This window comes from Homo sapiens, chromosome 17 (assembly GCF_000001405.40).
Source record: "Homo sapiens chromosome 17, GRCh38.p14 Primary Assembly".
In the NCBI taxonomy this organism is placed as follows: Eukaryota; Metazoa; Chordata; class Mammalia; order Primates; family Hominidae; genus Homo; species Homo sapiens.
Genome location: NC_000017.11, coordinates 52,388,421 through 52,676,778, shown reverse-complemented (window position 1 = coordinate 52,676,778; position 288,358 = coordinate 52,388,421). Strand labels below are relative to the sequence as shown.

General features: G+C 37.2%; 1 long non-coding RNA gene across 1 annotated transcript, besides 4 other annotated features; it reads right to left on the bottom strand.

The window, feature by feature from the left end:
* Positions 2,258 to 3,457: an enhancer, noted in NCBI's record as "P300/CBP strongly-dependent group 1 enhancer chr17:50750682-50751881 (GRCh37/hg19 assembly coordinates)". NCBI's record gives its function as "activates an origin of replication core promoter dependent on BRD2, BRD4, P300/CBP, MED14 and CDK7 cofactors, with strong dependence on P300/CBP, by STARR-seq in HCT116 cells {active_cell/tissue: HCT116}" and the evidence as "EXISTENCE:reporter gene assay evidence [ECO:0000049][PMID:35650434]".
* On the bottom strand, positions 141,078 to 286,257 carry LINC01982 (long intergenic non-protein coding RNA 1982). Its single transcript, NR_146898.1, has 4 exons — positions 286,189 to 286,257; positions 144,185 to 144,247; positions 141,955 to 142,046; positions 141,078 to 141,154 (listed from the first exon to the last, which is right to left on the bottom strand). It is a non-coding gene; the product is annotated as a long intergenic non-protein coding RNA 1982 (long non-coding RNA).
* Positions 224,764 to 225,613: an enhancer, noted in NCBI's record as "NANOG hESC enhancer chr17:50528526-50529375 (GRCh37/hg19 assembly coordinates)". NCBI's record gives its function as "activates a minimal SCP1, AML or CMV promoter by ChIP-STARR-seq in naive H9 embryonic stem cells {active_cell/tissue: H9 hESC(naive)}" and the evidence as "EXISTENCE:reporter gene assay evidence [ECO:0000049][PMID:30033119]".
* Positions 266,577 to 267,120: an enhancer, noted in NCBI's record as "NANOG-H3K27ac-H3K4me1 hESC enhancer chr17:50487019-50487562 (GRCh37/hg19 assembly coordinates)". NCBI's record gives its function as "activates a minimal SCP1, AML or CMV promoter by ChIP-STARR-seq in naive H9 embryonic stem cells {active_cell/tissue: H9 hESC(naive)}" and the evidence as "EXISTENCE:reporter gene assay evidence [ECO:0000049][PMID:30033119]".
* Positions 267,121 to 267,665: an enhancer, noted in NCBI's record as "NANOG-H3K27ac-H3K4me1 hESC enhancer chr17:50486474-50487018 (GRCh37/hg19 assembly coordinates)". NCBI's record gives its function as "activates a minimal SCP1, AML or CMV promoter by ChIP-STARR-seq in naive and primed H9 embryonic stem cells {active_cell/tissue: H9 hESC(naive and primed)}" and the evidence as "EXISTENCE:reporter gene assay evidence [ECO:0000049][PMID:30033119]".
* Positions 286,258 to 288,358: the final 2,101 nt, after the last annotated feature.

Genomic DNA, 288,358 nt, shown 5'->3' with positions numbered 1-288,358 from the left:
TATCTGTAGTCAGCCATCTTGCTGACATTACTGTCCCTTAATCAAGCTTTTATTAAACCCCTCAGTGCTTCTTACAAAGCATTCTCATCCCATTCCTGGAGTGGAGGCTACCTCTGTCTTCCCAAAGAGAGGAAAATAATACATGCCTGACTCTCTGCCAAACATTCTGTGGAATAGCACCCTGGCTTACTGCTGTCTTCTCTTTATCTGTGCTGTTTTACATATCCCTTGCTCCCTTCATAATCATGGTGATAGTGACAAGTATACTACAACCAGCATCTATAGTAAGTGATTTCAGGATACTTGGATAGGTGGTTTATATGCTTTACTTCTCAAATATGTAGGATATTAGTTTGATGTCTGTTTTACATGGGAGTAAATCTGAGCCTTACAGTTTAATTTGCACTTTTATATAGTTAGTATACTGCAGAGCTGAATCTCACATCTCAATCTGAAATCCAAGTCCATGTTCTTATTGTACTGTCATTTCTAGTCTTTTCCCCCATAATGTTGGCTTCTGAAAATCAGATACCCTAATTGATTGGGGTTGGAGTTAACAGTGAAGATAGGATGCCATCCTCAGAAAAGATAAGGATACGTTCTGGGACAATGGACAGAATTAGAAAAAGTAAATAATTAAAAGTCTTGTCTCTGTCAATGCAATCTTGAAAATCTCTCTCCCTCTGCTTTTTTTTTCTGAGCCATCCTGCTGTCATCTATAAATGTAGCTGATAACCTCTGTCCTACCTACCACAGAAGTTTGTTGAAAGAATCTAATAAGACGTTTTATATAAAAACTATTTAAAAAAAACTATACAACCGTATGCAATTTGGTGTCATTATTAAAATTAGATGTTTTTACATTTTAATCCTCCCTTTCCCTGGGATGGGACACTCTGCCATCCTCCACAGATTATATTGAATAGAAGTATGCCTTTGTTCTTGTTTCATTTTCAATCATAAGAAATCTATTTTGACCATGAAGCTAGAGGCCGTTATAAAAGGACTGAAAGGACTGTGGGGTTTTGTAGCTTGGCAAACTTAGGTTTGACAACTCCATCAGTTACTTGTACTTCACTGCTGCAAGTATGTATGTAATCGGTGTCTTATTCTCCTAGTTTCTGTAATGAGACTAACACTATTCCCTCTTTCATGAAATTTTTGTTAGAATTAATGTGATAACCTTGCAAAATACCCTGCCGTGTGCTCTTATGCAATAAGTGTTATTAGCTGTTGAGCCTCACTGTGGTGACCTGGGAAAACTGTGTACTAAACAGGAGGACAGCTTCCTTGATATTATAAAGGACTTCCATTGTCTAAATGCATGATTTAAGGAACTACGTCGAAACTAATGCAAGTCCAGTTGCATCAGATAACAGGTGGGGATTTTTTAAAAAAAGAATGCCCAGGCCCCACATGGGGATTCTGTTACTGCAGATCAGTGGTGATCCTCCATAATATGAATTTTAAATAGGCATCTAAGGCAATTCTTAAAGTAAACTTGAGAATAACCATGTTCTTCAATAATATGACTGATTTTTTGACATTGATGTTTGTAGTTCTGTTTAATATGTCTCATACTGATAAAACTTTAGGGAATAATAAATAAGTATGCCAATTAATGGCTTATAAATAACTGTAAGAAGATTTGGAACCTATAATGGAACTTATCAGTTTTGAGAATCAGTGAGAGTTAACATAAAACTTATTTTTACCTCGTGGTTTCTTGAGGTCTTAGAAGCCAATTTTATGAACAATTTCCCCTTCACCTCTTTGGTCTTGTTGGAAAAATGAAATTCCTTAAGACACAAGAGATCCTTGTTACTTCCGCAGTCAGCCCCTCACTTTTACATGCATGATGACTTATGAGGAACAGCGAAGGTTACTATGGAAACCATGACTCTTTTTTAGTTGATTGACAGTTTCCACTTACGTAGCTCCTTTGGTAGTGTGAGTTAAAGCAATAAAAATAGTGTAAAATAGGAATAAGGTTTTCCAAGCCTTAAAATTAAATGTGTCTCAAGTTGACATACTCAGTAAATGACAGCAAGGAAAAATTCACTTCAATTTCTCCTTACTCCTGCTTTATTCCTTACCTGTTCTTTACTTTTTCTTTGCAAAATAACAGTATTTAATGAAAGACATGGGTTTGCATCTTTTCATTGTGGGCTCCTGACCACCCTCATATCCTTGAGAGTCTAAAAGATAATTGGCAAGGCATGAAGTTTCTCTCAATATTTTCTTGTGTTAACCGAAATCTTTTTATAACTCCTCAGAAAAACTTCCCCTTTGCCCAGGATCCCAGTAAGTTAGTAGGATGACAAGGGTAGATGTATTCATTTCCTAGGGCTCATATTAACAAATTATCAAAAACTGATGACTAAAAAAATCCCATAAATTTATCCTCTCACAGTCCTGGAAACCAGAAGTCTGAGAGTGACATGTTAGCTAGGGTTTTTCTTTTCTTTTATTTTATTTTTCTGGATACTATAAGGGAGAATCCATTCCATGCCTTTCTGCTAGTTTCTTGCAACTATTGGCAATCCCTGGTGCCACTGGGCTTGTAGACACAGTCCCTGCCTCAGCTGTCACATCAACTGACACAGTGTATGTTTTCTTTCCTGCCCTTCTCCTATAAAGACACTTGTCACTGGAGCAAAGGCCCATACAAATCAAGTATGATCTCATCTAGATATTCTTAACCTAATAATATATGCAAAGGCTCTTTACCCAAATAAGGCCACATTCACAGGTTACAGGTAGACATACCATTTTGATGGTCTACCATCTGACTCAATACAGTGAGTCATCTGGAATTTCCTAGGATGCAGGGCTTAGGAGGACATGTGACATCAATGCAGGGGGTCGGGGGAGGCGGTAAAAGAACTGATGGAAAAAATAAAGTAGTACTAGGACAAAGCAGGGACTGAGAAACCAAGGAAGAAGAGGCACAAGAAATATCAGAATTATAAATGGAAGGTCTCAACAATTTCTTGACCATTAGCCAATATTGACTTCATACTCACATGCATTAATGAACTAGAATCTAACCTGGGCCTCTGTAAACGCACACATTAACACTTTCCTTTTTCTAACTTTTCATTGAGGGATAAAAACACCTTTAAAAAGGGAATTACAAGTAAATAAACAATGAAACATCTCTTTCATGTGCATTTTCCCTCTCACCTTTCCCTTCAACTCTATTTTTTTAGGAATTCAATGAGCTAACATAACAAATCACCCCAAGGTGCATATGTGAGTTCTCATAAGATCAACTTGGTTTCCAATATTAAGTCTCATGTCAGATCATGTTTCAGATCATAAATACAGTTTAACTTTGGGCTTAGAAAATAAGGTGACTGGTAGTATGTGACAGAAGAAATAGCACAGAGTTTGTCAGGGAAAACGAGCGCTCTTCTTGAAAGTGCTACCATTGGGGACTTGAATGTGCTATTTTGTATCTCTATCCCCTTAAATATAAATAAAAAACGTTGAATTAGATTTATTATTTTAATATTTAAAGATCTAACCCCCTTTTTTAAAGTACAGAAAAGAACGGCTAATAATAGAATACTCACTTTTGGAGCCAAATTAAAAATAATAACTATCCATTTATAGTTATTTCATGATATGTCAGAAATGGTTCATGTGTTTTGTTTATATTAACTAATTTAATCCTCACCAAAATTTCATTTAATCCAGATATAGAAACTGAAATACGGGGAGATTGAGTGCTACAGGTTGTAAATATAGCCTGGGATTTGGATCTGAAAAACTTGACTCTACAGTCTTTGAACTTCATCAGCTTGCTATGGTTCTTCACATATTTTAACATATTTGCTTCAGATATTTTTGTTTTAAAAATTAAATTTGAAGTTTCTGTTTCATTCTCCAGAGAAAAGAAATATCATGAATGTGGTATGTATTTCACTGATGGACATTTGAGCTTTTTTATTACAAATAATTTTATCAACATTTTTATATACTCCCTTCTGAATATGTACAAGGTATTTTCCTAGAAATGGAATTGCAGTGGCAAAGTATATTTATATCTTCATATTTATCAAATATCACCAAACAATTTTTCAAATGTTGATATTCTGCCAAAATCAAGGTATAAATGTCACTGTTTAATATCTGTAGCAATATTGAATAGTACTTAATTTTTAAAATATGTGTTATGTTTGCACTCCCAAATTATTGGTGACACTGTATATTTTTTCATAAGTTTATTGGCTATCTTTATTTTTATTTCTATGAGTTGTCCTTTCACAATCTTCCTGTTTTTCTTTGTAATTGTTTTCCTTTTCTTAAATATTTGTAAGTGTAATTCATACCTTGTTGGTTTTATGTTTTGCAAACATCTCTTAACAATCTGTATTTTGACTTTTAATTTTGTTTATTGTCTCATTCTTAATAGTAGTTTTATTTTTGTTGTGATCAAATTTTGTAAGGTTTTTCTTTATGCTTTCTGATTTTTGTGTTTTCTTTATACAATTCTTTTATGCCTCAAGATACTAACCATATTCCTATATATCTCTAATTTTTTTGTTTCTCACATTTGAATACATACATCTTCTGAGATACATGTTTTGTATAGTGTGTTATAGGGAGATTTAAGGCCAAGTGTACCAACAATACTAGTTATTGAGTAATCTTCAGTCTCTAAATTAAATTCTAATACCTCCTCCATTCTCAAAAAGTTCTCATATATGCTGTAATCTGTTTCTGAAACTCCTGTTCTGTCATCCTGGTCTATTTACTTATTCCTGTGACAAGACCACATTGTATTAACTAGTAAAGCTTCATAAATTTTCTTTCTCTGTGGTGAGACCAGCCCTCCTCCTCATTTCCTTCTTCAGAATTACTTCAGATACTGTTTTAACATTGTTCTTCCATAAGTTTTTTAAAATTAGTCTATTATATTTAATGAATAGTTTTCTTCAAATTTTGCTACAACTAGAATTAAATGTACGCATTAATTCAGAGACAACATCTATATATTTGCAATTGATGTATCAATCCATTACCTGGGGTTATCTCACTTTGCAATCAGGTTTTATTTCAGTTAAATAAAACACATTTTTATTATTCTACACATTATATTTATGCTATTATAGTTATTTGGGGATCATAAACCATTAAAGTATTTGCTACTTTTAATCTTTAGCATCCAAGGTTATTCTGGGCAGTGATATCTAGCTGACAGATGGAAGAAGAGACCAAGTAATGAGTGAAAGGATTTTATAGGCTAGATTCAGGAGTGGTGCACATTTGGCAGAACTCGATCACATGGCCTCACATAACTGCAATGAATGCTGGGAAATATCCACCTGGGTGCCCAGAAAGAAAAGACATGGGTTTGGTAGGCACAATTTATGCTTAGCCGCTTTAGGGAAGTTCCCTTCAATCCATATTTAACTAAGAATTACGATAATTTATTAGTCATTATTTCAAAAGCTTTTATCTTCGCCTATTGAGATAATGTTGTCTGTTTTCTCTTTTTATCTGTAAGGAGGTGAATTTCAATGACAGATTTTCTTCATTTTGACCCATTCTTAAAACACTCGTATGTGAAGTATTATTTCATCAATACATTGTTGGATTTCATTTCCTAATACTTTAAGATTTTTTATCTTGGTAGTGTCAATTTTTCTTTCCTTGAATAGTACTTGTTTGGATTTGTTAATGAGGCTTACCTCACAAAATACATGCTCTTATTCTGTTTGTTGAAACAATGTATATAAAACAATACATACTGTGAAATCAAGGTAAACCTTAACAGTTACTCACTAGGTAATCTCTTATGATGGAATATTTTATTATTACTACTGATTGAATTTATTTTATTTTTATTGATTTATTACAATATTTTTTACTCATTAATGTTGATTAAATTTTGTTTCTTATTTATTAGTTTCTGTTTTTATATTTCCTTCCTTTAGTCTCCTTTGAATTACTATTTCATACATGTATATTTTTTGAGTTGAAAGCTTAATTCATCTTTATAAAATTCTTGTTCTCAGTATTTTAAAGACTATAACATTCCCTGTAAGTATTGCTTTTGGTGTATGCTATACTTTTTAATGGCAATTTTTATTATCTGTCTTAAATTGTATACTTTTAATTATGATTTTGTTTTACCCATATGTTTTGTAAACCCAGTTTTGAAAACTGTAATGTGTTTTCTCTGTAATCAGAGAAAATTGGCTGTGGAATATATTTTGGTAGTTACTTGAAATTTTCCTTGAAATCTTCATAAATGTTTTTAAATTCTATGTATGGTTGAAAAATGTATGTTTTTATTGGTGTATTTTTTAAACTCAAGTACTATTTTGTCTGATATTAATTTCTCAAAACAGCTATTATTATTTAATATTAGTGTGACCTGTCTTTCTATGTGAATTTGTTCTGGATGTGGTTCTTACAAGTACACATTGATGAATTTTTTTATTCTTCTATTTGACATAATAAGTATTTGTCTCTAGAATAAAGTATGTTGATATATTAACAACAGTTCTAATGAAGTTATGTTGTTTGGCTTTCTCACATCATCTGTTTACTGTTTCTCAAAGCTTTTCCTAGTTTATTTTCTTTTTCTTCATTCTGCAGCATTCAGAAAATTTATATACTTGCCCTATCTCCTTTTACTCCTCAGTGTTTTAGAAAATATTCATTCTTATTTTTGTTTCATTAATGATTACACTTAACATTTTAATATCAACTATAAATATTCTTAAGTGTGAATATTAAGTAAGAATATTAACTATAAATATTCTTAAGTGTGAAACTAAGCAATAGCTTGTAATCTTCCTCCCTAAAAAAACTAAAACAAAATTAGTATGTATATTCAATATTCCTCTCTCGTTGCTTTATATGGTCAAAACTTTTAATTCTAAACTTTTACAACTTTGAAAAAATTAATTATTTAAAAGCTATTATTAATTAAATTCATCAGCATGTTTCATCAATTTATTATCCATTTTTTCTTCCCACTGCTCATGTTCCTTTGCTCATGCTTCTCCTGCTAAAATTTAATTGTGTTTTCATGAAGTTTTAGACTGACAAAATCCTCAAAAATTATTTTTATTTTGTCTTCTTTTTAGACAACATGATATTTTACTTGAGTTGGACATATATTGACAGGTTTTGTACTTTTATTCTCTCTCTCTCTCTGTCTGTCTCATTGATATTGGACAGTTTTATTCCATTGTGCCCTGATATTTATTGTTGCTGATGAGAAGTCAGCAATAGTTCTTATTGTCATGTCTTTGTAGATAATTGGGCTTGTCCTCTGATAGTTCTAAAGATTTTTCTCTTTTTATAAATTTTCATGTTACTAATTAGTGTTATTTTCTTTCAGCTTGAAATGCCCCCTTTAGCATTCTAGTGGTTATAAACTCCCTTAGCTTTTGTTTATCCAGAAATTTCTGTATTTTTCCTTTATTTCTGCTTTGCTCGGTATGCCTTTCTTGGTTGGCAGTGTTTTGGTTGTTGTTCTTGTTGTTTTATTTTGTTTTAGTACATTTAATATATCAACTCACTCTCACCTGCTCTGCCAGGTTTCTTTTGTGAGATTCTCTAATAGTCTTCTGAGAACTTCCTTGTATGTGAAAGTTAATTTTCTCTTGCCACTTTCAAAATTCTCTTTTTGTATTTGACTGTTGACAATTTAATTACAAGTTTCGTTGTAGACATTTTTGGGTTAAACCTATTTAGGATCTTTGAACCTCGTAAATATGAATGTCCATTTCTCTTCCCAAACTTGAGAAGCTTTCAGCAATCATTTCCTTAAATAGACTTTCTGTCCCTTTTCCCCTTTTTTCTTATCTGGTATTTTCAAAGTGATTATATTTTTCTTTTCATTGCGTCATCTAAGTTCAGTAAGATTTCTTCATTCTTTTTATTTTTTTTCTATTTGTTCTTCTGCCTGGGTAATTTTACATGATGTGTCTTTTAGTTTCCTGATTCTTGCTTCTGTTGATAAAGTCTTCTCTTGAAGCTCTCCATTGAACCCATTTTCTCAGGATGAATTTAATCAGTTTGCAGAAATTTGTGTAAATAACAAAGAGCTGAATGTCAACAGCCAAAACAATGGAGAAAATGTCTTCAGGCCATGTCAGAAGCCCTTTGAGGAAGCCCCTCCCATCACAGGTCCAGAGGCCCAGGAGGGAAAAGTGGTTTCATAGGCCAGGCCCAGGGCCTGGCTCCTCTGTGCAGCTTCAGGACTTGTACTGTGTATCGCAGCCACTGCAGCTCCAGCTGTCACTAAAAGGTGCCAAAGTACAGCTCGAGCCATTGCTTCAGAGGACGCAGGCCTCAAGCTTTGACGGCTTCCATGTGATATTGGGTCTGCAGATGCACAGAAGGCAAGGGTTGAGCTTTGTGAACCGCTGCCTGAATTTCAGGTATGTATGGAATGCCTGGATGTCCAGGCAGAATTCTGCTCCAGGGGTAGAGCCCTCATGGCGAACCTCAGCTAGGGCAGTGTGGAAGGGAAATGTGGGATTGGAGCCCCCACACAGATCCCCACTGAAGCACTGCCTAGTAGAGTTGTGAGAAGAAGGCCACCATCCTCCAGACCCCAGAAAGGTAGATCCACCAACAGCTTGCACCATGTGCTTGGAAAAGCCACAGGCACTCAACCCCAACCCATGAAGGCAACTGCAGAGCTGTACCCTGCAAAGCCACAAGGGTGGAGCTGCCCAAGACCATAGGAGCCCACCCCTTGCATCAGCATGCCCTGAATTTGAGACATGGAGTCAAAGGAAATTATTTCAAAGCTTTAAGATTTTATGACTTCCCAGCTGGGTTTTGGACTTGCCTGGGGCCTGTAGCCCCTTATATTTGGCTAATTTCTCCTATTTAAAATGGGAACATTCACTCGATGTCCATATCACCATTATATCTTGGATGTAACTAATGTCCGTACCACCATTGTATCTTGGATGTAACTAACTTATTTTTTATTTTACAGGCTCATAGGCAGAAGGAACTTGTCTGATATGAAACTTTGGACTTGGACTTTTGAGTTAATGCTGGAATGAGTTAAGAATTTGGTAGACTGTTGGGAAGGCATAATTGTGTTTTGAAATGTGAGGACATGAGATTTGAGAGGGGCCAGCAGTGGAATCATATGGTTTGGCTCTGTGTCCCCAACCAAATCTCATCTTGAATTGTAATCCAAATTGTAATCCTTAGGTATTGAGGGAAGGACCTAGTGAGAGGTGATTGGATCATGGGGCAGTTTCCCCCATGCTGTTTTCATGATAGTGAGTGAATTTTCTTGAGATCTGATGGTTTTATAAATGGCAGTTTCCCCTTCTTTTTCTCTTTCCTGCTGCCATCTGAAGAAGGTGCCTGCTTCCCCATTGGCTTCCACCATAATTTTAAGTTTCCTAAGGACTCCCCAGTCATGAGAAACTGTGAGTCAATTAAACCTCTTTCTTTTATAAATTGCTCAGTCTCAAGCATTAGCAATGTGAAGACGGACTAATACAGCAACGTAGCAAGACCTCATCTTTACTAAAAATAAAAAATACATATTAACCAGGCATGGTGCTGCACACTTTTAGTCACAGCTACTTGGGAGGCTGTGGTGGGAGAATCACTTGAGCTCAAGGGTTTCAGGCTAGAGTGAGCCATGATTGCACCATTGTACTCCAGCCTTGGCAACAGCATGAGACCCTGTCTCAAACAAATAAACAAAAATTTTAATTCCATTCATATGTTATTGTTCTAATTTTATTCATGTGCCTATCTGTGTATTATAGTTCATCAAACTTTCTTAAGAGGATTCTTTTGCATTGTTTGCCAGTACATTCAGTAGTCTTCATTTCTTTGGGGTCCATTATTGGAGCTTTGTTAGTTTTATTTGGTAGTGTCCTATTGGTTTCCTTTGATTGTTTTATATTTCTCTGATTTTTCATGATTCCGTATCCTTGCACCAGTCTGTGCCTTTGAGGAAGCACTCACCTCTTCTTGTCTTTATAGATTTGCTTCAGCAGAAATAGACAATCACCAGTTATTTCATCCTGGGTTTTGGATGAACCAGTTGACAGTGTTGGAATTTAGAAACTGTTAGCCTACAATGTAGTGCTTTGAAGGAGAGGCCTCATGGTCTCTATGACATTTTATCCTCCCTTATTTCCCAATTCTTTCTCCTAAAACACAGGATGAAGTTGTTCTCTAAAGTCCCCTTATCTGCCTAAAGTTCACACTCGCCAAAGCAAGAAACAATTGCCTGTAGTCCTTTCCATGAGTTTTCATTAACTGATCTCATTGCACAAGAAGAAAGACTGAAGTCTGTCAACACACCTGAATAGACTTCTTGTCACAAACTATTGCCTACTCTGTGGACTCAACAGACTTTGACCCAGGCTGTTGTATGTTTTTTAAGCCCATTAAATTCCCTTAAAACTCATTTACTACCCCCCTTTAAAATTATCCACATTTCTCAATCTCCCTCTCCCCCAAGAAGAAAGGTATAAACCACCTGTACTCAATTCATTGCACATTAGGATAATCATTCTGTACATTTCCCTTGTTTACACCAATAAATCTGTATGCCATTTCTCCTATTAATCTACCTTTCTTCAGTTGATTTTTCAGTGAACGCTCCAAGAGTAAATGGGAAGTTTCCCTTCACTGCTACAGTAGAGACCTAAGGAAGACAGGGCTTCATGTCAGGTTCTCTAGTTGGGCAGGACTGTCACCTCTGCTATGAGTTCAAGTGCAACTCTTGGTTTGCTTCTGCAGTCACTGAGACCAGTGTCTTGGTTCTGTGGTCATCCAGGGTCTCTGGCCCAGGCTGCTTAATGACTTCTGGTAGGGCTGAATCTTAGGCTGTGTTGCCTGGGCAGGTGCTGCTGCTAATTGGACTCTACAGTTGGGCAGGGCTGCCTTTAGGGTACACAACCACCCTTAGTCATGTGGGGTCTTAGGTTACACTCCCCAGTCAGATGGTATTGGTGGCTGGACTCCATGTTGAAGTGATACTCCCCAGTCAGATGGTATTGGTGACCTGTTCTTTCACTGTGACCTGTATTTAAGTGAGGTTGCAGATTAGGACCTGTGATGGGGCAGGGCCATGGGCTGTGCCCTGTGGTTGGGCTGCTAGTTTCACTCCATTGTCTTTTGGACCCAGATGTTTTGCCCTGCAAATATGTAAGATCACAGGTCTGCTTCTTTGCCCAGGCTGGGTCTTAGGCTGGGCTCTCAGCCTGGGAAGAGGTGCTTTTTGGTCTTCTAGTCAGGCAGGACCAAAGGCTATGATCTGCAGAAATGTAAGAGCACAGCATGCCTACCTGTTTGGGCAGAGTCTCAGGCTTGTCTCCAAAGGCTGGGTGGAGTGGCTAGCTAGGGACTGTAGCCAGGTAGAACAGCCAGCCATGTTTTTGGGGTTCACTAGCTAGGCTCTGTGGTTGAGCTATGCCATTGGCTATTCTCTCTGATTGGGCATCACTGCTGGCACAATAGACTTCTGTCTATTGTGTACAACTGCCAACATCTGTGCACTGGTTGCCGTGAGCCTTACCCCACTTGTTTCTAGATGACCACAGGTGGGCTAACCCTGCTGATTTCCTGAGTATTCCCCATGAAACAAGGTAGAACTAGGCCTCCTGGGAAGCACCTCCAATTACTGGAGAAACTGGATATCCACCTTGGGCTCTCTTTTTTAACCATTAGTGAAACTAAACCCAGGGGAATTCTCTCATTGGGGCATTGTGTAAGCTTGGGAGATTGGCAACACAGTCAGAGTAAAACTGATCCCGTTAACCTTCTAATGTGCTTTTTTTTTTCTTTTTTTGGTGTCCAGAAAGGTGTTTCAGCATCATCTCTGGGTTCTTGGATTTTCACAAGGTGTTATTATCTGTAGACAATTGCTAGTTTTACTTTCTGTGAGGGGGCTTAAAGCCAGAGACATCTTGCTGACATCCCATAGAAACTTTAAAAGCATGACCACAGTATCATTCAGATCACAATGACTGCAAATCTTTTTTTCTATCTTAAATATGGTTTCAAAACTCAATATTGTGCATATTTGGAAGTAAAACTGCTTTGAATTGAACTAAAGGCTGGAGAAACTGAATACACCCCAAGCAGCCCTGTGGTTGCTCCTGAAGCACCTTTGAGGAACCCTAAAGCATCCTACAAGATAATGTCAAAAACAATACACTGAGTTATAGATTCATTCATTAATTACTTCATTGATTCAAATAAATAGCTCTTTAGTGTTTCTTGTTTACCAGTTCGTAAAATAAATTATCCAATTAAGGATTCATTAAGCTTCAACATTTTTATTATGTAATTATTTTCAACTCATTTTTTAAAAACCTAGTCTTACCCAACTATTCAGAAATAGTCTATATTGGTCATTCACACCTTACAAAAAATTTAATGCAATGCATTCTCCTTTCAGTGAAATTGTAATGCTAAACATTTTCTTTCTTGGTATTTTTTTTTGTAATGGAAAAAACTAATTCATTAACTATTAATAATAAGATGGATTGTGAAATGAGGGATGGGAGCAGGCTTGATGTTTTTGAAATTACCCACCCTAATCTATCTACATGTATGTCCAATCCATTCAATATAAATGATGTGTTGGTCTCGTTTGGAGAAAGGCACAAAAAATTTTTGGAATATATAAAAACTACAGACAGGCTATATATCAATGGCTGTTTTCCATGGATCCCTGAAGTTCTACTACCATATTTCAAGAGTTTCTTTTACTTTTGATACAGATTTCATTTGATTGGCATGTTTTTAATATTTTACCTACTGTCGCTAACTACTGTGGTAAAAATTAGCATATATACTTATATGGTTAACAGTTTTTAACATGTAAGAGAGTAACAAAACCTCAATTGTGATGCCAAGCCACCTTAGAAAGGAGCTTTGCATAAAAGTTCTTTAACTATCTTTGTGCATGCATTAGAATTTTTTAAATGAAACACTGAAAAGGATGGCTATGAATCTGTTTTTTTTTTTAATTTAAGGCTTCCATATTTAGGAGAAAAAAGAAAATAATACCTACTATTTATTGTTTCTGTTATTTTTAACAAGTTTATATATCATCTTATACGTATTCACCCAATTGAAAAGGCAAAAAACTAATTCTTAAATTCTTCCAAAGTCCACTCTCAAATTCTTGGCTTTTGGCATACCCATACTCTAGCACAGGACATAATATTATACTAAATGAGTCTCTGTCTCCATTTTATCCTTTGTTGTACTACAAGAGAAGTGAAGACTATCTCAATAAAATGGAAAAAAATTGTGCACATGGAGATTTCTAATTGCTGATTTATTTCAAAAGATTCATTCTGGCAGTCACTAACTGGCATGATGTACCTCACATTGTTTGTTTGAAAAGGAAAGTGGTTTATCTCATACATTTTTCTCTTGGCTTTAGTACTTTCTGACAGCAGAGACAAAGATTACTGTAACCAATCAGTAGTCAAAAGCCAACTAGGCACCTCAGGAAAGAATTGTTAGGAAAAAAAAATGTGTAATCAAAATTTTAATATTAGTGATTTTAAATTCTGGCAGAACTATTTTGGTTTTTGTTGATGTTTAGGAATGCTATATTAGCAGTTGGTCAAATTGCTGCTCACTGGCTTTTCTTAGCTCCCATAATCCCATTTGCCAACTAACTTGCTGACTCTGACTTCTATCTGAGATAGGCACTACCTTGGATGATCGAAAATGTGGAAGAGAAGAGAATGTTCAATGTGTCCTTTCTTCTCTGCTAAGATAGTCTAACACTGAAAAACCACCTGCTGAGAAATGTTCCTCTGACTCACAATTTACATGTAAATTATGATAACTGACTTAGTCTTTTATGTAAGAGAGAAACAAAAACACATTATCTAGTATTTTTTTCTTGTATAAGATAAAAATGACCAAAATGGAAAGATGAATTTGGACTGTGGCATTTAAAAAAAATTCTGACCCTTTTAAAATATCACTCTTACAAATACGATTTGTGGGACCAGTGAATTTACTGACAATAATAAAGGAAGAATTATTTCCATGATTTATCAAATGTATTCCAAGAAAATATGTGGGAAAAAAATCTGATGAGGCATCCTCCAGCCTCAACATCAACATTTTCCCATATATTGTCATTTCTATGAAGTATTGATATCCTAATGTCCAGTGCAAAATTAAAAATATTATTTCAAAGCAAAACCTTCTAATAACATAAAATACTAATACTTCAAATTGCAATTTTCAAAGTGGGTTTATGTTGAATTACAACTTCAAGCCTCAATGGCCCATTAAATTTTGTTGCAACAGAGAACTCATGGGCCCAGCAGTCTGTAACACCAAGTTCTTCCTCGTCAACTCTATTTTATGCAGTATATCTGCTGATATACTTGGCTTTAAAACTAAACAAATCCTGCTCTGCATTAGAAAGATGTCTTCATACCATGCTGCATTGTATAATGCTAGCTCTATTGTCTTTTATCATAGGTCTCTAGAAAATGAGTCGTGTGTGTTTCTGTCTTTAATGGCTCTGAAGCTTCTTGGATGCTTGGCAATTATTGCAAGGCAGAGAAATACTAAGTACAGACGGAAAGTCATCCCCAGTTGTGGCATAGGCAGATGGTCTTTGGAATCTAATTCAGGGAGCTGTGAGACATGCATGAGAGCTTGTTGGCTGTGTAGCAGTTGCTGTTAAGGATGCAGAGCTGCTCATCAACACAACAATTATGTTAGGATGCTTCTGATTGACTTAGGTCTTCTTTAGTTCCTTAGGATTAGAGCCTATCTAATGTTACCTGGAAGAACACTGGGTAGAAAATAGCTTTATCCCTATCTTTGTAGTGACCATTCTTTCTGGAATCAAACTCTTAAACAAATAAAAAGAAAGGCCATTTTGTTACTGGAAGTGTGATCTGTGGACAAGGTGCACCGCCATTACCTAGAAACTTGCTAGAACTGCAGAAGTTCAAGCCCTACCCTAGACCTACTGAATTAAAAAATCACTTTTTAACAAGATCCCAAGGTTATCTTTATTCATGTAAAATTTGAGAAGCAATGCCCTAGAAATTATCTCATTGATGCTCTTCCTTTTTTTCAAAAGTAAAAAAAACCCAGTTATTTCACATGTCTAAAGTCACATAGGTCATCGGGTAATTGGCAGCAGAATGGAGACTAGAACTCTAGGGTAAGAGTGTAACCATTGACTTTGTAAACAAACAGGCCTTGTTCAAGTCAGAGGTGTGCCACATATTAACCTTATCATTGTAAGCATGACGTGTCCTGTGACACTGACAGCATTAGCTAGCTTCCTCTTCTCTGAAGTGAGAAAAACTTTAGGTAGCATACCGTAAACAACAATCCAAAAAGTCACAAAGTAAAGTCAAAGAAATGAGAAAATTGGAGAAAGGCGACTATTTGTGGCCTCATTTTGCAAAATCCACATTTTGCAAAGTGATCACGAAGATCACATGAGGTGATACATACGAGAGCTCACAGCACAATCCAGATGCTGACCTGACTGTCAGTCCAATGCACTTCCTTATACGTAGAACTTCCTTTCAACAGCCAAAACTTAGATGTAATCAGTGGCTCTTCATTCAGGGACATTGTTGGCAGTGCACACTCAAGAGTGAGATGATGAGAAATAGATGGAGGACTTCCAGTATTATTCTGACCTCCTGGAGAGAAAGAACAGATGTCAGAGGTTAGATTGTGTTTTTGCAGCTCCTTTTTATTTTAGGAACAAATGTTTCCAGGTATAGATCTTTGCAACCATCCCCAATATCCAAATGAGAGAAGAGCTACAAGATTCCACAGAAGTGAGAGGGAGCTCCTCTGCAATGAGGGATGCTGCCAAGCACTGTGACTTGTAGCATTGCCTAGACTTTCAGTTCAGTCCACACAGAGTTACACAATACCTGCTGCATGCCAGACACTGTGCTCACGACAACAACAGCTCATCATACGGAAGCAAAGAAAGCACAACAAAACAAAATTAAATGCCATTGTGCATAATTAAAGGCATGTACAAAGTGCTCTTGGAGCAGATGAGGATTTGGGATAGTTGATTAGGGCAAGTTTCTCAACACTATTATCTTTGATCAGAGGTTTGATGAAAACTTGTTCTTAATGAACATTGGTGTCATAGTAGAGAGCAGCACAAAAACTAGCTGCTGAAATGGCTAATTGTTCTCCTGGTTTTCCTTCTCCCCTTTAACACCTACCTCTTCCTTCTCCTTCTGCTCCTTCTCCTCATTGTAACTAGTACACTTAGAAATTTAATCCTAAAGAATTTTATGAAAGATAAGTCTATTGTATTTTTTATTAATAGCTGGTGGGGCTGAAGTCAGAAATCATGAGACGAAATAATAGGGGTAGTTTATTTCTATTTTTGGAGATAAAAAAATAAAAATAATCACCCTGCTTCAGCCAACTTTCAGAATTTAACTGAAACCATGTTCAGTTGTTTGAGCCAGAGCAGTAGGTGTGTGTCTGTCTTTGCCTTCAGCTCCTATGCAGCATAGAGACATTCATCCCCCACTCATGAAGTAGGCTTCAAAATCCCAAATTTTGTGCCAAACCTAAGATTCATTTTTAAATGATAGCCCAGAAGTTTCAATTCAGAGCAAAAGAAATCATTGACAAAGTTGCAAGCGTCAATTAATTAATTTTAAAAGTCTCTCTTTTGGGGGTCAAAAGTGAGACATTCTTCCATCATTACACAACCAAAAACCCCTGGAGGGAAACTGGAAATTCCATCAAGAGAATTACCATATGGTTTACCTTGAAACACTCTGGTTTATATTTATTTTAATCGGTGTGCAGTGATGCCTTCTGCTTTGTAATCAGATAGTCTATATAAATTAACATGTTATTCATTCTTTTTAAACATTGGTTTATAATATTTAAATATCTGTATGCATCATTAATGATCTTATTTGATATACATTGCCAACCAAAATTAAGCCTGTCGAGGGAGAAATAATTTGATACAGCATTATTAAAAGCTAAATGTGTGGATTGATCAGGAAAGACACACAAAGTTGGGCATGTTCCAGAATCTGCTACAAGTTGGAGGGGAAAGTTTACAATAAGGGAGAAGGACTCCTCACACTGCAGTTTCCTTTTAATTGGAGGGTTCACCACAGAAGTTATAATCATTGGCTACAGGTTGCAACATAACAGGCTGAAATATTCTAGGTGCAAGACTATCAGTAAAACTTTGTGATCCAGAAACAAATCAGCGTCATTTTCAATGTCAGTAGATGATGTATTAATCGGTACCTCAACAGTTTGGAGAATCCATGATAAGATTAGACTCAGGATAAGATTCTTTAATCAAGGACAGGATATAAGTCATAAATTGTAAGACCTCCCCTAGATGGGTTAATTTGGAAGCCTGCCAAATGTGACCTGTGAGTTATCAACATTAACTATTTTGTCAACAGCAACCAAAATACTATATAGAATTAAGTCTTCAATACCAATAATCTGGAATCCAATGAAAATATATCATGTTTTTATTTTGCCAATGGAATATATGTTCTGGCTTTGCCTTTCTCTTATGGGAATTCACACTATATATATATAATATATATATATATTATATATATATATATACTTTATTTTCTAGCTCTTGTAAGTTTTTCTATAAATACTGATAAAATATAGATAAGCAATGCTCATGTAAGTAAAACTATTTGGGCCATGAGCCAGTATTAATTGATTTGTTGAAACTCAGTTCAGTTCTTAGTGCTGTTTTTCATATTCTCTTGGGTTATGCATCCTTAAAAGGAATCTCATGAGTAACTTAAACATATGGTTATACCTTAGATGTCTCCTTTTTTAACATAAGATGTTACATCATTAACACAGCTCTACATTTCAAATATCTTATAGTAATACATCTAATACATTTTTTGTCACTTGGTAAAGATAACCTTTACATTTCCACTTATTTTACAATTTCAGAAAAATTGTGTCCAAGGGTAGCTGACAAAAAACAAGGCATATTTTAACTATATAAATTATTAATAAATATAATATAGAGGAAACATTCTGGTGAGTTTTCCCAGCCCTTAAAATTTTAATTAAAGGGAATGGACTGAAAGGTCATAATAATTTTATAATATCATTACTAACATTTGCTTTCAGAGAAGAGCAGTTGTACTTATACACCAAGTTGGGGAAAATCAAAGCAAAATATATAGATTGAAGTCGGTTCATCAGAGAACTAATTAGACATGAAGTCCTTGCCTGTGCCTATGTCCTGAATGGTAATGCCTAGGTTTTCTTCTAGGGTTTTTATGGTTTTAGGTCTAACGTTTAAGTCTTTAATCCATCTTGAATTAATTTTTGTAAAAGGTGTAAGGAAGGGATCCAGTTTCAGCTTTCTACATATGGCTAGCCAGTTTTCCCAGCACCATTTATTAAATAGGGAATCCTTTCCCCATTGCTTGTTTTTCTCAGGTTTGTCAAAGATCAGATAGTTGTAGATATGCGGCGTTATTTCTGAGGGCTCTGTTCTGTTCCATTGATCTATATCTCTGTTTTGGTACCAGTACCATGCTGTTTTGGTTACTGTAGCCTTGTAGTATAGTTTGAAGTCAGGTAGCGTGATGCCTCCAGCTTTGTTCTTTTGGCTTAGGATTGACTTGGCGATGCGGGCTCTTTTTTGGTTCCATATGAACTTTAAAGTAGTTTTTTCCAATTCTGTGAAGAAAGTCATTGGGAGCTTGATGGGGATGGCATTGAATCTATAAATTCCCTTGGGCAGTATGGCCATTTTCATGATATTGATTCTTCCTACCCATGAGCATGGAATGTTCTTCCATTTGTTTGTATCCTCTTTTATTTCATTGAGCAGTGGTTTGTAGTTCTCCTTGAAGAGGTCCTTCACGTCCCTTGTAAGTTGGATTCCTAGGTATTTTATTCTCTTTGAAGCAATTGTGAATGGGAATTCACTCATGATTTGGCTCTCTGTCTGTTATTGGTGTATAAGAATGCTTGTGATTTTTGTACATTGATTTTGTATCCTGAGACTTTGCTGAAGTTTCTTATCAGCTTAAGGAGATTTTGGGCTGAGACAATGGGGTTTTCTAGATATACAATCATGTCGTCTGCAAACAGGGACAATTTGACTTCCTCTTTTCCTAATTGAATACCCTTTATTTCCTTCTCCTGCCTAACTGCCCTGGCCAGAACTTCCAACACTATGTTGAATAGGAGTGGTGAGAGAGGGCATCCCTGTCTTGTGCCAGTTTTCAAAGGGAATGCTTCCTGTTTTTGCCCATTCAGTATGATATTGGCTGTGGGTTTGTCATAGATAGCTCTTATTATTTTGAGATACGTCCCATCAATACCTAATTTATTGAGAGTTTTTAGCATGAAGGTTGTTGAATTTTGTCAAAGGCCTTTTCTGCATCTATGGGGATAATCATGTGGTTTTTGTCTTTGGTTCTGTTTATATGCTGGATTACATTTATTGATTTGCGTATATTGAACCAGCCTTGCATCCCAGGGATGAAGCCCACTTGATCATGGTGGATAAGCTTTTTGATGTGCTGCTGGATTCGTTTTGCCAGTATTTTACTGAGGATTTTTGCATCAATGTTCATCAAGGATATTGGTCTAAAATTCTCTTTTTTGGTTGTGTCTCTGCCAGGCTTTGGAATCAGGATGATGCTGGCCTCATAAAATGAGTTAGGGAGGATTCCCTCTTTTTCTATTGATTGGAATAGTTTCAGAAGGAATGGTACCAGTTCCTCCTTGTACCTCTGGTAGAATTCGGCTGTGAATCCATCTGGTCCTGGACTCTTTTTGGTTGGTAAGCTGTTGATTATTGCCACAATTTCAGATCCTGTTATTGGTCTATTCAGAGATTTAACTTCTTCCTGGTTTAGTCTTGGGAGAGTGTATGTGTCGAGGAATTTATCCATTTCTTCTAGATTTTCTAGTTTATTAGCGTAGAGGTGTTTGTAGTATTCTCTGATGGTAGTTTGTATTTCTGTGGGATCGGTGGTGATATGCCCTTTATTATTTTTTATTGCGTCTATTTGATTTTTCTCTCTTTTTTTCTTTATTAGTCTTGCTAGCGGTCTATCAATTTTGTTGATCCTTTCAAAAAACCAGCTCCTGGATTCACTAATTTTTTGAAGGGATTTTTGTGTCTCTATTTCCTTCAGTTCTGCTCTGATTTTAGTTATTTCTTGCCTTCTGCTAGCTTTTGAATGTGTTTGCTCTTGCTTTTCTAGTTCTTTTAATTGTGCTGTTACGGTGTCAATTTTAGATGTTTTCTGCTTTCTCTTGTGGGCATTTAGTGCTATAAATTTCCCTCTACACACTGCTTTGAATGTGTCCCAGAGATTCTGGTATCTTGTGTCTTTGTTCTCGTTGGTTTCAAAGAACATCTTTATTTCTGCCTTCATTTCGTTATGTACCTGGTAGTCAATCAGGAGCAGGTTGTTCAGTTTCCGCGTTGTTGAGCAGTTTTGAGTGAGTTTCTTAATCCTGAGTTCTAGTTTGATTGCACTGTGGTCTGAGAGACAGTTTGTTATAATTTCTAAAACACCAAAAGCAATGGCAACAAAAGCCAAAATTGACAAATGGGATCTAATTAAACTAAAGAGCTTCTGCACAGCAAAAGAAACTACCATCATAGTGAACAGGCAACCTACAAAATGGGAGAAAATTTTCACAACATACTCATCTGACAAAGGGCTAATATCCAGAATCTACAATGAACTCAAACAAATTTACAAGAAAAAAACAAACAACCCCATCAAAAAGTGGGCAAAGGATATGAACAGACACTTCTCAAAAGAAGACATTTATGCAGCCAAAAGACACATGAAAAAATGCTCATCATCACTGGCCATCAGAGAAATGCAAATCAAAACCACAATGAGATACCATCTCACACCAGTTAGAATGGCAATCATCAAAAAGTCAGGAAACAACAGATGCTGGAGAGGATGTGGAGAAATAGGAACACTTTTACACTATTGGTGGGACTGTAAGCTAATTCAACCATTGTGGAAGTCAGTGTGGCGATTCCTCAGGGATCTAGAACTAGAAATACCATTTGACCCAGCAATCCCATTACTGGGTATATACCCAAAGGACTATAAATCATGCTGCTATAAAGACACAATGCACACGTATGTTTATTGCGGCACTATTCACAATAGCAAAGACTTGGAACCAACCCAAATGTCCAACAATGATAGACTGGATTAAGAAAATGTGGCACATATACACCATGGAATACTATGCAGCCACAAAAAATGATGAGTTCATGTCCTTTGTAGGGACATGGATGAAATTGGAAATCATCATTCTCAGTAAACTATCGCAAGAACAAAAAACCAAACACCGCATGTTCTCACTCATAGATGGGAATTGAACAATGAGAACACATGGACACAGGAAGGGAAACGTCACACTCTGGGGACTGTTGTGGGGTGGGGGAAGGTGGGAGGGATAGCATTAGGAGATATGCCTAATGCTAAATGACGAGTTAATGGGTGCAGCACACCAGCATGGCACATGTATACATATGTAACTAACCTGTACATTGTGCCCATGTACCCTAAAACTTAAAGTATAATAATAATAATAATAAATTAAATCCATAAAAAAAGAAAACTAATTAGAAATAAAGAAAAAACTGATTAAATCAGAGACTGTTAAGTACTCTGAGTCCATGTTAAATCAATTAGTAATCATATAATTAATACTTGCTACTCCATTCCTTTTGACCTATCATACATATTCATGAATAGTGAAATAACCCCATACTGTGATTAAAACCAAACCCCATTGTTATATACAAATGCACATGCTATAAATTTGAATTGGTATAAGATCTTAAATCAACAAGAATAAATTGGAAACATCTGAAATGGTGATAGTGATATTCTTATTTCTAGTAAATGACTGATTTCTCACCCAGAATGATTATTAATTGAAAAGCGAAATATCTAGAGTGATAGCTGAGGCCTGTGTCGAAAATCAAAAGCAAAAGAAAAGCAATACTGTAGGAAATTATTGGGTGGCAGCTTGGAACTTGATATTTATACATCATCAATTCCAATTGCATGCCAATACCACATGTAACACTGGCCGTTCTCTGCCATATCACTTCCCACTTTACTGTCCACTTCCTGGGTTAGCTATAAGGAGTGGACAACTAGTGGTTCTCTGAATAAAACAAACCTGTTTATATACCTCCACTTTTATGTTTGCTTTCCTTTAGACTAAGACACTCACCTCATACTTCCCCACTTCCTTATTATTGACTTCCTAGAAAACTCCTTCCCATTTGGTGATGGTCAGCTCAGGCATCATTTTCTCTAAAAGGTTTTCCTTTTATTTCTTTATATTTTGGCCCTCCACTGATGAGGCCTGATACAGGCAGAGAATACCATCTTCATTTATTTAATTGTCTTTCCCCATTTCCCTTTCTGTAAGCTGAATGGAAAGATTTTCCTGTCTCCTTGGCTCTACTCATCGTTTTTATCCCCATTATCTCAAAATTACTGAGTCATAGTCAGAAATCAACAAAAATTTGAACTTGAGCTTTGAATTAATCAATTCACTAAATACCAAGTCGTGTACCTATGTGTTAGTTAGGATATTTTTTTCCTACAAATAATAAATAACCCTATTTTAAACAACTTAAAGAATGAGGATAATATATAAACTTACATAACAAGGAAGTGGAGTAGGTAAACGCGTGTGGTAAAGCTTCCATCTTTAATGGTCAGTCTATAGGCTTTGTAAAGGCATTGCTGTTTAAAATAAATATTCTATGAAGTATTACACTTAGTAGTTAAAATTCTAAGAAATAACAGTCTTCCAACTTATATTTGATTCTCTTCTTGGGAACAAACTTGGCCATCACAACATTTTACAGTTTCTCTCAGAAAAATGTGGGATCAATTACTCTAACTGTGAAATCTAAGCTCACCTTGTGACATATTTTGACCACTAGAATGCAGCAAAAGTGCTGTTGTTTCAGCTTAAAGCCTGGATGTCCAAAAGCTTTGCAGTTTCTACTCTTGCTCATCTTGGAATTCAGCAATCATCAAACAAAGTGTTGAAAGACTACAGAAAAAGGTATCAGCCATCCTAGCTATCTGGGTAATGCCATCATAAACCAACCATCTCGGTCACCAAATGGTAACAGATGTATGAGCAAGCTCAACCAAATCAGCCAAGCTGAGCCTGACCAAAAGAAACACCAAACAAGCCCAGGCCTGATTGTTAACATGTAGAACCTCGTGCTACATAAATGGCTATCATTTTAAGAACCTATGCTCTGGGATTCGTTAATGCAGCAAAATTGCTGAATATAAATTCTACACAGCTCATTTTCCAACTTGTAATTTTCATTGTACTTATATAAGATAAATGTATCTTTATGATGTATTACATTTTTATTCATTTTTGTACATAGTGGCTGAATACAGAAGTTGAACACTTGAGTAATATATTTTTATTGATCCTCATTATAAAGGGAAAAAATAGAACTTCTTCTGAAGCTAGTCAGTGGATAATTTGTAATTGTGGATCAAATACTACTTCACTGTAAAAATTCCTCACAAAATTCTAAGCTCATAATGTTTCTTTTCTTCTTTTCTTTTCTCTCTTTTTCCCTCCCTCCCTCCCTTTCTCCTTTCTCTCTCTCTCTCCCTCCCTCTCTCTTTCTCTCTTTTCTTTCTTCTTGTGTTTGCACTCCATTCTTTCACGTCAATTTTTCTGAACATTGCTTAAAGCAGATGCATCTTTACAAAGCTCTTATTCTCTCCCTCAAGGATGCTGGGGAGCTTTATCTCTATAAAGAAAGACACTCAATGCCATCTGACTCATTTTTACATGTTTCTTTTTTCCCTCCTCTGATATCTGTTTGCAAAGTTTTAACCTGTAACATCTGATTAGGAGTATTTGCTCAGATTGTTTCATCAAATGATTTACTGCTTCTGAACTTTCTTGAAATTGAAGACATCTTTGGAAACGAAAAAGTTTTATTTTCATGTAAGTGCTCTCAGGTCTCCGTTTACACATATACACTGTAAAACTTTGCCTATAAGCATGTCCTAATTAGTATTTCAGTGTCACACTTGGTCTTAAAACTTTGATTTTCCTATCCCCCGCCTAAGCCAGCTTTTCATTACTAGGCTAAACTTTAGTTCTCAGTGACCTAACTGCTTTTACAATTACTTTATTGTTTATTTCAAATTTTCTTCATCATGTTATCAAAGTATTGCCTAAAGATACAGATTTTACCTTATTGTTTCTATGACTAAAATGGCCCATATTTAATCTTTTTTATGTTTTATAATCTGAATGTCTTAGCCACTCATTCTAGAAACACATATTGTGCTTCTGATTGCTTAGGATGTGTTGGGCTGTAAGTAAATAAACACATAGCAGTCACTTGTACTGTCATTATTAAATGGAAGTATTTAATGATCCACTGTAAAGCTTTCAGTTTTTCTTTTAATTTCTTTTCTTCATTCCATGATGACACTGAGGCCCTCCTTAAACTGTACCTACTGTGCCTAACCCCTCAATCATAAACTTATCTTTATTCTCCCAGCTCTTACATGTTAGTTTCTGGAATGCTGTTGTTTGATCATTTTCTCTCTTAATTTTGTGTATTTGTTCTGATAGATCCCAGCTACCCATACAACTTCTACCTCTTTAATCCAATGACTCACAGTTGTACTACTCAAGCCCAGTGTCCTCTTCTGAATTCAAGAATCTGCTGTCAATTGAACATCTCCAGTTGGAGAACTCATTGGTCTGTGAAACTCAGTATGATCATATAGAACACATCACCATCCTCCATCCCAAACTGCCTGTTTTCCCCTTTGCAATGAGTAGTCACCATCATCATCTCAGTGGGGACAGATACCCTTCCTCTTCTGCTGAATCCCAAAATTGAATTGCTTATTTAACTAATTAAATATACTTTTTATGGAGCCTATGCATCTATTCATTCCTTCATATAACTACTGCCCTGAAATAAGACCTCATTATTTTCCTTTGATTGGACCATTTTAACAACTGCCAGAATAGTCTCCTTATCGCTAGTCACACTCTACTTTGAAGCTTCCTCCACAGTTCTGTCACAATGCAACTCCTAAGCTGTAAACCTTGCAATATTACAGTTGTCTTCAAATTTTGAGGAACTCCTGAGAACTTCAGGAGAAATTCCAAAATTCTTAGGACATGTTGGATAGTTCATCCTTTTCCAGTCATGAGTTTCTGCCATAATCTCATGTGCAAGCATCTCTTGTCCCCATTCTCATGAAAGTATTTGCAATCCCTAGAACATAAGGATGTAGGAGTTAAGAAGAAATCGTTTAGGCAGATAGTAAGGATATGGGGGTCCTCAGTAAGGCTTTTCTCTTTAATGAAAAGCAGCCCCAAATCATTTTCTAACAAGCAGTAGCCTGTAAAGTCAAGCTGCAGACATAGACAAGCAAGCTGGGAGCTTGCAGGGGTGAATGCCAGCAGGAACTAAGAACTAGACATGTTCAAGATGGCGGCTCCATCTTCCCTTCTCTGCCAGCCACGTGTATTGTGAGGAGCAGATAAGATGGCACCGATCAGTTGGAAAACTCATTTGCATGAGATTAGGGTGGAGTGACTAGCTTTTCCCCTGCCCTATGTAAATGTCTTACCTGATTGAACCAATCTGTGAGCCCCATGTACATCCAGACACCACCTCCCCAAACTAGACTATAAAATCCAGTACTTTCGCCTCCAGCGGGTCTTTTCCTCTCAGAGACCCCATCCTCTATAGAAAAATCTGTTTCTCTTTCTCTTCTGCCTATTAAACCTCTGCTCCTAAACTCCTCGTGTGTGCCTGTGTCCTAAATTTTCCTTGCATGAGATGATGAACCCCGGGTTTATATCCCGGACAACATAGCCATTTCAATAGCATGATACTGGTGTTTCTGTGACTTATCAGGTGTTTTCTCTCTGTTTGGAAAACCATTCCCCACATGGTCTGCCTGAATAACTCATTGTGTTTGGAGAAAAAATAAAATGAAATAAAAAATAAAACTTTGAGTACGTTTATTCCTTTTATTTGTAGAATTTACTATTGATTGCATAATGGCACTAATGCTGATCTTCCAAATATTATTTGTATGTTATATATTATATAAACTGAAAGTTTCTCTGTGTTCTATAGATTATGCTACTAAATAATTATTACATATAGTTAGTCACAGCTAAATCTTTGGAGGTTAAAGACTTTCTAGGAGCCAATTTATGTCACTTACTAGTTTTTTGAAACTAATAAGTTATTAACAACTTAAACTTGTTTTTTCAGTTATTAATTGTGTAATATTATGGGTCCTGTTGGGAGTGGGGTTTCTGTTCCTCACTTCTCATATTTCTTTTGGGGAAGGAAATAAGACCTTCACTTTCAAGAGAGGGAAATATTGGAGAAACATTTCCAGCTACTCTCTGCCTCCTCACTGATTCTTTCTCACAGAGGAGAGTCTAATCTGATTAGCAAATTTGGAGAAGGAAATAAGCTTGCCCAGCTCAGTCCTTTCTTCTCTCTTTAGAGTCACCTTGTCTCCAGGAGGCACACATTCTGCTATGTTGTAAACATAATGGAGAAAACATTGCCACTTTTGGGAGAGCCCTCATATTGTCCAGTTCAACCGGTGACCACTAAACAGTAAACAGTAAACCAGTAAACAGTGATGAGTCTGTTTTCATTGAAGCAACACATTAACTATACCTTCTGGCTACAAATCGAAAGCTGCATTATACAATAAGCTTTATCAGTGATAAAAACAATATTTTGTTTTCCATTTGCCCTAGTCTTGTGTGCTGTATCTCAATTAATTCTGAACATGGACAGCGAAACATGGTATTGTTGATTAATACCCCCAGTAGTGCTGACTACAATACTGATTATGTAAGAAAATGTAGTTAAGATGCCTAGCATATGATATAGTAGTATATCCTAAGTGCTTAGTTAATGTTAGTTATTATTATTGAATCTAATTGGTCATTTTCACTACACATTTGTTAATAGCACAAAGCACCCCTAACATGATAATGGAGACCAATGGGAACACTATGTTTTCTTTAGCAATACCAAGACTCCTTTAAATAGGCATTGATTTCATTTGTGATGGCAGCCTGTATTTGAAACTAGCCAGACCCTAGGTGCTTGATGTCATATAGACAAAATATCAAGACAATAAGCTCAAGGGCTTATTGTCATGTGACTAAATTGGCATTGTGGAAGTGGCACAATCTATGAGAACTTACCTTTGGAATAGATTCTATTGGTTCATTTCCACCTAAAATCAATACTTCTCAATCAGAACCAGCTTTTTAGAGTTGCCTTTGCATTTTACTACCTCTTCATTTTGTCCTTCAATTTTTATTTATTTTTTCTGTTGTCCCAAACTTGGACTTAGTTTCTGTTATTCAATACTATGAACGTCAAGTACCTCTGGCAGTTATCACTTTGAAGCAGCCTTTCCTATAATCACCATCAGGAGCAGTAAACTCATAAAAGGTGTCAAGATGATGGATGACTCTCCTCAGCGGCCTTTGATGTCTCCAACATACTGGGCTGTGTAGAGACAGGAAATGAGGAATCTGCAGGTAAAGCAATCCGGAACAAGAGTGATGCAGACTCATTCTAACCAGAAACTGAAAAACTCTTTTGTTATAATAAGTAAATAAAAATGTTTTTAAAAAGCAAATGTGAACAATACAGGCCAATTCTAAGTAAACACTACTTGTAGAAAAAGGCCAAGGTAACACAAGAGAACTAAAGGAAGGACTGAAATGAACATTGTTATTGGCAGCCACTATGTGAAGGGCACCAAATACTTATTGTTTACTTATCACAATCATCCAAGATGCCTGTATTATCCCCTGTATTTCTTTTTAGTATCTGCTGATGCTGAAGTAAAGAAAATGTAAGCAACTTTACCAAAGTCCCCATCAAATAAGTGTCAAGAATAAGATTCAAAATCAAAATATCTCCTTCCCAGGGTGGTTATGAGGAATGAATTAGTTGACATTTGTAAAAACCCAAAACAATACCTGGCACATAGTCTGCGTTCACGAAGTTGTAGTTATTATCATTACTATACCTTTACCTGTAATATGTGACTGAGAATTCCTCCAATATTAGGATATATAACCACCAGGCTTAGCAAACAAGAAGTGCCTATTGGGTGCCAGAAAATTAGAATCTAATACAAGGTCCCTCCTCTCATGCAGTTTACAAACTATACAAGATTTATGTGCAAATGTATACATCCTACACCTGAACACTGTATAAAAATCATCTTTGGGATCCATCTTTGGCTTATATCTTCTTTAATATGCAAATACATTCATATTAGCATTGATTCTATATTCTTCCTGACCACACAGAACTATAAATCCCTGCCAAATTCTCTATCAAATATCTCCGAGAAGTCTCATGGGACAGTCACTAACATGCTTGAACAATATGAATTTGCTTGTTGTGGCTACTTTCCCATCAGGTTTCTATTATTTCTCTACCATATTCACTTGACATTTATTTAAACCACTGATAATACCGTTCTCATAGATCACCCATCACATGGGATATAGTCTCTCCAGGGGCTTCCAAAGCTGCAGAGCATTTTGTGACTGAAATGACACTGTGTTACTATGGTCCTAACTGAGCGTGAGATAAATGTCTGTTCTCCTCAGATACAGTGAACATTTGTCTTTTCTTCACAAAGACCTGCTATGGTCCCTGCAATTGAGCTGGGGACCCGAGTCATATCCTCCCTCTCTTTTCCTCCTTTATCCATCACTTAGGAGCTCTTGGCACTGCGATGTCCAGTTCTCACATATTGCCTAAGCCTGACCTAGAGTAGGCTTTGTAGTAAATATTCAGTGAATAAAAGTTCTGTGTTTAGAGAAAAAGTAGAAGGTAAGAAATAGAGACATATTTAGAACACTTAGAGCTGTGGATATAATTTCTGTCTTCAAATTCTTATGAAAGTCCAATTGCTGAGTGACAGTGAGGAAAAAGGTTGATTACCTAAAGCTCTCTTGGAGACTTCCACAGTAAAAAGATTGGATTGAATGATAAAAATGGAAATGTGGAGCTTCTTTATGGTTTTATAACCCCTAAAGCCATAGGGATATTTGAAAGGTTGTGACCTGCAATTGTAATTACGGTTGCCATCATCCTGTGAGAAGGAGGGTAGCCACTGTAAATACTTCATGGGCTGTAATGCTTTGGAAATGACTTTTAGAAGACCTATTCAAAGGAAAGGAAGTGGAATACTAATTTTTAAAAGTGAATATTTTTTAAAAGAATAAAGAATTGTTCCCATATTCTGATGTCTGTGCAATCTCAAACATTACACCATAATCATCTGCTGATTTCTAATGCTTTAAACTCAAACAGCACACCATTCCAAGGAACTCACCTTAGGTTTGAGACATGAGGGACTAAAAGAAATACTAAATTCTAAACTATAAGTCACGTTCTTTTCCTGGGCTTCAAATATTGCGGTGTGAAGTATAAAACTGTAAAACTCTCATACTACTTTATCAGCACTCCTCTTCTGGCAGTTAACATTTTCTATTTTGTATACTTTGTATATACTTCATCTCTTCTACTTAGCCACAGGCAACAGAGTATAGTAGAGAAGACAAAATAAGGGAGGCTTTTAGGAGTTAGCTCCTGGTTCCATGCCTACAAAATGTGCAAACTTGTATAAGTTAATAATTCAGTTCACTCATTTATCAAATTTTTAAAATATGATACCTCATCATAGTGTTGTGCAAATCAAATGAGTATATATGTGAAAACACAATACGTCTGCCTGGTTTGCAATTAGTATTTATAAATATTTGTCCCCTTTCTCTCACCTTTGTCCCCTGTAAGAAAATACCTGTATATAATTCATCGTGATAGCTATTGTTAATACCCACTCTTGTGATTTGGAAGTGTCTGGTACCCAACAATATTTATAGATTGAAAATAAATGAACAGACGACTTTCGAAAATCCAAAAAAAAAGGTTAAAGAGCAAGTTAAGGGCAGTATTATCTTCAGAATTCTCTGGGGTTGAAAGTTCAGCTTAGAGTTCATGAAATTTGAAAATTTTACTTCATGTAAACACTTTACATGAAAGCAATAGTTACAAATGTCAGAGAACTTAGTGCATAACTCTATTAAACAATTAAAAATTTCCCCCTAGTTTTCCTGCGTATTTTGTAGTGATTTATTGCCATTAGTTTAATGAAAAGAAAAAAGCAGCAAAAAGTGATGGCACGTTTTTTCCAAAACTCTCTGAACAAATTATAATAATCTATCTCACATCAAAATGAATTTAATATATGAATAACATAATTGGCGCAAGCTATACACCTAAACAGCTCAGAGCATCATAGTTTCTGGAAATACAATCTCTATATACACAGGGGATGCTGGTGAATTATATAGGTAAAACAATCATTCAAGTCAACTTGCAGTATATACAATTCAAATGTTACATTATCCGAAGTCTTACTATGAGTATGAATTATTCAATAGAGGTTATATGCATATTTTAACATTTCCTTGTAAACATTTTAAATGAATTGAAGATATTAACAGTTTTATTACCATAAGATATCTCCTAAAATCTAAACTATTAAAACGTAAATGTGTCCTTCATGTTTCTGTATATATGGAAAAGATTGTTGCATGCTAATACTATTATTTCTACTACAAATAACCATGAAGAAAAAATGAGAATCCATATCCTTTTGGAGATGATTCCATTTTTTTTCTACTTGTGAAACATACACTGTGGATAATAAGGGTGTCTCTGAATTCAAATTAATCCTTGAAAGTTGCTGTTTAATTAGCTTATCAGAAAGGCCAACATTCATGTATATGCATTTGATAATATAACCCCAACAAGGCAATTCTGGTATTTTACTGCTATTGTATTCAAGGATACAAAAATGCAGAGGCAAATTTTGAATTCTATGCTAAATGCCGAGAACATGAAATAAGATATAAACTCTGCTCTCAAGCATCTCACAAAACTGGTAATATATAGAATACACATTACAGCCAGCACACTTGACTATTAATTTTATAGAAATGAATGAAACTAATGAAGAATTGTAGTATGATTTAGAACAATATGTTGTTCAAATCATAACACTTCTGAAAAGGGTAATTTTTCCTTTACAAAGGTGCACTTTGATAAAATCAAAATAATTTTTCAAGCATCTATGTTAGTAGAGGGGAAAAGATGGGGAATTTGAAGTTTGCTCTTTCATGAGTATATACTGTTTGAGGAAAATGGAGAATCTAGTTTTCTGTTTTGTCTGCTGTGAATAGTTACAGTTATCTTGCCCAGCTTGTACTGGTAATAGGCTTCAAGCACAAATGTTGACTATTTAACAAAAAGGATAAAAACATTGAAAATGACTTTCAAACCTTTCCCAATCTGTGCTCCTTCCCTTCTGAAAGCTCTTAAAATTCTTGGTACTCATACCCATATGCCTTACAGAAGCCCCTTTGGTCAATGAAAGTCAAGTACAGAAAAACATATTGCAAGACATCTAATTATCTCTTTTTGTTCCCTTCCTCAAGTTTATTTCATTTAATACTTACACGACCTAACAAATGTATCTCTGGGATCACCCACATAAGGGAGACAAAAGATACCCTGCTCCCTCCCTAAGAGCCATAGGAATCAGGGATTGGCCACTGTGAATGAGAATCATTTGAATGGTGCAAACTGGCTCACAGCACATAGGTCGTTGAAAATTCCAGGAAAATGCCCCCTCCTCTTGACATTGGCTAAAAAAGAACATGATAAAATAGAAAAAAGTATTGAAAGTCAGACTCTCATTTTGCTAGACTTTCATTTTTGTGGTGTTTCACAGAGAATATGAAACCCTCCAGAGCAGAGAATATAGCCAAAAAGAAAGCAAAGTAAACTCCCCATCAGTACCCATCTCCTACAATGAACCCAGGTTTAAAGATTTCAACATCCTAATGGAAAGTAACTGCTTGCAGGTTGCAGGTAAAGCTGGTGTGAACAGGTGAAAAATTCTTTGTAAACATAGCTTTCTATGAGCTTTTGTAGAAATCATCTTCAGCAAAGACTGAATCAATAAAGAGTAGCTTGTTAAATTTAAATACTTGTTTGGAGTTGTTATGGTTATATTAGTGAAAAATAATTATAGCGAGTCTATCGTATATGACAATGAAGCAGTTTTGTCAGCAATTTGTTCTAAGCATGGAAAACAGGCAGTTTTCGCCATAATTACTATATTCTAGAATTGGTTTGCATAAATGAACAAGTATATATTCCTGAAATGTTCAACAGATATGCATACATATATATGGCTATGTATGCTAATCGCTGACATTTGTTGGATACTATGTACCAGCTGCTGTTCAGAGTTTTCATGGATTAAGTCATTTCAATCTGAGATTGGGATAAATTATTATCTTCATCTAGTAAATAGTAGAACCAAGAGTTTTATCCAGATAGGCTTGCTCTAGAATATACACAGACTTACAGATACAGAGTCAATCACACACACACACACACACACACACACACACACACACACACAGATTAAGTTCTCCAGAAGCAAATAATGATGAAGTTTGGTGTCTTGGGATTCTCTGTGTTTGTTAAGAATCAATATCTGTGAAGGGAAAGAATGTGTAGCAGGATTGAGCAAAGGAAAATTGTGACTCAGGCCCAAGAAATCCTCATCCAGTTTGGCAAAGAGCAATGGGACATGATAATGTCTTGCATCTGGCCAAAATGACTAGAATTTTATATCCACATTTCATTCAGTCCTTGGATCTGAGCTGCTTTGGGAAGATCATAACCTTGGGTGGTATGGAGGTCTGCAGTTGAGGTAGACCCTGAAGTGGCTGACCCCTGGAGGTTATCTGCTGACTGTACTCTCCATGAGTGGGCAACAAATTCTTCCTTAAAGAGGAATCTGAGAGACACATCTATATGTCTATGCCGTGCTCCCTTGACCCACATACACATACAGGGTGAATATTCATCTAGACATGTTGTACCATATTCAACTTATAAATGCACAAAACGTGGTAGTATTACATATATTTGGGGGTGGCCTGCCTAGCATTTTGTCCTGTGAAAAACCTTTTCAAAAAAAAAACTTTTCCCTAAATCCATGTAGTTGGTTTGAAATTATAAGTTGGAAGTAGATAGTTCCTATCAAACAATAATTTCAGTTGGCATTTGTCTAGATATTGAATTAAAAGTTCCTAGTGTACATTGTGTCAAGACCTAACAAAGCTTGTAACTAAAAGCACTAACTTACTTCTCTGTCTCTCTTTCTGATTTGATGTTGTAGCTCATTAGTATTTTGAGAACTCTCTACCCTCCATAATAACATCTACCTACCCTCTAGGATAATATACTTGCTGCCTCTCACTGCTGCCAGGTCTTGGTTAGTAACCTTCTGTCTAGTAGTTCCCCATAAATTCCAAATATCAGGGAGAACAGGTTGGTAGTATTAACATCTTCTCTCCCTGGAATCCTCATAAAATTGGACCAACCCCTTCTCATTGACCTCCTCTGGTCCACAATTATTTACTCTGTTGACTTGGCACAGAGTAGATCTACACTTACAAAAGAAAGGGGAACTAAATAACTGTTTGTGTTCCTTCATGTTAAGGCACACCACTAAACTATTTACTGGTTACTGGTGATTACTGCTTTCCCCTTCCCCACGTCGTCATCTAGAAATTGGTTGATTAAATTATAGAATGTTGTCCCTTCGTTAGTATAAGGAATGTGTTTTCTCTGCAACATTTATTAATATGACAGAATTCTATCAGGCAAAGCATCCATTTGAACATAATTAAAAGTGACCATTTATTGCAGAATATCAATATTTCAGACTCATTTATCACTATTTCAATAAATAATTATGTAAGTTATGCACTGAGGAAAAGCTGAATGATTTGCTGGCATCCATTATCACCACCTTCAAATAGCTCAACATTTTGTAATTGCTTAAGGTGACAGGTGAAGAACCCCTCCCCTTAATTTTGTTACAGTAACCTGTATGGTTTCTCCATTATGGTTTTATTTATTTCCTAAATACTACACCAATACAATACCTGTAATTATTCCAGTATATGTTTATGGAGTTGGTAAGATTTAATGTATCATCAGTTTAGAATTATGTAGCACAAGGTCATGTTTTACATGGTACATGTTAGTCTTGATTGACTCTTTAAAGTATAATCCTCACTACTCCCATCATTGTGCCTGCAAGAAGAACCAGGGAGAAAAGGATCTGTGATTGCCCCTTGCATAACATTCTTGTGTCTAAGGAATGGAACTAAAAAAAGAGAACATGGACTCCTCAGGTCACTTCCCTTATGCTGCCAGGATTGGCTTACAGCTAGAGGGTATCTCTATTAGGATACTTTAATATCGACATAATTGAAATCTAAGCCAACTCTGCTTAAAGATACAGGATTATCTCACTTATCTGCAAGTGCAGAGATGAGCGAATGTCAGGCATGTTTTGACCAAGACTACATTTCTCTCAAATTCTTATTGTTCTGCCCTTCACTTCTTTCATGGTCACAAAATTAATGCCAACAGCAACTTAGTAATGCCTTCCTTATTATGTTTCATAAAGCTTGTGATAAAGTGCTTATCTTTCCATTTGATTGGACCAAATTATATGATATATTTATCCCTGCTCCAATAACTTTCACCAAGAGATGGTTTTGTGCTAATTGACTTAAACCTGGATTTTTTTAAGACAAACAGTGTCAAGGGGAAGAGAATTAAAGGAATTAAATTAATTGGATTAGACTAATCAATGCCCTTTCCTGGGCATAGGGTTAAGTCTTAGGACCACATTGCTGTTTACAACCAGCCTTAACAAGGAGGGGATAGAATATATATTGGGACACTAACCACAATGTTCAAATGAGTGAATAACATCTTGTTAATATCTATCTCAGCATCTGAAATTCTGCCTGGATGTTCATCCCCATGAAGCTAATCACACCTCCAAGTGGAAGTTGACTAACCTTATATTTAGACTACTTAGGTGTCTTTATTTCTTCAATTTCTTATAAGACTGTGCTAATTCCGACCCAAGATAAGCTGATTATTAAAGGATGTGTTAACAAAATAATTATTTCTGAAAAAAATGTTGCAGTCTTGTGTTCATTGATTTATAATACCTTGTGAAATTACTATTAAAAGAGACAATAAGGAATTACCTGATAATATACAGTCTATTAAATCTCCTGGAAATTCTAAAGACTGACCTAATTATAACTAGAGGAAAAACAACCCTGCCTCATCTTAATGCCTATAAAGTGTTTAAGGATGACAGATGTTCCAGAATTCCAGAGCAGGAACAAAAGGAGTGTTTGCTTAAGGCAGAGTCTCTGCATTCATTTTCTTGGTAACATTATGTTTTCATTAACTGCAGTTTGTGTTTCATGCTTCTGCATTGTACAAGACAAGCACAGTAGCATGTCTAAATGCCCCTGGATTGTATTTCTTATCTATTCTCCCAATCTTTATCATCTGCACTTTTGTATTTTTTCTGAAATTATATTGCTGTGGTTTGAATGTGTCCCCCAAAGTTCATGTCATGGAAACAACTCCCAATGCAATGGTATTAAAAGGTGGGGCCTAATAAGAGGGGATCAGGTCATGAGGGCTCTGCCTCATGAATAGATTAATATCATTATCTTGGGAGTGGGTTAGCTATCATGAGAATGAGTTCCTTATAAAAGAGAATTTAGCCTCATCTTCTGCTCCCTCTCAAGTGTGCCATCTGGTCCTTCTGCTTTCCACCATGGGATGATGCAGCAAGAAGGTCTTCCAGATGTGGCCCCTTGATCTTAGACTTCCCATCCTCCAGAGCTGTAAAAACTAAATCTCTGTTCTTTATAAATTACCCACTCTCAGGTAACTCTCTCTGCTATAGCAATACAAAACAGAATGTGACATACATTGTCTGCATTTTGTTTCTAAGTTAATTCTACAAGTTGAATATCAATTAAAAGATTTTATTTTATTATGACTTTCCAATTATATTTTGCTACAGAGTTAAAGAGTATCTTGTAATGAAATTTTCTTTTTTATATAGCATTTAATTTTTATGTAGAAGTTTCTAACCATTGTTTTAAATCTAGCACTGTCTGCCTTTATCAAATTATTTCGTTATTTTAATGCCTTGGTAACATTTTCTAAACCATGTGATATGTTCTCTTTCTCTTTCTCTTTCTGTCTCTTCAGATACCCTATTCTCTGAATTATCTGTTCTATTTCCAACATTTACTAATTGTTATTTTTGCTACATTGTAGGTATTAAATTAAAACTTCACTTAATTTTTCTTTTCCTGGATCACTGGCTCCCATGTTCAATCTTCCTTGGTTTCTGCACGTATTTTGCTAGAATACATTCTCAGGGAAACTTTTTAGTTCAAATATGTCTCACAATAACTTTCTTTGACACTTCCACTATATCGATAATATCAGTAGGTTTAGAATTTTAAGTTGAAAATAATTTTCCTCAGAGCTTTAAAGGCATTGATCTAATGCTTTCTAGCATCAATATGTTAGTAAGATATATGGTGTTGATCTGATTCTTTTATCATATAAAGTATCTGTCCTAACATAATATTCTCTCTCCTCTTTTCTATCTTCCTTTCTCATCTCCTCCACCTCCTTCATATATAATATATATATGATTATATATAATATATATATAATCTGCATTCTGTCTCTAAGTTAATTCTACAAGTTGATTATCTATCATCTATATTTTTTGTAATCTCTACATCAATATTCTCTATTTCTTATGGCAAAACATCCCACAACCAAATACTTACCTTCTATGTACTTATATAATATATATATTTCAGAAACCATCTTTTTTTCATAATAGCACTTTATATTCTCTCCATACCCATTTTATTGTATTACTTTCCTATTTTATGGATATGTAAATATGTGTCTGTCAATATTACATAGGTTTTTGTTCAGTTATCTTCCTTAAAATTTCTCTTTTCAACTGAGACGAGAAGTCTAGTTTGCAGTTTGTTTTTCTTGGACTTTATCTTTATAATGCAGAAGCCTGATGATCCTTGTTTGCCTTTTTCTGTTTAGTGAACAATAGGATAGTGCAAATTAAAAGTGTAAGGGCAGAGCTGTTAACTTAACCAAACTTACTTTGGAAGGAGTCAAGAAGAAACTGACACAGAACTGTCAGACTCCCAAATGATAAAATGCAGAAGTCATTACTCGGAGGTGTCAATACCCCAGAATATTTGTGCTAGTTTTCCTCAAACTTATTTTTACAGAAGAATCTCATGCTGTTTATTCTGTCAGGACATGAGTACTTGGTTGTGGGATGTTTGCCTTAAGAAATAGAGAATATTGACATAGAGATTACTAAATGTCTGTTTATCCCATCCTCTACATTTCACTCTCTAATGTTCTTGAAGTTTCTGAGTTGAGAAATGTATTGAGAAATTCTATCCTCTGCCTCCTTTCTTGTAATTACTTCTTCATATATTCTAGGCTTTGTCTTCATGGCTTTTTCTCTTTAGTCACATCTCATTGATCTATTTTTGTCATCATAAATGTTAAAATTCATCATCTAATGTTGTTCCTGTTCTCATTCTATTCATCATTATGAATTTATGCATTTTTAGCCCATTACTGTTATTTAATTTGAGTCACACAGAAGCAGCATGTAAACATGTGTGCTCAATCCTCCCTCTTGAATGAGAGGTAGTCTTCACATAGTAAACAACTCAGTAAGTTGTTTTATTGTATGTTATCTCTATTAACAATTTTAAATCACATTTGGTACAAGATGTGTTATTCAGGAACATATAAAAAATTTGCACATATACATAAACATACATATACCCATATATGCTGAAGGGTTGTTTTCTGATGCCAGGGTTAAAATTCAAATCTATGTCTTTAGAATATGTTTCAAAGAGGAAGAACATTGGGTCCGAGTCTTCAGGGTAAGTTACTATAATAAGAAAGAGTAGCCCTGGATATTATTCTTTGTGTTGAAGGAAGGACTGTGGAAATTCAAAGGATTCAAAATTTAGAGAACAACCTAAGCACAATCAGTATTGAGGAAGAGGCTTACAGGTAAGAGAGGAGAGTAATTCTAGACATTATCAGTACTCAAAACCCAAAGATTTGAATTTTGATGCCAATAATCAAATTATGTAGGTGTGTGGCCTGGAGCAGAACATGTAACTCTCTGACCCTCAATTCTTTCTTTTGTTAAACAATGACGATACTTCAGAGTTGAGTATTAAATGAGATAAATAAAAACACAACACAAACCTGGAGGCAAAAATAGATGCTTAATTACAAGTTCAATTTCTTTCTTCTATTATTTTATTATAATTTGTTAATGTCTGGCATGGGACATTATGTCCCATGTTATCTTAGCCAGCTTTAATTCTCTTTAATAGCCCTTAAACTTTTTCTCTGTCACCTGGTTGTTAACAGCTTGATGGTGTGATCATTACTGAAACTATAGTATTTACTCCAAGTTCTACACAAAAACCAAGGACCCTCTTCTTTTCTCCTGAGTTTAAATGATCATTTAAGGTGTTTCTACAAATAAATTTAAATTATAATATTAATGTCATTTGCTAAGCAGTTATCAGTAGATTATTATAGAATCATGTTGAAGCATACACTAAACAGCACTGCCACACTATGCTTGGAGGCCATTTTAAACAACAAAGTCACTAACAAATTGCACAAAAGTACTAAAAAAAATGTGGCAGTAAATAGGCTGCAAAAAAAATACCTCTTTATTTAATTTTATATTTTCTTCATTTTTTTTTTTATTTATTTACTTCTTTTTTGAGACAGAGTCTCACTCTGTTGCCCAGGCTGGAGTGCAGTGGCACAATCTTGGCTCACCACAACCTCCGCCACCCGCATTTAAGTGATTCTCCTGCCTCAGCCTCCCAAGTAACTAGGATTATAGGCGCACACCACCACCCCTGACTAATTTTTGTATTTTTAGTAAAGACGGGGTTTCACTATGTTGATCAGGCTGGTCTCGAACTCCTGACCTCGTGATCCACCTGCCTTGGCCTCCCAAAGTGCTGGGATTACAGGTGTGAGCCACTGTGCCCAGCCTTCATTTTTATTTTTTAATTTTTTTGGTTACATAGTAGGTGTATATATTGATGGGGTATATTTTGATACAGGCACACAACGTATAATAATCACATGGGGGTAAAAGGGGTATCTGTCACGTAAACATTTTAACCTTTGTGTTAAGAACAATCCAGTTATACTCAGGTATTTGAAAATATATAATTAATTATTTGCTATTGTCACTCTGTTGTGCTATCAAGTGCTAGACCTTATTCATTCTTTAAAAAAATTTTTACCTTTTTTTTGAGGTTCGGGGTTACATGTGCAGGTTTCTTATACAGGTAAACTCATGACTCGGGGGTTTGGTGTACGGATTATTTCATCCGCCATGTACTAAGCATGGGACTTGATAGGTTTTTTTGTTATTGCTGTTGTTGTTATTCTGATCCTCTCCCTCCTCCCACCCTCCGCCCTCAAGTAGGCCCAAGGGTCTGTTGTGTCTGTTTCTCCTGCACTTTCTTTCAATGTGTGCTCATTATTTAGCTTCCACTTACAAGTGAGAACAGGAAGCATTTGGTTTTCTGTTCCAGTGTTAGTTTGTTAAGGATAATGACCTCCAGTTCCATATATATTCCTGTAAAAAACATGATCTAGCTCTTTTATGGCTGCATAGTATTCCATGGTGCATACATACCACACTTTTTTTTTTTTATCCAATCTACCATTGGCAGTTAGGTTGGTTTCATGTCTTTGCTATTGTGAATAGTTCTGCAGTAATCATATGTGTGCATGTCTCTTTATGGTGGAATGATTTCTATTCCTTTGGGTATATACCCAGTAGTGGATTGCTGGGTAGAATGGTAGTTCTTTTTTTTAATAATATGAAAGCTGAAACAAGATCAAGTATTTTCTTCAACCTATGCTGAGAATGTGCACAGCCACTAAAATTTTTTGACACTTTGCTTATGTCAGCAAATGGCTGAAAAAGTACTGCAAGTATTGATTTGGGGATACAAATAAATTTTAGCAAGTAAGCCAATTCACAAATAGACAATCTGGGAATGACGACGATTGACTACATCCTTGTAATAAAAACAATAGTGCACATTTATCCATCAGCACTGTTCTCTCTTCTAAGATAATAGATTTATCATGCATAAAATTGACTTAATAGCTATATAGTATTAAGAAGGACTAAATTGTTGGTGGGGCAGCAACAATGGAAGCTGGAAAAATATATTGAGAGTCTATTCTTAAGGCATGGCATCCCAAGCTTGGTCTTCTTTAACATAAGTTATCACTGGAAACACTATTACTTCTCTCTCCACAGAGCTATGTCTTTCTGTACTTACCCAGAAACATCTCAGTAGATACAGATAATTAATTTGGATTGTAGGCTAATTCAGAAATGTACTAAGCTCAAGTTTACATCTGCACAGTAGAAGACAATTGTAAAACAATCTATATATTTTTTGTCACAGCACTAGTTAACAAATTAAGGAAAAATCATGTTTCTAGCACTTTGAAACTTATGTACTAGCAGAAATATTTCTAATGAACTAAAACTTAGATGTCAATGCTCTACTCCAATTACAAAAAATAAGCAGCCTAAGGTTTCCACAGGGCAAAACTCTTTGTTACCATAGTCTGGAGTGTTACATCTTCCTAATAGCTAGAATCTTGAATTAACATAATTGCATATTTTCTGCCATTGCTCTTAGAACTTCTTTATGCAAACAGCTGGGATAAATGTGTCCTAGATTTGCTTGCACTCCACTCCAAAATATTACACTGATCTTAGGCATTGTATCTTTTAACTAATAGGTTTCCTATTTGATTGAAGAACTAGGAAGCACAAATTGATTTTAAGAGTATTTCACAATTGTAAAATATATTCTGTTACATAAATATTTTCTGATTTTTCTCACAGTTATTTTTTAATTTCTGCCTTGAATGTTTTCTTTTTACAATTTGGATTTTGTTCCTTCTGTTTTAAGTTGTATTTTTTTCTTATAATTTCAGCTTTTATTTTAGGCATGGGAGTACATGTGTAGATTTGGTACATGGGTGTATTGATCAATGCTGAGATTTGGGATATGGATTCTGTCACCCAGGTAGTAAGCATAGTATTCAAAAGGTAGTTTGTCAACCCATGGCCCCTCCCTCTCCCCTCTAGTAATCCACAGTGTCTATTGTTTTCATCTCTATGTCCATGTGTACTCAAGGTTGAGCTCCCGCTTTTAAGTGAGAACATGTGGTGTTTGGATTTCAGTTCTTGCATAAATTTGCTTAAGATAATGGCCTCCAGTTGCACCCATTTCCTGCAGAGGACATGATTTCATTCTTTTATTATGACTGCATAGTATTCCCTAGTGCATATTTTTTTTACTCAGTCTACCAGTGATGAGCACCTAGGTTGATTTAATGTCTTTGCTATTGGGAATACTGCTAAAATGAACATATGAGTGCATGCGTATTTTTGATAAAATGATTTATTTTCCTTTGGATGTAAAGCCAATAATGGGACTGCTGGTAGCTCTGTTTTAAGTTATTTAAGAAATCTCCAAATATATTTCCAATGTGGCTGAACCAGTTTGCATTCCCATCAACAGTATATAATTGTTCCCCCTCCTCCACAGCCTCAACACTTTCTATGGCTTCTTGAATTTTTAATAATCACCATTCTGACTGCTGTGAAATGTTATCTCATTGCGGATTTGATTTGCATTTCTCTGATAATTAGTGATGTTGAGCATTTTTTCATATTTTTGTTGGTTGCTTGTATGTCTTCTTTTTTGCCCACATTTTAATGAGGTTATTCATTTTTGCTTGTTGAATTCTTTAAGTTTCTTAAATATTTAATATATTAGACCTTTATTGGATGCATAGTTTGTGAATATTTTCTCCTATTCAGTAGGTTTTCTATTTAATTTGTTAATAGTTTCTTTTGCTGTGCAGAAACTCTTTAGTTTAATTAGGTCCCACTTGTCAATTTTCATTTTAGTTGCAATTGCTTTTGGGTACTTAGTCATAAATTACCTCACAAAGACTATGTACACTATGGTGTGTCCTAGATCTTCTTATATCTATAGCTTAAAGTATTATATTTAAATCTTTAATCCATTTAAGTTTTTTATATGGTAAAAGGTAGGAGTCCAGTTTTATTTTGCATATGGCTAGCTAGTTATTTCAGCAGCATTTATTGAATAGGGAGTCCTTTCCCCATTACTTGTTTCTGTCTGTTTTGTCAAAGATCAGACGATTGTAGGTGTGTGACTTTATTCCTGGGTTCTCTGCTCTCTTACCCTGGTGTATAGATCTGTTTTTGTACTAGTTCCATGCTGTTTTGGTTACTGTAGCATTATAACAGAGTTTGAAGTTGGGTAGTGTGATGCCTCCAGCTTTGTTCTTTTTGCTTAGGGTTGCTTTAGTTGTTCAGGATCTTTTTGGGTTCCACATGAATTTTAAAATAGTTTTTTTCTAATTCTGTGAAATATGATGTTGTTAGTTTGATAGGCATAGTGTTGAATCTGTACATTACTTAAGAAATATGGCCATTTTAATGACACTGATTCTTCAAATTCATGAGCATGGAATGTTTTCTCATTTATGTGTGTTGTCTCTGATTTAATTCAGCAGAGTTTTGTAGTTCTCCTTGTAGAGATCTTTAACCTCCTTGTTTAGCTGTGTTCCTAGGTTCCTGGGTTTTTTTTTTTTTTGTGGCTATTGTAAATGAGATTGTGTTCTTTATTTGACTCTCAACTTGATCATTGTATTTTGTTGGTGCAAAAGTAATTGTGGTTTTTGCCATTACTTTTAACTACTTTTGCACCAACTTAATATTTGTCCATTCTCATACTGCTATAAAGAAATACCTGAAACTGGGTAATTTATTATAAAAAAGGTTTAATTGACTCAAAGTTCTGCAGGCTATACAGGAGGCATGGCTGGGGAGGCCTCAGGAAACTTATAATAATGGTAGAAGGAAAAGGGGAAAGAAGGAGGCATGGTCGTCACATGAAAGGCAAAAGAGAGAGTGAAGGGGAAAGTGCTACACACTTTTAAACAAAGAGATCTCATGAGAACTCACTCACTATAATGAGGATAGCAATGGGGAAATCCACCCCCCTGATCCAGTCACCTCTCATTAGGGCCCTCCCCCAACACTGGGGATTACAGTTCAACATGAGATTTGGGTAGGGACACAGATCGAAACCCTATCATTCTGCCTCTGGCCCCTAAATATTCTCATGTCCTTCCTACATTCCAAAATCAATCATGCCTTCCCAGCAGTCCCCCAAAATCTTAACTAATTCCAGCATTAACTCAAAAGTCCAAGTCCAAAGTCTAATCTAAGATGATGCAAGTCCCTTTCGCCTATCAGTCTGTAAAATCAAAAACAAGTTAGTTACTTCCAAGATACAGTGGGGGTACTGGCATTGGGTAAATTGCCCTTTTGCAAAAGGAAGAATTTGGCCAAAACAAAGGGACTATAGGCCCCATGAAAGTCTGAAATTCAGCAGAAAGTAAAGCTCCCAAATAATCTTTGACCCCATGTCTCACATCCAGGGCACAGTGATGCAAGGTATGGCCCCCATGGTCTTGGACAGCTCTGTCCCTGTGGCTTTGCAGTATACAGTCCCTGTGGCTGCTCTCACAGGTTGGTGTTGAGTAACTGCAGCTTTTCCAGATGGACAGTGCAAGCTGTTGGTAGATCTACCATTCTAGGCTCTGGAAGATGGTGGCCCTCTTCTCACAGCTCCACTAGGCAGTGCCACAGTGGGGACTCTGTGGTGGCTCCAGCCTCACATTTCCCCTCCATAATACCCTAGTAGAGGTTCTCCATGAGGGTTCTCCCCACTACAGAAGTCTTCTGCCTGGAAATCCAGACATTTCCATATATCCTCTGAAATCTAGGTAGAAGCTCCCAAGCCTCAATTCTTGCCTTCTTTGCACCCACAGGCCCAACACCACATGGGAGCTACCAAGACTTGAGGCTTGCACCTTCTGAAGCAATGGCCTGAGCTGTACCTTCACCCCTTTTAGCCACAGCTGGAGTGGCTGGGACACAGGACACCAAGTCCCAGGCTGCACATAGCAGAGGGTCCCTGGACCTGGCCCCTGAAATCATTTTTCCCTCCTAGGCCTCCAGGTCTGTGATGGGAGGGGCTACCATGAAGGTCTCTGACAAGCCCTGAAGACATTTTCCCCATTGTCTTGGTGATTAACATTTGGGTCCTCATTACTTATGCAAATTTCTGCAACTGGCTTGAATTTCTCCCCAGGAAATTGTTTTTTCTTTTCTACCACATGGTCAGCCTGCAAATTTTCCAAACCTTTACGCTCTGCTTTCCTTGTAAACATAAGTTTTAATTTCTGACTCTCTCTCTCTCTGAAGTTCAAAGTTCCACAGATCTCTAGGGCAGAGGCAGAATGCTGCCAATCTCTTTGCTAAAGAATAGCAAGGGTCACCTTTATTCCAGTTCCCAAAAAGTTCGTCATCTCCATCTGAGACCACTTCAGCCTGGTCTTGATTTTCCATATCACTATCAGTATTTTGGTCAAAGCAATTCAACAAGTCTTTAGGAAGTTCCAAACTTTCTGACATCTGCCTGTCTTCGGAGCCCTCCAAGTCTCTAGGAAGTTCAAAACATTCCCACATTTTCCTGTCTTCTTCCGAGTCTTCCAAACTATTCCAACCTCTGCCTGTTACCCAGTTCCAAAGTCACGTCCACATTTTTGGGTATCTTTATAACAGCACCCCACACCTGGTACGAATTTACTGTATTAGTCTGTTCTCTCGCTGCTATGAAGAAATACCAGAGGCTGGGTAATTTATAAAGAAAAGAGGTTCAGTTGACTCATAATTCTGCATATATGGGGAGGACTCAGGAAACTTACAATCATGTGAGTAGGCACCTCTCCACACAGTGGCAGGAGAGAGAATGCATGCTGAGCAAAGGGGGAAACCCCTTATAAAACCATGAGACCTCTTGAGAGCTCACTCGCTATCATGAGATCAGCAAGGGGGAAACTGCTCCATGATTCAATGATCTCTGCCAGGTTCCTCCCATGACATGTGGGGATTATGGGATTACAATTTCAGGTAAGATTTGGGTAGGGACACAAAACCAAACCATATCAGGTGTATATATATTTTGATATTTAATCTTTTCATTGAATTTTTCCCTTATCATTGTGTCATGCCTCTCTTTGTCCTTCTTCTTTACTGTTGATTTGAAGTTCCTTTTGTCTACTGTAAGAATAATGACTCATACTCATTTTTTGTTTTCTGTTTGCATGCTAGATCTTTCTCCATTTCTTTTCTTTTGACCTGTGGGTGTCATTAAATGTGAGATGGGTCTCTTGAAGGCAGCAGACAGTTGGACAGTGTTTTTATTCCAGCTTGCTACTCTATGTCTTTTAAGTGGGGTATTTAGACCATTTACATTCAAAGTTACTATTAATACGTGAGATTTGGATCCTGTCATCATGTTGTTAGCTGGTTATTTTGTAGACTTGATTGTGTAGTTGCTTTATACTGTCTGTGCACTGTGCTTTAGTTTTTGTGGAAGCAGGTGTCATTATTTCATTTCCATGTTTAGCACTCCCTTGTAAGGCTAGTTTTAGTTGTAACAGATTCCCTTAGTGTATGATTGTCAAAAAAGGGTTTAATTTCTCCATTGCATATGATGCTTAGTTTTGCAGGATATGAAATTTTTGGTTTGAATGTCTTTTCTTTAAGGATATTGAAAATAGGTTCCCAATCTCTTCCGGCTTTTAAAGTTTCTTTTGAAAGGTCCGCTGCCAGCCAGATGGGGTTCCCTTTGTATGTGACCTGAGCCTTCTTGCTAACTGCCTTTAAGATTTTTTCTTTCACATTGACCTTGGTGAATCAATAACCATGTGGCTTGGAGACAAACATCTTGTATAGTATGTAGCAGGATTTTCCCGCATTCTTTTTTCTTTACTTTTCAGTTGATTTGTAGAACTGGTTATCAAGCTCTGAGATTCTGTCTTCAGCTTAGTTTATTCTGCTGTTAATACTTCTGGTGGTATTATGATGTTCTTGTAAATGTTTCAGTTTCAGAAGATCAGTTTAGTTCTTTCTTAAAATGGCTATTTCATTTTTCAGATCTTGAATCCTTTTACTGGATTACTTGGATTTCTTTGATTGGACTTCAACTTTCTCTTGAATCTTGATGAGCTTCCTTTCCATCCAGATTCTGAATTCTATGTCTGTCACTTAGTCATTTTAGTCTGCTTAAGAATCATTGCTGGGGAGCCAGTGGGCTCATTTGGATGTAAGGGGAGACTGGTGTTTTTAATTGCCAGAGTTCTTATGCTGATTCTTTTTCATCTAAGAGGGTTGGTGTTCCTTTTATTGTAATGTAAGTTGAGTATAGTCAATTGACTTCATTTTGAGTGCTTTCAAAGGGTCAAGTTTCTGAACAGGCTGTTAATTGGTGTCTGGATTCTTGCCATTGGTTTCACAGGGTTGTATACTGGAAGAATATTTTTGATAGTGTTGTTTGGGCTGTGATCCAGTGGGTGGCACCTAAAAGTAATGGCTGGCAGATAGGCTCTTAATCAGCCACATGGCTCTTTCATATTTCCTCATGTTTGCAGTCATGCTCTGTGGTGGTGGGGAGAGAGATGACCCTTGCACAAGGTCCACTCCTGGCCTTGAAGGAGCCCCCTCTAATCAATGGCATTATTCCCATGTTTGCTTTGTTAGCTGTTCTGGGCTATGGGACTCCCTCAGGCAGAGGCCATGGCAGGGAGATAGGCCACACCCTTCATAGACCAGCATTGTGGAGGAAGCTACACACTGCTTGCATGCCAACCCACAAACCCATGCATCTCACCCCTCTCAGTGTTCTGAAAGTAGAGGCACCCTCCCTTTCTGAAGTGTTGGCCGCAGAGCTTGGCTTGGCACTCTCAATTTGCAGAACATAGCCCTAGGGCATTGGGACCAGCCTGTGGCTTTTACTGCTGGATCTTTGGGATTGGGCTCCATCTGTGCTGGAGGATCTGAAGTGCTCCCAGCATGCTAGGAAGGTACTTAGGTGGAGCAAAGTGTCCAGACTGTGCGGTGTACATGTTCCTGCAGGGTGGCCAGGCTGGGGTTGTGGGAGGGGCTGAAGGACAGAAGTACCTGCAGAACATAGGTGCCCCAGTCTAGTGAGGAAGCTGGCCCCAGTTTGTCCTGGACCATTGGTCAGCTGAGGCTAGAGCTACTTAAAGGGAGATGGGGAACCCTTGGGGATGGGCACCTATGGCCATGCTCTGCTGCAGATGCCCTGCACACAAAAGTCCCTGGGCTCCACATCAGCTGAAGCCCTGTCTCTGCCTACTTTCCAGGTGGATTCTCCTGCCAGTTCAAATGTTCATGGGAGATATGGGATCCTCTGTAGCTAGGACCCCAGAGGTCTGCAGCAAGAGCGGGTTGTCCCTCTGTCCCTTCCCTCACCCGTTACCCAGGAGCTGTTCAGGACTGGAAACTATCCCTAGCATTTGAGTACCACTCACAGGGCTCCCACCTTTCTCTCTCTTCAGCCTTCATGTCTATGTCACTTCTCTATAGACTCTTGGTGTTTCATCTGCAAAGATATGCTCAAAGTGTGTTGGTTTTCTTAGTATTTTGGTCTCTGTCTGTGTGAGCGGCATTTCCTGGCTGCATCTAGTCAGCCATCTTGCCCCCTCTAACTTGAATGCATTCTAGTTTGTATTCTATTCTGTAATAAGCATGATAAACAGCCACAGCCATTTTTCTGAAATGAAGATGGACATCTTTAATTACTTTGATAATATTAATACCAATAAAGTGGTATTTATATTAAAATAGTCAATAAATAGCATATTTTAGTAATGTGTATTTTTATTATTATTAAAATAGTTATATTTTATTGTATATAGTTCTAAATTAGTATTTACAGAGTTGCATATAATCATAATTTGTCATCGAGAATTCATGAAAATGTTGTCCAACAAAGAAAGCCTTTGTTTACCATTAGAAAACCGTATTCCATGAGAAATATAGTTTTAAATCTTGGGCTCATGTTACCTAAGAAAATTGCTTCCTTCAGCAAATTTGTATGGAAACTGAGACTTATGGGAGAAATATCTGACTCACTGATCCCATCTGAAGAGGATTTGTGGACATAGGTTCATTGAGTCCAATAGCAGATAGAATTAAATTTTAATTTCCTCTCTCTCTTTGAATCAGTGTAAATTACACACACACACACACACACACACACACACACACACACACACGTTGAGTATCTCTTATCCAAAATACTTGGAACCAGAGTATTTTGGAGGTTGGATTTTTTTTCAGATTTAGGAATATTTGTATATACATAATAAGATATATTGGGGATAGGATCCAAGTCTAAATGCAAAATTTATTTGTATTTCATATATACCTTACACATATAACCTGGATGTAACTTTAAACTATATTTTTAATAATTTTGTGCATGAGTAAAAGTTGTGTTAAGTACTTATTTGTGGAATTTTTCACTTATGACATGATGGTAGGGCTCAAAATGTTTCAAATTTTGAAGCTTACCAGGTTTCAAATTCTTGAATTAAAGATGCTCAACCTGATATACATATTTAACTGAAATATACATTGGTGGAAGGGAAGGATTTTGTTGTGCTTTTAATCACTGATGTCCTCTAGTAGCTAGAACAATGCCTGTCACATAGTTGAGATTCACATTTTATTAAATGCATGGGTGCAACTCTATAGTATGTATAAAATAATGCCTACACAAAAGTGAATAAATTAATTTCCAGTCTCTTCTGCAAGAAGAAAATTGACTAGCCTATTTAAAATGTGTTTTTAATGGTTTAAACATGTTCAAAACCAAAGACACAAACCAGAATACATTAACCTGACAATATTAAAAGGTGCTACTTTTCATTTAGTTGTGTCTATCAAATATATAGTCAGAGAAATCACCTAAATGAACTCATCCTCATAGAGTTAGCCTTACACTTTCAGACAAACTTATTTAAAAAAACTTCATGATCTTGGGTCAAAGAGTTCTTCGACATGACACCATAAGAATGACTCAGAAAAGTAAAAAAAAAAAAAAGATGATAAATTGGACTGGGAAAAAATTTCTGCAAATCATATATCTGCCAAATGACTTGTATCAAGCATGCATAAAGAACTCAAAACTCAACAGAAATAAAACAAATTTTTAAAAAGTAGGTAAAATATTTTAATTAAAGAAGGTATATGAATGGCAAATAAGCACAAGAAAAAATGTTCAACATTGTTAACCATCAGGGAGAAGTAAATTAAAATCACAATGAGGTACAATGACAGACTTATAAGAATGGCCAAAAAAAAAAAAAAAGATAAAACAACACAAAGGTTGGCAAAGATGTAGAACTACTGAAAAAGCATGAAGTGTTAGTGAGAATGTAAAATGATTCAGATATTTTGGAGAATGATTTTGTCATGTTTCTCTTAAAGTTATAATATGCACCTATATATGACCTAGCAATCCCATTCCTAGGTATTTATTCTAGAAAAAAAAAACCCTTATGCTCACACAGAAACATGTACATGAATATTTATAGCAGCTCTATTAAAAATTGCAGAAACTGGAGACCACCGTAATGACCTCCAACGGGTGACTGTATAAACACACTGTGGTATGTCCATGAAAAGGAATTTTACTTGGTAATAAAAATGCAATAACTGGGATGAATCTCATTTTGTTGTGTAGAAGAAACCAGTCTCAGTGTCACATACTGTATGATTCACTTTAAATGACTTTGTTAAGAAGACAAAATGTAGTAATAGAGAGCATTAGTACTTGTCAAGGGATCGGGTGAAAAAGTGGTGTGATTAAGAAATACTAGCATGAGCATGTGTTTGGGAGTGATATAAATATTATGTATCTTTATTGTGGTGGTGGATACGCAAATCTATACATGTGCTAAAATTTACAGAGATATACACACCAAAAAGTCAAGTTGACTAATTTTGGGGATTTCAAAAAAACAACACACAAAGACTTAAAAAAAAAAAAAAAAAAAAAAAAAAAAAAAAAAAGGAAAAGTTTGGGCATCTTTGGAGAAGCAGGACTTGCCCTGGAATTAAAACTTAAGAGAAAGTTTCTCCCATGAAGTTTCTTTAAGAAAACACTGTGCTGAAGTTAACAACAGGCAAATAAATTCCTATTCAATTTATGTGGCTCAGCATTCGCCAAACCAGGAATATAGTACAATCAATTTATATTAATGAATCTTGGTAGCTCTAGGTCTCCTTCTGCTTCTATTGGAATTTTGGGTCCTGAAAAAATGTCTTTTTTCCTCAAATATTTATAATCATTCATCTTTTCATTTGGAAAGCTGTTCTAGTGGTTGCTCAGATTTGACACTAGCAAAGTCAGGCCTTGATCATGTGCTATACCAAGATGAGCTGCATGCATGAGCCTAATGGCAACTGTCTCAGTGATATTTCAGTCAATGTCCTGCTATCAAAGTAGCTAAGATTATGGGACAGTCAGTCAACAGGTGTCACATAAATGCCCTGGAGCACTGAGGTTCTGACTCACTCCTTTTATCTTTGTGACTCTTCAGGGGTACTGCCATCCCTCTGCAGCCTGGTTTCTGTTGCCTACCTAAACCCACACCATAATTTCACCAGATTTGGTTTCTTATTATTGAACCCCAACTACGATCAAATTTATCTCCTTTCTTTTTCTGAAGAGGCTTCTCAGGCACTGTGCAAATCATAGTGACAATTACTATGAATCATTGTGTGAAATGAGGAATGTCAGCTAATTCCAAGGGTAAGTTTTGTACAGCTCCTTTAATAACATTCCTCAATGCAAACTGAGATTGTACTTATTTTCATTTAATGTATAAGTTACATATTTAATGTAACTTATAAGTTACATTAAAATACAATGCAGAGCAATCAATCGAAAGAGATCACTCTCTAAGATCACAAGAGTTAATTCAGTGTACCAGTTTGTAGAACACTGAGAAGACTGAATGGATTTCACATCCTTTAGGTAATTCTCCTGAACTGTTTGTAACTGGGCTTTAGGTGAGGGTTGGGCAGCTGCAGTGGAGAATTTTAAATTATATGTTCTGGCAAGGACCAAGAGTGTACAATGACTATAGGGTCAATTACAGAAGTAGCTGTGCTTTGAGAAATAAACCAAAACAAAACTCTAGCAACTCCATCTCAATAGATGTGAGTGAAGAAAGACATAAAAGGCAACTTCGTGATATTTTTTAGAAATGTATTGCTGAGTCCCTCAAAAGCTGTATCAGAAGTAGCAAAAAGTGTTGTGGAATATTAGGAATCAGTACAGTGTGGTGATTGAGAAATCACCCTGAGGATTCAGCCAGAACTTAGTTGGAATCAGTCTCAGATGCTTGTTGGCTAAATTAATATGTTAATAGATTACCTTGGCAACTAGTTAATTATTTTATGTTTTACTTTCTCTATGTGAAAAGTGACAATAATAATAGTAACATCAGCCTACATTGGTTAAGACTTATTTGAAATATGCACATATAGCCCTTCATATAATGGTATGGATAAAATACGTGCTAAATAAATATTAGCAAATACCATTACAAACCCATACATCCAGAGTCTTGTGATCCAATTAACTTTGGAAATATTGGGGTAGATTAATTTTAGAAGGCTTTAAAAATATTTTTCAGGACCTTTTAAATGTGAATGTGCATTGTGAATCTGTGAGAAGGTGGAAGTGTGTAGCATTTCTCAAAATGAGTTGAACACAATACTTATTTCTCAGAGCATACCAAAAGAACTAGGGTGCCATGGAAGCTACTTTAATAAATACTATTGCTTTCTCTAGGAGTTTGCTATAAAATTTTATCAAAGTGGCCATTTTGACATAGCAATTTTGATATGATCATTTTAATAAAAAATATAAGGCTTGACATAATTGCATAAAAATGACTTTTGTTTTAATTACAATGTAATGTGCACAGACCATATTCCTGATCCTCCCCCATTACAATAGCCACCTTCTACTTTATTAATTTCCATGTAATTTTGAAATTTTTTAGTCTGTATTAGTTTTATACCCCAGAAAAATATGTTGTCTAGTTTTATTTAGGTTATGTTATCTCAGTTATCTTAAAACCATCATTTAAAGGTTCACTTATGGCATTGTATTTTTCTGAAACAGCTAAGGAAAACATTTAATTGAAGATTAACTATACAGTTGACAGCTGAATATAAGAAATCTTTTTATGGGCTGGATGCGGTGGCTCACGCCTGTAATCCCAACACTTTGGGAGGCAGAGATGGGCGGATCACCTGAGGTCAGGAGTTCAAGACTAGCCTGGCCAACATGACGAAACCCCATCTCTACCAAAAATACAAAAATTAGCTGGGCGTGGTGGCATGTGGCTGTAATCCCAGCTACTAGGGAGGCTAAGGCAGGAGAATCGCTTGAACCCAGGAGGCGAAGGTTGCAATGGGCTGAGATCACCCACTGTACTGCAGCCTGGGCCACAGAGTGAAACTCCATCTCAAAAAAAAAAAAAGAAAAAAGAAATATTTTTTATGGACACAAATTTTCCCTTCACCTTTTTAGTCCAGTGCCTAATATAGATTCAATCAAACAAAATTACCACAGTTAAGAAGTTTACATAAGCAGATTAATTTGTCCTGTAGATTTTTAAGTGGAAAGCAAAATAAATTCCATTAGTATTCTAAAATTATTATTGGAAAGTAAATAAGTATGACCATCATAATGTTTAAAGAGTAATTAGTGAGTATGAGAGGGAAAATCACTCAGAATAGCAAGTAATTGTTAGGAAATTAGCAAACATTGTGCTTTATATGATTGAAATTCATTTCTGAACTAAGCTGGTGTGGTGCACATGTCTTTGGTTTATACATTATTCGACACTGATGGTGCCAAACTACTACATCCTCCTTCACCCCATCTCTGAGCACATGTCCTTCCTGACCCCTACCAATATGTCTGAGACTCAGTCTAATCCTTATCTCTAACCGACACTATTCCCTCTCTCTAGCCATCTATGTAGCCCAACCTTACCTTCAGGACAACTTCAGGGTCAGGAGTGAGGTTCAGCAATGGAATGAGGTTCAGGAATTATTAAAAATATAAACTTAATATGTTTTTTGGGTTCTGTGACATCACATTCTCCTGTTTTTTCTTATATTTCTCTGATAGTTTCTTTTCAGATTTCCTTGCCACATCATCCGCTCTAATTTCCAATTATTAAGGTTTTTTAAAAAAAGTCCTATGTTCTAGCCTCAAGGACACAAGTATTCCCAATGCACAAGAAAAACAGAGAAAAATTCAAACTGCCATTGCAGCTTCCCACATCCTTTCTGCCTTACATTAGGACATATGGGACATACATAAACCCATATATAATATACATAAAATTTCACTTACGTACTTGTGCATACTTACCAAAAAATGAATCACAAACTTCTGATTTCATACTATGATAGTAATAGAGTTTATGTGATGTTCTCCATAGAGAACATCTTATAGATCAACAGATTTTAGGTTTATTATAAGCCATTCTAGGAATATTAGGTATGTCTCCTAAAATAATTATTATTACACCTAGTTTGGTGAAGAGGAGACTGAGGTATGGAGAGCTTGAGTAACTCGCTTATCATCACATCATCAGTAAGTGGATAAGAAGAAAAAGGTCAACAGCAGGTCTGCAATTTATTCTTTCCCTTTACTGGGGAACATCCCAGGGGAAAAAAAAAGAAAGGTAATATGATCAAATTCCTTGTAAATATGGTAACAATAGGCATGCTGGAAAGCACATGAGTAGTATTTTGTAATGAAAGAATCCTTACCTATGTAATAATAGGTTTTTATTAGGATTAATTAGTATAAGTTAAGCTTCAGAAAAATGCCCAGCACTTGGTGAGTGCTCTCTAAGTAGTAGATATTAAGACAGCTCCAGTCTAAATCTCCTTTCTTAGTTTCAGTTCCACACACCCAAATGTCTGCTTGACAACTTCAGTTAGATATTTTAAGGTAATTCCAAACTCATGCACAAAACTGAGTTCATAATCTCTTCTACCAGTCTCTCAACCCCACCACAGATTCTGCTTCTGCAACAATATTAGTGAGTAACACAGTCCAGTCATTCATCTAACAGCTCATGAAGGAAGCCTTGCAATCATTCAAGAATCCTTCTTTCATATACACCAATACTCAATTTCTGTAGATGGTTGATGCTCAAATATGCCTACTTTTCCCAGAATCCTTTGTCAACACTCAATCCAGACTCTCTTAGGCTCTTACCATAATTACTTAGAATTTCTCCCAATTTGTTTTCCAAATTCGTATGCTCTACCTTTCTCCCAAAGCACAGCTTCAATCATGTTACTTCTCTACTTAAAGTGGTCAATGGTTTCCCATTGCTTTTAGAATATAGACCAAAATCCTCAGTATAGAACTATATCCCTACATCATCTGGGTTCTGCTTCTCTAGGGAGACTCATTTGTGTTTCCTATTTTTTCCTTGCCTCAATTTTTTTTCAATGTCCTGAATGATCCTTTATTCCTAGTGCCTCAGATTTCTCACACATTATGTTCTGTATTTGGAATGATCTCACCAATCTTTGACATAGTTTACTACATTTCATTGTTTTGAGCACAGCATGGACATCACTTTTTCAATAAGCCTTTCCTTGACCCCCAAGAGAAATCGGGTATTTCTATTAGAAATCTGCATTTTCCCTTCATAGCCTGCATGACAGTGAAAATTAAATCATTATGTAATTTTTAGTATAGGTGTTTTTTCCTAGGAAAAGGTAAATTTCATAGAGAAAAAGACTTTGTTCACAACTGTATTTCTGAGGAACCTTAGTTTTTGGCTTTTGGTAAGATAGCATTTTTTTTTTCTTTCTATTTGACAATAGCAAAAATGACATGACTTGCTTTTAGTATTCATAAAACTATTTGTATATGAAAATCATATCAAGGAGGCTGCATGAAAATGTCCTGACTAGAGAAATGTCTTAATATTACATACAGGAATCATGCAATTATTTTGCAATGTAAATGCCTGGCGAATTATCTAGGAAATGTTGATTATATGTAACTGAATTAGTTAATACATTATGTAGAATTTTTGGAGCTAAGTTATATAAATAGTGAAATACAACTGCCCAAGGGATGATTTCTGTTTTCAAAGAGTTGGTCTGAACCACAGATTCTAAGTCATATTTAGTCATATTAAATTACCACCAGTATTTTTAAGTTAAGACAGTATAACTATCATCAGTTTGGATTATAAGTAATATCTTTCTGTCAGCATAGCAGTTGGTCCTGAATCTTGATCTGACAAATATGATTTTCTGTACCTAACATAACCAATATTCTTAAGAAGGCGACAAGATAAGCCATAAACATTTTATAAACCAGTGTCTCAAACGATGTAAATACTCAATTTGCTCATCAATAGTGACTGGCTCTTACAGTTTTAGTGAGGTTTATACTCTGTGGAAGTATCTTTACCCAGGAGCACATTTTGAGCTTATATCATTTGTTCCATCATTGGTTGCTGTACAGAGTCAAAAGCTGAGTAAAACACAGCAGCAAGATGAATACAGTCTAGAAACAATCCCATTATGTTCTTAACACGTTCCTCCATATGGTACTAATAACAGTACTAATCTATTTGCTTAAATTTTGCCTCTTTCTCAGTAATGTGCTGTCCTGAGAAACACAGATTAACAATTTTTTGTAAAGGAAACCAAAATACAATGTAAAGAGTATGTCCAGAAAACTGCTGAATTTATACTTTAGGAAAAATAGATATATCTTTTAGAAAGATTAGCCTCTTACCTGAGACTATACTTAAGTTCTTTATCAATAAAGATGTAAACTGGCAATACTTAAAACCTTTAACTTGAGTAGACACTGAACTATTTAGGTGACAAAAAGTCTCAATTGGACAATTCTTTAAAGTTGAGTTTTATAATCTGGTGTGGTATGATTGCTAGTACCACATCAAAAAGAAATGGAAAACAATACGATTCTGGGCCCCTTTCTTGAGTGTAAATCTGTAATACATGTACCTTTCAATTTCTACAATTTGTTGGAACTAACATGCATATTTTAATATTACAGTCTGTCCACTTATTATGGCAAAGAACAACCACAAATTTCAGGGACTGGAGTTATTCCAGACAGTGGTTTTCTGATTTCCTTAGAGAATTAATTCTGAATGTTTTCAAATGAGTCTCTGATGAGAAAACAAGCAAAAAACAAAAACAAAACAAAAAGGAAAACAACTGCACATACTTATTTCACATGTGTAGAAAGCAGATAACCTCCTCTTGGACAAAGTGTAAAATGAGGACACTCAAGTTTTTGTTTCTTTTGTTGTTGTTGTTGTTTGTTTTTTGAGATGGAGTCTTGCTCTGTTGCCCAGGCTGGAGTGCAATGGCACCATCTCAGCTCACTGCAACTTCCACCTCCCAGGTTCAAGCGATTCTCCTGCCTCAGCCTCCTGAGTAGGCTGGGATTACAGGCGTGTGCCACCATGGCTAATTTTTTGTATTTTTAGTAGAGACAGGGTTTCACCGTGTTAGCCAGGATGGTCTTCATCCCCTGACCTTGTGATCCACCCACCTCAGCCTCCCAAAGTGCTGGGATTACAGGCGTGAGCCACTGCACCCGGCCAAGGTTTTGTTTCTTAAGTGGAGCAGGCTATTTTGTAGAAGGTAGAGACAATGTCTTGGCAGTCAGTAAACTTCATGTACAAATCCAAGTGATCTTATTTGCAGAGTCCTTGAGTAGCATTTTAAATGTTCTTCAACCAAGAATTTACCCATGTTTCAAAGCCTCCTATGTGATCTCAAGATTTATTTTTCTTTGCTTCTCCAAGATGTTTTCAGTTACTTCTCCTTCCAAAATGATTTCCCTAGCTGGCTACTTTACAAGGGAGAAATTTACCTGCCACTCTGAATTAAATTCAAGGAAGACAGTTAAATACACAACCAATTGTTTATCAGACTGATGAAGCAACAGAATCAGCTAGCTCCGTTCTCAGAAGACTCCACATTTTTCATTAATACCAATGCTTGAGGGATAAAACAACAAAGTGATTGATTAAATTCTTCATTCACTTTGCATATGTAGACATTCTCAGTTTCTTACCTTCTCAGGATCAGATTTTGTTTGGTTGTTTTTTTAAAAAAAAATCTGTAACTAAATTATGCACTCTTTTAGGAGTAATCTGTTTTTGAAAAAAAAGTAAATATTTTTGGAGGTTGTGATTGCCATTTTAGGGTGTTCAAGATTGCTGCTTTCTGGCAGTAAATATCCACAGAAGAAGACAAACAAGTTCACATCATGAATCTTCTTGTAGTGTCATAGGACTTGAAAAGATGCTGGCATGTAATCTGTATATAAATTTACTACTTTTATTACTGATAATTATAGCCAAAAATCTTCACAAATCAGTAATGCTTATCACAGATGATGAGTACTATAATCTAACAGTATATTTGTGTGCCTTTATCTAAAAAAAAACAAACTAAACAAACAGACCCCAAAATTCCACAATATATTTCTCTCACATCTTTTTCTTCTATAGAATGAAGAAATAAATCTCTCAGACTACTTAGGAAGAAATTTTACAGGTAGACCATGTACTATGAATGAGAGACTTCTCTGTGGATTTTCTGGGTATGATAGAATCTGTTTTAACGCTTTACAGCTAAATCAGAATAGTTAATAATAAGACAGTGCTAAACCTGTGTCTTCAGGAAGATATAGAAGAAATTCACTCCTAAACCATGAGGGTATCAACACTATGTGGAATCACAAATGAGTCAGAACTTCTTGACCTCTTAGATTATAAAAAGATGAATGTTCTTAGTGGAATGAGGAATTTTGTAACAAAATCCACCCAAACATGTGATGTATATATTGATTTTGTTGATAAAATTCACCAGAGTCCAAATTATCTCCCAGGAAGTCCAAGTAGTGTGGACTTCTCAGTCTAAAGCCTTTGCTTGATTCTCTTATCTCCTATCCTATTGCCCAACTTGATACTGAAATCATGTAAGTGTAGACCTGAAAGAGCTCAAAGGCATTATGAAATCAAAATCTTCCATCCTTATGTTCTCCAATAGTGAAATTTTAGTGACTTTTTGACATAAAATTGATACCAGACCTTATGTCAAGACCATGTGCTCCTTGATTGTACAGTCATTGTCTTATTCATCTACCACTCAGCACCACACCATACACATTGTAGACACTCCATTATTTTTGAATGAACACAGTTAATTAATAAATAACTCCTGCTAGCCAAGTGTGGGGGTTAATATTGTCAACTTGATTGGATTGAAGATGGGAAGTACTGTTCCTGGGTGTGTCTGCGAGGGTGTTGCCAAAAGAGATTAACATTTGGGTCAGTGGACTGGGAAAGGCATATCCACCTTCAATCTGGATGGGCACAATTTAATCAGTTGCCAGGAAGGTTAGAACAAAAGCAGGCAGAAGAATGTGGAAAGACTAGATTGGGTTCCTGCCAGTGGGTTCATGGTATCACTGACTTCAAGAATGAAGCCGTGGACCTTCGCTGTGAGTCTTACAGCTCTTAAAGATGGCACGGACCCAAAGAATGAGCGGTAGCAAGGTTTATTGTGAAGAGCAAAAGGACAAAGCTTCCACAGCGTGGAAGGGGACGTGAGCAGGTTGCCACTGCTGGCTGGGGTGGCCAGCTTTTATTCCCTTATTGTCCCCACCCATGTTCCATTTCCATCCTATCACAGTGCCCTTTTTTCAATCCTCCCCGCGATTGGCTACTTTTAGAATCCTGCTGATTGGTGCGTTTTACAGAGTGTTGATTGGTACGTTTTACAGAGTGCTGATTGGTGCATTTTACAATCCTCTTGTAAGACATGAAAGTTTCTGATTGGTGCATTTTACAATCCTCTTGTAAGACAGGAAAGTTCCCCAAGTCCCCACTCAACCCAGGAAGTCCAGCTGGCCTCACCTCTCAAGACTTCACCTTGTGATTGCATGAGTCAGTACTCCTTAATAAACTCCCCTTTATATATACATCTATCCTATTAGTTCTATCCCTCTAGAGAAACCTGACTAATACACCAAGACAGATCTTGTTTTTTTTTTGTTTTTTTTTTTAAATTATACTTTAAGTTTTAGGGTACATGTGCACAATGTGCAGGTTAGTAACATATGTATACATGTGACATGCTGGTGCACTGCACCCACTAACTCGTCATCTAGTATTAGGTATATCTCCCAATGGTATCCCTCCCCCCTCCCCCCACCCCACAACAGTCCCCAGAGTGTGATGTTCCCCTTCCTGTGTCCATGTGTTCTCATTGTTCAATTCCCTCCTATGAGCGAGAATATGCGGTGTTTGGTTTTTTGTTCTTACGATAGTTTACTGAGAATGATGATTTCCAATTTCATCCATGTCCCTACAAAGGACATGAACTCATCCTTTTTTATGGCTGCATAGTATTCCATGGTGTATATGTGCCACATTTTCTTAATCCAGTCTATCATTGTTGGACATTTGGGTTGGTTCCAAGTCTTTGCTATTGTGAATAGTGCCTCAATAAACATACGTGTGCATGTGTCTTTATAGCAGCATGATTTATAGTCCTTTGGATATATACCCAGTAATGGGATTGCTGGGTCAAATGGTATTTCTAGTTCTAGATCCCTGAGGAATCGCCACACTGACTTCCACAATGGTTGAACTAGTTTACAGTCCCACCAACAGTGTAAAAGTGTTCCTATTTCTCCACATCCTCTCCAGTACCTGTTGTTTCCTGATTTTTTAATGATTGCCATTCTAACTGGTGTGAGATGATATCTCATTGTGGTTTTGATTTGCATTTCTGTGATGGCCAGTGATGGTGAACATTTTTTCATGTGTTTTTTGGCTGCATAAATAAATGTCTTCTTTTGAGAAGTGTCTGTTCATGTCCTTCGCCCACTTTTTGATGGGGTTGTTTGTTTTTTCTTGTAAATTTGTTTGAGTTCATTGTAGATTCTGGATATTAGCCCTTTGTCAGATGAGTAGGTTGGGAAAATTTTCTCCCATTTTGTGGGTTGCCTGTTCACTCTGATGGTAGTTTCTTTTGCTGTGCAGAAGCTCTTTAGTTTAATTAGATCCCATTTGTCAATTTTGTCTTTTGTTGCCATTGCTTTTGGTGTTTTAGACATGAAGTCCTTACCTGTGCCTATGTCCTGAATGGTAATGCCTAGGTTTTCTTCTAGGGTTTTTATGGTTTTAGGTCTAACGTTCAAGTCTTTAATCCATCTTGAATTGATTTTTGTATGAGGTGTAAGGAAGGGATCCAGTTTCAGCTTTCTACATATGTCTAGCCAGTTTTCCCAGCACAATTTATTAAATAGGGAATCCTTTCCCCATTGCTTGTTTTTCTCAGGTTTGTCAAAGATCAGATAGTTGTAGATACGTGGCATTATTTCTGAGGGCTCTGTTCTGTTCCATTGATCTATATCTCTGTTTTGGTACCAGTACCATGCTGTTTTGGTTACTGTAGCCTTGTAGTACAGTTTGAAGTCAGGTAGCATGATGCCTCCAGCTTTGTTCTTTTGGCTTAGGATTGACTTGGTGATGCGGGCTCTTTTTTGGTTCCATATGAACTTTAAAGTAGTTTTTTCCAATTCTGTGAAGAAAATCATTGGTAGCTTGATGGGGATGGCATTGAAACTATGGATTCACAGCCGAATTCTACCAGAGGTACAAGGAGGAACTGGTACCATTCCTTCTCAAACTATTCCAATCAATAGAAAAAGAGGGAATCCTCCCTAACTCATTTTATGAGGCCAGCATCATCCTGATACCAAAGCCGGGCAGAGACACAACCAAAAAAGAGAATTTTAGACCAATATCCTTGATGAACATTGATGCAAAAATCCTCAATAAAATACTGGCAAAACGAATCCAGCAGCACATCAAAAAGCTTATCCACCATGATCAAGTGGGCTTCATCCCTGGGATGCAAGGCTGGTTCAATATATGCAAATCAATAAATGTAATCCAGCATATAAACAGAACCAAAGACAAAAACCACATGATTATCCCCATAGACGCAGAAAAGGCCTTTGACAAAATTCAACAACCCTTCATGCTAAAGACTCTCAATAAATTAGGTATTGATGGGACGTATCTCAAAATAATAAGAGCTATCTGTGACAAACCCACAGCCAATATCATACTGAATGGGCAAAAACTGGAAGCATTCCCTTTGAAAACTGGCACAAGACAGGGATGCCCTCTCTCACCACTCCTATTCAACATAGTGTTGGAAGTTCTGGCCAGGGCAGTTAGGCAGGAGAAGGAAATAAAGGGTATTCAATTAGGAAAAGAGGAAGTCAAATTGTCCCTGTTTGCAGACGACATGATTGTATATCTAGAAAACCCCATTGTCTCAGCCCAAAATCTCCTTAAGCTGATAAGCAACTTCAGCAAAGTCTCAGGATACAAAATCAATGTACAAAAATCACAAGCATTCTTATACACCAATAACAGACAAACAGAGAGTCAAATCATGAGTGAACTCCCATTCACAATTGCTTCAAAGAGAATAAAATACCTAGGAATCCACCTTACAAGGGACGTGAAGGACCTCTTCAAGGAGAACTACAAACCACTGCTCAATGAAATAAAAGAGGATACAAACAAATGGAAGAACATTCCGTGCTCATGGGTAGGAAGAATCAATATCGTGAAAATGGCTATACTGCCCAAGGTAATTTACAGATATTGTTTTTTAACCAGTCACTTTAAAATGTGATACCTGGACCATTCACATCAGCAACACTTTGGAATTTTTGGAAATGTCAAATATTGGTCCCCAATACAGATGTAATGGGCCAGAAATTCTGGGTTTTAAATAGTCCTCCAGTGATTCTGATGCACACCGACATTTGAGAATAAATGCTAAAGGAGTAGTGTTCAACCCTAGTTACTCATTAGAACTACCTAAAGAAATTTAAAAACATACCAATATCTGAATCTCATCCCAGAACAGTAAGTTCAAAATATCTGTGGTTGAGTCTTTGTATTCGTATTTTAAAAAGCTCTAAGATAATATAATTAGGTGTAGCCGAAGCAGCAAATCACTATTCTCATCCCAAGTTGTGTGTGTGTGTGTGTGTGTGTGTGTGTGTGTGAGAGAGAGAGAGAGAGAGAGAGAGAGAGAGAGAGAAATAGTTAGGCATCAAAGTCTATGAAAAAATTAAATTAACTGGTTCAAATGTAGCTATAGTCACCGTAGTATCATCAAAATTGTCCTCCCAATTTCACTTCTCTCTATTTCAATCACTTTTTTCAAACCTTATTCTTCCTGAATTTTTTTCGTTTTCTTCTTTTGCAGTCTTCCTCCAATAACCCTTAAATTATAACCCAGTTTCTCCAGCCGGATTCATAAAAAATTACAAAGACATATTCCTAAAAGACTGGGGGAAAATTTTATTTTTTTCTGTTTACTGTAATACCTAACCTCATTCATAGACTTTTTTGTTGTTGTTTCAGATGTAAAACTGGCTATCTCATTAAATTTTGTTTTTAGGTTTCTCCCCCAAGTAACATACACCTACAGGTTTGATATATTTTTGCAAATTATCTCATTATGAAATATTTTGTTTCATTAGCTATAAAGGTCTATATTAAAGTAAGGTATTATTATTATTATTAATTGGGAATTAAATTCCTGGAAGATAGATAACATGTTTATTTACCTTTGTATCCAACACTTGAAAAAGCCCTGGGCACTCCAGAGTTCAACTAGGCTAGTTTTAATAGTATTTCATTGATTAAATTTTTCTGTGGACATAAAATCAACGCAAATAAGAACTTTGAAACCGTGACTTTAATAACTGAGTTATAAGTTACAAGATAGTGATAGAATCATATATAAGGTATAATGGATGTAAAAGAAAAGTAATAGGACATTTCCCTAAATTGATGGCAGGATAGCAATAATGATAACTGGAAGAATAAAGGATATCTTAGAAGAAACATGAAAAATAGTACTTCGAAAACATAACACTTTAATTATATGCACTCAATAAATATAGATTATAATAATGGTGATGAAAATAATGATGAGGAAAAGGAGGAAGAAGGCGAGGAGGACAAGGAGTTTGATTGAGGCATTCTGTCTACAATCTATGCTAAACGCAGTTCCTAAGAGTTCCTTTACCTACTGCCAACCCCCTCACCCTGAAAAAAAAAAAAACCAATATGAATAACTCAACAATTGAGACATTGAATTCAGGAATATTTGAAATAAATGCTATTTCTCTTCTTGATTTTTCCATCTGACTTTAGGTAGGTTAAATGACTTTTCTGAGACTGTTTTTCTTATGTGGGTTGCTGTGGAATTTAAATAAAATCATGTACCTAAGCTGCCTTGTAGAACGCCTAGCATATAATAGACAGTCAAATAAACCGGATTATCTTCTCTCTTTTTTCTTGAAAATATTCATGCATACATTTAAGTAAAATTATAAGTGTTGTTGTATTTAGTTTTATTTCTATTGATTTGTGAGAGCAAAACTTAGAACATAGGATCAACATTTTTAATAGCATTTCTAATCATATTCCCTTGTAAGCTTTTGGCCTAAGATCTGATTCTGTTTTGTGTGTTCTTTGACTGGTGATTGTTTCACACTTGTCTGAGGAGGAAAAAAGATATTTAAGAATTTAAAAAATGCTGAATTCTACCCTGCTCATTTAGTATTTCAGTAGTCAGAGCATCACCATTATCATATGTTATTTATTGGTAAAGAACTGTGAAAAGGTTTGATCCTCCTTATCCTTTCCCAGAATATTGTATTTGAATAACTACAATAATTTAGAGTAAAGCATTCTCCCTTATATTTTACCAACAACCCCTTTGACCTTCTCCAGAACGTTAGTGCTATGAAAGAAATAATTTTCCCCTACTTTGATGTGTAGTACAAGTTGTCTTAAATAATTTGTCATGAAGGCCTTTTTGCAGAAACAAAACCAACAATAGGAAAGGCTATTTCCCATTACCAAGGTGGAATGACTCGGACTGCAGATGAAAAAGTGATTTATATAAATGAAAGAACATACCTAGACCACATAGAAAAATTCTTCTGGAGTGATCATCATGAAGTTGATTATGTCTGCTTGCTATTTCAGTAGGAATAAAAAACAAAGCTATTCTCCCCTGACTCTTAGCGGTACTTGAGGAAGAACTATTAATACAAATAGCTATATAGTATTCTTTGAAATAAAATTATTTTCAATACATTTGAAATATTTCATTTGATCACTATTATTAGTTGTGTTTAGGGATATGTTAAAGTAGAAAGAAACTCAGACTGAGAATATGGGGACAAACAGCACTTTCAAACTTTAACATTCTGGAATGTATTAAGACTGTTTTCAAAGTTTACTCATTTCCTGATTTTTGGTTGCTTTGGAAATCCTTAAATCATTGATAATTGTTTTCATATTTGAACGTATATCAAAGCTTACCCTCTAGGGTGTTTAAAGCCTGCATATGTAGTTTGAGAGTTATGAAATCACTCCAATGATAACAAGGTATTTAATTTAAAATAAGTGTGTAGTTGGATATTACCCACAACACTGAAAAGGAAATGAAAATAATGGTCCAATGGCTTGAATTCATTAGGTTCTGCCTGAGACAGGATTTACATATGCATCTCTTGTGAAAGGATAAGAAGGGAATCAACTCCCCACTTCCCCATCCCTTCTAAATGTCTACCAAATGCCATTGTTTAATGTTTAATGAATTCCTACAGGTAGATGGCAAAAGCCATAATATAATTAGCAAGGTCAACAAAGAAGAAAACTCAGGAGGCCCAGTGGAGTATGGCATATTACTTAGGAGAAATGAAAAGGCTGAAATCTATTAAACATTAAGGATGTTTGCAGAGTATTTCCCTTGAGATATTAGAGACTTTAGGGTTCCTCCTCGGCAGGTTTCTTTTTTTACCTCCAGATTCTTAAAAGAAGGATAAAAAAGTGCATTTTTCTAGCACAGAAATTAAAAGGAGGGGATGATGGCTGTATAGTATAAACAGTCCATAAATATTGCACAGGAGTTTTTACCTTAAAAATGAAAAAAACTCATCATACCATAGTCTTGAAGCCAAATGAACTTGAGAGAAGAGAATTGGGGGAGGATGGCAGATTGCTCACAGAATTCCAACATCCTTAAGAAATCCACAGCCATGCTCCCTACTGAATGTTGAGCATGGAGATGCCAAGAGGAATATGCTAGGGCTGAAAAATGGCTTATACTGTAGACCCTATTCAGAGGACAAGAGAAAGAGTGTGTGGAAGAGCGTGAGACAAAAAGAGAGAAATAAGTAAGAAATGGGAGTGGTGAAAGTTACGAATGTACAGTAATGCAGAAACTAATTTATATGCTTGGCCAGATGGGGCTAAATAAATATAACTTGGAAATGATGTAGAATATTACCAAAAATTTGGCTAAACTACTTGAAATGCAATTAGCAGTCATTTTACTCTGTGACCAGGTTTCTTTCATTATCTGAAACGTATTTTTCTTAGAATAAGGTTAATATTTGTAGAAGCATTAGTACATTAAAACATAGCACTTGGGACTTCTATGCATTATTAATGCCTCTCATCCTTCTCCCAACTTCTAACTTGCCTTCATACCTAGCTAATGTAAAGAAAGAGCCAGAAGGTTCAAAACTAATCATTTTTGTACCTGCAACAAAGAAACCAATGTGGGTGTTAACAATAATTGAATGCTTAATGATTTATAATTAGTAATTGTTCTCTCATCATCTTCTGAATTCATCTATAATTGTTTCTTTCCTTAAAAGAAGCCTATATGTGTTAGAAATAATCCATATCTTTATTGTGACGGTAAGGGCGCATCTCTGTCAAAAATTATTGAAATATACATTTAAAAGTCGATTTTATAATGTATACACATTACACCTCAAGAAATAACTTATTTAAAAGTCCAGAACTTTTAAAAATATATAGTAAAACAAAAGAGTTAATGTGTCAGTAAAAGAGAACATAACTTTGGGGCTGATACATATCTGTACACTGTGACACCCTCCTGAAAGATTGTTTACAACTGGCCTCCACTCTCAGTGGTGGGTTGGTGCAGTGGAGCTGTATTGATTGTTAATTATTTTGAATGTGACCTCTGAATTAATCATAAGAATCCAAAATTAACCTAACTATATAAAAGAGGTAAACAAGATAATAATACATTCATTTAATAATTCATCACAAATGAAACCAAAATGAGATAGACATCAAGGGCAAAATCAGTTTGGGATATACATTATAAAGTCTTTTCAGTGCTGTTTATTGAAATTACATCCATGTTTCATTATTTTTAAGCCCATTATGAGCACAATGAAGGAATATAGAGCATACTTTTAGATAGAACAGAATGCATATTCTGATTTTGACAAACACTTTTTAATCTGGTTCCTCAAAAGGGATGTTATTATTATTTTATTATTTGTATCAAAAACTTTTTATAAAGGTTAAATGAAATAAACCAATGTCTGGCTCATAGACACTAAAGCAAATGTTCATGCTATTATCCTCTTTTTATAACACTTAAGTACATTTGGGAGAATGAAGGTCTTTAGAGGCTCATGCCCATCTACACTGACAGCAGAATGCTTTTCAATTTTTTTGTATATGTGGACCATTGTCCAAAGAAACACAGCACAAATGGCAGTCAAATAAATTACCCCCTCCACCGCAACACAAGGCTATGCACTAGTTTATATGATTTTTCCTTTGGTAAATTGAACCCAGAGTCAAAAATTAAGTCAAACATGTCAGAAATAATCCCTTGTTTATTTTTACTTTTTATGTGTCATTTGAAGAATGGGAACAGGCATTTTAAACATTATCAAAGTGACACCACATACTTGCTCACATTACTGATTTGAGAAACAAGAATTGCTGAAAGAAAATCAATTTCAAACATGGAGCAATACTATGTTTTGCTATAAAACTATAAATCGTTGGCTGAACATTTTTATAGATCACCTTCTATATCATTGATTTATATCATACTGTATACAGCAATTTGAAATCTTCACTTATCACCAATCCCCCATAACAAGAGTTCATTTAAGTGGTAGTCCAAAAGCAATAGCAATTAGCTTTCAAACGTGTTTGAATTTAATACTTACAATGCTTATTTCCTGGAAACATGATTGGATACAGTCTAAGCCATATGTACTCTGTTATAGACTTTGAGATTAAGTTACCTCCTACCATACTATGTCTACTACCACCTCTCAAATGATTCTGTTATCGCTTCATTCTACAACTGCCATCTTCATCCCCAGCAACCTCAGATGCACTGCCACTCTTAACACTATCTGCATTACCACCCCATCTTCACTGCCTAGCTTCAGCACTACTTTTTTCCTTCTTCCTTGAGGATTCCTTTACTTCTAACATGTTTTAAAAGGTATAAATAACAATGATAGTATCCCTATATTATTTCTTCATGAATATCTCCCATAATTTTCCAAGCTCAAAATGGAGTTTATTCTCCATCCTCTCAGGATACTTAGCATATCTGTTCCGAAGAAGGGATTTCACAATGGAGTTATTTGTAGGGTACATTACTTATGATTTAAAAGAGATCTAGGTTTTTGTCCATTTTTAGTTTCAGTTTTTTGCATGACTTAGCATTAGATTGGCAGTGGAAACAAAAATACTTTTTGAACAATCAGGTTTTTCATGGTTAGAAATCCAGGTGTTTTAAAAATTTTATTTATTATTCTCTAGCCAGCCAATGCAATAGGGAGAAAGTTCAGCCTACTACCAATGATCACAGAGCTATTACCCATGGCTGAAGTTTCCATCAAGTATATAAAAGCTTCTCCCCATGTGTACGATGAACAAGGAAAACTATAATAGACTTTCAGAGTTCTTCCTACTCTAGTATTATATGATCCTCTTTTATAATCAAAAGGAACTCTATGTTTTCAGTGACTTTGAATCTAAATATAGTTTTCACTAACTGAAAGCCTTTCCTATTTTAAAACCTAGAAGATTTGCCCGACCAAGAATCTGTTAATTTCAGGAATTCTGTATCAGGATTTTAGCAAGAGGTAGTGACTTTGACAAAAATATAGTAATTTTATTGGAGTTTGGAGTGCCTTCATGTATTCTTGCTTATGGGTTCAAGCTAATGAGGACAATATTCACAAAGTTAAAAACAAAATTAAAGTAAGCTTTCTAAACTTGTGGTAAAGCTGCGTATTAGTCCATTTTTGGACTGCTAAAAAGAAATACCCTAGATTGGGTAATTTATAAAAGAAAGGGGTTTAATTAACTCACAGTTCTGCATGGTGTGAGAAGCCTCAGGAAACTTACAATGATGGCAGAAGGGGAAGCAGGCACCTTCTTCACAAGGCATCACGACAGAGTGTGAGCATGTGAAGGAGGAACATTCAAACACTTATTATTATTTTTTGAGATGGAGTGGTGCTCTGTCACCCAGGCTGGAGTGCAATGGTCCGATCTCGGTTCATTCACTGCAACCTCCACCTCCCAGGTTGAAGGAATTCTCCTGCCTCAGCTTCCCCAGTAGCTGGGATTACAGGTGTGTGCCACCACGCCTACCTAATTTTGTACTGTTGGTACAGATGGGGTTTCACCATGTTGGCTAGGTTGGTCTTGAACTCCTGACCTCGGGTGATCCACCACCTCAGCCTCCCAAAGTGCTGGGTTTACAAGCGTGAGCCACCGCACCCGGTCTCAAACACTTACAAACCATCAGATCTCCTGAAAACACACTCACTATCATGAGAACAGCATGGGGGAAAATGCCCCCATGATCCAGTCACCTCCCACTGGGTCCCTCCCTCCCTCAACATGTGGGGATTATGGGGATTACAATTCAAGATGAGATTGGGGTGGGGACACAGCCAAACCATAACAAGCTGGATTGGAGAATGTAGCTTGGACCAGAAGCCTCATAGTTGGCTTCTGCTTTACTGAGTTGAAGACAAAGCGATTCAGAACAAATGCCTATTCTAACTCACTTATTTAGTCAATCCCAAGTAGAAAAGAGCAGGGACAATCCTAGCCTCCTTCCAATTTTACTAGAAAAGAGCAGGGACAATCCTAGCCTCCTTCCAATTTTACTATTTCCAAGAGACTTTGTTTAGGTGGACCTGATGCATGGACTTTGAAAACCAGTGCATTTCTTACTTATCCTTGAGGAAAAATGACGCCATTCAGTATTAAGAGTATGGCCCAATTAGATTAGTTCCCCTAGCAAAGAAGACAAGTAAGTAAGCTATGAGTTTGCATGGCTATTGAACCATGAGGTGTTAAGAAATATATAGGCTTTAAGAAAAGAAGAACAGTACCCAATACAAATCCCTGTAGGGAGGGAAGCAGACGTCTCTTTTTGTGTGGTCTCTCCTTCACGAGTATGAAGGAATGGAGGTACATCCTGTAGGAATCAAGGACATACATCTTTTGTTACCTCTTCAAATTCCCCTGTGAGAAGACATTAAAAACTGAGAAAATGTTTAATATCTGAGAGTGAGACATGCTCCAAGGAAACATGATTTTAATCATCATTTTTCATCTTATCAGAATTGGATTCCCTAGTACTTAATATGATCTTGGAGATAAAACGCCCTTCTCTTCACTCCAGTGCACCAAATGTAACAGATGTAAATATCGTAAATGAAGCTGAAAGATAATACTGTGTGTCTCATAGATAGAATCTTGTATACTAGAGCTTACTCATACTGTGTGGTCATGAAGCAGTCAGAAATGAGATAAATGAATGAATACATGATAATGTCTAAGAGATTTTGCTAAAGGAATCAACAAACTAAAAAACAAAGGATTTCATTAAGTCTAAGGTCTGAGCACCCTGCCAAAACAGGGAAGCAAAATTAAAAGTTCATAAGCTGAATAGATTTAGTAACACAAGGTGAATAGTGAATAAAACATACATGCTCACTGCCCCTCCCTCTCAAAAGTCCTCTAACTGACAATAAAATAGTAAAGTATAAAATCCACAAGAATGACAGAAATAGATAGGAGACCACAGGCAATGAGAAATGTAAATTGTTAAAGTAATATGAGCTGTTATACTAGGTAGGTAAGTTCCAATTTCTCAGTGGCACATCACAATAGAAGCTATTTTTTTTTCTTATACAAAGTCCGAATGGATATTCCTGCTTGGCTGGCAATTCTCCAAGAAATGATTCAGAGATACAAACTCCTTCTATCTGTGGCTCCTTGTATTGGTCATCTCAGACTGCCATAACACAATACCACAGACTACATGTCTTCAACAACAGAAATTTATTTTCTCACCATTATGGAGACAGAAGTTTGAGATCAGGACATCAGCATGGTTCTGTTAAAGGATCCTAGCTTGCAAGCAACTACCTTTGCGCTGTGTCCTCACATAAGTGGAGAGAGAGAGTGCTTTAAATTTTTTAAATAAGAATAATAGTATTATCAGATTAGGGAACCAACCTATGACTTCATTTAACCTTAACTGCATTCTAAAGTCCCTATATCCGAAACAGTCACACTGGGTTTTAGAGCATGATATGGTTTGGCTCTGTTTCCCCACCCAAATTTCACCTTGAATTGCCATAAACCCACGTGTCAAGGGAGGGACCAGGTGGAGATAACTGAATCATGGTGGCAGTTTCCCCCATCCTGTTCTTGTGATAGTGAGTGAGTTCTCATGAGATCTGATAGTTTTATAAGGGGCTTCCTCCTTTGCTCAGCACTCATTTCTCTCTCCTGCCACCCTGAGCAGAGGTGCCTTCTGCCATGATTGTAAGTTCCTAAGGCCAACCCAGGCATGCAGAACTCTTGAGTCAATTAAACCTCTTTTATTTATAAATTACCAATCTCTGGTATTTCTTCACAGCAGCGTAAGAATGGACTAATACAGGGCATCGGCATATTTCTGCGGGGAGGGGGCGCGATTCACAATTGCACAATTCACCCATAGCACACCTCTATCTTATGTAGGGCTTCCAAAATTATTTCAGAAGGAAGAGTGAAAGAGAATGCAGTTGCATGTCAAAGGCCACACTGCACAAGACCTTTGCATGGCATGCATTACCTCCCTTGTGTTTCATTACCACGACTCATTTGCATCGCTATAAGGCAGGCTCAGAAATATAAACCAGCTCTGTGTCCAGGAATGAAGAAAACGTAGTTGCTTAGAGATAACTTGTCTTTGTTATAGGATGTTAAGAGCAGATGGATAAGTAGGAACTGACTCAGAAGACAGAAGAAAGCAGATATCCAAACCTGGCAGGAGGATAGGGAGAGATCAACAAAGTGGAAAACTAAACTGAATTAAACTCAGAAAGCCTCAGAGATTAGGGCCATTAAGAATCTCTGAAATGTAAAGGTAAGGCAAGGCTGAAAAGAGGATCATAGAAAACTTGGATACATAAATATTAGACTTCCAGATATTTTGCTCCATTCCACCTAGTCAAGTGACTACTTATTCTCATTTCCAAAATGTAATGGAGTTTACTTAGCAGAGATGTTTGGACAGCTGAGAATAGAGAAGATATACCATGCTGATAACAACGAAATGTTTGAAAGTCAATGTGCATAGTGCTGAGAACTACTATAGCCTCTTTCTCTTTATTGAGCTGAAAAAAAAAAAAAAAACACTAGCATCCAGGATTACACTATGTCTACCTCCAGAGGTGAAGATTACCCTCAGGCTCAGGCCCAAAATTAAATGCTTATAGATATTCAATTGTGGAAAGGCCTTCCAATAAAAAAAAAATACCAGTTACTATCTAATCACTCTCTAGTTGACTTAGGTACACAATGAGTGCCCTCATTAGTGTGTCCTCCTGCCAATTTCATTTCAGCTTTTATGTTTTACTCTGAACCATGCACCATCAGCCAAGGATCAACATACATTGGAGGAAATTCTCCAATGTAAAACAAATGAGCTTGTGAGAAACAGAGACAATACAGAGAGCAGAATAAAAGATTTTTTACAACAGTCTATAATACCCTCAGGAGATAAAATATTACGTACATTAAAAATAACAATATAAAAAAATTCATAGCAGAAATAATATAATGATAAACAAGAAGAAAAGGCAGGAGCAAAAGAAGTTGATTAGTGATTAATGCTGTGTCACTTCCTCACCCTGTTTTTAACATCAAGCTTACACATCCAGCTCAGGAGCTTCTGCAGAGGGTGGTGACCCACTGGAACACTTATTAGAAAGTCAGACTATGTAACAAAGTGAAACCATTTATATAAAGGCTTTCATTGTTCTGTTTTTTCCCCTGCGCATTCACATTAAGTATGTTTCTTTCTCCTTCCCTGTATTTTATCTTTAGTGTGGCCCTAAGTTAAAACCTGTGTAGCCCAAAGACAACAAATTTTCCAGTTAAAAGGAAGAAATGTGTGTATGTATGTGTGTTTCTGTGTGTTTCCTTACCACTTACTAAATGGGCAATGTTGGCTGATAACTTTACTGAACTTCAAATTGTTCATCTGAAAAGCAGGGTTAATAATGCCTATTTAATATATTATTAAGAACATTACATGAGCTAAAGTAAGGCACCCTGTCTAGTACAGTGCTGATATGGTTTGGCTTTGTGTCCGCACCTGATCTCATCTCTAATTGTCATTCTCATGTGTTGAGGGAGGCACCTAATGGGAGATGATTGGATTATGGGGGCAGTTTCCTCCATGCTGTTCTTGTGACAGTGAGTTCTTATCAGATCTGATGGTTTTATAAGTTGTGCTTTCCCCTGCACTCCTCCCTCTTTCTCCTGCCATCTTGTGAAGAAGGTGCCTGCTTCCCCTTCCGCCATGATTGTAAATTTCCTGAGGCCTCCCCAGCCTGTGGAACTGTGAGTCAATTAAACCTCCTTTGTTTATAAATTACCCAGCCTCCAGTAGTATCTTTATAGCAGTGTGAAAATGGACTAATACAAGTGCCTAACATAAAGAAAGATGCTGAACAATATGAAGAAGGTTGTCTTTTCTTTCTTCCTAAGAGTGTGTGAAATTCTGTGTCATATTCCATTGAAAGGGAGACCCAGTGTTAACTATATTACAATAGATGGTGTTGTTTGACCCGTTGAAGGAAAACATTTCTGTCATTCAACCAGTTTCTTGTCATTAAAAAAGAATAAACAGTTTTCTTAAAAACAAAACAAAACAAAAACAACAACAAAAACGAGGATTTGGCATTGTCTACCTGTAATCTAAATTGTTACTAAATGAAAACAGTCCCTTTGCCTTTATAAATTGTTATGGTCAAATAGTTAATAATGATATAAACAAACACTATGATGATTTAGAGAACATAAGTTATTTTATTTTCAAGGCCAAGTCCATAGTTGTCTTAATGTAAGTGTGAGCTTCCTGTGCAGAGAATCTTCCCTTCATGTACAATGAGGACAGAATGGATTACACTCCTATTTATGAATTATATTGAATTAGTAAACATTATCTTTATGAATTCTACATTTAACAAATAAAGCTTTTCTTAGCAATCTAAGTAACAGAGGTACAGTCAGAGAACAAAACTCTAATCCTGCTTTCATCTTGAATGAATAGAGTCCTATTATTCATAGCATTTCGCTCTATACACTCTGTGCCATAGAACAAATTGCTAGAATTTTGAAGAAAGCCAAATGCACTTTTCTTTTCACTTTATAATGCTTGTTTGAGAAACCCATTAAAGAAGACTGAAAGATCATCAGTCCAAGCACATGTGTCACATGGGAAAAATAGGTATAGTTACTCCAGAGAGCACCATTTCTTCCATACTCAATAATCAGCTAACATTCAAATCATAAAGAGGAAATCCCTCTCTGCAGCAGTTAAATATATAGACAGATATAACATATGTGAAGCAGAGGCTGCTATTTTAGCCCAAACAGCCATCCCAGAAAGAATGCTGAGGGAAGTGTTGTCTATATTCTCCTCCCAATTGCCAAGTGCTGCTCTGTCAGTGACCTGGGAGTGGGAGGGAGTATTGGAACTTGGTTTAAATAAAATCACAACCCCTAATTGTACAGAAAGAATATGGCTGACCAGCTGAAATAACAAATTTTAATTAGATTCTTTGCAGCTATATGTCTTTGATGTGATCTATGTTCAATAAATCTCAACAGCCCTGTGTTTTTGTTGTTGTTTTTCCATCTTCTGGTGCGTGGGTTAAGCTTATGTAACATATTTGATTGATAGGAGCACAGATTGGGAATGGGAGAGGGAAACCAACCAAATTCTTTACTATTTCTACCAGTGATTTTAGAAAATTGATAGATCCCTTCTGAGGCTGAGTTTCCTCTCTCTATTAAGCTGTAGTAAAACTAGACTTCACTGTACCTACTTTCCAGTAAAAATCTCTGAACCCTGTTTTCTTATCTCATAGGTCAGGGTCCCCAGGTTCCAGGCCCCAGGCCATGGACAGGCTGCATAGCAGGAGGTGAGTGGCAGGCCAGGGAGTAAAGCTTCGTCTATATTTATAGCCACTCCCCACTGCTGGCGTTACAGCCTGAGATCCTCTGGCAGGAGGATTCCTGTCACATCAACAGTGGCATTAGATTCTCATAGGAGTGTGAACCCTATTGTGAACTGTGCATGTGAGGGATCTAGGTTGCATGCTCCTTATGAGGATCTAATGCCTGATGATCTTTCACTGTCTCTCATCACCCCTAGATGAGACTGTCTAGTTGCAGCAGAATAAGCTCAGGGCTCTCACAGATTCTACATTACGGTGAGTTGTACAATTTTTCATTATATATTACAATGTAATAATAATAGAAATAAAGTGCACAATAAATGTAATGCCTGTAATGTGCTTGAATCATTCCGAAACAATCCACTGCCCCACCCCATCTTGTGGAAAAAATTGTCTTTCATGAAATCGGTCCTTGGTGCCAAAAGGGACAACTGTTATAGGGTCTTCGTTGAGAAGGGTAACATTTAAATTATTTAGATTCCTGAAACTAGAATAGAATATCAATGACAAGATATCATTTCAGGATGATCATGTTCTTTTTAAACAATATATTGTTTATTTATTCATTAGTTTAGTTGATATATATGTGTTGGTCACCTAGTATATATGAGACACTGGGCTAGGGCCTACTATTAAGAATCAAGTTGATTGTATCTTTCCTTTATGGATCTTATGGTTCAATTGGAGGGGAGAAAATTAAACAATCAATTCAAGTTTCACGCATGCTGTGATGTGAAAGTTTAGGATGTCATAGAAGCACCTGTTTGGGGGAGAGGGGTCAACAATGCACTGAGGCCAAGAGACTCAAGAAATTATTTTTAATTACATATATTTAGCCACAAATATTTATTGATCACTTTCATCAAGAACTTCAATGGAATATGGTGATTAGAACAATTTGAAAACTGCTTTAAAAGTAAGGAAATGGAAAAAAAAAAGGACAGGTATTCTAAGAGGATTAGGTCTAAATAAAGGAAAGAGAAATGGGGTGCCAGCAAAAGTGGGATGTGGAGAATAGTTTGAGTTTGTGATCTTTTATAAAATATTTTGAGAAAGAAGAATAGGAACATGATTAAAAGTTCTAAAGTATTACATAAGTTAATATTACACAAGTAATTAATGTTCATGGTAAAAAATACAAATCTGAAAAAAAATTTGTAAAATTCACATATAATCCTACTACCTTGATATAAACACTAGTACCGTTGTGGTGTCTAATCTCATGTGTGTGTATATATATGCGTACATACACACATATACACACATATAAATATGTGTGTTTCATTTTTATTGATATATCTTCATTTTGTACATATTTTATAACTTTTTTAATAAAAATGTATATTGAAAATATATTCAGTTCAATAAAAATGTACCTAATTATTCTTAATGGCATCACTTTGTATTCCATAGTTGTCATTTTATCATTCTATTACTGAACAATTTGGAAATTTTCTCTCTTTTTTTTTTTTGAGACGGGTTCTTGCTGTTTCCCAGACTGGTCTTGAACTCCTGGGCTCAAGTGATCTTCCTGCCTTGACCTTCCAAAGTGCTGGGATTACAGGCGTGAGCCACCACATCCAGCCAGGATAGTTTTAAATGTTCATAAATATAAACAGTGCAATTATGAGTCATACACTTGTGATTACTTCATTTGGATAATTGCACACTTATCCCATTATTGCTTCAGGCTAAATTGCTAAAAGAATCGTAGATTTGCACTAAAATTTGCATCTGAGTTTGCACTAAAATTTGCACTAAAATATGCATCTCTAATACATAAGATATGCACTTGGAAAGCCAATACAAAGTAGCTAACCCCAGGTCTTGCCTGATTTAGCTCCAACTGGGCTTGGGAAGGATAATGGGGTCTCAATGAACAGTGGCTGAAAACCGTTATTTGAGCACTTGGGAGGCTACAGAAATCCTCTCCAATAAAGTGTTCAGGACAGAGGAGAAATAGGCAAATAGCTAATTAAACAAGGTCCATCAGAGAGACAGCCATATGAGGGGAGAGATTAGAGGGCCAAGCTGGCATTGACATTTGTGAAATGAAGAACCCACAGAGTCTCCTGCTTGAGAAGGGGATGGTTTGCCTGGATTGTTGTTATTAAGTTGGTTCTGGACTGGAAGACTGACAGACTGGCAACTGTTCACCAGGTTATATTTTGGGACTGTTGGCTTGGAAAAAGCTCAGCATTTGGCCAAACTGGTTAAGCCAACACCAAAGGGGAAAAATAACAATATGACAAAAGCAAAACACGTTTCTGAACTATCAGCCTCACTTTCTAGTATTTCACGTTAGATAATAATTATGAATTTGCTTTCTCTTCCTCAGAAAGTTATGACTGCCAAGAAGTTACCATAAAATACTTAAAGTATACTTAAAGTAAGAAGATCATTTAATCAGAACAACAGGAACAACAATAATGATGCAGGATAAAGTTATTTATTTTTGGTGGTATCTGTTATGTTTAGTTGTTATAACCAATTAAAATATGTTAGAGATAAAGATGCAGTTATGTCTTCCAAATGAATTTCTGAAGTACATTAATTCAGAACGAATGCGGAGGTAGCAAAGTGCCAGCATATTATACAGCCAGTTTTTTAGAAGTCAGCATTTAAAAATGATATTAACATATAAAATGTTTAAATGGGCTGTAAAATATTACAGAGCATAATTACTTATACATAAAATATCCCACAATATGGTAACACCTTGTCTTTGTTTACAATTATTATGAAATTTTTCATCTATGAAAACTGCATTCACGTTATGTTGATTTTTTTAAAATTGATAGGGCAAGTGTGTGGTCAATAAGTTCTGATGTTATAGTCCTTTGGGCTGCTTTACTCCTAAAGAAAACAAGCAGCCTCATATTTTGTGTTTGACAAAATTTTAATTGATATTCTTTAAATGAATTAAGTTGGGGAAGTACCATAAACTCTAGACCACTCTTTGAAATTCACAATGACACTTGCCTATTAAAACATCTGCAAAGTTCTGCAATAACTCCCATTTACCAAATGCTTATTAGACAGTACCAGGCACTGCATTAGCTGCCTTACATGTCTGATAATCACAACCTACAAAGTTTACATTAGCTTTGCTTTGCAGGAGAGGAAACAGATTGGTGAGTTAATTTCCTACATATTAACCTGTGTGTTAATACCTACATATTAACAAGTTAGGGAGATCTAGAATTATAAGTGTCTAACATCAATGTCCATGTTCTTTCTACAATGTGTTTCCATGCATGAAAACTAAATAATTCATAATTTGGTATATATTTATATTCAGTGAGTAATTAAGAATTTCAAAATCAAATTGTGTAATAAAACCAGGCTTTAAGTTTTTTCAAAGAATTGAGACACATCCCCAAACTAGGATATATGCCTGGTCTATGTGTATGCAGGGCACCTGGAGCCTGTAGCTGTCGCTGTAACTCAATTTCACCTTGCTTTCTAGGAGTTCCTGGGAGTCCCGTAGTATGGGAGGGGGCCTATGATACAATATTTCATAAGGGGAATATCCTATTCTTTTAGAAGGGGTACATCTAATCTTAAACAATATCATAGGGAGAGCTTCTACCCACTTTAATACTGTTTCTTGACACACTTTCCCTAAACTATTTTTGATAGTCCAGTTCATCTGCTCCACCTTTCTGGAACTTTGTGGTCAGTAGGCGGTATGTAGTTTCCATGTGATCCCCAATACCTTTGCTGTCTTCTGTACCAAGTCAGCCACAAACGACGGCCTGTTGTCCAAGCTGATTCTTAAGGGCAGTCCAAACCTAGGGATGAGATCTCGGAGAAGCACACGGGTTACTTCACGAGCTTTCTCAGTTCCTGTTGGGTAGGCCTACACCCACCCAGAGTATGTACACACTAGAACTAGCAAATACTTGTTACCACCACATTTGGGTGTCTCGGTGAAGTCTACTTGGAGACCTTCAAAGAAGTTGCTCCATAAGCTTGTATGCTGGGCGGGACGGTTGGACTTTACCTAGCATTGTGCTGCCGGCAGGTGACACACTGCTATGCCACTGTTTTGGCAAGGGCTGACAGATGTGAGATGTAGAAGTACCGGCCTAACAACTTTTCAAGTGACTCTTGGCCTAGGTGGGTGGTCTCATGCACAGCCAGTATGACTGTGGCTCCTAGCAGTTGTGGCACGGCTATTCTTCTGTCCAAAGCCAGATCCATCCCTCTTCTATCACCTGCCCTCCCTCTGCCTGGAGAAAGTCCTTCTCTTCTTCAGAATAAGTAGGTACAAGGTCAGGTGCCTGAGGGAGCAGGGGGCTGTGACTGATGCCTGGTAGTGGGTGGATGCTGCTTTTTGAGCCTCTGAGTCAGCTCGGGCGTTCCTCAAAGCAATGGAGGTGGAAGCTCGCTGGTGTCCTCTGCAGTGCATGACTGCCACCTTTTGGGGCTTCCACACTGCCTCTAATAATTGCAGGATCTCTTGCTGATACTTTATGTCTTTTTCCCCAGAGTTCAACAGGCCTTTTTCCTTGTATAATGCCCCATGCACTTGGAGAGTTAAAAAGGCATACTGAGAGTCAGTGCAGATGTTTAAAGTCTTACCTTCACTTAACTCTAAGGCGCGAATTAGAGCAATGAGATCGGCCTTCTGGGCTGAAGTGCCCTGGGGCAACGATTTGGCTTCAATGACAGCGTCCAGAGTTACCACCGCATATCCCACACACCTCTCTCCTTGTAGGTTGATAAAGCTGCTTCTGTCTATGTACAGCTCCCAGTCTACCGATGTCTGAGGATGGTCTCGGAGGTCTGGCCTGCTAGAATAAACTGAGTCCAACACCTCTACACGGTTATGTTCAACTGGGCTCTCTGATATCAGGAGCAAGATGGTGGGGTTCAGGATGTTGCAAACTTCAGTGGTTATGCAGGGATTCTCACAGAGCAAGCTTTGGTACCTAGTTAGTCTAGCATTTGTTAGCCAATGATGTCCTTTGGTACTCATTAAAGTCACCACAGCACGGGGGGCCTTTATGTTTATGTTTTGCCCAAGAGTTAGCTTATCCACTTCTTGTGCTAGCAGGGCTGTTGCTGCCAAGGCCCTCAAACATGGGGGCCAACCCTTAGAAACCCTGTCTAGTTGTTTAGAGAGGTAGGCCACCGGCCTTGGCCAGGACCCCACAGTCTGGGTCAAAACTCCAAACGCCAATTTTTCTCTCTCTGACACATACAGCATAAAAGGTTTTGTCAGATCAGGTAACCCCAGGACTGAGGCTGACATGAGTTTTTCTTTTAACTCATGAAAAGCTCGTTGCTGTTGGGACCCTCATTTGAAAGGTTACTTGTCTCCCCGCTTTGTGACTCCATACAGGGGCTTAGCCAGTACTGCAAAGTTTGGGATCCACAACCTGCAGAACCCTACAGCTCCTAAGAATTCTTTCACCTGCATTCTGGTCTTAGGCTCCGGCAGGTTGCAGATGACTTGCTTGCTTTCTGATCCCAGGCTGCACTCTCCCTGTCGAATAGTAAATCCCGGATTACATACTTGCTGTCTGCTGATCTGAGCTTTCTTCTTGGACACCTTATACCCACAGTCCTCCAGGTGTCAGAGCAGGATATCTGTTCCCTTGGTGCACCCGACTGCCATGGGGTGTCCCAGCAGGAGGTCATCGACTTACTGGAGCAGCACACAGCCTAGGTCTCTGGCAGGAAACTTCTGGAGGCCTGGAGCCAGTGCCTCCCCAAAGATGGTGGGGGAGTTCTTGAACCCTTGGGGGAGACAGATCCAAGTGTACTGAGTGGTGACACCTGACCCCAGATCCTCCCACTGAAAGGCAACCAGTTTCTGGCTCTCAGGAGCTAGTCTAATTCTAAAGAAAGCATCCTTCAGGTCCAGGTGGGTGAACAAGCTATCCTCAGCTGGCAGCAACCCCAACAATGTATACGGATTAGGTACCGTTGGATGCAAAGTCACTATAGCTTGGTTGACCATGTGCAAATCGTGTATCTGACTGTAGTCCTTGGTACCCGTCTTGGGAACAGGTAGGAGGGGAGTGTTCCCTGGAGACTGACAAGGGACTATAATTCCAAAGGCCCTCAGGCGCTTGAGATGGACCTGGATGCCCTCAAGGGCTTCTCTGAGGACCAGGTACTGCTTTTGCCTGACCAGCTGGGCCCCAGGCTTAACTTCTATTGGTATGGGTCCTGGTTGATTGCCAACCCTGGAGGATTGTCTTCCACCCACACCCTTGGCCACCACTTAGCCTGGCTCAGTTAGAAGAGTCTCCATTCCTCTTCCCGAAGAACCGTAAGGGCCATGATGACTCCTGTTCCAGGAAACTTTAGCTGTAAAGAGCCGTGCTTTGTAAAAGAGATAGTGACTCTCAGCTTGCTAAGTAGTTCCCTTCCCAGTAAAGGCAAGGGGCAGTCAGGCATGTACAGGAACTGGTGAATTACTTCATGCCCCCTAATAGTGCAGGTCCAGGGCAAACAGAAAGCTTGCTTTGCGGAAATCCCTGTGGCTCCGATTATATCAATAGTCTTTTTGGATAAGGGGGCGACCGGGGTGGTTACTAATGAACGTTCAGCACCAGTATTGACAAGAAACTCAATGTCCTTGCCCCCGACTGTCATCCTGACCATGTGCTCTTTGGGGGCATATGAGCCCAGTCCCCTTCATTCAGTAACTCTTCTGCCACATTGAACAAGGCCCTTTCGTCCTTGTCTGAGGCCTCCTGCTCAGAGTCAGCTTGTTTTCCTTTTAACTGGGGCACTTGTCCTTCCAATGTCCTATTACAGTAAGCACACTGGTTATGCTGCAAGCCTGGATGGCCAGACTGGGTATTTTTCCTGGGCCCCCCCCTTCTCTTGCCCCTTTGGGGAGACCCCTCTAATAGCTGTGGCTAGTAGGTCAGTGTTTTGCCAGGCTTGGCGTTCGCTCTCTCTGCGGTTCTCTCTGTGGCTTACCGCATCTCTATTCACAAACAACTGGTTGGCTATCTCCAATAACTGTGAAGTATTCCTCCCTGCAAACCCAGCCTGTTTCTGTAGTTTTCTTCTAATGTCTTCTGCACTTTGACTAACTAAAGCCATGTTAATCACGCGCTGATTCTCAGGGCTGTTGGGATCAAAGGGGGTATACATACGATAGGCCTCACATAGTCTCTTGTAAATAGGGTACCAGGCAGCTCTTGAGACACTTGTTCCAGGCGCTCACTCCCAGATTCCATTTCTAGACACACCCTGAACCAGATGGGAACTCACTACCTTGAGGGAAGGGTCCCAGTCATGGAAAGATTTATCACCTGCTGACTAAAGAGCCCTGGGGCCCTGAATAATCAGCAATTGGAGTCAGCCCCTTACTGTAGGCTGTGGGTGAAACTCAGAGCTCTACTGGCTTCAGCTGTGACACAGTACATTACCAGCTATGATGGTTATGGATAGAGACTTCTTCCACTTGAGAAAAGGAGAGGAAAAAGTGAAAGGGACTTTGTCTTGTAGCTTGGGCACCAGCTTGGCCAAAGTGGAGTAGAGCACCAAGCAGGCTCCTGAGTTCCCTTATTCCAGACCTTGGCTCCTGGATGGTATTTCTGGACCTTCCCTGGGCCAGAAGGGAACCCAGTGCCCTGAAGGGAGAGACCCAGACATGGCAGCATTCACCACAATTGGACTGAAGAGTCCCTGGGCCTTGAGTGAACATGGATGATAGCCAGGCAGTACTTTTCACAAGCATGCTGTGGTGGCAGCAATGGCAAGAGATTCCTCTGCTTGAGGAAAGGAGAGGGAAGAGTGGGAAGGACTTTGTCTTATGTCCTGGTTGCAGCTCAGCTGCAATAGAATAGAACACCATGTAGATTACTAAGGTTTCTGACTCCAGGTCCTGGCTCCTGGACAGCATCTCAGGACCCACTCAAGGCTGGGGGGATCTCTTCACCCTGAAGGGAATGACCCAACGGTGGCTGGATTCATCACCTGCTGATTATAGAGCTCTTGGGCCTTGAATAAACAGAAGCAGTAGCCAGGCAGTGGTCACCGTGGGCCTTGGGTGAGACCCAGTGCTGTGCTTGCATCAGGTATGACCCAGCACAGTCCTGGTGGTGGTGACCATAGAGGTACTTGTGTCACCCCTAGCCCTAGCTCCTGGAAGTTCAGCACAGAGACAGAGACTCCTTTTGTCTGGGACAAAGTAAGGGAAGAGAAGAAGAGTCTTTGCCTGATAATCCAAAGAATTATCCCAGATCTTACCTGAGATCACCTAGGCAGTACCTATAAGAGTCCACAAGAGCCATAGTTGTTCATGGGCTTGTGTTGTGCCCTAATACAGATACAGCTGCTGTGTCTAAAGACTTAAATCACAAAACCAAAGTACCTTCAAGTGTTTTGGAAATCCTTGCCAAGAAGGGTGGATACAAACAAGCCCAGACTGTGACGACTACAAGTAATACATAATTCTTTAATGCCTAGCACTGAAAAACATCCACAAGCATCAGAGTCATCCAGAAAAGCATAACCTAAACAAACAAATTAAATAAGGCACTAGTGACTAGTCCCATAGAGATACAGATGTGTGACCTTCCAAACAGAGAATTCAAGATAGTTGTTTTGAGGAAACTAAAGAAATTCAAGGTAACATAGAGAAGAAATTCAGCATCATATTAGATAAATTAAAGAGATTGGCGTTATTAAAAAGAATCAAGCAGAAATTCCAGAGATTAAAAATGCAATTGACATACTGAAAAATGCATCAAAATCTCTTAACAAGAATTGATGAAGTGGTAGAAATAATTAGTGAGCTTGAAGACAATCTATTTGAAAATGCACAGTAAGAGAGAACAAAAGAAAAGAGAACATAAAAGAATAAAGTATGCCTACAAGAGTTAGGAAAATAGCCTCAAAATGGCAAACCTAAGCAATATTGGCCTTGAAGAGGAAGGAGAGACAGAGAGACCAGGGTAGAAAATTTATTCAAAGGGATATTAAAACGACTTCCCAAACCTAGAGAAAGATATACATATGCAAGTACAAGAAGGTTATAGAACACCATGAAGATTTAACCCAAATAAGACTACTTCAAGATAGTTAATAATCAAACTCCCCTTGGCCGGGCACAGTGGCTCACGCCTGTAATCCCAGCACTTTAGGAGGCTAAGGCGGGTGGATCACGAGGTCAGGAGATCGAGACCATCCTGGCTAACATGGTGAAACCCCATCTCTACTAAAAATACAAAACATTAGCCGGGCATGGTGGTGGACACCTATAGTCCTAGCTACTCAGGAGGCTGAGGCAGAATGGTGTGAACCTGGGAGGTGGAGCTTGCAGTGAGCCGAGGTCAAGCCACTGCACTCCAGCCTGGGCGACAGAAGCAGCAAGAAACACACACACACACACACACACACACACACACACACACACACACACACAAATAACATGGAAGGGCATTCCAAAACATCTGGCAGAATTCTCAGTGGAATCTTTATAGGCCAGGAGAGGGTGGCATGACATACTTAAAGTGCTGAAGGAAATAAAAAGCTTTTATCTTAGAATAGTATATCCAATTTAAACATCCTTCAAACATGAAGGAGGAATACTTTCCTTGACAAACAAGTTGGGGGATTTCATCACACAAGACTTGTCCTTCAAGAAATGCAAAAGAGACTTCTTTAATCAGAAAGGAAAGAGTGATAATGAGCAATAAGAAATCATTTGAAGGTACAAAACTCACTGGTAACAGTACACAGAAAAACAATATTATAACAGTGCAATAATGGTATGCAAACTACTTATATTCTGGGTAGAAAGACTAAAAGATGAGTTGGTCAGAAATAATAACTACAACAACTTTTCAAGGCATAGACAGTATAACAAGGTACAAATAGAAACAACAAGAAGTTAAAAACGATGGATAAAAAGTGTAGAGTTTTATAAGCTATCTCTTAGTTACTAATAGTTTATTTTTGCAATCAGTGTTAAGTTGTCATCAGCTTAAAATAGTGGGTTATATTATTTGTAAGCCTCATGGTAATCTGAAATAAAAAAACACACAACAGATACACACACAAAAAAAAACAAAAGTGAGAAATTAAAACATGGCACTAGAGAAAATCACCTTCACTAAAAGGAAGATGGAAGGAGGAACGAAAGAAGGAAAAGAAGGCAACAAAACAACCAGAAAGAAAATAACAAAAATTACAGGAGAGTGTTTATACTTATCATTAATAACATTGAAAATAAGTGGCCTAATATCTCCAATCAAAAGACATAGAGTGGCTGAATGGATAAAAAACACAAGACCCAGTGGTCTGTTCCCTGTAAGAAACAGACTTCACCTATAAAGATAAACATAGATTGAAAATTAAGAGAAATGGAAAAAGATATCCTATGCCAATGGAAACCAAAAAAGAGCAGATGTATCTATATTTCTATCAGACAAAATAGATTTCAAGACAAAAACTATTTAAAAAAAGACAAGATCATTATATAAAGAAGACAATTCAGCAAGAAGATATAACCATTGTAAATATATGCACCCAACACTGGAGCATTCAGACATATAAAGCAAATATTAGAGCTAAAGAGAGAGAACAACTCCAATACAATAAGAGCTGAAGACTTAATCATCCCACTTTTAGCGTTAGAAAGATCATTGAAACAGAAAATCAACAAAGAAACATCAGACTTAATCTGCACTGTAGAACATTTCATCCAACAGCTGCAGAGTATGCATCCTTCTCCTCAGCACATGGATCTCTCATAAGGGTAAACTATGCATTAGGCCAAAAAACAAGTCTTAAAATATTCAAGAAAATTGGAATTATATTAAATATCTTCTTTGACAACAATGAAATAAAACTAGAACTCAATAACGAGACAAATGTTGGAAACTATACAAACACCTGGAAACTACACAATATACTTCTGAATGACCAATGGGTCAATGAAGAAATTAAGATGAGAATTTAAAATTTTTTTGAAACAATAAAAATGGAAACACAGTATACCAACATTTGTGGGATACAGCAAAAGTAGTACCAACAGGAAAATTTATAGCAATAAACACTTACATCAAAAAATTAGAAAAACTTTAAATGAACAGCCTGACAATGCACCTTAAAACACTGGAAAAGTAAGAGGAAACCAAACCCTAAGTTTATGGAAGAAAAGAAATAATAATGGTCAGAGCAGAAATAAATGAAATGGAAATAAAAAAATTACAAAATGTCAACAAAAGAAAAACTTGGGTTTTTGAGAAGATAAACAAAATTGACAATCCTTTAACCAGGCTAACTAAGAAATAAAGAGAGAAGACTCAAATAAATAACATCAGAAATAAAACAGGAGACATTACAACTGACACCAGATAAATTTAAGCGACCATTAGAGGCAACTACGTACAACTATATGCCAATAAACTGCAAAACTTTGAATAGATAGGTAAATTTCTAGACACATATGACTTACGAAGACTGAACAATTAAATTCAAAACCCAGACAGACCAATAATGAATAATGAGATGACAGCCGTAATAAAAAGTCTCCAGGAAAAGAAAAGCCTAGGACCTGTTGGCTTCACTACTGGATTCTACCAAGCATTTAAAGAAGAACCAATACCAATATTACTCAAATTTTTCCAAAACATAAAGGAGGAGGGGATACTTCCAAACTCATTTCATATCGTATCAACAGAATGAAGAACAAAAAAACATGATTGTTTCAACTGATGCTGAAAAACTATTTGATAAAATTCAACATTCCTTTATGATTAAAAAAAAAGCCCTAAAAAAACTCTGTATAGAGGGAACATACATCAACACTATAAAAACATATGACAGACCCATAGCTAGTATCACATTTAACAGGAAATAACTGATAGGCTTTCTGCTAACATCTGGAAGAAGACAAGAATACCTGCTTTCACCACTGTTATTTATCATAATACTGGATGTCCTAGCTGAAGCAATTAGACAAGAGAAAGAAATAAAGGGCATTCAAACTGGAATGAAAGAAGTCCAATTATTCTTGTTTGCAGATAATATGACTTTATATTTGATTCCACAATATAGTTGACTCCACTAAATTTGTTTATTAGTTCTAATAATTTTCTTTTGGAGTCTCCACAAGAAAACTATTAGAACTAATAAACAAATTCAGTAAAGTTGAAGGATACAAAATTGACATACAAAAATCAATAGCATTTCTATATGCCAACAGTGAATGATGAGAAGAAGAAATGTAAAATGTAATCTCATTTACAATAGCCACACAAAAATTAAATACCTAGGAATTAACTAAACCAAATAAGTGTGTAAGATCTCTATTATGAAAAGTATAAAACACTGATGAAAGAAATAGAAAAGGACAAGAAAGAATTGAAAGACAATCTATGCATTCATGGGTTAGAAGAATCAATATTGTTAAAATATCTATACTACTCAAAGCAATCTACAGATTCAGTGCAATCCCAATCAAAATACTAATCACATTCTTCACAGAAATAGTAAAAACAATCTTATAATTTATATGGAACCACAAAGGATCCAGAATAGACAAAGCTATCCTGAGCAAAAAGAATAAAGCTGGAGGCATCACATTACCTGACTTCAAATTATGCTACAGAGCTATAGTAACCAAAACAGCATGGCACTGGCATAAAAATAGGCATATAGACCAATGGAACAGATTAGAGAATCTGGAAATTATACATCTACAATAAACTCATTTTTGATAAAGGTGACATGAATATACATTGGGGAAAGGACACTCTCTTCAGTAAATGGTGCTGGGAAAACTAGATATCCATATGCAGAAGAATGAAACTAACTAGATGCATATATGTTGCTATATAAAACCAAATCAAGTTGGATTAAACACTTAAATCTAAGACCCCAAACAATGAAACTACTGAAATAAAGTATTGGGGAAACTCTCCCCAGCAAAGATAGATCTAGACAAAGATTTCTTGAGTAATATCCCACAAACAGGCTACTAACACAGAAGTGGATAAATGGGATCACATCAAATTAAAAAGTTTCTGCACAGAAAAAAAATCAACAAAGTGAAGAGACAACCTAGAGAATGGTAGAAAATATTTGCAAACTTTCCATCTGACAAAAAATTAGTACAACTGCTATGAAGAACAGTTGGGAGGGTTTGGAGTTTCCTCAAAAAAGCAAGAAGAGAACTACCTGGATATATATCTAGCAGTGGGATCCAGCAATCCCACTGCTAGATATGTATCCAAAGATAGGAAATCAGTATATCAAAGAGATACTGGCAGTCACATGTTTGTTTCATCACTATTCACAATATTCAAGAATTGGAAACAACCTGTGTCCATCCAGACAAATGGATAAAGACAATGCGATGCATATACATAATGGAGTACTGGGGAGTCGTAGAAAAGAATGAGATTCTGCCATTTTCAACTACATGGATGGAACTGGGGAACGTTATATTAAGTGAAATAAGCCAGGCACTGAAAGACAAAGTTTGCATTTTCTCACTTATTCATATGACCTAAAAATTAAAACAAACTCATGGAGATAGAGTGTAGAATAGTGGTCACCAGAGGCTGGGGGAAATTGAGGATGGCTAATGGGTAACAAAATATAGTTAGAATGAGTAAGATCTAGAATTCCATAGTACAATAGTGTGATTACAGTCAACAATAATTTATTGTACATTTTATAGTAGCTAAAAGTGTATAATTGGATTGTTCATAACACAAATAAAGTTTAAATGTTTGAGGTGATGGATACTCGACTTACCCTGATGTGATTATTTTGAATTGAATTCCTGTATCAACATATCTCATGTACCCCATAAATATATACACCTCCTATCTACCCACAAAATAAAAAAATTAAAAAGACACTAGTGTTCAGATTCCTCAGGGAAAAAAAAAAACAACTAAACATAGTACGACCATACAATCTAGCAATCTCACCACTGAGTTTTATCCAATAGAAAGGAAATCAGTGTATCAAAGGGATACATGCCTCCCATGTTTTTTTGTGGCAGTATTCACAATAGCAATGAGAGTGAATCAAACTAAGCATCCACAAATGGATATATGGATAATGAATATGTGGTACAATCACACAATGAAATACTATTTAGCCATAAAAAATTGAAATCATCTGGAGCAACATGAATGGAACTAGAGGCTGTTTTGTTAAGCTAACTAAGCAAAATGCAGAAAGACAAATATCATATATTCTCACTCATATGTGGCAGCTAAAAAAGTTGATCTCATGGAGTTAAAAGAGGTAAAAAGTGGAACAATGGTTACCAGAGGCTGGAAAGGATGCATGGTATTTTGTTTTGTTGTTTTTGCTTTTTTGTTTGTTTGTCTTGTTTTTGAGACAGAGTCTCACTGTGTCACCAGGCCGGAGTGCAGTAGCGTGATATCAGCTCACTGCAACCTCCACCTCCCGGGTTCAAGTGATTCTCCTGCCTCAGCCTCCCGAGTCGCTGGGATTACAGGAGCACGCCACCACGCCCAGCTAATTTTTGTATTTTCAGTAGAAACGGGGTTTCACCAGGATGGTCTCTAACTCTTGACCTCGTGATTCATCCACCTCAGCCCCGCAAGGTGCTGGGATTACAGGCGTGAGCCACTGCACCCAGCTGCATGTGTGTGTTTTCAGGGTTAGGGATGAAGAGGTTGGTTAATGGGTACAAACATAGAATTAGGTAGAAGGAGTAATTATAATGCTTGAAAGTAGAGTAAGGTGTCTATATTAACCCACATTGTAATGCACGTTTCAGGATAGCTAGAAGCGAGAACTTGAAATATTCTCAAAACATATAAATTATAAATGTTCATGGTGATAAATATCCTAAACACCTTGACTTGGAAACAATCAAAATGTGTATCAACTGTGAATGAATAAACAAAATGTGTTATATCCATACAACGGAGTATTACTAGGTAATGAAAAGGAGTAAGTACTGATACATAATATAACATGGATGAATCTCGAATGCATTACACCAAGTTAAAGAAAGCAAACACAATAGATCAAATATAATGTGACTTAATTTATATTTAATGTCCAGAATAGGAAAATAGATGTAGAAAACTAGATTAGTGATTCCCTAGGGTTGCTGGTGGGAGTAAAATGTGGAGTGACTGCTAATGTATATGGGGTTTCTTTTGGGAGTGATGAAAATGTTCTTAAATAAGATTGTGGTAATTCTAACAGAATTCTGAATATACTAAAAACCACTGAATTGTACATTTTAAATAGGTGAATTTTATGATATTCAAATATTCTTCAATTAAGCTATTTTTAAAAATCAAGTCATTAAGTTATAGAGATATTTTCAGATAATGTCTAAAATTTGAATAAAAACATATAAGTAATATGTAAATTAACTAAATAAGATTAACCATGGATTGATAATTGTTGAAGCTCTTTAAGAGCATCTGGGAGTTAATCATCCTGTTTTTTAGTTATATCTGTACTATGAATTTTCAATGAAACTAATTTAAAAAGAATTTTTCTAGCCATGGCTTGAATATCATGCCCATGTGCTTAGAAAAATAAACTACACTGAGAAAATTATGCTTATATCCTGTGAAATACGCCATTAATTATTTCAAATTAACAATTGGCAAGGATTAATAACATTTGATATATTACATAAATGTCTCAGAGAAGTAAAATAAGAAAACGTATCCTCTTGATAGCAGAATGATTGTTAGGTGGTCTCTTTGGTAATCAGTCACTTCAATATTAAAATGGAGCATTGAGATACTAAATTCTTTGTCTATATTCTTTCATATATATGGAATGAATGAATCATTTTGACAAGTTGTGACATTTAAAAAAGTGTATTTCCTCTAGGGAAGAAAACTTGGTCCTTAGGAACTCATGCCCTACTCTTTATTATAATAGAGACCAAAGCAGAGAATAATTTTCTTCTCTTGTCATATGACTTGCCAGCAATGTTTACCTTTAGGGAGTCAGGGCCAGACCAGGGCAAGGGGTATTATTAGGATAAGGACAGCAAATGCTTGGCACCCATGCTGCTCTCCTTTACTTCTGTATTAGGAAAGACATGGTTCATTGTCTCCAAATTCTTTCCCACTGAGTTTTAGCATCTTCCTCAACAAAGTGACCCTGAGAACACACTACCAGTCAAAGTTCATATGTGAGTTAAAACTTATTTGTTTTTCAGGTTTTTGTGTTGATGCTGGTATTAAGGGTACTGTTAGGGGTAAGGCTAGGATTCAACTTTAGCATGAAAATAAATGTTAATCTCCTAGAGTAAGAGGCTTTAAATAGATTGAGCATTAGCATGAGGATTTTGGCTAAGATTAGTGCTAGAATTAGGGTTAGCTTTTAGATGGTATAGTTACTATTTCGGGCTACAGTTGTGTCTTAAAATATTTTGCTTAGTATTAGAGACGATGAAAGTAGAATTGGTATATTTTACTGTGGTAGAGTCAGATTATATCATCTCGTTTATATCATACAGTAAAACCTCCCCCAATTCACATATTCCTTCTCTGATTATTCATCCTGATCAGGTATTTTGAAAAAAGTAGTAATGAAAGATCTGAAGAACTCTTAGTTCATACTAATACCTAAGCTTATAAGTTAGTAGAGTTTTATTTTGAAGATTATTCTATGTGAGTCACAAATTTTATGAGTTAACTTTAGTATTTGACTAATTACATTTGTTAGGCTACTTAAGAAAGATACTGCAACATGTTTCAAGTATCTTTTAATCACCCTTAAAAAAATCAAAGTGATCAAAAGCCACTAATAAGATGACAAACATAAATAACTGATCAGTGTATACAGTGAAGTAATAATCAGTTGAACTGAATACATCTGCATCTGCATTAAAATAGATAAATTATTTTCAACTACAATGCAGAATTTCCATTATATGAACAGATTTGAAGACATGACAGCAAAATGTCACACACGTATTGCTGTTCAATTCTATCAACCTTGTCCAATTTATCATTCTTGTTTCAAAATAGAGAGCAGGAAATACTTTATAGGTATTAGGAACCATGCCAAACAGGATAAATTGTTTAAATCCCTTTAAGAAATTTCTCACTTTAAACTGAAAACAAACAAAACAGGCTGATTGACACAACGTCGTGGAGTTAATGTAGCTTTCTTGCTTGCTTATTAACTAACCCTCTACCTATCGTCTTCATTTCCCAAAAGGATTTGAAAAAGTTTAAATAAGTGTAATTAATTAAGACACAAAAATGAATATATTTTTAAAACAGAGAATGGAAAAATAAGGGTAAAATATCAAAGTCAAAATCTGTGAGCAAATAGTAATACAGAATGCACACCATTAGATTTTCTACATTTATTCAAGTTGTACTGCAAATTGACCCCAGACCCCCTCAATTACAAATGTAAATAGAAAAACAAGGTGATGAATATCCCAGTTATCCAGAATTGATCATTATACATAGTATGCTTATATTAAAATATCACATATAATTCATAAGTTAAAAAATAAAGTCAATTTAAAAAAATAAACAGAAAAACACGATACTGTGAGATTTGAATTGTTAATAATATATATTGGGCAAATATAATTAGACATAATATGTTGTCAGTATATTACCAGTTACTAAATGAATCAATGAAAAAAGTCATGTAAAATCTTTCTTCTCTTGAATTACTCTTTGCTCATCTATGCTTGCATATGATAAAAGATAAAAAGACAAAATGATATTCTTCCATCTATATTTCTCTTTAAGAAACTCCATTCCAAAGACCAAAGTTACAGTGTATTCATGTAGCTTTATTCAAGAAAGGTAGAAGCTATGGAATAATCCGCTTCTGGTCTTACAAGCTTTCAAGAGAATATAAGAAAGTGTCATTTCATCAAGGGCAAGGTTTCATGTCAAATAATGTGTAAAATATAATAATACTCAGCAGGTAATAAAAGCAATGCAGAGGAAAAAAAACTTAAAGGCTACATAAAAACATTACCGGGGACATTATAGCTGTGACTGAAAATTCTTGAAGTTCTTTTGTTTAGATTATGTAACCCAAGAAAGAAGGGGAATCAAAATCCTGAGTCTGTTTGTGGCAAGTGCAATTTTCTCCACCTTTTTTCCTTCTCACTTTCGATTGATACTTTCATACTTAATTTTATAGGCACTTAACAGCCCCAGTGAAGATAGTAGGTTAGAAAGAACACTTTTTAGCAGGCATAGAATCTGAGATCCAGTTTTGGCTCTGTCTCCAAGGCTTTTTCCTTCACATTTCATCTCATTCTCCCCATCTTTAAATGTCAGTTACTTCTAAGTTCACACTGCAAATCTACCTTCCAATAATTATATGACTTAAGGTAAATTACTCAACCTTTCCTACACCTTAAAGAGATTCAACCCGAAATATCTTACAGAACTTTTGGTAGGATTGAATGAGCTAACATATCTGGAAAGCTTATAGGAATAGATTGTGTGCCCAACTTATTTGTTCTCTGGGTTTTGTGTTGATGCTGGTATTAAGGACACAGTTAAGGTTAAGGTTAGGATTTAGCTTAGTTATTAGTATCATCTAAGAGTTCTTTTAAACACACGGATTACGTACCCAAAACATAACATTATATGTGCCCAATACATGCTATTTCCTTTCCCTTTTCTTTTGCATTCCTCTTTTCTGTAAAGTCTCAAGCTCTAAAATGCATGTTTATGTTAATAAACAATAGAGGAAACACATACCTCACCAGCATTAAATACAAAATATGATACCACTCTTTTTAGTGTAAAGTTAAATTATACCTTGGCCTCATCAGACTATGAATGGCAATGTCCTTTTCTCCTCCTTTGGAAGTCCTCAGTCCCAATATAAGTCCATGAATCTCAAGGAGATAATTTGGTCCTGGTTTCTCAGAGAAGGAAAGAAAGATGCAGAAAGAAAGGAAAAGAAAACTTTATGCATCCAATTCACCAAATTCTGTGTTATTTGTTGTGTAACTGCCACATGGCAACCCATACAGTGCTTGTTAGACGGGATTGCCCAAAGTATACACTACCTCCTCTGATCCAGCAAAAGAATCACTGATATACGTGTTAGCATGTATATGTATGATAGTGAAGGAGGGTAGGAAGCATAAAAGGAAATCTCTCCTCTATAGTACTATGTTCAACATTAGCTACTACATACTGTGATATTCTATGCCTAGACTTGGCTGCTACTATCATATATATATAAAATATACTTGTATGTATGTGTATATATATGTATGTGTGTATATATATGTGTGTGTATAAATATGTATGTGTGTATATATGTGTGTGTGTATATATATATACACTTTAATGAGTCTACTTTTGTAGACTCTTTAGTGAGTCTATTTTTTATGTGTGCAATCATACACACTCATAGTCATTTTGCAAAGATATGGCAGAGAGTGCCAGAGTGGATGAGTATGAGAGAATTCTAGCAGTATAAACACACTGTTCAAGGATCTTACCTTCCTTTATAACAAAGAGTCACTCTGCTGGGTTCTTGTTCTTTGTTGTTTGCTTGATGAGTCTGAGTCCTATATGAATTGCCTCTGACGTTGGAGCCCTACACCCAGTACTGCTACTAGCAGCAATATAGGGAGGACTAAGGATGAAGGATGAATTGAAAACTTTTTATTGCTCTTCTCCCTAAAGTATAAGAAGTTGTCTCATACTCATCTGATCCTTGAAGCAGGCTCTATTAGACCTGATCATAGTCTACCTTAGCATGGCCAGCAGTAGAAAATCCTCTTATCTTTACCCTTATGACTCCCAAAAGATAATCACAAAAGAAGTTTTGTCTGACTTTGATGTCTATTCAGAGATGGCCAATTAATATTTTCATTTTGTTATACACATAGGAAGAAATCTTTATATATTCAAGTGGCTATGTCTATTATGATGGTCATAAAAACCTGGATCAAATGGGGGCTTGTTTCATTCCCAATGACAGACTCTAAACACGATCCTCCCTGCCTTTGTTTTTATTCTTATCCCTTTGAATACCTCTGGCTTTTCTGCCTCTGTCAGATTCTACTTCAGTGTTCCCATTTCAAAAATCCCTTTGGAGAAATGGAACTCTTTTGGCTCTAATGAGTGTACTGAAATTGTTTTTCCAAGAATGATTAAGACATTCAGACTGTATGTGGTAGAGGTAACTGCTCCCCATACTGCCTTAGCAAGGAACAGAGCAGTTGGGAACAGCAAATACTGCAGTGTTATGTAAGGACTCATTACTCTCCTTTGCTCCTCTGCCTGCTGGCTCCCTAAGCAATAATGGGCTACAATATGCACCTATGAGAGAACCCTGAAGCCATTTAAGGGTATTCCATAAGACAAGCTGCAGAAAATAAACTAAACTTAGCCTAGAAGTGGAGAGAAGAAAATAAAGATAAGGCAAGTGATACCATAAGATACAGGTGTGGGTCTATCCACAGCAGTTGTCTCAGTGCCAAAAATTACTCCCTCAAGACTTAGTTGAATTATAAGCTGATTTATATTCCTGAATCATTTAATTTTGCTACAAAATGTCTTCCACTATTCCATCACCCCAAGCTCCTGTTCAGCAGTTTTTTCTCCTTTTCAAAGTAGGGCAGGAGTTTAGAGAGAAAAGCCTTCTTTCTGAGACTTTGAAATGATGAAGTCCAGGCATCTACTCCAGGAATATGTACTCACATAATAAATACAAAGTATAAGCCTATATGATACAGTGTTATAGACTCAATAATAACAGTGAGAATTGGCTTTAAAATGCTGGAGTATTAGGAAGTCAAAACATAAGACATGCAAAACAAACAAAGAATATACTTTTTGAGGAAATAATGAGCTTAAGTGGAGTTTCATTGAAATATCAAACTGTGTCCAGAGTTGGTCCCTGCCAGTGGGTTTGTGGTCTCGCTGACTTCAAGAATGAAGCCACAGACCTTCACGGTGAGCGTTACAGCTCTGAAAGATGACACAGACCCGAAGAGTGAGCGGCAGCAAGGTTTATTGCGAAGAGTGAAAGGACAAAGCTTCCACAGAGTGGAAGGTGACCCGAGCAGGTTGCTGCTGCTGGCTGGGGTGGCCAGCTTTTGTTCCCTTATTGTCCCCTCCCATGTTCCATTTCTATCCTATCAGAGTGCTCTTTTTTCAATCCTTCCCACGATTGGCTACTTTTAGAATCCTGCTGATTGGTGCATTTTACAGAGTGCTGATTGGTGTGTTTTACAGAGCACTGATTGGTGCATTTTACAATTGTCTTGTAAGACAGGAAAGTTCCCCAAGTTCCCACTCAACCCAGGAAGTCCAACTGGCCTTACCTCTCAATCCCCCCTCTTAACAGCACACCTCAACTGCTGGGAAGTGGGCGATGACCACTCTAGCTACTTCCTGCTGGATAGGAGTGAAGAAGGGGCCCTGCAGTTGTAGTGTCCTCCAGAGAGGGACTCTCTAGGCCAGTCAAAGGACCAGTGTGTTGGTCCAGGGGTCCTCGGAAGAAGTTGTGAGTTGAGCTCATTTGGGGTTCTATTTGTAAGACCATCTGTAGGTTAATGGCCTCAATCCTGGAGGAAACAAGTTTGACAAGGAGGTTAAAAATACAGGGGCCAAAGGCGAGTCATAGCAAGATGGCTGTCACAGGATGTACAAAGGGGAGAAGCCATGTCGCTCAACTCCAGAGGTTGGTGTAAGAGTTCGAAAGGCGTTGTCTGATTTCAGAAGCCTTTTCCTGTAAATGCTGGGCACCATTTCATACTATCCCTGACTGGTTACCGTAAAAACAACACTCTTCCCCTAAGAAGGTGCAAAGTCCTCCTTTCTCAGCAGTGAGGAGGACTAGGCCTCGGTGGTTTTGGAGAGTCACTGCTGCCAAAGAGTCTATTTGGGACTGTAGAGTAAGGACAGATTTTGTTATTTTTTGCAAACTGTCTGAGAAATCCTTTGAGAGTGTGTGGTAGTAGGATAATGAAGTAGATAAAATGGCTATTCCGGATCCTGTAGCAGTGGTTATTCCTAACCCTGTAAGTAGAGGCATTACTTGTATGCCCCTGCACTGACAGACTTGAGCTTTGAGGGGCACTGATAGGATCTGATTTCCTGGGGCAATGTCAATGTTGGGACTTAGGAAGACTAAGGTGCAGGTGCCTGTTCAGTTGGTGGGAAGGCAGATATATGTTGAAGTTCCACATAAGAAGAATATGCCTTGGCTGGGTAGACAGAACTGGTTGTGTATGTTAAAAAGGTGTGTGAGTTTGTTGTTTTCATTTTACCATACTCCTAGAGTACTTGCAAAGGTAGCTCCAGTGAGTGGCTGGAAAATGGTGTTGGGAACAAACTGAGAGGCTCCCTGTGTTCTATTTTCTCACTGGAGAAAAAAACCGTTTTGTATCTACTAGGAACCATTCTAGAGAGTAATTGAAATTGGGGATGAGAAGGCATTCACTAGTGGTGGGTGTGCTGCCACAGGGGTTCCAGGGGTGAATGGTCATGCAGGGAGTATGTTTGCCATTACAAAACCCAGACTGTTAAGCAGGGAGGATGTGATGATTTTGGGGGGGCTCTGAGAAGCTGACAAGCCATCTGAATGGAGCTGTTTGGATGACTTGGAGGTCTTTTGTGAGAAAAGGTCGTCCATACAGCATTTCATATGGACTGAGCCCCATTTTGTGAGGAGAATTATGGATTCTCAACAAGGCCATGGGCAAGAGAGTAGGCCATGGGAGATGAGTTTCCTGTGTTAGTTTCCTTAAGTGCCTCTTGAGTGTTCAATTTGCCTTCTCGACCTTCCCTGAGAATTGTGGCCTCCAGGTGCAATGAAGGTGATATTGTATCCCTGGTGCCCTGGAAATTCCCTGAGTTACATGGCTCTAAAAACTGGATCACTGTCACTTTGTAAGCTTTGGGGAAGACCAAATCTAGGAATGATTTCATGAATTAGGACTTTAACCACTTCCTGAGCCTTCTCTGTATTGCAGGGGAAGGCTTCTATCCAATTTATAAAGGTATCAACACAGACCAAAAAGTATTGAACTCCCTTGACTTAGGCATATGGGTGAAGTCTAACTGCCAGTCCTCTCCAGGATAGTGCCCTATTCTTTGTTCCCCCAGAGGGGCCTTACAGTGGACCAACGGATTATTCCTTTGGCACACCTCATAGGCTTTGACTACTTGTCAGATGGTCTGGAGGAGATTTGACTCTGTAAATACAGATTTGGCCATTTGAAGAGTGTTCTCAATACCCATATGAAAAGTTTGGTGAAGGGTCTTAAGTATTTTCCACTGGCTGGCTTCGGGTATGAATACCTTTCCCTCTTTTGTCATTAACCACCCCAAGGGGAGAAAACTATGCCCCCATGAAAGTCCCCATTCTGTTTCGGCTGGGGAATACTGGGGCTTAATCTCTTGGAAAGTGTTGTTCCATACCAAGGGTCCTTCCATAGGTATTTCTAATGGGAAGTTCCCCCGGAAGCAATTTTGGCCTCAGCATCTGTCCAACAGTTTCCTTCTGCTTTTTCTCCTTCAACTTTTTGATGGCTTTGGCACTGTAAAATTGCCACCTCCTTGGGATTTTGCACTGTGTGCAATAACTCCATGATATCCTTGTGGTATTTAATGGGGGTTCCCCTTTCTGTAAAGGAACTCCCTTTCTTTCCATATCACAGCATGGACATGTAGGATTAGATAAGCATGCTTGCTACCTGTATACACATTTATTCTTTTTTCCCTTCCCGGTTCTAAGGCTTGGGTAAGCGCCACTAGTTCTGCTATCTGGGTGCTGGTCCCTGCGGGAAGTGGCCTACTTTCAAGTAGTTACATCACTAACTATGGCATAACCTGCTCTTCATATCCCATTCTCCACAAATAAACTTCCACTGGTATATAGGTTAAGGTCAGGATTAGCTAAGGGGACTTCTAAGAGATCCTCTCGGGTGGCATAAGTCTGGGCCACAATTTGTTGGCAGTCATGCTCTATTGGTTCCACATCCTCTGGGAGAAAAGTAGCAGGGTTGAGGGTCACACATGTGCATATTTGAAGCACCAGTCCCTCAAGGAGTAGCACTTGGTATCTAAGCAGGTGGGTGTCTGATAGCCATAAATTTCCTTTGGTACCTAGTATGCCATTTACAACATGAGTAGTCCAGATGGTGAGATCCTTTCCTTGTATTATTTTGATAGCCTATGATACTAAGCTGGCCACCACCACAACTACCTGTAAACAGTGAGACCAGCCTTTTGCTACTACATCGGTTTCCTTAGTTAGGTATGCCACTGGTTGTGGGGTTGTCCCACGAGTCTGAGTAAGGACTCTAAGAACTATTCCCATTCTCTGTGACATATAAAGAGAAGTTTTGTCCTATGGGAAGGCTTAAGGCTGGAGTTTGTATTAGGGCCTGCTTTAAGGTTTTGAAGGCTGTTTCTGCCTCTGGTTCCCATTCTACTAGATGAATATTTGCCCTCTGGGTCTCCTTGATTTTAGAGTGGCCTGGCTATATCACTGTATCTGGGGATCCATAGTCAGCAAAAGCTGGTGATCCCAAGGAACCCCCACTACTGTTTTAATGTCTTAGGGCAAGGACAAGCCAGTATAGGCTGTATTCATTCTTTGCTGAGGGCTCTGGTTCCTCTGGCTAAGATCAGGCCTAAATATTTGACTTGTAGGCAGAGCTGGGCCTTCAATTTAGACAACTTGTACCCTTGATTAGCTAGAAAGTTCAAGAGATCTAGAGTAGCCTGCTGTTTAGCCAAAAGTAAATCATCCACATACTGAAGGACCAGAGTGCCTGGACTTGAGAAGTGGCCTAGATCTTGGGCCAGTGACTGACCAAACAGATGAGGGGTATCCATAAACCCTTGAGTAAAGACCGTCCACGTAAGTTGGGATGTGTGGTCTGTGGGATCCTCAAAGGCAAGGAGAAACTGGGAGTCAGAGCGCAGGGGAATGCAGAAGAAGGCATCCTTGAGGTCCAGAACAGTGAACCATTCTGCTTCCTCCAGTATTTGAGAGAGCAAGGTATAGGGGTTGGATACAGCTGGATATAGAGGAATTACTGCATCACTGATGAGTCTAAGATCTTGCACTTGTCTCCACTGACCATTCGGTTTTTGTACTCCTAGAATTGGGGTGTTGCAGGAACTGCTGCATTTTCTTACTAAGACTTGAACTTTTAAATGTCTAACAATATCCTGTAATCCTTTATGGGCTTCAGGCCTTAAGGGATATTGCCTTTGATAAGGAAAAGTGGTGGGTTCTTTTAGCCTGCTTTGAACTAGGCAGGCATTTTTTGCCCTTCCAAATTATTCTTCCAATGCCCAGACTTCAGGGTTGATTCTCTCCTCAAGTAGGGGACAACAAATGGGTAACATGTACCTCATATTCACATAGATAATAGCTCCAGCTTTGGCTAATGTGTCCCTCCCTAATAAGGGTGTGGGACTTTCAGGCATAACAAGAAAGGCATGTGAAAAGAGCAAAGTCTCCAATTACAACTGAGGAGGTGGGAGAAATACCTGGTTACGGCTGTCCCCGGATTCCTTGGATGGTAATGGACCTTGAGGTCAGCTGTCCAGGGCAGAAGATTAACACTGAGAAAGCCACACCACTGTCCAGGAGGAAGTCAATTTCCTGAATCTCAGTGGTTAAACTTACCCAGGGTTCAGTGAGGGTGATGACATGAGCTGGCACTTGCCCTGGGTGCCCTCAGTCCTGTGGTTGGATCATCTGGCTGGGGGCTTCTGGCCCAGAGAACCTTTGTCCTCTGGGGCAGTGTTCCTTCCAGTGATTGCCTTGGCATAGTGGACATGTGTGAGGGAGCAGCTTGTTTCTTGTTGGACAATCTTTTTTAAAGTGTCCTTGCAAACCACACTGATAATAAGCCCTACCGGGTGATTGGCATACTCCGTTTTCTGTCCTCTCTGAACTACCAAGGTTTGTTTGTCTGAGGCCATGACTAAAGCTGTGGCCTTTCTCTTAGCTGTGGCCTTTCTCTTATCTCGCTATTCCTTTCTGGTCTGTTCCTCTTGGTCCCTATTATAGAATGCCGAGGTTGCCAGGTTTAATAATGCCTCCAAATTTTGTTCAGGGCCCAGGGCTAGCTTTTGGAGCTTTCTCCTGATATCTGTGGCTCATTGGGTAATAAACATCTTTTAGGATCAATTGACCCTCGAGGGAGTTAGGTGACAAGGGAGTATATTTTCTTAAAGCCTCCCATAGCCACTCGCAGAAGGCGGTAGGATTTTCTTCCTTTCCCTAAGTTATGGTGGACATCATTGAATAATTCATGGGGTTTTTCCTAATTCTCCTTAGTCCTTCTGTAACACAGGTCAACAGATGTTTGCAAATCCAGTCCCCATGATTTGAGTCGAGGTCCCAGTCGGGATCCATACTGGGGATGGCTTGCTGACTGGTATGGAATTTGTCCCTTTCTTTGGCTGTCATTCTATCATTTACTGGACTAAGATACCAGCTATCTCCAAACTCTCGGGCTGCAGCTAAAGCCACATTCTTTTCATTAAAGGCAAACGTTTGATCTAACAATAGCATGACATCTCTCCAAGTGAGACTGAAGGTTTGCCCTAGACCCTGTAGGACATCTATATATCTATGAGGAGCATCTGAAAACTTCCCCAGGTCTACCTTGATCTGCTTTAAATCAGGGAGGGAGAAGGGGACATGTACCCGGGTTGGGCCAAATTCCCCTTCCTCTACAGCTTGAAGGGGACATAACCGATAGCCCAGGGGGTTTTATGGTCCCTTGGAGATTTCTTTGCTTGTTTCCTTCTGGGTGGGGGAGATTAGAGGAGGCTCATGATTAATAGGAAGGGGAGCTGTAGGGAGGCTAGGATATGGGGGTAAGCTGAGAGGTCCTCCTGTGGAATGTAGATTGCAAACTTGGCATAGCTGTGGATTGTCCTTCAATGAAAAGAAAGCTTGGACATAAGGTATTTCACTCTATTTGCCTTCCCTCTTACAGCAAACATCAAGCTGCAGGATAGTATTGTAATTTATACTTCCCTCAGGTGGCCATTTTTCCCCTTCAGAGAGAGAATATTCAGGCCAGGCTGTAGTGCAGAAAAAAGTAAGCTGCTTCTTTTTCAGGGTTTGTGGGTCTAATTGGCCCCAATGGCTTAGGATGCATTTCAGGGGTGAGCTTGTTGATACCTGAGTGTTTCCCATCTAAAACAGAAAGAAAAAAAAATTCTTGCAGTTTTGGCCTGTTTTTTTCCCCCACCCAAGACCCTACAATGGTCCCTGGACCCTGCTGTTAGGGATAGTTGTGCTCACCAAAGCAGCAGCAGAAACACTTGTTTTCCTTCTAGGCCACAAAGAGGACCGAGGAAGGTCAGATTTAGTGGCCCTTACTGACACATTCTCAAAAACCTGCATCATTGCCTTTCCTCTTAGACCACAAAGAGGACCGAGAAAGGTGGGATTTAGTGGCTTTTACCGACGCAGTCTCGAAAACCTGTTAGTTAGAGTCATAAGCATTTTCTCCTGTTGGTATTGGGACTTTACCCTTGTCCTGTAAACATGATATGCCTCAAAATGGAGTGAAGGGCCACATCCTGAGGGAGGGAAGGGATCTCCAGGGTTGGAAGAGTGATGCTTTTTGTCCTCACTTTACATATGAATAGGAGGGATATCCTCCAATTTTGGAGTCTATAATTTCTGAGGCTCCCCATATTCTAGCTTCGGGAATAGCCTCTGTTAGGCCTGCTAGTCTGAGGAGGGATCCTAAAATTCTATATAGTCCCCCCCGATGGGGCTTTGGGCAAAAATTATGTCTTTCTGATTGGTGAGCCCGGGTGCTTAAAGAAAGGAACAGAGTCCCAAAATTTATATTAGAAATCATCCTTACAGGAGAAACTAGAAGAGTACCAGGGACAGGGAGTGGTTTTTAGAAGCAGGACTAGCCTCGGAGAAGAGAGGCAGGAAGAAGTTTGACTGATGGGTGTTAAGACCCAGGAGACAAGGGTCAGGATAGATGGGATAGATGGGCAAGTCTCACTTTGGCAACGTAACTTTGAGAGCTCTGCTCATGGCTGCAGGGTCAACCAACTTTTTGTCGGGACCCTGGAGCTGAATGGCTTTCCTCTCTGTCGACCCTCTGCTCAGCCCAGAAGTGCAGGAAAAGCAGAAGCTGCTTCCAGGCAAACTAACGCTCCTGACTCCTTAGAGTTGGGGGTTGTTAGAGAGCCCTTTCCCAGAAAGCCTGACACCCGTGTCTTTAGTCCAGCAGCCATGCTAGTTGCTTTTAACTGGCCAACAGGTGCCCAGTGTTTAGCCCCTTAATTCTAAGGAAAAATAAGACAGAATAGCAAGCGAAAGGTGTCCAGTGGTACTCAATGCGTGGTGAATCCCAGATGAGTCCCTAAGATGTGTCTGGAGTTGGCTCCTGCTGGTGGGTCTGTGGCTCCATTCTTGAAGTCAGCGAGACCACGAACCCACCGGCAGGAACCAGCTTCAGACACAAAACCACAATGGGGGATTTAAATTGCTTAGAAACTGGTCAAAATGATACTTTATTCTAAGTTTTATTATTTACCATACCAGTAAAATTTTGGAATCAAATTAAGTATAAGTAGAAAAATATATATATTTGCTGAGCTCCAAGCATGTGAATGAACTATGCAATTGGTCCACCTATCATTTGAAATATTTATCACTCTCCCAATTAGAAATATGAGGAATTTGAGACCTCGAGATTTTAGTAATTTTCTGAAGATTACTGAAGCGAGAGCATAGGTAGAATTGAAATTCTGTGCTGACTCCATAGCTCAAGTGACCTCTATCACACCATGCTGCTGCTACCTTAACTGGTCCAGATAGTGCGAAAAGTGGAGCTTGCTTCTATGGGTAGTATTTGATGTAAAGCACCTGTCATCTGTGTTGCTTACATGACACCTCAAAGTCATAGTTGTTATCATGACTTGTTCTTGCAAAAGTCTGTCTTGTTTCTCATGCATGGCTAGCTCAAAAGTGGCTATGTACAACAGTCAATTCTACCTTTCTTAACCTTTATAATCCTAACCTTTGGTTTACACTCAGTTTACTCATCTTTAAAATAGATCATAGGACTGCGGACTTCAAATTGGTGTTCATGAGTTAATATCACAAAGACCTAGTAGAGTACTTGGCACAGACTTAACTCTTAACAAATTTAGCTAACTTACAGCTACATCTTCTATCCCCAATAATAACAAGCAGCACCAAGTAGTGTGTAGTCCCTTAAAGCTGCATATAATAATATTAATAATTATATTTAAGGCAAGAAGACATCACCTTAGACATGAAACCTTGGAAATTCACACAACTTTTCTAGTTTAGTTTTCAAATCTAAATGAATGGTGATAAGTATGGTTCCCATCTTATACAGTTAATTATGAAGACTGTATGTGTTAATAACGTGAAGAAACCAATGCTCAGTAGTAAGCTTGTACATGATAGCAGCTCAAAATTATCCTGTTTGTTCTCTCCTTTGACCTTTTAAGAATATTTTACACTTCATAAGGCATTCTGTTTGCTCTTCTTTGCTCTCATAGCACCTTGCAATACATCTATTTTAATATCTATAACATCTATCATTGCAATTGTTTGATTTTTGTCTTTCTGCCTCATGAAACTCTTACTTTCTAAGGATAGTTGCTATGGCTTATTTATCTTTGACTTACTGGCATTTAGAACAGTAATGGAATGTAGTGGATATGAGAAATAGATATGTAAAAAATGTTTCAATGTTTTCAAATTTAGAGGAAGAAAGAATAAGAGAAAGTGAGACAGAGACATTGAAAAAGAAGAGATGGAGGAAAATAAGTGAAAAAGGAACAAAAGAAGGATGGAAGGAAGGAAAGAAAAATGCAGAGTAGAAAAGATAGAAAAATAATAAAAACAATTTCAACAAGAAACCTATAGTTCTAGCAGTTCCTTGAGTTGAAAAACTATATGTCATGTCATAAAATAGTTACATGCAGAATAATTAATGCTAATTGAAATTTCAAATACGTTTTGAGAATATAGTGGCAAAACCTGAAATCTTTGTGTAACTATCAGTAATCCCTACTTGGAATTTCTCCTATTTATTATTTAAAAACATTTCCACTGTATTTACAGAAATTGCATCCTCCAATCTTCATTTACCTTCTTCTTATAAATGAGGAATCTTGTTAAGAGCAAGAGCTCATGGTTGTCTTTGTCTTTCCCATATCTCAACACAATTTTTATGTCAAGCTACTTACCTTTGAAGTGAATGAAGACAATATCAATAGATTAAAAGGAAAAAAAAGACTTTGGATTTTTTTCACTGAGCTCAAATTGTGGCACACAAAGAGTAAGGAATTTAGGTAGCAGGAGACATCAATCTGTTGAATAATGTTTGTTTTGTTTTGTTTTTTTGAGACAGAATCTCACTGTGTCACCCAGGCTGGAGTGCAGTGGCATGATCTTGGCTCATTGCAACCTCTGCCTCCCAGGTTAAAGTGATTATCCCACCTCAGCCTCCTGAGTAGCTGGGACTACAGGTGCACACCACCACGCCTAGCTGATTTTTGTAATTTTAATAGAGATGGGGTTCATGATGTTTGGCCAGGCTGGTCACAAACTCCTGACCTCAAGTGATCCACCCGCCTCGGTCTCCCAAAGTGCTGGGATTACCGACATGAGGCACCATGCCCAGCCCTGAATACTGTTTTTAAGTTATTTTTTAAAGTTATGAAGGAGGAAATATAGCTAATTTCACAAATATTTATTGAGTATCTACTATGTACATCCATATCCACACATGGATACAGACAAAAGGCTATTTCTCTCCAAACACTCAAGGGATCCACAACCTAAGATAGTTGCAGAATAAATAAATTACAACATGAAGGGACATTTATAACTCTATAACTGCATGAAGTTTAAAGTTATTAAAGGAGGGTGTGCTACATGAAGCATCGTGGGAATTTTTCTAGAATGGAAGTTTCTGAAATGTGATTGGACAGTATCAGCATCAGCAATAAGAAGGTAGGAAGACAAAGGGCATTTTAGACGGACAGGGGTACAGAAATACAACTAACATGAGTATAACTGGGAATCTACCATCACTTTGGTATTACTGGAATGTATATCAAAAGGAGGAACCTACCATGCAGTGAGGCTGGAGAGGAACAAGAACTTGAGCTTGAACTTCATCTTCTAAGGATTAGATAAGCCAGGGCTATGAAGATACACAAGTAAATGTACGATTTTGTTTTAGAAAAACACTCTTCTAACTACCATATAAGTTATTTTCAAATTTGTCTAGTAATTTACCTTACACCAGTATTTCTCAAACAGAACCACACATTAAAATCACCTGGGTAGCTTATTAATAATACCAGTGTGAAATGTAATACCAAATCAAATCAGAATACCTGGGCATGGAGCCCAGCCATGAATATTTTGTATTTCTCATACGTAGCCAGGTTTGAGCATCACTATACTAACCCAATAACAGCAGAACACCATTTCAGGGAAGAAATGCCATGCATTGAGGCCCAGGTGATGGTTTGTTAGTATCAGAACTGGTCCACTGAGGTCTTAACAAGAAATAAAAACAATGGGAGAATTAGAAACTGTCTTGGTAATGCTTTCTTATATAGGTAAACCCAGCAAGCTACAACTGTATGTTAAACTTCAAAAGAACTCAATTTAACATGTGAATAATGGTTACATTAGAAAAAAAATTATGAAACTAGGAACCAAATCCCCCCAAAAAAGGATGCTTCTGGGAAGATAGAAAGTTTGGTGAAAATACAGATAATTTTAATATAATAGACAACGAGTTGCCTGACCTGGCAATGGAGATGTAACATCTGTGTTGAACTTGATACTTTCTCTCTCTCTCTCTCTCTCTCTCTCTCTCTCTCTTCTTCTTCTCTCACCTACCTGTGACCTTTCTTCATACAACTTTGTAACCTGCTGTCCTACAGCTGCTGCTGAAACATTACTGCTAATAGGACTATTTTCCCACAAATGCAATGTACTCCACAAATCCTATCGGTCTTCTTTCACAGAACTATTAACCCCAAACTTAAGTCAATAAATGTCTGCACGGACTTTCCCACCATGGAATGCACAATCCAAAAAATTTAAAATTCATAATAAAAAACTTCATTTAAGCTAGTCCAGACTTACTGTTTTCTGAAATCATCTGGATGACTACAACAAGAACATTACTTTTTAAAAGTAGATGTTATATTCTTTTTTTTTTTCTTTTGAGACAGAGTCTCCCTCTGTCGCCTAGCCTGGAGTGCACTGGTACAATCTCAGCTCACTGCAACCTCCGCCTCCCAGGTTCAAGAGATTCTCCTGCCTCAGCCTCCCGAGTAACTGGGACTACAGGCACCCACCACCATGCCCAGCTAATTTTTGTATTTTGAGTACAGACGGGGTTTCACTATGTTTGCCAGGCTGGTCTCGAACTCCTGACCTTGTGATCCACCCGCCTTGGCCTCCCAAAGTGCTGGGATTACAGGCATGAGCCACCATGCCCAGCCAATGTTATATTCTAAAAACACAGTAAAACATGCAAAGCTATTAGAATTTGCAGAAATTTGAACATATCCATTCCCCACTGATTTATTCAACATCGTGAGATGCAGAAATATTTTGTTTGCCTAACACTGCTTAAAAGAATATTAATTGTTAAAACAATGGTCTACAGTGATGGCAATTAAAAGAAGCATCAGTATATTGAAACCGTAGCTAAACGAGAAGTCAAGGAAAGGACAAGGACCCACAGGTATGAAAATATTGCATCAGAAGTCCTAAGATGGGAACCTAAAATATTGTCTAAAGAAGTTAAAACAGCTTAAAAGCAAAGATTATGTTTGTGCAACGTATTACTTTCACTTTAATGTTCAATAGAAACAAGGGTTAATAATATTGATTTAAAAATATTTTGTAGATTAAAGAATGCAAAAATATCTAACACAACACCCAACACATGGTAGAGCTTAATATATTTGTCTCTTCTCTATTCAAAAACATATGAAACAAAATTTTTTCCAAGTAATGTGTCCTCTAATCTGTGCAACACATTCTGATATTCTTCACTAGATTTCTATTTTGCTTTTAAATGATTCTTTGGAAACATTAAATAGAATTTACAACCCACTAATTACTTGCCACCCCAATCTGAAACATAATTATATAAATGCTGTTGAACACAAAGTTATTAAGGATCAATATTCTTGATACCATACGTGGGAGATGTTTATTGGTTTTACACAGGTGACATTATGAAATCATAGAAAAAGTGAATGTTCCCATAACACAAATGGTTGGGAAAAAAATCCTTTGACTATCTTATTTCTTCTTATTATTCTTGAAACTATTCTCCAAAGCAGAGAAAGTGCTGGCAGGACAGATTATACAGAAAGAATGGGTCAAGGACACGGGTGGCCTCAGGTTCTCAAGAAAGCAGGACCCAGCATTGTCCACAGCATACTGGAAAATGAATACAGGTCCCCTAACCAGGGGACTATATAATTTATTCTCCAAACTGGAGCAATACTAAAATGGAAAACCATGATTAATTGCACCAGGGCAACTTTCATTAACCTAGAACCACACCAGGCAAAACTGGAAGTATAGTTACCCTCCCCAAAACTATTATAGTTGAGGAGAAGTTTTGAGAAACAGAAGATGAAGACATGAAGTATTATCTGCAAATAGTAATCAGTTCCTTTTTCAAATAAGAAAATATCTCACAATGTTCATGTGTGAGAGTTATATGAAGTAATGAATATAAAACACATGGAAACTGTCCTTTATGTAGGGAGTGCTATGTAAGTTTAGTAAACTGTACTCGGGTATTTCCTCCTTAGAAAAAAAGGGCCCACTTGCTATTTGCAGAAAACAGTGCCTAGAACCAAACATAATATACTCTTGTTTAAGTCCTAGTGGAGAACAATTATTGTCAATTTCTCAAAAAGGTTATTTAAAAATCACCATCAGATCCCACTGCCTATATTGTAGGGTCAACAGTTTTGAGTTCTCATTACAAACTAAATTACTAATTCCCAGCAAATTATTTGTTTGTCTCCTCAGCAAAATGTGCATACATACATACATACATTCCTTTGGCCAAGTGGAACTTGGTGGACAGTTACACTGCAAGATTGAAGGTTTCTAGGTTGAGTCAATTCTCTTAAATAATATGCCACACCTAGCTTGCTTTAACATGACTGACTTATGTGTTATCTACATGGTGAACATTCTTAGCTTTTGCTGATCCTTAATATTTCAAGAAGTCCAAATGAAAAGTGGGGCTGTTTTGACAAATCATAATTACAGAAATAAAATTAATATGTGCTCAGATATATGGAAAAAGAGAACAACTCCCTAGAGGTCGATAAATTCAGAAGTGAATGTAACATTATTTATTGAGAATCATCTTTGTGACAGGTACTGTATTAGGATATTTGCTTATTTTAAGTCACTTTTAGATCTAATCATTGCAAATACAATACAAGTCAGTGGGGCTTTAAAGGGGTGAAATAATGTATTTACCTTCAGAAATATTACTTTTGCAGCAACCTATATAAGTGATAATAGTGTGATTGAAACTCTGGTCTCCTGGCTGTAACACCTGGGTTCTACTCACCACTCTAGAGCCTCAATCAAATACTTCCAACTTTGTGTATCTCCATAAAACACATTCCCTAGGCTATTGGGCAGTTTTGATCAAGTTTGAGTCTAACACCTTAATCCAAGTGTCATGCTGGAGCAGTTGTAGAATGACGGCAAATGGTACTCGGTAGCAAGGTAGAGGGTTGGGGGCTTTCTCCTCCCTATGATGTCAGGCTGCAAGTCCTCTGGACTAAAAAAAAAATCTGTAGATGAAATTCTTGCAATCAACAGTCATCAAGCCTAAAGATAGCAATACATCGAAATAAAAACTGTTGTTTTGTGGTATTTCTACATATAAGAGTGCCCAAAAGGCATATGCTTCTCTCTTTACCCTCTTTCTGTATGCATCTGTGATAGAAAGGAAGGGAGCAAATACAATATCTGAAGAGAGAAAAGGCTGGAGTTAGTACTCTTTGCTTTCACCAGTCACCTCTGTTAGTTTTATAATGGATGCAAGTGCCAACTGGAAATTTTTCCCTTTCTTTTCTCCCCCACCCTCACATGGTACATTCTAAATACTACACTTGTATTTTTCGGTTAAGATTGTGCTCAGTGCTCCGACTCTCTTTCTCGCCACTAATATTTATCATCCGTTGGCATATTGTTTCGAGTAAACATAATAACCTCTGTAAATGCAAGTTGCTTTACTACAAAGTGGAAGGTGTTAATATCATGGGTACAGTAATTCTGCAGGAGAAAAAAAAAAACCTGTAGCTTATAATTTGGAGTCATTTGGCACCTCTGGGTCTATTCAGGAAAAGATTGTTTAAATGAGACAATAAGAGGAAACCAATTTACAACTTGAAATAAGCAGAGCTCATGTTTCCATATTGCTAAAAGGCAAGGTTAGATGAACACTTGTACAGTTATCATAAAATTTTTATCAAGAAGCTGCAGTACCTTTAATAATGTATTATTTTACCTTCTTGCAAGAACTCCTCTATATGCTTTTAAAATGTTGTTTTCATTATCCTGGAAGAGTTGGTTGTAGAAAGGAATCCTTCTCTAACTACATGGTGTCAAATGTATTATCAAGGAGTCATGATTAGTATAAACTAATTTTATCCCTCCTCTTTATACATCATCCAATTCATTGTATTAACAAAAGCATCCACTTTTCTGCCTACATCAACTTAATAGCATATTGAGGGAAACACAAAATTGCATATTCAAATCACCCTGAGAGGCTTGAAGAAATTATAATGCATGAGCTAAGGTTTCTTATGAAGATCTAGCATTAACAGGCATGTATCTTGTTTCACTAAAAAGAGAATTCCTTCTAACACCTTAATGAATGAAATTTTGTAGATTGCTAAATATATAATCTGCCAAGAACCTAACAATCTACTTTTGATAGCATTTAGTATGAAGGATGGTAAAAGTCGCATGACATTACATGATCAAGTTGAGTTAGTAGCTTAAACTTCAGCCCACAGATGAACAATCAAATGTGGATATGGTTGTCTGATCATTCTCAGATGTAGAGAAGCCATTGGTCTTTTGTTAGATATAATTTAATTGCACAACACATTCATCTGGCTGTCTTCCTGACTTCAGTGTATCTTGTCAGATTATTTTTTAAGGCCTTATCTAGTGACTGAGTTAGATGGTGTCATAAAATGAAAATATGGCTCACAGTGTGGAGGAATAAAATCCCCCAAATTTATTAAATTTTTAAAATACAAAGCTAGAAGCTTGAATCTATAATAAAATCTCCTGACCTGAGCTTTACATTCTTGAATTAAACAAATTTGTAATCTTAAAATGTGTTAAAGAATTTCAGCATGTTTGCCATGATTTGATCATTTCCAAATTATGAATTTTAAAACTTAACCCAGGGAATAACAACAACAACAAAAAAAAGCAAGACAAAACAAACAGGTTCTGCAGCATCCTAGTTTGGTGATTTCATAATTAACAAGTACATGTTTATAACAAATAAATACTTTTCATTCAAACACCATATTTATCATATAAAATCTCAGTATCATCATTTATAATACAAATAAAAATTTTTTTACACTTTCATTGAAAAACCATGGGCACCGAGTGTTTTCAACTTTCATATAAAATTTGAATTAATCGATAGAGAGATGGTTGGCAAAACCCGGGCCCAATTCTTGATATCTCAACCTTACCTGCACAGCATGCTGCATATAATTTGATCCTTTAATGAGCTAAATCCACACAAAATGTCTGAAACATCAAAGAATATTTACTCAAAAGGCCTAAAGGAGAGGTGAGAAGTCACTTGACAAATGTCCAAAGAGAGCTTGTGTGTTTATTTTAATAAATAGAACTTTGGCCTCAAGAGAAAAGCAAAAGCCCATTTTTGTTCCCTCTCTTCACGTCCTCCTGTCAGCCACCCCACTCCTGTTGCTGGTCTCAGAGGGGACTAAGAAGAGTATGAATAGTACGTGAAGTTTCCTTCAAACAAACTTCTTTTTGGACCCTTGTTTTTACCCTAAGCCTGTCCATAGCCATAGAATCAAGAGTATCATGAATAAACAATTAAGCTGGAAAACAGTGTGTGTGTGTGTGTGTGTGTGTGTGTGTGTGTGTGTGTGTAGAGGGGGAGAAGAACATTTGGTTTATCAGTCAAAAGTTGGCCATCTATACATCACCTGGATTCAGATCTAGCTTTGTCACTGGGCCTCAATTTACCCATCTGTAATTATGAGGTTAATATTAGAACCTAACTTATTAGGTTGTTGTGAATATGAAATGAGATAAAAATGTTTAATCCCATAATAATACTTATAGTGTGTACTAAGTGCCCAATAAATGCTATATTTTATGGAGCTTTCTGATCTGCTAACAGCAGCAGGTTTTATGTAGCAGTCCATGCCTTCATTCATTCACCCCTTCATTATCTGGCATCTGCTATAGGCCAGGCAGTATAGTTTACATACACTGAAGACAGCTGTGAAAAAGACAGATAAAGTGTGTGTGTGTTTGTGTTTGTGTGTGTGCATGTGTGTTTTCAAGACAGATCTTACTCTGTCACCTAGGCTGGATTACAGTGGCACAATCATGGCTGACTGCAGCCTCGATCTTCCAGACTCAAATGATCTTCCCACCTCAGCCTCCCTAGTAGCTGAGACTACAGGAGTGCACTACCATGCCAGGCTGAATTATTGTTTTTATTTTTATAGAGGCAGGGTCTCACTATGTTGCCCAGGCTAACAAATAAGGTCTTAACGCTCTTGAGTCTTATAGTGTTTTAACAATTTTCAGCTGATAAATATTTGACACACAGTACTCAATACATAATTAAGCACCCAAAAGAAAGGGGCTGCCAGAGCTTATGCAAGAAGGGTTTGATCTGATCTGCAAGCACAGGGAGAATTCTATTAAGAAATAAATGTTAAGCAAAGACCAGAAGGATAAGTCAGCCATTTACATCATCAGAAGATGGTTCAAGGCAGAAGGCATTTGTGTTAAATTTCTGTAATAGGAAGATGCATGGCATAGGGATGGAGTGTATTGAGGTAAAGCTGGATTCTTATCAGTCAAGGCCTCACCACCCATGTCAGAGATTTAGGGTTTGATCCTAAGAGTTATGGGCAGCTATGAAAGTTTTAATCATGAAAATGACCAGCTTTTCTTATTCAATAGACTACACGGTTGCAGCATAGAGAATGGATTGGAGAGGTGAGAGGTTAATCCCAGAGATCCATTGGGAATCTAATGCGGTCATCCCGGTGAGAAAAGATGGTGGCTTACACAATATGTAAAGGTAGAAATGGAGCAAAGTAGATAGACTCAAGAGAGGTGGTGGAAACCATTCAACTAATAATGTCATATTAAATACAGATAGGCAAAGTACTAGGTGATCAATCTATTTAAAACAAGATCCAAGTCAGCTGCTGAGGGACAATTGGAATTCTGCAGAATCCTCTTGCCTTAGAGAGTAGTGAGAAACAAGTAGAGCTTTTAAAAAAATTGTCAAGTGGCTGAGATTCAGCGCACAGGACAAGACTCCTAGTACCTATGAAGGTCTAAAAAACACAGTAAAATACAGATGCAAAACTTGGCTCCACCTAGGGGTTTTCAAAGAAAATCTGAAACCTGCTGGGTAGGAAGGTGATCAAAGTAAGTCCCAGAAATGGCCAGATGCACGTACCTATGACTAAGTGGAAGAGAAGTGCAAAGTAGAGGTTGAGAGCCTTAGATGCATGGCCAGACTGCCTGGGTTCAGATCCTGACTCTGGGCCAGTTACTTAACCTCTCTGTACCTCAGTCTCCTTCTCTGTAAAATTAGGATGATGATGATAATAATATGTGCTCACAGGGTTCCTTCTAATGACTGATTTAGAGAATTGCCTCACACATGCAAAGAGATAAGTACATTCTAGCTCTTCTTAAGATTTTGACGCCATTGGCTGATGGGTCTGAAATTGCTCTGCCTAAATCAGAATGAGCTCATGAGAGCTCAGTGAGGCTGCGACATTATTGAATGGCATCAAGACCCATAGCTGATTAGGGAGGGTTAAGCAAGACAGATGGGAGGGAGAACTAGGAACAAATAACCCAGATTCAAAACAAAGACCAACTGTGAGGTCAGAACTTTTGCTTTCTGTTCCCAAGCACTATCTCTTTTGGTGGGCTGAACAGCAGGAGATAAGGTTATCAATCTATGAGATAAATCAGTGGTTTGGAAACTATAGGAATGGGAAGATAGACTGATGAATGGAAGTCGTGTAATTGTTGCCTACATTCTTTGGCATGAAAAAAATTAATCTCTTATAAAAATCGATTGTATTCCTTTGTGTTCCAAGTTCCAAAGCACTTCCACTTACCTTTGATTTTTGTGGACCATAAAGCCCAAGATCTTAAGATCAATGTTAAAAATACAATTTTTATCCACTGTAAGAATTATTGTGAAGGTATTGCATGTCAGGGAGCAAATTAGCAAAGGAAGAATGACATCAGAATAAGTCACAAAGTTTTTATTTTTAAAAAAGAAGAAAAAGCCCCACTTTGATTTGATATTCCCAGTCAAGAAACTACAAACCAAATTTTCTTTCCATTTACCAGAAGAGTATTTTCTTGCTTTAAAACACTCAGAAATTTAGCATTTGGTGTGTGGCTGGCTTTGCAGCACTAAATAATGATTATTATTGTTTGGAAATGTTAATTAAAATGACAGCATTTTCTACAAATCTCAGCAAGAGACTTTTATGTCTGCCTTGTGGCTGCAGTTTGTCTTTTGCTTAGGATTCAGAGATAATATCTGGGCAGCATTAAGCTGGATCCGTCAACACTCTTGTCACAATAGATGGCTTTGGGTGCTGGTAATGGGCCTCTGAGCCATCTACCTCTGGGTCACTAGTTCACATGTGGCCCAAGCCAAAAGTGAATGAGACTCATTATTCTCCCAATGCTGTGAAGAACATTTTCTAGAATAAACCTGCAATGCCTGGCCAATATCTAGGGCAAAGGAAACCTAATTACAGAGTTGTATTGTATTAATTAGCTCAATTTTAAAACAGTAATAACAGCTCTTTAGAATTCAGGCAAAGTAAATGCTATATATCTATTTTTAAGTAATGGAGCCAAATCTGTTGATGTTTACGTTCCAAGTTAGCATAAGGCAAGCAATTTGAGAGAAAAGAGACATTGCCCTTATTCTCACTAAAGTGCTTGATCTCCTCCACTACTACTGACTATGCACTAGTAGGCCAAAACAGACACAGACTGAAATATGAGCAAATGGTATTGGTTGAAAATCATGATTCTACCCCACTCCCACTGACCTGGCAAACTGATGGATTGGGATCATAGTGGAAAGGAATTAAGTTGTGTTCTATATGATTACTACAAATCTTCAATATATGCCTTACTCTGTTTATCTATAGAATGAGAGTAATAACAATGGCGCCAGCTTCTAGGCTTCTTATGAGTATTGAATAAAATAATGCCTGTATAAACCTCAGTATATTGCCCTGACTCAATAAATGGTTGGTGATGATTATAATGACAATGATGTCAACAACTGAGTGTATTTGGCCTATTAGTTCAGTCTGTGCATGTGTAATAGAAAAATAGGCTAGCTACATGGTTAAAACAGACATAGAATATTAAGGAACTAAACAATTAATTACAGATAATTTAAAGGAAAGCATGTGAAAGCCTAACTCACAGCTAGACCTGTATAGTTACCCTGCAACTAGTCAACAATCTCTCTTCTCAGAAAACACATTTGATGTCTATTATATATGCACACACAGGGTTCTAGGTATAGCACATCTCTTGGAGTCCTGAAGTCAGCGCATTATAAATCAAGGAGCACTATGTTCTCAGCAAAGAACCAGCCATGAATTGCAACTCTGCTTCTTGTTTTAAATACAGTTTTGTTGGAAATACAGTTAAGTGAGTTATCTTGAAGGAAATAAGATAAGAAAATAAGGAATAATGAAAGTATATTTTGGCATTTAACACTCAGGAATAGAAATAAAAAAACTGAAATTTCTTCCAGTTGACTTATCTTGAGTCAGACATCAGTTTCCCCAAAACTGATCTTGAATCAAGGATTTCGGTGCAAAAGATCTGTAAAGAAAACATACCTACAAGAAAACAATATGGGGGTAAAGCAGGCAGGCCACATAAAGGGAAAGTTGCTAAACAAGTTTTCAATTACAGAGGAAGTCTCAAACTTAGTCTGTTCCTTCAGGGAAGCTTTGTCCAATAGAACTTTGAGTGATGATGGAAATGTTCTATATCTGTACTGTTCAATATGCTAACCACAAGCCATATGTGGCTAATGAACACTTGAAATGTGGCTAATGCAATTGACCATCACAATATTTAATTTTATTTAATTTTAATTGATTTAAATTTTAGTAGCCACAAGTACTGGACTGATCAGCTCTAGAGCATATATTCCACCTTACAGTTTATTATCTTACCTCAAGCAAAGAAGCTGGATTTTGTGTTCCCATACTAGCCAGTCATTGGCTATTGCCCCGCCCAACATAAGGCACCATGTCACTTCCAGCTGTATCATTGGCAAGTGGTTTAAGTGTCCAAGGGAAATCTTCAGATTGAAGCAATTAGCCACAAAAAATGCAGAAGCTGGAGGATGGGCACACAAGATTGAGAAACTGGATGCAATGTGGTCTGAAGGATACATCCAGTGGTACCAGTGGAAGGAGGTACCACTGGATGCAATGTTGTCTGAAGGAGGTATCAATGTGGTCTGAAGAAGGTACCAGCAGCATTACGAGGTATAAAATCTGCTATACCTCATAATCACTAAAATTCTTCCTCTCAGCCAATCTTTGACCACAGGGAGTTGATGGCTGAAGCTGTAGTTCTCCCAAATGACTCAGCTTTGGGCCAGTGCTTCTTTGGCCAACCTCCTGGCTGCACCAGTATAGACCTAGTTCTTCTCATACCACCTGAAGCTCTCACTAAGGCAGAGAAGAGTGGTAAATCATCCCCACCGTGATAGCAAGTTATAAGGCATCTTAGATTGTTCATGCTATTTCAATTTTGTAATAAACCCTGCTGCTCAATTACTTGCATTTGATTTTCTTTATAGTCTCTCTCTCAACACACACACACACACACACACACACACACACACACACACATTTGTCTCCACTTAGGAAGACTAAAAAGATGCTTTGAAATTGAGTCCATTGATGTACAAGGGAGAATATTAAATGTTTAGTCTGGTTATACTCTATTCCATTGACAAGTGACCAGTATCTCAGGAAAGTGCCAAAGAACATCATTGCTCTGCTGATTAAAGTCAGTCTCTTGCCTAACTGGGACTTATTTTGAAAAGTAATGGGGCCTTCTACAACACAGATCAGATAATTTTAATTCCAGAGATTTGGGACATAACTATCAGTTCCAAAGTTTATACTGTGTGCTAGAGGTGGGTATATAGTTTGTAAACCCCACTGGGGACCACTCTAAATGATATTATTTCTTGGAAACAAAACCTAACTAGGCTGATCATTAAACTCAAAACATGGATCAAAATGGGAGTTGTTTTTTTCCAATAATTTTAGAAAGAAAAAAGAGACATATTTGTATTTTTAACAAAATTTATAACCATACTAGTTTTGATTGACACAAGCAAAGAATTTTGCGGTTTTTTTTAAAGGCTAAAAACATTTAGAAGTTAAATTATTAAGCTAATTGAAATGTGGCTCATTGGTTTTCCAAAGTAATCATCATTTTGTTGTTAATGAATGTAGCTATCTGTAACTTATGACCAATGTGCCTCCCACCAGGCCCACAGATGATAGGCAAACATGTTGATTTTTTTAAAACAGTAAATATTCTAGGTGCTTGTGCCTAAATTATCCCACTGACTGATAGTCTCCACATCTTGTCTCAAATAGTAGCATTAATGAAGAGGAAATGAAAGGAAAAAGTTAAGTCCAAATTGGAAGAAATACAAAATCTCTAAGGGCTTTGTGTTGTCGTCATTCCCACAGCCTCACCAAACTTTCTAACAAAGACTGTAAAATAATGCTCTTTTTAATCATCTGGTCTTTAGTCTTCTCCTCTGGAAAAGTGAGAATGGGAGTGTGATTTTTCCTTCTGGTAACTTTCCATGTTGCTTTGTAATGTAGCAGAAATTACACTGGGCTGGGAGTTAGAAGATCTAAATTACAGTCCTGACTCAATCCCATACCAGGTGTGTTCCTTAAGTAAGAACCCGGGTATTTTATATCTCATTCTGTTGTTCTTTCTGTTTCATCACTGTACATATGACAAAAAGGGGCAAGGGTAGAGAGGTTCTGGCAAATAAGTGTATACAGCTCTCTCATCTTCTCTGAATTTGTGATTAGGCACACCTAGCTTCCCTACTCAGCTCTTTTTTGTATTAACTATATAAATTAGTTCCTCTTTGTCCAAGACAAAAATCTAAATGCAAGAAAGGGCATTTATTGGTTCATGTAATTATACAGCCTAGAAATTATAAAGCCTAGTTCTGATTTTGGACACACCTGGATTTGGGGGCTCAAATATTCTCATCAAGACCTGGTATCTTGCCCCTCCTGGAATCTACCTTCCATTGTTTTGAGATCTATTCTTAGACTGTCTATGGAAGGGCCTGGTTCTGAAAGCCTTATAAATACATGTCTAGTAGAAAATACAGATTCTAATTCTGGTAGCTTCTATGCTATTCCTAAGAATGTCTCACTATAGGCCATATGACTGAACCTGAACTAATCATCATTCTGAGCAGAATGCAGTCCTTTGGTTGGGCCTAATTACAGGCTCCATTGCTAAAAGATGCAGGACTAATCAATATAGGCCAGTAAGAAAAGACTAATACTGCAGAATACTTATGAAATTAGGCAAGTTCCCTCATATGAAAAAGGAATATAATCATATCCCTCTCTAGGACATTATGGGAATGAACCAAAATCATAAATGTGAAGACCCAGATATTCTGCTTAGAACACTGGGAAAAATCACAATAATTGTTAGTTGTCCATATTTACAAATCAATCCTAGGTCTTTAGGATAGCTTCTCAAAATACTCATGACTTTCTCAGATTTGTAGGGTTCACCTAACCAAAACAAAAGTAATAGTAATTCTAAGTGTGTATAGAAAATACAATAATACAATAAGTATTATCTACATACCTAGACAGCCAAAGCAGTTTCCCTTGACTCATATTAGTTTTCAGTGGTTGCCTTATAAACTATTGCAAATGTAATGGTTTAAAATAGCATACATTTATCTCACAATTTGTGTGATTCAAGAGTCTAGGCATGGCTTAGATGTTTCCTCTGCTTAGGGACTCATAAGGAGAATCAGAGTCATTCAATCCCTGTTTTCATCTGGTTGCTTGTATTAGTCCATTCTCATGCTGATAGGTAATTCATAAAGCAAAGAGGTTTAGTTGACTCACAGTTCTGCATGACTAGAGAAGCCTCAGGAAACTTATAATCATGGTGCTAGGAGAAGCAAACATGTCCTTCTTCACATGATGGCAGGAAAGAGAAGAATGAGACTTGAGCAAAGGGAAAAGCTCCTTATAAAATAATCAGATCTTGTGAGAACTCACTCACTATCACAAAAACAGCCTGGAGGTAACCGCCCCCACAATTCATTTACTTCCCACCTGGTCCCTCCCATGACATGTGGGGATTATGGGAACTACAACTCAAGATGAGATGGGTGGGGACACAGCAAACCATATCATTCCACACCTGGACCCTCCCAAAACTTATGTCCTCACATTTCAAAACACAATCATGCCTTCCCAATAGTCCCCCAAATTCTTAATATATTCCAACATTAACCAAAATTCCCAGTCCAAAGTCTCATCTGAGACAAGGTAAGTGCCCTCCCCATGTTAGCCTGTAAAATCAAAAGCAAGTTAGTTACTTCCTAGATACAATGGGGTTACAGGCATTAGGTAAATACAGCCATTCCATATGAGAGAAATTGGCCAAAACAAAGGGCTACAGGCTTCTTGCAAGTCCAAAATCCAATAGGGCAGTTATTAAAACTTAAAGTTCCAAAATGATCTCATTTGACTTCATGTCTCAAATCCAGGGCATGCTGATACAAGGTGGGCTCCCACAACGTTGGGCAACTCTGCCTTTGTGGCTTTGCAGGGTACAGCCCCTCTCCTGGCTGCTTTCACAGGCTGGTGTTGAGTGTCTGCAGCTTTTCCAGGTGTATGATATAAGCTGTTGGTGGATCTACCATTCTAGAGGGTCTGGAGGATGGTAACCCTCTTCTCATAGCTCCACTAAGCAGTGCCCCAGTGGGGACTTTGTATGGGGGCTCCCACCCCACATTTCCCTTCTGCACTGCCCTAGCAGAGGTTCTCTATGAGGTCTCTGCCCCTGCAGCAAACTTTTGCCTAGACATCCAGGCATTTTCATACTTCCTCTGAAATCTAGATGGAAGCTTCCAGACCTCAATTCTTAACTCCTGCACACCTAGAGGACCAACACCATGTGGTAGCTGCAAAGGCTTTGGGCTTGCATCTTCTGAAGCAATGGTCCAAGCTCTACCTTGGCCCCTTTTAAGCCACAGCTGGAGCTGAAGCAGCTGGGATGAAGGGCACCATGTCTCCAGCCTGCACAAAGAAGGGGAACCCAGGGTCTGCCCCATTTTTTCCCTCCTAGGCTTCAGGGCCTGTGATGGGTGGGGCTGCTATGAGGATCTCTGATATGCCCTGGAGACATTTTTCCCATTGTCTTGTATTAACATTTGGCTCCTCATTACTTATGCAAACTTCTTCAGCAGGCTTGAATTTCTTCTCAGAAAATGGGTTTTTCTTTTCTATCACATTGTCAGGCTGCAAATTTTCTGAACTTTTATGCTCTGCTTCCCTTTTAAACATAAGTTCCAATTCCAAACTGTGTCTTTGTGAATAAATAAAACTGAATGATTTTAACAGCACCCTAGTCACCTCTTGAAAGCTTTGCTGCTTAGAAATTTTTTTCACCAGATACCCTAAATTATCTCTCTCAAGTTCAAAGTTCCACAGATGTCTAGGGCAGGGGCAAAATGCTGCCAGCCTCTTTGCTAAAACATAGCAAGAATCACCTTTTCTCCAGTTCCCAAAAAGATCCTTATCTCCATCTGAGACCACCTCAGCCTGGACTTCATTGTCCATATCACTATCAGAATTTTGGTCAAAGCCATTCAACAAGTCTATAGGAAGTTCCAAGTTTTCCCACATCTGCCTGTCTTCTGAGCCCTCCAAATCTCTCGGAAGTTCCCACATTTTCTGGTTTTCTTGTGAGCCCTATAAACTGTTCCAACATCTGTCTATGACCCAGTTCCAAAGTTGCTTCCACATTTTCATGTATCCTTATAGAGGCACCCCACTCTCTGTGGTACCAATTTACTGTATGTTTGTTCTCAGACTGTTAATAAAAATATACCTGAGAATGGGTAACTTATAGAGGAAAGAAATTTAATTGACTCACAGTTCCACATGGCTGGGGAGGCCTCAGCAAACTTACAATCATGGTGGAAGGGGAAGCGAACATGTTCTTCTACACATGATGGCAGGAGGGAGAAGAACAAGAGCTGAGTGAAGGGAGAAACCCCTTATAAAACCATCAGATCTTGTGATAACTCACTATTATGAGAACAGCATGGAGGTAACCACAGCCATGATTCAATTACCTCCTACCTGGTACCTCCCACAACATGTGGGATTATGAGAACTAAAATTCAAGATGATATTTGGGTAGGGACACAGCCAAATGATATCAGTGCTCAACTAGGAAAGAATCTGCTTCTAAGCTCATTAAGTTGGTGGGCAGGGTTTATTTCCATGTGACTATATTCCCTAGGGCCCTAGCTTCTTATTGGCTGTTGGTTGGGGATGACCCTCAGATCCTAGAAGTTCCTCTCCATAGGCAGTTCACAGCATGGCTTTTTGGCTTTTTGCTTTTTCCAGAACAATAGGAGAATCTCTTTCTCTCTCTTTCTTTCTCTCTGTCTCTGCTAGAACTTATGGAACCAAACCTAATATGGGGAGCACTTTGTCATATTTGATTGTTTAGAAGCAAGTCATGGTGGCCACACTCAACATAAGGGGTATTATCCAAAAGCATGACTCAATTAGGACCCTTTTAGGATATATCCACAGTACCTCCACATTATAACACTAGATAACAATTATATATGTATATATATTTTTTTCATTGAATTCTCACAAAATACTGTTAATTAGCTAAATTGTGATTAGTTATTCATATTCAAGGAAATAAAAGAAAGAAAATTGAGGTTAATTATACTGGTTAAATCACTTGCCCAAATGTACAGGCAATTATTAGCAAATCTGAGCATTCACATTTTTTTTTATTTTCAGCTTTTCTTTCTGCCTTATCATGTTATACTTCAGTGATTTCCAAATGTCAGTCACTTGAGCACCTCCTTCACAAATTTTGCCTAGATGTAGGCTAACCTAACATTACATAGGTAATTATTTTTAGAAATAATAAACCATTCTTTATGTAAATACATTTGTTTTCATAACCATATTTATATTTGTACTGCAAATGGAAGACCAGTACCAGTTGCATTAGAGGAAAGTAAAATCTAAAGATACATCTATTTGGTTTAATATTGTTTATTTGTATCCTTCCTAAATTCTTGTTGCATGTTACTAGTGTATGTCACAGTCACACCAGGGAAAGCAATCAATACATATATGTTGAAAGAAACCTCAAAAGATGTCCCATTCCTAATTATATCTGATAACAAAAAGAACTTGGGGTGTCTGGCATGTATTCTTGCATTCCCAGGAATATATGTTTTATTATGAGGCGGCAAAGAGCCCAGCACTAACTCTGGGCACTCCTCCTGGCTGCTCTGAAAGCAAAATTAGCAAATACAATTAGCTCCAACACATTTAAGTATGTCCCCTTTCCTTACTTTCTCCAAAGCTATACAAACCTTTGTGACTTTGTGTATATTTTGCCTATAAAAAATGCTTACACTTTGTTGCTTTCTCCTCCCTTCCTGCTACCTTAAACAGCCTTTTGATGATTCCTTCAAGGTACTAGCATTCAAATATTTTGGAATATGTCAGGGAAAAGCCTCATTCTTGTTCTGTCTCTCTCCACCCCCTTCCCACACATGATTTGTCCCAATCTTCCACCTCTCCAGGGTTGGCTCTATTTCTGTTCAAATTATCTTTAAAAAGCTTCCATAGCACTCTTTCATGTCTTATTTTTAGTGCTGTTTTTTAATGCAGATTCCCACAACTGTATTTATTACTGAAATTTTATTCCATGAGGCTCACCATGGACTCCCAGGAATATGCTTCCCTAAATCACCATACAGATCTTAAGTTCATATTTTGTCACAACGAATGGGACAGATGTGCTAATTGTATTCTCTTTTCTTCACTGATGGGAAGTAGGATCATAAAAAATAAATATGTATGCACAAATAGAAACAGAACAAATATGCTGCTTATGTATAATAATCACGTTTGAATAATTAACCAACCCCAGCTAGTTTCTGCATAATTCTCTTAACCACTGAAGAAGCAAGGAAAAAAATTTGCCTTGATTTCAAGAGAAAGTAGAAATCCCACAGTATTAGTACTTTGTATAAGATCAAGATGGGTCATTTCAATCAAGAGTACAGGAACAACTGGCATTTGCATTGGAAAGCTCCTCTACATCCATGCCATACTTGCATTTGATCCTTGGGTAACCCTGATAGGTATTTGCTCAACCCATGACCCCTGAAATCAATCAAATCATCTATGGAAACCAGCTGAGATAACATCCTCTGGATGATTATTTGCCACTATTTATGCATCTGTCTGTTTGCCTATCAGATCTATTGCTCTTTGTTTGCATTATCCTCTATTGAAGATTTTCTAGTCTCCAACACTGAAGTCTAATTCTGGAGCACTGATTTATTTTGATGACCCATGTGGATTTCCTTTTCTGGCTTTCTGCATCACCCTAATTTCAACTCTGCACACTTCTTTAAATTTGATGTGTTCTGACTCTGGCAAGAATCACATTGTGCTTTAGCCTTCATTGCATAGAACTTGCAGACTAGACTAACTACCATAATTACCCTCCAGAAGGATCAGAGGTTGTATCTAGACATGAGCATGCTTATCATCATGATTTTGGAGGAGGTGCAATTACTCTGCATGACTAGATCAACAGAGGTTGTTGGTTATAGTGGGGTGGCAGAAAAGAATACTAAAAGAGGAAGTCTAGCTCCTAAGGTTTGGCAAATCATTTGTTTGGATCTTGAAGTTATCAAGATTGGAATATAATTAGTGACAGAGAAAACAATGCATCATGAACTCATAAATCAATAAAGGTTAGTAGACAGAAGCAAGAAGGGAGGCTACCAAATGTTAACTTGTAATGACATGGAGCTCTAAGAATCTGTAAGTTTTGATGGGGGTAGGAAAATACGTAGCCTTGAAACAGCGGTGAAAAGAACCTAGAGGCCATGCGGTATGTATGATATGAAACAAAAATTAGCTTCCACTAAAGGAAAATGGGGAAGACATCTACATACCTGTTAGGGTCATTCTGAGAGGTAGTTGGGAACACAGAAAAAGTTGTTGAATTTAGGCCAACATTTTTAGGAATGCTTTAAGACGACTGAAATCTTGAGTAAGATAATAGTGATTTTGGGTTAAGATGTGGTAACCAGGGGTTCTAAAGCTTCTGGGGATTATTAAAGCTCAATTGTATAAGGCATGATGAAAGTAGCCTGGGTAATCACTTAAAGCCTTGCCAGAGAGTGTGGTCCGTGGACTTCCAGCATTCGTATCACGGGGGAATGAATGGAACTGTAGAACTCCACATCAAAAGTACTGAATTAATGAGCCAACAACTCTGATAATATAGTTTTGGTGAAATGGAGGAGAGTGAAAATGCACAAAAAATGTGAAAATAGATCGGCAGCAAAGAAAATCTAAGCTCTCTGATACCAGGCAGCATTTCTAGAGGTTAAAGAGCTCAGGATGCGGATTCTAGAAATGCATGTGCATGACTCCTAGTTCCCCTAACCTAGATGAATGACCTTGGACAGTTTTATCAAAATTCCTCGTAAGTAAAATGAGACTGCAATTGATACTTATCTAGAAGGTTTATTGTAAGAATCTAATAGCATGATATGAGTAAAATATTAAATAAATATTATCAGTTAATGTGTTTGACTTCTACTTTTCCTTCATCATTCTGCCAAAGACAACCATGTCACAAGAGCCAGAACGAGTCAGCCCCGTTCACCTTGATATCCAAATAGGGGCTGGATTCATATTCTAAGAATAGTGTTCCTGAACTTGGTTACTCTACTCCTTTTCTAAAGGGGCACAGATGGAGAACCATGGGATCTAGGAGCTAAGGTTGAACTTCAGAAAGGTAAAGACACAAATGATGTCTATTTCAAGATTGAAGACTAAGCATATTCCTTTACTTCTTATCCCACAATCTCACAGAAAATCTAACAGATATGAGCGATGTGTAGTTCTTGATAGTGTGGGAGATAATCAGACAAAAACTTTGAGAAAAATCAGAAAACCAGGAGATTTGATTAATTATAAAAATCAGAGTAAAGGAAAAAAGCACTAGACAAAATAAATACAGGAGAAAAACACACAGAAAATGAACACTCCAAGCTCAGGGGCAAGTACAGGTTCTAGAGAAGATAATTGCTTCCCCAATCAACATATAGCTTTGAAGTAATCCCAATTAATAACCCTAATAGATTGCTTTATGGAAACGAATGTATTATAGAACATTTAGAATTCTGTCTGCACAATTAACTGCCTTTGAAAAGCTTGTAATGTTGAAAACACTTTCTATCCTCAGGAGTGTGTCTGTGACAAATAGGATAGGTCTTCCAGGGAAGCTCTTAAACCAAGTGCGGTTGACGAAGGCAAGGTGGGAAGGAAACATTACATAGGCTTTCAGTTTTAAAGAGGAAAGCAAGGTACCATGACTTCAAAACTTCATAAATAAAAATAATGAGTGGAAAGGGAGGATTCTAACAAGGTACCTCTCTCCAGATTTAAATGTGCGAAAGTGCTCAACCCCTGCCCTCACTGCAAATTAAAGATTTTTGAGTTTGGCATCTTTATTAGTCCATTCTCACTTTGCTGTAGAGAAATACCCGAGACTTGGTAATTTATAAAGAAAATAGTTTTTAATTGACTCACAGATCTACATGGCTGGAAAGGCCTCAGAAAACTTACAATCATGGCAGAAGGTGCCAATTTACAGGGCAGCAGGAAAGAGAACGGGTGCCAGCAGGGGAAATGCCAGATGCTTACTAAACCATCATATCCCTTGGGAACTCACTGGATATCATGAGAACAGCATGGGGAAACCAGCCCCCATGATTCAATTACCTCCCACTGGGTCCCTCCCACAACACATGGGGATTATGGGGATTACAATTCTGGATGAGATTTGGGTGGGGATACTGCCAAACCATATCAGCATCTAAGACATTTTCCAGACTCCTTCTTGACTTTATACCCTAAAGGGAGTTCTTTTCTGCATGCCTACCTGACTTCAAACTATACTACAAGGCTACAGTAACCAAAACAGCATGGTACTGGTACCAAAACAGAGATAATAGACCAATGGAACAGAAGAGAGCCCTCAGAAATAATACCACACGTCTACAACCATCTGATCTTTGACAAACCTGACAAAAACAAGAAATGGGGAAAGGATTCCCTATTTAATAAATGGTGCTGGGAAAACTGGCTAGCCATATGTAGAAAACTGAAACTGGATCCCTTCCTTACACCTTCTACAAAAATTAATTCAAGATGGATTAAAGACTTAAATGTTAGACCTAAAACCATAAAAACCCTAGAAGAAAACTTAGGCAACACCACTCAGGACATAGGCATGGGCAAGGACTTCATGTCTAAACACCAAAAGCAAGGGCAACAAAAGCCAAAATTGACAAATGGGATCTAATTAAACTAAAGAGCTTCTGCACAGCAAAAGAAACTACCATCAGAGTGAACAGGCAACCTACAAAATGGGAGAAAATTTTTGCAATCTACTCATCTGACAAAGGGCTAATATCCAGAATCTACAAAGAACTCAAACAAATTTACAAGAAAACAACAAACAACCCCATCAACAAGTGGGCGAAGGATATGAACAGACACTTCTCAAAAGAAGACATTTATGCAGCCAACAGACACATGAAAAAATGCTCATCATCACTGGCCATCAGAGAAATGCAAATCAAAACCACAATGAGATATCATCTCACACCAGTTAGAATGGCGATCATTAAAAAGTCAGGAAACAACAGGTGCTGGAGAGGATGTGGAGAAATAGGAACACTTTTACACTGTTGGTGGGACTGTAAACTAGTTCAACCATTGTGGAAGACAGTGTGGTGATTCCTCAAGGATCTAGAACTAGAAATACCATTTGACCCAGCAATCCCATTACTGGGTTTATACCCAAAGGATTATAAATCATGCTGCTATAAAGACACATGCACACGTATGTTTACTGGGGCACTATTCACAAGAGCAAAGACTTGGAACCAACCCAAATGTCCATCAATGATAGACTGGATTAAGAAAATGTGGCACATATACACCATGGAATACTATGCAGCCATAAAAAATGATGAGTTCATGTCCTTTGTAGGGACGTGGATGAAGCTGGAAACCATCATTCTCAGCAAACTATCACAAGCACAAAAAACCAAACACCACATGTTCTCACTCGTAGGTGGGAATTGAACAATGAGAACACTTGGACACAGGAAGGGGAACATCACATACTGGGGACTGTTTTGGGGTGGGGGAAGGGGGCAGGGATAGCATTAGGAAATATACCTAATATAAATGATGAGTTAATGGGTGCAGCACACCAGCATGGCACATGTATACCTATGTAACAAACCTGCACGTTGTGCACATGTACCCTAGAACTTAAAGTATTAAAAAAAAAAAAAAAAACTACCCAGAACCCAAAGTCAACCTACAAATTGAGGAACTAAGCCTAATGAGACACGTTTGGCAAAAACTTCTCAGCTAATCCAACTTGGCCTTTGTTCATAAATACAAGGAATCAAGCATTCCCAGGCATTCAAATAAAATTCAAGGTATTAAAAAATAGTAATCCCTGACCATAGAGGAAACATATAAAGAAAAAAAGAATAAAATTGTATAATCACATGCTATGCACAAAAGTATAAAGTGTTTATTTTATTCAGCACACAAAAATGAACTGCAATAAAAAATAGCAATAAAGAACAAAAGAGAATTATTGCGAATTGAACATTTGCTACTTCCTGTAATATATGCCTATGGAAAAACTTAAATTACCAAGAAAATAATTATTATAATAAACAAAAGACCAGCATATGGCAATTTAAAAAATCATATTTAAACATAAGTCAAAATAATATTTGTCAAGACAGACAAATAATAAAGAATTTTTATCTATCAGATAAAATAACAAAAAGATGAGATCTCAGGAAAACTCATTCTATGTATAAAGAATTAGTATATCATAATAGTGAAATTTCAAATCAGTAAAGAAAATTTGAAATATCTAAAGATATAAAATAAGTCATTGAACATTTGGCAAAATAAAGGCTTTATATCCATAAATAATATCATACAATGGTAAATTCATATATGGAATAAAGATCTAAACAAGATAAAACTAAACTAATAATTACATATAAAGGAGAAAGTATTAGAGAGCATGTTTATTATTTTGAAGGGGAAACAATTCTATGCCAGTCAAGAAACCAAGAACCTATAAATTTTAGATTGTCAGCCTTGACAAAATAAAAACTTAATTTTTAGGTTTTTATTTTAAAACTAAACCATTTTAAAAGTTAAAGGACAAGTAACAGATTGGGAGAATGTTTTTTGAAAAACACGTAGTAGGAAAATTATGTATCTCTAGATAAACAGAAAAGACTCCTAATATTAACAATGACAACTTAGATAACAGATATAAAAATGTAATTCACAAAAAGAGCACAAATGATGATACAAGTATAGATATGTTCTCAATCTCCTGTGTAAACAGAGAAGTGAATATTTACATCCCAGTGACTTAAATTTGTTCACCTATCACTGTCACACAATGGCTGCTCCAAGCAGTTGATGAGGTGTCCTGAGGTAATCCAACTCTGTATGGGGCCGCAATGACCCTCAGATGAGTGAGCAGAAGAGCTATATAAAAGCAATGTGTAGCCCATTGGTTCTCAACCTTGAGTGTGCAATACAGTCACCTGCAGGCTTAATAAAAATTCACAGTTCTGGACCTCACCCCCAGAGTTCTGATTCAGTTGGTCTGGTACAAGGCCTATACATTTGCAGATTTAACCAGTTCCCAGGTGATACTGGTGTTGCTCATCATGGGATCACCTTTTGGGAACCACTAGTGCCATCAGATGAGGAAATCTTATGATGGTAACTACTGTTCTCCTCTCTAACAAGAAGGAGACAGACTTCCTTTTCCTCAGTGTGTTTCAAAAAGCCTGCAATGTAGAATATTTAGAAGGCTATACAGAAACCCTTCACTAAGGTTATCTCTGGGGAACAGGAATGGAGGGTAGGGAAATGGAAAATAGAATACAAATCTTGTAACCTCATTGAAGTTCTTCATTTAATCCTATAACCCCAAAGGCATCAGGACATGATGTAAGACCAGCTCTTTGAAATCCTTTTAAAACAATTCTTTCTTTCAAAGTTCTCTTCCTTAGCTGTACTAAGTCAGGGTCCCAGATGGACACAGAATTTATTCCAGATGTTTCAAATAAAGAGGCTTTCATGAAGGGACTATTTACAGAGGGGTGGGTAGAGTTCAGGGAATGAAAAGAAATGATGAAACGCTCAGACCTAATAGATAGTGGGAAGCCTGACAGCTGAAAGCACCAGGGTAAGAGACTGGCTGTGGAGCTCCACCTGAGAGTTAGATCTGGGAACTGTAATAGTTCCAGCTCCTGCTGGAGATAGAGCAGAAAAACCTAACCTCTCTCCTCTCCTGACCTTTGATTTCCTGTAGGTAATTTCTAATGGTCAAGCCCAGAGTGTTCAGGTGATACAGTCCATTGCGGTCAGCCTCCCTCCTTGCAAAGAGTAAGACAAGGAAGGGTGGTATATAGATCTGGGTTGGAAAACAGAATCAGCAGGAGAGTCACCCTTTTGCTCCAACAGTACTCAGTTCAGCACCTGCTCTCTGTCTCTCTCTTTCTGTCTAACTCCCTCTCTCTCCCTCTCTCTCTCCCTCTCTTCTGTTATGTAGATAAGCCAGGGATCAGGCTACCAGAAAAAAACTCGTGCTATGAACAAATTGCCTGCATACTGCTATTCTGGCGTTTAGCTCACTGAGTTTCAGATAAAGTTGTCTATCTCTATTTCTGTTCCCAGATTCTGAAAACTTTGAAAGCATTCTTTTGTACACTCTGCAGTACCTGTCATCAATAGCAGAAACTGAATGTGTGTTACTTGCAAGAATAAACAAAAACAAATAAATGAAAGCCATGTAAAATATCCATAATTTACCTGTTCGTTTTTTAATTCTTTCATTGATTGTGATTTTCATCAAATAAAGATGAATATGAGTGTCTTGACCCATGATTTTTGCTTGGGTTACTTCGTGCAATTCATTTATCTAACAATAGGACTCATTGTCAAGCTTGAAAAATTATCCTTTGCAAATAGAGATTAATTAATAAGCAAGAACCTAAAGACAACTTTTGTTTAACACAATAGCTGTTTGTAGTATATACCCTGTGGCAAAGAGGAAGCTGTAATTCTTTCTAAGCTATTAATGTAGATGACTTCTGTCCAATAGAACTTTCAGCAGTGATAAAAATGTTTCCTACCTGCACCATCCAATATGGTAGCCATTGTGCACATGTGATTATTCAATGTATGAAATATGGCTGGTGCATTTAAGAAACTGATATTTTTAACTTTATTTAATTATAATTAATTTTAATTTTCATGCTATGAGATAACAATATGGTGTCAGTGGCTACCATGTTGGACTGGTTAGTTATAGACAAAGTATCACCTAGAAAACAGTGAATGTCCGATTCTTATTTGCTCCGCAATTGAGAAAATGATGCTACTAATATATGACTTGGGTTTGTCTCTACTTTTCTCCTGTCATTTAAAAGCAGAGCAGCACAACTTCTTGAAAGTAAAATGTGTGTTAGCTTCACTCCCATGCTAACAATATGGGATTGCCCTTAATCTGAGTCAGGAGGAATTTTTTGAAGTGGAGACAGTGATAGCATAGGGCCTACCACACTCTTTTTTTTTTTTTCTCTTTCTGTTTGAGGGTACTCTTTTACTATTTAATAAAAACCTCAGATTCTTTATTTAGACTTCTTCCTTCAGAATAAGATGGAAATAGATTTAAATCTCAGCTTCATTTTGTAATATCATGTTCATTTGTCAGTTTACTCCACCTTCGTGAGCCTCCACTTTCTGCCATGTAAGATCATGATGCTAACTCTTACCTGCTAGTGACATTGAACAAATTGAACAATATTGTGTATACGAAATTTCTGTCATATTAGACCTCCAATAAATGTGATGTCTTTTTGTTGGAACCCATTCTTGGGAAGATCTGAGGAACTTTCAGTAAGACAATTGCCTCTCTCAGAGACATTTTCCTGTGATCCCAGGTAAGAAAATTAACCTTTGGAAAGCAGGTTCTTTAAGGGTAATATTGCTACTTTTCTGGGATGATTTCTGGATTAGGAGTAGCATATGTAATGTCCCTTGGACTTAGTAAATACTCAAAAGTAACTAAAAAAGTGTTGATGTCTTACAATAATGACATTCTTAAGAACAAATTCAGTTAATAAGGGCTAGCATTGACTTCAAACCACCAAGGCTTTCCTGCCCCTTCCAGAAAAATAGACCAATTTCACTTCTGGAAAGTGGCTAAAATGAGGGAGGCGAGAATTTATTGCTACCTGTCCTCTTACTTCCTCCTTCTTTTCCAGCTCCCTTTCTTTTTCCCCTCACTAAATAAACAAGGAAACCCATTCTTTCGCCTTCTACTCTCCTTTACTCTGAAGTTTAGATCAATAGTCTTTTATATGTAGCAGTTTCTTATTGAGCTCAAAAGTATTTTTGACCCATTCTTTGACCCATGTGTGGACAAAGACTGTGTGTGAAAGGAAGGAGGATGGAGAGAAAATAGACTATAAAGAGGTGGGAGCAGAGGACTTCCTAATGGAAAGTTGGAGCAAAAACCAGTCAACACTGTTATGAACCCCAAAGAACACAGTGTATTTTTCCCTATAAAGGGAAGTCTCAGCTTAGCACTGAGAAATGATGCTTTTCAGAGGTGATGGGAACACTCAGAAATCCTCATCACAGCTACAGAGCAAACTGCTCCTAAAATGTGAGAGAGCAGGCTCCACACATTTAAAATGAGTGCAGTCTACATTTCATTCCAAAAACGTCTGGGGCTCTCTAATGTGTGCTAATTTGAATACTAGGTAAAGGAGTTACACAGTTTATTTGAACAAAACTCACAGTTATGTAGGGAAGATACATACATAGATAACGGCTTACAAAAGTGTGATCTGGACCCAATTATTCTACAAGAAGAAAAAGAAAAAGAAAGCCTCATGGCTCTGAGGAAACAGTGCCTGGACCTATTGTTTAAGCTCAACATAAAAATACTGGTAGCTACATAGAAATGTATAAAAAAGGAAATAAAAGCCATTCATAAGTCCTTCCCAGTGGTACCATATCAGTTTGTTAGGGCTTCCATAAAAAAAAAAATACAAAATATCACAGCGTGGCTTCACAACAGAAGTTTATTTTTGACAATTCTGGAGGCTAGAAGCCTGAGATCAAGGTGTCAGCAGAATTAGTTTCTTCTGAGACCTCTCCCCTTGACTTGTAGATGGCCATCTTCTCCTCATGTCTTCACATGGCCTTTTCCTTAGGTGTTTGTGTCCTGATCTCCTCTTCTCCAGTCTAATTAGATTAGGGCCCACCCACATGACTTCATTTAAAATCAATTACCTCTTTAAAGACCTTATCTCAAAATAGTACCATTCTGAGGTACTAGGGGTTGGAACTTGCACATATGCATCTGAGGGGGACACAATGCTGCCTGTAACAGGTACATACCTTAATATTTCGATATATACCTTATTTAATATTTGCATAAATGTATATTTAAAATGTATAGACACATAAGCAAAACTTGGATTAAAATATCTGTAATACCAAACTATTTTCCTGTAATATTATATGTCAATATTTCCACATATTTTCAAATATTATGTGAAAACATGAATTTTGATGGCTGTATACTTTCCTGTCATGTATCCACATCTTTCCTCTATTGAAAATTTAAATTGTACCTGCTTTTTCAAATTATAAATACTACTATAGTAAAAATACTGGTATAAAAAAGCTCTTGATAGCAACTGTGAGGAAAGATTCCTAAAATTAAGATGATTGGGTCAAAGGTACACATACTTTAAAGGGTTTTTTATAGCTATTTTCAAATTATTTTCTAGAAAGGACATACAATTTCATGTACTTACTGGTTGTACATATCAATGTTGGTTTCAATGTTTGATTTAGAAATACAACATGAAAACACAGCTATAATGGAAATATCTATGTAGTTTTAAGAGAAGAACTATAGTAAGTAGGTATATTCACCAGGGAAGGGTACAGTAGGTTGACTAATACAGGGAGCCTCTGTCCTAACAAATTCAACAAGGTACAACACTGATTCTCAATGTGGCTAAGTCATTTGTTACATATAACATAGATTATAAATAGTCGAGCTCAGATTAGAACGTGGGTCTCCATATTATGAGGTGATATTTTGTTGTACTCAGCTCTTGATCTCAGAGAGCTAACTTGGATCCATTACTCTGGCTTCTTTGGATTGCGTATCCAAACTTACTCTCTTCAGTTGCCTTGGATAGGAATTTGTGCTCCAGATACATCTCTCTAGAACCTGAGCTGTACTCTTAGCACAGCTCTGGTCCTGCCCAAAGTAGGTGAGGGTATCTCAGGGGAAGGAATGATTGTACAGCATTCTTGAATATATGTTGAAGTTATCATATACTCAAAGGAAAAACTCTCAATGTATATGGGCAAGGCCAATTTTTGGAATTTAATTTAAAAGTAAAAGTGAGAGTTCAGTGTAGGTTTGCCAATCTCCTTGTTATAATATATACAACCCAAAAGTTATGAAATCATTTGACTCTCTGTAAGATCGGAAAGATATCCAGACATCCTATACCTGCATACAGGCAAGAAACATACTATGAGAAGTAAAATTGGACCTATCCCAGCCTAAAGAAATATTAATTTTATTTAAATTTTGAAAGCATTATATACACGAAGCTCAACCTAACCTCAGAACTCATCAGTAAATGATTAAAATAAGTTCTGTATGTATATATTTTCCTCCAACAAAATTAAGGATGTAAATATGTAGGGTTATTCTGAGAATAATTTTGTTTCATTCATTAATTCATTCAGCAAGCCTTAACAAAATATAGATATTAATCCAGCTATATTTTAGCGCAATTATTATCAGGATGATTAAGATGTTGTCACTGCCTTCAGGTAAAAGATAGCTGTTGCTGTCATGGAAATCAAAGAAATCATGAGTGAACAAGGTGAGAAGAGCAGTAATAGAAATGATAGAATCATAGAGTGATTCATTCTTTTTGGAATTTTTGTTTTCAGCTCCATGAAGGACAAGATAAATGTCATATCTTTTTTCAGATGTATCCCCAGCACCTGGCACAGTGTTCACTCACTAGGTTAAAATAAAATGATTAAATAATTAAACACGTGAAGTGCTTGATCAACAAATGAAATCCATCTTTAATTAATAAATAACATTCGGTTATCATTAGCTCATCATAGTAGCTGTCTCAGAAGACTACATTTACCCAATGACTGTAGAAAGTTTTCTCAATACCTTAGAAAGGTCAATATTCAATTTTCAATTTTTGTGCTATCACAGTTGACCTTTGTACAACACAGATTTGAACTCACCAGTCCACTTATACACAGATTTTTTTTCAACAAAAGTTGAAGTCAAGTGTGCCCACCTCTCCTAACTCCATTTCCACCCCCCACAATTCTTCTACTTCTGCCATCCCTAAGATAACAAAACCAACTTCTCTCTTTCTTCCTTCTCCTTACCCAACTCAACGTAAAGACAATGAGGATGAAGACCTTTATGATTATTCACTTTCACTTAATAAATGTAAATATATTTTCTCTTCCTTATGATTTATATAATAACATTTTCTCTTCTCCATCTTACTGTATTGTAAGAATGCCATATATTATAAATATTCCATACAAAATATATGTTAATCAACTGTTTATGTTATCAGTAGGGCTTGTGGCTAACAGTAGGCTATTAATAAAGTTTTGGAGAAGTCAAAGTTATACATAAATTTTCAACTGAATGGAAGGTCTGCGACCCCAACCCCATGTTGTTCAATGATCAACTATAACTTGATTAACTCTTCTTATAGGAATGAAGATTGGAAGTGTACCTGTGTGTTTAGTGTGCAATGCTTGATCAGAGAACTAAACCTTAGATGGCTTACAAACCTTCCTAAACACTACCAGATTCGTATTCTTTTTTTATCCTACCATTTTTTTATCCTTACAATCCTCCCCAGTTTTAAGTTGCCCTTTAAATTGTCCATATCCAACATTAATAATGATGATGTTGATGATGGTGGTCATATTACTAATGAAGACTAACATTTACGGAGTACCTGCCAGGCAGTACGATACCTGCTTTACAGGTATTGTTATTCCTCACATCCAACATATGAAGGAGATGCAATCATTCTCATTTCACATACAGAAAACTAAGAACTAGAGATGTATAGAGACTTGCTTAAAATTAGTGGATGAACTGGGACTTGAACACAGGCAGTTTTACACAAGAGACTCAGCCTTGATCTCACTTCATGGTCCATACACTGACAAATTCATGGTTTAATCTTAATCTTCTAGCCACTGACTCATTCTATTTGACCTACTTGGAGTTTTTAATTGCTTATTTTATTTTTGCTTTTTAAAAAAATTGCTGCAAAGTTATGTACTTTTAATTTCACTAGAATCTGGCACCACAGTTGATAGTTTTGGGCAGCTGCAAGAATTTCTGTTACCTATCTAAAACATTACATACACAAAGCTCAACCCAACCTCAGAACTCAGCAATAAATGCTTATTTTAACCATTTACTGATGAGTTCTGAGGTTGGATGAGCTTTGTATGTTCAGTTAGTTGCATTTCTCTGAAATGCAGTTGAGTTTCTGTGGCAATCCCATACTTCACTTGATGACTTTTATTTTCATTTTTACCATGTCCATCCAATAATGGTAGGGCTGGGAAAAAAGGAGAACTAGCTGGTCTTATATTGCCATTGCATAGTAAAAGACCCCTTATATAACATTTTCTCATTAATATTTATAATAATCTATAAGGTAGGTTTTATTTCCACTTTATCTGTGAAGAAATTAAGGCTAAAAAGTTTAAATAACACGTTCAACCCCACAGAATTAATAATATGAAAGGGTACCCTAGAACTTAAAATATAATAAAAAATATATATATATATAAAAAGGGAGTAGATTCAAATCAGGTCTACCATATTACAAATTTTGGACTCTTTTCCACATCACTTTCACTGGAGATGAACTTCCTCTGTAATCATAGAAACTCACTGGTTTCATTCTCACATTTTTCCATTCATTTGAAATTATATTCCATATATCATCTTGTATTAGGTTAAATCAGATTATGTGGCAGTAAGACATTAACTCAGAATTTTCAATTGTTTAATTAAACCAAGCCTTATTTTTTTTTCATGAGGAATATGGCTATATATGGGAGTTGGGGTAGAAAACTGCTTCACATGACTCCTCAACAGCATCAGCTGATGGAAATTTCCACCACTGAAAATGTCACTAGTCACTATAGCATAGGAAGAGAGACTTGAGACACTTGGATCTGACATGTTCTTTATTGCATAATTAGCCACGTTACCCCTTCTTTTTTCATAGAGGCTCGGAATATAGAGCAGCATTTGGAATATTTTGATTATCATAATCTCAGCTATACTTCATTCTTGTGGAAATAAAAAAAAAAATCTCTCTACTCTTTTCTTCTCCATCTATAACACACTCACAATCTCCCATTGGGAGGACACAAAAGTCTTAGCCAGTCACTGTGTCACCTCAAAACCTAGGGTCACTGGTATGTACAATAGCCTCTACACCAAAGGTGGTTGAAATTTTTGGTATGAAAGTCTATTAATAAAATATAGCATAAAATTTCACTCTTCCAGTTTTGCACCCAATACAGGGTGCACAATAATCAGTGTCTGATGAAAGCTGGAGCCATGCATCAGTTATAGGTCCAAATCTGCAATGCGACTGGGCACCCATCATATAGAACAGCAAGCCTAAGAGTAGAGGTGAATTTTATATTTGGTCTAGATTCTGCTTTGTAGGAGGAGTCCTCTTATTCATTGTTCTCCCTGGCACTGGGTTCACTGGTCTGGAAGGTTCATTGTTCCTTGCCACATATCCTACAAAAGTGATCATTGGGGTAATCCACACCTTATCCATAGAAGATTGTGACCCAAGATGTTCTAGTCCAAGTTTATTATTTCTTTGTCACTGTCTCAAAAGTTTAGTAGACTTTATATTTATTTGCCTGTCATTTTTAAATGAAAGTAATTAGTACTGCCAGCCTCCCCCCATAACATACAGTTCTTTTGAAAAATTGGTCCAAGTTTGCTATTTGCCTTCTTGACACCAAAACTTTTGTCTGCAATTAATGGTGGGCACATAGAATAGAGACATAGAAAGAAATTTTTAATGTTACTTTTGCCCTGACATATTTAAGTAATCGATATGCTTTTCTGTGCATTATATCCTTAATTTGCTGTTTGTCATGTGGTACATTAATCCACTGAAGGATTTTTATCAACTGTTCTGAAGGTCATGCCATTAATCTAATTTTTTCTAAAGGCCAATATATTGTCATTCAAATTTATTTTTCAACATTACAAGTTCATACATTTTTGGAATTTTTCTATTCTCTTCCATTTTTACTTGCAAATGGTCAATTCCTTCATGAGTTTATCTCTTTCTTTGTAAAATGTCAAACTAAATGCAAAAAAAAAAGACCACAAATAAACACTACTATCATCTTGTTTTCCATTCCTTTCCCCCAGAGCTGTGGTTTATCAGGTATGTTATTTCCCATCTAACTTACTGTGGAGGACATTTTGCCAAATGTTTTGCCATTGCATGACAAACATTACAAAATGTTTTGTTATTGCCTGTCTTTTTTATTAGTGTCATTGACCTCCATCATTTTAAATTTTAAATTTAAATTTTTCTGTGGCCACATCATAGCATTGGTACTAATCTTATTATTAATTAGGACACGCTAGATATAGTGCATTACAAATTAACCTCTAAATGCCAGTGCCTTAATGCAACAAGTGTTCATTTTCCAATCAACATGGGCTGGCCTAATGAATATGCTGCAGGCCCAACACAGTTTGGCATGGGACTTACTCCACATAGGGTCTCAGGAATCTACACTGAGCAGAGCTGCACCATCTGCAATTCAACGTGTCACTCATAGAGGGGAAGAGAAGCCCGGGAACTCATACTTCTATGCTTTAGCCTAAATGGAATGCATGTCACAAGCTTAGAATAAATTGTGAGACTCTGCCTAACTGCATGAGTACTAGAAAACATACAGAACATGTGGAATATTTGGTGAATATTTCTATTCCTGCCACATATGTCTTCTAAATATCCAGAGTCAAGCCTATTACTTGAAACCCCTACTTCTGAAATTTTAGCATCCACAAGGCAAACTGTATCTGCAGAGACTCTTTTACACTACCACCCCTCAAATAGAACATTGTATCATGCAACCTGAAGAAAGTTTGTTTGAGATCCTATGTGTAGAATGGACTTGATTCCTCTTGCACTGAAAAATGCCTTAATAAAAATGAATGGTTTTGCCCATACTGTAACTGTAGTTTAGGTCCATTTGACTAAAGCTTGAGTCCATCTTCGGACATTTTGAAGAATTTCTTCCTTTTAAAGCTGCTATATTTACTGATATTTCCACCCCCTGGGAATCTGCTTCTCTTGTTTATTAGAGCTGCTAAAATGAAAGCTTGCCAACTGATTAATTTTAATAGTTTAGCCAGAAACCTGTGGATAATGTATATTGGCTGCCAAGCTTGAGATAAATTCTGTTGGCTCTGTTGCAAAGATTTTGGCAGAAATAAAGTCTGCCCTTTGCAAAAGAAGCACAGAGGAACTGGAGGGAATGCAATTTCAAAAGCAAGTATGAAGCAAAAGACTGTTTTGTCTTTCTTTGTGACTTCCCACTGCTGTGGGGATCTGATAAACCCATTCAGCAATTCTTTTTTAGACCTTGTATGTTTTATTTTAGCGTTATAGTTAAGGAAGAAATGTAAGCCTTTTGTGTATAGCTGGACCCAATTCAAAGTCAGAAAGACTTCAGAGGCAGCTTGGTGAGGCCAGCTGCAGGTTGTTGTGATTTTTAAAGCGATCTGGACAACTAAACAGCATCTTAAGGCATCAGGAGTTTACCACAGGAGATTCTTATTGAAAGATATCTCACTTTTGGGTGATTTATTCACATTCTACAGGGTTTTCATTTTTTTTTTTTTTTTTTTTTTTTTTTTTTTTCAATGCTGGTTCTTCCTCAAGATGTGCTAAATAATTTTCAGGACCCATTGCAAAATAAAAATGCTAAGCCCCTCATTCAAAAATCAATAAAAACTTGTCATTTGGTGTGTTGAAATATAAAGCCTTTTCCTTTCCTTTATTGTCTCTCTCTTGTGTTTCTTCATGATGTTCTATATTTGCTATTTAATTCTAAGTAAAGAAAAAATAAAATTTTAAATTATTAGATCTTATCATCCATGTTTATATTATGCAAGTCCACTTTTAAACGCAGATATCAGAATATTAAGTTGTATGCTGAAGCACCGTAATTACACAATTCTTATTACATGGCTTATCCCCAGAGAGTCCCTGGAGCTAGTAGAAGAGAAAAACACAAGCCAGATTAAGGAAAGTTGGAAGGAGGAATAGAAGTTACTTCCAGGAATGAAGCAGGCCAGGAAAGCATCCTTTAACACGGGGACACCCATGGAGTGAGCCAGACCCTCACATGTGCCTAGGGTTTTGCCAAATGACACAGGCCATGTGTGCACAAGCTCTGCTTAACAGCTGCCTGGACTACATACCATGCATTAGCCAGGACAGCATCTGAGGAGTCCAGACGGTGACTCCTCTTCCCACAGGCCCACTTCCCCAGCCTGCTGTGCAATGGGCAATTACCAAGGATATTGCAACCTGAGCGTTGGATGCCCTTGGTCTCCACCTATTCACTGCTGAGTTGTCAGCCCAGGGCAGGGATTGTCATCACTATGCTCTACTCTTGCCTCTGGATACCACAGGGCACTTGTGCCTATCCCTAATCTCCCATCTACTATCAGGTTCCCACCTGTGGCAGAAAGTGGCAAGACCAGATTGGGAAAAGGGGGGCCAGGCAGGCTAGAGCACAGGATAAGAGGAGCAGGCAGCTGAGAATTCATCCTGGAGAGAGAGATGGAGGCAATACCATGTGAGCCAAGGCAAGCTCCAGGCTCAAGTGCCATTGTCCCATCAGATTTTGCTTACAAAACAAAATTCAAAGATAAATCTATTAAGATTATTAAGACAGTAAGTGCAGTGCATTAAACTCTAATCACAGGAGCTTCTGAGTGTGAAACCCACTAGCCACGTAACCATGAAGCTGTCCCTGTCCCTCCTTCTTTGGAAGTGGTCTTCTTGCCATCATTTAGTAGTGCTGGAGTGGTGACCAGCCACTGAGCTTGTGCTATTGTGCATGTCAGGATTTAAAGACAAAAGTATTTGTTGACTAAATTGTCTTTTAAAAAATCTGCTACAGAAAGCAACACGTTTTATACATCTTAAGATAGTGGAAAAAATGTAATTTTCTTGCTCCTTTAAAATAGTAATATTTAAAAGATTACTTTTAAAAGATACTTTACTTCATGCTGCAATAAAAATTACGTCTGAAATCTTAGTGGCTTAATATCAAAAGGTTGATTTATTACTCATGATATATACTTACCAGGTGTGGGCAGGAGGCTCTGATCCCATTACATTCAGGGATCCATGCTGGTGGAGGCCACGTTTTTTGTGGCTGTGCCTTCTGGGATGGGGCCTTTGAGGTCACTGTGGCAGGGAAAGAGAGGAATGAGGGTTGCGCGCCAGCATAGAGGGATTCGGCCCACAGAACTTCTGTTTATAGCAAATTACCTAGAACTATTATCTATCAGTAAAGTAGCTCCATCTAACTAAAAGAGTCCTAGAAAATATAGGGAAGCTCATAAATATTTGGTAAACAGAAATTGTCTGTGCTACGTATGGTTTGCAGAGCATTAAATGTCCTATAATTTCATTTTGGGGGTGATGGACTAATTCTGTTTATGCTGGGAGTTTGTTCTAGCTCTCTCTTTTTCTCTTTCAATCTCTCTCAATTTCTTTCCTTCACAATGTGTGACTATTGAAAGGTCTCTTAACTATTCTGAACCAAAATTTCTTCACTGTGAAATAGAAGTAAAAATGTCTGGCTCACACAGGATTATTATTAAATAATAGAATGCCCATGAAAGCACTTTGTAAATCATAAAATGACATTCAAAAATAAAACATTATTGTGTATCAGACTGAAAGGAAACCAAAGAGATATATTTCTCTTTTTCTACACTTCAAAACCCTCCAAATGACATTCAGTATACTGTTTCTTCAATCTCAGAGGCAAATCCCATAATTTTCTATGTGAACACATACTCTGAACTGAGTATGAAAGAAGTTACTTCCTGCACAATCATTCTCGTCTCTACCATTAGATGGCCATGGAACCTAGAAAAGGTATTCAATATACCAGACCTCCATTCTTTCATTCATAATTTAAAGGTGTTAAATCAGGCTAGGGACAATCTAGTCTAATATTTTCGAGACTAGTCACTTACCTCCAAGATGTAACATGAGATGAGCCAAAGAAGTCTCTTCCCATAAGCTCTTCCTCCCACTGGTCCAGTGGCCACTAATGTGAGTCTCTCCTCTGCACACAAACACAGAGGCGATTGATATAGAGTAATTTATCTGAGAGTGAAAGAAACTATACCATTTTTAACAATTGATATCATTAATTTATTTATTCTAGCACACTTATTCAGAACTCTACATTTAGCTTTCTAATGAGAAAGTATTTTAGAAAGGGAAATCATTTGGTTATATCCATGTAACAAACAAAAAATAAGAAATGAAGTGGGTTAAGAATACTGAAACCTTAAGCAAAATCTGATGAAGAGTTAATATTTCCAGAATCTCTACAGATAACATACTTTCATAAAGTGTTTCATGTAACCAAAGATGGTGTATAAGAATTTTTAGAAATGCTATGTTAAAATTATGCCATCTACCTATAGACCTGCTGAATTACCAGAGCGGTATTACCCAGGAAAATGCTCATGCATTTTTGTCATGTTCAATTTCACATTTGAAAAAATGGGCAAACATATGTGGCTTTAATAACAAGGAAAACAGCTTGTTCTTGCTATATCAGTCTAATACATTGATCACCCAGAGAGTTTTTAAGTATATAAATTATTTAAGTGAATATCAAATGATATGGTCACAGGCAGACTTTTAGAAAGTAACAGAAGAGTATCACACAAAAGCAATAGACTTTCTGGGTGGGGAGAGTGGAGTAAAACAAAAATAACCTTTATATATATATATATATATATATATATATATATATATATATATATATATATATAGAAAGTTCAGCAAACCAAGGAAATTCTGAAAAATTCTTTTCCCTAGAAAAACCAACTTCAAATAAAAAAACTTATCATTTGTACTTAAAGTCAAGTGATGGAATTTTACTCTAACCAATATGACTATATTTTACAAAACTTGGAGGAAATATGAACTTCAAACTCTACACTACAAAGATTTGCAGGAACTAGAGTACTTTAAAAGATATTCTGCTAGTGACATCCCAAAATAGTTACACAATGGTCGCAAACAAAATAGTACAACACAACAGAGCATGGAGTATAATCAGTTTTTATGGTGGCAACAAAATGTTCAAATCACTCCTTTCAAGCAATACCAGGTATAAAGCAAGAAATTTAATATATAATTTTTAGATGTCTATATACATTAACAACAGTAGAAATAAAAGGCAACAAACATCAACATTGTGCCATTGTGCCAACATTGTATAAGGTACTTTATACACACTCCTCATTTCATTCTAACAATAATCGGTAATATAATTATGTCTTTAGCATATTTGTCAAGACAAGGCATTAAATGCTTGCTCACAATCACACAGCTAATTAATTCTTGATGCAATATTCAAAGACAAGTCTTTCAAAATTTTGTCATGGTTTCCCTATTATCTCTCTAGGATACTTCTCTACTAAAAATTAATCATTTTAACATTTCTGGTATGATCTTTGTACTTTGAGCAGACATAATTTAATGCAGATGTATCATTTTCTGTTCTGCACCTTTCACTTCAAGACTACATAAATTATTTAATTTATTTCTATTTAGCCTTCAAAGTCAATTTTGGGTCATGTTCCCTTGAGTAGCTGCATCATATAACATACTTAACTATTCTTACACAGATGAATAACCAATAGCTTCCCATTTTCTAAAATTATAGGTGACTATAGTATGAGCAAATTTGTGCATATAATTTTAATTTTCTCTTGGATTAGTCTTCTGTGATTCCTTCCCAGAAGTGGAAATAATGGCCCAGATAATTTTTAATAATCAAATGGCATAAATACATACTAGATTACAGGAAAGTAACAAAATAATAAAGTAATACTTGTGATATTTACTGTTTATTATTGTTGCTTTGTTTTGACTTCTCCCAGTCAAGTAGCCTGATTAGATCGCCTCTGGGTATTAGAGACACGGAGGGAGAAGTGAATTAGACTGTATTAGTTATCAATTATTACGTAACCAATTACCCCAAAACTTAATAACTTAAAACAGCAGCTATATTATCTTACAATTCCTGTTGGTCAGGAATACAATTATAGCTTAGCTGTATTCTTGGCTCGGGGTTCCTCACAGGCTGAATGATGGTGCCAGCTAGGACTGAAGTCTTCCCAAGGCTCAAGTGGGGATGGATCTGTTTCCACACTCACGCATGTAGTTGTTGGCAGAACCCACCTACTCCCTGGCTGTTGGTCTGGAGGCCTCCGTTTTTACAGCAGCTCGTATCACAGCAGCTTGCTTCATCAGAGTGAGTAAATGAGACAAGACAGAGAGATCAAAGCAAAAGTCAGTCTTTTATAACCTAACCTCAGTATGACATCCCATCCCATTTGCTATCTTTAGAGCAATTCTATCCTATTTTATTCTTTTGAAACTAGTCACTAGGTTCAGCCCAAACTCGACAGGAGGGGAATATACAGGATTGTGAATACTATATGGCTGAAATCCTGGGGAGCGTTTTAGAAGCTACTTAATCACACAAACTCTAGTCTACCTTTTTATTCTTCATAAAAGAGCTTGAAGATATGCTTCGCCCCCCACCCCCACCATTCTGTCATCATCTTTGTATAGTCCTTGACTCAAGCCCAGCCATTATAATTCTCTCTTAACTGGTATCTGTTGCTGTTTTCTGTCATCTCTTATCACTTTTTCCATATTTACCATGATCAGAGGAATCTTCTCCAAACTATGGATTTATTACTTTATTCTATTCAAAATTATAATATGTAAAGAGATATTCTAAGTATATTTCAAAAGAGTTATTACATACTGAAGAATTTTCCATATCAATTTTCTTAGCAATTATTTTTTTCTGTGTTAATGTGTAATTCAGCTAAGATCTTTATAAAATTATCTTAATTTCATTTTGAGTATAATAAGAATTAATAAGGTTTTACTAAATCTACAAAAGAGGCTCATGCTTCTACTAAGATGTCTAGCCTAATTTTCTATTCTTTCTTTTATTTCTATCTTTTTTTAAAACCTGGAAAGAGGAAAGAAAAAACTACATATTCGGCACAAATTATTTTCATCTTGTCTACAGGTTAGAAAATGCTGAGCTCACTCCTTTTTGCTAAATGATGTGATTGAAAGTATAAACCTTGAAACCAATTAGAAGTTTATGTCTCACTTCAAGCAAAATCTCCTTCTCATTTCTACCACCCTGATCCTTATTCTCGGTATTCATTATGAGTCCTCTGTGGATCTCTTTATTATGTTTTTCCAAATATGTATGTTTCTCTACATTCATCTGGCAATTAATTTCAGGCAGGGATTTTCAGCAAGAAGAATTATCAGCATGATATTGGAATTAAAAAATATTTGTTGAGCAAATATTCAGTGAATGAGCAAATGAACAAATTTGACATTCATTCTAAATACCTTCTGCTTTGGAAACCAGGACTGTGATGCTTACAAAAAATTATTTGGCATCTCACAAAGCCCCATTGGTTTAATATCAAAAGAAATAATGACTGAAAACACCTATTGCAAAAGAACCAGGTATTAGCATTGAGAGTCAGAAGCCAGCTCACTAGAAGCCAACTCACAAGTCAAATAGATAAACTTCTGTCGAAAGAAAGTGCATCCTACAGAAATAGATCAAGTAATGCATTTTTCAAGAACTGGTTCTGAGCAGTACTTTAATTTTCCAGAGGAATAGATGCTACAAATTTTATTTATTCAGGTACCTACTGCGATCTATACCTCTGGCCCTAGAATAAAAATAGAGTGTGTCCATCTGCCTCAAAGACACAGAGCTTGCTATCTGGAGGGCTAGGAAGGGACTAGAACATTCCAACCCAGGCCTTCAGGATACAGGAAATAACTTCACAATTTCTTTTTTTTTTAATTCAATTTTATTATTATTATACTTTAAGTTTTAGGGTACATGTACACAATGTGCAGGTTTGTTACATATGTATACATGTGCCATGTTGGTGGGTTGCACCCATTAACTCATCATTTAGCATTAGGTATATCTCCTAATGCTATCCCTCACAATTTCTAAAGAGGACAGACTTAAGGGAAGCTTTGAAAGTAGGACATTTCTGATGTTTTTAGAAGTTCCCTAAATCTTTTGACATTAGCATTTCCTAAGAGTGCTGCGATAGTCATATTTCCATTTCGGGTTGTACTCTAACTTTTATTTTGAGTGAATTGGGGTATGGAACACATATCTTGGATAAAAACCCATGAAGCCTAATATATTCACATTTGAAACAACATCCAAAAAGAAAAATCAAGATTTTCACTGCATCTTAGTAATTCAGAAAAAGGAAGTCAGGGAGGTAAGATAATTTATCTCCCTTATGTAACCTTGCCATTCATTACATCATAATGTGTAGAGCACACTTTGGAGAAACTGAAAACAAAATACTGGCCTCAAAAAATGTTGGCATAATGTCACTGTGTCAAAACCAAACCAAACAAACAAAAAGACACAATTCAATTCACATTTTGTTACATTCTATAAAAGGAGGGGTTTTTCAGTGTTAATCAATTTTAGTATATTGGAAAGTCAACATTAGCATATCTGTAACAATTGTGTATTTTTTCATTCAAATAAGTCTTTGATCATGCTTCTGTGGTATTATGTTAATTTTAACTCCCTTAGCATCTCTGAAAGACCATGTTGATGCTGCAATATGCATCCTCTCAATTCAGATCCACGGAGCTCTAATTTCTTCTCATTGCAACCCCTTCACTCAACATACATTTCATAGAACAGCAGATACATAAATGTTGATTAAGTTAATTAAACGTGAGCTAATTAAGAGTCAAAAGATAAATTTAAGCAGAATCCTCTTCAGTAACATATTCCAAATTATCAAAAGGTGGAATTTTTGTTTGTTACATCCACAGAAAAAATGTTTAAAAAGGATATTACCTAGCAATCTTCCTTATAATTATTCTCAGTCTACTGTTATACCAACATTATTACAACTAACTTACATTATTTGCATAATTATCACTCTATAGAGTGTGTTAATAGCTTAGGTATAACTTTGACATATACATCTCATTTCATCATGTTAATACTATTCACATAGAGATTAACAGAAAATAGGCTGGGAATGGTGAATCACACCTGTAATCCCAGCGCTTTAGGAGGCCGAGGCAGGTGGATCATTTGAGGTCAGAAGTCTGACACCAGCCTGGCCAACTTGGCAAAACCCTGTCTCTACTGAAAATACAAAAATTAGCCAGGCGAGGTGGCAGGCACCTGTAATCCCAGCTACTTGAAAGGCTAAGGCAGGAGAATTGCTTTAACCCGGGAGGCAGATGTTGCGGTGAGCTGAGATTGTGCCACTGCAGTCCAGCCTGGGCAACAGAGGAAGACTCTGTCTCAGAAAAAAAAAAAAAAAAAAAAAGATTAACAGAAAATATACTTAAATATCTCCCCAAATGCTCTTTGTTTGGGATATATAAATACAGACATATTTAAAACTACGACCAACCTTTCTAACTACCTCTTAGAGATGCTATTTGTGTTAAATCTGAAACAGTCAAAGGAATGTGAGAAATAAGCCTTTCTAAAGACATGTAATATCTTTGTTATCTCCTAGAAATAAATTTAAAATTAAAGTAGAAAACAAACCATAATTCTAGAATTCTGAAAAAGAGAAGTGTAGAGCACCTTCTCATAACATAAAAATTATAAATTAACAACAAATGAATAGCTAGCAGCCTGATGGGAAAATTAATAAATATATATTTAAAAATGTAAAAATTACCATTGGAATGTATGACGATAGTAACACAAAGAAATCAAAGAGTGAAGAATGAAGACATACTGGTTTAATTCTTGCACTGTAAATGGAGTGGTATAATGTTTATTGTAAACTGTAGAACCACAATAAAACAAAACACTCAAAGAGTTATTAGTAGTAAGCCAATGATGGATAAAAAGTGAAATCAAAAGCAGGGAAAAAGCAAAAAAGAAAAAAAAGTGTTGAAAGAAAATATATAAAGTAAACTGTATGGTGCTAGATTCACATTCAGCCATAACAATAATTACTTTAAATGTAAACAGTCTAAGCACTCGAATTCAAAGTCAAGAGTTGTCACATTGAATTAAAAAAAATAAAGACCTGAAAGGATATAAACTCACGTTAGAAAAAATATATACAATATACATATTATCTATATTATATATATTTATGCATACACACTTTATGCACACAATCTGTGTATTTGTGTGTAGAAAGTAAAAGGATCGAAAAACAGCTACTATTTTAAACACTGATTAAAAGAAAGCTTGAGGGCATACGTTAACTCTAGACAATCAGATATTAGAACAAGGAATTATAATCTAGGATAAAGAAGAATACTTCCTAATAATAAAGGGATCAGTTCATCAAGGTGATATAAAAACTCCAAATGTCGCTGGGCGCAGTGGCTCACACCTGTAATCCCAGCACTTTGGGATGCCGAGGTGGGCAGATCACTTGAGGTCAGGAGTTCAAGGCTAGCCTGGCCATATGGGGAAACTCCATCTCTACTAAAAATACAAAAAGTAGCTGGTCATGATGGCACACACCTGTAGTCTCAGATACTTGGGAGGCTGGGGCAGGAGAATAGCTTGAACCTGGGAGGCGGAGGTTGCAGTGAGCCGAGATCGCGCCATTGCACTCTAGCCTGGGAGTTGCAGTTTGACTCCGTCTCAAAAAAAAAAAATAAATAAAAATAAAAATAAAAAAACTCCGAATGTGTATGCGGTCAATGGTAGAGTACAAACTATACAAAATACATTTGTTAAGAAAATAGAAAGTAGATTTAGAAAAACTTGCAATTTTAGTTGGATATTTAACACTCTGAAAAATTAAAGGAGTTTTGTAGAAAAAATAGCATTTTTAAAGAAAGTTCAGAGAAAATCAGTAAAGATACAGAATAACTGAACAATTCTGTCAACCAATTTGACCGATTTGATATTTTAGAACGCTCCATTTAACTATAGCAGAATGTACCTTCTTTTAAAGCATATACAGAACACTTACAAAGATAACCATTTTTGTCATAAAAAGTTTAAATAAATATAAAAGGATTCAAATCATATAAATATGTTCTTTGACTACATCAAACTAACTGAAACTCAATAACAGTATAGTAAATAATATCAGAATAATCCTCCAAATACTTGCAAATTAAACAAAATATTTTTAAACAACTTAAGGATAACATAAGAAAATTCAGTGGAAACTAGAAGATATTTTGAATCCAATGAAAATGAAAATGAAACATATCAAAATCTGTGGAATTTACCTGAAGCAGTGTTTAAAGAAAAATATATAGCATTAAATGTATATTAGAAAAAATAAGTAAGATTTCAAACAAAAGACCTCAAATTCTGTCCTAAGAATCCAAGGAAAGATGATCAAATTATCCCAAAGACATGAAGAAAGAAAGGAATAATAAAGATTTAAAAATTAATGAAATGGGGAATCAAACAGCAATGGAAAAAATCAATGAAGCTAAAAGCTGCTTCTCTGAATAAAAGTCAATATATTCATTATCTTCTAGCAAGAATGACAAAGAAAAAAATGGGATACAACATTATCAGTAATAAAGAAGATATTACTACAATGGACATTAAAATGTGATAAGGAAACATCAAATAAACATCTTAATGCCAAGAAATTTGAATACAGAAAAAAAGAACATATTCCTTCAAAGACACAAACTAATTCTAGGAAAAAAAAATGCACTAGTTAAATAACCGTACATCTATTAAAGAATTTAAATCTACAGTTAAAAATCTTTCACTGGTTAATTCTACTAAATATTTAAGTAGGAAATAATGCTGATTCTTCACAATCTTTTCCAGAAAAGTGAAAAATTAACACTTCCCAACTTATTTTATGAAGCTAGGATTATATTGCTTTCAAAATGAGCAAAGCTTTTACAGCAACTCATGTATCACTGTAAACCACATCCTGCATCCCACTTCACTGTGACTTAACACTGTGTTCATCCATTATCAGGCTGCTAATAAAGACATACCCTAGACTGGGTAATTTATAAAGGAAAGAGGTTTGACTCACAGTTCAGCATAACTGGGGAGGCCTCAGGAAACTTACAATCATGGCAGAAGGGGAAGAAAACATGTCCTTCTTCACATGTTGGCAACAAGGAGAAGTGAAGAACAAAGTGGGGGCAAAGCCCCTTTTAAAACCTTTAGATCTCCTGACAACTCACTATCACGAGAACAGCATGGAAGTAACTGACCCCATGATTCAATTACCTACCACTGGGTCCTCCCATGACACGTGGGGATCATGGGAACTACAGTTTATGATGAGATTTGGGTGGGGACACAGCCAAACATATCACACAGTATCCTGGTATAACTCTACCACTGCATTTATCAAATGTAATTGTATGTTTACTTGCACGTCTCACTAAACTAAAATCAACTTTAAAATAAGCACTATTTATCAGATTCCTCAGCATCTAACACATAATGCATGTTTAAATTAACAAATAAGTGTTGGCCTGGTGCAGTGGCTCACACCTGTAATCCCAGGACTTTGGGAGGCCGAGGTGGGCGGACCATGAGGTCAGGAGTTCAAGACCAGCCTGTCCAATATGGTGAAACCCTGTCTGTACTAAAAATTCAAAAACTAGCCAGGTGTGGTGGCATGCGCCTGTAGTCCAAGCTACTCGGGAGGCTGAGACAGGAGAATCGCTTGAACCTGGGAGGTGGAGGTTGCAGTGAGCTGAGATCATGCCACTGCACTCCAGCCTGGGCAACAGAGCAAGACTCGTCCCAAACAAACAAACAAACAACAACAAAAAAAAATCACAAATAAGTGGATCAAGGGTGTTAGTTTTCTGAGGAAGGAAATTTACTTTCACTTACTCTTTATACCATGTTATCTTCACCATTGACCTGCTACCTTTTTCAAAACTCCACTGAATTTCTCTCTAGTTTCCTAATTAGTTAAGTGTTCAGATGAATTAATATTTACATTTTTCAATCAGACCTCACTGCCTGTCAATAAATGCTTTGTTTTCTGTTGTTTTTCAAATCCAGCAAAATATCTCTCTTCCCTGAGAAGGAAAGATGTTTGTACTTACAGTACCATGGGCAACAACTTTGTTATTTTGTTGCACAGCTTCCTTTACCTACATAAAGATCCTTTTAGAGCAAATAAAGGTCAAATTCATTTTCTCCTTGCTCTCACTGTGTCCTTCTAAGTATAGATTCAAGTCTATTAAAATAGATCTTCTGTTTTGTTGCTCTTGTGCTGTGATTCAAAATGTGCCAGCTATTAATTTCAAAAGCACTGGGAAAACACAAGAGACTTCCTAACTCTCCTTTTTGTCCCGGCAAGATTCTTATAAGTGAGCTTGCTTTGCACAGTGCAGGCCAACTGTCTTACTTGGAGTTGAATACTTCATTACAGAAAGATTCGAGTTCCCCAAAATGACACTGGGGTGGAAAATAATTTAAATGGAAAATCCCCGTAGCTATTTTAATGTAAGGGAGTGCCAAGTGTATGCCAAAAAAAAAGTGGGCTGCTGGCTAACAGATAACAAGTACAATATGTAAATAGGCAGAGAATAAAGGAATAGTTACTAAGACTTGAAATATCAGATTCAAGTAGTTTTTATCGCTTCTCTCTCAAAGACAAAATATCTACTCCCTATTATTGCCCTAGAAAATTAAGTAGTGTTTTGTATCTGTCCTTAGTTTTCATATGTGACCTATTGTCTAATTCTTCAACATTAATTCTGTAATCATTCAGCCCCTGTTCTATGCTAGATACCCTGCCATACATAGGCACACATATACAAAAATCACATTTTCTGCCAAGACCTTGATACAAGTCTTGGTTTTGATCTATAACAAGAGCATCGCTACCTCATTACGAGTAAGAAAAATATCATGGTAATGCCACAACCATTTCTAAAATGGTGGAAAGAAATATAAAAAGCACAAAAATAGGAAATAAGAAATAGGGCCTTAACAGTAACTTGCAATAAAAATAACCATGGGATTATAGGAATGCCTTGTTTTAGAGTGGTCATTGTAATAGTAAAAATGATAGTATCATGAAGGTAAAAGTAATGGTGGCAACAACAGAGGTAGTAAGTTCATACACATCCTAAGCAATTACAAGGTAACAAGTCTTGTGACTAGGGTTTTATGTAAATCAGCATATTTAATTTTTATAACAACACCATCAGACGTATGCTACTATTATCTCCATTTTACAGATGAAGGCGCAAAGTGGAAGAGAGGTTTGAGAAGTTTCCCATGGTTTCACAGCTAGCACCTAGTCAAATTGAGACTGAGAATCAGAGTCTGAGGTTTCCAAAGCCTATCTAAATGGTGTGTAGAGACAGGCAGACTGCTTACACTTAGTCTTTATGACTTGCTACTGAATAAACGGAAGCAACTTCAGGGCTTAGAAATGTTTTTTCTAGAAAGAGCCAGATAATACATATTTTAGGCTTTATGGACCATATGGGCTTTGTCACAAGCACTCATTTCTGCCATTGTAGAGTGAAACCAGCCATAGACAACAGAACAATTTTATTTCCCAAAACAGCCTGACCCTTGACTTACAAGGGTTATTTATTCTGAGCTTCAGATATTTTTGTCATTAAAATAACATGATTCTACATTTCTGGATTGTTGTAATTATTTTAAATATACATGTAAAGAATGTAGTGTGACAAATATTACATGCTCAATACATGATAACTTAAGCTTTCATTGATATTTTATTAATTTCTCTTCTTTTTAAGCTGCAAAATAATCTCTGTATTTTTGCCTTTCAATAAAAAGTTTATCGAAAAACAATGGAAATACCCTCTTTATGTATAAAGCCGAATGTGTGTATGTGAGTATGCATGTGTGCAAAATATGCTGCTATGGGGGGATAAATTAATTCAAATTTTTAGAAAACTTCTCATTCATATAATCTGCAGTTGCTAAAAATGCCAAAATCAGAAAAACACAGACTCTAATCTTACCAAGCTAAACCCTAGTAGGGAAAATGACTTGTGTATAAATACCTATCCAAAATTGTAGAATTTATTTTCTTGTAATACCACTGTAATAGTTACAAGTTGTATTATAAGAAGGGATTTTTTTTTTTGTCTGAGTCTCTTATTATTAGCTTGTGATCTCCTTAACGACTGGGATGGCCTACCTCAGAGTTCAGTATGGAAACTTACTCATAGCATTAAGTGTTTATGTGGAAATGAATAAACAATGTTAGAGAAAGTAGTAAGTCATGTAAGATGGTAAGACAAAAAGTCTCTGATTAGAATGATGCAAGAGAATGTAAATCATCCACCAAATTTTGTTAAATATATGTTCCATGTAGGAGGTGGTTTATAACACAGGTTAAGAACAAGGGAATTTGAGTGAATTTGGCTTGCAGAGCAGCGTTCTAAATATAACCTGGGCTAAACCATTTAAACTGTTTCTTACTTTCTTCTATCATAGAGAAAACTATATGCATTTCACAGAATTGCTGGAAGGGTTGATAAAAAATTATATATTTTTTAACTTTTTAATTTTTTAAAATATTTATTTATTTATTTATTTATTTATTTTGAGATAGAATCTTGCTTTGTCACCCAGGCTGGAGTAAAGTGGCACTGTCTCAGCTCACTGCAAACTCCACCTTTCAGGTTCAAGCGATTCTCCTCCCTCAGCCTCCCGAGTAGCTGGAACTACAGGTGCCCACCACCACGCCCAGCTAATTTTTGTATTTTTAGTATTTTTGTCTTTTTAGTACAGATAGTGTTTCACCATGTTCACCAGGCTGGTCTCAAAACTCCTGACCTCATGCAATCCACTTTGCCTCAGCCTCCCAAAGTGCTGGCATTACAGGCATGAGTCACCACACCTGGACAGAAAATTATATAATTTTTAAATTATTTTTTATTTGAATAGTTATAGTGGTCCAAGAGGTTTTTGGTTACATGAATTGCATAGCGAAGTCTGGGCTTTTGCCCAAATAGTGTGTATTATACCCAATAGGTGATTTTTTTCACCCCTCACCTCCTCCCTACATCCCCTCTTTTGGTTTTCCGTCTCTGAGTTACTTCATTTAGGATAACCGCCTCTAGTTCTATCCAAGTTGCTGCAAAAGACATGATTTCATTCTTTTTTATGGCTTAGTATTCCATGATGTATGTGTGTGTGTCTGTGTTTGTGTACATATGCATATGTATACATATATACACACCACATTTTCTTTATCTACTCATCAGTAGATGGGCATTTAGGTTGATTTCATGTCTTTGCAATTTTGAATTGTGCTGTGATAAACATAGGTGTGCAGGCGTCTTTTTGATATAATGACTTCTTTATAGATATCCTTTGGGTAGATATCCACTAGTGGTATTGCTGGATCGAATTGTAGATATACTTTTAGTTGGGAAATCTCCATGCTATTTTCCACAGAGGTAGTACTAGTTTATATTCCCACCAGCAGTTTATAAGCATTCCCAGTGTCTCTGGGAAAACAGGATAGCCACATGTAGAAGAATGAAACTGAATCCCTATCTCTAACCATATACAAAAATTACCTCGAGATGGATTAAAAACTTAAATCTAAGACCTTAAACCATAAAAATTCTAGAAGAAAACCTAGGAAAAACTCTTCTGGGTATTGACCTAGGCATAAATAATTATATCTAAAGAATGCATATACTGCCCAGCACACTGTGTAATAATGACTAGCATGATAATAATGCTGAAGATTTTGATAATAATGATGATTTTTAACAGTCAGAATAAGACTGGCTGAAAGAAACAATAAGTGTGGGTTAAACAACTATTGGTTTATTTTTCTCACATAAGAAAAATTCCAGAATACAGCTATTGCTGCCATTAATTCAACTGCTCTGCAATGTTGTCAGCGATGAACTAAATGTTTATGTTCCCCCAAAACTTATATGTTGAAATCCCAATTCCTAATCCCAGTGATGGTATTTGGAAATGGAGCCTTTGGGAGGTAACTCGGTTTAGATGACATCATGTGGGTGGAGCCCCTATGATGGGACTGATGTCCTCAAAAAAGGAAGAGGCCAGGTGCAGTGGCTCACACCTGCCATCCCAGCACCTTGGGAGGTCAAGGTGAGCAGATCTCTTGAGCCCTGGAGTTCAAGACCAGCCTGGGCAACATGGTGAAAACCCATTTCCACAAAAAATACAAAAATTAGCCAGGCGTGGTAGCGCACGCCTCTTGGTCCCAGCTACTTGGGAGCCTGAGGCTGGAGAATCACCTGAGCTCAGGAAGTCAGGACTTCAGTGAGCCGTGATTATGCCACTGCACTCCAGCCTGTGCGATGGGAGCGAGAGACCCTGTCTCAAAAAGGAAGGGGAAGGAGGAGGTGGAGGAGGAGGATCACTTCAGTCCAGGAGTATGAGGTGTTTGAGGAAGAAACACATGAGATCTGTAGGTGTGTGTGTACACACACCAAGGAAAGGCCCTGTGAGGAAATAATTAGGAAGAGGGCCCTCACCGAGAAACTAATTATTCTGGCATCCGGATCTCTGAAGTCTGTCTTTAGAATCATGAGAAATAAATGTTTCTGGTTTAAGCAACCCAATCTATGGTAATTTGTTATAGCAGCCCAATCTTTCTGGGACAGAGTCATAGGCTCTTTCTATCTGCCATATCTTAGCCTAGCACTACTCGATATGTGGTCCATGGGCAAGCAGCATCAGTATCATCAGAAGTGTGTCGGAAGTGTAAATTTATGGGTAAATTCACCCTAACCTACTGAATCAGAGCCCAGATTCCTAGTTGTTTTTCTTATGCATGTTAGAAGTTGAGAGCCATAGCTTTAGCCAAGTTTTCATCTTCATACTTGCTTCCTCATAGCAGCAAAATGGTGTCTGAAGTTTCAAATACCCTCCTTATGTAGAGAGCAAGTAGAACAAAGGAAGAATAACTATATGCAGTAGGTTTTGTTTTGCTTTGTTTTTCTGGTAATGTATGTAGGAAGGTGCCTCTGAAAAACAGAAAATAATGTGATGAGAAATCACCATTCAACCCAGCAATCTCATTACTGGATATATCCTCAAAGTTAAATAATTCTCTACCACAAAGACACTTGTACTGATATGTTTATTGCAGCACTATTTATTAATACAATAGCAAAGACATGGAATCAACCTAGATGCCCATCAGTGGTAGAATGGATAAAGAAAATATAGTACATACATTCCATTGAATATTACACAGCTACTTAAAAGAATGAAATCATGTCCTTTGCATCAACATGGGTGCGGCTGGAGGCCATTATCCTAAGCATATTAATGCAGAGACAGAAAACAAAACACTGCGTGTTCTCACTTACAAGGGTGAGCTAAACGTTGAGTACACAGGGACATAAAGATGGGAACAACAGACAGTGGAGACTCCAAAAGTGGGGAAAGTGGAGGAAGGCAAGGGCTGAAAAACTTTGTAGTAGGGTACTAAGTTCACTATCTGGGTGACAGGGTCAGTAGAAACCTATATGTCATTACCGTGCAATATATTATTGTAACAGAGTTTCACATGTACCCCCATGAATCTAAAAGAAAAAGAAAAGTAATGAGATGAAAATGGAAACTACTTCAAAGATAGTTGTTGGAGTGTGGATAGGGAAAAAAGGTGAGAGACTGTGATGAAATTCAAGTATCAATAAAAAAAAATTTTGCTCAGAGTAATAATGCCAGTGGCACAAATTATACCCCACTGCTAATAGTGGCCATGTATTCATTGTTATATGGATATTAATAGTGCCACCCTTGTAATCAATTAATGTAATAATAGTTTGGATGCTGATCATTAGAGGGTGGGGACAGCATCAGAATTGTATCTCTAGAAAATAAGCTTAACAGCATTTAAGAAACACTACTGTAAAACTATGTTCTCTTAGCTTGACCATAGAATGAGACTCTCCATGTGGGGTCAAACAGCTGATAGTTGCAGCTTTTTCCTGTGTCCCCAGTTTCATTTTCGCTTAAAAATATATTATTAATGACCACTGTCACCAAGAATATGCAAACAACTTTTTAATGTCACTTAGCATAGTTGAGACAAGATTTTTATTTTATTTTATTTTATCTTATTTTGAGACAGATTCTTACTCTGTAGCCCAGGCTGGAGTGCAGTGGTGTAATCACAGATCACTGAAGTCTTGACCTCCCCGACTCAAGCAATCCTCCAGCCTCAGCTTCCCCAATAGTTGGGACTACATGCACGAACCACCATGCCCAGCTAATTAAAAAAAAAAAAAAAAAATGGAGAGACAGGGCCTATGTGGCCTAGGCTGGTCTTGAACTTCTGGGCTCAAGCAGTCCTCCTTCCTTAGCCTTCCAAAGTGGTGAGATTACAGGCATGAGCCACTGTGCCCAGCCAAGAGACAAGACTTTTAAATAAGACTTAAAAACCTACTAAAGATTTAGAAGGACAGGGCCGGGCACGGTGGCTCACACCTGTAATCCCAGCACTTTGGGAGGATGAAGTGGGTGGATCATGAGGTCAGGAGTTCAAGACCAGCCTGACCAATATGGTGAAACCCTGTCTCTACTAAAAATACAAAAAAAAAAAAAAAAAAAAAATTAGCCAAGCCTTGTGGCAGGTGCCTCTAACCCCAGCTACTTGGTAGGCTGAGGCAGGAGAATCACTTGAATCCGGGAGGCGGAGGTGCCACTGCACTCGACCCTGGGTGACAGAGCGAGACTCCATCTCAAAAAAAAAAAAAAAAGAAAAAAAGTACAAAAATAAATAAAGAATATAAGTGTAACCATATGCTTTCTGGCTTATGTATTGCTAGCTTAGGAAAAGGTATGCTTTAGAGTTTCCTGCCCTGAATTTCCCTGAAGAAACTTCAGGACTCCTTGAAAGCCTGTTCTGTGTGGGAGAACAGAACAGAGTTTACCCTTAAAGGTGTCATGTGTGTGTGTCTTTTCTTCTTCCCTTGCATGTCTCCTGCACAGAACAAGGCCAAGAGATCCTTTTTCGACATGTTTTACCTCCAATTTTTGCTGTCACTCTGGCTGAAGTGCAGTGGCTTGATCATAGCTCACTGCAACCTCAAACTCCTGGCCTCAAGGGATCCTCCCTGCTTCCGCCTCCCGAATAACTGAGACTACAGGTGTGTGCGATTGTGCCTGGCTAAAGCTCACTTTCAGAATTCAAGTTTCCTCTCCTAGGGGCCACTTCATTACTGTATGATGGGTAATGAGAAAGTAAAAACTAACATCAAAAATTTTACTCAGAGTAATAATGCCAGTGGCACAAATTATACCCCACTGCTAATAGCGGCCATGTGTTCATTGTTATATGGATATTAATAGTGCCACCCTTGTCATAAATTAAATTCCCATACATGTGTGCATGTGTGATAAGAGATAAATTATCATGTAGTTTATAATCACGCTTTATTATAAACTATTTCAAATATATGAAAAAGTTCCATGCTTTAATGAATTTTAACATTTTGCCATTTTTACTCCAGGTATTACTAACAATTAAAACCACACCATAGCCCCTTTTGTATACTTTATCCATCTTATATCACCCTTCCTTTCAAACTAACTTGTTACATAACTCTCATTCCCATTAGATTATATCTAAATACACTCCCCTAGATTTGGCCCCAGGATGCCATCCACGGAAGTGGTGTCTCTCTCTAAGACCTGTTCAAAAGAGGTGAAGGTATCTCTTTCTGGCCCATGCTTATGTGAGTATTCAAATGTGTATTAGTTCGTTCAAAATGGATACTACTGTTTTGCTCATATGTAAATGTTAAATAAATGGCATAATTCGTTTCTATCATTCAGTGTATTCATTAGGGTAAAGTAGGCTGGTAAAAAAATAGACTCAGTATTTCAGTAGTTTAACAATTTGTTTATTTCAGACTTGCATAGTAGTCAAGAAAGGGTGTTCATCTCAGTTAGGATGGCTCTCCTCCATAGGGATTATTCACACACAGAGTGACAGTGGCCCTGCCATCTTCTGTATTTGTTTTCTATTGCTGCATAACAAACTAGCACACACTTACTGGCTTAAAATAACACCCATTTTTTAACTCAGAGATCTGGAGGTCCGAAGTGGAGATACAACGTGACTAAATTCTCTGCTCTTTGTTTTCCAATGAGAGAATCAAGGTGTTGGCCTGGCTGTGTTTCTTTCTGGAGGCTCTAGGGATTTTACTTCCAAGCTCATTCAGGAGGATGGCAGAATTCTCTTCCATGCTGAGGAACTGAGATTCCAGTATTTGCTGGCTGTCAGCCAGGTCTTTGTCAGCTCACAGAGGCCACCTTCATTTCTTGCCCCCTCCCTCTTCAAAGCCAGCAACTGATAATATCTCTCAGGTCAAATTCCTCTCAAACTTCAAATCTCCATTAAGAACCCAATTCTTTTTAAGGTTTCATCTGATTAGGTCAGACTGACCAAAGATAATCTTTCTGTCTTAAGGTCAACTGATGTAGTGCCCTAATTACATTGGTAAAAGCTCTTCACAGCAGCACCTATACTGACATTTGATTGAATCACTGGGTCAACACAAGGGGGCAGAAAATCATGTGGGGAATCATTGAATTATGCCTGTCATATTTTCAGTATATGGCTTTCAGAGTTGTCCTGGGTATTAGCCATCCTAGTCAAGGAAAAAAGTATAGAGGTATAGAGGATAATTCATAAGATTTATTTAGTAGGTCAAAATGGGAAGCAGCATATTGCATTGCTGTTTACATTCTACACAAAAATATATAGTCATGTGTTTTATCTAACGTCCAAAGAAGCTTGGATGTGCTTTCTGACATTGTATGCAAGAAGAAAAGTGATTTTGGTGGCTTGAGAGCAATCTCCGTATTCTTCATGAATTTTGAGGTTCTCTCATTCATTCTCTCTCTCAGCTTACTTTCCAGGTCTAGTGATTTTGTGGTAATGTCCACAAAATCACAAGACCCTCTGTCACTACTATTTACATGTAAATCTTGTATGTGACTCTGTGGGGAAAAATAAGTAGAAAGCAGCTTGTTTCAGGATCTATTCAGAGGCTCTTTGTCCTCTGCCTTTATTGGCAGAGATCTTTATATAAACTGCAGCCACAGGCAGTGGTTGACAGGGACCCCCACTCCATCCCCTGCTTTAAGCAGTTGGCCTGACTCAGGACCCCCACTTTGTGCCAGGTATTTTTGTTGTTCTTTTCTGGTAATTTCTCTAGGAGTCATACTCACAGCCTCAGCCCCCTTTCGCTATTTTTGGACTTTGATGTGACCAATACTATAGTTTATCTTCTGGTCACCACTTTCTTTCCATGTACTTTTTGGTCCATGAAGATATTTATCTTAATTTTAAATGTTCTCTTTTCATGTTTTAACTATCATCGGTTTATGCTGAAGAAGAGCTGAAGACTCAACAGTAAATTCACAAATGCCATCTTTACCAGACATATAGGAATAATGATTTTAACATGAGTCCTGTGGGTCTGATTCCATTGTGTATTATTTCTCCTGTATTTGTTTTATGTTCCTGTTTCCTTGGCATTCGTTGAACTACAGATACATAATTTCAATCTCTACCTCTGTTGTCATGTGGCATTCCCCTGTTTAAGTCTGTGTCTTTTATCTTTTTATGAAGACACCATTCTTATTGGATTACAGTCTACTCAAACTAGCAATGATCTAATCTTAACTTCATTACATCTGCAAAGGCTTTGTTTCCAAATAAGATCACGTTCACAGTTACCAGGAGCAAGAACTTCAACATGTCTTTTGGGAAACACAATTCTACTCACAGAACTCTTCATGTGTCTGTTCTTTTGATTGTGAATACCAGAAAATTTATTTGAAAGACTATTAAAATAATTTGAGACCTAGAATGATAGTAATTTCCTCCAGATCAGATTTAATTTGCTTATGAAAAATGACTAAGGATATAATCAATCAAGGATCAACATAATCCAATTTCAGTGTTTAAGACAAGTCAAAACTTGCCTTCAGTTGCTGTGAGGGCTTACTTCACACTTGTGATTCACCCTTGCTCTAAAATTTAACCATTTATAATACAAATCTAAGATGTAGGAGGTTCACTAGGCCTCCAACCCAAGCTTGGTGGATCCAGGGCTCCAATTTTTGTTTGTACATCTTGAGAAACCATCAAAAGTACTGTTCAGCTTCTTACGTTCTTCTCATTTCTTCTAGAGCCAAAAGTTAACCCTAGGGAAAAAGTAGCCATAAAATTCAGGAATTACATCTTTAAGTTTCTCTCTTCGATATTAATTTGTCACCACTTTTCTAATTATCTCATGTCTTCAAGCTATATTTTAAAAATATATTTTGTCTAATTTATTGCTAATTTTTTAGATGAAAGGAAGATTTGTTTAAATTGGTCAATCAATATTCATATATATTTTAATATTTAAATATTCATTATCACATATAGATAAATATTCATGATGTTACCTTGACATACTGTTCTTGTACATTTTACATGTTGAAAGTCCATCAGTTAGGTCAAGGAAAAATATATGTATTATCATAGTAGCAAAATATTGTCATAATTAATTAGGTTGATATATGGGTTTAATTTTATGAATAAAAATAATTACAAAAAACTCTCATATAGCTCAAAAATGGAGACATAATTTGACAGTTAATACAAAGACATAATTTATTACATAATATTAGAAAAACTTTATTATTTTGAACTAGAAGATGTTCATAAGGTATAATTAATAAGAAAAAGTAATGAAAATTTGTGTATATCTTAATCTCAGTCAGTAAATAATTTCTATATATTAGCCTTCATAAAATTAAATTATACATGTATATATATTTAATGACTTAATTAAGTTAAAGACATGAGTATTTTAAGAAAAGCCTTATTAGGGATTCGTAACATCTGGTGAGTATAAAATAAAAGCAAAATGTCAATGTTTATGTCCTTTGCTCACTTTTTAATAGGGTTGTTTGTTTTTGTCTTGTAAATTTGTTTAAGTTCCTTACAGATGCTGGATATTGGACCTTTGTCAGGTGCATAGTTTGCAAAAATTTTCTCCCATTCTATGGGTTGTCTGTTTACTCTGTTGATAATTTCTTTTGCTGTGCAGAAGCTCTTTAGTTTAATTAGACCCCGTATGTCAGTTTTTGCTTTTGTTGCAATTGCTTTTGGCATCTTCATCATGAAATCTTTGCCCATGCCTATGTTCTGAATGGTATTGCCTAGGTTTTCTTCTAGGGTTTTTATAGTTTGGGATTTGGTAGAAGAGTTGCTACCATGCCTATAAAAACTATTCCAAAAAACTAAGGAGGAAGGACAACCCAACTCATTCTATGAGGCTAGCATCATCCTGATACAAAAGAAAGAAAGAAAGAAAGAAAGAAAGAAAACTTCAGGCCAATATCCTTGATCAACACTGATGCAAAAATCCTTGACAAAATACTGGCAAACCAAATCCAGCAGCCCATGAAAAAGCTTATTCACAGTGATCAAGTAGGCTTCATCCCCAGGGTGCAAGGCTAGTTCAACATATGCAAATGAATAAGTGTGATTCATCACCTAAATAGAACTAAAGACAAAAATCACATGATTATCTCAATAGATGCAGAAAAGGCCTTCGATAAAATTCAACATATCTCCATGTTAAAAACTCTCAATAAACTGGGTATTGAAGGAAGATACCTCAAAATAATAAGAGCCATCTATGACAAACCCACAGCCAATATCAAACTGGAAGCATTCCTCTTGAATACCACTGTGAGACAAGGATGCCCTCTCTCACCACTCCTGTTCAACATAGTATTGGCGGTTCTATCAAGGGCAATCAGGCAGGAGAAATAAATAAAGGGCATTCAAATAAGAAAAGAGGAAGTCAACTATATCTTATATAAATACCTAATCTTATATTTTTGATTCAAATATATTAAAGAATAAAAATAGTATGAAATAAAACTATTGAAGAAAGTGATGTAACCTTAAAGAAAAGCATGAAAGCCAACATCTATTTAGAATCACAAATAGGCAGTACAATGATTTTAGAAGTAATCTAGTAGTTGACAGCAGAGCAATTATTGTTTTTGCACCATAATTTCAAACTTACAAAATTTCACCACTAAAATTTCAATATGAAAAGTTTAATAATATTTATATTTGCAGTAATATTTAAGATTTGTTTCTGTATTCTAAAAGTTAATTTTAAGATGGAAATATCAAGGTTCAGCTGACTATTAATTTTAACATTAAGCCATCCAGCATTTAGCTAAAATGCATATTCAGTTGCATGTCAAAATATGTAGTTGTATTTTTAAAACCAGTTTCGCTTTCCTTTCTTTTCCCTTTCACCTTCTGTTGTGCATTGTATGCATTGGTAGTCTTAACTTTAAATTTTAGTCTGTAGATTTTACAATATTGATTCAAGATTACAAAGGCCCAGAAAAGTGCAAGTCCAAAAATCTTGGACTTGATTTTTTTACACTAATTAATAAGAATCAGAATAGTCTATTTTTGAATATAAGAAAATGCATGCATGTGTGTACACATGTGTGCCTGAGTATAGATGAACACTTAGGGCCATATATTTCATATATTTCATCTCACTGCCCATTGATAGAAGCATAGTCCACAGGCCAGGTAATCAGATGCACAAACATAGGATTATCAACCCTAAAAAAGTAAAATAAATATTCAGGCACATTTGAGAAATTATTAATGGCAGCAGCATTCACATTAAGATTGAAATCACTAAAGAGATTTTAGAAATGGTAGGTGGTGGCAGCATAGCTTTGGATACCTTTAACTATCAATATAAAAACAAAGAGGACAACTAAATAGAAATACTAAAAACCTACTGACAACTTATTAAAAAAAAAATTTAAGTGACAAGTCAACCTCCTGAGCTCCAAAGCACAAGTGGTAAAGACAACCAACAGCCATTTTATGTGCATAGTAACCATCTCTGTTTTTAAGAGAGCACGGGGCTGCAATAGGACATCTAATGCACCAGAGAAGAGTGGAATCTCAAAACAGGCAATAAATACTCACTATATAAAATAAGTAATAGGAACTCACAATATAAAAATAAGTAATAGAAAAATATTAATGTCAAATGTTATAACAATTGTCATAAAAGAAAATAGACTACTGAACAAAAAAAACATTTTTATACATAACAAAACACACCAGAAATACTTGCTCAAAGGACAGATCAAAACAATAACTTTTTATATTGACAAATGTTAACAGACATTAAGAAATAGATAGGTATAAACAACATAATTCAGAGTTAGAAGAAAACTCATAAAGCAGATGACAGAACTCACAACATATGTACATACATATTATTTTAAAAATTATTCCAGATATTAATTTGTGATAGGCACCCTCCAAGATGGACTTCAATGACTTTTGTCTTCTAATATTTGTATTTTTCTTTAGTACTCCTTTACATTGACACAGAACTGATCAATAGGGTACTGTGGAAGAGACGACATGTGACTTATGAGGCTAGGCCATAAAAGGTGTTGCATTTTCCATTTAGCCTCTTTGATCTCTTGTTTTGGGAGAAGCTATCTTCTACCTGTTGAGCTCATTCTGTTTGTTAGTACTGTGGAAAGGCCAACACAGAGAGGAGCTGAGACCTCCTGCTAATCGTCTTCATCAGCTTGCCAGCCATATGCATTAGCTACCTTGAAAGTAAATCTTTCATCCTTCAATCAGTTCTTCAAATAACTGCAACCCCATAAGAGTCTCTGAGTCAAACTGCTCAGCCAAGCCATGCCAGAATTCTTGACTCAGAAAAAAATCGTGAGAAATAATTTTTATTGTTAGTTTAAGTCATTAAATTTTGTGACAACTTGTTATGCAGCAGTAGAGAACTAATACAAAGGCTAAATTGCAAGAAACCTAAAAGGGATAAACAAAATGATGTTGCCATAGAAAACATAGAAGGTGCAAAGGATGAAAAATTGAAAAATCAACAAAAAATTAAAAGATAAAAAGCTTCCAAAAATACAAAGTATAAGCAGAAAAGATTCAACTTATAGATGATAAGAGTCTCTGAAAATCAAAGAGAACAGAATATTAAATTATATTTCAAAAATATTTATTACATTAAAAAAGACTTGAGACTACATATCAAACTGGATACTATGTAACCCAGAATGACCAACGTCAAAATATAATATAGCAAAATAATGTAACTTTGAAGAAAAAGAATGATATATAAAACCTCCAAGGTAACTAAGCAAAAAAGTGACTTGTAAGGGAAACAAAATTATATCAAAACATTGTATGCCAGAAGAAAATGAAATAGCATGTTTCAGTTGTTACGAGTATTAAGAGATAGTAAGGAGAGAAAATATGAACCACAGATTTTATATCCAGCTCAACTGACTTTCAAGTGGGAAGGAATAAACTGCTAGTAACATGCAAGGACTCAGGGAAATTTATTCCCATGATCTTTTCTTGAGAAACTTACTAGAAAACATACTTTACTCTCTGGTTCTCAATCCACTCCCTTCTCTCAAGTGGTAATCACTACCTCAATTTTTTATTCCTTGTATTTATTTTACAATTTTTCATCCAGATGTGCATCTTCAAACCCTACAGTTTTTCTTCCATTATCAAAATACATATGTATATGTCTACTAAGTATCTTTTAATTTACAGGTTTCCTCTTCCTCCTTTTCTTGTCCTTAAAATGTATTATTTGAGGATGCGGATCCATTTGAACTATGTGCATGCATGCATGTGTGTGTGTGTGCACGCACACGTGTGTGTGTAATAGGCATTCATTTATGTTAAATTTTGGTTGATACAGCAGGAAAACTGTAATCAAATTACTTTATCAGTTTTGCTTTCCTCATCTGTATAATCAGCTAATAATACTTACCTCAGAAAGGTTTTGACAGAATAAAATTAGGTAATTAAGTACATTATATAGTGTGATGCACAACACTCAGTTCTCAATAAGTAATTGTTAAATTTTTTAAATTACTGACTTGTGAAAGAATGAACATAAAAAATGACATGCAGTTCTTCAAGTGTAGGTGATTGGGAAATTGATGAGGCTGTTGATTTCAAAGAGATGTCAATTTGTGGAGGGAAAAAAGAGAATTCAATTTTACTCATATGAATCCACATTTTGAAAAATATTTAATTGTCAATTATCCTAAGAATATTCTCAGGTAGAATGCAGACTGTAGTTCTTCTTCTCAGATGTCATCTATGTACTAGTGCTAGGATTTTGCACATCTCCAGTGCAAGTGCTCAGGTTCAGTCCTGTCTCCTGGTTCTTGCCACAAGGGGAATTAATTAAAGTGCTTTCTGTGGGTTCATTAACCCACTCATTAACCATGAAACTTTTTTGAGTATTTGCTGTCCCATAAATAGTCACACATAACAGGAGAGGAGTGGACCAGATAACAGAAATTCAGCTAATGGGTATTTTTTTGCCAGTGTCGATGACTATAGAAAGCCAATCAGGGCTTTCTCCCCCATCATACATTCCTACTTCACCATGCACGACTTAATCACCACATGGATATTCTCTCTGTCCATCTTTTAGGTGTGGCCATCTCTCTATATTCTTTTTAATACCTTTAGTATTGTCATTGTTATCTCCAACTGTTGCCTTCTGGAAGGCAGGAATTGTACATGGATTATCCATTACTAATTAACTGAATCTACTACTTACCACTTTGTATTTTGAAAACTTTGTATTACCAAGTGCTACCCAGCTTCTTCCATGGCATGCATTATCAATATAACAAATTACTGCTGAAAATCGTGTAATACTTTGCATTCCAACATAGATCATGAGTAAAATATGACTTTTAATAACTAGTAATTTGCCTACCTGTTCTTTGTCATTAATCACATACCTAGGCCCATTTCCATGTTTGGATCACTCTGAAATTCACCACATTTTGTTTTTGTTCACCATCTTGGAGTTTAAAATATAAAATCATCCTTTCTATTATCTTAATATCTCCTAAGCACTCACTGTATATCTTATTTATCTCCACACCACCTGATCCTTCTCTATCCCTTTCGCTCATCTAGTCAGCATACATAATATTCAAAAGATGTTTACCTAATTGAGTTGTTCTCTCTGTGCTAATACATTTTCCCATTTTAACCTATTATTTGCTCCCCATTTGACATAATGAAAAACAGAAGTCTATGATCAATGACTTTATTATTGGTCATAGTAAGAGTAAGGGACAAAGTCTGATCTACATTATAAGGCTCCAAGTCAGATTTCAGTGCTATTCTCATGACACCAGTCCATATGAATTGCTCAAGGTACACAGCTAGTTTGTAATGCATCTTTCGTTGTTGAAAAAAGATCTGGAAAAATACAGTTTTGTGATTCTACTCTCTCCTTGGGATACAGAGTCTTTCTCTTCTCCTTGAGATAAAATGGGGACTAGGATCAAGCCGAGAAAAGAGTTATTGAACCTAAGAGAGGACCATATTGATGTTCACTTTACTATTCTTTAATTTTTTGAGGTTTTAAAATTGAAAGAAGAGCAAATTATATATTAATATAATTTTTGGTTTTCACCTTATTTCAACCTAATTTCCTATATGGCATATGATTAAAAAGAAAAATCACAAATAAACTTAGAAAGGGTGGTATATTTAACAAATAATTGGGGAAATTAGTGGGTTTCAAAAATTAAATTAGCGCATTATTTTCCACTTTTCAGAAAAACAAAACCTAGAAAACTTTAATGTGAAACTATTCATAAATTACAATACTTCTTGTAAAGATAAATGTCATGGAGATTTTTCTAAGTATAAATATATAAATATATACTTAGAAAATATATATACAAGTAAATATATATATTACTTAGAAAATATACATCTAAGTAAATATATATATAAATATATGCTTAGAAAAATAAATTGATACATTTGACTTCATAAGAATTAGAAATCACATGTGTCAAGAGAGCATTTTATGTCTGTATCACATACCTTCAAGGTTTTTTTATCTTTGCAGACTTGGAATAGAAATCTTGATTCCCAAGTTAAAATACAGGATGTTGGATAGCACAGCTAACAAGGTTTCTACCACTTTTTATGTTGTACATTAGTATTTTACCAAATTGAGTCTTCACACCAATTGCCCGGAGTCATTCACGGGCTTGTGCTAAATATGGATATCTGGGACCCATGCCAGATCTACCAGCTCTTATTTGGATGTAAGTCTGAAATTTGTATTTTTGTCCAATAGCCTGAGTGATTTTTATGAATATCAAACTATCTAGGATAATAATGAGGACAGATTGGCTATTTAATAAATTATAATTGGGTTAATTGAACTAAAACTGTGAATCAAGTAAAGCACTCTCTTCAACATTTTTAATGGCTTCTCTTGGAATAAAGAAAAGCTTATACATTTATTGGCTTGACATGCAAGATACTGCATCAGACCAGGCATGGTGGCTCACACCTGTAATACCATCACTTTGCGAGGCTGAGGTGAGTGGATCACTTGAAGTCAGGAGTTCAAGACCAGCTGGCCAACATGTTGAAACCCCATCTCTACTAAAAATACAAAAATTAGCCGAATGTGGAGGTGCATATCTGTAGTCCCAGCTACTCAGGAGGCTGAGGCAGGAGAATCACTTGAACCCGGGAGGCAGAGGTTTCAGTGAGCCGAGATCGCGCCACTGCACTCCAGCCTGGGTGATAGAGCAAGACTCCATCTCAAAAAAAAAAAAAACATACTGCATCCACAGTCATCAGCTCTTTCAAATCTTTTGCCACTTGTCTCTGCCTGTGTGCTACATACAACTTCCCTATCCTTCACTTCCAACTAAGCATTTTAACCCTCAATGTCCTGACTATTTACATAGTATGTTTGGAACATTTTCCCCTTTTATTTCCTCCTATGTTTTCCTTCTCTATGCAATGTCTTTCTTCAGCATTAACACCCATCCTTCACCACAAGGTCTTTCCAAATCTCATCCAAAGAACAAAACTCTAAATATCAATTCATTCTCAGATCCTACTCTATGATCTCTTAGACTTTGTACCTTTACTAAAGCATGATCACAATTTGACTTGTAAGAATCACTCATATGTCATGAGTCTGTATGAATATGTATCTATAGCTGACCCTTGAACAACACAGGTTTGAACTGTGCATGTCTACTTATATGCAGATCTTCTTTGCCTCTACCACCCCTGAATTGGCAAGACCAACTTCTCCTCTTTCTCTTCCTCCTCAGCCTTGTCAATCTGATGATGAAAAGGTTGAAGATCTTCATGATGATCCACTTCTATTTAATGAATAGTAAATATATTTTCTCTACCTCATTTTTTAAATAGTATTTTATTTTCCCTAGCTTACTTTATTATAATATAGTATATAATATATATACAAAATATATGTTAATTGACTACTTATGTTATTCATAAGGTCAACAGTAAACTATTAGTATTTAAGTTGTGGGGGAGTCAAAAGTTATATGCAGATTTTTTACCATGAGGGGGGCCAATGCCCCAATACCGTGTTGTTGAAGGTTCAACTGCATATGAGTCCCTAAAATTCTAGTCTATGTATTTTAATCTCTAGCTTATCTAATGTGCTGTTTTAATTATCTCAGATGTTCAATATTTGCTTCTTGAGTTGACTATATTAAAAATGTCTGATTTTTTTTTTTTTACCTTTCACATATCATTCTACCAAACTTTCTTTTTCACTACAAAAATTTAGAGAATTTCTTAAGGGACACAATTTCTTTTAGTTTTTATAATAAGTAAATGATTAATTTGTGTCATGAATAGCAGTTACTGTGACATAACCATTACATCTACTATAAAATGCCAAGACCTTGGCTTTTACCCAGAATTAAATGGGCTGTCATTGAAGGCTTTGGGATAAAAGAATGACATGATTTGACGTGTGTTTTAGGAGGATACACTGGCTGTTCTGTTGAGGACAGGCTGAGGGGCAGCAAGGGCTGATGGGAGGAGACCAGTTAGGTAGCTAATGGAATAGTACAGCCTTAAGATGATGGTGACTTGCAACAGGGGTGTTGTAGTGAATGGTGTAAGAAGTGTACAGCTTTTGAATATATTCTGAAGCTAGAACCAACAGGATTTCCCAGTGGATTGGATATCACCTATGTGATAAACAGAGGAGTCAACTTACCGTTTTTTGAACTGGGCAATTGAAAGATGCCCTTGCCACCAACTGAGAAGGGAAAGACTGCAGGTGGCACAGGTTTGCATATGAGAGAGCATGTTTTCCAGAGTTTAGTTTTGACATGTTAAATACTATATTTAAGAAGGCAGTAGACTATATGGGCCTTGAGTTTTAAGAGAGAGGTCTCCCCTGGATATAAATTTGGAAGTCATGGGATAAAGAGGGAAAACTAGCAAGTGAGACTAAGACAAAGCAATTATGATTGATGTAGGATGAGATCTGGGAGAGTATGGCACCTGGAAGCTGATGTAAAAGAAGTGGTCCACCATGATAACTTCTGCTCTTGGGATATGCAAGATAAGTACAAGAGCTAATCAGTAGTTAGAAAATAATGTCTTAGGAAAGTCGCTGCAAACTGGTACTATAAATAAAAGCCCACTAGGAGCCTTTAAAATAAAATAGGAGCTGAAGAATTAGAGATAGTGAATAGGAACAACAATTTAAACATTTTTTTCTATACATAGGAGCAAAGAAATGAGGTGGTAGCTGGCAGGGAAATGAAATCAAGAGAAATTTTGTTTTAGTTTTATTTGGAGATTTGTTTTAAGGTGGGAGAGTCAGCAGCATGTTTATAAGAGAAATGTCTTTTTGTAGCAGAGAGAGATAATGTGAGATAAATGAAGAGTTCCTAAAGTCAAGTTTTTGAGATGTGGTGGGCTAGGTGCTGGTGCACAGGTGGTGAGACTGAATTTATGTAAGGACAAGTATTACTCATCTTGGATAACAGTCAGGAAGGTAGAGTTATGTGACCTCTGGAGAAAAGGTGAAATAGAATGGCAGAGAGTGACAGAGTCATGTGGAGACCTGAAAATAGTAAGGAACTTGGCTGAAGAGCCTGAGGCAGTTTTAAGAAAAATTTCCTAACTGTTACATGAACTGACATTAGGAGTTTAAATGTCAGAGTTCTCTAGAGTCTTCAATCTAAAAAACTCTAAAGCTCTTCACTCTAACAGCTTCCAGAATGTTTCTGCTACCTTCAAATCTGAATGATCAGCTCCATGCTCTACCTCCACTTGGGGTTTTAAAGGACATCTACGCTGTATCTTTCAAGAATCCAGACACAGAATCTGGAAACTCTGGAGGATGAGATGCTAGGCTCTCAGGTCTTTCCCTCAACATTAATTTGCAAGGTGGAAATAGGGGTAGAACCTTCATCCCTGAAGAACCAGTTGTGATATATGTAACAAGACGCACCATGAATTGGAGCAAACCTAGAAGACACAGCCCAGCTATAAATGGAGGGCAGCAGAACTCAGTTGCACTATTTAAGATCATGAATAATCCCAGAGTTCATAGCTCTCTCTGATAAAGTATTGGACAAAGATTCAGTTACAAATCAGATTTCATAACAAATGGATAAATGATAGAATGGATTCAGAAAGAGCAAAGAGTAAGCAATTTCTGTGAAGGCATGAGTTGGGATTCTGCCAGAAGGCAGGTTTTGACAAATAAGAAAGATGTTTCAGAGCTTCTGGGGGTATCATTTGAAGTTCTTTAAATTTACCAAGCTCAGCAGCATTAATTAAACTTAATTAAAATTAGCACATTAAAATTTAAATGCTTGCAGTTTGAAGGCCAATTTGGTTTTTTATAAAATTAAATTTCCCTGTACATAATGATCTTCAACTATAACTTACTCTGAAGAACTCATTTTCTGCAGTTACTGCCATGGTAAGTGCTACTGTGAAATAATGCCCATTCAGAATACCTGAATTTATATACATGGCATATTAAGAAATGCTTGACCAATTCAACTTTTTAAACAAAAAGAAATGGGAAATAAATAATAAATTTAGATCTAAAGACCAGAGTTGGAGTCATAGCTCTGAGATTTATTCAGGGTAAATTTGGGATGAGTAATTAAATTTTTCTGTCCCTTAGCTTCTTTATCTGCTGTAAAGATAAAAAGGGATAATAATTCCTGCCTTTACGTTGTTATTTTCCAGGATTTAATGAGATAAAGTATGTAAATCATCCAACCTTCTCTGGGAGGTTATAGATATTTAATAGATATTAGTTGAACCTGAATCTGAGAATGGCAGCATAGAAATACTTCAATGAAAAAGCTTAAAGTGTACTATTGTATAAGACATTGAGAAAAAACAAAGGAAAAAATTTCCCTAATTTTATGCATTTAAGTGTTTGAGCTTCTGGATAGTTGTATCCATTCCAGAACCTGACATTTTCTCAAGATTAGGTTAAACCCAAACTTCTGAATACTCTGCCAAAACTCCCCTTATCCAAAACCTCCAGTTATTAAAAAGTCACCATTAAGAGTTGTGGGTGCTTAAGCAGACATGGGATTTGGAGTGCAGCTTGTTTAGGAATGCAAGTGAAGAAGGCATGTGGAGGGAAGGAACAGCCAGTGTTTTATGGTTCCATGCTTAAATTTATCAGCAGGAAAACACTTTTCCTGGGTAGCTGAAATGCTTACTAAAAAATGGGATTGGCGATTGCAGTAGAAAAAGTTCAGTTTATCTTTCATGCCACAATATACAAAATCGTACCATATCTGATCAACTAACAACTCTGACTATATTATCTAAAATAAAACTTAAAGAGAGAGGGGAACATATTGAGAATATTGTTACTCCCAAATGATTACAGATCCACCCAACTGTTAAATCCAAGCGAGTAGTCCATTCTCTTGCTATTCTCATTCCTAGAAATATTGGCATGGGTTTTATAGACACAGCATTTTGCAGTGGACTTTGATGGATAAGAAAGAAAGCATTCGGAAAAGTGATCCCAGGGCTCTTTCTGGCTTTTCTCAACTATGTGTTCAAACCCTTAATGGTCAGATTTATTGTAGGGATTGAGAACTTCAAGCTGACATGGTAAAGTGTGAATACATTTCAGTTCGTGCATAATGACGTTGCATATAGTTTACGAGAAGGGTGAAGGATCTACTCCCTCTTGGCCAGAGCAAAGAATAGAAAGATTTGAGGGAGACAGATTTTTATTTGGACTTTGTATTCGTTCCCTAAGGCTTCTATACAAATTACCACCAACTGGGTGACTTAAAACAACACAAATGTATTTTCTCACAATTGTGGAGGTTAGAAGTCTGAAGTCAAGATGCTGGTGGGACTCCTCTGTGTGCACCAGGGGAGAATTCTCACTTGCCCCTTCCAGCTTCTGGTCACTGTAGCTGTTCCATGGCCTCTGGCAGTACAATTCATTTCTACCTCTGTCTTTACAAGCTTCTTCCTTTGTCTTTCTTCTCCTCTGTCTTTTCTGCTTCTGTCTTTTATAAGGACACATTTCATTGGATTTAGGGCCCATCCACTAATTCTAGGATTATCTCATCTCTAGATTTTTAACATAATTACATCTGCAAAGACACCATGTACTAGTCTGTTCTTACACTGCTATAACGAACTGCCCGAGACTGGGTAATTTAGAAAGGAAAGAAGTTTAATTGATTCACAGTTCTGCATGGGTGAAGAGGCCTCAGGAAACTTACAACCATGGTGGAAGGTGAAGGCGAAGCAAGACACCTTCTTCACAAGGCAGCAGGGGGTGATAAATGAATGCAGGAGGAAGTACCAAACACTTATGAAACCATCAGATCTCATGAGAACTCACTATCACAAGAACAACGTGGGGGAAACAGCACCCATGATTCAGTTACCTCTACCTCGTCTCTCCCTTTACACGTGGGGATCATGGAGATTATGGGGATTACAAATCAAGATGAAATTTGGGGTGGGAACACAGCCAAACCATATCACCCCATTTCTAAATAAGCTCACATTCACAGTACTGAGGATAAGGATTTGGACAGAACTCTATTGAGCCACTACTCAATCCACTATAGATTTAAAATTTTCTTTGGCTGAAATAAAACAGAAGTGAATTCAGTCACTGGTAAGAAGAACGAGACAGATTTATGTGTAGGTGCCTTAGAACTAAGATGCTTCAAAACTAACCACTCCTGACTCTACCCACATGGACAGTTGTTCAGCCAAAAAGCTCTTCCTGCACTCCCTTCAAATACAGCAAAAATCTCATAGCAGCTTATAAGCAGTCTTTGCCACCTATTTGTCCCTTTTCTTCTTTTCTCTAACATCCAATACAAAATAACACATCTTTCAAATTGATACACCCTTCCTGGCTTCCTTGTCTTCAAATTTGCATCGGTTGTGTATTCTCATCATTACATTAGTGACAGTGATATGCTTGTGGCCTAATTCAGGTGAAATAATGTTTCCCCAGATCACCACATAAATAGCCATCTATTTTGAAACAAAATGTTTTGTATAATATATCATATAATGCCTGGATGATAAAAGTTATCACCTAAGTTGAAATCAGAAGCAACTTATAAAAAGCATGGCTTTCTGAATGAAATGAAGAAAAGCAAAGTGCTTTGAAAAGACCATAGAACTGGTGTCAGGCATTTCTGGGTCCAAATCCATTTTTTTTCTACTTATTAGCTGAATAATTCTAGACAAAGTTCACCTTACTGGCCTATCTGATTTTTCATTTATAAAATGGATCCGTTAATACCTACTTCATAGTGTTCTGTGAGGGTTATAAAAATACAGTGTCTGGCATACAGCAGGTATGTATAGCAATAATTATCCTAAATAATTCTTTTGGCAAACTCTATATAATAACTGCTATGGAAATTAGCTTTCTTATCTGAAAATCTGAATTTAAGTTGCTCTCAAAAGTCAACAGAATTACTTTGTAAAACTTCCTTTCCTTCTTGTCATTCTTGTAGTTTTGACAATTTTGAGACACATGTACCAGAGAGAATGGCCACCTGTCATTTGTCATTGCTGGCTTTGCATTCTCAGGCCACCATCAAGGATGCTCTAGATGTGAGGATGTCTCATTATAATATGCTCAAGGTTTATTCCAGCTCTCTGATTCTAAATTATTCTGATTGCCCAAGGCAAGTGATCTGACCTCCTCAATGTCTCATACATACTGCCAGTGAAACAATCTTTCCACTAATAATATCTTCTTTTGGTTTTAGTATTGATCAGCATAAACCTCATAATTGTAATTTGTTTTATCCAGATAGATGTCACTTGATCTAATTAGTTTGGAAGGCTTTGATTAGTATCATTATTGATGCCTTAAAACAAATGAAAAAATATTTTGAATGACCAAGCACTTAGTGTCAATGAAGGAATTGGGCCAAAATTTAATAATATGGTTTACTTTGAAAATCATAAATTGTCAATTAGCTTATCTCTGTAGTTATAGGTTTTCCCTAATATCCTAAGCAGTCACAGGAGCTAGGCCACAGTTTGCCCTGGGAAGAGCCAGGATTGGAGATAGAATCAGTAGCAAGGCAGGCAGACCCTTGATTGAACATGAAGAGTGAAAACCAATGAATCAGGATAAAAGAGATTTGCTTGCCTAGGCAATCCACAAGTGGCTTAGCTCATGATATGACTTGCCATGGAAGGCCTTCTACACTGGAAAGAACATGAGATTATTAATTTGACGTGTCCATAGAATAGACCAGGTATCAAAAACGAAAAAGAGAAAAGTTTACTATTGGTAAGGGGAGGATATCTCGTCTAAGAAAAATAACTTTCTATTTGGAGACCCTAGAGATGGGCAACAAGAGGCAGCTTAGCCCATGGATGGCTCTGGATAGGTTATTGGGGGATACTGAGGTCACAGCAGGCAGGAACATAGATATGGGTATTTTGCACCAACCGAATACACCAAGAAAAATGGAGGATAGAGATGCATGGCAGTATTTTATACAGGTACGAATCTAGTTTTCAGGAAGTAATTCATTAAGTTGGGAATTCAGTGTAATATTCAAAATAATTCTGCCATTTATTTAGTTCTTACTGTACATCTTAGATGGAGGATGCAGAAGCCAGGATAATCCCTTCAGGCCAGAGAGGCTGAAAGCTGCTTCCATGTGCTCAAATATGAGTGAAATGTGAAATAAGCCTCTATCTATCTTGGTTACTGTTTTAGAGGGAGAAGGGAAGGGAGATATCAGGCATCTATAAAGGCACCTCATGTATTACATGCCTTTAAGAATACTTGTTGAAAAATAGCATCCCCTGAAATGTACTCAGAAATTTTCCTTAGTGATTTTTAATGTTAAAGAAAAAATAGATCTCAGGATGAAGGTGAGAAAAATAGCATCTAATCTCATAGAGTTAGGAACTGAACTTCAATCATTACAGACCAACAGCCTGTCTTCTAGATTTTGGTCATTTCCTACCTATAACAACAAATAACCAATGTCAGGTAGCCAGAGACATGTCTTCTTTACTCTCCTATAGCCACTTAAAACATCTTTTTCCCGCCTTTTTAATTATAGCTAGTTCTATACTGCCTTGCCCCACTTCTTAGAACTAAATGCCCAATGTCAGGTGAAAACTGGTTCAAGGATTAGTAGAAATATTCACCCAGTAGAAATACATACGATGATCCTTTTTTTGTGTGGGGACCAAGGATAGGACCAAAAATAACTTCTAAGATCTTCTAGGAAATATGTAAAGGAAAGTTACCATTTAGATTTGTTTGCCTTTCAGACTTTTTAAAATAACTTTAGTTCAAAGATGAGAGACAGTGAAGTTTTCAATGGGATAGACAAGACACTATCCAGAGAGGCTGGCAATGTCATAGACACCTATAGGCATGCAGTGACTTGTCTCTGAATAAGCCTGGAAAACAGAAGATTCTTGCTCCTGAAATAGCTATTTTTGCTACAGGGGCAAATTTTCCAAACTCTTTTGGCCTCCGTTTCCTAATCTATAAAAGAAGGCAGCTGAACTAGGTAATCTTTATGTTATTTGCCACAATGACACTCTGACACTCAATGAGTGGTTCTTACATGTGTGGTCCTCTCTCTGTTGCACTCTTCATTTTTATTTATTCAACTCTAATTTGAACGTGTTCTCCTCTCTTACTGTGGGAACTCTGTCTTTGGAAGGATGATTGTCTTATGTGAATCAATCTGAAGCTGATTTCTGCAGTGAGCATCTGTTGCCACAGGTAAGAATCTGTGATGAATCTCTGCCTCTCAGACATGTGTGAGTCTGTGTGTGCCAGGCAGGGGAGAGAGGAGGAGAATCACCTGGAAAGACTGAAATGCCCTTAGGAAAAATGGCTAATGCATGCTGGGCTTAAAACCTAGGTGATGGGTTGGTAGGTGCAGCAAACCACCATGGCACACATTTACCTATGTTAACAAACCTGCACATCCTTCACATGTACCCCGGAACTTAAAATAAAAATTAAAAATTAAAAAACAAGAGAAAAAAAGACGGAAATGGTTGAAAAATTATTAAATATCTCCCAGAATCACTCATAAATAGAAAAGCGAAGACACAGACTCAAATACTTGTCAACTGACCAAAGTGTGAAAAAGGAGAAAAAAGTCCTTGTCTCCATGTTCTTCGTCTCCCCCAGAACCAGCCTGTCAGCTGGAGAAGAGAATCGAGGGGAAGTTTGCGCAGGGTTTAGGCTGAGAGGGTGAAGAGAGGGTGCTAGATTCTGTAGTGGGGAAGACAAAGTGATTTTCAAGGGTCAATATTAACATTTAGATGACTAATACAGCTTTGTGTAACTTAGAATAAAAAAGTACTTGAGAAAATCAAGAGTTAAGTTTCAAATAAGCATTGTATGGGGCCTCAGAAAAACTATCAAGGCTGGAATAACTTTTGACTTCTACAAAATGGAAAAAAAAATAGCAGAAAACTTTCCTAAGTGCAGAAAACCTTCCTAAGTACAGCAAGTCTTAAATGATCTTAACAATAGTCAGTATGAATGACACTTTTTCAACCACTAAAAATATCTTTTTCGTGACTCCTTGTACCAGCCATTGCTTGGTGTTGGGAATAAAAATAAGCATACATAGATATGGTCTCTCTCCTCATGACCCTTCTAGTTTAATGAGGAAGACAGATATTGACAAAAATTTAATTTTACATTAAACTTGGATCAGTGCTAAAAATGGAAAAGACAGACTACTGTGAGATCAAGTTGTAGAGAAATGTAACCTAGTAAGCAATATTAGGGATTAATTTCTTAAAAAAATAATGATGAATCGAGACCCGAAGAGCAAATAGTAACTTGAGAGGAGAAGAGGAGCAATCAGTGCTCCATTCAGAAAAACAGCATAGGTTAAAGCTCTGTGGAGGAGGAATAAGGGGGATTGTAGAAGTTGAAGACTAATATACCTGAAATATAATGCAGCTGAAGTGGAGGCATATAGTAGGGGATGAGCAGGAGAGAAATATTACACAATTAGATTACAGAAGTAGGTGAGGGCAAAACATCACAGACTCTTGGGCCATGGTGAGGAACTTGGTCCTTGTCCTAAGACTTATAAGAAGTGTTTTTAACTGAAAGTGGAAGGAATAGGGAAGTTTTGTTTGTTTTGGTTTCTGTTTTGGTGACATGATCAGGTTTACTTTTAAGATAAAATATTTTATTAATAACATGAAATAAAACATATATATTTTTTAAAAATCTCCAGTGTGGAGAACAAAAAGAATATGTGAGAATTATTGTAGACATAGCAATTAGGAAGTAGAAGTGGTAGAAATAAAAAGAAATGCTGGAAAAATGAGAAAGACAACTGGGAGTGAGAATTGCATAACTAGATGTAATAAGGTACCACCCACTGTGACTTTTTTTTTTTTAAAGAGGGGGATACATGGAGAAAACAGTTGGTTCAGCATGGGGCACGCTAATCTTGATGGACTCCTGAAACATTAAAAAGTTTGTCCAAATAGGCTATTGGGAGCTCAGAAGAAATGTCTACCCCAAATATTGCGGTAAAAAAATCTTAGGGTGGTAATACGGTTTGGATGTTGGTTCCCTCCAAATCTCATGTTGAAAATATAATCCCCACTTTTGGAAGTGGGACCTGGTGGGAGGTGTTTGGATCATGGGAACAGATCTTTCATGAATGGCTTGGTGCTATTTTCGTGGTAATGAGTGAGTTTTCCTTCCATGAGTTCACAGGAAAAAGCTGGTTTTTTAAACAGCCTAGCACCTCCTCCCTCTCTCTGTTACTCATGCTTTTTCCATGTGAGTCACCTGATCCCCCTTCACCTTCTGCCATGATTGGAAGCTTCCTGAGGCTTCAGCAGAAGCAGATGTCAGCACCTTTCTTCCTGTACAGCCTGCAGAACTGTGGGTCAGCTAAATCTCTTTTCTTTATAAATTACCCAGCCTCGGGTGTTTCTTTATAGCATTGCAAGAATAGACTAATGCAGGTGGAGAATATCATCTACAAAGAGATCATTGAGTAAGGGGAAAGAGGGCATAGGAGTAAAGCTTGAGGAATTCCATTAATTACTACATAGATGAGGATGAGTCTGCGAAGAAGAATGATAATCAGCCAGAGAAGCAGAATAAAAATCATAATCATGAAGCATCATGGAAATCAAAGGAAAGAGTGTTTTAATAACACTGTCAGAGCTTCTGAAAGATCAAATAATTCAAGTCCTGAAAATTAATGGGGTTAAAGGAGATTAATAGTATGGAAATCACAGGTGGTAGAATGAGAATGGTTTTTAACGGAATGATGAGGGTAGGTATCAGGCTACACTGAATTAAGGATAAAATCACAGTTGAAGAATGGGTATAAAATATAATTATAATAATATACTGTAATAAGAATAAGGGAAATAATATACTGTAATAAGAATAAAGGGAAAATGAGAGAGATGGGGTGGCAATTGAAGATAAATATGAATTTCAGAGAGGGATTTTTATTTTTTATTTGCTTGATTTTTTAATTCTAGAGCTTTAAGGTTATTTATAAGCTGATGTAAAAATTAAGATTATAGAGAGTAATTAAATATACAAGAACATAATTGAAGGGATTTTGTGGCATTAAAAAATTAAGATGAAAGTTGATTATGAGCATAACATGAGATATAACCAGTAAATATCAAAAACAAACAAAACAGGAGCATGTGTTTTAATATAAGGGTGATAGTGGTAGGGACAGGAGGCAGGAAAATTCTGGGCAGAAGAGGGCGGATCCCTGGCAAGGGCTCCATCCTTAAGCTGACAAGCCTGAGACCATGGCCCAAAGTGAGAACTTATATCCTTGTTTTCCCACTTGAATGTTGCTTTTTCCAAAACCACCCATGGCCCCACCCAACCCCATCCTGTGCCTATAAGAACCCCAGACGCATCTGGCAGAGAGGAGAAGCAGCTAAACATTGAAGACTACGGTTGGATACTGGAGAGTAGCAGCTTTACTTCAGCGGGACAGCTTCATGGCATAACTTTGGATAAGAATCCAGTCAGAGATAGTTGGACTTTAGGGGAAGATTACCTTCCCGCCCCATCCCCTTTTCAGCTCCCTTTCCCACTGACAGCCACCTCCATCAGCAGTAAAATCCCCCACATTTACCATCCTTCAATTTGTTCACGTGACCTCATTCCTTCTGGATGCCCAACAAGAACTCAAGAGCCATGAGCGTGGATGTAAATGACGCTTTGCCCTCACTGGCAGAAGGCAGTCACCTCACATGAAAAGGAAGAGGGTCCACTGAGCTGTTAATGCCTAAGCCATCTGCAGATGGCAGAATGACAAGAGCACTGTAACACTGCTTCTGGGGCTTCAGGGAGTTGGAGACACCCCCTGCAAGATGCTGTCACAGGCCCAGCACAGAATTGGCTCCTGCTGGTGCCAAAAAGCACTCGCCCAAGCTCCTGCACCTGCTCACCTGCGTGCCCCCCCTTCTCATGAGGGATGGAACGTAATGAGTCCAAGTGAGAGGAGTTCACTCCTGCCAGTGCCAGCATGGCCAGCTCACTCCAGCACTTGTATGCCCCAGTACTCACCTCATTTGCTCACGTGCTACCTCCTGCAAGGAGTCGAGAGCTGTGGGCTCAGTAAACAGGGCATCCCCTTTATGAGTCCCATGAAGGGATCAGGGAAATGCCAGCTTCAATAGCCTCACTTGCTTTAGAACTGGACAGGTCATCAGTGGCCTGTGGGGTATGCAGAAAGTGTAGTGTAGTGTAGTGGTTAGGATACAGTCTCTGGACACAAACTGCTTAGTTTAAATCCCAGTTCTGCCACTTACTATGGGATTCAAACCAAATGTAACCTCTTCATGCCAGAATTATCTTTCCAGAAAAAGGGGAGTTATAATAGCATGTACTGTTCATGGTCATTTTGAGGCTTAAATATTACACACACATATATGTGTATATGCACATATATACATCTATACATACATATATATGCACATATATACATACATATATATATATATACTTTTTTAAAGTATCCAGTAATATGATAGTAAGCTCAATAAATAAGTGTTAGAAATTATGATATGAGTAACATTATTCTGAAATTTTCAGTAGGACAATTCTGTGTGACATAAACTAATGTTTATTTTGGTCTGTTTTTTTTTTTAACTAGGTTTTTCTTGCCTATATTTGGGAAATGGAGGCAGCTATGCATATCATCCACATTCCATATATTAATGCCTCACTTAAGAATTTTAAGTTCTGAAAGCCCACCAAGCACACTAAAACAATCCATTTCATTTATTCTGTGCATCTGTACAGATTGCTAGTTTATGCCAGGCATTATACTGATAAAATAAAAATGGATATGACACAGCCCCTTCCTTGAGTTGCAAAATAAGGGAGACATAGATATATTGGAAAAAAAATGGCAAAATTTAAGGAAGAAAAAAGATTCTGTGGGAACATGATGAGTTAAGGTCCCCCAGTGGAGAGATAGTGGCCATCTGCTGTAATTTCTTTGCTGGACAAGTCAGGTCTGCAGCATAGTACTGCAGCAAAGTTCTGGCTTACTTGGATGGGTAACAACTTGTTTGCATGCTGTGAAGCATGGATCCAACAGAGACCTGAAAGTGGCATCAAATGGTGAAGCCAGATAAACTAAAACCAGACCTCTCAGTCCTGACTGTGCATTAGAATTATTTGGAGAGCTTTTTAAAAGTATTCATGTTTCAGTCTTCCACCAGAATAATTAAACCAGAATTCCGGGGATGTGAGGTCAGACATCAGCATTTTTCTTTTTCTTTTCTTTTCTTTCTTTTTTTTTTTTTTTTGAGACAGATTCTCGCTCTGTAGCCCAGGCTGGAGTGCAGTGGTGCGATCTCAGCTCACTGCAACCTCTACCTCCCGGGTTCAAGTGATTCTCCTGCCCCAGCCTCCTGAGTAGCTGAGACTACAGGCATGTGCCACCATGCTTGGCTAATTTTTTGTATTTTCAGTAGAGACGAGGTTTCACCATGTTAACCAGGATGGCCTCTATCTCCTGACCTCGTGATCCGCCCACCTCGGCCTCCCAAAGTGCTGGGATTACAGGCATGAGCCACCGTGCCCAGCCCAGTATTTTTTAATACAGTTGGATTTAATGGGCAGCTTGAGTAGAAAACCACTTCTCTAAAGTGTCAAGTCAAAGGAGAAAGGCACAGGAGCAGAAAAAAAGCATACGCACACCATAGATCCTTGCTACCCAAAGTGTGTTCCATGAACCAACAGTGTCAGCATCATCTTGGAGCTCATAGAAATGCATAATCTCAAGGCTCACCCCACTACGTTCTACAGTTTCACAAGTTTCTCTATAATTCCTTTGCATGTTAAAATTTGAGAAGCTCTGCCATAGATTTTTGATAATTTCAATCACCTCCTATCTGTTCTCCCTGCTTCTACCCTTACTGTCTGGATTTTATATTGCTGAGCTTATATTGCTGAGGACTAAGTGTCTGTAATATCTGAGCTTACTTGAATTGCTATAAAAAGAATTGTCTAGATTCCCATTAAAGGAACAAAACCACATACTGCTGAGAACAGATATCACGAAGCAGTCAATGTTGAACCAGAAATCATGGGTGGAGAAACGGCCCTATAAATGCTGAACCTAAAAAGATTGGCACATTTCAGCAGCCTAAGACCAGGACTTTTTTTTAAATCACAGCAGCCATCTTAGCAATAGGGACATTTGTAACTAAAGTTCTATTCTCCTCTTCTGTCTCCAGGCCTTCTTATCAAGATAACAAATTGTAACCCATACTAGGACAATCAGAAATACATCTAATATTCTTTTGACTCATTATTTGATTGGTGCTAAAATCCGGTAATGTACTTGGGTGTGAAGGAAGATCTGCTGCAAAAGCATCACTTTAATTATTAGAGGACCTGATGCTGAAATGAAAAACCTCTTCAAGAATTGGGTTCCTGTCAACCAAATGGGAAAAGAGCTTGAAAATAACTGTCTTTGGAATTGGTGTTTTACACTGATTAAATTTTTCTAACTTTAAGACCATAGCAAATCCATAATTTATTGAGTAATAAACCTGAAGCCAAAAATAGCAGAAATTTCTATTTGTTCTAAACCATAGAATTCAGATACCCACCTATTTCTATCAAAAATTGGAGTAGAGAGTTCAGAAGATTCTAGAATGTATCAACCAAAAACAATATTTTAAGATACAATGTTTTCTTGTTATTTAGCTCTTAATCATCTACAAAATTTTAAAACATATTTTCCCACTTAATCCCTAAAATGACCCTATAGAAAATGAATTACTTATATCAAGTTTTTACTGCAAAAATAATTTAAGATTTGGAACACACCTGGGGTTAAACAAAATCACATAACAGTTTTGGTTAGATCCATATCCGTGCTAAATCTATATCAGAACCAAACCATTTGACACCAAATTTTCAAACCCACTCCATGCCATTAAATGATCTCTCTAATGCTTTCATTAATCACATTCTTGAGAACTGGGAATCTTTCTCTCATTTCTATTGCCCAAGCAGTTTGAAAAAAAGCACCAGAGGTTCTGATCAACTGGCTCCTATGTTTTGCCACTGGCAAAGAGTTCCCAACTTCATTCTCCCGATTCCCTTAAGAAGGGAAAAAGCAATGTCCTCAAAGCATAATCCCAATTCCATTAAAAGGAAATTGTACTTTGTTCGTTGCTTACTGACAGAGCCCCAGTGCCTTCTCAAATCAAATTGATTCCCAAACAAATCAGAGTAGCTTTTGTTTAAGCAATGAAAGCTGTGCAAAGAGAGAGAGAGTCTCTGTTGGTCCTGTGTTAGATTTCAAGCAATTAGTCAGTCACAGTCAGGATTTATGGTACTATTTTAGTCACCAGCTATAAATATAGAAGAGGTCTTGTTTTTCTTGTTGTTGTGATTGTTTGTTTGTTCTGATTTGAATTGAGCACTGATTAGCATAGAAAAATCAGCTCATAAAATGAATGCCAACATTTAAACAACAATTATGGAGATGCAATTAAAACTTAATGTTGGGAGATTTTTGTACCCTACAGGAGAACATCTGCCCAACAGCCAGGTGGGCACATGTGAATGGTGTAAAAGCAAGACAACCTGCTAACCTGATCTTCAGGAGAGTAATCTATACTGCGTGAAGGTCACACTAGAGGGTTGTTTTGTCCTGAAAGGAGAGATTGAGGCAAGGGCCAAATAATGTGGACATATTCTAATTCTGAATCCTTGAAAAGAATTAAAAGCCATCTCTGAGTATAAAAAGGGACAAATTAACATAATTATTCCATTTCCATCCAGTTAGAGAGCATCTGCACTGTATTTATATGTGGATTCTTTCCCCACCTCTGGCTAAATCTTGTCAACTCATGGGAGGTATTCAGTCCCTACCCTTGACCTGATGTTATCTTATTTTTCTTTTCTTTAATTTGTGTCCTTAATGATGTTAACTCATATTCTGTATCTTTACAAACTTCCCCACATTCTTTTTGGGATGGATAGAAAATCAAACAATCATCTTTCTTTTTGAAAAAAAAAGTTTTCTGACAGATTGGCTGTCTATCTCCTTTCTCTCTGTTCCCTAAATCTAAGACTTTGCTTATATTTGTGCTGGTAATAAATCATGTGGGGACCTAAAAGATCCCAACTCAATTCTGTTGAGAGAATTACCGTAGAGAAGACACTATCCACCCAGAATATGCCTCCTGCTTGAAACATCTGGGGGCAGAAACTTCATCTTCTATATTTACATATGCCCACCAACTAGCTCAGTGTTTAGTTCAATATAGCTCATTAGAATTTTTTAATTAAATTGAGGAAGTGCAGGCAAAATGATAAAATGTCTACTGCATGGTGCATGCTCAAATAACCTGTCCTCAGGAAAATTTATATGAAATAGTAACTTTTAGGTTGAGTTTCTAGGCATCTTGAAACTCTGATGTTAGTGTTAACCGAAACTGTGAGATATGAGACTATTACTAAGGCATTGATCTTTTTAATAAAAATTTTAGGCAGCAGCAAGGAGTAGGAAATATAATTTCTGATTGCATAGAAGTATTCCACACTGAGCTGGACAGAAATTCTGGCTCCTACACAGGAGAGTAATTAAATGCACAAGCTGACAGACTCAGGTTTGAAATTAAGTTCTACCATTTATTATTGTTGTTACTTTGGGCAAGTTATTGGAACCCTCCCAGATACACTTCCTTCACCTATAAATTGGAAGAAATAATAATACCTATACTATGGAGTTGTGCTGTAAGTGTTACAAAGGGAAGAGCTTAATGGAATGCTTGCACATGATAGTTCAATGCTTGCAATAAATAGTGGAATGCTTGCAATAAATATTAGTGGTGCTGGTTTTCTCCTCACTGAGTTTGCTCACAGGCTTAAGTCACTTCTTGGGTCAGCATGAGTTTATCCTGTAGGACATTCCTTGCCCACACTCTTTGGCACATCATTTTGTCTCTCTACTGCATTGTTCTCATTATCACATGAGTAGTCTGTAATAACTCTCATTTCTAAATCTCTCCTCTAGTACCCTATGACCCCCTCTAGCTACAGTTCTACTTCGCAGATGCCCTGTATAGTAAACTCCTGGACAGGATATGTGCCATCATGCTGTTCACTTCTGTACTTCCCTTTTTCTAGTAACCCACTTCCATTTGGCCTTCATCTCCATCACTCTGCAAAAGCCACATGTCAAGGTAACTAATATTACCCTCATCTTCTCAAATCCGTTGGTCAATGTTCAGTCCTCATCTTATTTGACCTCTTGGAAACATTTGACACAGTTGGTTATTTCTTCTTTCTTAAACCCTTTAGTCACTCGGTTTCTGGGAAATTCCTTTCTTTTGGTGTCTCTCCTTCCTCATTAGCTGCTTCTCAGTTTTACTTGCTAGGAACTCCTCCTCTTCCCTAAATGTAAACTTTATCAGACCCCAGTCCTTTCCCTCGTTTCTACATATACTCATTCACAAAATAATTTTACCTGATTTCATAGCTTTAAATACATTTTGTTTGCTGATTCCTTCTGCATTTGTATTGCTGTCATTGCCCTCTTCCCTGAGTTGCCACTAATCTATTCAAGTGGTTCAGTATCTCTACTTAGGTTTCCAATAGGTATCTCAACCTTACGTGTTGATTTTGCCCTGAAGCTTCACCCAAGTTTTTTCAGTAGATAGCATCACTCTTCATCCATTTGCTCGGGGAAAGGGAAAAAATAACTTAAAGTACAAACTCTTTATTGTGTTCTCCTTCTTTCTCAGGTATCATCTTATTGATTCAGCAGCACCCACATTGACCATCTTGCTGATCCTTAACTTATATAAAATAGTTCATCCCAGGGTCATTATCTTTGATAATCCTTCATCTTTGATGGTCCTTTTGCCTTCCTGAGATGACCTTTTTCTATATCTTCATGAGTTGTGCTCCTTCGATCATTCGAAATGTCACTTCTTCAGACAGGTCTTTCCTGAACACCTTATCAAATAGGGTTTTCATCATTTATTTCCCCTAATCATCTTACAATTTGTTGCATAGATTTATCTTTTTTAAAATTTTTGGTAATTATATGATTAGTGTATCCATTTGCTTCTTGAGCATCTCACTCACTGAACTGGAAATGCCAAAGCAAAAGGTGCTGCCTAGACACTCAAAGGAGGACACTACACCCAAAAGGCTCAAGCCAATGAACAAAGACATAAGAACTTGGAGGCGTCTCTCCTGCCTAAGACACTGAGCTCCCTCTTTTGTTTTTTGTTTTTTTTTTTTTTGGCTGCTTCCTTTGAACAAACAACTCAGGCATTGACTGTGAACGTAAAGCAACCCACACACTAACACACTATTCCCTTATATATATATACTGCTAGTTGCCTTGTTCCCTTTCTTTCTGCCCTACCCCACCTGCCCGCCTCCCTTCTCTCTCTCTTTCTCTCTCTCTGTCTCTTTCTGTCTGTCTTTATGTCTCTATGCCTCTTTATTTCTGCTTCACATGACTCAGGGATGGAGGACTGCTCTTTCCATTTGACTCGTTGCACCCTCCCTGTCCAAGGTCTGTAAGTAATAAACCCTTGAATGTATTTTATATAGTGTTGGTATTAATTTTGCACCTTCCATCAGAAGAACCAGGGGCTGCCTTAAGCCAGGTGTCCCCTTAAATGCTGGAGAGAACACAAGGTCAGGCTCCCAGTGCCAGACTGATAGGCAAGTACAAACTGGGCATGGGTCAGACAAGAGCCACAAGGATGTTTGCCAGTATAAAGAAGTTTCTATGTGAGGGGCCCCTGATCACAGGTGAGACAAGCAGGCATTAATGCCAGGTAGAAGGTGTATTCCATGAAAGGCACACTGTAAACGGCCACCTCTGTCTTCCTATCATTTCCCATTAGAGCAGGTTTTCTAGCTGCTCTGGTACTGGAACCCCAATTTAGTTGGGGGCTCTAAAAACACTCACCTACCAGAATTTAAGCTCAGATAGACTAAGATCTTTGTCCATTTCTTCACTGTGTCCCCAGCTCCCTGATTATAATAACTTTCCAAAAGTATTTGTTAAATGACTGAACAGACAGGACTTAAGAATCTCATTCATACTCAGGCTTTTGAAAGTCATTTACAAAATCATCATTCTCAGTAAACTATCACAAGAACAAAAAACCAAACACCACATATTCTCACTCATAGGTGGGAATTGAACAATGAGAACACATGGACACAGGAAGGGGAACATCACACTCTGGGGACTGTTGTGGGGTGGGGGGAGGGGGGAGGGATAGCATTAGGAGATATACCTAATGCTAAATGATGAGTTAATGGGTGCAGCACACCAGCATGGCACATGTATGCATATGTAACTAACCTGCACATTGTGCACATGTACCCTAAAACTTAAAGTATAATAATAATAAAATAAAATAAAATAAAGTCATTTACAGAAAATGTATATTCTATATACTTAAAACCTTGATATTTTCATTTGTATCCTCAAAGTTCTCAGACACTGAAACACCCCCTGAAAACAGAAGCGTAAAATTAGTAGCTCTGGCCCTGCCATTTACTATTTGAGTCCCGAAGAAAAAGTCACTTAAACTAGCAACTAAATTACTCAAGTTGTAAAATGGCAACAATGACACCTGCCATCACTAACCTAGAGAATTGTCAAATGAGGAAAGAAGCCATCATTGATCATGCACCTACTATATATCAGGCATTGTATGTCTCTCACACTTGTCTTTTCTGAATTATTACAATGACTTTGTAACTTATTTCATTGACTTCACCCAAGCAATCCATTAAAATGGCCTTGGAATAATTATAAAAATATAAACCTTATCTTATCACTTCTAATGACCAGGACGCTTTCCTGTAGCTCTCCATTGAGTAGGTAATGAAGCCAAAATTCCTTTCAGTTGCAAAGACAACCTTTATGTTCTGGCTTCTGCCTCATTCTCCTTAATTTCCTCCAGCTCAGCTTGTATCACCTGAAGTTCTCAAAATATCACCCACTTGCTGGTCCCCAAATAAAACAAGCTGTTTCTCTCTATTTAATTCTGTATTTTCTGTGTCTTCTGCTTGGATTTCCTCTCCATCCTTTGTCTACATGTCAAACTCCCAGATACAGGTAATCACTTGCATGAAGTCTACACTAGAACATCCCCAAACCTCCATGAGAGTTAATCACCTTATATTATTTCTATATCTTTTATATGCAATCATAATCCTTAATACATTGTACTGTTTTTTGATTGCCATATATTCTACAAGTTACTTGAGGGCTATAACCAAGTCATCTTTATATCTTCAGATAGTAAGCACACAGTAAATGCTCTATAAAAGTTTGTTAGAAGAATTAATTTCCTCATATAATCTTATAACTTTATTCTATCAGGTTGGTGTTACTATTCCCATGTTCATCAAAGAACGTTATACAAATGTGTCATTAATATTGTCTAATTTTATAAATATGTAAGATTAATTTAGACTTTATGTATATCTAAGTGTGAGCCTTTGTAATTTTTTTATATACAGTAGTATTCAGTGATTTGCCCTTGGGTCAAAATAGTACTCAGTGGGTTTTCCAAACCATGCATATCAGCTTTATGCAATTATAAAAGTGCTAGAAGTGCTTCCCAAATACTAATGATACTAAAATATTAAAATATTCTAGAATAATATTAAAATATTCTCACTTTGCCTCCCCATTTCTTCCATAGTCTTTTCTAAAGACTGTCTGGAGCCTTTTGAAATCACTAGGTCCCACGTCCATTTATTGACACTAATTAAGACAAAGAATGAAGCTAATTGATTGGGAGAAGCCAGGGCTGCATTTATTTACACAAGAAAGGCAGTGTAGAAAGAGTGGACAGAGTTTGATGAGTGCTAGCAGACATGAGGAGCAATGAGAGAGATGGGAACAGGATTTGGAATAAGTGACTCTCGAGAAGACAAGTGGGAACGGAAATACTTGAAGAGTATTTGGGGGAAATTTTCCTGTGTTTTATGTCACAAAGTATTTTATGCTGCTTCTCCAAAGGACACAAAATTGCATTTTATTTCAAGGCTCTAGGAATCAACATAGTAACTTTTAAAACACTAGACCACAGAGAAACAGACCTGAAAAAGTAGGAACAGAAGGCCCAGAATTACTTGCTTTATATTGGAAACAGTGAGCCACATGATTTCTCCACTATCAGGCTGTGTGTGTGTGTGTGTGTGTATACACATTTATATATAATGTAATATGTACTTATATTTAATTATAAATAAATATAATATACATATTATATTTATTTATTTTATTTTAACAAGAAAAGTCCAGTATAGATACATTAAACTCACAGAACTATATATACTGAAAATGACTATAAAATGCTCTGGTCCAAATATATCACAGCCTATCATTTCTTGCTAATAGCTCTTATTTATTCATTTGACCTATATTTATTAAAAATTTAAATCTGCAAGAACCCATGTAGGATAGTGAAAAATCTCCTCCTTCACCCCTCACCCCAAAAACTCACACCAGTATGCATGCACACACACACACACACACACACACACACACACTCCCACACATTCCCACTCACACACATATCCAAACACAGGCTTAAGAAGAAAGACAGTGATGAACAAGTTTTAGAATGAAAATTAGATTCTGGAGAAGTGAGTGTTGAAAATTCATATGAAAGAACTGAGAACCTAATATAGGGGAGAGAAAATTTTGGGGGCAAACCCAAGTATGCAGAATGGGAATCAAGGTCTGATATGTGATCTGATGGAAGGCCTGACACAGGAATAACATGGGGAAGAAGAAGAAGGAAGAAAGAAAGAGGAAGACGAAAGAGGAAGATGGAAGATGAAAGAGGAAGAGGAAGAAGAAGAAGAGGATGGGCAGGAGGAGGAGGAGGAGATGGGGAAGGAGGAAAGAGAAAGAGAAAGAAGAGCTGAAGTGGGCGAATCATGAGGTCAGGAGATCGAGACCATCCTGGCCAACATAATGAAACCCCGTCTCACTAAAATACAGAAAATTCGCTGGTGTGGTTGCGCACACCTGTAGTCCCAGCTACTGAGGAGGCTGAGGCAGAGGAATCACTTGAACCCGAGAGGTGGAGGTTGCAGTGAACTGAGATTGCACCACTGCACTCCAACCTGGGTGACAGAGCGAGACTCCATCTCAAAAAAAAAAAAAAAAAAGAAAGACTAAGAAGAGGAAGAAGAAAAGAAGAGGAGGAGGAGGAGGAGAAAGGGAAAACGTACTGGGAACAAGTACTTGGTGGAGGAAAAGGGGGATACTGAACGACTGACTGCCTCAATGCTCAATGACGCAGCAGGAATACAACTATTGGGTGAGTTTGGCTGGTTATGAGCAGAGAGTCAACCCAAATACATGGCTGTTTAATATGGAAAAAGAGTCCTCAGAATATTATATTCTAAATTGGAAGATAAAGCAGATTATAATGATAATCATTATGCTTTGTAGCTATTACATGTTTATTTATTGTTGCTTCTCAGGAATTTTATCAGATACTTCAGTATGAATTGTCCCACTCAAACTTTACAACAACACTGTGAATAGTTAATATTATTTTGCCCATTTTCACGTGGGGGAACTTCAGAGATGATAAATAAGTTATTCAAGTCATTCATGTAGTAGATGAGAATCTAGGGAAAAAAAACTATAATACACGAGCTCCCATTCAAAAACAGCATGAGGTAACCACTACCAAGTACTGTAAAGAAAAAAACAAAATGTGGGCAGAGATACTATTATAATCAGAGGTATCCTGAGATCATTTAGCAGGCTGACATTGATTTGGGCTATGAAAAATGAACAGTAACAATCATTCTCACTTCAGTTAATATAAACATTATTATTCTGATTAGTAGCTCTGGACAATTAATTAGAAATTATTTTTGATAATACACTATCTTCCATACCCCACATCTATTCTGTCAACCCATATTACCAGCTTTATTTTTGAAATATACTCAGATATACCAATTTGCTGCTATAATGGAGGATTGTGTAGCAGACTGAGGCTCTCATCAAAATAAACTAGAAAGTTGAGATAAAAATTACAAACAAATCAACACACACACACACACACAGAGCTGAATGTGATAAGGACATGCCAAGGTAATAAGGACTTGAGAAGTTAAGATTTTTGAAGGAGGAAAGTCACACAGAGGTGGGCTAACAGTCTGCATACTAATTTTCTTCTTGGGATATTTGCCTATTTGTGGCCATATCAATGTCCTTCTTAAATAGAGAAGTCAGCAGAATTTTTAGCTATAAGATAGGGATGTGAAGATGGGAATTGGAGTCTGGATTTTCAAAGACAGCCAGGACCTGATGGGCTAGTACCCTAGACAGAAAAAAAAAAAAAAAAAAAGGACTAAGGAAAAAAGGCTAACAGTTCTTTTCCACTTAACCTATTTACCTATTTCTTAAGCTATTTAGGGATAAAAGTTAAGAAGTTAAGCAGAAAGCTGCTTAAAAGTAAAGCAAAATTTTAAGCAACCTCAAAGAGCTTAGCAGAGACAAATGAGGTATTAGACCTTCCAAGAAATAAGAGCCCTTAAAAATACCAGAGGCCATCATTTTAGGGTCCTAGAGAGACACATCCTAGGCAGGAGCAAACTATAGATAGATAGGGTTTTATTTTTTTTTTTTTCAGTCAAAAATGAATAGCATACCAAAGAAGAGGAAAAAAAGAAAAAAACACACATTAGAAACAGACCTATGGATGGAATTATCAGAGATTTTAAAATTGTGATTAATATCAACAATAAAATAGATGACAAGAAGTAGTATTACACAGAGAACTGGGCTCTATAAATATAATCAAATTGAAACTCTCAAAATAAAAAATAAATTAACTAGAATTAATTAAGAATTGAATGGATGGATTTTACTACAGATTGAATATAGTGAAAGAGACATTTAGTGAAGTAAGAGATAGATCAGAAGGAAATATTCATGCTGAAGAACAGGGACCAAACAGAATAGAAAATACCAAAAAGAGAGTATAATAAGTTTATGAAACAGAGCAGTTCCAGAATGGGATGAGATAGCAAATGCATTATATTTAAATGCATTATATTTAAATGCATTATATTTAAATATAATGACCAAAAGTCTTCAAAAACTGATGAGAAGACATTAATATATTGAATACAAGGGTAGCTATAAGTAACAAGCAAGATAAATACAAATAAGTAATTCCTAGTTATAACAGAGTAAAAATACTAAGATATAAAGACCAAATTAATAAAAGCAAACCACATAAAATAAAAGATATAATACTTTAAAGGATCAATAGTAAGATTTACCACTGATTTCTCACAGAAACATGTAAGCCAGGACAGAACAAAATGACAGACTTTAAATATTTAAAATATGACTGTCAGTTTATCCTATAATCAGTAAAAATGTCCTTCAAAAGTAATAGTGAAATAAAGACATTTCCAGAAAAACAGAAACTGAGATAATTTGTAGCCACTATACTCACTCTAAGAGAAATACTAAGGGGAGTATATTCAAGCATAAGAAGAAATACTAAAGCGGTAAGAAAATTAAGCCCAGATGGAAATATGAACATGAAGCGTGGATTACAGAATGATAGAAAGGGTTAATATCTAAGTAAATCCAGACAGATATTACCATCTTAAAGAATAACACTACAAATATTTGTAGAATTAAAATGCATGACGACAATAACAAAAAGGCAAAAGGAAGGTAGAAAGAGTTAAAGTGCTCTAAGGTCCTAGAAAATTTATTCACTTGTATTAAATTATAATAAGTCAAAAGTGATTGCTGTAACATCTCAGAGAAGCACAAATTAATAGTAAATTATTTAGTATAAATAGCAGTGAGATGTATAAATAACAAGAAGAAATAAAGCAATAAAATATTTCATCCAAGAAAAGCCAGGAGATGAGATAAAATGAAACATTATACATGTAAGAAAAATTTTAAAAAATAGTAAGAGAGTAAACATAAAGCCAAATATATTAGCACTTATGTTGAAAGTAAATGTCTCACCAAGTGGCAATGACCAAAAAAAAGTGGAAAATAATAGTGGGGGGTGAGAATGTGAAAAAACTGGAATACTCATACACTACTGGTGAGAATGTAAAACCGTGCAGCTGTTGTAGAAAAACTGTTTGGCAGTTCCTCAAAAAGTTAAACAGAATTACCATCATCCAGCAAGTTCACTCCTAGGTATACACACCAAATAATTGAAAACAGGTATTCAAACAAATACTTGTACATCAATGTTCATAGCAGCACTACTCAGAACGGCCAAAAGGCAACCCAATTCACAACAGCCAAAACAATACAAATGTCTATCAGCTAATGAGTGGATACTGTGGTATATCTATACAGTGGAATATTATTAAGACATAAAAAGGAATGGAGTACTGACACATGCCACATTATAGATGAATCTTGATAATGTGATGTGAAGCAAAAATGTCCGAGACAAAAGGTCATGTATTATTTCATTTATATAAAATATCCAGAATTGATAAATTCATAAATATATAAAGAAGATTTCGTGGTTGCCAGTGTTTCTGGGGATAGAAAAATGGGGAACAAGTGCTTAATGCTTATGGGGTTTTCTCTGAGGGTGACGAAAATGGAGACTAAATTGTAGTGACAGCTGTACAACTTTGTGAATGTATTAAATGCATTTAATTGTACACTTTAAAATGGTAAATTTTATGTTGTGAATCTCACTCAATAAAATATTTAAGTACACACTTATTTCAATTAAGAGAAAAAGATTTTCAGACTAGATAGTAAAACCCAAGTATATGCAGCCTATAATAAACATAATTTAAAAGTCACAATATAGAATGGCTGGAAGTAAAACAATGGAAAAGTGATTCCATCAAGTCACTAACAGAAATAAATCCTCAATGGCTTTACTAATATATCAGACAATATATATTTAAGAAAAAAAGCATAGCAAAGGCATTTCTTAATGATAAAATAATTATTTGGAAAATAGAACAATTCTACATTTGTATGTACTAATAACATGCTTTCAAAAAATATAATATAAACATTGAGTTCACTAAAAGGAGATACAGGCAAGTCCATAACCAGAGAGGGCCCCTAGATTTATTGGGGTTTATTGATGAACCACCCAGACTCTCTTTACCAGGTTGTTAAACGCATTCTCTAGCTACTATGCATGCTGGCTGTTCTATGTGCCCCTTCTATAGAGTGTCGTTAGCCCAAAGGATGGTTAGTTACCTGGGAAACTAGACTCCCAACCCCTGCAGCAGCCCACACCCAGTGGGCTGGTGTTTTGCCTCAAAGTAGTGCCTACTTTGTGTTGCAATTCATGCTCTTGATCTCCTCATGGGATCAGGCAGAAGGCAGTCTCCTGCTTATATCACGCCCTTGCTTGGCTTCTTGCACTTACCATACACCACTTCCCTCATTCTCAACACATCACCTTCCCAAGAATCCCCATCTCAGACTTGGGATCTAGGGAATCTAACTGAAGACAGAGTTTACAGGCTTTTGTCAGTAACTGATAGGAGACCTGGATAAAAGAATAACAATATTTGAAAGACATAGAAAATACAAATAACAAAATTGACTTAATTGACGTTTGTACAAGAGTGTACCCCACAATAAGAGGATACATTATCTTCAAGCATACATGGAGTATTTATCAAAATTAACATATAATAAGTCAAAAAGTAAACGTCAAAGAAATTTAAAGTATTGAAATTATTAAAACTATATGTTCTGATCACATCAAAATTAAGCTAAAATGAAAAATAACTAGAAAGTATTCAAGTTTTAGTAACTTGAGCAATGCATGTCTAAATAACTCCAAGGTCAAAGAAAATATCACAATGTAATTTTGAAAGTGCTTTAAACTAAATGATAGTGAAAATACACCATACAACATTTGCAGGATGAAATTTAGAGTGCCTATAGAAGAAAATGTCAAAACTTAAATGCATATCTTAGAAAAAATGAAAATTGGTGACTTAACTATCCAGAAGTTAAGAAAAAACTCTGAGAAAATATAACCCATACAAAGTAGAGGAAAGTAAGAATAACAGAAATAATGTAAGAAAAAAATGTTGAATAAAGAAAATCAACAAAGTTAAAAGCTGTTGCTATGAATGGATGAATAAATGTGAAAATCTCCTGCCAAAACTAATGAAAAAAATAAAACAGAAATTATTAAATCAAGAATGGAAAAGAAGGTATCATGTAGATTTTATGGACACCACTTTACACCAATGAAGTTAACAATTTAGATAAACTAGAGAAACAAAATTTTGTATTACTGAAAAATTGAGAAATAGAAAATATAAACAATCTTATATTTATTAAAGCAATTGAGATTGTAATTAAAAACCCTCTCATCCTGTAATAATTAGACCTAGAGAAACTGTCTGGTGAATTATCTGGTGGCCTCTAATAGGCCAAATAATTTATTACACAAACCAGGATACATTGGGGCATGAAAAAGAGACTATTATTATTGTTATTATTATCTTATAAGGCAGGGTCTTATTCTGTCAACCAAGCTGGAATGCAGAGGTTTGATCATTGCTCACTGCAGTAATGACCTCCCGGGCTCAAGGGGTCTTTTGGCCTCAGCCTCCAGAGTAGCTGGGATTACAGGCATGTGTCACTACACCAGGATAAAAAGGTGCTATTAATTTGTTTGGAAAATAGACATAAACCAGGACTGTTGCAAATAACGGGCTTTTGGCTACCACACACGAAAGGCCCTACGTAACCTTGTCCTGCTTTTCCTTATGCACTGCACTTCAGCCTGTTTGGCCTCCCCAGTGACCCTGGAGCACCCCAAGCATGCTTCTGCCTGGGAGCATTTGCATTGGTATTGCCTCTGCCGTTAATAGCATTTCTGTTAGATATCTTGGTGACTTGCTCTTTGCTTCTTTCAAGTTTCCTGTTAAATGATACCTTATCAGAGTTGCCTTCCCTGACTACACACTCCAACCCATCTCATTCTCTATCACCTAAACTTTCTTTATTTTTCTTATTGCATCTATTTGCTGAAGTAGGTTTGAGATCATAACCCAAGTTTCGATTTACAAAGCACGAACAGCTAACCAGAAAGGGGATGTTGGTACTGGCATAATGAGAACTTTGAAAGCTTCAAAATGGTTTGCATACAATTTAGTCAAAACTGTGGTGCCTCTGATAATTTTTGACCAGGCAAATGAAATGATGGAAGTGTGCTTTAGGAGGATTAACAAGGTAAACCTGTGTCAGTGGAGCCCTGGGCTCTAAGTAGCTACACCAGTCCCTCAAAAATGGAGTTCTGGAATTGTACTCCTACTGCCACACACTTGATTTCAAATATGGTTTATGCCTTTTCAGTTCTCCTGCCTTCTGGTTAGAGAATCTGGATATTAACATTGGTCTCAATATGCCTGAGTCCACCACATCCAATAGTAGTAACTCATAAAGGGCCATAGTATCCATAGGACCCCTTCCAATGAAGCCAGCCCTCTACAGCTGGGCAGATACTCCAATACAGTTTCTACTGTTACACCTTCCTCTCCTCTTCCATATTCAACAATATGGTGGTCCCAGAGTGCCTTGCCACTGAACCAGCTTGAATTAAACCAGAAGTAACAGAGCTTGACAAAATTTTGAAATGAAAGAACAGGGAAAAGGGGGAATCATGACGAATACCAAATTTTCAATCCTGAGTAATGGGAAGCATAATCATTCACTTGCATGAGTGGAAGAACAAGAGAAAAACTGATTATTTCAGTTTAAAGCATATTGATTTTGAGGACATGGCAGAATCTTCAGGACAAATATCTAGAAGATACCTAGGAATGTGGGGTTCAAAACTAGGAAGTAAGTCTGTATGTGGGACTCAGATTTGGAGATCATTGTATCAATGTGATATTTGAAGCTGAGAAAGCAATGGAGATAAGCAGAAAGGAAAAGTAGGAGGGAGTAAGCCATTTTTTTGTGAGATATGAGGGTGAATTTAATCAGGATGATGAGGAAAAGAAGTAAGAGATGAAGTGTACTAACTTAAAAAAATCTATATATTTTTAAAGGAGAAGAAGACTTCATTTCTTATAAGGCATTACTGCCTGCAAGGTGACTATCCTGCAGACTTGAAAGTATGTCTCTGGCCAAGACCAGAGACAGGTACTTTGAAGTAGGAGGGGATGGGGTAGGAACTTTATGTTAAGTGGGTTGGCTAAACATACATATTCAACAGGTTATAGGAGGAGCTATAAATATTCATTAAGGTGGTCCTAACACATGCATATAAAACAAGCATGCATGTAACATATGGCCTATGTTTACTTTGGGTGGAGACTTAACATTTAAATGTATTACAATTAGGCCTTATATGTCCAAAGGTCTTTTCAGGACAAGGAAGCACACAAGTGCATGACCTCTATAAACCACTACAATCAGACCTTGGCCTTTGGCTTTTTTTTTTTTTTTTTTTTTTTTTTTTTCAGACCGAGTTTTGCTCTTGTTGCCCAGGCAAGAGTGCAATGATGTGATCTCAGCTCATCGCAACCTCCGCCTCCCGGGTTCAAGCAATTCTCCTGCCTCAGCCTCCAGAGTAGCTGGGATTATAGGCATGTGCCAGCATGCACAGCTAATTTCATATTTTTAGTAGAGATAGGGTTTCTCTATGTTGGTCAGGCTGGTCTCGAACTCCTGACCTCAGGTGATCTGCTCACCTCGGCCTCCCAAAATGCTGGGATTATAGGTGTGAGCCACCACGCCCAGCCTCTAGTCTTCTTATCTGGAAGGAAGTCACTGAAATCAGTCTCTTGTCCAATAACAGCTACAGTTATGGCTGGTAAAACAGGTTCAGTTAGCGTCTGTGAGCTAGAGTTGTAATTGTTTTAAGACTGCTTATTTCAAGGCCAGTGCTTGTTTAGCTACCAGAGAAAAAGAAAAACCTTATGGAAATCAGAACACGTTATTTAACTATAGGGGTGCATGACTTAACCCTTGTCTGGCATGGCCTCAGAGCCTGTTCATAATTTTTTTTTTTTTTCAGACGGAGTCTTGCTCAGTCACCCAGGCTGGAGTACAATGGGGCGATCTCTGTTCACTGCAATCTCCGCCTCCCGGGTTCAAGCAATTCTCCTGCCTCAGCTTGCCAAGTAGCTGGGATTACAGGTGCCTGCCACCACACCCGGCTAATTTTTGTATTTTTAGTAGAGACGGGGTTTCTCCATGTTGGCCAGGCTGGTCTCGAACTCCTGACCTCAGGTGATCCACCCACCTTGGCCTCCCAAAGTGTTGGGATTACGGGTTTCAGCCACCGTGCCCAGCCCGTGTTCATAATTTTATATTTTATTGCTGCAAAGATTCTGTTATTTCAGTCTTATGATCTCTACTTTAACATTAATACTGGTCAGTTGTTGTGTCTAAACCACAAAAGGAAGGGGGTATAATGAGGCATATCTGATCTCCCTTCCCATCATGGCCAGTAACTCAGTTTCAAGATTTTTCTGGGGTCCCTTTGGCCAAGTCAGTGGGGGACTTAGGATTTTATTTTAGTGTACAAGAGAAAAGGGCAGGTCATTTTAATAGCATGTGAGTGGTGGATAGGCATAGACATTGGAGTAGAATATCTGGAAGAGCTGCTGTAAGGAAGATGAGTAGACTCACAAGAGAATAGCATGACAATCAGCTAAGAGGACCTAGGTGAGATCAATCTATAAGAGACAGAGATGACGTGGTTTTATGATTATACTTTGTGTAACTACCTCAGATAGGAGTAGAAAAAGCAAGCAGTGGGAGCTTACTCAAATTGTCATTTACCCCACAGGCTTAGAATTGATCTGGTATCTGCAGATTGACAGTCTACATGAGCTGTCAAGATGTAAGGCATTCTAGGGGATGAAGTAGCATTGAGCTGACAGCTCCATCGAGAAGTCCTGCCTTTTGTTCAAGTCCTGAAGTAATCACCATGGTCAATAAAAATCTAACTATAAACTCAGAGTGAGGAAGTAACAGAATCACAGAGTATCAAAGCTGGCAGAAAGATAACTCTAAGCCTTCTATAGATTTATTAAGCTGCTGATTGGGTGATTGAATGATTCAACAGGTCTTGAGCAGAGACAATGTAGCAGGCACTGTCCTCAGCCCTGGCAATGCAGATGAGAAATGTAAGGTTCAGAGAGGTGAAGCGACTTAAAGGAAGTCTCACAGGAAATTTGTGACAAAATCATGAGTCTTGCATCTGTTCTTCCACCCTTTGTCCAGTTTCTCACATTTCTCTCTAAGTGCTAGTTTATTTTGTTCCCAAATACAGACTAATTTCTTTGGAAGTAATTGGATATTGTGGCATTTTCTAATTTGTGCTGATTTTATAGCTTGCTTCATTTACTCAAAACCCCTTTTCTCCAAAATAATGGCATAAATGCAACTTTCTCTTGCTTAGACATGATAAGCACGACAGAAATAAAGTCACCTGAGATTTAAAAAAAAAAAATACTATGAAGACAAAGGCAGATATTTAACATTACAAATAAAGTCACCTTCTCTTGCTATCAAATGTTCATTTAAACAGCATAAAATAGAAAACTGATTTTATTGAAGTTCTATTTTAGAAAGACATTCATTTCTCTCTAGCTGTATCATAAAAGTGAGAGTGGAAAACATCATTCTTTATACCTGAAACAAATAGAGAATGGCTGGTTTCATTTCACTAAGAGCTAGTTCATGTGGGTTGGCTCTATGAACAGTACAGGAAGGAAACCTCCTCATATAAAAACAATAATAATATTTTATTACATACAACAGATTCTTTGGGAAGTAAGTGTTCCTGCTCAGCACAATTTAATAAATTTTCTCCACCCTGACAATGCTTCGTTGTTCTGTTGACAACTTGGTTACACTGCGAACTGCATTTCCCAGAACCCTTCCCTGTAAGGTTCTGGCTTAGGGACAGACAGAGTTGAATGATTTCTGGGAGGAGTGATTTCTGGGAGGAAAAAGTAAAGCGACAGTCATTATTACACTCATTATTATGCTCTGAAGTGTATCGTTGTTTAAAAGTAATGAGAGAAAGACACAGCGTGTTGGCAGATTTCAGTTTGGCTAGGTTCTTCTCTACTACACATCAAGCTCTCGTCTCAACTGCTATTTCTACAGTGGTAAGCATAATTCTAAGACAGATTCAAGGTTTTTGCTGCAAGGTATACTCTTCTTGAAAAATGCACTCCTCTTGAGTGTGGGTGGAAGCTGTGAATATGATAGAATATCACTCCCACCTTTAGGCTCCTAATCAGTTGACTTTGAATTAATCAAAAGGAAGCTTCTCTGAAGTGAGTCTGACATAATCATAGGAGCATTTAAAAGGCAGTGTCAAGAGGTTCACTTCTTACTGGCCCTGGAGACACAGTCTCCATTAGTTCTACAAGGACAATGAAATCAATTCTGCCAAGAATTACATGAACTTAAAAAAGACCACAAGCCTCAGAAGACACCCCTGGGCCTGGCTGACACCTTGATCATAGCCTTTTATTACCCTAAGGAGAGGAGTGGGCTAACATGTGCACAGACCCCTGACCCATGGAAACTATGAGATAATATGTGCTGTTTTAAACTGCTAAATTTAAGGTAAATGGTAATGTCAAAATGGAAAATGAATATATCTGCTCACTAAAAGAAATCTCAGGCCCACTATCAGATGCCTTGTTGCAAATTCATAGAGGCAGTAGCCGGGAAGAACAAATAACATTTACAAACTTCTTTACCAGTCTGTCTTAAAGATCTTACTCTAACAATCAGATATGCCAGCTTCAACATTTCCCCGAAAGTTCCAGCTTTCCAGCTCCTTCCACAATTGTTTAATGTCTAATTACTTGAATAAACTTCTCATTTTATAATAGTCATCATGCTCCGGCTTCCATGAATGAACCTTGACTGATACAGTTATTGGTACCAGAAGTGGTACTAGGACAACAGAATCTTTTATTATATTTTCATTTTTTAAAACTTTTATTTTAACTTCAAGAGTACATGTTCAGGTATGTTACATAGGTAAACTTGTGTCATGGGGGTTTGTTGTACAGATTATTTTATCACCCAGGTATTGAGCCTAGTACTCATGAGTTATTTTTCCTGCTCTTCTCCTCCCTCCTCCCACCCTTCACCAGCAATCCCATTACTGGGTATATACCCAAAGAAATATGGCACATGTATACATATGTAACTAACCTGCACATTGTGCACATGTACCCTAAAACTTAAAGTATAATAATAATAAAATAAAAAAAAGAAATATAAATCACTCTATTATAAAGACCCATGTATTCATATGTTAACTGCAACACTACTCACAACAGCAAAGACATGGAATCAACTTAAATACCCATTAATAAGAGATTGGATAAAGAAAACATGGTACATATTCATCATGAAATACTATCTAGCCATAAAAAAGAATGAAATCATGTCCTTTTCAGGGACATGAATGGAGCTGGAGGCCATCATCCTTAGCCAACAAAACAGGAATAAAAAACCATATACCACATGTTCCCACTTATAAGTGGGAGCTAAATGATGAGAACATATGGACATAGAGAGGGAACAGAATCTTTAGAATGGGAATCTAGAATTGGTTTTATGACCTAATTAGACTTAAGAACGTTAGTGACCTTGTCACTACTGTTAAAGAGCATATTACTGGTCCAAGGCATTCAGTGACAAAACTATTTATACATCCATGGACATCTGTATGCAGGCATCCATATAAGGCAATTTTTTGGGTGACCAAATGGTTGCTGCTATAAAAATTTTTAGTTAAAAAAGGCATTTTGACATTAGTTGGTCAATTGTAAGTTTATAAGAGAACTTAGAGAAAGAAACTGATGATCTTTGGCTTTAAATTCTCATTGAAAGGTCCAGTACAAAAAAATCATAAAGCTTGTATGCTTATCCTAAAAAGAAATCTCCTGTAACCACTGGGACAAGATTTTTGAAAATCAGACCAGAAGTCTAATCCTGTGTGTGGCTAAAGTACAATTCAGATTGAATCTATAACCTCATACGGCTTCTTATGATAGGGGATTGAGCCGTTGACTGGGGAAGGAAAAGATCTTGAGACTTTTGATGAAGACCTTTAATGGGTACATTCTAATGAAGCTGAAAACATCACACCATGAACACTCTGCAGAGCCTTCTTTTCCAGTAGAAGCAGACTTTGCCCCCTTGTCTGAGTAGATTAGTCTCCTGATAGCTAAAGAATATGCATTAGATTCCCCTGAGATAGTTACCTACAAGGGACTGCCGATCCCGTGTAGGACCCACTCCCACCATTCACTGCTTCCAAATTTATAACTGGATTAAAGTCCTGGCAGGAAGCATGGGGTAAAATGCAAAACATGACCCATGAGAATGTTTCAGACACACCTAAATAAATGCAAGTTTCTCCCAGTTTATATTGAATTAAAAACTATCAAATACTATGGAAATGAATCCTAAGCATGCTGGATCAGGGTAGAATGAATAATTGTTTGAATCAAGCTAAATGCATTGATATAAGTGCATGTAGCAAAATCTCCAGATTTAGTGTGCTTGCTTGAATGGCCTAGAGTAGCAGTAATAGTATGCCTGAAAGGTGAACTAAAACTTAGATCCAGACATAGCCTACAATGAATATTGTTGAAATGCTGGGACTGACTTTTTTATATGTAAAGAAAGGTATCCAAGTCTTAGAAATATCAGAATTATGCACATAAATTCATTATGTAACTCTCACTGAACTATACCCTAACTCTCCTAACTCTGCTGTCCAGGAGAGTCTTGGGACTCTCCCTTCACCAGGGCTTTGAGAAACACATTAGAAAGAGAGCCCCCACACACACTTGAACAGCTCTTTGGTGACTATTCTCTGCAGGGCGGGAATGATACTAGGGGCTGCTGACATTGATCTGGACTCTCCAAATTCAGAAGGAATGATGTGATTTTACAATGGCAGAAGTAAAGTATAAGCACTTCTGTACTAGAAATAATGTGAATATATCGGTTAAAGTTCCATCACAAAAATAGAACCACTAGGTACAATATAGAATCTGAGATTTCTTATAGGATCTTGACCTTATGTGCTTAGAGAAGCTACTGAATTAGTTTAGGTTTAGTTGTTGCTTCTGCATCTCTTGTAGGGCCTAGACCACAAGATAGGGAAGCTAAAGGAAAAGATCAAGAAGAAGCGGAAGGAACATCACTTTTAGCTGCTGCCCCAGAAGATGTACATGCAAAGCCACATATCAGAGATGAAAAGGAGGAGCTCAAGCCTGAACTGGAGGAACTATCATGAACATGAATTGAAAGGTCAGCAAGAGCGTGCATGAGCTGCTACAGCACATGGTGCCCCAAGACTGGCCTTCTAAACATACACTACTATGGCTGCTCCCTCTAGTCTGCCTTCCAAATTTCATGCAAAATATTTCTAGAGAACACAAACACAAAACTATTTAAGAAGCGGAATTCTGCAGAATAGTTCCTTCTATAATGATCAGAGACAAAGCAGTGTTTTTCATAATAATTGAAACCACTGAGATCTTTGGTCTTGGCTAATTGATTATGTTATCCTTGGGACTAAAGTAAAACGGCAGCAAATCAGAATCTAGCTTTTATCAGTGAGAAAAGCTCTAGGTCAAAGAGAAATGTGTCTTTCCTTGTCAAAATAGATTTGCAGCCCCAACTGGTTCCCAAACTTGAGCCAGTTTGCTGATCCAGACTTAGTTGAATGAACAGGAAGCCAGGGCCCCTTAAGAAAGAATCCTACTACACTGCCAAAATTTATACTTCAAATCTTTCTCCTAGTCTTCCTTAGTATGATGATTAACCATTTGTCAGGATGATTTGAATAGAAGAGGGAATATCCAGACGTTTCAGGAATTATTAGACATTAGCTCTGAAATGACAGTTATTTCTGAAGACCAAAAATATCACTGTGTGTGCTCTATCAGTCAGAGTAGGGGCATATGGGGGTCATATGGTTATGAAGTTTTGACCTATGTCTATTTCACAATCAGTGCTATGGATCTCCACCCCCAACCTATGTTTATCTTCTCTATTCCATAGTGAAAAGTTGGTAGCTCAGAAACTGGCAGTCTCCACACTGGTTTCCAGACATATAAGGTGAAGTCTATTATTATAGGAAAAGTCACACAGAAGCCATTAGAATGGACTCTGTTTACCAAAATAGTAAACCAATGCAATCATACTCTTGGAGAAATTAGAAATATCATTGCCACTGTAAAGGTGATATAAAATGGAGTGGTAATCCAGACAACATGTCAATTCCACTTGCCTATCTGACCTGTGCAGAAGACAGATGGATTTTTAAAAATTAACAGAGAATTACTGTAAACTTAACTTGGTGATAGACACAATTGCAGCTATTCGAGTAGGTAAACATATTCCCAGTACCTGGTACCCAGCTATTGTTCTGGTGAATGATACTTAAAATTTAATAGCATTGACCACTAAAATTAATTTCCTTTCAGTTGGCAAGGTCAGCCTTGTTCACTGCACTAGCTCAGGGTTATATAAACTCGTAATCCCTACAGCATAATCTTGTCTACAGCATCGAACATTGCCTCTCCTTTCCTTACACTGGTCCATTTTATGGATGATATCACATAACATTGCTTGTGAACCAAGAAACTCATTTTTGGGAAACAAAGTGCCTTGTATTTATGAAATTTACTGGTGTAAATTTCCCTAGCCCTGAAACAGTCAAATTTTAGAATGGGGTTTTGAAGACTTAGTGTGCTAGTTAACACCTTGCAGGGCTGGGTTGATCACCTTCAAGATGTTGTAAATACTCTTTATCTGTGACCATGATGCTATTTTCCTTTGCAACCATATGGTCCTATTTTTCCTTAGCCGGTATTTACAGATGAGGGATTCGGTAGGTGGAAATGAGAGTAGCTAAACCCTAGTGCTCCTAATGATCACCTAGCAAAATGTTTCCCCAAATTCATAACTTCATGGGTTCTGCAGGTTTTCAAGTCTTAATTCCTAATGGAAGTAGGAGACTTCCAGCAGGTGGCATAGTAATTATGTCATTAAGGCTGCCTGGTAATTTTGGTCTCCCTGAGCCAGCAAAACAATGAGCAAAGATAGGGCTGCTGTAGTGTTGAGGTGACTGATCCCAACTATCAAAAAGAAATTACATTGCTTCTAGACAATGGAAGTGGGGGGAAATCATGTCTAGAATGCAGGAGCTCCTCTGGTGCATCTGTTAATTGTCCCATGTCCTGTGGTCAAATTTAATGGAAAACTACAAGAACTCCATGTAAAAATAAAGGTTTTGGTCATCTTCATGGACAAGAAAACATGACTAGCTGAAGTGCTTGCTGAAGGTAAAGGGAATATGGTACAGGTGTTGGAAGAAAGAAGTTATAACTGCCACCTATGATCATGTGAACAGCTTCAGAAAAATGAACTGTGCTATGAAGAGTACTTCTCTCATTGTGATGTGAGTATATTTGTATATGGATATTAACTGATTCTTTTGTTTTCCCTCATTTTTCATTTTTCCTTTCTTTTTACATTCCATAAGTCAACTTTATAACTCACTATTTAAATAACAGGATACCAAGGGAGAATGTAACTCAGCTAAAAGAGGAATAAATATCACTCAAAATATGGTTAAATTGAGACTCTATGTATCTTCTTTGGGGGAGAATATAAGTGTGCTTGAAGTCTTACAAAAAATAGCTATATCATGTTAGACAGAATCCTCATTTTGTTATTGTCTTTACATGAAAGTTAAATATAGGTTAAAAAGTGTGTATGTATGCCTATTTGATGAGGTGTGTATGTATGCCTATCCACTGTACTAGATTGTTCTCTTATCAACATGGTTATGCTGAGAACTACATTTCCCAAACTTTTCTTTTCTATATAATTCTGGATAGGAGTTTGCTAAAAATTAAGCTTTATGAGACAGAAGCAGCAGCCACCATTCTGTGAAGTCAGAGATGGTGAGAGATACAAAGGTCCCAGAAGATTCTAGTTAGCCCAGGCTCTTTCTCACTCTGTATCCAGTTTTTCTTCCCAACTGCTGGTCATGTTGACTAATAGCACCCCAGGCCCATTACCAGATGCCTTGCTCCAAACTCACAGAATTAATAGCCTTGAAGAACCACCAGTCTTCCATTGGCATTCCCTTTCCAGACATGCCTACCATCCAGATTTCCCTGCAAGCTCCAACTCATTCATCCACCCCTGGGCTGGTTACTGATGTGTCATTCTGATCTTAACTTTTTTTTTCAGACTTTTAATTATCCAGGTCCTCTCTCAAGTATATAAGGTCTATCTCCAATAATAAATGTCTTATACCATAATTCTCATAATTATTCTGCTTCCACTCAAACTCTGACTAACACACTGGCCTATAAATAAAGAGCAACGTTCCTTTCTTTTGGAAATAAGTGTTACTCTTATAATTAATGGAACACACAATATCCCTAATATCAGAGTCAATGCTAAAAACAGAGCAAACATCCATACCTCACTTCTATAAATTTGCTTACCTGACTGCACAGAGAATTCTCTAAAATCCTCTGCAAAAGTTTCCATTTCTTCTGAGAGTTTTCAGCAGCAGACTGATGAGATCCTTTTCTTGGGGTAGCAGCTGTCTGGCCAACTCAGCCACTCTGATCAATAGTATTGATTCTATCCAGGAGGCCAGAATGAATAGTATTTAAATCTATCCCAGCTTATCTGAGTGAGCCTCATTATATGTGCACCTCCTCACTTACTAAACTGGGCCAAAGAGGTCCAGAAGACAGAGGCAAAAAATGAGGAATCCAAGCATTGATATCTAGGGAAACGCTCAAGTGGAATCTACACGTCTGTAAAATATAATAGAACTGATTTAACACATAAATTATTAAAATAGTTTACCCTGGCATAGAGCCCTGAAGTAGCTGCCACTTCACTGCAAGTATTCACCAGGCTCTGAGTGAAATGTAGTCAGCACACTGAACAATCATGATTCATGGAACAAAATCAGAAAGCCATTTTATTTTATCTGTCACCATCCCTACCCATTTGTTTAGTGAGGCTCTGCCTTTTTCTGTTCCTATAGAAAATTCAGGCTCACTCTTTTATATGCATGATAATTCTTAATTTACTTTCTTTTTTTTGTTAATCCTACTAGATTATAATTATTTATTGTATTTGTCTGCTCCCTCACTCCTGCTTAATAACAGCAAACATTTACTTTGTCAGGAACTGTGTGACTTTACACTTACATCTCACAAGAGTGCTTCGAAATAAGCTCTTTTTTTTTTATTATTATACTTTAAATTTTAGGGAACATGTGCACAACATGCAGGTTAGTTACATATGTGTACATGAGGTATACCTAATGTTAAATGACGAGTTCATGGGTGCAGCACACCAGCATGGCACATGTATACTTAATTTACTTTCAATTTAAGAATTGATATGTCCCATTCTACATATGTTCAGTACTCCAAACAGCCTCAAAAGTAAGGCATCTGCTGCCTCTCCACTCCCCCACACCTCCCTGCCAGCTCTGAACTATTGTTAAAAGAAGCCTGTAGTGAAGGAAGAAGGTATAGGTGGCTTCTTTTCTCCTTACTCACCATTGTTCCACCTTTTAGCTGCATTTTGTTAGTTTCTGGCCACTCTGGGTTGAAACATGAGAAATAAAGAGGAAAAAAAGGTTAAGGAAAGTCCTTACATCAATAATGGCTTTTTCTGGACCTGGCGAATGTTTAGAGTGATGCTTCCTTTGATGCTCCCACAGAACCTGGAGCCATGCTCAGGAGTGTTCACCTGCAGTTCCTCTGATCTCTGTTCTAGTGAGTTTGGTCACTCGCTCCATTCTCAGGTGCTGAAAATCAGGCTCTTTGGTTTATCTCTGCAGATATTGCTTTGCCTCTTCAGGCAACCCTCTGGCTCATACACAGCTCTATCTTATACCTGGTCTATCACTGGTCCATGAGAAATGGTCATGCTTCCTTTCCCCCTAGTGAATGTTGGGTGCACAGTCCTCCTAGTGTAGCCATGCCTAGGCCTCTTTTGTCTGCAGCTACTCAGACTATGTCTTACTCTATTCTCAGGCAGAAATTAGACACTAGTGTGTACATCAACTCTGAGTGGCCCCAGTGAAATCCTTCTCATAGGCTCAGGGTAAAAAGCAGCCATAAATTCCCTTTTCCCTTGAGATGAGTAGGAGAACTCAATGTACTTCAGTGGCCTTCCTCAAAATCCCCTTTACAACTTCTGCTTTCATTCTCATCTTTAGCCCATTTATATCTGCTTAATGTGGATAAGAAGTGTAATTGCCTTAAACTGCCTAACCAGTTTTCAGCTACCTTTTTTTTTGAATCCTCCACTAAAAATCATCATGTTCCCTTTGGTTTTTGATACCTGTTTGCTTACATACTAGGAGAAAATTCCACTGTAAAGCACCATCTCATTAACCAATTCCTTTCTTGAATCACTAATCCTTGCATAACCTATGTCTCAATTTTTAATCTGTTCCCTCAGATTGCCCAATTACTAATTTTACTTTTTAAGGCATAATTACATTATTTCCTCAACTACTTCAAATAAATGTGTATTTTCCTTCAGATAGTTAATGACTTGCTGAATATGATTTCTATGTCTTAGCTTCATTCATTCATTTGAATATTTTCTATTAGATTATACAATGTGCAAGGCACTATGCTAAATATCAGAAAATCAAGAATTATTAATTATTAAACTATAAGTCCTGCCTAAAAAGAGATCATGCAATTGTCAGATACAAATTATTAAATGCTTATGTGGAAGATATTCTGCTCACACAGAGAAGAGTCCCTAGAGAAGATGGTGCATGAGTATAGTCTTCAAAAAAGAATAGAAGTCAAAGGGGTAAAGGGCCATTTCAGAGACAACAGGTGAAATATGTGTCAACGTAGGGAGGCATGAGAAGGGATAGAATATTGATTAGCCAGTTTTCACACTGCTGATAAAGACATTCCCGAGACTGGGAAGGAAAAGAGGTTTAATTGGACTTGCAGTTCCACATGGCTGGGGAAGGCCTCAGAATCATGGCAGGAGGTGAAAGGCACTTCTTACATGGTGGTGGCAAGAGAAAATGAGTAAGAAGCAAAAGCAGAAACCCCTGATAAACCCATCAGATCTCATGAGATTTATTCACTATGATGAGAATAGCATGGGAAAAACTGGCCCCCATGATTCAATTACCCCCACCCCAGGTCCGTCCCACAACTCATGGGAATTCTGGGAGAAACAAGTCAAGTTGAGATTTTGGTGGGGACACAGCCAAACCATATGATTCCAACCCTGACCCCTCCAAATCTCATGTCCTCACATTTCAAAACCAATCGTGCCTTGCCAACAGTCCTCCAAAGTCTTAACTCATTTCAGCATTAACTCAAATTCCATAGTCCAAAGGCTCATCTGAGACAAGGCAAGTCCCTTCCACCTATGAGCCTGTAAAATCAAAAGCAAACTAGTTACTTCCTAGATACAATGGGGTTACAGGTATTGGATAAATACAACAGTTCCAAATGGGAGAAATTGGCCAAAACTAAGGGGATACAGGGACCATGCAAGTCTGAAATCCAGTGGGGCAATTAATTTTAAAGCTCCAAAATGATCTCCTTTGACTCCAGGTCTCACATCCAGGTCACACTGATGCAACAGGTAGGTTCCCATGGTCTTGGGCGTCTCCACCCCTGTAGCTTTGCAGGGCACAGTCTCACTCCCGGCTGCTTTCATGGGCTGGCATTGAGTGTCCACAGCTTTTCAAGACGCACAGTGCAAGCTGTCAGTGGATCCACCGTTCGGGGTTCTGGAGGACTGTGGCCCTCATCTCACAGCTCCAGTAGGCAGTGCCCCAGTAGGGATTCTGTGAGGGGGCTCTGACCCCACATTTCCTTTCCTCACTGCCCTAGCAGAGGTTCTCCATGAGGGCACCGCCTCTGCAGCAAACTTTTGCCTCGGCATCCATCCAGGCATTTCCATACATCTTCTGAAATCTTGGCAGAGGTTCCAAAACCTCAATTCTTGACATCTGTGCACCCACAGGCTCAATACCACGTGGAAGCTGCCAAGGCTTAGGGCTTCCACCCTCTGCAGCCACAGCCCAAGCTGTACACTGGCCTTTTTCAGCCACAGCTGGAGGAGTTGGGACACAGGGCACCAAGTCGCTAGGCTGCACACAGCAGGGGGACCCTGGGCCTGGCCCACAAAACCACTTTTTCCTCCTAGGCCTCCAGACCTGTGACGGGAGGGGCTGCCATGAAGGTCTCTGACATGGTCTAGAGACATTTTCCATATGGTCTTGGGGATTAACATTAGGCTCCTTGCTACTTATGCAAATTCCTGCAGCCAGCTAGAGTTTCTCCACAGAAAATATGTTTTTTTTTTTTGTTTTCTATCACATTGTCAGTCTGCAAATTTTCCAAACTCTTATCCTCTGTTTCCCTTTTAAAACGGAATGTTTTTAACAGCACCCAAGTTGCCTCTTGAATGCTTTGCTGTTCAGAAGTCTTTTCTGCCAAATACCCTAAATCATCTCCCTGAAGTTCAAAGTTGCACATATCTCCAGGGCAGGGGCAAAATGCCACCAGTCTCTTTGCTAAAACATAACAAGAGTCACCTTTGTTCAAGTTCCCAACAAGTTCTTCATCTCCATCTGAGACCACCTCAGCCTGAACTTTGTTCATGTCTCTATCAGTATTTTCATCAAAGCCATTCAACAAGTCTCTAGGAAGTTACAAACTTTTCAACATGTTCCTGTCTTCTGAGCCCTCCAAACTGTTCCAATCACTGCCTGTTACCCAGTTCCAAAGTCACTTCCACATTTTTGGGTATCTTTTCAGCAACATCCCACTCCCAGCACCAATTTACTGTATTAGTCCATTTTCATGCTGCTGATAAAGACATACCTGAGACTGGGAAGGAAGAGAGGTTTAATTGGACTTGCAGTTCCACATGGCTGGGGAAGGCCTCAGAATCATGGCAGGAGGTGACAGGCATTTCTTACATGGTGGCGGCAAGAGAAAATGAGGAAGAAGCAAAAGCAGAAACCCCTGATAAACCCATCAGATCTCATGAGACTTATTCACTGTCACAAGAATAACATGGGGAAAGACTGGCCCTCATGATTCAATTATCTCCCCCTGGGTTCCTCCCACAACACATGGGAATTCTGGGAGATAAAATACAAGTTGAGATTTCAGTGGGGACACAGCCAAACCATATCACCATAGATAGTTCAGTATGCGTGGAACACATACAGTATAAGGCAGGCAATGATAATTGATGAGCTGAACAAGTATATAGAAGATATATCCTAAAGGAGTTTGTTAAAGAGTTTAAATTTTATCTTCAGGAAAATTGGAAACATCAAATTGTAAGCAGAGGTGTGTTGTATTAGATTTAAGTTTTAGAAAGGTCATTCTGACTAAAGAACTACTAATAATTGGTGGGGAAAATGGTAGTGAAATATACTATGACAAAGCATTGACATTCTCTAAAAAGATCTCATACACATATGTAAAAAGATAAACATCGCAAGAGGAGAAAAAAAGAAGGAGCCAATGAAAAAGTACTCATTGTTACATAAAAATCGGGAAAAAGCAAATTAAAAGTGAGATACTATTTTTCACACATAAGATAAAAAGCCTTTAATGTCAAAAATGATAAGGTTTAGGGGAAGTAATTTCTTGCCGTGTTATGAGAGTGTGAATTGGTAGAGTCACTTTGGAAGGCAATTTGGCAGTATCTATTAAAACAGAAAATGTGCACACCTTATGACTCAGCAGATCCTCTTCTAGATATCTTCATTATAAATACTCGTGTGTACAAGAAGGTTGGCATAGTATATTCAGAACAGCATTGTGTGGAACAATAAAAACTTAGAAACAATTGTAAAAAGATGATACAAGGTACAAAATGAGATTTTTTCCTTTTTTCTAGAACTAACTATAATATACAGCTAGGAACAAAGGCATTAAGGGCCTCACATTCTTTAAGTACAGAAAACTGTCCCATATAGGGGGACAACCCTTTCCCCTGGAGCCTGCCCACAGGCAACATTTCAGTAGAACTAACACATGACCACCACCCTCCTCCATTCCTACCCCAGGGAGCAGAACTGGGAGGAAGATAAAAGTTTCTGGGAGAGGTTCTTCCAATTCCCACAGCCAGGAAAGTAAGGGCCAGGAGAACTCCTGTGATATGGTTTGGCTGTGTCCCCACCCAAATCTCAACTTGAACTGTAGTTCCCGTAATCCCCATGTTTCATGGAAGGGACTCAGTGGGAGGTAACTGGATCATAGGCGCTGTTACCTCCATGTTCTTCTTGTGATAGTGAGTGAGTGCTTATGAGATCTGATGGTTTTATAAGGGGAGTTTCACCCTCTTTCATTCTGCATTTCTCTCTTGCCTGCCGTCATGTAAGACGTCACTTTGCTCCTCATTCACCTTCCACTATGATTGTGAGGCCTCCCCAGCCATGTGGAACTGTGTGAGTCAATTAAAAAAACCTCCCTTTATAAATTACCCAGTCTTGGGTATGTCTTTATTAGCAGCATGAGAACAGACTAATATACCCTAGGAATAGTTCAGAGATATCTAAACAAGAAAAAGAGACTGACATTTTATCTCTGCTTAGATTTTTGGTGAGTCACCAGAGATACCATGCTACAGGTACCAGGGAACAAACATAAAGGAGAGGTGGCTTAGATGGGCAGCCACAGAGGTTCGGGACACTGACAGTGCCCTCCAATTCCAAGTTCCCATAGGTGTAAAAAGTAGATGCTGTGATGATGAGCATTTTTTCGTGTGTCTCTTCTTTTGAGAAGTGTCTGTTCATATCCTTCACCCACTTTTTGATGGGGTTGTTTGTTTTTTTCTTGTAAATTTATTTGAGTTCTTTGTAGATTCTGGGTATTAGCCCTTTGTACTAGAACTGAAACTCCTTTTAAAATAATTGTGCAAACTCAATATACTCGGTGTCCAACAATAAGAGAAAGGATAAACAAATCTGTATGTACAGACACTATGAATCCAGATAGGAATGAAGGGGCTCAATATTATCAATATGGAATTTCAAAAACATGTTGACTGAAGAAGTAAAGATTTGAAGAACAATGCAGACACAAGACTATATACTTTTTGTAGATGCATTTGTATCCATATGTGGGTATGTATGTATAATTTTTAGAAGTTTCCTTCTCAAACTCATGTTAGTTTTTAATTTGCAGAAGAAGTATAAATAAAAATGGAAGGATCAAAGTTGGGACACTCTAGCTTGATGTACAATGTTCTTTTTTATTAAAAGGGATAGGATAGAATGTTTTCCTATATTACTTGTATAAATGAACCAACTTACAAACATTTAAAATACTGAGAGCAATTTTGCCAAAATAAAAGCAGTGGTTAATTCTGTGTGATGAGTATTTGAGTGACTGTCATTTTCTTCTTTGAATTTTTTTATATTTTTAAACAACTGTACCCTCCAAGGAAGGAATAAAGGAAGATAAATAAATAGTAAATTAATTCACAAAAAAACAAAAGTGTCAATGTGAAAAATGTTAATCAACCTTATTAGATTATATAAATTCTAATTAAATAACAATGAGATATTATTTCCCAACATATTGATTTTTTAAATTATGATAATCAAGGTAATCATATATGGCAAGTAGGAGTATATATTTACATGTTCCTCTGGGCAGCAATTTGGCAAGAAGTATAATGGGCCCTTCAAAGACTTTATGACAATGTATGCATAAAACATTTCTAAAAGATTATATGGCAAAATATTAACTGCATGAATCTTTAAGTCTAAGAATTATGGATATTTGCTTGTCCATATTAATATGTTTTTCTATAATAAACATTGTTATTTATGTCATATGTATACATATGTAGATTCACATATTTAAATATTATACTCTTTTACTTAGTAATTCTACACGTAGGAATCTATTGTAAGGAAATAATAGGAGATTTGTTAAAGATTTAGTACAAAAATATCCATGGAAACACTATTCATAACAGCTTAAAGCTGGAAACAACCTTCATACATAACAATAATAGAATGTTTAAATACATGTAAACACAACCGCATGATAGAATAGAAAAATAAAAATGTCCTTTATGAAATGGTGTTTTCAAAACACATTGAATTTCATAGGGGAAATTATTCTGATAGAGTGTTGTGAGAAAGAGAAATGAAAGACAATTAGAGATGAATTAACAGATTGTCAAGGGGTCTAACCAACTTTAAAATCCATGCATTTGTAAAGGCATCAATCAGGCTAGCAGAAGGATTTTTCTCTGATAGTATTTAATATCCCAGACACAGAAGAACAGAAGACGGGCATCCACTGGAAAGCTAAACCAATGCCAAATGTAATAAACCCTGTCTTTTCCAGGGCTTTGAGTTGTTGTTTTTAACTACTCTGCCAAAAGCACCCTAATTCTCAAAAGACCAGTCACCAGTAGGTTCTGAAATCCCACTGCCTTGAAAGCACCTCCACCCACCAAACTTGCCATCCTGCTGTCACATGTAGAAATGACAAGGCTTTGGTGTCTGCAGTAGGCCAATACCTTTGTTTGTGGGTATCTGGAAGAACTTTGAGAACTCTCTGACTGAACTCCCAAGCGTCTGCAAGGCAGAGTATTTACAGGGTTATTATTCTTATTGTATTTTCTCAAGCAAGATCCAAAACCAAATATTTCACCTTCTCTGCCATGTCATTGTTCAAGCAGAAACGTTGAAGTCCCTCCCATTTCATTGTCTTTGTTCTTCTAGTTGTTGTTTTGATTTGTCTCGATTTACCTCCTTACTAAATAGCTATGTGAGACAAATATTTTAGATTAAACTCAGTACTTTCTGGCAACATGACTGAATTCCATTCATCCAAGGGGGTATGCAAACTATAAACTTCGGACTCAAACTTCCTTCTTTCCTTTGAAGATACTGCAGGGTGCTCACAATCGCCAAACAGAATTCAAGCCAGACACAAATGAAGATCTTCAGGTGAATCTTTCTTTTTTTTTTTTTTTTTAATTATACTTTAAGTTCTAGGGTACATGTGCACAATGTGCAGATTTGTTACGTAGGTATACATGTGCCATGTTGGTTTGCTGCACCCATTAACTCGTCATTTACATTAGGTATTTCTCCTAATGCTATCCCTCCCCCATCCCCCCACCCCACGCCAGGCCCCGGTGTGTGATGTTCCCCACCCTGTGTCCAAGTTTTCTCATTGTTCACTTCCCACCTATGAGTGAGAACATGCGGTGTTTGGTTTTCTGTCCTTGTGATAGTTTGCTCAGAATGATGGTTTCCAGGTGCATCCATGCCCCTACAAAGGACATGAACTCATCGTTTCTTATGGCTGCATAGTATTCCATGGTGTATATGTGCCACATTTTCTTAATCCAGTCTATCATTGATGGACATTTGGGTTGGTTCCAAGTCTTTGCTATTGTGAGTAGTGCCACAATAAACATACGTGTGCATGTGTCTTTATAGTAGCATGATATATAATCCTTTGGGTATATACCCAGTAATGGGATGGCTGGGTCAAATGGTATTTCTAGTTCTAGATCCTTGAGGAATAGCCATGCTGTCTTCCACAATGATTGAACCATTTACACCAACAGTGTAAAAGCATTCCTATTTCTCCACATCCTCTCTAGTATCTGTTGTTTCCTGGCTTTTTAATGATCGCCATTCTAACTGGTGTGAGATGGTATCTCATTGTGGTTTTGATTTGCATTTCTCTGACCAGTGATGATGAGCATATTTTCATGTGTCTGTTGGCTGCATAAATGTCTTCTTTTGAGAAGTGTCTGTTCATATCCTTTGTTCACATTTTGATGGGGTTGTTAGATTTTTTTCTTGTAAATGTAAGTTCTTTGTACATTCTGGATATTAGCCCTTTGTCAGATGGGTAGATTGCAAAAATTTTCTCCCATTCTGTAGGTTGCCTGTTCACTCTGATGGTAGTTTCTTTTGCTGTGCAGAAACTCTTTAGTTTAATTAGATCCCATTTGTCAATTTTGGCTTTTGTGGCCATTGCTTTTTGTGTTTTAGTCATGAAGTCCTTGCCCATGCCTATGTCCTGAATGGTATTGCCTAGGTTTTCTTCTAGGGTTTTTATGGTTTTAGGTCTAACGTTTAAGTCTTTAATCCATCTTGAATTGATTTTTGTATAAGGTGTAAGGAAGGGATTCAGTTTCAGCTTTCTATACATGGCTAGCCAGTTTTCCCAGCACCATTTATTAAATAGGGATTCCTTTCCCCATTTCTTGTTTTTGTCAGGTTTGTCAAATATCAGATAGTTGTAAATGTGTTGTGTTATTTCTGAGGCCTCTGTTCTGTTCCATTGGTCTATATATCTGCTTTGGTACCACTACCATGATGTTTTGGTTACTATAGCCTTGTAGTATAGTTTGAAGTCAGGTAGCGTGATGCCTCCAGCTTTGTTCTTTTTGCTTAGGATTGTCTTGGCAATGCAGGCTCTTTTTTGGTTCCATATGAACTTTAAAGTAGTTTTTTCCAATTCTGTGAAGAAAGTCATTGGTAGCTTGATGGGGATGGCATTGAATCTATAAATTACCTTGGGCAGTATGGCCATTTTCACGATATTGATTCTTCCTATCCACGAGCATGGAATGTTCTTCCATTTGTTTGTGTCCTCTTTTATTCCATTGAGCAGTGGTTTGTAGTTCTCCTTGAAGAGGTCCTTCACATCCCTTGTAAGTTGGATTCCTAGGTATTCTATTCTCTTTGTAGCAATTGTGAATGGGAGTTCTCTCATGATTTGGCTCTCTGTCTGTTATTGGTATATAGGAATGCTTGTGATTTTTGCACATTGATTTTGTATCCTGAGACTTTGCTAAAGTTGCTTATCAGCTTAAGGAGATTTCAGGCTGAGACGATGGGGTTTTCTAAAGGATACAATCATGTCATCTGCAAACAGGGACAATTTGACTTCCTCTTTTCCTAATTGAATACCCTTTGTTTCTTTCTCTTGCCTGATTGCCCTGGCCAGAACTTACAACACTATGTTGAATAGGAGTGGTGAGACAGGGCATCCCTGTCTTGTGCCAGTTTTCAAAGGGAATGCTTCCAGTTTTTGCCCATTCAGTATGATATTGGCTGTGAGTTTGTCATAAATAGCTCTTGTTATTTTGAGATATGTTCCATCAATACCTAACTTATTGAGAGTTTTTAGCATGAAGGGCTGTTGAATTTTGTCAAAGGCTTTTTCTGCATCTATGAGATAATCATGTGGTTTTTGTCATTGGTTCTGTTTATGTGATGGATTACATTTATTGATTTGCGTATGTTGAACCAGCCTTGCATCCCAGGGATGAAGCCAACTTGATCTTGGTGGATAAGCTTTTTGATGTGCTGCTGGATTTGGTTTGCCAGTATTTTAATGAGGATTTTTGCATCAGTGTTCATCAGGGATATTGGTCTGAAATTCTCTTTTTTTGTTGTGTCTCTGCCAGGCTTTGCTATCAGGATGATGCTGGCCTCATAAAATGAGTTAGGGAGAATTCCCTCTTTTTCTTTTGATTGGAATAGTTTCAGAAGGAATGGTACCAGCTCCTCTTTGTACCTCTGGTAGAATTTGGCTGTGAATTTGTCTGGTCCTGGACTTTTTTTTGGTTCGTAGGCTATTAATTGAGAATCTTTTTTTTAAATTTAAACTGTTACTTTAGGTTCAGGGGTACATGTGCAGGTTTGTTATATAGGCAAACTCATGTTGTGGGGTTTTGTTGTACAGATTATTTCATCACCCAGGTACTAAGCTTAGTACCCCATAGTTAAGGCAAATTCATTTTGTGGGGAATTGTTGTACAGACGATTTCATCACCCAGGTACTAAGCCTAGTATCTATTAGTTATTTTTCCTAATCCTTTCTCTCCTTCCACCCTCTATCCTCAGGTAGGCCCCCATATGTGTTTTTCCCTTCTTGGTGCCCATGAGTTCTCATCATTTAGCTCCCAGTTACAAGTGAGAACATGAAGTATTTGATTTTCTGTTTCTGGGTTAGTTTGCTAAGGATAATGGCCTCCTGCTCCATCCATGTCCCTGCAAAAGACATGATCTCATTCTTTTTTATGGCTGCATAGTATTCCGTGATGTATATGTACCACATTTTCTTTATCTAGTCTATCATTGATAGGCATATAGTTTGATTTCATGTCTTTGCTATTGTGAATAGTGCTGCAATGAACATTCACACGCATGTGTCTTTATTGTAGAACAATTTATATTTCTTTGGGTATATACCCAGTAATGGGATTGCTTTTGTTTGTTTGTTTGTTTTAGGTCTTTGAGGAATTGCCACACTGCTTTCCACAATGATTGAACTAATTTATACTCCCATAAACAGTGTGCAAGTGTTCCCATTTTCCCACAACCTCAGCAGCATCGGTTATTTCTTGACTTTTCAATAGTAGCTACCCTGATTGATGTAAGATGGTATCTCATAGTGGTTTTGATTTCCATTTCTCTAATGATCAGTGATATTGAGCTTTTCTTCATGTTTCTTGGCCACATGAATGCCTTCTCTGGAAAAGTGTCTGTTCACGTCCTATGCCCAACTTTTAATGGAGTTTTTTTTTTTTGTAAATTTGCTTAAGTTATTTATAGATGTTGGATATTAGGCTTTCGTCAGATGCATAGTTTGCAAATACTTTCTCCTGTTCTGTAGGTTGTCTGTATACTCTTGTTGATAGTTTCTTTTGCTGTACAGAAGCTCTTTAGTTTAATTCGATCCCACTTGTCAGTTTTTGCTTTTGTTGCGATTGCTTTCAGCCTCTTCATCATGAAGTTTTTTCCTGTTCTTATATCCAGAATGGTATTGCCTGGGTCATCTTCCAGGGTTTTTAAAGTTTGGGGTTTTACATTGAAGTCTTTAATCCATATTGACTTGATTTTTGTATTGGTGTAAGGAAGGGGTTCAGTTTGAATTTTTTTCATATGGCTAACCAGTTATCCCTGCACCATTTATTGAATAGGGAGTCCTTTTCCCATTGCTTGTTTTTGTCATCTTTGTCAAAGATCAGATGGTTGTAGGTATATGACCTTATTTCTGGGCTGTCTATTCTATTCCATTGGTCTATGTATCTGTTTTTGTACCAGGACCATGCTGTTTTGGTTACTGTAGCCCCACAGTACAGTTTGAAGTCAGGTAATGTGATGCCCTCAGCTTTGTTCTTTTTGCTTAGGATTGCCTTGCTTATTTGGGTTCTTTTTTGGTTCTATATGAATTTTAAAGTAGTTCTAGTTCTGTGAAGAATGTCATTGGTAGTTTGATAGGCATAGCATTGAATCTGCAAGTTGCTTTGGGCAATGTGGTTATTTTAATGATATTGAATCTACCTATCCATAAGCATGGAATGTTTTTCATGTTTCTGTAATCTATTTCTGTAATTTGTTTCTGTGATCTCTTATTTCCTTGATCAATGTTTCGTAATTCTCATTATAGTGATTTTTCACCTCCTTGATTAGCTCTATTTCTAGGTATTTTATTCTTTTTATGGCAATTGTGAATGGGATTGTGTTCCTGATTTGGCTCTCAGGTTGGCTGTTGTTGGCGTATAAAAATGCTAATAATTTTAGTAGATCAATTTTTTGTCCTGAATCTTTACTGAAGTTGTTTATCAGCTGAAAGAGTGTTTGGTCCAAGACTATGAGGTTTTCTAGATATTGAAGCATGTTGTCTACAAACAGGGATAGTTTGACTTCCTCTCTTCTTATTGGGATGCCTTTTATTTCTTTCTCTTGCTTGATTGCTCTGGCCAGGACTTCCAATATTATGTTGAATAGAAGTAGTGAGAGAGGGCATACTTGTCTTGTGCCAGTTTTTAAGGGGAATGCTTCCAGCTTTTGTCCATTCAGTATGGTGTTGGCTGTAAGTTTGTCATTGTTGGCTCTTACTATTTTGAGGTATGTTCTTTCAATACCTAGTTTATTGAGAGTTTTTAACATGTAGGGATGTTGAATTTTATCAAAAGCCTTTTCTGAATCTATTGAGGTAATCATTTTTTTTATCTTTAGTTCTGTTTATGTGATGAATCACATTTCAAAGCATGTATTCTAGTATTTTTTAATAGTTTCCAGTCTTATATTTAAGTCTTTAATCCATCATGAGTTAGTACTTATATATGGTGAGTGATAGGGACCCAGTTTTATTCTTCTGCATATGACTATCCAATTTCCCTAGCACTATTTATAGGGTGTCTGTTCCCCCAGTATATGTTTTTGTCTTTGTCAACTTTGTTGAAGGTCAGTTGACTTTAGGTATGTGGCTTTATTTCCAGGTTCTCTATACTATTCCATTCATTTGTGTGTGTATTTTTATGCCAATACTATGCTGTTTAGGTTACTATAGCCTTGTAAAATTTGAAGTCAAGTAATATAATTTAAAAAAAAATTAAAACAATGCACATATTATGTTCAAGTCTCACCCTTTAGTATACTGATTCAAAATTCTGTGAGGTAAATAGTTGTTTTAGTACAGTTGTGTTAAATAAGGCTAATCTAGTTACCTTGCCATATTTCTCCTTCAGAAAAAGATTTATAGCCATATTCTAGGAGATATTCTACTTTCAGAGCTGGCCCTAACATTTTGATCTTGGACTGGGGCTCCTAGCTGGGTCCTACTTTTAGATGAGCCTATTTAAAGTCCCCTAAGCTTTGGTTTCCCTCTCCTACTTCAGAGTTTACACAGAGAATTCGTAGAATACTTCAAGTGCTGCCACCTCCTAAATGATCACTTCATATTCCATAAGCTCCTCAACACCTTCCCACTGCAGAATAACTGTGGTTTCTGCTCCTACCAAGCCCCCACATAACTAAACCTCATCATCAAGAGCACCCATAGCTCTCTGGAGTTTGGGCCCATCCTGACTCTGTAGTTTTGGATACCAAAATTCCAAAACCACTATGAACAGCATGCACTTGGCTCTGCTTACAAAGAAGATTCAAATGCATGCCATTAATTCACACATTCAGTTTTCTGAATATCCATGACTTATTCCTCACTTCTTTCTGTTGATTTCCCAAGTTGCCATGCAGCCTGAACTGTCATGTCCACGAGTCGCTTTAGCCGAATACATGTTCCAGTATTACTGAACTCACATCTTTATCCTTGTCATTGCCATTTTAAGATAATGAGTAATTTGAACATGTTTATAGGATGAAGGGAAGAAGTTAGTGGAGGACAAGAGAATGAAGAATCAGAAAATATGGGAAATATTGATGAAACTGAGTTCCTCTTTGTGGGATGGAATTAAACCTGGAGCAAAAGTAGAATTGATATCACGCAGCGTTGGGAATAAAATGTGCTTAGGGAAAGACTTGAGCACTGAATTCTGAATCTCCCAATTATGTTCTTGGCTGTTCACTTAACACTAACTCTCTTCATTACACCTCAAGGAAAATTAATGGACAAGAAAAATAAAGGGACCTGGCTTCATTATCATTCCCTCTATTTTCTGATTTTGTATCCTCTCTTCCTCTACTAGTTCGTTCACGATAGTCTAAAATCATGTTCAAGTTATTTATTATCTAACTTGACAACTAGAATCACAGCAAGGGCAAAGATGTGACTTGGGTAAAACACAGGTAAGTGCTGTCATTTGATTACTATGAGGCTTTGATTCAAAAGCTCAGCACAGCAGCCTGTTTGGCTGGACTTGTCCTTATGTAATATTTTTTGCTTGGCTAAAGATGAGCCTGAAACCTTGAAGCCAAACAGATTGAACCCCCTTTGTTTCTGTCTCTATAAACTCATGCCTGAATTCTAAGCCGCTCTGTCATAAAATTCTGATGAAAGGAAAAAGTGGTCCAAGCAGAACCTGTAGCCAGGGAGAAGAGACAAGCAAAATAATATAAGAGAGTTTACAAATGCCTAGAGCAGAGATGATATAGGCTTTATGCCACACAACTTTGTAATAGAAGGGGCAGCTTCCAAAGCTTCTGGGCTCCAGGCTTTGTGGGGAAAATCCAGAGGGAACAAAGAAGAGCACAAGAGAAAGAGAAAAGGATGTCAGAATCTTTATCCAAGGATTTCTGCCAAAGAAGGAAAGAGACACAAGAGAAACAAAACCCTAAAGCTGAGTTTTCTTTAGAAAGCTCTTGGGCAAAAGAAGATACAGACTTATTTACATTCTTCCTAAGACTCCATCCTTTGAAAAAGTATAGTCCAATGAGGTTCTTGGAACTGACAATTTAAGGCATTTTTTTTCCTCCTCCGGAGTTGTTGTAAACTGCTACTTGTCTGACAAGTAGATGTTAACCTTTTCCTCAGACATAATAGGAAAAGAAATAAGTTTAGGTGAGACTGTTGGTAAAAGTTGAAGCCAACAGTATAGTTCTTAGAATGAGTTCGGAAACATGTCTTACTCTAGAGGACATATTACAAGCAAAGTACAAGTGTATCCAAATTACTTTTTTTGAGGTTTAAGGGATTTATTTTTTAAAATTACAAATAATTGCACTTGATGAAAACCAAAGCCATCAACTATAGAGACTATGCTTTAACTCTGACTTAGGTTCCTGCTATACAGAGAAGAACCTACCAGGAAATGGGGTGGCAGGTGCAAGTGAAAAAGCAGCCATCATTAAAGTCCAAGGTCTGGGGCAGGATGGGAATTGGGCTCAGAGCAGCCTCAGCCAGAGCTACCCCTGCAGCCACACTGAAGACCCTTGATGATCACTCCCTCATGCAGCTTCAAGCCCAGCAAATGAAGTGGGTTCCAGAGTTGGCACCTTGAATATATCATAGGCAGCACAGGTCCGCATAACCTTCTCTGTTCCATTTGGCAATCAGACTTTCATCTGCATAGCCTTCTTTTAATGTGGAATTTATATAGCTATTGGCCTGTGACTTTCTGTTTTCAAAAGAGGTTGTATATGTTGCAAGTTTTCTGAAGATGGGCCAGAGGTTTTCACATTACTCTTTCCTTTCTAAGGTTCAGTTTTAGCTTCTTTCATCTTCTAACTCATCCAGTGTCAGCTCAACAAACCCTTAGCCATCTAGAAGAACTTCCCAGCTTCCTTTGACTTTGAGGATTTTTTTTTTCACAAGATGATTTGCAAAGATGCTATGTCATTTGGAAGGTCACATTCTCTCTGTGGTCATTATTCTCCTCATTGGATGTCTATCACCTTCATCTACCATTTCATAATCAAAACATATATTTTTTAAATTAATTAAAGCACATTCAAGGTTAGCCTTATAATAATCTCCATGTCACCAATTAATAGCTTTCTGGAGTGGAAAAGCAAATAGTAAAGTTAGTGTGAAAATAGTAAAGTTAGTGTTCTGTTCATAAAAGAGGTTTCCTTCTTATAAAATCAGGAAAGCTGGGGCTTTTCCGAGTCTCAAGCCCAGCCCAAGGGAGTGGTTTCTGTAACACCATGATCATTATTTGTGTAGCTTGTTAAAAAAAGAATTGATCTAACACAACCGTCAGAAATTTATAAATGAGAAGCAGAGAAATAAGGTGATTTACCACATGTCAAGGAGTAAATTAAAGGTAGAAAGGGGATTAGATTCTCAGAAACTCCAGTTTAAGCCATTTCCACTATAAAGCTGTACTATGTAAAAAGTTAACCAAAACATGGGAAGGCTATAAAGTAGCAAAGTGAAGGGTAAGAGTTGGCTTGTCAAAGCTTGGTTAGAATGGAGAGTTAGAACTTCAAATTTCTCCAGGTCTCCTACCCAAACCCCATAATGATAACTTGTCCCTGTAAACTAACCTGTCCCTGTAAACTAAATTGTCTAATATATTTTGGACTCTTAGAATTAGAGAACACTTAATATATATTCTGAGTAATAAGAAAGAGCTTGTGATTTTTGCTTTGACCTGCCATTCATTTTAATTTGACTAAGCTACTCTTAACACATAATTCAGATAATGCTGAAATGTCAGTACATTTCCCTATTCAGAAAGCTCCTTAATGTGCTGTTCATTCATTCTCCACATTATCATAAGAAAAGCCTTTCAATTTACCAAAGGAACAACAACTAGTGGAAGCACCAGTCTTCCTGTAAGTGAGAAAATCATTAGCTTTTCCCACCAAGTAATTATTGCCAATATCTCTAGTGAGTAGCAAATTCCCCTTCACAAAGCTATTATTAGTGTCCTTCTGAGGTCAGAGGCATGAAGATTGAGGAGTAGGAATGACATATTTCAATGTAACCTTTAAAAGTCCCCTTTGAAAGATTTTGTGTAAAAGAAAAATCTCCAAAGACCTGAACTATTGCCAGTCAGTAAACAGTCACTAGTCATTCCCTTTGAAGTCTCCCCTTAGGGGCAATTTAATGAGTGAGAAGAAGAGCATTTGTCAGGATTTCCTACTTGATCTTTTGATCTCCTCATAAGCAGGTTCATAACAGATTTGTCTCCAAAACACAGGGTGAAGGAAAAGCCCTGTTACTGGTTATTGCTGTCATAAAATTAAGCAACATTAATAACTGCAGCTTATACTATATGTTTATGAAAAAAATTAGACAAAGTGTCTCATTTGTTATTGACAACAACCCTGAGAACAAAGGTGGTGCTATTACTACCATTTATAAATGAAGACTCAGGCAGATAGACTGGGACTGAAAATAGGTTACATACTGATTATGCATCAAATTCTGTTTGCAGCAATTTCTGGTACTGATGGGCACTCTCCAAACCTGGAACAATATTTCACTATGACAATTACAGCCTACAGCTGGAGGTTACTAATTTTTGCTCATTTATCTTACAAAATAATTTTGAAAGCTATGTAACCTATCATACAGTTTTATATTATGACCAAACATTTCTATCATAAGATCAAATAACTATAAATTACATAATTCCTAGCATATTGTAAATATTTACTTTTTTAAATAATAGTTTCTTTGTGTTTTTAATATAGCCAAAGAAATTTAAATCCTGATTCTCTGACACATGTCTTTATCTGTTTATATATCACATGAAATAGGTCTTCTGTAACATTTAGAAAATTGCATCATTTCATTTCCTTTTGAATACATATACTTCTTTCACTTTCTAAATGAATTTTGCCTTTCTGTAGTACATTTTTCTATACAAAATATTGTTATATTGTCATTTGATCATACATTTTATAATGAAAACATATAGCTGCACAATATATTTTTTGAATTTTCTATAATCATAGAAATCATGTTAAATCCATGCCCTTGGATTAAAACATGAACATTTATTAGTAAAAAATTGATTTCATAAAAATATTAACATTAATAAAGAATTTTTAATATAAATATTAAAATTTTATTTAAAATTCATTCCAATGAGGTGGAAGGGGGTTATGGTAGACAGCATAATAACCCATTCACAAATGTTCATGTTCTAATCCCCATAATCTGTAATTATGTTACTTTACATGGTAAAAGGACTTTTCAGATGCAATTAAATTAAAGATCTTGAGATGGAGTGATGATCCTGGATTATCTGGGAGGATCCAACATAATCACAAGAGTCCTTATAAGAGGAGACGAAAGGGTCAGAGGCAGAAAAAGAAGCTGTGATGACACAGCAGGTATTGGAATGATGCACTTTGAAGACTGAGATGAGCCAAGGAATGCAGGTGACCTCTGGGAGCTGGAAAAGGCAAGGAAAGGGATTCACCTCTGGGGCATTCAGAAGGAACACAGCCTTGCAGATACCTGGATTTTAGCCTTGTAAGACTCATATAGACCCCTAACCTGCAGAACTGTAAGATGTTGAGTTTCTGCTGTTTTAAGCAAAGAAGCTTGCAGTAATTTGTTACAGCAGCTATAAGAAACTAATACAAACAATTACATAAAAGTATGTCTTTTTCTTTGGATGATTATGATTTATTACTAGAATAAGAAAGGATTGAGCATTCATTTTATGCCTACTTTTCAATTTATATACATAAATTATATATATAATATATAACTCAATTTATATGAAGTACACACACACACACACACACACACACACACACACACACACATATGGAAAGTCAGCATAAAATGGATATACATATATGCCAGAAGAAGTCTATTCCTAAAGATAGAAATTGAGCAATGGTAGTCATTCCTTTGAACCTCTTCTGAGTTACACAACAAAAATTACAAACTGATATAAGATCAAAAGGTGTCTTTAATGATCTATCAGTTAACATTTTAATTGTGTCATACTGTGGTCAGGGCTGGGGGAGACAAGCAAGGAGGCACTCTTTTGGGGTCATGCAAGAGCAGGGTGGGCACTTGCATGGCTCTGAAACTGAATGCCTTCTTAAGATTTTCTCTCAAAGTGTCTCGTTTACCTCACCCTGGTCATGAAGTTGGGTCCTACTTGAATTTTATAAGAAACAAAGAACCACAACACAATACAACAACAATACACATCTGAGATGTGTATCAAAAAAATATACCGAGACTAATACATGTCTATTATGTTTTTTCTGGAAACTTTTAATTTAAAGACATCTGGCTTAATTTGATAGACTTAGATTATTGGGAAAAAATAAAATAATGTTAATTTTAATGCATTTTTAAAATATTACATTTTGGATTAAGAGCTTTTATGTTTTCTTGTGCTTGAAATATATTTTGGAAAATGTTGGAGCTGAACATTTGGTTCATGGGAAATGCCTGCATATAAATTAATTAGCAAAAGCAATTAGGCAAATAAGACATATTTTATGTGAGAAAGAATGTCATTATGTATCTACTTTTAACTTTTTTAATTACTTAATTTTTAATTCAGATAAACTTGTCAATATATATCCCCATGATGACTATTTTACTTCTTGATCCTAAATTAGTCTGGGACAGCAGGCATTGGGGGATCAAGTAGCTAAGATATTTAGTCAGTATAAGGGCAATGACAATTATAAGAATTTAGGAGGAAGACGTCTTATTTTTACAGCAGTATAGAACAGGAGAACGAAACTGGAGAATGTAGATTCTAGCAGTCAATTGCAATTTAAGGCATGCTTTCAAAGCTAGAGTCTCTATGTCAGATTTAAAGAAGACTCATATCCTGAAACTGCAGAAAATACCTAATTTATGGTGCTTATAGAACCGAGATCTAGGGGCAGCCAAGGAGGGTACTAATCACTATGTATAGGGAGAGGCAGAGGGAGAGGAAGAGGAAGCGGAAGCAAAAGACTTAGATCAGCTGTGACAATACAAAAAATGTAGGGTTTCTTGATTTTAGATTGAAGTCAGTTCATGAAGCCAGAACCCATTGATCAAAGTGGAGGATGGTTGCTTTTGAAAAGGACCATAAGTATATGCAATAAGTATTCCTTTTCTCAAATTCTTCAGTTTCCCAGGTGATTGTGCATTAGAGATGTTTTAAACTATGAGATACTGTGAGATATAACCTCCTAGGTTTACAGTGGGACTTAGAAAGGTCAGGTGATTAGGACTGAGACCAGGGTAAGGTGAATGAGATGCATAGGAAACAAATGTTAAGAAAGCACTCACTCTCATTGTTATGCAAGTGCAGGGTTTGTACTTGCACAGCCCTGAGAATAATTTTCTCCTCAGATTTTGTTCCCTAAGTGTTTTGCTTGCCTCACCTAATTCTTGACCCTGCATGTAGCATGGAATTTTGAACCCAATCTCTCATATTATGTCCAATTCATGTGAACCCACCTTGTAGTTATCTTCAGGTTTCTTACATGTAAAATTAGGATTGATATACGTAACACCTGGCAGGAACTTATGTCGCTTTTCTGATTTGTGGAGTAAGGGCCATCATAAAAGAGTCAAGTGGAAAGCCCTCAACATGCCCTATTTCTCCTGTGCCAAGAAAATAAAGGAAACAGAGCAATTCAGGAAAAACTGAAGATTAGGATCACTAAAATTTAACAAATACAAGAGACTTACTATACCCATATTCAATTCATCTCTCTAGTCTCTGCAAAAAAGCAGATGAGTTGTAGCAAATGATAGTGAAATACTATAAACATAACCAAGTGTTGGTTCCAATTTCAGATGCTGTTCAAAATGTGGCCTAGTCTTTACTGTAATAGATTAACACAATTTATGTTGCATAATTTATAGTGACTTTGTAAATGATGGTTTTTCTTGTTCACCATCATCAGGAAGACTCAAAAATTGTTCACCATTACACAATAAAGACAACAATACACTTCTACTGCCTTTTACTCTCTTGGCCCAAGGCAGTGTAATTTTCTTCTCTTTGTCATAAAGTAGTTCTATGGGAACCTTAATCATCTTGAAGTTCTTCACAGAATGAGAATTTAACCCAATCAGTAGAGAATGAATGTGGTAAAGTTTTCAAGCGTCATATATGGTCCAGAAGATACAGAGATATTCCCTCTGAGGTCAATGCAACTGTTACACTTCACATCTCTCACAGCATGTTATGAGCTTTTTGAAGGAGGACAGGGGATTTTGGAGACCGCATTCATCATACTTAGAAAACTGCTCCAATCCATGTATTGAATGAAGAATCCTTCAAGTTTCAAGTGTGGTCAAGAACAAAGGAAATATTTGCAGCATGTCTAGGATACAGTATAATCTGTCCAACCTCAAATCATAGAACGCATTAGATTCAATAGTGCTAGACCAGTTTCTCAACCTCAGTACTATTCACATTTTGAGCTTGATTATTTTTTGTTGTTGTGGAGAAAGAAGTATCCAGTGTATGGTAGGATGTTTAGCAGCTTCTCTGGTTTCTACCCACTGGATGCCAGTAGCAATCCCTATTCAAATTATGACAACCAAAAACATCTCCAGATAGCTACAACTTCCTCCTGGGAGATAAAATAGCCCCCAGTTGAGAAATACTGTGCTAGAGTGACACGTAAGGATCCTTATCTTGTCAAACCCCAATAGACGATAATAGAGTACAGATCTCTTGGTTTCTGGAGTAAAATTATGCCCTCCACATCACGAGATTACTTTTGGTTTGAAAAAATAACCTTGGCATGCTACTTGAATCTAACTGAGACTGAGTATTTGAATATGGAATGCCAAATGAATACATGGCCTGAGAAGCCATTATCTGATCCATTTTATCAGATAATATTTGTGGGCACAGCAAAAATACATTATGTAAGAGAAGTCATACATTCAGGATCAGGCTTGAGTATATACTGATGATATAATTAAATTACAGAAATAGGCAGTCTATGGCATCTACCTCTGATGCACTGGTACTTCTTGCTTAAAGCACACCAATTGCACCATAGAATGGGGATTCCCTATGGCCAGCTGATGCATGCTGACTTGGGCATCATTCAAAAATGTATTGAAGTAATGCTTATCAATTACTGGGAATTGACATCTTCTACAATACAGCCCCATTTAGTGAGGATTGTAGCATTGGGAAATCCTTCTTGTAGTCAGGGGTATGAGCAACACAGTTGACTACCCACTTCATTTGGAGGGAGCTTGGTCTGAGGTTAGAATGTGCAATGACTTTTGGGAAAAGGCAACTAGCCTACTAGTGTTCCAGGAGTAATAATACTGAAAAATGAAGGATGAGAAAGCCTTTAGAAGAAGTATGTGAGTGAGAATTTTGGAGTAGGCACACAGCATGCAAAATTTTGTGTTTCATATTAATCACCTAAACGAACTCAGGAATTTCTCAACAGCCAGTTGGACATGATGACATGTCCCATGGGTATCAGCCAGTCTTTCATCTTAACCACCTCAGGGCTCACATAATGGCCTCATGAGCCAACTTAACATGAGGATGAATGGTATGCACAGGACCAAGAGCGTCACCTCTTTTCCAACAATGTCACAGCTGCTGTTCAAGCCCCAACTGCCTACAGTACAGAATGACACTGTGCACTCAATATGGCAACACCCCTTGAAAACAATAGCCGGTTGCTTTTTTTAGTCTGTTCTCACATTGCTATAAAGAACTACCTGAGACTGGGTAATTTATAAAGAAAAGTTTAATTGACTCACAGTTCTGCAGGCTGTAAAGGAAGCACAGCTGCTTCTGTTTCTGAGGAGAACCTCGGGAAGCTTCCAATCATGGCAGAAGGCAAAGGGGGAGCGAGCATCTCCCATGGCAGGAGCAAGAGAGTGAGAGAGGGGATGCTATACACTTTTAAACAACCAGATCTCACAAGAACTTACTCACTATTGAAGCGGCGTCACTGTCTGGGGTAATACGCGAGGTTCATTGTCTCACAGCCATGGAAAACTAGGACACAGACACACCAGAGGGAGGTTAAGAGCAGAAGTTTAATAGGAGAAAGAAAGAAAGAGCTCTCTGAGCAGAGAAGGGTCCTGGAGAAAACGGGTCACTGCTTCCACAGTGAAATGCAGAAGGTTTTGTAGATGAGCTTGAGGGGGTGATATCAGATTTACCTAGGGCACAAAAGATTGGTCTAACCAGGTGTGCCATTTGCATAGCATCCAAAGAATTTGGCCACCGCACCCTAACATTTGATTATGCAGATGGGTTCTCTACCTGGCCAGTGCCATGTTGCCTGTTTCTTTACTGTACACATGGTGACAAAGAAAAGGGAAGATGGAGCCTCCATGCTGAACATACCTGGATTCCAGGTAGCCCTTCTCAGATTACAGACTAACTTCATTGTATACTCCCTGAGCAAATGCCATGACCCTTTAAAAAGTATGCCTCTAATGTTCTTTAAAATACCTCTGCTTTTATTAATATATTGTAATACTTTTACACATTGAATATGCCTTATGATTCAATGTATCTTAAAAAATACATTGATATTTTCACACACCAACTTTTCTTATGAAGTCTGCCTAATCCTGATAACAAAAGATAAGGACGTTAAATGAAAAGTATAGACTTCTTCTCTAATGAAATTATGTGCCAAACTTCTGAAAGAAGGAAGAGAAAAGGAAAGAAGACAGAAGGGAGGAAGAAGAGAAAAATCAAATACAGTGATATCATAACATAGGAGAAGTAATATACTATGACTAAGTTAACTTTATTGCTTTTTAAGATTCAAAATCAAGCAACTCACCATATGAACAACTAAGGAAGAAAAACATATAATAATCTCAATAGACACAGAAAAAGTCATTTAATAAAACCAACAATCATTCATGATGCACTCTCTAAAACTGAGAATAGAAGCATGTTATTAACAAAATATAAAAAAAACAAACTTCATTCTGAATGGTGAAATAAAGATCACTTTCCTTCTGAAATTGTGAGGAGATAAAATGCTTGTTTACATTCACTTCTAGTAAATATTATTTAAAAGGACCTGATGAAATAAAACTGTCCTATTCACAGATGATATTATTATATACATAGAAAATTCAAAAGAATGTACAGAGTAAAACTATTACAAATAAAAGTACATTTGATGAGGTGTTTGGACAAAAGGGCAATATTTTTAAAAATCAACTGTATTTTTAAATACTAACAACAAATATAGAACATGAGTATTTTAAAGATACATATTATTATATGTATAATAGTATCAAAAATCTAGGAATAAATCTGTGAATTATGTGCAAGACTTATGTAGAACACTAAAAACATGCATGATTAAGAGAAATTAAAGAAGACCTAACTTAATTGTGATTTGCCATGCTCTTCAATTATAACTCTTGTAAAGATTTTAATTTTTACTTCATAGATTTATATATTTAATGCAATCCCAAACTCAGTTTTTATGGTGGAAATAAATAAGTGGATAATAAGATATATGCAAACATAGAAAGGACTAAAACTGGAGGACTTACTCTATTGGATATTGAATTTTCATAATGCTACAGTATTTCAGATAGTACAAAGGCAAACAGACAAATGTAGCGTATTAGTCCATTTTCACACTTCTGATAAAGACATACCTGAGACTGGGCAGTTTACCAAAAAAAGAGGTTTAATTAGACTTACAGTTCCATGTGGCTGTGAAAGCCTCACAATCATAGCAGAAGGCAAGAAGGGGCAAGTCATGTCTTACATGGATGGCAGCAGGCAAAAAAAGAGAGCTTGTGCAGGGAGACTTCCATTTTTGAAACCATCAGATCTCGTGAGACTTATCCACTAGCATGAGAACAGGATGGGAAAGACCTGACCTCATGATTCAATTACTTCCCACCAGGTTCCTCCCACGACACACAGGAATTGTGGGAGTTACAATACAAGTTGAGTTTTGGGTGGGGACACGCCAAAACATATCATGTAGCAAAAGAGAGAGTCCAGAAATAGGCCTATAAAAGTGTACCAATATATGACAAAAATAACAGTGCAGCACTGTGGCAATATGATAGTCTCTTCAATACAAAGATGGGTCAATTGTATGTGCATCAAATAAATATTTACCCTTACTCCTCCAGATCGACTGGAGAGAAAAATGAGACAGTTAAAATAATACAGCTTCTAAATAAAATATGCTAGAGCATCTTCATTTCCTAGAATATGAAAATAAAGCTTATTTGTAGTGTTTTAAAATTAAGAATTAAATAGTCTAACAATACTACATGTCAGCAAGGATGTGGTTTAACTGAAACTGGAGTAGTTATGTCAATATTTAGAATGACTCTGAAAAATTGGATATGTCAGAATGCACTAAAAGCTCAACAAAAATCTAGGACTATATTCAACAGAAATGTATGAATTAACCAAAATACATGCATAAAAATGTATATCTCAGCACCATTATTAAAAGCCAAATAATTGAAAGAAAGACAAATATATGTCATCCACAAAGCAATTAATTATATTTATACAATAGGATTTATACAAAATGAGAATGAAATTTGCAACAAAAAACAACATAGTTGAAACTCATAAATGTAACATTAAGTTAAATAAACTATATTCTATTTATATAAATGTTAAAAACGGGCAAAAGTAGTATATTGTGTTTGAAGTCACCACTGAACTTGGCCCTCTTCCAGGTTGCCCTAAAGCTTTTCAGGGATTTTAAAATGAACTTTCAATCAATTCTCCTACTACATTATTCTCCAGATTTTCTAAGATTGATAAATTTACTCACCTTTCTTTTCTAACCTGAAAACTAAAATTTAACTAGAATCCATGTGGTCTGGTAAAACATTTTGTGGTATTCTGGTCAGAAGTTCTCGGTTTAATCCTGACCTCACCACTTATTAGCTGAATAATTCTTGTCAATATCTTTGAAATCAAAAAGCCCCAGATCACTCACTTATATGACAGAAACATTAGTCTCTGCCTTCTTGTCATTCCACAAATGTTTCACAATCAGTTTTGGGGCCAGAATGGACTTTAGAATCCTCTGGCTCAATAGCTTCATTCTACAAACTGGGAACAAGGGGTACAAAGATCTGAGTTCGCTTACCCAAATTCACATTACTACAATAGCATATTAAAAATTAGAAGGTAATGGGTGTCACTGGGCTCACCTCCAAGCCACAGTTTGAATATAGTTCTGCTTTACTTGTCTTGCATGCCTTTGAGTCAGCCATCTACACAGGGCCTCTTTGCATTATGGTGATGCTGAACTGTAAGATCAAGCCCAACCGTTTTCATAGCCCAAAGATATCTAGGTATAGGCCTGAGATAGTCACCCGACCATAGTGCCTTAATCTGAACAGGACAATGATACCTGTGAATATCAGTGAAATGAGAATACATATAATTGGATTTCATTTCCTACTCAAGCCTATTTCTATAAGCTTCAAATGTGGCATTGGAGTATAGGATGCCCTCATGAAATGCAATCAACACTCATTTCCTTTTCCTTGTTGAAAGCTGAACCAAGGCTTGAAATGGGGAACCAGGTAGTTGTGTTTCATTTATATAAATGTAGTGTGAAAGCCGGGTAATATTGGAAGTTCTATAGCCGAGGAAATTGACCAGCCAAAAGAGCCAAACACAAATTTATGTCATCAATTCAAGGATTCAGGTCAGGGATCACAAATAGATTTTGATTCATATACCTACTCTAACTTACTTGAAATGGCTTCTTGGATTTCTGGGTTGAGAAGAATTCTGAGGCTATGTTCAGGCTAAGTGAAAAATGGAGCCATCATCAGTTACAGATAGCAGTTGTGTAGAAGGGTGATGTGGCCTAGACAGAGGGCAGACCAAAATGGAAATACTACATTTTAGAAAACCTGAATAAGAGACTGAAGCGAATCAGATCAGCATAGGTGAAACAGAAAATATCATCCAACATTGAACGATGTGGAGCACTGACACATATTATAGCTCTACATGAAGATCCAGTAGTACTGAGGAGTCTTGGTTTAAAAGAGTGTGATTTTTGTAGCAGAGCCATGCTGTTCTGGTTACTATACTCTTGTAGTGTAGTTTAAAGTCAGGTAACATATGTCTCCAGTATTGTTCTTTTTGCTTGGGATTGCCTTGGCTATCTGGGCTTTTTTTTAGTTCCATATGAATTTTATTTTTTTCTAATTCTGTGAAGACTGTCATTGTTTGATAGTCGTAGAATTGAATTTGTAGGTTGCTTTGGGCAGTATGGCCATTTTAACAATATTGATTCTTCCTATCCATGAGCATAGAATTCCTTTCATTTGTGTTATCTCAGATTTCTTTGAGCAGTGTTTTTTAATTCTAGTTGTAGAGATCTTTCCCATCCCAGATTAGCTATATTCTTAGCTATCTTTTTTCTTTTTGTGACTATTGTAAATGCAATTACATTCTTGATTTGGCCCTCAGCTTGGATGTCATTGGTGTATAGAAATGCTACTGATTTTCATACATTGATTTTGTATCCTGAAATTTTGCTGAAGATGTTTATCAGATCTAAGAGCCTTGGGGCAGAGACTACAGGGTTTTCTAGGTATAGAATCATGTTTTCTATAAACAAAGAGAGTTTGACTTCCTTTCTTCCTATTTAGACACCTTTTATTTCTTTCTCTTGCCTGATTGCTCTGACTAGGACTTCCAGTACTATGTTGAATAGGAGTGGTGACAGGGGGCATCCTTGTCCTGTTCCAGTTTTCAAAAATAATACTTCCAGCTTTTGCCCATTCAGTATGATGTTGTCTATGGGTTTGTCATAGATGTCTCTTATTTTGAAGAATGTTCTTTCAGTGCCTAGTTTGTTGAGGGTTTTTAGCATGAAGGAATGTTGAATTTTATCGAAAGCCTTTTCTGCATCTATCAAGATGATCGTGTAGGTTTTCTTTTTAGTTCTGTTTATGTGATGAATCACATTTATTGATTTGCATATGTTGAACCAAACTTGCATCCTAGGGATAAAGCCTACTTGATTGTGGTGAATTGTCTTTTTTATGTGCTGCTGGATTTTGTTTGCTAGTATTTGTTGAGGATTTTTGCACTGATGCTCATCAACAATTGGCCTGAAGATTTTTGTTGTTGTTGTTGTTTTGTTTCTATCAGGTTTTGGTATCAGGATGATGCTGGCCTCATTGAATGAGTTAGGAATGAATCTCTCCTTCTTAGCTTTTTTGGAATAGTTTCAGAAGGAATAATACCAGTTCTTATTTATATATCTGGTAGAATTCAGCTGTGAATCTATCTGGTCCTGGGATTTTTCTGTTTGGTAGGCATTGTATTGCATTGTATTGTATATTTTAGTTCTGAAGTACATGTGCAAGGTGTGCAGGTAGGCTTTTTATTACTGATTCAATTTTACAGCTCTTAATGGTCTGCTCAGGGATTCAATTTATTCCTGTTTCAATAATGTCACACACTTACAACCATCTGATCTTCAATAAAGTTGGAAAAAACAAGCAATGGTGAATGGAATTGTTATTCAATAAATGGTGCTGGAATGACTGACTAACCATGTGCAGAAGATGGAGACTGGACCCCTTCCTTATACCATATACAAAAATCAACTTCAGATGGATTAAAGACTTAAATATAAAGGCTAAAAATATAAAGACTCTGGAAGATAACCTAGGAAATACCATTCTGAAGGTAGGACCTGGAAAAGATTTTATGACAAAGACACCAAAAGCAATTACAACACAAAAATTGACAAATAAGACCTAGTTAAACTAAATAGCTTCTGCACAGCAAAACAAACTGACAACAGAATAAACAGACAACCTACAGAATGGGAGAAAATATTTGCAAACTATGCATCTGAAAAAGGTCTAATATGCAGAATTTATAAGGAGTGTAATCAAATTAACACCAAAAAAAAAAAAACCCAAACCATTAAAAAGTGGGCAAAGGACATTAACAGACACTTTTTAAAAGAAGACATACATGTGGCAACAAGCATGTGAAAGAATGTTCAACATCAGTAATCATTAGAGACATGAAATTCAAACCCACATTGAAATACCATTTCACCAGTCAGAATGGGCATTATTAAAAAGTCAAAAAATAACAGATGCTGCCATGATTACAGACAAAAGAGAATGCTTATACGCTTCTGGTGGGAATGTAAATTAGTTCATCTGTTGTGGAAAGCACTGGGGTGATTTCTCAAAGAATCCAAAGCAGAATTACCATTCAACCAAACAATCCCATTATCAGGTATGCACTCAAAATAATATAAATCCTTCTACCATAAGGATGCATGCACGTGTGTGTCCATGGCCATACTATTCCCAGTAGCAAAGACATGGAATCAATCTACATGCCCATCAACAGTAGACTGGATAAAGAAAATGTGGTATGTATATACTATGGAATATTACACAGCCATAAAAAAGAATGAAAGCATGTCCTTTGTAACAATATGCACGGAGCTAGAGGCCATTATTCTAAGCAAACTAACGCAGGAACAGAAAACCAAATACTGCATGTTCTCACTTATGAGAGGCAGCAAATCATTGAGTACACATGAACACAAAGAAGGAACAACAGATACCAGGACCTACCTGAGCATGGAAGGTAGGAGGAGGGAGAAGACAGGAAAACTAACTATTATGTACTATGCTTATTACCTGGGCACACCAAACCCCTGTGACACACAGTTTACTTATATACCAATCTGCACATTTACCCCTGAACCTATAATAAAAGCTAGAAAAAATTGAAAAGAGAAGAAATTTGAGGACTGAGCCTGAGAACACTTCAACATTTAAGGGTCAGTAAGATAAAGAAGGTTCAGCCCACAAAGATGTGTAGTAGTTACCAGTGAGATAGGTGGAAAACAAGGAGGGTGGTTTCCCTGAAGCCAAGTGAAGAAAGAATTTCAAGGAGGATGGAGTAATCAACTATGCCAACTGCTTCCAAGAAGCTGAATAATATGAGGGCAAAGAAGGAAACATTTGATGTGGCAACATGGAAATCACTGAGGACACTGGCAAAAGCAGCATCAGTGGATCTGTGGGAACAACAACTTGACATAAGGGGTTCAAGAAAGAATGGCAGGTGAGGAAGTGAAGAAAGTTGGTATAGATAACTCTGAAATTTTGCTGAAAGAGATATGGGTCAGTGGGTTAAAAGGAATGTATTTTGTTTAGATGTAAAACAATGCAGCATGTTTTCAAAGGAATGATATCAAAGAAGGGTAAATAGATGATGCAAGAGAGGGGACAATTACAGATTCAAGTCATTAAATAGATAACCTCATAGAGCGGTGATCTTTAGGCAGGAACCAGGACAACACACCTGCTGTGACCCAAGAGAAGGCACAATGTATGGGCACCAATGCAGGTATGATGGCACATTTGGTGATAGAAGGGAAAATGATTCCCCTCTGATCACTTTGGCCAACATCCAGCTGATCCACTGATATGCAAGCAAGCCCAGCTAAAATGAGAACTGCACAGCCTAAATCATCAACCTACAGATGATTAAGATAAATACATATTTATTGTGTTAAGACACTAAATTTTGGATAATGTGTAACATGGCATTCTGGTGGACACAGATAACAGAGGCAAGGAATGTTTCATGTCTATGGGTTCATATAAAGCTGCCTCATTTTTTAATAAATGACTACAAATAGCATTGAAAAAAAAGAGAAGAATGTGAAACTCCAGCATCCTTTGGCATGTCCAAATAGCCCTGTTTCTGAGACAAAGAAAGTCTAATAAATGAGTCTGACTCCGTGCTAGGTTCTGGGAATACAAAATTGAATAACATACTCCATCCCCTTGAGGAGTTGAAGGATCAGTGGGATAGAGATGTGAATAATGATACTCAACCCTCACAGGCACCAGAATCAAATAGGAAAGTTTTTATAAATATAGATGTCAGATACAACTGGCCTAGGATGGAATCTAGGGACAGTGTTTCTTAAAACCATCTCCAGGGTACTATAATAATTGAGGATGAAGAAGAAGAATGGAAGCCTTGGAAACTTTGGATAAAGCAGAGGAGAGGCAGCCAAGGCAAACAGGACAGTATGTGTGAGATTATGGAAGTATAAGATAGCTTAATACTTTCAAGAACATACTATAAGTTTTGTTTTGTGTAGCTAGGACAGAGTATGTCTGGAGGAGCAAGGGGGTTGATACCAGGGAGGTGGGGAAGAACCAGATAATGAATAGTGTCCTGTGACAGCAAAGATCTTTGAACTTTTGCCATTCACCTAAGAGAAAAGCTCTGAGATTTACAAAGCACTCTACAAAAAGGAAATGCTCTGTTTTTACTATTAACAGCTAGCAGTAGTCTTCTGAGAGGTACATGTTTGTATCTCTCTTTCTCTCTCTCTCTTTGAAATCTCAAACAACACAAAAAAAGAGATCTGCCTTAAGGAATTGAAGGATAAACCACTTGAAGCATACAAAGGAAACTAAACCACAGAGGGACATCTCAAACGCTCTTTTTAAATTTAATTTTACCCATTCTTCCTCTCCACAAGGCACTGTTTGCTATATCTGACTATGTGAAAGGTGACATGGTATAAGAAAGAACAGTCATCACCAGATGTCAAATGACTTTGGCTTTAGTTTGGCCCAGTCACAAAGAAGCTGTATGTCTCAGCTTCCTCATTCAAAGAAGGAATTAGTGATATCTACCTAGCCTTTCTAACGTGGCTTTGAGTGATTTAAATTACACTAACATTTACTGAGCTCATTAGACCTTCTCACGTGAGATAATAAGATAATCTATGGTAAAGTACATTATAAACTTTAAAGTGTTATACAAATGTTAAGAGATAGTCATCACTAAGAAATAAAGCGATTTACACAAACTGCTCACAATTTAGGTCAAATTACAGCACAGACAAATAATGACGAAGCATACCATTAGCTATGTGTCAGATGATTTGTTGTTGCAAGTTTTATTTCGTTACAAAACTAAACTGCTTATGTCTGTAAAGCATTTTTTGTCTGTTTTGCCCAGATAGCATGGTTGTCTTCTCACAGCTTTAAAAATTAGGAATGTTATTTCTCTTAATCCATCTCAGTGAGTGAACAACTTGGTTTTAGCAAATAATGCAGTGAGTCAGTAGTGAAGATGGGCTGTGAAAGGGAGTCTCTGAATTTTGAGACTATTACTTAGCACAGTAGGTTCATGTGCCTCCAGGGATCATTGAAACTCCCTAAACTGGGGAGGTAAAGAGACCAACTATACATTTGATGTCTTACTATTACTATTAACGCACTTGGGTAATGGGTAATTTTGAGATATGTCTCTCAACCTCTCTTTCTCCTTAAGCTGTCAGTCACTTTTTTTTTTTTTTGATTGGGAGATTGTTTCTGGAAAATGTAGGATACTGAATTGTTCATTCTTTCAGGGAATAATGCCTCATTTTGCTTCTGAGAAGTATGTGTTTTTGGAATTCTATCTGTGAGCAGGAGGGAGAATAAACTACTTTTGTTATTGTTTTATTTATCATTTGGGGAAAATCAGCATGTCCTTTAGATAGTAGAGGTCAAATGACATATTGATACATGATTAATATGAAAATACCAAAAAGATCTAAATAAAACACCATTTCTGCTACATAAGGGCAAATGGTTTCTAACAAACCCATAGTCTATAGTTTCCTAGTTATAATCTTTGACTCTGTACTCAGTCAAGCTAGATTTGAACCTTGGATTTACGACTTCTCAGGTGTGACATCTAATTCTCCTCCAAACCTTTTTGTTTTTCATCTAGAAAATGAAAATATTAATAGTGCCCACTACCCAGAGTTGTTTAGAGAATTAAATGATATCATACATTGGAAGTGCGTGGCACATAATAAGTTCTCAAGACGGTGTGCTCCTATTATTATCATTGCAGAACTTTCACACTCTAAGCCCCCAAAAGTATTTTAGAGACATAAAGGAGAGTTAGGATTTTTGTCCAGACAATGGCAACCCCTCTTCAAAGTAAAAGTGGAATAGAGCAGAAGAAGTATGAAACTTGGAAGTCTAGAGACTTTCGTCTTAGTCTCACTTCTATCATTAGCTGGTTGTATGATTTTACGCCTACTGACTCAATTCCTAATCTTCCCACCTTTTCCCCCACGTTTTCTTACACATTTTCTTACACTAAAGAAAGCAACAAAGCCACAATGAGTGAATAGCTATAGATAGTATCTAGACCCTCCTTCCAGTTAAAGTGATTAATGAAATACACCTGTGGGTGAAACCTATCCAGGTCCACAGTCAATCCTAATCCCAGGAGTGCTGTTTCAGTAATCCCTGTCTCACCAGCATGGAGTTAGTTGTGTCTGATGAAATTCTCATGATCTTCTACTGACACGTGTTATTTTCTGTTGGAAGAGTCACAACTCTGACATAGGTCATGATATTCTCTGTACATCTTAACAATTTCCACATAGACCTCAGGACCAACTAGAATCTAGTTAGCAGTGGATTTATTAATGGCCTTAAATCACAGTGATAATATGTTATTTATGCTTATGACTGTTTTGGGTGGGAATTCTTGCTTTGCCCTCTTGGCTAGTATTATGGCCTAAATGTTTATGTCCATATTAAATACATATGTTGTAGCCCTACCCTCCAGTGTGGCTGTATTTGGACATGAAACTGCTAAATAAGTAGTGAAGGTAAATTGAGGTCATAAGGATGGGACCCTGGTTCCACAGGATTAATATCCTTATAAGAAAAGAAACCAGAGGCCTAGCCCTCTCTCTCCCTTGCTTTCTCGCTTTCTCGCTTTCTCTCTCTCTCTCTCTCTCTCTCTCTCTCTCTCCCTTCCTCCCTCTCTCTCTTTTCATGCACGCAACTTGATCTTGGGCTTTCAGTCCCTAGAACTAAGAGGAAATAAATTTATGTTGTTTAAACCACTTAGTCCATGGTATTTTGTTATGGCAGCCTATCTTAATCTGTTGGGGCTTCTATAACAAAATATCTTAGGCTGGGCAACTTATAGCAACAGAAATTTCTTGCTTATAGCTCTGGAGGCTGGAGGTACAAATCAAGGTGCCAGCAGCTTCAGTATCTGGTGAAAGCCTGCTCTCTGCTTTAAAGATGGCACTTTGCCATTACAGCTTCATATGGTGGAAAGGGCAGAAGGCTCCCTCAAGCCTCTTCTATGAGGGCACAAATCACATCCGTGAGAGCTCCACCCTCATGGACTAACCACTTCCTAAAGACTTTACCTCGTAACACTACCACAATGATGATTAGGTTTCAACATGAATTTGGAGGGACACAAATATTTGAACTACGGTACAGCCTGTGCAGACTAAGACAGCTGTCTTGGACTCTGTTGGCACTGGGAATTATCTGAACTAAGTCTGAGACTATGGTTCTGTTAGGATGGGGTAAATGTCTGAATTCCACATCCTCCTAAGGGCCAAGCTAAGGATAATCAAAATTAGTCCTCATAGTCCCAATTTTATCCCCTTGCAAGTTTCTTCCTGATCCCAGTTGCCTGGGTGATAAGGTGCATTGTTCTTGACATTACTTGGAGCTGGTCAAGATCATGAAGACAATGACTTGTAAATGTGCTACCTGCAAAGATGTAGTCTCTAATTTATTATTAAGAGAATATTTAGAAAAATCAGCTAAACTATGGAATTTGAGTAACAAAGGCCTGAATTTCTTCCTCCTAAGTTAAGATGTAATATTTATCTGCAAATAAGCATTTTGAAGAAGAAAGAAAACAAAGAAATGGCCAAGATTTTGTCTATTTGCCTACTGGGCATATAAAATTTAATTCTTTATTAAATTGTGATAAACAAATTTGGGGATTATCTGAACTATGTCTGAGACTATGGTTCTGTTAGGATGGGGTAAATGTCTGAATTTCACATCCTCCTAAGGGCCAAGCTAAGGGCAATCAAAATTAGTCCTCTTAGTCCCAGTTTTACCCCCTTGCTAGTTCCTTCCTGATCCCAGCTATGTAGGTGTTAAGGTGCGTTGTGGTAAACAAATTTTATTTCCAAAAGGATTCCATGAAGAGTGGTAGACTGAAGGAAATCATACAAAATAAATAAATGAATAAAATAAAAACAGTTTTGAGGAGGGTGGAAGCTGAAGGGTATAGTCTTACCCACAGGATTTGTTCTCAAGATACATAACATCATATAACTTCTGTCCTGGTTGGGTCTTTAATTATGTCTGGAAACTCTTTTACAAAACCTTGGTTTCCTCCTTCGGCTTTTCACTATGATTCTTCTAAATATTTTTCATTTTATTCAGTTATCAATTCTCCTCTCACCCCTCCCCCATCCCCTCATCAGAAGACCTTGCCTACAATTTCTTTGGGAGAATAACTATAGAACATAGTTTCTGAATCACATTCCCTCTGGTCTGAAATGTGTGCATTCTTTTAACTTTTGTTTTCTTTTTCTTTTTTGCCTCTCCGAAAGAAGATATTGACATTTTCTTTCTAAAATCTCAATGGTACCCCCACCTATGTTTGCAACTTTTTCTCCTCTAAAGCATTGCTCCATCAATTATTCTGTCTGTTGGATATTTCAAGCCTCCTTCATTGGCTTCTTCCCTTGATCCTACAAACATGTTGAAATATCTACTACCTTAAAAAATTCAAAATAAAACATTTCCTCAACCCTGTTCTCTCCAAAGTCACTGTCTCTCACTCTCCCTTCCTTCTTTCCTGGGTTTCTTGAAAAACTCAGTACTTAATTCCTCCAAAGCTGAGATGTTTGGTTGAACTACAGGGGGATATGCTAATTGCTGTTGGAAGAGACAAAACTTTTAAAAATAGTAATGCAATGATGGAGGGGATGAAAATGAAAGCAATAGTTTCTTTTGAAAATGGCAAGAAAATTTGGGTCATGTTACAAACTGGTAAGAATTCTCTCAGGGAAAGAGCAATGCCTGAGGCTTGAATAAGGCTAAATGTGATCATTAGAGAAAAAATATGTATTTTTTTTATAGGCTGTATTAGAGAGGTGGCATAGAGCAACAGTCTGTAAAAGACTTGCTAAATCGAAAGGCTGGCTCTACTAGAACTCCCAGTAGAGCATAAGCTCCATGGTAATAGCATCTTGGACTTCACTGGTATTACTCACTGCTGTATCCCTGGAGTCTAGAATAGTGCCTACCACATAGCAAGTACTCAATACATACACTTGGGACTGAACAATATAACTTAGCTATTTAACTTAAATGTAAAGGTGGGTAGGTGACACACTAAGTGAATGAGTTTCTCTGCAGTTCACAATCTGATCTTGGACAACCGTGTGATAATTTCTAAACTATCTCATACAAGCCACTTCAGCACTAACTTAAGTACCCATTGCACACCAGGTACTTGAGAGTAGTAATACAGTGAACAGGAAAAAAGTCTCGTTTTCCAGAACCTCACAGTATACACAGACAGGGGAAATAGAGAAGTCAACAATGTTAGTGATGTATTAGAAGAATCTACATAGCTAAATGGAAACCGACAATAAAATGGCCTAGACTTTCTTGCTTGCAAGTAGAAATTTTAAAAACTCACAGAGGAATTGAGAACTCAGATGACAAAAATTACTGCTTTACTTCTGGGTAGCATTTAGTGGTCATGGGATTGACAGAAAGAGAAACACATACAACATATAATGGCATGAGGTCATGCTGCAACTTTAAGAAAATTAACTTCCATTAACCCAAGTTATTTTAGCTGTAAAACAGAAAAATATATATTACCTACCTCAAAGAGTTTGGGGAAGGATTAAGTAAAAAAATTGTGTATACACCCACACACATGCATATAGCATGGCTTATCAATATGGAACAAATATTGTTTCCTCTCATATTTGCTAAGCACCCGCTATATGCAAGAAATTCTGCTTAAAACAGGAACCAATATTGAGGAAAACAGATATGTTCTCTTCCCTGCTTGAGCTTATGGAATAGTGTGAAAATGATCATGTTCCTAGATATCAAACATGATACAGGCTATGCCAGAAGAATATAGCGAACAGAAGGGATGCAAGCTAGAGACTGACTTCTTCTGTAGGATCAGAGAGGTCTTTCCTGAGAAAGTACAATTGAAACCCAGATCTGATGGAGAAGGAGGAAGAGCGATGAAGAGCAATGCATGAAAGAACATCCCAGGCAATGTGTAAAGGTCCAGAGGGAGAGGGAAACTTGAGATTTGGGAGGAATAATTGAAGGCCAGAGGGCCTGTAACACAGAGAACAAAGAGGAAGTAATGAAATGAGGCTGAAGAGGCAGAGGCCAGACCTGGCTGGTAAGTTTCTCCGCCATTCCTGATCTGACCTTGGCCAATCTGTTTAATAATTTCTGAACTGTCTTGTACAAGCAATCTCATGTTAACTCCATTGAAACATTCTTAATCTTTGGAATGCTTTATTCCGTTTTGGACCTAGATGCTATTCTTCACTTGCAATGGCTTTCACCACCCTTCTCATACTAAAACTACTTTCCCTTCAAAACTCAGTTAAGTGCCTCCCCTGATGTTTCAGTCTCATTTAAATGCTTGTCTTTCCCCAGCAAGACCAATGCCTATTTTACCTAAAGACTACATCACATTGCACTGAGATTAATAACTCCATTCCCTGTTAGACTCTTAAGTTCCTTGAGGAAAGATAGTGCTTCCTGTAACTTGTGTTCTCACAATACCTGGAACAAGGTAGACATTCAGTAAAAGGAGGTTGGATAAATTTAAGACTAGATGAATGTTTTGCCATCTACTTAACTTTATCTTGTGTTGAATACAGAACATTGTAAATAGGTTCATAAGTGCTTTACAATGAGGAACACAGCTTCCAATATCCAATAGGACATCAGAATGGCACCTGTGCTGATTTTGTTCCCTGGTTCCAATGCAGAGGAAATAAAAATCATTTGGGAAAATTTCCATCATTTGAATATGGTATAAATAACTATAGAAAGTCAAAGAAGTTATTAAAAGGTTGCCTTTTAATTTTCATACTGAAGCCAAGGAACCATAACATAAGCAGATTTTAAAAGTCCTGTTCACCTCCAGGACTGCTTTGGAATCCTTTATCTGAAGAATTCATGGGTGGGGCCAGGCAACTCCTTGTTTACTGTAGAACCCTTTTGGACATTGGTCATTTAGAACCAGGTGCTTCACGGTTATGATAATGGCATATTGACAGCTCCAGGCCAGTTCTGTTGCATTACCTCCCACCTTCACACCTGCACGGAAAACTTCACACAAATATTATCTCACAATTAAAGTATGCTGATTTTTTTTCTCCACTCCCTTAAGAAAGGAGCCTTTGCAAATCATAATTCCTACTTCATTTAAGCTGAAAATAACATGCTGAGTTTTATAATCTGGGACCATAAGGAAAATAAAAAAAAAATAAGATCGTGTACCTATCCTTTGTTAATTATGATGTGAAGAAATTCCCGTGAAAAATCAAGGCCTGTTTGGAAACAGTATCAAATATAACGGGATTAACTGGGAACAATTTAAGTATATAACAATAGAGGAAGATACATAAACAAGATACACAGATTGATGAACCTATTCATTGACAGCGATAGCTATAAGGAATACCTATGTTATATTACATGAAAAGGATACACACACAAACATGCACACACACACATAAACATTGGTTCATTCATTCAATAAATCTATATTATATCCTGAGTGCCTTCTCTGTGTTTACGACAGCTGATAGGACTCAGTAGTAAGACCAACAGACATGACCCCTGCAGCATGGTGCTCATGGACCAGAAGCATCAGCATCATCTGAGACCTTGTCAGATGTGCAAAATTTTGGACCCCATCCAAGATCTGCTATATCAGAAATTTTGAAGGTGGGGTTGAGTAATCTATGTTTTAGCCAGCCTTCCCATGATTTTAAAGCAAGCTCAATTTTGAGAATCACACTGCTCTACCAGAGAAGACAAATATTAAACAAAGTTGTTTATGATAATTACATCAAGTGGTGTAACAGAAAGTTGAGAAATTGTAAGAGAGAGTATGAGGACAGGATGTGAAGTCTTTGCCTCTCTGGGGATTCAGAGCAAGTGCCCCTGAAGAACTGTTAGAATAAAAGTGGGCCATTAAATAGAAGAATGGATAATAATATATATGTAATAAAGCAAGCATAATAAAGTGTTAATGGTAGGATCTATGTGGTAGGTATACATATAAGAAGATTTTACTGATACAATATTTCATCCTTTGGAAATTATGATAATAATATATCAAGGAAAATAGAGTAGGCTTTGAGGAAGATTAGAAGTGGTAGAAGGGTGAGTGAATGAGGAAGAGTGAAGGCATTCTTTGTGTGTGTGTTTTTGTTTCGTTTGTTTGTTTCGAGACAAGTTTCACTCTGTTGTGAAGGCTAGAGCGCAGTGGCACGATCACAGCTCACTGTAGCCTTGACCTGCCGGGCTCAAGCAATCCTCCCACTTTAGCCTCCTAAGTAGCTGGGATTACAGGTGTGTGCCACCACACCTGGCTGAATATTTATTTATTTATTTGTTTATTTATTTATTTATTTTTGTGGAGACAGGGTCGGGTCTTGCTTTGTTGCACAGGCTGGTCTTGAACTCCTGAGCTTGAGTATACTCCCACCTCGGCCTCCCAAAGTGCTGGGATTACAGACTTGAGCCACTGTACCCAGCCAGCATTCTTGATATAGGGAAGAACATGTTCCATGCTACAAAAATTCTCATTCATCTTTCGATCAAGTTTTTTTTTCTTTAAATACAGACTTAGGGGATACTAGTGTACTTTTGTTCCACAAATATATTGAGCAGTGGTGAAGTCTGGGCATTTAGTGTAGCCATCACCTGAATAGTGTACATTGTGCCCACTGAGTAATTTCTCATCATTCAACCCCCTCCCACCCTCCCACCCTTCTGAGGCTCCAATGTCTATTATCCTCTCTATGATCACCATGTGTACACATTATTTAGCTCCCACTTATAAGTGAAAACATGCAGTATTTGACTTTATTTTTCTAAATTATTTCACTTAAAATAATGTTCTCCAGTTCCATCCATGTTGCTACAAAACACATGATCTCATTTTTTATGGCTGAGTAGTATTTTATTGTGTTTATTTTATTGTATGTGTGTATGTATGTGTATATATACATTACATATTCTTTATCCAGTAAGTGGTTGGTGAACACTTAGATTGGTTCCATGACTTTTCTACTGTGAATAGTGCTGCAATAAACATAGGAGTGCAGGTGTTTTTTGTTTGTTTTTTGGTTTTGGTTTTGGTTTTGGTTTTGGTGTGTGTGTGTGTGTGTGTGTGTGTGTGTGTGTGTGTTTTGTTTTTTGTTTTTTTGAGATGGAGTCTCATTCTGTCGCCCAGGCTGGAATGCAATGGCACAATCTCGGCTCACTGCAACCTCTGCCTCCTGGGTCCAAGCGATTCTTCTGCCTCAGCCTCCCAAGTAGCTGGGATTACAGGCATGCGCCACCACGCCCAGCCAATTTTGTATTTTTAGTAGAGACGGGGTTTCACCATGTTAGCCAGGCTGGCATCAAACTCGGACCTCAGGTGATCCACCCACGTTGGCCTCCCAAAGTGCTGGGATTACAGGTGTGAGCCACCGTGCCCAGCCGCAGGTGTCTTTTTTTAATAGTGATTTATTTTCCTTCAGCTAGGTATCCAGTAGCAGAATTATCGGATCAAATGGTAATTCTTTGAGAAATCTGGTTCTTTGAGAAATTTCAATACTGTATTCCATAGAGATTGTACTAATTTACATTCCTACTAATAGTATATAAGCTTCCCCTTCTCTCTGCATCCTCGCCAATATCTATTATTTTTTGATGTTTTAATAATAACCATTTTGACTGGTGTAAGATGATATTTCCTTGTGATTTTAATTCACATTTCTCTGAATATCATGAGTCTTATGAGTAACCAAAAGGAAGATGTTGGTGCCGGGGCTTAGTGACTAAAGAGGAGGCAGGCATAAGAAGGCTAAAACCAGAGGTAAAGATAAGCAATGTAGAACTGGGTTTTAAAAGGCCATATGAAAAGGTTTGTTTGTATAATGTATTAGTAGTTACTTTATTTTTATTGCTAAGTAATATGGAAATACATAAATATACCAGCTTGCTTTTTTGTTTATCCTGAGTGGTGGCCACTCTGTGCCTTGTATAGCTGATGGGAATCAGCAGTAGGTAAGACAGATGGGATCCCTGCAGCCTGGTGCTTACAATCTACATCAGTGGTTCTCTGCTGTGGTCTATGTACTAATAGCATCAGTATCACCTGGAAACTTATCAGAAATGCCCAACTTTGGAAACCCATTTTGGAATTCTGAGTGAAGGTATTGTTGATGCAGGAAATGACATATTCCTGTTGATGTCTCTTACTGTTGGACATTTGCGTTGTTTGCAGTCTTTGACGACTGTGAATAAAGATGCTGTGAATATGTGTGCACAAGTCTTTAGCAGACATATGATTTTATCTTCCTTGGAATGGAATTGCTGAATCATAGAATAAATGTTTTAAAAACAGCTAAGCAGTATAGCAGTTTTCTGAGGCAGTTGTGCCATTTTACAGCTGCACCAACAATGTGGATATATAGTGAGTATATAGTGGGATATTATTGGTTTCAGTTTACATTTACCTGATTACTGGTGTTGAGCACTTTTTCAGGTGCCCATTAAACACTGGAACATCTTTCTTTGTGAAGTGTTCTTTCAAATCTTGCTATTTTTAATCAAGTTTTTTTTATGAATGAGTTATAGTACTTCTTTATATATCATGGCTTGAAGTCCTTAGTCAAATATATAAGTTGTGAATATTTTCATCCAGTTGTTTCCTTACTTGTTTTCCTGATGTGCAGAGGTTTTTAATTTTGAAGTTCAGTTCATCAATATTTTCATGTTCTGTCTTTTCTGTATCTTTTCCAAAAAAAAGAAAAATGGGCCTTTCAAGGTTGTGAAGATATTCTTTCATGTGTTATTTGAAAAGTTTGATAGATTATGCTTTCATGAGTATGTATGCATTACACCTAAAATAAATTTTATTATATAGCATAAAGTAGGTTTTGAGTTTCATTTTATCTTTGGAGATATCCATTTGTTCCTTTGTATCTGATTACTCTGTGTCCACCTCAACCATTTGTTAAGAACACTTTGCATTACACATTGAATTGCTATGGCACATTTCTATTTTTACATATATGTGTGAGTTCATTTTTAGACCTTCCACTCTATTCTTTTGATTTAAATGTGTATGGTTTTGACAATCCAAATGGCCTTGATTACTGTTATAGAGAATCTCGAAATCAGATAGTATAAAAAATACAATTTTTTTTTAAGTTTTTTGTTGGTGGTGGAAAAGAGGTCTATTTTAGGGTCTTGCATTAACATATAAACTTTGAAAACAAATCTTTAACATTTTCTTTTTTTATTACACTTTAAGTTATGGGTTATATGTGCATAATGTGCAGGTTTTTTACATAGGTATACACTTGCCATGGTGGTTTGCTTCACCCATCAACCCATCATCTACATTAGGTATGTCTCCTAATGCTATCCCTCCCCTTGCTCCCCACCCCCTAACAGGCCCCAGTGTGTGATGTTCCCCTCCCTGTGCCCATATGTTCTCATTGTTCAACTCCCACTTATGAGTGAGAACATGTGGTGTCTGGTATTCTGTCCCTGTGTTAGTTTGCTGAGGATGATGGTTTCCAGCTTCATCCATGTCCCTATAAAGGACAGGAACTCATCCTTTTTTATGGCTGCATAGTATTCAATGGTGTATATTTGCTACATTTTCTTTATTCAGTCTAACATTGATGGGCATTTGGGTTGATTCCAAGTCTTTGCTACTGTGAAAAGTGCTGCAATAAACATGTGTGCATGTGTCTTTATTATAGAATGATTTATAATCCTTTGGGTATATGTCCAGTAATGGGATTGCTGGGTCAAATGACATTTCTGGTTCTAGATCCTTGAGGAATCACCATACTGTCTTCCACAATGGTTGGACTAATTTACACTCTCACCAACAGTCTTAAAGCATTCCTATTTCTCCACATCCTCTCCTGCATCTGTTGTTTCCTGACTTTTTAATATCGCCATTCTAACTGGCATGAGATGGTATCTCATTGTGGTTTTGATTGGCATTTCTCTAATGACCTGTGATGAGCTTCTTTTCATATGTTTTTTGGCCACATAAATGTCTTCTTTTGAAAAGTGTCTGTTCTTATTCTTTGCCTACTTTTTGATGGGGTTATGTTTTTTTCTTGTAAATTTGTTTAAGTTTCTTGTTTTCTTGTAGATTCTGGATATTAGCCCTTTGTCAGATGGCTAGACTGTGAAAAATTTTCTCCTATTCTGTAGGTTGCCTGTTCAGGCTGATGATAGTTTCTTTTGCTGTGCAGAACTCCTTAGTTTAATTAGATCCCATTTGTCAATTTTGGCTTTTGTTGCTATTGCTTTTGGTTTTTAGACATGAAGTCTTTGCCCATGCCTATGTCCTGAATGGTATTGCCAAGGTTTTCTTCTAGGATTTTTATAATTTTAGGTCTTACATTTAAATCTTTAATCCATCTTGAGTTAATTTTTGTATAAGGTGTAAGGAAGAGGCCCAGTTTCAGTTTTCTGCATATGGCTTCACAGTTTTCTCAACACCATTTATTAAATAGGGAATCCATTCCTCATTGCTTGTTTTTGTCAGGTTTGTCAAAGATCAGATGGTTGTAGATGTGTGTTGTTATTTCTGAGGCCTCTGTTCTGTTCCATTGGTCTACATATGTGTTTTGGTACCATTACCATGCTGTTTTGGTTACTGTAGTCTTGTAGTATAGTTTGAAGTCAGGTAGCATAAGATCAGAGCAGAACTGAAAGAGATAGAGACACGAAAAACCCTTCAAAAATCAATGAATCCAGGAGCTGTTTTTTTTTTAAAAAAGTTAACAACTAGATAGACTGCTAGCCAAACTAATAAAAAAGAAAAGAGAGAAGAATCAAATAGACACAATAAAAAATGATAAGTGATAAAAAATGATAAAAAATGAAAAATAAAAACTGATCCCATAGAAATACTCACTACCATCAGAGAATACTATAAACATCTCTATGCAGATAAACTAGAAAATCTAGAAGAAATAGATAAATTCCTGGACACATATACCCTCCCAAAACTACACCAGGAAGAAGTCAAATCCCTGAATAGACCAATAACAAGTTCTGAAATTGAGGCAGTAATTAATAGCCTACCAACCAAAAAAAGCTCAGGACTCGATGGATTCACAGCCGAATTCTATCAGAAGTACAAAGAGAAGCTTTTACCATTCCTTCTGAAACAATTCCAAACAATAGAAAAAGAGAGACTCCTCCCTAACCCATTTTATGTGGCTATCATCATCCTGATACCAAACCTGGCAGAGACACAACAAAAAAGAAAATTTCAGGCCAATATCCCTGATGAACGTCGATGCAAAAATCCTCAATAAAATACTGGCAAACCGAATCCAGCAGCACATCAAAAAGCTTATCCACCATGATCAAATCTGCTTCATCCCTGGGATGCAAGGCTGGTTCAACATATGCAAATTGATAAATGTAATCCATCACATAAACAGAACCAATGACAAAAACCCCATGATTATCTCAATAGATGCAGAAAAGGCCTTTAATAAAATTCAACACCACTTCATGCTGAAGAACACTCAATAAGCTACGTATTGATAGAACATATCTCAAAATAATAAGACCTATTTATGACAAACCCACAGCCAATATCATACTGAATAAACAAAAGCTGGAAGCATTCCACTGAAAACCAGAACAAGACAAGGATGCCCTCTCTCATCACTCCTATTCAACATAGTATTGGAAGTTCTGGCCAGAGCAATCGGGCAAGAGAAAGAAATAAAGGTATTCAAATAGGAAGAGAGGAAGTCAAATTACCTCTGTTTGCAGATGACATGATTGTATATTTAGAAAACTCCATCATCTCAGCCCAAAAACTCCTTAAACTGATAAGCAACTTCAGCAAAGTCTCAGGATACAAAATCAATATGCAAAAATCACAAGCATTCCTATACACCATTAATAGACAAACAGCCAAATCATGAGCAAAGTCCCATTCACAATTGCTACAGAGAGAATAAAATACCTAGGAATCCAACTTACAAGGGATGTGCAGGACCTTTTCATGGAGAACTACAAACCACTGCTCAAGGAAATAAGAGAGGACACAAACAAATGGAAAAACCTTCCATGCTCATGGATAGGAAGTATCAATATAATGAAAATCACCATACTGCTCAAAGTAATTTGTAGATTCCATGCTATTCCCATCAAGCTACCACTGAGTTTCTTCACAGAATTAGAAAAAAATATTTTAAATTTTATATGGAAGCAAAAAGAGCCTGTATAGCCAAGACAATCCTAAGCACAAAGAACAAATCTTTGACATTTTCTTTGTGAAAATGTTAAAGTTTTAATTCAGTTTCTTAAATAGATATGTCATTCAGATTTTTAAATTTTTCTTCTAATGTTAGTTTTGGCAAAGTTGTATTACCCAGGGAATTTTTATTCATTTCATCTAAGTTGCTAAACTTACTCACACAAAATTTTTCATATAGTAACCCTTCCCCTTATTATTCTTGTAATGTTTGTGGAAACTGTGATGATGTCCTGTCTTTCATTCCTGAGATTGGTAGTTTGTTTTTTTCTTAATCAGTCTTACTAGGTTTTATCAATCTATGAAACATTTCAAAGAAAAATTTTGATTTTTTCAATTTTCTATATTTTTGCCCATTTTCTATTTTTTATTTCCACACATATTTTACTAAATACTTTTTTTCTACTTCTTTTGGGTTTAATTTAGCTTTTCTTTTATATATATATATTTTTATTACACTTTAAGTTCTAGGGTACATGTGCACAATGTGCAGGTTTGTTACATATGTATACATGTGCCATGTTGGTGTGCTGCACCCATTAACTCGTCATTTACATAGGTATATCTCCTAATTCTATCCCTTCCCCCTCCCCCTACCCCACAACAGGCCCCGGTGTGTGATGTTCCCCTTACTGTGTCCAAGTGTTCTCATTGTCCAATTCCCACCTATGAGTGAGGACATACGGTGTTTGTTTTTTTGTCCTTGTGATAGTTTGCTCAGAATGATGGTTTCCAGCTTCATCCATGTCCCTACAAAGGACATGAACTCATCATTTTTTATGGCTGCATAGTATTCCATGGTGTATATGTGCCACATTTTCTTAATCTGGTCTATCATTGTTGAACATTTGGGTTGGTTCCAAGTCTTTGCTATTGTGAGTAGTGCCACAATAAACATACATGTGCATGTGTCTTTATAGCAGCATGATTTATATTCCTTTGGGTATATACCCAGTAATGGAATGGCTGGGTCAAATGGTATTTCTAGCTCTAGATCCCTGAGTAATCACCACACTGTCTTCCACAATGGTTGAACTAGTTTACAGTCCCACCAGCAGTGTAAAAGTGTTCCTATTTCTCCACATCCACTCCAGCACCTGTTGTTTCCTGACTTTTAAATGATCACCACTACCTTTTTAAGGTGAAATCACACATCATTGATTTTTTTTCTTCACTCCAATATAGTCATTTAAATTTTATATTTTTCTCAGCTGCTTCCTACAGATTTTCCCATATTGTTTTCATTTTTATTTACTCAAAATATTTCACAATTTTCCTTGTTTCCTACTTAATCCATGGGTTATCCCCTGGTAAGTCATTTAATTTTGAATTATTTGAGGATTTTTCAGACATTGTCCAGTTATTGATTCAAATTTTAATGCCACTTTGGTAAAAGGACAATCTCTATTTGATTTTACTCTTTTAAAACATATTAAGATTTGTTTTATAGCCCAGCATATAATATAATCTTACCAAACATTTGATGTGCACTTGAGCAAGAAAGTTAAGTTCTCACTCATTTTTTTCACTGGTCAGTTAAGGCTCTGTCACGCATCACAATCATTCTGAGACCCACTTTGGTAAGGAAGCCCCTTTCTGATGCATTGTTTGTGTCATGTCAAAGGAAATGCGAAGTAGAGCAAAACATCCACTGGCTATTACAGATTCTACCTAGACATGACATATAATATATTCATCCACACTTCATCAGCAAAAAAAGTAACATGACTATTTCTGATGTCAGTCAGAAAGGGATGTATAATCCTCCAGTGAAAATGAGGAGCAAATAATTTGAACACATATATAGTCTATAACAAAGACATATTAGACTTATATGACATGTTGATATTACCTCCAAGTGTCTCTCTAATCAATCATTTATCTACATTCCCATTGCCCACACTGTTGACCAAATCACTCATAGTCCATCTGGATTGCTCCAAAAAAGCTCTTAATAGATCTGTCTGCATCCACTTTGGCTCCCTGAGCACAGTTTTTCAACAAAAATCTGACCCCGCCACATACATTCTCTTCCCACCGTCTTCATTATTATCCACCAGCCCTTGCATTTAAAACCCCTAATGGCTTTTCCTTGCATTTAGGTTAAAATGCAACTTCTTTACGTGGTCTACAAGGTCTTGCATAACTTGCCCTCTCAGACCACTTCAGGCTCACCTCTAACCATTCTGGTCTTCACTCACCAGCCTCATGGTTCTCTTGGTTTCTTGAATGCATCAATCTGTTTGCAACATCATAAACTTTGCAAAGGCTATTCATGCTCTCTGGAATGTCCTTTCCTATACTCTTCCTCTGACTCACTTTAACATCTATGTTAGAGCTTTCCCTACCCCTGCCTATTCCTAATCATAGCATCTTTTTTATTTGATTCATACCGGCTATTATAGTTTCTAATTATAGATTTATTTGCAAAATTATTTTTCCCCTTTGTGGACCACAGAATTGAGTTAATCATATGAGTCAATTCAGGAGTACAATTATCTAAGGTCCATGTCAGACAATTTTTATGTTTTACTTTTATCTTCCATTAATTTTAGCACTCATTTCTCCCTCTTCACATTAGTTTCTAATTCTAATCCATTTATAGGGTCTCTGTCCATTTTTCATTACATATGTCAACTTTACACACACATACAATATTTTGTGTGTATTCTGATTCTTGCTTCCCTTATGCAGTATAAAATTTCTAACATCTGTCTATGTTGCTGTTGAATATCAAGTTCATTATTTCCAGGTAATCTGCTGGGGTTATTATTACCACTTTACATACGAGAAAAACAAAGCTCCATGAGGCTGAGTAGTGTCTTGAGTTTTGTATTAGTTCATTTTCATACTGCTATAAAGAAATGCCTGAGACTAGGTAATTTACAAAGGAAAGAGTTTTAACTCACAGTGGCTGGGGAGACCACGGGAAACTTACAATCATGGCAGAAGAAGCAGGCACCTTCTTCACAAGGCAGCAGAGACAGTGAGTGTGACTGAGTGTGGAGGAACTGTCAAACACTAGATCTCCTGAGAACTCACTCTGTATCATAAGAACAGCATGGGGGAAACTACCCCCATGATCCATTCCCCTCCCTCCCTAGACACATGGGGATTACAATTTGAGATTAGGTTTGAGTGGGAATGCAAAGCTAAACCATATCAAGTTTTATATATCCATAAACAGAATCCAGGTTACTGAATTCTCATGGCAGTACTCATCCCCACCCTTTCTATCAAGTCATCTTTGCTGTCACTATATTTTTCTTAGAAATATAGAAATTTGATACCAGAAGGGATAGATGATTTCCCTGAATGGTAGCCTTAGACTTAAAATCCATTTTTCTCTCACTATTGTACAGCACTACCTCATTTCTTGAATGGGTTAGTTATCTCTAAACACACTAATTAAATTCAAGGTCCAATCTGCTGCCCTAATTTTATAATCCAGAGTTCTTTTTCTCTTCTTAAAACCAACTGCAGAAACTTACTGAAAACCCCAAGCCCTGTGCCAGCTTTTAGCTTTGTGCAAAGCTTTCCTGTTTGCCCAGCCTCAAACCAGCTATTTGGAATCGGCAAAGCTGTTTACTTTCAAGCCTCCATTGTCAATAGATCAAGTGGAAACATTGATAACTCAATGAAGCTCTGGGCATCCTGCCCATCAGAAGCATCAACATGATACATTTCTATGTACAGGAAGATTTATCTCTGGAAACTAAGCAAACAGGAATTCCTGATTCTGATCCAGAATGAATATTAGCGTTGTCCACTTCTACTCTTGCCAGAAAAGTGACGAAGCTGTGCAAACATCTATCTTGGCTAAAATAGCCTTTTGGACCTTGTAGAATGCCAGTAGGCTTGGGGCTTAATAGGCATGAACAAACAGCTTCCAGGGACTGGAGCTGAGATTCTCAAATGATAGGTGAAAGAGGCTACAACTTTCTCTCTCACGACAATTATTTATTGAGTGTCTGCTGTGTGGCCCAGGATGGAATAGAGTCCCTGTACTCAATGTCATCACAGCCCAGTGAGAAATAAGTAAAGCAAGTGAAGGAAGTAGAGCCATCCTACCAATGCTGTGCAGTCCCCTCCAATGCCTGAGAGATCTAAGTCCTCTCTGACAAGGTAAACCTCACAGTGGTGTAGAGAAGACAGCTTCTGTTCCTGATGGCTATTTATGTTTTGAGCACCTTGACAAGCCTAGTGGAGACAGATCATAAAGCTGCAGCAGGCATAAGACTGAGATTTATTGGTGATGCTATCTGTGTTAGGCATTCTGGAAATTAACTTCCAAGAGGTGTCAGAAAACACATTAAAACTTTCGTTTCCTAAATTTTCTTATTTAAGAAGAGAAATTTGGCTTACTCTATTTGTAACTTGCAAGCCACATGAGATGACTCACCAAGGATAATTATATAAAACTGAGATTATATTTATATATTTCATTGTTATTTTGACATCTGGTTTTCCATTAGATGTTCACTGAGTAGTTTTTTTTTTTTTTTTGCTTCTATACTCTTCCTGAACACTCAGTGTCACTCTCTGCGGCTCCACTCTTCCTGCCCACCTTCTTTATTACTTTTTTAATCACTTACTAAATATAGGAAGTAAAAATTTGAAACTACTAATATTATACAAGTTTTTTTTTACTGAATAACTGCCACATGTTCACCCAATTTATTTATTTTATAATAGAACATTGTGTTTTAGAAGCATAATATACCTTTCAGATGTTGGGATTTATGCTTCTTTGATTATTGCACTTTAATCACTATTCTTAGGCATTTTAAAACCATAGCTATCTCTTCTAGGAGAAAACAAAACTGTATGTCTAAGCCAAGGTCACTACCTATGGTTACACAGATTACTTCAAGAGGTGAAATTCACATTATGGTCTAGTGAAAGGCACCTTGCAGTTGTGCAGTGTACAACTCAGGCAGCTATACATGCCAGTCATGTCTAGACCTACATATTTAGGAAACTCTTGTATAAAATTAAGGAATTGAACACAATGATATCTTTTTATTATTATTATTATACTTTAAGTTTTAGGGTACATGTGCACAATGTGCAGGTTAGTTACATATGTATACATGTGCCATGCTGGTGTGCTGCACCCATCAACTCATCATTTAGCATTAGGTATATCTCCTAATGCCATCCCTCCCCCCTCCCCGCCACTCCACAACAGTCCCCAGAATGTGATGTTCCCCTTCCTGTGTCCATGTGTTCTCATTGTTCAATTCCCATCTATGAGTGAGAACATGCGGTGTTTGGTTTTTTGTCCTTGCGATAGTTTATTGAGAATGAAGATTTCCAATTTCATCCATGTCCCTACAAAGGACATGAACTCATCATTTTTTATGGCTGCACAGTATTCCATGGTGTATATGTGCCACATTTTCTTAATCCAGTCTATCATTGTTGGACATTTGGGTTGGTTCCAAGTCTTTGCTATTGTGAATAGTGCCGCAATAAACATACGTGTGCATATGTCTTTATAGCAGCATGATTTATAGTCCTTTGGGTATATACCCAGTAATGGGATGGCTGGGTCAAATGGTATTTCTAGTTCTAGATCCCTGAGGAATCGCCACACTGACTTCCACAATGGTTGAACTAGTTTACAGTCCCACCAACAGTGAACACGATGATATCTAATGAAGGGATTCAATATGATGGTAACTTACATTTCCTCCTATTCTAATGTCTCTGATTCTAGGAATTCTACACATTTGAAAGAAATCATGAGAAATCTCATGATTTTGTCTTGTATACAGCATTGAATCTAGAAGACAGAATTTAGACTAGGATCCCTGAGAAAGAACTGATTGTAAAACAAGGGCCAGATGTAAGACTGAGCTGTCCCCAGCGTGCCTAACAGTCTTTAATTATTTAACTGAATTCTGATGTCACTGTGCAGACAAGAGGCAAATGCCAGTAAGACAATTGGTTTGGTTTTGGCATTCAAAACCATTAGTGAAGAGGTAAGTGGTAAGCAAGATATTCCACTCAGCAGAAGTATTCACAAACTATTGCTATAGTTGGATTACTTTTCTGTCTCTCTCATTAGATTGGCCATATTGAGAGCAAAACTTTATACTCCATGCCTTGCTGTCTTTCCTATTGCCTAGATCTTCCCTTCAGAAAACTAATCATAAACATTGGCATAGTAAGCATCTGAGAAGACCTACACATAAATAAACTAGCTTAATTCTGTTTGAGCCACTATTTCCAAACTAATATGACTACAAAATCACTTTTTTTTACACCCCAGGTGTTAATCTCACAAAACCCCCAAGGAATAATCTAGACACCACTACTCCGAGTACTATCTTCCTCTTTGTCTCCCAAATTACATGATATACCAGAGCTGTCAATCCCTACAATCAGGTTACATTAATGCCTAAGGCATTGTTAGGTATGGAAGCATAGGTGCTAGAAATTATGCTTTTTCTTAGTGTCATTCACTAATATGTAGCTGTTAAAACTCCAGCCATAGTTAAAGGACTCAGGTCAAAGTTACAGAAAGTTGTTGGGAACCTCCATGGTCACTCACTCTTTCTTGTTACTGCATTTTGCATCAGGCTTCATGCAAAAGTCATACCACCCAGAGCTGCACTTATCCCAAATGATAGAATCTGGAGCTGTCCTTCAAGGGTAAAAGGTAGAATTAGGAGCACTGAGATAGTTACATATTTCGATGCATTTTCCTCTTTTGGTAACTGTTGTTGGACATTTAGCCATGTTTCCATTTTCTCTAATTCCCTTTGCCTGTTCTTCTATGCCTGGTTAAACTTGAAATTTAATACTAGCCTTTCTTACTCTCATTCCTAAGAGTCCTATTTCAGTCCTATTTCCAAGCTACTGTTTTCTTTCTCCAGGGCTAAGAGTTTTTGCAACCAGTGATATATATCATTATCTAGTCCCAGGATTTGACTGGTTCTTTTTCATACTCTGGACTCTTTTTGCTACTGGACTCTTTTTGAAATCAGCAATGTTTTTCATGGGGTTGTAAGAAATTTTTTATCCCAAATCAAGAGAGTCTGAAAAAAAAATTTTCAAGGTGGCATTCTGTGTACCTGAGCATGCCAACAGCCCTGCAGCATCTTAAAGTAATAAAATCTACTCTTGTCATTCTTTCCTTTAAAATTCTTCAAATGCTCTCTAGGGCATAAAGTGTTAATAACAATAGTAATTAGCCTTTATCAGGGATTCACATTGAATGAATCTCTGTTCTAAACTCTTTAATCCTCACAGCAACCTACAAAATGTATGTAATTATTTTCCCCATTTTATGGGTGAATAAACTGAGATTTAGGCTTTCCTACAGATACAAAAATGGTAAGTGATGGAACCAGCATTCAGCCTGGGCAGTCCAAATAGTGCTCAGGCTTAACCACCAAGAAATAATGACTTATTTTAAGCCTGGATGAATTACTAAGGTCTTACCTTGACAAATTAAGATCCTTCCAATGTAGGTCCCAAATTACTTTCCGCATATTTGTCCTATCATTCTTATTCATGCAGCCTACATTCATTCATTCATTGAACATTTACTGAACACCTACTGTATTCTAGGAACTGAGCTAAATATCACACAGTGGCCACACTAATCTGACTGTCTTAGTCTGTTCAGGCTGATATAAAAAAATGCCATAAACTGAGTATCTTATAAACAATAGAAAATGATTTCTCACAGTTCTGGAGTCTGGGATGTTCAAGATCAAGGATGAATCAGTATCTGGTGAGAGCCTGTCATCTCCTATGGAAAAAGGGCAAGGTAGCTTCCTGGTACCTCTTTTTAAAAGATACTAATCCCATTCATGATGACTTGCCCCTCATGATCTAATCACCTCTTAAAGATCCTACTTCCTTAATACCATCACTCTAAGGGTTAGGAGTTCAATATATGGATTTTGGAGGGACACAAACATTCTGACCATAGCACTGGGTATAGTATACACCATGATCATCCTGCATATACCTGTGATTTTACAAGTACCATCCCTTCTTTCTGCAATAAGATTTCCCTCCTTCCTTTTCTTTTTGGAAAAGTTTCTGTATACCCTTCAAGACCCCATTCAAAAGTCACTTTCTTTTTTTTTTTCTTTTTTTAAAATTATTATTATACTTTAAGTTTTAGGGTACATGTGCACAATGTGCAGGTTAGTTACATATGTATACATGTGCCATGCTGGTGTGCTGCACCCATTAACTCATCATTTAGCATTAGGTATATCTCCTAATGCTATCCCCCCCCTCCCCCCACCCCACAACAGTCCCCAGAGTGTGATATTCCCCTTCCTGTGTCCATGTGTTCTCATTGTTCAGTTCCCACCTATGAGTGAGAATATGCGGTGTTTGGTTTTTTGTTCTTGCGATAGTTTACTGAGAATGATGATTTCCAATTTCATCCATGTCCCTACAAAGGACATGAACTCATCCTTTGTTATGGCTGCATAGTATTCCATGGTGTATGTGTGCCACATTTTCTTAATCCAGTCTATCATTGTTGGACATTTGGGTTGGTTCCAAGTCTTTGCTATTGTGAATAGTGCCGCAATAAACATACGTGTGCATGTGTCTTTATAGCAGCATGATTTATAATCCTTTGGGTATATACCCAGTAATGGGATTGCTGGGTCAAATGGTATTTCTAGTTCTAGATCCCTGAGGAATTGCCACACTGACTTCCACAATGGTTGAACTAGTTTACACTCCCACCAACAGTGTAAAAGTGTTCCCATTTCTCCACATCCTCTCCCGCACCTGTTGTTTCCTGACTTTTTAATGATTGCCATTCTAACTGGTGTGAGATGGTATCTCATTATGGTTTTGATTTGCATTTCTCTGATGGCCAGTGATGGTGAGCATTTTTTCATGTGTTTTTTGGCTGCATAAATGTCTTCTTTTGAGAAGTGTCTGTTCATGTCCTTTGCCCACTTTTTGCTGGGGTTGTTTTTTTCTTGTAAGTTTGTTTGAGTTCATTTTAGATTCTGGATATTAGCCCTTTGTCAGATGAGTAGGTTGCGAAAATTTTCTCCTGTTTTGTAGGTTGCCTGTTCACTCTGATGGTAGTTTCTTTTGCTGCGCAGAAGCTCTTTAGTTTAGTCACTTTCTCTATGAAACCTCATGCAGCTCATCTAGCCACAGTGCCTCTTGAGCTATCACTGAAGTTTGTATGTACCTCCTTTATACCGTGAATGTCTATCTGTCTAGCTATTCCATCCATCTACTTCTTTCCTGGTCTTTTGCTCTTGCATGTAATAGCCTCAAGGACTCTTGAGCCATGTCTTCATAATTTTTCTACTTCCTTGCAGAACATCTGACATTTATAAATATTATGAAACCAAATTTGCCTGCTACTCTAAAGCCAGAAAGAAACACCAATTGGATGATCTAAAGGGGTTGTATTTGTAAATAACCTTTAGGCTACATTTTTAAGTGATTTACTCAATAATTACGCATCATCAAGAGTCTCCCAGTCTAGTAAGAAACAATCATAAAAATAAATAAACAAAGAAGAAAACAAACTTATTGTTATGAACTGAATGTTAATGCCCCCTCTCCCTGCCAAACTGATATGTTGAAATTTTAACCTCCAACGCAGTAGTATTAGTAGCTGGGACCTTTGGGAGGGAATTAAGTCATGAGGGTGGAGGTATCATGGATGCGGTTGCAGCCCTTATAAAAGAGGCCCCAGAGAGCTTTCTAGCTCTTTTTCTGCCTCATGAGGACACACAGAGAAAATGGCTCTCTATGAACCAGGATGTGGGACTCCAACAGACACTGAATTTTCCAGTGTCTTAAACTTGGAGTTTCCAGCTTCCAGAACCGTAAAAAAAAAAAAAAAAAAAAAAAAAACAGTTTGTTGTTAAAACCACCCAGTCTATGGTATTTTGTTATAGCAGCCAGAACTAAGTAAAACAGTTATACTTGTGACAATAATGAGGCAGGTACAGTGGTAACAGAGAATGGAGGAGAAAGTTATACGCACCTGAAGGAGTCTGGAAATGCTTCTTTTAGGAAACAATAATTGTGCTAGGACATAGACAGTGAGTAGGTCTTAACGAGGTCGACAGCAGGGTAAGTATCTTTTAGGTACACAAATGTGCAGTCCATGTGCATGTGGTCTATTCAGGGGTCCAGGAAGTGCAAAAGGATAAGTGTGTAGGTGTTTAGAGGAAAGCAAAAGGAAATAGAAATAAAGTACTATAAAAAGCCAAATTACAAAGGGTCTGACATGCCATGAAATAGAGTTTTGATTTTTTTTCTACCAAAATAAAGGGAAGTTATGAAAGCAGTTTACATCTAAGTGGAACGATCAGATGTTCAGTTATAAAGATAACTCTGGCGATAATGTAAAGGGTAGAATTTTTGGAGAAGATTGCATTTATCATCCAGGAGACTGTTATCACTTCTTTCATATGTAATTGAAATCAATTACATATGAAATCATATCAGCTTTTCATATGTAATTGATTTTAAAAGCCATAGAGCAGCCCTCTGGCTCAAGAAGCTCAAAGTCCCTGGCCCAGTCCCCTGGCTGATACTGTTCCTGGAGGCTCTAGGCCTGAGACACTCTCCCCCTTGCTTTGTGGTCTCCTGACTTGTTTTGCTTCCCAAGGAAATTTCAATTTTTTCTTATACATCCCCTCTATTTAGAGAACGCCTAATCATCTATAGCTGGGTCCCCAAAGATTTCTAAACTTTCTATTTTCAGAATGCAAAAATATAAATCCCCTATTCTAAGACATTCTTTATTCGTTAGGATGAAGATTATTTTGCTTGCAAGTGACAGAAACCCAACTTAAATTAGCGTATGTAAAAAAGTGAATTCATTTGCTTATGTAATCAGAAAGTCTCAGAGGGCTGATTCCGGTCAGGTAAAACTAGACACAGGGTTTCAAATTGTCAACAGGACTCTCTTCACTTCATGGCTGTACTATCCTCTCTGCCTTAGTTTTACATACACTCTCTTCCTAGGGTAGCAGATGTGGTGATTAGCTGTTGTTCATTTACATTGTCTGCACAGCCTTAATTCCAGAAGAAAGTGAATGGCCCTTTGCCCACAAACATCCATACAGATTCCTCAGAAAGTTGTTAATCAGTCTTGTCTGGACTTATGTACCTGATTCTGAACCAATCACTATGTCCAGAAGGATAGAAGGTATCGTGATTGGTGTGTTGGTGGTGGCTTAATGAAGCAGGCTTGTATAAATTTGGCACAGCCAATTTCATGCCCCTCTCCCATGTCCACATCTAGTGATGTCATGTTATTAGCTTGAAGTCAGTCATGGTGGGAGAGTGGGGGTGTTTATACCACAGAGACACTACAAATGCTAGTGCTACAAATCAGGAGCTCCTTGTTTGGAGAGGCAGGTTATTAGCATGTCTTTGACTGTTAGTGTCATATGTTCCTCATCCTCATCTTACAAACTAATGCATTTCATGAATGACACCTCCACTAGGATCATCTGGAGTAAGGAAAGTCCAAAAAGGAAAGCATAAAGAACAGATCAAAAAGCAGCTAGCATCTATCACATTTAAAAAGTATTTGGCTTTTGGTCACAAAAAGTAAAACCTGCCCCTTTGGGAGGATGAAAATATAGTTTCCCATGTCATTTCAAATGCCCATGTCCCAGGGACCTGCTTGTAGTTACTATCTTTAGAAAACAGGGGAAGGATGGAGAGAAGAACGAGACTTCTCTTCTTGCCTTTAGGGCTCTCTCCACCGAGGAGTGATCTACTGGAGAATGTGAAGATCTGTAACAATAATCTTACCCAATAGAAGCACCACCCAACACATTGTGGAAGTTCAATAAATATTTCTTAAAATAGCATGACCAGTGGCCATCTCAGTTTTATCAGATGCCTTATATTAATATTTGTATACTTCATTAGCTGAACCGGAGCTAAATTAGCCAATATATAGACTATGGTGACACCTCCTCCTAAGACATCTTAGAATATCTTAACTTTCAAGAAGTGAGGGAGATAGTGAAGTAGGTACCCAGAAATATCCATTGCTTTGACTGTAACCTAGGAACCAAAAAGGCAAAACTTATCTGTAATTATAACTACCTCTGCTAAACTGTGTTTCCTTTTCCCTGCACAACTGGAGACACAGATGACTCAGAAAACAAACACTCACCATTATGAACTGAAGAGACTATCAGTGTAGGGCAGATTCCCTTCCCTGACCTATGTGTTACTGTATAAACACATGCTTATTCTCTCACCCGTCCTATTAGGGCAGATTCCCTTCCCTGACCTATGTGTTACTATATAAACACATGCTTATTCTCTCAGCAGCCCTATTGTCCTAAGTGATTGTTTTCTCTCAGAAGAAAACAACTTTTGCATAAAAACATAATTGCTTCTAGGACCCCAAGCAGCTTTTCTGTTGAACCCCTCAATTAAAAATTAAACAGAAATGGCAGATTTTGGTGATATAGAAGAGACCTGCAGTAACATAGGCTTCCTAGGGACTGCTTGGGGAATCAGAAGTCCAGGGCAAGAGCAGTAATGAGGAAAGTGGCCTGAGACAGCAGACCAACGCTGGGCACATAAGCAGAGGAATCACAGAACACTGGGTAGTAAGATACCCTATGCCCCACCAAACACCAGAAGACTCAATAGAAGAAAGCAGCCTTAACTAGTCACCAAACAGGGAAAGAATATCTAAAAAGCCTTTGGGGTTCTCTACAATATTAATACAGGAAACTTCCTAGAAAGCAAGGACCTTCCTGATAGTCAGTGTGTAAGGACTCAGAACACCTAAATGCTGTTCCTTACTGTAAAATGTGACCACAGTTTTAATTACCAGCTAGTGGAGCCTGTGATATTTAAGTTAAAATCAACTATTATTAACAAGGTATAAAGATGGTGAAAGTAATCGAGTGATTTCCTATATGATTCTGTTTTCCAGTCATGAAATCTGATGATACAAATTCTCCTGATTAGGCAATTCCTTATTAAAAACCCTTCATTAGTTGCTTGTTTCCTGTTAGACAAGAGCTCCGTCTAACCTGTCTTGGCATGACTCTGTCTTGGTGTGATACCCTTGTGGTATGACTCCTGCAACTTTCTCTAGTCTTATCTCCTTCTTCTGTCTCCTATATATCCTGAAATATGGTCATGTCGGCCTGAATCTGTGTCAAGGAACACATGGTATATATGTTCTGATGCTTTTGAATATGCTGTTCCTTCTCCCTGGGATTCTTCACATGGCTGTATCCTCTCCATTTGGCAACAACTTTCTCATTCTTTAAGAAATAACAGTTTGGGGGAAGGAGCCAAGATGGCCGAATAGGAACAGCTCCGGTCTACAGCTCCCAGCATGAGCGACGCAGAAGACGGTGATTTCTGCATTTCCATCTGAGGTACCGGGTTCATCTCACTAGGGAGTGCCAGACAGTGGGCTCAGGTCAGTGGGTGCACGCACCGTGTGCGAGCCGAAGCAGGGCGAGGCATTGCCTCACTTGGGAAGCGCAAGGGGTCAGGGAGTTCCCTTTCTGAGTCAAAGAAAGGGGTGACGGATGGCACCTGGAAAATTGGGTCACTCCCACCCGAATACTGCACTTTTCCGACGGGCTTAAAAAACGGCGCACCACGAGATTATATCCCGCACCTGGCTTGGAGGGTCCTATGCCCAAGGAGTCTCGCTGATTGCTAGCACAGCAGTCTGAGATCAAACTGCAAGGCAGCAGCGAGGCTGGGGGAGGGGCGCCTGCGATTGCCCAGGCTTCATTAGGTAAACAAAGCAGCCGGGAAGCTCGAACTGGGTGGAGCCTACCACAGCTCAAGGAGGTCTGCCTGCCTCTGTACGCTCCACCTCTGGGGGCAGGGCACAGACAAACAAAAAGACAGCAGTAACCTCTGCAGACTTAAATGTCCCTGTCTGACAGCTTTGAAGAGAGCAGTGGCTCTCCCAGCATGCAGCTGGAGATCTGAAAACGGGCAGACTGCCTCCTCAAGTGGGTCCCTGACCCCTGACCCCCAACAGCCTAACTGGGAGGCACCCCCCAGCAGGGGCACACTGACACCTCACACGGCAGGGTATTCCAACAGACCTGCAGCTGAGGGTCCTGTCTGTTAGAAGGAAAACTAACAAACAGAAAGGACATCCACACCAAAAACCCATCTGTACATCACCATCATCAAAGACCAAAAGTAGATAAAACCACAAAGATGGGGAAAAAACAGAACAGAAAAACTGGAAACTCTAAACAGCAGAGCACCTCTCCTCCTCCAAAGGAATGCAGTTCCTCACCAGAAACGGAACAAAGCTGGATGGAGAATGACTTTGACGAGCTGAGAGAAGAAGGCTTCAGATGATCAAATTACTCTGAGCTACGGGAGGACATGCAAACCAAAGGCAAAGAAGTTGAAAACTTTGAAAAACATTTAGAGGAATGTATAACTAGAATAACCAATACAGAGAAGTGCTTAAAGGAGCTGATGGAGCTGAAAACCAAGGCTCGAGAACTACGTGAAGAATGCAGAAGCCTCAGGAGCCGATGCAATCAACTGGAAGAAAGGGTATCAGCGATGGAAGATGAAATGAATGAAATGAAGCGAGAAGGGAAGTTTAGAGAAAAAAGAATAAAAAGAAATGAGCAAAGCCTCCAAGACATATGGGACTATGTGAAAAGACCAAATCTACGTCTGATTGGTGTACCTGAAAGTGATGGGGAGAATGGAACCAAGTTGGAAAACACTCTGCAGGATATTATCCAGGAGAACTTCCCCAATCTAGCAAGGCAGGCCAACGTTCAGATTCAGGAAATACAGAGAATGCCACAAAGATACTCCTCGAGAAGAGCAACTCCAAGACACATAATTGTCAGATTCACCAAAGTTGAAATGAAGGAAAAAATGTTAAGGGCAGCCAGAGAGAAAGGTCGGGTTACCCTCAAAGGGAAGCCCATCAGACTAACAGCGGATCTCTCGGCAGAAACCCTACAAACCAGAAGAGAGTGGGGGCCAATATTCAACATTCTTAAAGAAAAGAATTTTCAACCCAGAATTTCATATCCAGCCAAACTAAGCTTCATAAGTGAAGGAGAAATAAAATACTTTACAGACAAGCAAATGCTGAGAGATTTTTGTCACCACCAGGCCTGCTCTAAAAGAGCTCCTGAAGGAAGCACTAAACATGGAAAGGAACAACCGGTACCAGCCGCTGCAAAATCATGCCAAAATGTAAAGACCATCAAGACTAGGAAGAAACTGCATCAACTAATGAGCAAAATAACCAGCTAACATCATAATGACAGGATCAAATTCACACATAACAATATTAACTTTAAATGTAAATGGACTAAATGCTCCAATTAAAAGACACAGACTGGCAAATTGGATAAAGAGTCAAGACCCAACAGTGTGCTGTATTCAGGAAACCCATCTCATGTGCAGAGACACACATAGGCTCAAAATAAAAGGATGGAGGAAGATCTACCAAGCAAATGGAAAACAAAAAAAGGCAGGGGTCGCAATCCTAGTCTCTGTTAAACAGACTTTAAACCAACAAAGATCAAAAGAGACAAAGAAGGCCATTACATAATGGTAAAAGCATCAATTCAACAAGAAGAGCTAACTATCCTAAATATATATGCACCCAATACAGGAGCACCAAGATTCATAAAGCAAGTCCTGAGTGACCTACAAAGAGACTTAGACTCCCACACATTAATAATGGGAGACTTTAACACCCCACTGTCAACATTAGACAGATCAACGAGACAGAAAGTCAACAAGGATACCCAGGAATTGAACTCAGCTCTGCACCAAGAGGACCTAATAGACATCTACAGAACTCTCCACCCCAAAGCAACAGAATATACATTTTTTTCAGCACCACACCACATCTATTCCAAAATTGACCACACATTTGGAAGTAAAGCTCTCCTCAGCAAATGTAAAAGAACAGAAATTATAACAAACTATCTCTCAGACCACAGTGCAATCAAACTAGAACTCAAGATTAAGAATCTCACTCAACACCGCTCAACTACATGGAAACTGAACAACCTGCTCCTGAATGACTACTGGGTACATAACGAAATGAAGGCAGAAATAAAGATGTTCTTTGAAACCAATGAGAACAAAGACACAACATACCAGAATCTCTGGGACACATTCAAAGCAGTGTGTAGAGGGAAATTTATAGCACTAAATGCCCACAAGAGAAAGCAGGAAAGATCCAAAATTGACACCCTAACATCACAATTAAAAGAACTAGAAAAGCAAGAGCAAACGCATTCAAAAGCTAGCAGAAGGCAAGAAATAACTAAAATCAGAGCAGAACTGAAGGAAATAGAGACACAAAAAACCCTTCAAAAAATTAATGAAACCAGGAGCTGGTTTTTTGAAAGGATCAACAAAATTGATAGACTGCTAGCAAGACTAATAAAGAAAAAAAGAGAGAAGAATCAAATAGACGCAATAAAAAATGATAAAGGGGATATCACCACCGATCCCACACAAATACAAACTACCATCAGAGAATACTACAAACACCTCTATGCAAATAAACTAGAAAATCTAGAAGAAATGGATAACTTCCTTGACATATACACTCTCCCAAGACTAAACCAGGAAGAAGTTGAATCTCTCAATAGACCAATAACAGGATCTGAAATTGTGGCAATAATCAACAGCTTACCAACCAAAAAGAGTCCAGGACCAGATGGATTCACAGCCGAATTCTACCAGAGGTACAAGGAGGAACTGGTACCATTCCTTCTGAAACTATTCCAATCAGTAGAAAAAGAGGGAATCCTCCCTAACTCATTTTATGAGGCCAGCATCATTCTGATTCCAAAGCCTGGCAGAGACACAACCAAAAAAGAGAATTTTAGACAAATATGCTTGATGAACATTGATGCAAAAATTCTCAATAAAATACTGGCAAAACGAATCCAGCAGCACATCAAAAAGCTTATCCACCATGATCAAGTGGGCTTCATCTCTGGGATGCAAGGCTGGTTCAATATACGCAAATCAATAAATGTAATCCAGCATATAAACAGAGCCAAAGACAAAAACCACATGATTATCTCAATAGATGCAGAAAAAGCCTTTGACAAAATTCAACGCTTCATGCTAAAAACTCTCAATAAATTAGGTATTGATGGGACGTATTTCAAAATAATAAGAGCTATCTATGACAAACCCACAGCCAATATCATACTGAATGGGCAAAAACTGGAAGCATTCCCTTTGAAAACTGGCACAAGACAGGGATGCCCTCTCTCACCACTCCTATTCAACATAGTGTTAGAAGTTCTGGCCAGGGCAATTAGGCAGGAGAAGGAAATAAAGGGTATTCAATTAGGAAAAGAGGAAGTCAAATTGTCCCTGTTTGCAGACGACATGATTGTATATCTAGAAAACCCCATTGTCTCAGCCCAAAATCTCCTTAAGCTGATAAGCAACTTCAGCAAAGTCTCAGGATACAAAATCAATGTACAAAAATCACAAGCATTCTTATACACCAATAACAGACAAACAGAGAGCCAAATCATGAGTGAACTCCCATTCACAATTGCTTCAAAGAGAATAAAATACCTAGGAATCCAACTTACAAGGGATGTGAAGGACCTCTTCAAGGAGAACTACAAACCACTGCTCAAGGAAATAAAAGAGGATACAAACAAATGGAAGAACATTCCATGCTCATGGGTAGGAAGAATCAATATCGTGAAAATGGCCATACTGCCCAAAGTAATTTATAGATTCAATGCCATCCCCATCAAGCTCCCAATGACTTTCTTCACAGAATTGGAAAAAACTAAAGTTCATATGGAACCAAAAAAGAGCCCGCATCACCAAGTCAATCCTAAGCCAAAAGAACAAAGCTGGAGGCATCACACTACCTGACTTCAAACTATACTACAAGGCTACAGTAACCAAAACAGCATGGTACTCATACCAAAACAGAGATATAGATCAATGGAACAGAACAGAGCCCTCAGAAATAATGCCTCATATCTACAACTATCTGATCTTTGACAAATCTGAGAAAAACAAGCAATGGGGAAAGGATTCCCTATTTAATAAATGGTGCTGGGAAAACTGGCTAGCCATGTAGAAAGCTGAAACTGGATCCCTTCCTTACACCTTATACAAAAATCAATTCAAGATGGATTAAAGACTTAAATGTTAGACCTAAAACCATAAAAACCCTAGAAGAAAACCTAGGCATTACCATTCAGGACATAGGCATGGGCAAGGACTTCATGTCTAAAACACCAAAAGCAATGGCAACAAAAGACAAAATTGACAAATGGGATCTAATTAAACTAAAGAGCTTCTGCACAGCAAAAGAAACTACCATCAGAGTGATCAGGCAACCTAGAAAATGGGAGAAAATTTTCGCAACCTACTCATCTGACAAAGGGCTAATATCCAGAATCTAAAATGAACTCAAACAAATTTACAAGAAAAAAACAACCCCATCAAAAAGTGAGCGAAGGACATGAACAGACACTTCTCAAAAGAAGACATTTATACAGCCAAAAAACACATGAAAAAATGCTCATCATCACTGGCCATCAGAGAAATGCAATTCAAAACCACAATGAGATACCATCTCACACCAGTTAGAATGGCAATCATTAAAAAGTCAGGAAACAACAGGTGCTGGAGAGGATGTGGAGAAATAGGAACACTTTTACACTGTTGGTGGGAGTGTAAACTAGTTCAACCATTGTGGAAGTCAGTGTGGCAATTCCTCAGGGATCTAGAACTGGAAATACCATTTGATCCAGCCATCCCATTACTGGGTATATACCCAAAGGACTATAAATCATGCTACTATAAAGACACATGCACACGTATGTTTATTGCGGCATTATTCACAATAGCAAAGACTTGGAACCAACCCAAATGTCCAACAATGATAGACTGGATTAAGAAAATGTGGCACATATACACCATGGAATACTGTGCAGCCATAAAAAATGATGAGTTCATGTCCTTTGTAGGGACATGGATGAAATTGGAAATCATCATTCTCAGTAAACTATCACAAGAACAAAAAACCAAACACCGCATATTCTCACTCATAGGTGGGAATTGAACAATGAGATCACATGGACACAGGAAGGGGAATATCACACTCTGGGGACTGTTGTGGGGTGGGGGCAGGGCGGAGGGATAGCATTGGGAGATATACCTAATGCTAGATGACGAGTTAGTGGGTGCAGTGTACCAGCATGGCACATGTATACATATGTAACTAACCTGCAGAATGTGCACATGTACCCTAAAACTTAAAAGTATATTTAAAAAAAAGAAAAAAATAATAATAAATAAAAAATGAAAAACAAAAACAACAAAAAAAAAACAGATGATGCACACACCTTCATTGTATCCAAAGCTTCTTACTAGCATTAAATTTCAGTTACCACATTGGTGACCGTTAGGTAAGAAGTGTAATAATGGCTTCCTTTCCATCCTGACTTTACTCTGTATTTCTCTACTTAAAAAAAAAAGTAATAAATGTGAAAAAGAAAACTGTTAAGTTATAAAAAAAAAAAAAAAAAAGAAAGAAATAACAGTTTTCAGCTTGTCCCTGACCCCACACTTTCTCCTTGTTCACTCCCTTCTACCTCAACCCACCCTCAAGTGATGTTAGGTCCAACCCCTCTGCTCTCCTCCTAAGTAACCTTATAAGAGTATTTACCATGGTATTTTGAGTTTATGCACATCGTATTGACTGTATCATGAGTTCCATCAAAGCAGGGATTTCTCTCTGGATCCTTTTCCTCATTTCTTAAGTCTATCACTCTGTTGGGTACCTAGTAGGCACTTACTACACACTAGGTACATTTAAACAGTCAAAAATGTAATGTTTGAACTTGAAGAATATTAAAAACTCAACCAAAAATACTTTTAAACTTGTATTTTTTTAAATAATGATGTATATTCAGATTTTTAACATTCATATTAAAATTGCTTACAACTCCATATGTAAGTAGAAATTATAGAAAAAGCTACAAGTTGTTTTATAATGTTTACAACACTATTCATCAAGCAGAAAGAATGCCTCATAGTGGAGTAAAGCACATTACTAAATACAATAATTAATTGATTCTAGATGAAGAAGACATATTGAATTGTTAATTATTATGTTCATGTCATCAGAGCAAGGGCCATTCAGTAGATAAATGAATGGGAAAATATCTATTTAGTTACATGAGAAAATATGATCAGAGAAATTCCAGCTATACCAGCAATAAATCACAATAATTTGCAAATCATTTTAAATACCAAAGGTGCAGTGATTTTTTTTTCCAAGAGTAACAACATTTTTATGTGGAAACTTTCCTGTAGTAAAGGTAAACATTAAAGCAGAATTAGCTTATTTTCAAAAATGAATATATATATACTCATATATAAACAAGTGTATATATGTGTTTACTCAAAAATTAAATTTATTTTATGAAAGGTAATTGTGAGTCTTGAGTCTGTATTGATTTGACTGACATTTAAAAGCCAGAGTGTTAATTTTCAAAAGTAAGCCAAACTGAAATTAGAGGCTTTAAATATTTGTTTGCTATTCTTATTGTCCAATAAATGTTGTGGCTAAATATTGAATGTGGGAGGAGCAGGAAATACAGTAAATAAATCGTTCACTGAGATGTTGCTTCTGGACATTTCATTGGCACTAATTCATCAGAATCAAAAGCAGATGGAGGCTCACTAGTCACATCTCATCCCCAGGTGCTAACCCTCTTCAATTTGAACATAGACTTACTTGCTAAATTGAAATTAAATGTTTACCAAGTGCCTAATATGAACAAGACATCGTGAGGAACTTAAACATAAGATATAGTCCCTTCCCTCAAGTGGCAAGTAATCCCCCCAAAATAAAGAGATGAATACGTTTACAAATATATTCTAACGATCATGCATTAAGCACCTATTATTTCTAAGGCATTGGTCTAGTATCCACATCAGAGAGGTAAAAATGATCCAGTTACTGACTATATTGCTCTGACTGGAAGAATACCTAAGTTCTAAAATGTACTATATGTTCCCTGGGGTAGCATTGACTCCTTAATCTATAACGGTCTTATTTAAGGTACCCAGGAGAAGAGTTTTACTTAGAATTGGAAGGTAGAGTCATAGAAGCCAGAACTCATTAAAGACATGGAGGGACTCAGGTAAACAAAAAGAAGTAAATGTTGTAATCAATGCTCTGCATGAGACTTAGTAAGGTCTATTATAAGTATCAATGACTACAAGCCTAAGTTACTGGAAACGCCTTGCAGATTGTATATGTCTTATATTAATCTGTTCAAAGCTAAACAGTCAACAAAGATAGGAAAAGACTCATTTGCATAACAAACTCACTAGAACTGCAAAGCCTAATATGGCAAACCAAGAGGTTAATATGTTACATTAACTATGTTAGTGGGTATAGACTAAGCTGAGCTGTGGTAACATTGGCCCTGTAATCTCTGTGGTGTAACACAATAAAGATGTATTGCATGTTCATGCAAATTCTGATGTGAGTTGGAAGAAGAGATCTCTAGAGAAGCTGTGCTGCTCTAAGTGACTGTAATTCAGGCTGTTGTGAACTTGTTAGGTGGTTCTTTATGGGGAAAGGAGATATGACGGGTTGAACACCAACTTTTAAATATTTTATTCTGAAAATGATACATTTTCCCCTTTATATTCCCCTGGCCAAAGCAGTTTTATGGCATGCCTCACTGCAAGGTTGCTGAGAAATATGCAGGAGTGCATGGCTGTTCGATAAGCAATAAACGTTTATGCCACATTGACAATTAATGCAAGTCCAGTAAAGAGGATGGTAGCCAGGATGAAATGACAGAGACCTGTTGAATGCATGCACTGTGTGGAACAAGTAAATACAAGAAGAAGTTTGCCCTCAGATGTAGGGAATTTTGCTATTGCAGGAAAAGAGGATAAAGTTACCAGGAATTAGTCAACAAGATCAGCACATAAAATAATAGTTGGAATTTCAGATGAACCTCTAAGTCAAGTTAGGAAACACATTTTTTAAAAAAATGGCCAGACACAGTGGCTCATACCTGTAATCCCAGTAATTTGGAAGGCTGTGGCACAAGGATTGTGGCCAGGAGTTCGAGACCAATGTGGGCTGTTGCCCACATTGCTCCATCTTTACGTCCATGTGTTCCTATTGTTTAGCTCCCACTTATGAGTGACAACATGCAATATTTTTCTGCTTCTGAGTTAGTTCACTGAGGACAATGCTTTCAGCTCTATTCATATTGCTGCAAAACACATGATTTCATTCTTTTTATGGCTGCATAGTATTCTGTGGTATATATACATCACATTTTCTTTAGCCAGTCAACCATTGGTGGACACCTAAGTTGGTTCCTATGGGTTTGCTTTTGTCAGTAGTGCTGCAATAAACATATGAGTGCAAGTGTATTTTTTATGTAATAAAAAATTTTTTATGTAGAGATAGGGAGACCCCATCTCTAAATTTTTTTAAACTTAGCCAGGCATGGAGGAGTTGGAGGCTGCAGTAAGCCATGATTGTGCCACTGCACTATAGCCTGGGAGATACAGTGGGACCTCCAACTCAGAAAAAAGAAAATTGGGCACAGGGATGAGAGTAGTACTACTAGTAAAACAACATTTCAGAAAATTATTCTCAAACTTTCTTAATATTTGCTTATTTTAAACCAAGAAGTCTGCAATGAGACAGACACAGGATAAGTATTTTGTAAGTAACCCAGAGGATTCACGTTTGATGGGTCCATGGATTCTATTTAGAGATACACTGGTTCAAGGGATAAGAGAAGCCAGGATTCATATACAAAAGAAAGCAAAATGGTAAGATCAAATAATACCAGTTTTATAAAGTGTTGTTCAACTGGTAAAGTAAGTACTCTTTTGGATAAGTGCTCACGTTGAGTAGAAACTAGTTACCCGGGATCTAAAGTGGTGATATCACATCAGTTTGTAGAATGAATGTGTTATTCTTTTATAATTTATCTTTTAAAATTATTTTTATTTTAGATTCAGGGGGTATATGTATTTGTTTGTTACATGGGTATATTGCATTGTGGTGGGACTTGGGTCTCTAGTGTACCTATTGTCCAAATATTGTACCCAATAAGTAATTTTTCAACCCTTACCTCCTTCTCATCCTCCCCACTTTTTGGAGTCTCCAGTGTCTATTATCTCCATCTTTAGGTCCATGTGTTCCTATTGTTTAGCTCCCACTTATGAGTGACAACATGCAATATTTTTCTGCTTCTGAGTTAGTTCACTGAGGACAATGTTTTCAGCTCTATTCATATTGCTGCAAAACACATGATTTCGTTCTTTTTATGGCTGCATAGTATTCTGTGGTATATATGCATCACATTTTCTTTAGCCAGTCAACCATTGGTGGACACCTAAGTTGGTTCCTATGGCTTTGCTTTTGTCAGTAGTGCTGCAATAAACATACGAGTGCAAGTGTATTTTTTATGTAATGATATCATTTCCTTTGGATAGATATCTAGTAGTGGGAATACTGAGTTGAATGGTAATTCTACTTTTAGTTATTTAAGATAGATCCATACTGTTTTCCACAGAGGTTAAACTAATTTGTATTCCTACCAATTGCATATAAGTGTTCCCTTTTCTGCATCCATGCCAACATTTGTTGTTCTTGACTTTTTAATAGTAGCCATTCTGATTGGTTTAACGTAATATCTCAGTGTAGTTTTAATTCACATTTCTCTGATAAGTGATGTTGAGCATTTTTTCATGTGTTTTTTGGCTACTTGTATTTCTTCTTTTGAAAAATGCCTGTTCATGTCCTTTGCCCAGTTTTTAATGAGATTGGTTGCTTTTTTTCTTATTGAGCTGTTTAAGTTCTTTGGAGATTCTGGATATTAATCCTTTGTTGGAGGCATAATTTGCACATATTTTCTCCCATGCTGTAGGTTACCTGTTTATTCTATTGATTATTTCTTTTGACGTGCAGAACCTTTTTCATTTAATTAAGTCCCATTTGTCTATTTTTGGCTTGTTAAATTTGCTTTTGGGGTCTTTGTCATAAATTCTTGTCTTAGGCTGATGTCTGGAAGAGTTTTTTCTAGATTTTCTTCTGGGATTTTTATAGGATAAATGCTAGTTTCTTTTCCTTTTTCTTTTTTTTCCCAAAATGCTTGGTTTTTCTAATTATTTCTAACTATATTAATATTAGATCTCTATCTTCTTTTGAGTAGTTATGTTCTATCTTATTTTAAGGACTCCATGATTTCATCTTTGAGAAATTGAAGATGTGAGAAAGTCAAAAGGAGTTATCCCAGTTGAGTGGTACATAGTAACTGTAAGGAAGTAGGGAAAGGTGGGAGGTTTCAGGATGTCAATCAAATAAGTCACCTACAAATATAAATCCATATAAGAAGGAATCAGTAAAAAGTAAAACTGGGTAGAAATACAATATTAAGGTTCAAAAAAGGAAAATAATAGGGTTAAGATGATGCTATAAGGTTAGAGGTACAATGTTCTACAGCTTATCTAAATTCAGGGGGCTAGAGGAAACTAGAGGAAGAGTTCACTCTATAGCTGTCCAAATAGATACAGCAGTTTTTATCCCAAATCCACCTAATATTAGAATTGTTTATCAAAAATGTCAAATATGCATGCACAATATGAGATTGATATTAATTATTAGATTGATATTAGATATTAGATTATTAGTTCTGTTGCTAACTAAAAATATGTATATATGCCTTGATATTGGGAAAATTGAATATACATATGCAAAGAAAAAAAGAAGTTAGACCCTTACCTTACATCATATACAAAAATTAACTCAAAATTGATGAAAGAACTAAATGTATGACCTCAAACTTTAAAACTTCTAAAAGAAAACATAGGGGAAAAGCTTTATGACATTAGACATGGTAATGATTTCTTAGCTATAACATGAAGAACACAGAAAAGAAGCAAGCAAACAAATGGAACAACATAAAACTTGCAAACTTTTGTGCATAAAAGGGCACAATCAACAGAGTAAAAAAGCAACCTATGGAATGGGAAAAATATTTGCAAATCATATATCTATAAGAAATTAACATCTGGGATAAACAAAGAACAACAACTCAACAACAAAAATAGCAAACTGAGAAATTTAACCCAATTTAAAAATGGCCAAGTGGGATTTATCCCTGGGATGCAAGGGTGGTTCAACATTCTAAAATCAACCAATGTAGTACACCATATTAACAAAACAAAGAATGAAAACCACATGGTTATCTGAATAGATGCAGAAAATGCATTTGACAAAATTCAATACCCTTTGATGATAAAAACTTTCAACAAACTTCTTATCAAAAAATTTACTTCAACAAAATAAAGGTCATATATGAAAAGCTCACAACTACCATCATAGTCAGTATTCAAAAACTGAAAGCTTTTCCTCTGTGATAAGGAACAAAGCAAGGATGCCTATTCTCACCACTTCTATTCAACATAGTACTGTAATTCCTAGCAAGAGCAAGCAGGCAATAGTAAGAAATAAAAGGTATTCAAATCAAAATGGAAGAAGTAAAATTAACTCTGTTAGCAGATTACATGATCTTATATGTAGAAAATAGTAAAAACTACACACACACTCACACACACACACACACAAACTTAGAACTAATAAATTAAAGTTTCAGAATACAAAATTAATATGCAAAAATCAGTTTGATTTTATACACTAAAAACTAAACTTTAAAAATTAAATTAAAAAACCAATCCTATAGTAACACCAAAAATAATAAAATACTTATGAATAAACAGCCCAGGAGACCAAAGAGACTTGTACACTGAAAACCATATGACATTGTTGAAACAAATTTTTTAAAAATACACAAATACATGAAAAGACATCCCAGGTTTATAAATTGGGAGACAATAATGTTAAGATGTTCATACTATCCAAAGTGATCTCCAGATTCAATACAGATTCAAAAAAATCTAAAAGTAGAACTGTCATATGCCCCAGAAATTCCACTTCTGGGTATTTAGCCAAAATAATTAAAATTAGAATCTCAAAGAGATATTGGCACTCCCAGGATCATTGGACTATTATTCAAAGTAGCCAAGATGTGAAAACAACCTAAATGTTCATCAGTGGATAAATGGACAAATAAAATGTACCATATACATATAATGGGTTATTAGTAAGCATTGTAAACAGAAGGAGATCTTGTCATATACAGCAACGTGAGGGGAACCTTGAGGACATTTATTCTAAGTTAAATAAGCCAGTCACAAAAAGCCAAATACTATATGATTTCACTTATATGAGGTACCTAATGTAGTCAAAATTCATAGAAACACAAAATAAAATGGTTGTTACTCATGGATGGAGAGAGGAAAAGAAGGGGGAGTTGTTTAATAGATACAGATCTTCACTTCTGCAAGAAAAAAAGCTCTGGAGATTGGCTTCACAACAATGTAAATATACTCAACATAACTGTCTGTACACTTACAAATAATTAAGATGGTAAGTTTTATAATATGTGTTTCTTACCACAGTTTTTTAAAAAGTACCATAAGCCAAGCTTTGTGATCTCATTCTTATATCAAATAATAAAAATAATAGTAATTAGAAATAAATTCTATGCCTCAGTTCCACATCTCCATAGAGAAAAGTTCTTGCCTTGACCAGCTCACTGAGTGAGGTCAATCAGGTTATATTGTGAGTGTCAAATAAACTGATTTGTTTCAGTGTAATTTGAAAATAATATATAATATTCATTTTTTTACAAAGCACAGGAGCTAGTAATTAGTAATTACAGAGATTTTGTAATTGTTTTAAGGAATCTCTACGAAATACTTGTTGGAAGTTTGGAATAGGTACAATTTAAACTATGTAGAAGGTGGGTCTCAACAGGAAATAGGTGGTACTGTAAAAAAAAAAAATCACACCCTAAGTAATTTGTAATAAAGAAACTGGGCATTGAGTTATACACAGAGTCAAGAGAATTCACCAAGGGATTATGAGATCCCTAGAAATAAGCAACAAGGAAAATTGTCACCCACAAACACACACATACACACACCTCATACCCTGTCTTCACCCCAGCCTGCAGGTAAGAGGAGGGAACACAGTTATTGGAGCCCAGCGTAAGCTTAGACCATGGACATGGACAGGGTGCTGTTCAACAGGAGCTGTAACTATAAAGGAATACAACCACTCTTAGAACTGCAGCAAGGCAGGAAGAAAATGAAGAAGTTAAAGACTGATCTCTCCTCCTACCTTCTAATATCAACCATTGGCCAAACGCAAACATAAGCCAGAGTACAAGAGAATACAAGAAATACAGTTTAGAGATGTCAGTCCCCTAGAAATAAAAGCAGAGGAGACAAGACCAGGGAAGGCTGGTGAGAGTGGGGAAGGCAACTAGATTATAAGCAACAAAAAAACACATGGAGAAGCTCAACAGAAAAGCAACTCAAGTGTCAATGCTACTTTAAAAATGTGACAAATGTGTCTGTCTTTCACAGGTCAGGTAGGTCTTAGGTTATAGGTAACATCTATTTCTGACAACAATGGTGTGAAACAAATGACCACAAAAGCTCAGTAGTGTATAACAGCAACACGATGATAAGAATCTCTTTGGCTCGCATGCCTGTGCACTGCCCGGGAGTCAGTGCCTGAGGCTGGGCTTAATCAGAACAGTTCTGTTTCTTGTGTCTTTCATCCTTCTCCAGGATGTCAGACAAGCCCACTGATGCCCTTCTCACAACAATAACTGGCAAAAAGAAAAGACCAACACCAACTGTACAAGTGCTTTTCAATGTGTTGGTCACATCACTCACATTAACATCCAACTGGCCACAGCAAGTCATGAAGCTGTAGCCAAAGTCACCTACAGTCCATACTCTATCTCTTTGATGGGCAGAACTGAAAAGTCACATAGCAAAAGAAGCAGTTATGTGGAGAAGTGAAGAATTGGGGCTGTGAATGTGTTCTTCTACATGTATATATTAAAGCCTTTTGTTAAATACTACTATTATCATATCCAGGTGTAGGCAGAAAGAATAGATACCTTTTATACATTCTGCATTATCCCCTGAAAAAGACCATTTAGACTTTTAAAGCTGGTTATCACAAAAAACAATGTTCAGAAAGAATTGGAAGCCATCATAAATCATGACCTGGGCCCACATGGCCTGACCATTTTTAAGTGTCCATGGGTAACAAAATTACATCTATTAAAGCAATGCTAATTCCTCAGGCCAGCACATTATGGGATGTTAAAAATAATAAAGAAAAAGAAAACAGCAAGCAAGAATGTAGCAAGACTTTATGGTACTAAACTCTACAATCCAAAGGTCTTGGTTGTTTGTTAAGTTATTGTATCCCAGAATTCCTTCAGCACCAGAGACCATTTTTATTACCATGTGCCCCTTCAGTATCTTTTTTGAGCTTCCCTTCTCATCCTTTGATTTTCCTCCTTAATAGCCAATGCTCTCTGCCTGGTAACCATCTTTGCTTCACACTATTGGCGTCAAAGGGCTTCTTGCATTTGTCATCTTAATCATCTGATAATTTTGTTATTGCATTTCTGAAGAGTCTGCCCTCAAAAGGAATATAGAGACAGGTATTATGATGCAGGATTCATGAACTTGACTGTCAGAGTAGCGTGTCTAATAAAAAAGGGGGTGAAGCAGGAGAAAAATCTGACCCCATAGGATGTGATTCTCCTAAGGGAGTTCACCACAATAGAATCTGGCCATTCCACTGACAGATTCTGAACTTTAAATATTATTTTAAAGTTGGTCTTATTTTCATGATTGCATTATACATACTCACAAAAGAGGGAAATACATAAAAAAGAATTCTAAAATGGAAATTATAATTGCATTGTTGTTGTTGGATGGAGATTGGGGTTTCTAAGCAAAACTATGATTTATGCTGATTGTCTTCCTTGAATGTTCAACAGATAATCAGGAAATCTGGAGCTTCCTTTTCTTTTGCCACATGGGAGATGAACAGAAGGAATAATTCCATAGAGAGGGCAGGATTTGGGCTCTGGATTGGTGGTTTGGTTTTGGAGGATGGGAGATGGCCTAGGACTGAATGTACATTTTTTCTTGGCTGTGGGACCACAGTTGAATTGTCTCTTCTCATAATCTGTCTCAATGGGACATGTTCAGAGCATTTCCTTCCCACTCTCTAGAGACCTACCTAGTTGAAAAGCGAATAGGAAAAACAGGGAAACAGGTATTTTTAGGTAGTCTCTCCTGTGTCATAAGCTCAATTATCTCTTCACTGTATCTAATCTCTCTATACACACACACACACACACACACACACACACACACGCACATATATATGCGTGTGTATATACAGATACCGTATAGCTATATATAGAAATGTGTATATATGATGTATGTGTATATATACATGCATATTTGTGTAACTATATATAACAAAGTACAATGCCTTTCCTAAGATCATGCAGCTGGTAGGCAGTCAAATTGAAATTTGAACCAAGGTGAGCTGGAGGTTCCTGCTTCATTGTCTTTCCAAGTGTAACAGATTGATTAAAAACATTTATGCTTTTTTTTCCCAATGTCTTTGGCTAGATTAAGGAACTATAGCTTTTAAAACCACTAAGTCCTTTGAGAAACTCTGAAAGATAGCTCGTAAAGCCCTAAGTTTCATGGAGGAGAGTGGGTAATCACTGGTCAAGAGGCTCTGCATATTCACTTTGTAATCCATCTGAGTGATTCTGAGAAAGAGCTGGGAATATCTAGAGAAGTAGACTCACAACTTGTCCTTTTAAAGAATTTTTCCTGAAGTAAGACTTATTTTACCCCATGTACACACATGAGATGTAAAGCAGATGATTTATGGAAGAAAAAAAACGAAGTCAATACTTTAGAGTGTTTTCTCTGTGCCAAGCACTGTACAGGTTCCTTCACACCCACTTCTTCGTTTAAGTTTGGGTCATCCTTCCTGATGAGAACTCGAAGCTCTGCTCTTTAGTGCAATTTACACCACCTTTAAGAATTTTATTAAGTTTTGCTTTCTATTGTAAATGGTGAGCAGGCTGAGGTGGAAGGATACCCAAGCATCAGATAAAGAAAGACAGAAAGAATGCTTGGAGATATGAACAGTTGCCTTGGATCAGACTGCGGGCCACACTATGCACCTGCGCATGCTGGTCTGCTGAATTAATGAATTAACTTCCAACAAACATATCTAGAAATATCTTTCAAGCTAAAAATAAAAAACCAAAGAGCATCAGAGAAAAAAACTCATAGGTTACAGTTTAGGAAGAAAATATTTTTTCCAAATAAACATATGTAATGTGTGATAGGAAATGAGAAAACCTCCCCTTTAAAGTAGTTATATATTACGTGTGTACATACACTTACTTCAATAGAGCCAGCTCAAGTTTTGTCTTTTTGTTTGTTTGTTTGTTTTTGTTTTTGAGATGGAGTCTCGCTCTGTTACCTAGGCTGGAGGGCAGTGGTGCGATCTCGGCTCACTGCAAGCTCTGCCTCCCGGGTTCACGCCATTCTCCTGCCTCAGCCTCCTGAGTAGTTGGGACTACAGCCGCCGGCCACCACTCCCGGCTAATTTTTTGTTTTTTTAGTAGAGACGGGGTTTCACCATGTTAGCCAAGATGGTCTCGATCTCCTGACCTCATGATCCGCCTGCCTTGGCCTCCCAAAGTGCTGGGATTACAGGCATGAGCCACTGTGCCTGGCCAGAGCCAGCTCAAGTTTTAAATATAAAACTTGATTCTGCTTTTATAAAATCACTTTTAGAATTCCTCATAGCACATTCTCTCGCCATTTTTGGTCATTTAAAGATGGATTGAAACTTGGAAAACAATCACTTTACCATAATGGAAATTGTATTGACTTTGGAATTAAACAATTCTGAGTGTGAATTTACACTGAGAAGCTCACTGGAGTGACAACTAAAATGTAGGGATTATCCCCAGGATGACTGTTCCCACCTTGAATGTCGTTGAAAAATGCAGAGCTCAGGGACTTAACATACTTAACAAATTCTATTATTATTGTTTTCATGAAAAAATAACTTACATCATTGATAAAGTTGGGCAATATAATTTGGCAACCAAATGTTAGATGCCTTTTTTATTTGTAATTTGTAACTGCCTCTGAAACCACGTGAAGAGAAAAATTCCCAATATTTTGCCTAGTGGGAATTAATACAGTAAGTGCATTTGCAAGGAAATAGCCTCCAGTAGCATCTGTTTTAAAGGGCACCATTATTTTGGATGCCAAGCTGCAGGAATACTTGTTTAAAGAGCCATCTCTGTGCTTCATAGTCACTCCAAGCTCCCAGATGCAGGCTCAACGACAGGTAAATTCCATGCAGACCTGCCTCTGAGGATCTCTGTAGATAGCTACAACTTGGCTGGCAGAATGTTGCCTGAGCACAAGACTCTCTATTTGCAAGCTTGGTTCTTCCTCCAGGCTAAAAGGATCTCTTTGTTTTTATTCTCCTTCGCGGGACTCAGACATATTTCTGTCTTTTTGAGGAGATTGCAGAAACCGGCCAAAGAGAACTGAGGCCACACCTCTGCAGTTGCAGCAGAACTTCCCTTGACCCTCGTTTTCTGATTGACTGAGACCCCTCCCATGTGACACGAGTCTGTTTCATAGGCAGTGAGGCCATGTTTTCATGCCATTCAGATGCTGCAGGTAGAAGGATTTAAAAGGGTAGGGGTGTTAGGAAGGGGAGTGACCCACAGCTGCTCTGGGGAAAGTGTGATGTGACAATAAACTTGACAAAAAGTCTCCACGCAGATCACCATAGCATAGATCACCAAGTTATAGTCAACTTTCCCCTTTGGGCTTGCCCTAGCAGTGTTCAGAGATTGGCATCAGAGATTAAAAAGGCAGGAGCTGGAGGTACAAAGGAAGGGGCTGTCCAGATTTGTTACAAATAACAAAAAATAGTTCACATGTATAACGTAACAGTTCAGTGTATAAAGTTTTCTCTCTGGTCCATCATCTCCCTGGGGCTTTTATTATACTTTTTTAACACTTCTGACACAAACCAAAATCTAGAGAGGTTTGGAGATTTTTCTGAGTTAAACTGGAAACTATTAGGGCAAAGACAGAAACCCAAAGCTCCGGAGGCCAAGCTGTTGGTTTATTCTCCTTTGTCACCTACTTCTGCTGCCCAGGCTGTAGCCACACAACCATGTTGTTTCCCAGTGGGCACTACAGGAAGCTCCCTAGTAATAATAATAATAATTTCTATTAATAATGATCATCTGCATTATTTACTATGTGCTTCCTGTGGACTGGGCCGAGTGCTCAGCACTTTACTTAAATTATCCCATTTAATCCTTAAAAACAGTGAATGAAGTAGATATGATTATTATCTTCATTTTAGAAATGAAAACTGAATTAGGAGGTTAAGAACTTGACCAAGTCACAGAGCTAAGAGTCCACCCTCATCTGTTTAATTCCATGGCCCCAAAATGTAAATCTTACATTCCCATAGCTGAGAGACACCACACCCATCCTGCTGACCCACAAGCCCAGGGATTTTTCAACACACCAGAAAGGATCCCATCTTCAGAGCTTCCACTTTGAGCTTCTGATTGCCCACAATCCATATATGTGGGAACTGAAAGGAAAATTGAGGAGAAGGCATTGATCTAGAGACCCAAGGATTTCAGAGCCTCCCCACAAAAGATAATCTTTTTCTTTACTCGCTCCATTCTGTAGCAAATATTTCTTCTCTTTTATTTCACCCTATTGCTGTATACCTGTCTGAGGGATCCATGGGCTTAATAAAATAGCCCCCAAACAATATAAAAAACAAAGCCAAGCTAAAATGAAGTTGTAGGAAAGAAAGTACTGCTAGCTCAGAGGGTTTCCTTGAGCTGTTTTTCTTACTACCTTTAGCACTGATTCCTCTCTGTGAACCTTTAGGCCCCTATGGCCAGCCCAACCAATTATTTTTTTTTCAGTGTATCACCAGTGGGGCCAGATTTCTTTTTAGGGCTCTGATAACTTAATGAATCTAATTTTATGGCTTCTCCAGATACTTTTCTCCTATCCCCTCCCCTTAACTAAAAGGCAGTGCTCACCGTAAGTCTCAGTATGAAGTCTAGTTTCCCGATGTGGTCTAAATATGTGGAGCCTGGACGTTTACTCAGGCAGCATGGATTTAAGAAGAGGGTCAGGCAGCAGAGTCAAGTGGTCTGGAAGTCAGAGGTTCTTGGTTTTAATCTTTTCCCTGTATCTCATTTGTTTCATTCAGGAAGCATCTATGGGTTTGTTTGCCCCTTGCCGGTTACTGTGCTGCTGGCTGTGTAAACTGTTCACTTTCACTTTCCTTCTTTTTATCATGTTCCTTCCAGCTCTAACATTCCTGGCTTGGAAGCTCTTGAAAATGGTAAAAGTTGATGTGAAGTTGCAGGTTTAGATGGGCGTCTTTATTTGGTGGTATGAGAAGCAAGGGAGGAAAGGTTTGAAAGAATTCCATAGAGATAAAGAGGCAGACAAATTTAGTTTTGCACTCATACCCTATCCCTCCCTTCTCCTACTTTATTTTCTCAGGGTCCTCCATCACTGACGCATTTGTTCTATCCTAGGGATAGGAGTCATGACCATCATCACATGACATCTGACAATGCAGGCAGGGAGTCATAAGGGTCCCCTTCCTTTACTTAACGGAGGAACTCCACGGTATGCACAGCGGGAGAGCTTAGGCCATTGAATTATCCTTTGCAATGAATCCCTCCTTTTCTCTTCATCTTTCTACTATTAACTTAGCACAAGCTCTTGTCAATGCATTCCTTGATTACTACAACAGAGAAGAAAGTTAACTAGTCTTCCAATCTAAGTTCCTTCTATGGTTCTACTCTTTCTAACCCACAGTGTGTTTCTGCTTTTGTCTTCTAATTCTAAACACACAAATAAAGTGCTTCACTGGCTCCCAGTTTCCTCTCATACCTGGCCCAGACATTCTCCTTTAGCTCCTCACTAGACACTCCCTTCACTGTACACCTTCTGTTTAAAGCTCAAGGGTCATTCCCACCTCCTCCCCGTTTTCTGTCAACTATCATCCTATCCAGTCCTCAAAGTCCAGCCTGTGTCTCTGCTTCATCATTGGGGATTATTCAGACTATTTTATTCATCTTTTTCCCACAAATAATTGAAATAAGCAAATATTAATTTACTCATCATGTGTATTAAAGAAACTCACAGTATGTGTGTGAAAAAGCAAGGTTCTTAGCCCTCCTTCAGTGTGATACAGTAAACTTTAAATTCCTTTACCTTGACCTCAATAATACTTAGCTCTCTATGGTATTTTCTGTTATATTCTTCCTATTGTGTTCTATGTATGGAAAACTGATGACTGTCAACTCTTTTAGGCCGTTCTTGCATTACCATAAAGGAATATCTGAGACTGGTAATTTATAAAGAAAAGAGGTTTAATTGGCTCCCAGTGCTGCAGGCTGTACAAGTATGGTACCAACATCTCCTCAGCTTCTGGTGAAGGCCTCAAGAAGCTTATAATCACAGCAGAAAGTGAAGTGGGAGCAAGGGGGAGGAAGATGCCATGGTCTTTTAAAGAACCAGATGTCACACGAACTCAGAGCGAGAACTCACTCATCACCGATGGAATGGTGCTAACCCATTAATGAGGGATCCACCCTCATGTTCCAATCACCTCCCACCAGGCCCCACTTCCAACACTGGGAATCACATTTCAACAT